The 288,358-nt window shown below is 44.8% G+C and overlaps 1 protein-coding gene across 10 annotated transcripts; it reads right to left on the reverse strand.

The window, feature by feature from the left end:
- Positions 1-130,445: 130,445 nt before the first annotated feature.
- Positions 130,446-215,676, reverse strand: LOC143974338 (transducin-like enhancer protein 1). Of its 10 annotated transcripts, none has more exons than XM_077475597.1 (22): positions 215,514-215,676; positions 208,204-208,276; positions 168,203-168,265; positions 165,320-165,447; positions 164,631-164,694; positions 159,931-159,975; positions 157,765-157,827; positions 157,567-157,641; positions 154,246-154,432; positions 152,290-152,306; positions 151,743-151,847; positions 151,243-151,287; positions 150,980-151,135; positions 150,655-150,790; positions 150,378-150,547; positions 148,441-148,511; positions 137,753-138,002; positions 136,667-136,914; positions 133,683-133,830; positions 133,226-133,376; positions 132,364-132,440; positions 130,446-130,693 (listed from the first exon to the last, which is right to left on the reverse strand). In XM_077475597.1, exons 2-22 carry the CDS (start codon positions 208,225-208,227, stop codon positions 130,586-130,588), a joined length of 2,331 nt encoding a protein of 776 aa, XP_077331723.1. In that variant the 5' UTR covers positions 208,228-208,276; positions 215,514-215,676; the 3' UTR covers positions 130,446-130,585. The 10 variants fall into 10 exon arrangements, with proteins under 10 accessions (XP_077331723.1, XP_077331719.1, XP_077331720.1 ...); XM_077475593.1 differs by having other exon boundaries at positions 150,655-150,793; XM_077475594.1 differs by lacking the exon at positions 215,514-215,676 and adding an exon at positions 215,328-215,463 and having other exon boundaries at positions 150,655-150,793.
- Between the last annotated feature and the right edge of the window lie 72,682 nt (positions 215,677-288,358).

Consider the following 288,358-nt stretch of genomic DNA (forward strand, 5'->3'; position numbering starts at 1 on the left):
GAAAATCTGATTGCCTCTCTGGGGATCAGGAAGGAATTTTTTCTCCCCTGCTGTAGCAAATTGGAGCATGCTTTGCTTTTTCGACTTCCTCTGGATTAACTGTGGGTGAAAGATTGAAAGATGTATATGGGATTGTATGATTTTTTTTTTTTTTAAGTAGATGGACTTTTTTGTCTTTTTTAAACCTGACTAACTATGTAACTATGATCATGCATAAATTTTCCAACAGGCTGTTTGTACATAAGTCGATTGGTAGATCGACTTGTCTACAACCACCCTGCTCATACGTGGATCAAAATTTTGCTGAACTGGCTGAATTTCAATCCACGTATGGCCGTCTTAAGGCACAATGCCGTTCCAAAAATGAAAGCAGTATTAAAAGAGAAGTATGGGTATTTTCTTTTTTTAATTCATACTTACCTAGGTGGATGCAGCATCGGTCTGATTTTGCATCCGTCCCCTGGTGTCTCTAACACTGAGAACTGAGCGATCAAACACCGCCAATCGCTCGGTTCTCACAGCTCCATAAGCAGAGAGCTGGTGACTGTCAGTCACATCTTTCTGCTCTGCCCCCTCCTCACTCACTGGAGTGCTGAGCTGTAGAGGGGGTGACAGTGGCAGGCTCAGTCTCTCAGCGGCTCTCTACGAGGCTGAGCCAGGTGCAGGCCCAGGGATCTGGGCTGCTCCTGACCCTATGGTCACGCCCAAGCTTGGACCAACTCTGTGATGTCAGCAGAGAGCGGACTTCAGCCCTCTCTCTGCTGAAAACAAGTCATAGGAGTGCAGAACGAACTGCACTCCTGTGAACTTATAGCACATAAAAGCCAACAGAATCCCCAAAGGGAGTGCAAGTTTATGAAAAATGCACCGGAAATGCACATAAAAACACGCATCAAATACATATCACTGGGCAAAGCAAAGATGTGCAGTTTCTCCAGGATGGCACACCTGAGATATTACTGGTCACACCTGACAGGAAACACAATGAACAAACAAGGGTAAAACCCCTGCCCTTCCCCCTGTACCTCAGTTCTTGATTATGTTTCCTTGGAGCAGCAAAACGTTTGTTGTTTTTGTCTGACCTGAAGCCTGTCTCTGGAGTTCTCTCCCCTGAAGCCAGGATGTCAAGACCGGGGAGGGCTGCATGTCTTAACAGGGCTTGTCCCACATCTCCTATCAGGGGTCCCTCCCTGATTGAAGTTCTCTAGGCACATGGGAAGTGTTCCCGACACTCCAGAGGACCAGTTTTTCTCCTTCCTTTTCTTCCAGCCAGGCAGTGGGGCCACTGGTGGTGAGGAAGCCGGTGGATGGAGCCGCATGGCCAGGATTATGGAGAGGATGTGGTCGGGAGCCCGGCAAGTCTCGGAGACTTTCACTCTGGCCAGCTGCACCTAGAGTATGCTATCCAGTTCTGGGCACCAGTCTTTAGGAAGGATGTACTGGAAATAGAGCGAGTACAAAGAAGTGCAACAAAGCTAATAAAGGGTCTGGAGGATATTCGTTATGAGGAAAGGTTGCGAACACTGAATGTATTCTCTCTGGAGAAGAGATGCTTGAGAGAGGATATGATTTTAATTTATAAATACCGTACTGGTGACCCCACAATAGGTATAAATCTTTTTCGCCGAAGGGAATTTAACAAGACACGCAGCCACTCATTTAAATTAGAAGAAAAGAGGTTTAACCTTAAACTACGTAGAGGGTTCTTTACTGTAAGAGCGGCAAGGATGTGGAATTCCCTTCCACAGGTGGTGGTCTCAGCGGGGCGCATTGATAGTTTCAAAAAACTATTAGATATGCACCTGAACGACCGCAACATACAGGGATATACAATGTAATACTGACATATAATCACACACATAGGTTGGACTTGTGTCTTTTTTCAGCCTTACCTACTATGTAACTAGGTGTGTAAGTGATGCGCTCCAAGCCTCGGCCTCACTAAGGCAGATGTCTTATCCTGCAGTCCAGCCCTTTCTGGCAACGCGGTGGCACCCGTTGGCCGCAGGGCAGCCCACAAAAGGCTAAAGGATGGAGAGTCCAATGCTTCTCCTCTCGGTGCCCGATGTCAGACAGTGATGGAAAGAGAGGACGAATGGGTGTGGCTGCAGCCCAGGAGGAGACCACAGTTGGTGAGTCTGACTCGGCTGGCAGATGGTGTGAAGGGGAGGGAGCCTGACCCACACCCCTGCAGGTAGGCCAGGGGGGGAAGGGAAAGGTTTGTAAGCTGAGGCACTGTTTTCTTTATTTCCCCAGAACCCAGTGGAGTAGCTCAAAGAAGCACCTATAGGCCGCCCAAGTCAAAACACCCCCCCCCCCCCCCACCGCTAAATGGTGTGGCTACTGTAATGATTGATTACTTCTAGACCATACTAGACCCTTTTGTTACAAATGTATGAAAAACTGTCAGTATAGTCAGAAATGTTGGCCGCTCTCCAGTCCTTTAAAACAGCATTGGCATCTAAACAGGACACAGACACCCTATCTTCTAAAGAGGGATCTTTCTCCCATTAGGGGACATCTGTACAAAGCTTGTGGGGGGCCCAGAGACCTCCCTCTTCTCTAAATTTGCTTCTGAAGACATTCCAGAACCCCCGGCGCAGGTCTCAGCCTGAGATAAAATGTATAGGTGGCTCATTAGACCACAGTCAAAAGTCTTACCAGACCCTCAAGGAAGTTATCCTGAGGGAATAGAAGGAACCAGAGAAGAAGGTCGTGAAGCTTAAGACCTGGAAGCAGAGATATCCAATTGGGGAGGAGGAGGAAGAGAAATTCTACAACAACCTCAAGCTGGATGCTGTCTTCTAGTGCCTAAAAAGTCTGATCTGTCTGACCTGTCCTTTGAAGACTGGTAATATTAGGGAGCAGATGGATCACAGGTCAGAGATGCGGTTAAGTAGGGCCCGCCAATGTGAAAGTGAGGCCTTACAGCTAGCCCAGGCAGAGCACAAGAAGATTCCAGACAGACCAGAAGACCTCATTTACACTTGCAATTAGCAGGGGTATGATGATGAAGAGGAGGACCTTCTCCCCAAAATGCATTTTCAACAATCCCTTGCAATCTGGACACAAGCAGGAGGCAATCTGAATGTTTACTTGAGAGGTACCCATTCCGGCTACTACATTGACAGATCCCTATGCATTCACAGTGTCTGCATTCTACAGCTGCTCCAGCATGAGGATTTGTTACTATAGTCCTGTAGCAATTGCCTCCTAAAGATCAGTGACGAGCAGCCGATGTGGAAAAAGCAGAGAGACCTCATTAAAATATGCTTTTTACTTGCCTATTTGGGGTAAGCATTTATTCCATAGGGATCAGGATGCACTTGTGGTGATTGGTGGTGTCCTCACACATTGAGCATGGCTGAACTCAGATTTATGGGTGGCACCATTTTAATAGGCTGTCTTCTCACATATACGGTGGACTAGCATGTTTTATGTACAACAGAGAGAAAGAAACTTTTTGTTAAAAGGTGTATCAATCATGTATATAATTTGATTTTGTGTCATCTTTTGATCGCTGCTAAAGTGCACACTGATCGAATGCAGGTCGGCTGCTGGTTTTCCAGCATGCCCATTCCACAGAAGCTGGGCGTTAGACCAGCTTCTGTTGGACAGGTTGCTGTACACACTGGCCAAATGTTGGCTGGTTTCTGTTGCACCACCTGATAGTGGCTGATATTCAGCCTATGTGTACCGGCCTTAAAGCGGAGCTCCACCCGATTTAAAGACAATAGCTCCTGACGATTCTATCGCTGTTCTAATTATAAAACTTAACATTTTTTTTTTCATTGTACCTTCACATTTATTCTATTTCCTGGATCTGGTGATTGCGGATATGGGCGGGGTTGGTGCGGCTATTTCATCACTTCCTCTAGTTCCTGTAGTTCCGCACTGTCTCCTGGGATCTTTTGTGTTTGTTCCCAGGAGTCTGTGCGGCGGCCTGGTGCGAGTTATCGCGCGATTTAGAAAACCGAAGCTGTTGGCGGCGCTCCTATTTCCTTAATGCGCATGCGCGAGATCTGAGCTACAACGGCCGTTGCATAATGGGAGATGGACGTCACAGAATCCCGGAAGAGAATGCCTGTGGGCTTCACATGCCCACAGGCAAGATGAAAATGATCGATATCTTTTTTATAAAGCTGTCTTTTACTGAGAAAAAACAATGGGCAAAGTACCAAAAACGGAACATGTGAGTAACAGATTTAAACCCTAAATTGATTTTTATTGTCCCCAAAAAAAAAAAAATCATCAGAGGCAGTGGAACCCCACTTTAAGTCTTCATTGCAAACCATCCTGCAGTGTAATGGATCAAAGGCACAGTTTCCCCTATGAGCCAAGCTAATTTCCTGCATTGGGAACAAGACATTTTTCCCTGCTTGTCATCTTTTTGGGCACTGGTCCTCACCACCCCCGAGAGTTCTCCTGCCTCTGGAGCCTAGGAGAGAGGATTTGGCTACTGGAAGTGTCCACATCATGCAGGCAGTGACCATCCGGGAGGACCCCATGAAGCTACCAAACTTTGGTTAGTGGAGGGTAGAAGGAGGTGTTGCCAATATCCTGGAGTTGGGCTTTAAATCAATAGGTTTAGTTCTGCTTTAAGTCCAATTAGTTTCAGGTCAAGTCATTCCCTGCCCTGCCACACACATACATAAAGGGGTAGGATACTGGTCATGTCAGAGCCAGTGTCATTGACAAAAAAAGTTGTGTCCTCAAAAAGGCACTGACGCCACCAGTATCCGACTCCTTTGTTTTTGTGTACTGAAGAGCATCGAATGCCCCGTGACAAAGCTGACTGGACTTAAAGATAGCACAACTTTGAAATTCAGATAGAGATGAGTTCAAAGGACACCTTGGCTCATCTCTAATTATCCCAAGTCAAGCAATTGGAAGAAAATTCTATGGAAAAGGCTTTCAATTGTATCAGATATGGTGCACATAGAACCGCCAAAAGTCAAATATGTCTGAAAGGATATATACAATAAATATCTTCACCCATTTGTTTACTTCTGCCCCAGACCCGGACACATCATTCATACGGACTGCCCTGAGAGTGACATGTCTCCTCTCTCCCTGACAGCAGCTTGGTTCAGCAGAGCAAAGCACAGTGTCAGTGTATCAAAGCTCCTCCCCTCCTCCTGTACGGACATGAGGAGGAGGGGGAGCAGGGACGCGTTGATATCAGGTCTGTAGATGGAGAAGGGAGGGGAGAGAGCGGCTGGAAAGGAGTACACTGTAGAAAATATGTGGAGTGATAAGGGGGTTAGGAAGATATGTGCTGGGGGGGCTTTGGCAGGGGGAAGACAATGCTAGAAGTGTGGATTGGATTTGAAATCTGGCAACCTCTCCTTCCTTCCCAAAAGACCCCTCCAGCACATATCCTACCCTTGCACTGGCCCTCTTCTCCCACAAAGAGCCTCCCCCCATATCTAACCCCCCCAAGCACACCCAGCGCATATGGGCACAGAGGCTGCATATGAGGGGCACAGAGGCTACATATGATGGGCACAGAGGCTGCATATGATGGGGAATAGTGGCTGCATTTTATGGGGCATAGTGGCTGCATTTTATGGGGCACAGTGGCTGCATTTTATGGGGCACAGTGAGGCTGCAATTGATGGTTTTTGTTTCAGAATTTTTCAGTTTGTTTAGCACTAACCCTCTCCCTAGGACATATCTGACCCCTGCATTCCATGCAGAACACTCACAATTCAGCCACGGACACTGCTGCGGTGAGCTATGCACCACATTACTACCCTCTTTCAGGCCACCAAAAGTGTCCCAGGTCTTTTACAATCTTATACCCCCCAAAAAAATGCCGCCGCTAAAGTGTTCGGGTTTGGCTTGAAGAAAAGGTGGCAACCCTAATTTCGGTGCTGAACAGTGCATTGCAGGCCCTAATTGGCTGAAGCAGTGAAAACTTCAGCCAATCAGGGCACAGAGCACTGTCAGAATCATGACTGGACACTGGCATCATGGCTTTATCCAATCATGGCTCATTCCCACCCCACAGAATAAAAGTATTCTTTCAATGGCAGCCATTTTCAGTGTGATTTTGGCGTGGAGAGAGATAGAACAGGGCTCTGTTCAGTGCTATTAGTTAGTTAAAGCCTTGTACACACGATCAGAAAATAGTACGAAAAATACCGCTTTTGAAACGATCGTACGATAATCGGATTGTTAGTACAGAGGTTTCGAGAGCCGATCATGGCAGCTCATCCGATATTATTCTATTGGACATGAACGAAAAAAAAATTCTGTACAATGCTAGATCGCATGATTTTCATTTAATCAGTACAGCTGTCGTTTGCAAATGCAATAGATATGCATTACAACATATGACATCGCTTCCGAATTTTTATTCTGTCATATGAGAATTTCCGTGACGTTAGTAAACTGATCAGATTAATCTGCGATTATCATGCAAAAAAAAAAAAAACACATAAAAATGGACTGCCCTGTATCGTCCGATAATCTTGTCATGTGCACCGGACATTAGTGTGCTATATTGCTTCAATTGTTAGTGTAGAATATTAGTTTAGTGTCAGCCAAATGATAGTGTGAGTGTAGTGAGGAAGGATCATCATTCAGCTTTGCATAGTGTGCAGCTAGAGTAGGGACAGCTCAGATTCACTGTAGTGTAGTGAGACCGTGTCATTCATGCATACATTAGTGTATAGTAGGGACAGCTCACATAAAAAACGGCATATAGTTTTGTGTGTTACTACCAGTTTAAAGCCCCATACACACGATCGGACTTTCCGACAACAAAACCGTGGAATTTTGTCTGAAGGGTGTTGGCTCAAACTTGTCCTGCATACACACATGGTCACACAAATGTTGGCCAACAATTATGAAGGAAGTGACGTACTACATGGTTTTTCAGCTCTGTAGCACCACCCTTTGGGCTCCTTCTGCTAATTTAGTGTTAGTAGAAGTTTGGTGAGCGTTGATTCATGCTTTTCTTTTTGTGTTATTAATTTAGCGTTTTTCAGTTCGCACTTTTCATTTCATGCTTTTCAGTTAGTTTCTGAGTGGCCATTCGTCAACCAGACATTTTGTAGAATCGGAGGCGATACTTACTTATTATTGGCCTTGGAGTTATTGCTTTGACATTATTTTTTTGGTTGAATAATGATTAGATTTGGTATATTTGGTATATTTTTGGATGCATACAATGCACTTTTTGGTTAAGTTCTATTGGCAGATAGCATGTCTATTTTTTTTTTATGCACAATTAAACAATTGTGTAGAATAATACTTGGCTATGTGTTTTACTTCAAATGACAGTTTGGGAGTAGGCAGTTACATTATAAAAAAAATACAATGTAACATTGACAAGGGACACCAACATAATTGTATCTTTGAGCTTATAAACTAGGGGATAATGGTGTTGTGGTAACATGCACAAATAAGAAAAAACATAATAATATTCTTGCTATCACTAGAAAAAAAAAGCCTTTGAAAATTTGTTTGCAATTACTTCCATCAGTATTACCAGCAAAACAGCTTCATTATTATCCCATTAAAGAAGAGAATTGTGCGGTGCATTTGGAGATTTCATAATTTGCTACATCGCGAATGTTAATTCTCCATTACGAACGCTAGTTTACATGACCGACCGCTTCAGCTTCAGACTATGCCTGTTTGTTACTTTGGACTTTTGTCCGACGGACTTGTAAACACAATCAGAAAGTCCGACAACAAACATTCGGAAAATTTAAGAACATGCTAGCCAACATTTGTTGGCGGAAAGTCCGACAACAAATGTTCAATGGAGCATACACACGGTTGGACTTACTGCCAACAAACTCACATCCAACATTTCCCATCGGAAAATATGATCGTGTGTACGCGGCATATAATTCTGTGTGCATTACTGCCAGGTCAATGCCACAAAGTTCTGTGTGGGTTACTGCCAGTTTAACGCCATATCAGTTTTTGCGTTACTGCAAGTTTAACACCATTTACTTCTGTGTGCGTTACTGCCAGTTTAACACCATATTTTATAAGTCCGACAACAAATGTTCAATGGAGCATACACACGGTTGGACTTACTGCCAACAAGCTCACATCCAACATTTCCCTTCGGAAAATATGATCGTGTGTACGCGGCATAACGGCATATAATTCTGTGTGCGTTACTGGCAGTTTACCGCCATATAGTTTTGTGCATTACTGCAAGTTTACAGGTGCATATTATTGCATTTTTTTACAGCAAGGCCAATTCTTGTTTTCATCAAGAGTACCTCTATGGGGGGGCGTGTCCGGATGTGAGTAGAAGCAGAAGTGTTTGAGTGGAGCTCCTGGAATCCTGGACTCTATCCTGTGCCATCCGTGCATCTAAGTGCCCATACAGTCCAGCCACCTTGCCTACTGCCTCTCTCCTGTCCCCTGCTGAACTCTGCGAGGGTCCCAGATCGGCATCTCGCAGCGGTGATTTGGCGCATTTGACATCTCTGTACTCCCAGCCGCCGCCATCTTGCTACTCCCTGCCACACCGGGCCGTGCTGATCTCCCGCCTGACCGTGCAGTAAGAGCCCCATCCTCTCCTCCAGGACCTGTCTGGGCTCTCCCTCCTGCCCCTCCGCTTACTGGCCATGCCTGAGTGTCCTACCGGACCTCTGGGGGAGCTTGCGGCGGTCTCGGCCTAGTGCGGCCTAGTGGGGCCTGCCGGGCGCCACTGTTTCCTAGGCGGCCGCCCTGTGGAGGATGCCCCATCCGGCCGGAAAACAGTCCCCCGCCTTCCGCCCAGCCTCTCCGCCTTCCCGGTTTGCTCCGGCAGGCTGCAGGGCTGCCAGAGGCGCTCGGGACGGCCTGGTGCGGCCTAGCGGAGCCTGCCGGACACCGGTCTTTCCTGGGACACTGCCCCACGGAGGTGCGCCGTGGACGGGCCTAGGGCCAAGGCCGCACATCCTTCTGCCCCCACCTGCTATATCCCGCAGCTGCTTTCCAGCGGGTGGGTTGTTTGGAGGCTGCCTGAGTCCCCCTCCTCTCTGCCGGGATCCCCCTCCTTTGGAGCTTTCAGGCCACACTCCCTGTCAGGCTGAACACCCTGGCAGCCCTCGAGCCTGCATAGACTGCGTTTACCTGGGCCCATAGCGCACTGAGCATTTAGGCCGCCCTGCAGTCTCCTAGCAGTGGCTAGGGCACGTGCTGCTCCTCGGCTGGGGCCCCCCATTAGACCCCCACCAAATGTCCCCCTCATCCAGAAAAGGGAAGAAGGACACCAAATCCACTGGACGAGGCTTATCGCCCCGGCAGCCACAGCTCTCCCCGACACAGCCAGACCCTGCACTGATTGGTCGACTCCAGGCCCTACTCACAGAGATGGAGATGGGTCCTGGAGAGGCTTCGGCGGCGGGGGGGTCGGCCCCACCATCACAGGACAGCACTGCCATGATCCTCGTGGCAATCGAGCAGAGCAAGACCTCACTGCTCGTGCGCATTGATCACCTTGCCGAGGAGTGTAATCTGATCAGGGATGATCTTGACAAGATAAGAGGGAGAATGACTGAAACTGAGAACAGAATATCCGCTACTGAAGATCTTACTACCTCCCATGCCTCCTCCATTGCTGAGCTGCAACGCACGGTACAGTCCCTTGTCGCAAAGTCAGATGATGCAGAGAACCGCCTTCGGCGCAATAATGTCAGGGTCTTGGGTCTGCCCGAGGAAGAGGAGGGGGATCACCCGGCGGAATTCACGGAGGAGTTCTTTAAAAATCTCCTGGGTCTTACAAATGTCTCTCCTACTTATGTGGTTGAACGAGCTCATCGGGTGCCCACCGGCCGCGCTGTCCCGGGAAGGCCCCCCAGGCCTTTCCTGGTCCGATTCCTCAATTATCGTGACAGGGACAGGATTCTCTCCGAAGCCCGCAAGCACTCCACTCTTCATTATGGCAACACCTCCGTTCTCCTTTTCCCCGACTTTTTGGCCGATTTGCAACGAAAGAGGAAGACCTTCAACGAAGTCCGTAAAAAAACTCCGGGATAAGAATATAAAATATGGTATGCTCTACCCTAGCCGCCTGCGAGTCCAACATGATGGAACAACCCGATTTTTTGACAACCCAACTGATGCCGATGACTGGCTGGCCACCCTGCGATGAAGATCCATTTCAATGCTTTATATTAGATGCACGTATTTCCCTCACCCTTGCCTCTTGTATCCTACTGAACCCTTCCTGTGAGCACCGAAGCTACCTCAATAGTACTTTGTAAAGTGATCCGCTTTGAACCCTCACGGTCCAGCTGGTTCACGTGGAACGCGGAACTTAGTGCTCTCCATCCACAGCGAAGATTAAGCACCTGGCCCTTTTTGCCGGGTGGGGATACAGGCCCCCCCCCTGTTCCTTTTTTTTTTTTTCTTCTTTTCCTCTCCTTACTGTTTAGGACAATGCGAGCTGGGAGCATTTCCGATGAACTAGGCATAGCTTGGCGTGTTACTACCTTGTGCCAGCTTGCCCCTACCGGAGAACTTCTACAAATTCCCACACGCAGCGTTGAACTGTTACACAGACAAGTTTAAAGGGTTAAATTGTTGTTTTCTGGGTATAGGCCCAATCTGTTCGCTCCCCAGTTTTTAGGGATGCCATCAGATCTGGGCAGGGTTGACACTTGGCTGTCACCAAGGGTATGTTTGTTTATTGTTTATAAATGTGTTTGTTTGTATGGTTAATGCTAGGTCATGACTCTTCCTCTCTGAGGTTCTCTGCATCCACGCAGCTCTTGTGGCACGAGTTTACTGTTACTGCACATCTCCTTGTTATCATAATGGAAGCATCTGATGGCTACTCGTGACATGTCCACTTTTAATATCCTATCCTGGAATGTCCGGGGACTTAACTCCAAATTTAAAAGATCAGTACTCTTCAAGTATCTTAACTTACATTCCCCCCATGTGATTTTGCTCCAGGAGACGCACCTTGTGGGCAGCAAGTTACTAGCTCTGAAGAAGCCGTGGATCCAGAAAGCCTTTCATGCCTCATACTCCACCTATGCCAGGGGGGTTTCGGTGCTGATCAGCAAATCTTTTCCATGTGTAGTGGAACAGATTCACACCGACCCTCAGGGCAAATATGTAATTGTGGTTTTTACAGTTTGGGGCACGAGATATATCGTGGTAAATATATACATTCCTCCTCCCTTCTCGACATCCACATTATACACTATTCTAGAGCGGGTTACCCCATATTGCCCTGCCAGGTTATTACTTATGGGTGATTGTAATGCCATACTAGCTCCGGACTTGGACCGACCAGCCCCCCCCCAAGCATTTCTCTGCAGACTTATCAATTTGGGCACAGGCGATGGGGGTGGACGAGGTCTGGAGGTGGAAGCACCCCTCGACCAGGGCCTACTCCTGCTTCTCTGCCACCTACAAAACATCCTCACGTATTGACTTAGCATTTGCCAATCCGGTCATGATGTCGGACGTGCGGGACGCTACATACCTACCTAGTGGGCTGTCAGACCACTGCCCCCTCCTTCTAGTCATCCGCTCCCCCGCCTCCCGCACGTCCGCTCTCTGGCGCTTGGGAACCCACTGGCTCTCCCACGCCGACCTTTCTGAGACTATTCCACCTCGCTTGCTTGAATACTGGGAGCTTAATACGGGATCCTCCTCCCCAGAGATTACCTGGGATGCCTTTAAGGCTTTTACGAGGGGGCAGTATATTTCCTCAATTCCGTAAAGAACAGACAGCTACCACGACGGAGTTACAGAACAAGGTAGATACCCAGACGGAAGCTTATACGGCCGACCCCACAGCCTCTAGCTTTGACGTCCTTAATGCCGCAAAACAGGAACTGCACCTACATCTCGCGGAACTTACCAGACTAGATCTCTATCGTAATAAGCAAAGATATTTTGAACAGCGGGATCGTAACGGTCGCCTCCTCGCAATGTTAGCGCAACATGACCTTCCCCTGAAGGTAATACCCAACATAGTGTCTCCCTCGGGCGAGTTGGTCTCTTCTCTCCAGGACATACTAGAAGCATTTCAGCATTATTATAGCTCCCTCTACACCTCCGTATTGCCCTCGGACTTCATACCACAGGACTTGGCACCTTGGCTGGACCCCCTGGCACTCGGCTGGCTCTCAGATGCTGAGAGGGAGGCCCTGGTGAGACCCGTTACCTCGGAGGATGTTTTGGGGGTCATCAGGTCCTTTCCTGCTGAAAAATCCCCTGGCCCAGACGGTCTCCCTGTGGAGTTCTATAGAACTCACGGAGCTCTCCTTGCCCCCAAGCTGGCCCAACTATATTCCCATTGTCTGACGGAGGGTGCCCTTCCCGACTTCATGAGTCATGCACACAAAATACTAATCCACAAAGCCCCTAAGGACCCTACATCCTGTGCCTCTTATAGGCCTATTGCCCTACTTAACACCGACTTCAAAATTCTTACTAAATTGCTCGCCATGAGACCTCAGCCCCTACTGCCATCTGTTATAGAGACGGACCAAACAGGTTTTATGGCTAACAGAGCCACAGATATCAATCTACGACGCTTGTTTACCAACATACATGCACAACACCTCAATGAGGGTTCCCGGGTGGTGGCCTCCCTAGACATAGAGAAGGCCTTCGACACGGTGGAGTGGCCTTTTCTGTGGGAGTTCGTCTGTAGAATGGGGTTCCCCTTGCGGTTTATTGGGTGGTTGCAGACGCTCTACAGTTGTCCCACATCGGCTATTAAGCTGGGGGGGGCCTGTCGCGGCCCTTCCCTCTGTCCAGAGGCACGCGGCAGGGTTGCCCTCTTTCTCCGGCCCTTTTTGCCAACGCCATGGAACCACTGGCAGAGGCCCTGCGCACCTCCCTACATGTCAGGGTCCTACGCGTTGGCTGGCTGGAGGAGAGGGTCGCCCTGTACGCGGATGACCTCCTTCTTTTCCTTAATGATGCAGACTCCTCACTCACCGGTGCACTGCAGATTATGAACTCATTCTCCACTTTCACGGGTCTTAGAGTTAACTGGGAAAAATCCCTTTTGTTTCCTATAGATCCTGCAGCGCGTACCTCTGCCCCCTCCGATATTCTTTTACAATGGGTTTATAGTTTTAGGTACCTTGGGGTGGTGGTGTCGAGACAGGCGTCAGACTTCTTGCCCCTGAATTGATCCCCAGTGGTGCAGGAGACGAGGCGGAGACTGAAGGCATGGGAGTCACTGCCCTTGTCGATACTAGGCCAGATAAATCTGATAAAAATGAAAATCCTGCCCAAATTTACCTATCTTCTGCGTCACTCTCCGCAGTGGATTCCCAAATCCTTTTTTACCCGGCTACATAGTCTATTTGCTTCCTTTATCTGGGGAACTCAGTCCCCCAGATACGGATGGACGACACTGGTACGTCCGACCTCCCAGGGGGGACTGGCGTGCCCTGACTTGTACAAGTATTTCCTAGCGGCCCAGCTAGTCACGGCGGCCTGGTGGCTATCCCCAGACATCTCAAACCCCGCCACCATGGTTGAGGCAGCAGTGATGAACTCGCTGGAGGCGCTGAAGTTCTTACTCTTTCGGGGCCCCAAGGCTCCATACTCGCTGACCCCCTCTATGCGCACCACACTTCGGGCATGGGGGGCGGGCCTTAAACTTGAAAAATACCCTAACAACGCACTCTCACCAGCTGTCCCCCTATGGTTGAACTCCACCCTTGACCATATTTACAAATTGCCTGAACCCCATGCATGGACTAAATTCAATATTAAAACAGTGGTTCAAGTAGTCTCCAATCAATCTCTGGTTCCGTTCCCCAAACTGGTTTCCGACTTCAATGTCCCGCAAACCTATCTTTTTAGATATCTGCAACTTTCTCATGCCTTCGGCCACCAATTTTCCAGTTCTCCCCTCCAGATCACCCAATCCACGCTGGAGGACCTCCTTAGATCCAAGTGTGCAAAAAAGCCCACCTCGCAACTATACAATCCTTTACTAGTGACCTCCCTTCCCTCTCTAGACAAGCTTAGAAATAAATGGTTGCATGACATCCCCGACTTTGACAATGACGATTGGGACGACTTGTGGGACTTCCCCTTCAGATCTCTGGTCTCCTTGGGAGACCGACTAATACAATTCAAGATGGTCCATCGTGCATATTTTACGCCACACAGACTGCACATGATGAACCCCGCCTCCCCCCCTGGCTGCTGGCGCTGTGGAACAGTACCGGGTGATTTCACTCATATTTTTTGGACCTGCCCGGCCATTGCTGATTACTGGAAAGAGATATTACAGGTCATCGAGCAGGTCACCACCATTTCTATCCAACCCTCCATGGCGATATGTATGCTGGGCCTGATAGAGCAGATAATCCCCACTGTGGCAAGCCACACTCTGGTCGGGCTACTTCTTTTTTACGCCCGAAAAGCCATAGCCCTTAGTTGGCGTAAGTCCACTCCTCCTCCTATCTCTCTCTGGAAACACCCGGTCAACCATAGTCTGCCTCTATATAAGGATTGTTATGCCAATAGGGGTTGCCCTCAAAAATATGATAAGGTTTGGTCCAAATGGCTGGCAGATTCATCCACAGCCTCAAACTCAACTCCTTCTTAACCTGTATTTCTGGTCAACAAATAGAAATGTGCAACTGTGCACGCACTTTCTGCTCCTGGAACACATGCTTTAGCCCCACGGTGTCCTAATACCCAGGAAGGTAAACTGGCTGAGGCCATGGTGAAGTTTTGTGCTCCCTGTTTTAACTCGTATCAGTGTCTGCCCTATAATGCACCTCTGTAGATACCCTGGCAAGCCTACTCTGTCATGACCTGTGTATGTTTGTATGTTGTTTTTTCTGTTGAATGCTATTAAATTTAATAAACAGATAAAAAAAAAAAAAAAAAAAGTACCTCGATAGGGTTATGGTGGGAAGGCCACCCAATAACCAATTTTTCTGCACCCCTTCTATCCAAAGTCAAAGTGACACCAGAATGTATCCAAAAAATCTCTAATCTTGTTCCCAGTGTACTACATTGTGGCCTCATCATACACACCGGCTCCCCAGCTGTTGCAGAGAAAAATAAAGGCAGCTTGCAGGAAAAATTTCATTTTTTTGGGCTTTATAAATGCAATTATTGCTGCAGCCATGGTACATAGACATGGTACAGATCTGCCACTTTACCGGTAGAGATATGCCCTGTACACACGACCGGTTTTCCCGTCGGAATAAACTCGGAAGGTTTTTCCAACGGAGTTCCGAAGGACTTCCGCTGAAACTGTCTTGCATAAACACGATCACACCAAAGTCCGTTCGTCAAGAACGCAGTGACGTACAGCACGTACGACAGGACTAGAAAAAGGAAGTTCAATACCCAGTGCACCACCCTTTGGGCTTTGACCCAAGCCCAGTCCATGAACAGGGCAAAGAGGAGTTCATAGATCAAGAAATAGTTTCTCCAGCGTGACCAATTCTCGCACATGCCTTTGCTTTGTGAGATACAGGAGAATAATCCTGATGTTTTCAGGAATTATGTCAGGATGACGGAACCCCGTTTTTCACCGTCTGTTGGCTTTGCTGACCCCTTATATCAGCAGGCAGGATACCTGCATGCGGCAAGCCATCACTCCAGAGCAAAGGCTAGTCACCACCTTGCGGTACTTGGCGACTGGGAGAAGCCTGCAGGACCTCAAGTTCTCAACAGGCATCTCCCTCCAGGCTCTGGGGATCATTATCCCAGAGACCTGTTCTGCCATCATCCAGGTCCTGCAGAAAGACTACATTAAGGTAAGTTTTCTCCTTTAACATCACATATGTATTTAATGCTTGCTAATGTATTGTTTTTATTTCAGCATTTCCTAATTACCATGATTGGAATATGCTGTGAATGTCCTTTTTGGCCTACGTGCATATTTGCCTTCACTAACTTCCCCAGCAAGCTATCCTGAGCCCATATACACCTATAGCCTAGTCCCTTAACAATGTATATTGTCAGCTCCATTGTACGGCTTTACCCGAAACACCCCATAAAATGTGTACAAATGTTATTTGTGTCCTTAAATTTTTTTTTTGGCTCCCAAAGTCACCTCAAACCCTCCCCCCCCCCTACAATTTTATCAGTGGGCTATCAGAGTGGGTGAGGAATCTGATAAGTGGGCCTTATATTTTTGTCTTTAAATACTCCTTAAAATAAACATTATACTGATGTTGTGAAAGAATGCTTGCAATGTTATGTGCAAAAGTACTTTTTTTTTTTCTTGTTTGACTCCACAGTTTCCTTCAACACCACAGGAATGCCAGACTGTGGCCTCCCATTTTGCTGACCGTTGGGACTTTCCCAACTGTGAAGGGGCTATAGATGGGAAGCATGTCCACATTGTGCCACCACCCCATTCAGGGTCTTACTATTATAACTATAAGGGGTTTAATAGTGTAGTGTTAATGGCAGTGGTGTCGGCACAATATGAGTTCCTCTATGTGGACATGGGGAAGAATTGTCGGATGGAGGAGTCTTCGCCCAGACGGAGTTTTACCAGCGTTTCCAGACTGGTGGCATGGCATTGCCACCTGATGCAGATAACGTGGAAGGACTTCCCTTCATTTTTATTGCAGATGAAGCGTTTGGTCTGGGCAAGCATCTGGGGCCTTTCCCCCAAAGGACCCTCATCCTGGAGAGGAGGGTTTTTAACTACCGGCTGGCCAGAGCGAGAAGACTTGTTGAGAATACCTTTGGGATAATGGCCAGCCGGTTCCACCTGTTTCTGACAGCAATCCATATGGCGGACTACAAAATCAACTATATCATCCTATGTTGCTGCATATTGCACAATTATTTAAGAAAAAAATTACAAAATGATATATCCTCAGTTGGGCCTGAGGTCAGACTTATTACAGAGAATCCCCTGATGGGCCTGGATACAGGGGTCCCCAGGTTACAAACAAGATAGGTAGGGTAGGTTTGTTCTTAAGTTGAATCTGTTTGTATGTCGGAACAGGTAAATTTTTTAAGTGTAAATCCAGTTTTAAGCTTTTTGGATAACATAGGGAAGGGTTATCACCCTTGTAACATTTGTTTAGCTGTCTGTGACCCTGTACACCTCACTTTCTGTCTCAATGATAATTGGATTTTGAAAATTTTGGGCTGTTAGAGAAACAAGGATTGGTGATAAAGCGTCAGTGGAGACACCTTTTTCCCATATTGACTCTTACAGGAGAGAATTTCCCTTCCTAGAGGTACATTTCCTCTTACTTCCTGTTATCTTCCTCCGTTTGTAAGTAGGAGTCATTTGTAAGTTGGATGTTTGTAAGTAGGGGACTCCCTGTACTGGCCATCCTGGCTTGGCCCCCCAAAGCACCCGTGAAGTTCGGGAGAAATATGTTAATTATTTTATGAGTAGGGGGACCATTGCTATTCCAGACAATGTCTAAAAATTATTTTAATAAAAAAAATGTATCTGATAAAATCTTGATTTTTCTTTATTGCTTGTATTTGTTTTTGGCTGTATACTAGGTTCTCCTAGTGCACTCGTAGTGCCAAGTGGATTTTCCTTTAGTAAATGAGGCCCATTGTCACTGTAAACACAAAAATCCTTAAACTGATATTGAGCATTGAAAGAAGAAGCCACACATTGTTGATTTGAATTTTTTTACTGTGTGCACACTCACACATGTGCGTTATAAAATTTTTGTTGACAAATTTGTTTTCTCTTGTAAATAGGCATGTTTAAGGACATAACATACAAAACTCTGGAACTTAAATTCAACGTAGAAAAACAGAAGGCAATATTAGACATTCTAGTGTCCAAAGTGTCTTGATATTGCCTTCATCAGATGGGGTGATGTCACCCCTGTAAAAGTCACATTTTGAAGATGCACACAAATTGGTGATTTCCCTCTTGATCCCATGCCTAATGTCAACATGTACTATCTCTCATGGGGGATAAATAGATGTGTTTTGGGGGGGCCAACCCCTTCCTCTCTCCTACTTCATTTGGGAGGAAGGGGTTGCATCTACCAAACGCGTACATTGAAATTCCCTGATGGCAGAAAGCACATGTTGACACACTGTGTGCATCTTCAAAATTTGGCTTTTACCCATTTAAAAAAAAAAAGTGTTTTTAAGGCTGGGTTCACACTGCTGCGGGGGGAGATCCGGATGTGATTCGCACCGCAAATCACATCCGATCTCCGTAGCGATGCGAGTACAGCCATACAGATAGTATGGCTGAATTCGCATCGCTCCCGCAGCAAACTCGCACGGGACCCTTTTTTTGGTCCGCAACAGAATCGGATCGCATGGGGGTTCACACCATGCGATCCGATTCCTGTGCGAGTCGGCAGATCGCACTGCGATATGCGGACGGATCTGGGGGTGTCATTAACATATCATTGACACTCCCAGCCGTCCGCATAGGGCAGTGTGAACTGCCGGCGGGAGGTGTGCGATGCGGGAAAACGCCGCGGATTCGCGGCGTTCCCGCATCGCAGTGGTGTGAACCCGGTCTAAGACAAATGAGAAAATGGTTGTATTTAGAAAGTCGTTTAAATTCTCCTCAACACATCAATCATGTTCTTCATTTGTTGCTCCGTAAAATTTAGTTTGTTTCTTATGATGTCGATTTCACAATTCCATGTCATGATGTCCTGGATTAGGAGTTGTGCACTTGCATTTGTGAAATGTTGAGCTTGCTCTTCCACAACCAGCAAATTGCCTAAAGATTTTTGGAAAAACATGTCTTAGAAATATGCAGGCAATGTGCAATATTTGAAGCTGGGGTGTCAGACAATCACCTGTTGTGGTGACAAGTTTGCCAAGTTCCTCTACCCCTCCTTCCTCCAGATCCTCGGGGTGTGGTGTTTGGAGTTCCTCTTCTTTGTCAGGAGGGGGGTTCCTAGTGTCCTCTGTTGAGAGGTGTCCTCCGAGTCTTTGGTCCCCTAGGAGAAGGAAACAAAAGGTATACTTAGCACACAGATATTTAGGCATGACCAAATGTATTTAACCTGTATCTGCCCAAAACATCTAATTTAATGAGCGAACAATGTTTCCTATGACCCATTACTGTGCCCACTAAACTGAAACGTGCCAAAATCACATGGCGCAGCATGCACGTAATAATAATAATAACAATTGGAACACACGACAACTACTTACTTTTTCTAAGCACTCTCTTGATCCTCCTATACTGATCCAGCTACCTCAGTTTCAGGTCTGACCAGCGTTTCCTTGATTGCTCCTTTGTTCGTCGTACCCCAAAATTTGTGTGCAGACTCTTCCAAATTTTCGTCATAATTTTGGCCTTTCTCACATTCGGATTGGTGTACGGTCCATTCTTCCCATCATACTCGTTCCTTCTCAAGATGTCCACCATCTCACCCAAGGACATATTTGTATCCTTAAATTGTCGCCTCTGGGATCGGGACGTTTTGGCCTCTGGGCTTTCCTCCTCCTCCCTACTCCAATTATTCCACACCTTCCGTGTCTCCGCAATGTCGCTCCTACTGCGTGCCAAAGAAAAGGGGCGGGGAATACATAGTTACATAGATGGTGAGGTTGAAAAAAGACACAAGTCCAACCTATGTGTGTGATTATATGTCAGTATTACATTGTATATCCCTGTATGTTGTGGTTGTTCAGGTGCTTATATAATACCCTGTTTCCCCTAAAATAAGACCCAGCATGAGTGTCGGTGATGGCTGCAATATAAGCCCTACCCCCCAAATAAACCCCACCCTCTTTCCCCAAAAATAAGCGCTACCCTGAGAATAAGACATAGAAGGACTTTAACTAGGGCTTATTTGGGGGGTAGGACTTATATTGCAGCCATCGTCGACAATCACGCTAGGTCTTATTTTAGGGGAAACAGGGTAGTTTCTTGAAACTATCAATGCCCCTTGCTGAGACCACCGCCTGTGGAAGGGAATTCAACATCCTTGCCGCTCTTACAGTAAAGAACCGTCTACGTAGTTTAAGGTTAAACCTTTTTTCTTCTAATTTTAATGAGTGGCCACAAGTCTTGTTAAACTCCCTTTTGCGAAAAAGTTTTATGCCTATTGTGGGGTCACCAGTATGGTATTTATATATTGAAATCATATCCCCTCTTAAAGAGGAAGTAAACCCTGATGGGTTTACTTCCTCTTTCATTCCCTGCAAAGGCAAAGCATAATGGACTACTATGCATCGCATAGTAGCCCATTATGTGTCACTTACCTGACACAGGAGCCAGCGAAGTCGCCGCTGTCCCCTGTAGTCCGCCGCATCCATCTTGCTGGTGGCGTCTCGCAGCTCCGCCGCTGTCATTCGGCGAAGCCGCGATGACGTCACTCCCGCGCATGCGCACGGGAGTCGACACGCGCGTCAGCTCCATTCTTGGAAATGCCGTGCTCAGTGCGCCTGCGCGCTGCTGTCTACGGCGCATGCGCCGTAGACAGCGGTGCCCATTTTCGGGCAAATATATCTCCTAAACCATATAGGTTTAGGAGATATTGCTTGGACCTACAGGTAAGCCTTAATCTAGGCTTACCTGTAGGTCAAAGTGGTTTGTAAGGGTTTACAACCACTTTAAGCACCTCTTCTCCAGAGAGATTAAGTTCAGTGCTCGCAACCTTTACTCATAACTAATATCCTCCAGACCCTTTATCAGCTTTGTTGCCCTTCTTTGTACTTGCTCCATTTCCAGTACATCCTTCCTGAGGACTGGTGTCCAGAACTGGACAGCATATTTCAGGTGCGGCCGGACCAGAGTCTTGTAGAGCGGGAGAACTATTGTTTTATCTCTGGAGTTGATCCCCTTTTTAATGCATGCCAATATTCTGTTTTCTTTGTTAGCAGCAGCTTGGCATTGAATGGCATTGCTGAGCCCATCATCTACTAGGACCCCCAGGTCCTTTTCCATCTTAGATTCCCCCACAGGTTCCCCCCCCCTAGTGTATAGATTGCATTCCTATTTTTGCCACCCAAATGCATTTTTACATTTTTATACATTGAACCTCATTTGCCGTGTAGTTGCCCATCCCAGTAATTTGTTCAGATCTTTTTGCAAGGTTTCCACATCCTGCGGAGAAGTTATTGCCCTGCTTAGCTTAGTATCGTCCGCAAATACACAGATTGAACTGTTTACCCCATCCTCCAGGTTGTTTATGAACAAATTAAATAGGATTGGTCCCAGCACAGAACCCTGGGGGACCCCACTACCCACCCCTGACCATTTTGAGTACTCCATTTATCACCATCCTCTGAACTCGCCCTTGTAGCCTGTTTTCAATCCATGTACTCACCTTATGGTCCATGCCAAGGGACCTTATTTTGTACAGTAAACGTTTATGGGGAACTGTGTAAAATGCTTTTGCAAAATCCAGATACACCACGTCTATGGGCCTTCCTTTATCTAGCTGGCAACTCACCTCCTCATAGAAGGTTAGCAGATTGGTTTGGCAAGAATGATTCTTCATGAATCCATGCTGATTACTGCTAATGATACAGTTCTCATTACTAAAATCTTGTATATAGCCCCTTATCATCCCCTCCAAGAGTTTACATACTATTGATGTTAGGCAAACTGGTCTGTAATTCCCAGGGATGTATTTTGAGCCCTTTTTCCATTTCCAATCAGTTTCAGCTGGTATCATTCCAGTCATTAGACTGTCAGTAAAAATTAGGAACAATAGTCTGACAATTACTTGACTGAGTTCCCTAAGTACCCTCGGGTGCAAGCCACCTGGTCCTGGTGATTTATTAATGTTAAGTTTCCCAAGTCCAATTTTAATTCTGTCCTCTGTTAGGTGCTTCCTGTGATGTGTCTTGAAGATAAACACTGCAGTTTTGGTTACTGAAGCCCCCCCCCCCCCCCCCGATTCCCTCGTGAAGACTGAGGAGAAGAATAAATTCAATACCTTCGCCATCTCCCCATCCTTTGTAACCAGATGTCCTTCCTCATTCTTTATGGGGCCAATATGGTCTGTCCTCCCTTTTTTACTATTTACATACTTAAAGAATTTCTTGTGATTTTAGTTTTTTGCTCTCCTCCGCTATGTATCTTTCATGTTCTATCTTAGCTGTCCTTAATGCATCCTTACATTTCTTGTTGCATTCTTTATAAAGTCTGAATGCTGATGATGATGATCCCTCAACCTTGTATTTTGTGAAGGCCTTCTCCTTTGCTTTTATATGCATTTTTACATTGGAGTTAAGCCATCCAGGACTTTTGTTCGCTCCTTTAAATTTATTACCCAATGGGATGCATTTGCTAATGTCCTTATTTAATATGCTCTTAAAGCTTCTGGAGCTGCTTGCGGAAACCAGGCATCTCCTGTCAACTCACCGATCTAGAGCTCATCTGTCATCGCGGGGAGCCAGTGCGGCACTGTCTCTCGCTCATCTATTCTTCCTTAACTCAACCAGCAGAGGGGTTTGTCCCCCCATTCCTCTCTAAGTGTGAAGCAGAACTCGGCACCAAATTTACTGATACCCAGAGGAAGAAGATTCTTCACTTTGTACCAGAAATCTTCTATAGCCACCAGAGTCCAAGAGACCTGCTACAAAATAACGACTTGATCTTACAGAGTACCAACTACAACAAACTACTTTTCGCAGGTATCAAACCGCTGCTGGCACTGTGGCACTGCGGAAGATACGATGCTGCATGTCTTTTGGATATGCTCCAGACTTACCCCCTTTTGGTTCAAGGTGACTCGCACAATCAGACACTTGACCAATGTTTCTCTGGAGGGGAACCCTTCGGCCTGTTTGCTCCACCTGTCGTAACGAGCCATCAAGCCATCAAGAAATACAAGAATTCCCTGACCATTCAGCTACTGAATGCTGCGAAAGCATGCGTCCCCCTGTGTTGGAGACCAGGGAACCCGCCGGCAAAGTCCCTGTGGTTCTCTAAAGCAAACAAACTGAGAGACACGGAGGACCTCACTGCCACTCTGCACAACAGAGAGGAGACCTTTAGGGAGACCCTGGCAACATTCTATATACACAGATGCTTATCTCCAAGAGATGGCACAGATTAATTGACCCAATGGGCTGGTCCCCCTCTCCGTCCCCCCTAGACAGAGGGCACTGCTGTACTCTACTTTACCTTCTCTTCCTGGACACTAATCCCTCTCTATCTCCTGTTTCCTGCTCTCACCACACACCTGTCTTCTTTTCCTCGCCATTCCCTCATGCCTTACACCCCCCATTTTTTCCAATCCCTATCTTTTTCACAATATTGGTGTTACCTGTTTAACTACCCCCTCCTCTCCCTGGTACATACTCCTTCTCCATAGCTTTTACCCACTCATGAGTTTCTGGTCAGATACTGCGAACATCCTAGATGCAATATGTTTTCATATGTCTCATGTTTGGGCCCACCAGATCAATGAGCTGCCTTACTCCCCAAATAAACATAAAATGTACATCATGTTGCTATATTGCATACATGCCATCACCGAATCCATGTCAGGCAAGCAATGGTTGGGATGCCTCCACGGCTTCACACAGTGCTATGATGGGGTCTTTTCCTCATGTGCCTTACATATGGTGCAAGGTTAGTGAATTTGAATTGTTGATTCTATGCTGTAATCTTATATGAATCTTTAACTTGACTTATGCTTTGTACCCATGTTGGCTATTAGACATGTGCATTCGTTTTCGTCCGAATGCATTTTCGTCCGAATTTCAGCTATTTTCGTTTTCGTTTTGACAAACGATAACGAAAGCACAAAATCCGAAAAACAAAAGATCCGACATAAATAAATGCTTTATTTTCGTTTTCATTGTTACAACAGTTCGATATAGAATAGGAGATTCGACATGACTCTGACAACAATCTGTCTATAGAACCTGTGGTCGAATGTGCCTAACCTTACCTCTATTAGTCCAAGATTATATAGAGAAAATATTCGACAGAGAAAAAAGATTTGACAGAGAGAAAAGATTCTGCAAGTTACTGTCCTAAAAAGTGTTTGCGAGGGGCCACCAGCCAGGGTTGTGGGGATGAGGCCCTTGTCCTTATCAACATGGGGACAAGGTGCTTTGAGGGGTCACAGACCCCCAAAGCATCCTCCCAATGTTGAGGGCATGTGGCCTGGTACGGTTCAGGAGGGAGGGGGGCCGCTCTCTCGTCCCCCCCTCTTTTCCTGCGGCCTGCCAGGTTGCGTGCTCGGATAAAGGGTCTGGTATTGATTTTTAGGGGGAACCCCACGTCAATTTTTTTTTTTAATTTGACGCGGGGTTCCCCTTAATATCCATACCAGACCTGAAGGGTCTGGTTATGGATATTTAGGGGGAACCCCACGTAAAAATTTTTCTTAAATTTGAGGCAGGGTTCCCCTTAATATCCATACCAGACCTGAAGGGCCTGTTAATTGAATTTGGGGGACCCCCACGCTTTTTTTTTATTATTTATTTATTTTTTTATCAATGACTTTCAATGAGTGTTCTCTGTATTACGGGCATACTATAGACAACCCCCCCCCCCCCCCTACGAAATTTAAAGGAATATTACACTTTTATTGTTTCACTTTAATCATTATTAAAATCACTGCTCCCGAAAAAACTGCCGTTTTTAAAACTTTTTTTGCATTGATACATGTCCCCTGGGGCAGGACCCGGGTCCCCAAACACTTTTTAGGACAGTAACTTGCAAATTAGCCTTTAAAATTAGCACTTTAGATTTTGAACGTTGGAGTCCCATAGACTTTAATAGGGTTCTAAAGTATGCTATATACTAGCTCCGTCGAATCTTCTTTATACATTCGACAGACACCATAAGCCTTCAAAGACAGATTCGACCGTAATTCATGTGGATTTTTGGACGAATGCAATTTTTGAACGAAAAACGAAATAAATAAAAACTAATTTCGGGAGTAACTAAATAAATTAAGTTTTCGGACGAAAACGAAATTCCGAAACGAAATATTTTACTCTGCACATGTCTATTGGCTATGCTGATTGTTATGCACTTTTTTTCTGAAAATAAAGAATTACAAAAAAAAAATATATGCTCTTAAAGCAAACCCATCTCTCCTCTGCATTCTTTGTTCCTAAGATTTTATCCCAATTTATGCTTTCTAGTAAGGTTCGTCGTTTGTGTGATTTATACAGAAGCCATTTGACCTGTGGTCGCTATTTCCTAAATTGCCCTGTATTTCGACATCCGTGATCAGGTCTGTATTGTTGGTAATCAGTAGATCCAGTAACACTTTATCTCTAGTTGGTGCGTCTACCATCCGACCCATAAAATTGTCCTGCAAGACATTTAGGAACTGGCGAGCCTTAGATGAACACGCTGTTTCCTCTGCCCAGTCTATGTCTGGATAATTAAAATCCCCCATTATGATAACACTTTCCATCCTTGCTGCTAATCCAAATTATGATAGCAGATCAGTACTCCCTCAGGTTATGGGGCCTATAGCATACTCCCAGTATTATTTTCCCCTTAGCTTCATCCCTTTGGAGCTTTACCCATAAGGATTCCACCTCCTCCCTAGCACCATTAGTGATGTCATCTCTCACATTCCCCATTCACTTGTACATTATGCTTGATATATAGGCATACCCCTCCCCCTTTTTTTACCCTCTCTATCCTTGCAATAAAGGGTATACCCTTGAATGTTTGCCAGACAATCATTAGAGCTGTTGAACCAGGTCTCTGAAATGCCCACAAAATCCAAATCCTCCTTGTACAATAGTATCTCTAGTTCACCCATCTTGTCCGCCAGGCTCCTGGCATTGGTGAACATGCCATGTAGTGTAGACCGGTCGCATATTATCCTCTTATTGGGTGTTCTGAGATTGCAACTAGGACTTGATACTATACTTACCTTGGGTTTATGTGCTTTGGTCAACCTACCACTAATTCCCCCAATACTACCCTCTGGAATATGTTCCAGGCTTCCTATTTCTACCTCTGCACCCTCCCCCAATCGCCTCGTTTAAAAACCCCTCTAACTTTTCGGCAATCTTCATTCCCAGCTGATCTGCACCCTCCTCATTTAGGTGCAGCCAGTCCCTTCTATAGTACCGGTTATCGACTGAGAAGTCGGCCCAGTCCTCCAGAAACCCAAACCCCTCCTTACTACACCAGCTCTTCAGCCACTTGTTTACTTCCCTAATCTCCCCCTGCCTTTCTGGAGTGCCTTGATGTACCGGTAGTATTCCTGAGAATACTACCTTGGAGGTCCTTTTCCTCACTTTAGCTCCTAAGTCACTAAAATCGTTCTTTAGGACACTCCATCTACCTCTGACTTTGTCATTGGTGCCAACATGCACCATGACAGCTGGGTCTTCCCCAGCCCCTCCCAGTAATCTGTCCACCAGATCCGTGATGTGCCGAACCCGAGCGCCTGGCAGACAACATATTGTTCGCTGCGTCAGGTCTTTGTTACAGATTGGCCTCTCTGTCCCTCTAAGAATTGAGTCTCCTACCACCAGAATCTGTCTTTCCTTTCCCTTCACTTCCCTCCCACTCTCACTGGAGGAGTTCTTCAGCTGCAGCTAGGAGAGTCCCTCAGCTCCAGTAGTGCTGGTCCCTGACTGGGATCACCAATGTTACTCAATAGAGCGTACTTATTGGGATGCTCCAGCCCTGAATCGGCCTCCCTGGCACTTGCCCCTCTACCTTTCCTGACTCACCCATCTACTCTTTGCTAGTGCCTGCACCTCTTTGTCTCCACCCACCTCTGTGCTGGCCCCTGCCGTGTACGTTCCTGGCTCTCCTTTAGTATGGAGGGACTTCTCAGTGCTGACAGTTGCTTCCCCAGATTCAGAACCTGGGCTTCCAGGGAAACAATGCGCTTACATTTTCAACAGCAGTATTCCCCCTCAATCGGATGATCAAGGAATGCATACATGCTGCAAGATGTACAACAAGTTGCCTCTCCACACCCGCCGGGCATCGTACCTATTAAATTTAATGAGGACTGGGGATTATACCCTGTCCAAATTACCTAACTAGCTTCCTGGCACTAATACTCAAGACAATACACAGGTACTGAACAAGACAATACACAGGTACTCGCAGACCTACATGCACTCACAGACCACTCACAGACCTACGTACACTCGCAGACCTACGTGCAATCACAGACTACTCGCAGACCTACATGCACTCACAATACACAAGTACTAACAATCCACACACACTACTCAGACAACGGTCAGGTACTCACACTACACAGATACTATGACCCCTGTTATAACCTCCTGTTTTCAACTCTGGTTTTTAACTCACCACTTAGACCAGTTCCACTTGGACAGAGTTCCAGCAGACTCAAAGATGAGCAGGCTCACATTAAGTTCTACACAAGGTTATATAGGCCTCAAGCACCTGTGACCAATTAACCACTCCTCTTAATTAGTAGGCTGAAGGAAGAAAAGAACGAAAAAAAAGCTGTTTAAAAAATATCAGAAAAAAATGTGTTAAAAAGTTACAAGAAAAAGCCCCAAAAAGAACCTAAAAATGCAGCCCAGCAATCACCAACAGTCAAAAAGCAAGACTTGTTCACTCTCCACTCAAGGTCGCCACTGTTTTGCTTCCAACCAGCAGTTTCTAATACACTAGAAATAACAACTGGGGTGGGCGACACGTGCAGTGTATATAAAGTAACACGCATGTGTTGTACGTATGGGGTGCTGAGGAAGGAGGACGAACGTTCTATAACAAAAAAATAAAAAAATTTGAAAGGAAGTTGGGACTTTAAAGTGAAGCGGCTGAAGTGTGGAGGTCAAGGTAAAAAAAGAGTTTAATTGAATTCATAACAATGTATGATACAGAGGAAATTCATATATATACATACATACATGTACAATTATTTGGCACAAAATATGTTTATGATGACATCAAGGTGTATGTAAAAACGCATCAAGTCAAGAAGCATATGTAAACAATAGATAATATGTAGCGCAGCAACATGGCCTAAAAGTGCCTCAGGGCGACATATCCGGTACCCATGTCTATAATCACATAATATAAACGTAAATGTACTGAATTAATATTGGTGACAACATCAAGACCTAATAAATATCACTGTAGCATCCAATGTAGCTTGACACGTTTCGTGGATGTATCTCCACTCATCAGGAGCAGATGTGACAGATTCCTGTAAAATGTATAGATATAGTAAACCACACTCTGTATAGAGGGGAATAGATACAATACATAAGGTGCTTTAAAAAGAAATTAGCCAAGCATATCTACCAACCCCGGCAGCGAGCGCAGCAAACAGCAACTGGCCCATGGTGAGTCGGAGGCACAAATCACCCCCCCCCCGGGAGCTGAGGCGGCATATTTAGGCAGCAACGGTTGTAGTGAAAAAATGCCTGGGTGTGAAGATGAACGTTCTATAACAAAGGTAAAATGTTTTAACTTTGGAACATCAGTGGCCTATACTGCTTAACCACTACAGCCCCGGACCAATAAACACCTTAAGGACCAGAGGTCTTTTTACAATTTCGCACTGCGCTGCTTTAACTGGTAATTGTGTGGTCATGCAATATTGCACCCAAACAAAATTTGCGTCCTTTTCTTCCCACAAATAGAGCTTTCTTTTGATGGTATTTGATTGCCTCTGCGATTTTTATTTTTTGCGATATAAACGGAAAAAGAGCGAAAATTTGGAAAAAAAATTATATTTTCTTCTTTTTGTTATAAGAAAAATCGAATAAACTAAATTTTAGTCATACATTGAGGGCAAAATTTATTCAGCCACATGTCTTTAGTAAAAAAAATGTCAATAAGCGTATATTTTTTGGTTTGCGCAAAAGTTATAGCGTCTACAAACTAGAGTACATTTTCTGGAATTTACACAGCTTTTAATTTATGACTGCCTATCTCATTTCTTGAGGTGCTAAAATGGCAGGGCAGTACAAACCCCCCCCAAATGACCCCATTTTGGAAAGTAGACACCCCAAGGAAATTGCTGATGGGTATGTTGAGCCCATTGAATATTTATTTTTTTTGTCCTAAGGGATTGAATAATGACAAAAAAAAAAAAATTTACAAAAAGTTGTCACTAAATGATATATTGCTCACACATGCCATGGTTATATGTGGAATTGCACATATATTCCGCTACTTCTCCCGAGTATGGGGATACCACATGTGTGGGACTTTTTGGGAGTCTAGTCGCGCACGGCACCCCGAAAACCAATCACCACCTTCAGGATTTCTAAGGGTGCAAATTTTGGATTTGACTCCTCACTACCTATCACAGTTTCGAAGGCCATAAAATGCCAACATAGCACAAAACCCCCCAAAATGACTCCATTTTGGAAAGTAGACACCCCAAGCTATTTACTGAGAGGCATGTTGAGTCCATGGAATATTTTATATTTTGCCACAAGTTGCGGGAATATTACAAACTTTTTTTTTTTTTGCACAAAGTTGTCACTAAATGATATATTGCTCACACATGCTATGGGCATATGTGAAATGAAACCCCAAAATACATTCTGCTGCTTCTCCTGAGTACAGGGATACCACATGTGTGGGACTTTTTGGGAGCCTAGCCGCGTACGGGACCCCGAAATCCAAGCACCGCCTTCAGGATTTCTAAGGGCATACATTTTTTATTTTACTCCTCACTACCTATCACTACCTATCACAGTTTTGAAGGCCATAAAATGCCAAGATGGCACAAAACCCCCCCAAATGACCCCATTTTGGAAAGTAGACACCCCAAGCTATTTGCTGAGGGCCATGTTGAGACCATTGAATATTTTTTTTTTTTTGTCCCAAGGGATTGAATAATGACAAAAAAAAAAAAAAAAAATTTTTTTACAAAAAGTTGTCACTAAATGATATATTGCTCACACATGCCATGGTTATATGTGGAATTGCACCCCAAAATATATTCCGCTACTTCTCCCGAGTATGGGGATACCACATGTGTGGGACTTTTTGGGAGTCTAGTCGCGCACGGCACCCCGAAAACCAATCACCACCTTCAGGATTTCTAAGGGTGCAAATTTTTGATTTGACTCCTCACTACCCATCACAGTTTCGAAGGCCATAAAATGCCAAAATAGCACAAAGCCCCCCAAAATGACCCCATTTTGGAAAGTAGACACCCCAAGCTATTTGCTGAGAGTCATGTTGTCTGAACGAAAAAAAAAGAGATTGATCGGTGGGTATGCCCACCATTAGAATACCTACCTTCATCCACCCACTTCTTATGATGGACATACATGCACCATTTATATATGCCGAAGCATGGGGGCATCCTCACGCAAAAAAGTTATGCCGCGTACACACGGTCGAACTTTTCCACGGGCAAGCATGCATTGGAATTTCGACCGTATGTACGCGGCATTAGGAGCAAAATCGCTCCTCCACCCCTTATGCCCCCATGCTTTGGCATATATGCTCTTTTTTTTTAACTGTAGTGGTGAAATCACCTCCTACAGCGTTGGAGTGGCGGCTTTATGTATCGTGGGAGCAAACGCTGTTGCTGTCAAGATAAATAAATACACGCTGCAACTGAATGGAGTACCTGCTAAGCAAATTATGGTTAATGTTAAAACAAAGTAACATTACAGTATAACAGTAAAACCTTACCATACCATACCTGCAAAGCAAATGCCAAAAAAAACTGTAAAAAATAAAACATTTTTTAACACAACCTGTGCCTAAAATATATATATGCCGAAGCATGGGGGCATCCTCCCGCAAAAAGTTATGCCGCGTACATACGTTCAAACTTTTCCACGGGCAAGCCCTCCGTCGGAATTTTGACCGTATGTACGCGGCATTAGGAGCAAAATCGCTCCTCCACCCCTTATGCCCCCATGCTTCGGCATATATGCTCTTTTTTAACTGTGGTGGTGAAATCACCTCCTACAGCACTGGAGTCACGGCTTTATGTATCGTGGGAGCAAACGCTGTTGCTGTCAAGATAAATAAATCCACGCTGCAGCTGAATGGCGTACCTGAAAACATGAAAAATGGTTAACAATAAAACACAGTAAACAGTAAAGTATAAAAAATTAGAGAGAAGAGAGAGAGAGAGAGAAGAATAAAACGACAACTATTTTTGGTTTTTATATTTTATATTTTTTGGGGTTTTTTTATTTCACTTTTTTTTTTTTTTTAATACACTTTTTTTTGAACTGTAAACTGTAACAACTGTAACATTTCGGGTCTCTCAAAATGCGATGGCATCTTGGGAGACTCTGTGTTAGTGTGCCTAGCCTGTGAAATGCTGTACCCTACGCTAATACTTCACTAGTGTGTGGTAGCGTTCAAAACACTCACCAAGGCAAAGACCAGGATTGCCAGGACAGCGTGGACAATAACAACGGGTGTCACGCCTAAATCCGCGCTTGGTACAGACACAACATCTTTTTTGGGGGGCTAGTTGGGTAGGGGTACTCGGGATGGCATAAAAATAATGCCTCTCATGCAGCCGGCTTACTGCATTTGGTTGGGAATGGTGAGGTGCAGAACCGTCTGGATACAGAAGCTCTGTGACAACCTCTCTTTGGAAGAAAAGAAAGGTTAAAGTCCCGCCTGAAGTTTTGTATAGCACAAAGCATTCAGCAAAGCCAATTGAAATAAGTAAGCAGACACTTTTTTGTGCCAGCGTCTGGCCTTACGGGAAGCTAGATACGGCGCCAACAACTGGTCATTGAGGTCCACCCCTCCCATATTTTTGTTATATTCGTGGACACAGAGGGGTTTCTCCACAATACCAGTCGCCGTAGAAATTTGGACCGTCGTGTCTGCATGAAGGGAGGTAAGAACAAAAACATTCTTATTATCTCCCCACTTCATAGCGAGCAAATTATTACACCGATAGCAGGCTCTCTCCCCCAGCCTAAGACGGGAATCTACAAGCCGCTGGGGAAAGCCCCGGCGATTAGGTCGCACGGTGCCACAGGCTCCAATCTGATTATCAAACAAGTGACTAAACAGTGGCACGCTGGTGTAATAATTGTCCACGTACAAGTGGTACCCCTTTCCGAATAAGGGTGACACCAATTTCCACACTATCTTGCCAGCGCTTCCTATGTAGCCAGGGCAGTTCTCCGGCTCTACGTAACTATCTTTACCCTCATAAACCATAAAGCTCCATGCATAGCCTGTGGCCCTGTCACAGCAATTATAGAGCTTGACCCCGTATCTGGTACGCTTGTTGGGAATGTACTGTTTGAATGACAAGCGACCAGTAAACTTAATCAGGGACTCATCAACGCAGACAACTTTTTGGGGAGTAAACAAGTCTGCAAAACGTTGGTTGAAGTGGTTTATGAGGGGTTGAATTTCGTAGAGCTGATCGTATTCAGGGTCTCCACGACGACGACAAAGTTCATTGTCACTGAAGTGCATGAACCGCAAGATCTGCTCGTATCGTTTCCTGGACATGGAGTTAGAGAACACGGGCATGTGGTCTGTCGGATGCGTGGACCAATAAGCCCGCAACGTCATGAATTTATGTGTGCCCATGTTGAGGGAAAGGCCCAGAAAGGTCTTAAATTCGGAAACCGTAACTGGTTTCCAATCTCTGGCAAGGGACGGCAACTGGGGATTAGCGGCGATGTGTTGACCAGCATATAAATTGGTTTGGTCCACAATAGATCTATAGAGATCTTCCGTGAAATACAGAGAATAAAAATCAAGTGGCGTAAAACCATCTGCATCCACCTGAATACCGGGTTGAGCAGTGAATGGGGGAAGTACTGGTGCTGCAGAAGTGGTGGGCACCCAATCAGGATTGGCGAATTCTGCAGGAAGGGCACTATGGGAACGACGGGCCTGTCTTCGTCTTCTTCTTGGTGGCAGCGGGACACTACTTGTGCTTGCCACCTCGCCAGCTTGAACTGCACTTATGGGACTCGCCACGTCACCACGTGATACTGCAGTGCTGGATGTACGTCCAGGGTGTACTAGGCCGCTGGTGCTTGCCAGTTCACCAAAAGGATGAGCGGCACTAGTACTGGCTCTATACTCCATACGAGGGACTTGCGGTTCCTGCACCTCAACAACATCAGAAGATCGGGGTCGGGTACGCCTGACGTTAGCAGGGACCTCTTCTTCGTCGTCAGAGCTATCTGACATGGAGGCACTGTCCTCTACAGGTTCGTATTCTGAGCCTGAATCTGACAGATCAGTGTCTTCCTCTTCACTATCTGTCATGCTCAGAAACGTGTAGGCCTCTTCACTAGTGTACCTTCGCTTTGCCATTTTGGGCTCTAAATTTAGGGGTACACTAGTGAGACTCACAGGTAAAAAAGCACCTAGCCTGTCAGCGACTGTATAAAACGCTACAAAAAAAACTGTTAGCGATCGCAGGGATCAAGCCTGACTCTGTGAACGCTGCAGTTATGTGTGTTGTGTTTTGTAAGTGACAGTGATCGATCGATACTGCACTTGGGTGGGCTGAGCTGGGCGGAGGGGCAAAACGCAGGTGCTAGCAGGTATCTGGATTGATCCTGCTAACAATGCGTTTTTTTAGAACCCTAAATTGCTGGGCACGCTAGTATAGATCTGATCAGATCAGATATTGATCTGTTCGGATACTATACCACTAAGGGAGGTGTATGCTTTGCGCGTGGGTGTTAGCGGTACTGGCACTAACTTAGCACTGCCTGGGGCGACGCAGACCCTTTCTGACCCTAAAACCAAATTTATATCACCCGCCGAGTGATCAGGGGATTAAACCTTTATTAGGTAATAAATGGCGGGTGCCCTGATGCTATAAAAAGCGAACTACTTAACCAGCGTCACCCGTAACACTTATACGGTGATCACTGGTGAAAGGGTTAACTAAGGGCAATCAGGGGGTTAAAACCTTTATTGGGTATTTATATGGGGGTACCTGAAGCTTTATAAAAACCTGACGGGGAACCTAAATAACTAAATAACTAACTGGCTAACCAGCGTCACCAGTGACACTTATACAGCGATCGCTGGTGAAAGGGTTAACTCTAGGGGCAATCAAGGGGTTAAAACCTTTATTAGGTTATATATCGGGGTACCTAACGCTATAAAAACCTGGCGTTGAACCTAAAAAAAACTAGCTTCCTAGCGGGACCAGTGACACTAATGCAGCGATCAGAAAAACGATCGCTTAGTGACACTGGTAAAAGGGGGTGAAAGGTTTAACTGGGAGGGCAATCAAGGGGTTAAACCTTTATTGGGGGGGTAGGGGGCTACCCTGGACCTAAAGGGGCCTAACACTAGCTGCCCTGACACTTTTTACAGTCACAACTGACACTAAATGCAGTGATCAGTAAATAAATGAACACTGCAATTAGTGACACTGTGACTGGGGGGGCGGGGGCCGATCGGGGGGGTGATCGGGGGGTGACTGGGGTGAAATGTGTGCCTATGTGTACCTATGTGTCAGTGGACTGTTGGTGCACTTACTTGTATGTCTTCACTCCGTGCTGTCCGGTCAAAAAGACCGCCACGAGGAGTGTGACATCACTTCCTCCTTCCTGTGTTTACATTTTCACAGGGGAGGAAGCTCGTCATTGGCCAGGAGCGATCGAGAGGGGATGGCCAGAAACCAACGGCCATCCCCTCATCGCGGATCACTCTTGCAGTGAACCGGACTGCCGTATCCAGCGGGAGGGGGTCCGATCGGACCCCCCACCCGCTGGAAGGCAGGCACGTACATGTACGTGCTTGTGGCTGCCTGTGCCATTGTGATGACGTACAATGGAAATACGGCGGTCCTTAAGTGGTTAAAGATTGAGGCCTATATTGGGATAAGATTATGAGAGTTTAGGCTGACATTAGTGTTTTTGTCTTGTGTATTGTCTTTACAGAAAATATGAATCACTTTAAGGACCCAGAATTTATGGCCAATTTCATTGACAAATACAGGGAGATGAGGAATTTGTGGGAGGCAAAACACAGCTTATATTATAATAAACAAGTTAGGAAGTCAACGCTGGAGAAACTTCTGTAATTTGTGTAGACTCAGGTCCCCGATGCAACCATCGAGTTCTTGGAAAATAAAATTGTGATCTTGAGGAACATGTATAAGAAAGAGCATAATAAGATCCAGAAATCACACCGGTGCGGTTTCTGGACGACCAAACTGAAGGCAGGGAATCTCTTTCTACCCTTCCCTGCAGCCTTCCCTCCACCCTAGCAGAGGCTGATGAGGAACAATTGGACTTCCATCCTGGAAGAAGTGGATACGCCCAACAGGAGCCAGGTATATTATTTTTAGACATATTTATTGTCCTAAAATTAATGTTAACTAGATGTTATAATTGATTACAAATTAATGATTTTTGCAAAAAAATATATTTATACATATCAATAGACGGTAGTGGCCCAAAATGTTTGTGACTAGCTTGAAAAATGCTGGGGTCAGAATGATAGTATTTTTTACATTTAATGTGCAATTCATGAGCTGAAAATTGTGTGTGATTGATGAAGCAAAAACTAAAACTATGTCCCTTTTTTATACACAGGATGAGCTCAGCCAGGAGGAGGGTCTGGAAAGTGTCAGCCAGGAGGTGGCTGTGCCCAATGGCAGCCAGGAGGAGGGCGGGCCCAGTGGCAGCCCGGAGGAGGGCGGGCCCAGTGGCAGCCTGGAGGTGGCTGGGCCCAGTAGGAGCCTCACCCAATCCCAGGTGCCTCCCCTCTGCTATCTAGCCACCAGGTTGCTAGAATTGGAGACGGAGCAATGCCTCCTCTGTGAGGGAATTTTTTTTGATGCCCTAGAAGGGGTTGAGGGGCCAGCTGACTGAGAACAGCCACATATAAGCCCATCTTCCTCCTGCCACAAGTCCACCACCAGAGCCACAGCCTCCATGGAAGGCTGCAGAGAAGGCTGCAGGGAAGCATGGAGGGAAGGCTTCAGCGAAGAGAAGAAAGTGATGACCTGGCTTCAGTCTGGTCTGACAGAAGATGCAGGCTGGTGTAGTACCACTGCCTGGGGACAGATATATCATCAGATATATGGCATCTACTGTTGGTCTTAATCTCTGGGATTCTTGGACCAGATTGTGCTGGAAATTATATGGACTCCTCAAGCTTCCAATTTTCTTTTCCACAGACTTGATGTGTGCCCTAGGGGCTAAAAGGCTTCGCAAATTCCAAAAGTTTCTCCAGCGTTGCCTTCCTCTTTATTTTGTTACCCAGAATAAATGGAGATTTTTTTTCAGAAAATACTTGCCTATGTGTTTTTCTTCAAATAGGACAGTTTGTTTGTGAGTAGGCAGGTACATTTAAAAAAGACAATGTCAAATTAACAAGGGACAACACCAACCAACCTCGTTGAGGTTAATAAAAAATAAAAAGATAATGTTATTGTGGTAAATTGACACACGCACACAAAAAAAAAAAAAAAAAAAAAAATATATATATATATATATATATATATATATATATATATATATATATATATATATATATATATGGAGATCACTAGAAACTAATTTTTAATGAATCCAAAAAAAATCTTGATGAAATAAAAAATAATAAAAGATGACTATAAAAAATAATTATAAACATTATTATGGAGATCGGTCTTTTAAAAAATACTAATATTATTCATGAGATCAGGAGAAATAATGAATAAATACGTTTTTAAGAACTCTGTGTGAATATGAGGAGCAAAACAACTTCATTCTTCTAGCATTGTAAAGAAGAAAAGAATGCGCTGCATTAAAAGATCACAGAATTAGCAGCATGCGGAATTAGCTAGCTCCAATATGAACGCTAGTTTTACCACACTTCCGTCTCGTACTTGCTTCAGAGCATGCATAGTTTTTGGTCCATTGAAACAGCATACAGACGAGCAATTTTCCCAATAGGAATTGGTTCCATCGGAAATATTTAGAACATGTTCTATTTGTATTAGGAGTTAGGAGATGGGGCTGTATGCAGTTATGCGCCAGGGTTGTGTAAACTATGTGCGTGGACATATGCTTTGAATGAAGATGCATGTCTTCATGTGATAGGGCTAAGTACTGAACACTCTTGTGGGGGATAGAGGGGAGTGTGCCCCTTACCTGGATGACTCCTACAATGCATCAGGAGGGGGGAGCACTGGAAAGCAAGAGGGTCACATGGCTGGGGGTAGAGTAGCAGTGGTCATTTCTTTGCTTTTAGCTGATTACAGGTTTTCTTTAAAGGGAACCTGTCAAGATAGAAATATGGGATCTGCTATTATTGACTTCCTTATCCTTTCTTCAATTCTTGGTGCATCACCAACCTGGAACAAGCATATGCAAATCTAGAATAAATTTTCACTGGTTGAATGATTGTTTTAGGTCAGCAGCTCATGTAGTTGTAAAGCAGGGAAAAATGGCAGAAGTGCATCCTCAAAAGACATTAGCAATGGCTACTTCTCTATTTCTCATTTAACACATTCCCTATAAAAGAAGTTGCCATGACCCTTATTGGCTAAGCTTGATATAGTTACAATGCTGTGAAAAAGTATTTGCCCCCTTCCTGATTCTTTATTTTTTATTTTTTTTTGCATATTTGTCACATTTAAATGATTCAGATGATCAAACAAATTTTAATATTACACAAAGATAGCCCAAGTAAAAACAAAATACAGTTTTTAAATGATGATTTCATTTATTAAGGGAAATGTCCAAACCTGCCTGGCCCTAAGTGAAAAACAGGATTTTTAAAAACAGCTTACCTGTAAAATCATTTTCTTTGAAGAACATCAGGGGACACAGAGCCATAGTAGTTACTATGTGGGTTATAGGCCACCTTCAGGTGATGGACACTGGATGCCCTAAGGCAAGAAGTGCATTCCCTATATAACCCCTCCTACTACTGGGAGTACCTCAGTTTTGTAGTCAAGCAATATACTTGTATAACAAAGAAGGGAGGGACCTCTGTGTCCCCTGATGTACTTCAAAGAAAAGGATTTTACAGGTAAGCTGTTTTTAAAAATCCTGTTTTATTTTCATACATCAGGGGACACAGAGCCATAGTAGTTACTATGTGGGATGTCCCATAGCAATGGCAACTGAAGGGAGGGAGACACAACAAAAAAGGTACGGCATTAAGAGGCTAGAGGACTTATACTGCGGTTTGCAGTATACTATGCCCAAAGGCAATATCCTCATGACCTTTTATATTGATTTAATAGAATCTGGTAAATGTATGGACTGAAGACCAAGTTGCGGCCTTGCAGATCTGAGCCATAGAGGCCTGGTAATGTAACGCCCAAGAGGCACTAACAGACCAGGTAGAGTTCGCTTTAACATGAAGCAAGGTATTTTCTTTTTTAGACCATAAGCTTGAACAATCACTTGACGAATCCATTTGGAAATAGTAGATTTTGATGCTGCCTGTCCTCTTTTAGGACCTTCTGGCAGTACAAACAAAACATCTGTTTTGCGAATCTGAGCGGTTTATTTTAAACAGATCTTGACCACTCTCACTAAATCAAGGGAATGTAGTGACTTCTCTTCCCTAGATCGAGGCTCTGGGAAAAAAGAAGGCAGAATAATATAGTGAAAATCTGTCACTACTGTCGGTAGGAATTCAGGATGAGGCCGCAAATACCATCTTATCCTTATACATAATCAAATATGGCTCTTCACAAGACAGAGCCGCCAAATTCTATACCCTTCTGGCAGAGGATATGGCAACCAAAAAAGAATTAGTTTTCTCGTCAAAAGAACCAAGGGAATCTCCCGTATAGGCTCAAAAGGCTGTTTCTGTAAAGCCGACAAGACTAAATTCAAATCCCAAGGATTCAGGGGTGCCCTGACGGGGGGATTAATCCACGTTACCCCCTGAATAAAACTACGTACCAGAGAGTGAGAAGCAAGAGGCCGTTGAAAGAATACTGATAAGGCCTAGACCTGGCCCTTGATGGTACTCAAGGCCAGTTTAATTTCCAATCCCATTTGCAGGAATTCAAGGATCCTACCTATGACATACTTCCTGGGGTGCCAACCCCTGGATGCACACCAGGAGACATATGCCTTCCAGACTCTATAGTTAATGACTCTGGAGGCCGGCTTTCTAGCATTAACCAAAGTACACACTACTGAAGGAGATAACCCACGGTCCTTTAGAATGTGGGTTTCAATAGCCAAACCATTAAATTTAGCATTTGTAAGGTAGTATGGAATACCAGACCTTGTGCGAGAAGGTCTGGCCACAGTGACATGGTCCAAGGGTCCCCTACTGCCATCTTTATGATCTCGGCAAACCAACATCTTCTAGGCCATGCTGGGGCCACCAGAATCACCTCTTTCCATTCCTGCTTGACCCTGCGGAGAAGGCACAGAAGCAGCAGAACCAGAGGAAATGCATAGATCAGTGAAAACTGATGCCATGGAAAGACCAAGGTGTCTGTTCCGCACGCTAGCGGATCCCTCGTCCTTGACACAAAGTTGTCGACTTTGTTGTTGAATCTGGACGTGAACAGACCCACGTTAGGAACACCCCATTTTTGACATATCGACATAAAAATGTTGGGGTGAAGGGAACATTCTCCCAGAAACAATTGTTGGCGACTCAAGTAGTCCGCCTGACAATTTTCTATCCCTGGAATGAAAATCACCAATAGGCAAGGAATGTTGCTTAACTGCTTAAGGACCGCCTCCTGCACATATACGTCGGCAGAATGGCATGGCTGGGCACAAGCACGTACCGGTATTTTGCTCTTTAAGTGCCCAGCCATGGGTCGGGCGCTCCCGACTCGGTCCTGAGCTCCGTGACCGTGGCCGCGGGACCAGCAGACCCGATCGCCGCTGGTGTCCCGCAGTCAGGCTACGGACCTGAAGAACGAGGAGAGGTCTGTGTAAACAAACCTCTCCCCGTGCTTCCTACTGTGGTTGTCACCGATCTACTGTTCCCTGTTATAGGAAAGGATGATCAGTGATGTCACATGCCAGGCCATGCCCCCCTACAATAAAAAAAAAAACACATAACGTCATACATAACCCCTCCTCACCCCCTAGTGGTTAACTCCTTCACTGCCAGTGTAATTTACACAGGAATCAGTGCATTTAAATAGCACTGATTGCTGTATAAATGACAATGGTCCCAAAAATGTGCCAAAAATGTCCGATGTGTCATATAATGGCGCAATCACAATAAAAATCTCTGATCGCCGCCATTACTAGTAAAAATTTTTTTTAATAAAAATGCTATAAAACCCCCCATTTTGTAAACGCTATAACTTTTGCGCAAACCAATCAATAATCGCTAATTGCGATATTTTTTTAACCAAAAATATGTAGAAGAATACGTATCTGCCTAAACTGAGGAAAAAAACTTTTTTTTATATATTTTTTGGGGATATTTATTATAGCAAAAAGTAAAAAATAATGCATTTTTTTCAAAATTGTCGCTCTATTTTTGTTTATAGCGCAAAAAAATAAAAACCGCAGAGGTGATCAAATACCACCAAAAGAAAGCTCTATTTGTGGGAAAAAAAGGACACCAATTTTGTTTGGGAGCCACGTCGCATGATCGCGCAATTGTCATTTAAAGTGACGCAGTGCCGAATCGCAAAAAGGGGCTTGATCCTTTGGCTGCAAATTGGCTTAAGTGGTTAATGCCCAAGCTAGAACATGATTCCCTTCTTTTTGGGCTGCATGACTTCTTGTGCCCACTTGGTGATTGCCGGATTGAATCCTGACAGGGCAAGGTCCTTTTTGACTTGGACAACTTCCTCTGGACAGATGCTTCTTCCAGGACTGTTCCCCAGCCTAGAAGGCTGGCATCCATTGTTACCACTTTCCAGGATACTGGTAGAAAGCATTTCCCCTTTTGGAGGTTGCTGGATATCCACCACCAATTGAGGCTCTGACGCACCTCGGGGGATAAGTGCATTGGAAAGTCCAAAGCCTGGACCTTCTTGTTCCAGGCCGACAGAATGGTGTTTTGTAGCAGTCTTGAATGAAACTGCGCATTAGGAACAGCCTTGAAAGAGGCCACCATCTTTCCTAACAATTTCATGCACAGCCAAATGGAAGGAATTCTTTGTTTTGACAAGTTGAACCAGTTCCTTTATGGAGCGGACTCTTGCCTGGGGTAAGAATACCCTCTTTTCAACGGTATCTATAATCAGCCCCAAGTACTGTAATCTCCTTGATAGTTTTAAGGAGGATTTTTCTAGGTTGAGAATCCAGCCTAGGAATTCCAGGTAGCTTACAGCTGAGATTAAACTTTGGTTTGGACTGGTGCCTGAATGATCTATTAAAAGCAGATCATCTAGAGGCTAGGATAGTTATACCCTGAGCCCTACCCTGAGCTAAAGGAGGCGCCAGGATCTTTGTGAACACACGTGGTGCGGTGGCTAGACCAAAGGCAGAACCACAAACCGAAAATGACGATTTTCTACCTCAAGGCATAGAAACTTCTGATGAGTGGGAAATAGCAGCACGTGGAGATATGCAACCTTGATATCGATTGATGCCAAAAATTCCCCTCCTTGCAAAATGGAGTAAACCGATCGGATTGACTCTTTGCGAAAGGACTGGATATTTAAGTGCCAGTTCAGATCTTTGAGATCTAGAATGGGTATTACCTCCCCGTTCGGTTTTGGAACCGTGAAAACGTTTTAATAATACCCTGAACACTGCTCCTCCGTGGGAACCTCTAATATCACCTTCTGGGATAAGATGATCCAGAGCTAGAAAGAGAGACTTCCTTTTCCCTGGATCTCTGGGAACGTTTGAGCTTAGAAAACCAGGAGAGGGGAATTCTCTGAACTCTAGTTTGTAACCTAGAGAAATTGAGGAAGCCACCCATCTGTCTTGACATTGTTCCTGCCAGATCTTTGAAAATTGCAGAAGCCTTCCCCCTACCCGAGCAAACAGGGGCGCCCCTTCATAAGGAGGCTTTAGTATTTTGCTTTGCAGGCTTTCTGCCCCAAGTCCTCTTTTGGCCCTGGGTCTTCCTCTTGAGCTCAACGGTGGAGGCCGTCGAGACTGCCTAGAGGCAGATGCTCCTGGCACTGGAGACGATGCACATTTAAAGGAAAAATGCTTAAACTTCTTTAAGATATATTTACCTAAATCTTCTCCAAATAACCGTTCACCATGAAATGGGAAACTGGCCAAGAGCTTCTTACACTGCGCTTCGGCTTACCAATTTTTCAACCATAGGACTCTGTAAGGCTTGAATAATAGAATCCTTCATAGCATCCACCGTAAAACATAGTGCTTCTGATACGCTAGCCCATTGCTGGGCCTGCTGATCAGGAATAATCTTAAGTATCTCTACAAACTGGTCCTTTATGGACTGAGACACTCCAATTTCCGCAAGAACCGTCTGCATTACTGAACTTGCCAGAGAAATGTTGTTCTTAAAAAGAAGTTCCAACTTTTTATCTGTTGGATCCTTTAACATTTGTGCATTGTCTACCGGACAAGTGAGATTTTTATTTACCGAGGAGATTGCAGCATCGATTGCTGGAACCCCCCTTTTGTTACAAAATTCCTCCTCCATAGGATAAAGTGTAGAAAACTTTTTTTGAGGAAAAAAACAGATGGGGGAGGCTTTAGTGATCCCAAACCAGAGGTGGGCTCATCAATAGACTGCGCTACAGGCAGCAAAAAAGTCGAATGAACCAACTTGGTAAGGGAGTGTACCAACAAACTTTCTTGTGACACTACATCCTCTATATTAGGATCCTCGAAACAGGAGATATCAGTGTCTTCCCGATCTTTGATGGGATGAGGGTCCTGAGCACTGGATGGGGATCTGCTACACTTGGATCCACTATGGAAAGTGATTATAGCATCAATCTTCTGTTCCAAACTTAAAATGGTAGAAGAAAAAAACTCCTGGGTGATATAAATAGGAGCTGAAGTCTCCAGCGCTGCTGCAACACCAGTCTCCTCAGACGGCTCACTCTGACCGGCCGCATCACTCCCAGAGGAGGATGACATTTTCTTGGACATGGATTTAGGTTGTTGTAAAACAATCAATCCCTTAGAACCCTTTGAGGAGTTCCTTGTCCCCCTTCCACTCATAGCCTAACGCACAAAGCAGAGGCACTACGAGAAGGAATGCATACACTGCTAGGGCTATAGTCCAGCAAAAAATTGCTACTATTAATGGCCAGCCTGAAGCAGTAACAATGTGTCAAAAGGAAAAACGCCTGTGTCACCAAACCTGAAAAATGCCACCTCTTTGCTCTTGTGTCCTTCCACAGCCAGCAGCAGCACACAGTATGCTTTTAAAAGCTTGCCTCCACGTGCACCTGGCTTTGGAAAACGCAGACGCCATTAGCCCCGCTTTGCCTACGGCTCCACCCCGTTTTCAAAAAGACAGGTTTTCCTGCACAAGTGGCGGACTACAGGTACCCTCGGACCCAGAGCGAGCATGGCGGGGGGATTACAAAAGCCGTATTTTTTTTAATGGATCCGGTTGCTTTTCTCCACAAGGGGGGGGAATCCCAGCATAGGGGGGCAACAGGCGGGGAGACAAATCCCCCTTAGGCTTACCGGAGGCTCTGCTGCTTTGGCCGGAGAAGGAAGTGTTCGGCTCCTGACACAGCGCCCCCCACACACAAAGGCATGACAACATTATTATCTTTAAAGGAGACATTCATAAGAAACTTGAAAAGATTTCTTAGAAAACTCCACTTACCTTTCCCGCCGCAGGACTTTCTATGGTAAACCAACAGACCCAATCTTCACCCTTCATGGTGGGTTCCGTTAAACCTTCAGGAGCAGGGGACCCTAGAGGAAACCCACAATCCTGGACCTGCAACAGCACCCTACCAGTAAAACTTTATGGCCTCAATACCAAAAAGTACTGGATCCCAGGGTCCAGCTCTCTAAAAAGAAAAGCATCCACAGGCAAAACCTTGAGAATAAGGAATGGAGAGAGGGATATCAATAAACACTAAGTGGTCATAGTGGATACCCAAAACAAGTTGAAACGAAAAAAGAGGGAGTGCCAACGTCCAACATCATTAAGTGCAAGAAGAAAATTTGGGGGACTTACTGGACTTTATAGGCACTGAGAGGAAATCAAGTATTTCATTCATATTTTTATTATAAACAAACAAAACAAAAATTATGTTAAAAACACATAGGGGAAAAATGCTTCAAAGCACCAACAACAGCATATCAAGTTCATAAGTATTAACATGAGATACAAATCCTTGACTAGTTGACCATAGTCCTGTTATAATCTACTGAGCTGGCCAGAACCACCTCTGGGGGGAGTCTATTCCACATTTTCACAGCTCTAACTGTGAAGAAACCTTTCCGTACTTGAAGATGAAATCTCTTTTCCTCTAGACGTAAAGAGTGCCCCTGTGTCCTCTGGGTTGACCGTACAGAGAACAACTCAACACCAAGTTCACTATATGGACCCCTAATATATTTGAACATGTTGATCATATCCCCCCTTATTCTCCTCTAATCTCTCCTCATAGCTGAGCTCCTCCATGCCTCTTATCAGTTTGGTTGCCCTTCTCTGCACTTTCTCCAGTTCCCCGATATCCTTTTTGAGAACTGGTGCCCAAAACTGAACTGCATATTCCAGGTGAGGTCTTATAAATTGGAGTATGGTATATATCCAAATCGATGAGATGCTGTTATGGCTCTTGTGGCCTAGTCAAAGGACTTAAATCCAATTGAGAAGCTGTGGCATGACCTTAAACAGGCTGTTCATGCTCGAAAAACCTACCACTGTGGCTGAATTAAAACAATTCTCAAAAGAAGAGTGGACCAAAATTCCTCCACAGTGATGTGAAAGACTCATTGGGGGTTATTTACAATCCACTTTGCACTGCAAGTGCACTTGAAATCTAAGGGGTAGATCTGAAATGAGTGGAGATCTCTGCTGATTTTATCATTCAATCATGTGCAAGCTAAAATGCTGTTTTTTATTTTCCTTGCATGTCCCCCTCAGATCTACAGAGACTTTACTTCCAAGTGCACTTGCAGTGCAAAGTGGATTTTCCTTTAGTAAATAACTCCCATTGCCAGTTATCGCAAATGCTTGATATCGGTTGTTGCTGCCAAGGGTGGCACAATCAGTTATTAGGTTTAGGGAGCAATTACTTTTTCACATAGGGCCAGGCAGGTTTAGATAGCCTTTTTCCCTTAATAAATTAAATAATTTTAAAACTGCATTTTGTATGTACTCGGGTTATCTTTGTTTGATGATCTGAATCATTTAAGTGTGACAAATATGCAAATTAAAAAAATCAGGGAGCAAATACATTTTCACAGCACTGTATAAATATAATGCTCAAGGAAAACTAAAACTCTTAGCCCTTGTACACACGGTCGGACATTCTGACAACCAAATCGTTTGGATTTTGTCCGACGGATTTTGTCCTAAACTGTTGCATACACACGGTTGGACAAAGTTGTCGGAAAATCCGATTGTACATAACGTGATGACATTATTTCATTACGACGGGACTACGTTCAGGCTAGTAGCCAATAGCTTTGGTCTAGGAATTTGATCTGAGCATGCGTGGCACTTTGTCCATCAGAGTAGGCTACACATGATCGGAGTATGTCCGATCGGAGCATTTCGTCAGGAAATTTTACGGACAAGTTGGAAAACTTGGTCCGCCGGATACTCCAACGGAAACAGTCCGATGGAGACCACACATAGTCGGATTATCCGACAAAACGGTCCAATAGGACACATTCCGTCGGAATCTCCAACCGTGTGTACAAGGGCTTAGCCCTTGTACACACGGTTGGACTTTCCGAAAACAAAATCCGTCAGATTTTGTCTGACGGATTTTGTCCGAAACTCTTGCATACACATAGTCGGACAAAGTTGTCAAAAAATCCAATCGTACGTAACGTGATGACGTTATTTCGTTAGGACGGGACTACATTCAGGCTAGTAGCCAACAGCTTTGGTCTAGGAATTTGATCTGAGCATGCGTGGCATTTTGTCAGATCGGAATTCTCTACACATGATGTGATGTGAAGTCCGATCGGATCATGTTGTCGGAAAATTTTATAGCCCAGCTGGAAAACTTGGTCCGTCGGATACTCCGACGGAAACAGTCCGATGGAGCCCACACACTGTCGGATTATCCGACACCACGGTCCTATCGGACATTGTCCATCGGAATGTCCGACCGTGTGTACAAGGGCTAAGAATTTTCTTAGTGGGCAGTCAAACACAACCTTATTAAAAATAAACAAAATGCAAATTTTCTTAGGATGAAAATTTTTCATAAAAAATAACCAACTAGTATGAGCTGACTGAAAATTACCTAAAAATGTATCAAATATTGTAATGAACGGCTGCTTTTAAAATTTGAAAATACTGCAGTCCTATTGAAATGCTGCTCCAGCATCCACATGTGTATATGGAAAAGTAAAAATGCTCATTGCGCAGCCATCCAAGTGTAGGATTTATTGTATAAAAAAAAGGCTGGTTACACTCACATATTTCAAAAGGACCGCCAAGCATGTAGAAACAGAATGGTGTTTCCAACCGAAAAGATGGCCGATGCGTCTCCCATCAGCGTCACATGTCCTTAGCTCCACCCAGACACTTGGATGTGTACACAATAAGCGTTTTTATTTTTCCATATACACACGTGGATGCTGGAGCAATTTGATGGGATTTCATCATTGAGAGAGGAATAGGCTTAATTGCTAGCTGAGTGGATCGATCGGTGCAAGAGGGGACCGCTGGGGCCATTAATCAATGCTTGCTTTGTGTGTACCCTACACACTGACGGTAAGGTGTGTAAGGTGTAAGGTCAGCTGATTTGGGTGTTGGTGGTGACTATTCTTTCCGCTTTATCTGTTTTTGGATGAAGATTTTGGATTTGATTGTCTTTACAGTTTTTTTATCATTGATGGACTTTATTGTTTATTATATTATTTTAGCGGTACACCTTTTATTTTATGTTTTATTATTGTGTCCAGCAATATAGTGTCAGCTGCTTTTTCTTTTTGTTTACTGTATATATTTTAGCGCAACAAATTCTTTTGTTTTATTGTCAGGTTTAGTTTACTGCCAATAAGGGAGGTTTCAACAGTTAATAAATATTTACATACTTTTCTGATCAGTGAAACTTTCTAGAACATCCACATGGCAGCAAACTGAACAAAAAAAAATATTTGAAACCATGATAGACAAGAGTGGAATGCTGGGTTCTAACTTTTAACAAAATATCCAAATTGCTCACCACAGAAAAAATAAGTGCCTAGTAGCAACTGCATACATATTAGTTGTAAATTATTTGCACAGGTACAAAGTGCATCTGCTGCTCTCAGTCTTTAATTAACTAGTGACTAGAGTCAGGAGCATTGGTCTATAGCAGGGGTGCCCAAACTTTTGAAGAGTGAGGGCCACTTAAGCGACTTGGTAACCGGTTGTGGGCCACAATAAGTGGAGCAGGTAGATGGCAGGTCCGTGTCCACTCTGCATATGCAGAATAGACACAGCCCACTCTACTCTACTCTACCTTTACCTTAAGCCTAGGTTCACATTGGAATGATTTGGCATGCCAAATCGGCGGCAATTGCTGGCAATGGCACCACCCGAATCGGTTGCGACGCCGCATTTGTGGCGCAGCACTGATTCCCAAAAGTAGTTTCTGTACTACTTTTGGCAACTTCGGGTGCAATTTCCATAGACATCGGCATATGCGGCTCTGCTCCACAGCCCCTTGCTTCCTCTGCCGCCGGCTTCATTCACAAGACTGATGCACTGGGATGGCGGGTTGGGAAGCTGCGTTCTAGGCTTACCGACCCACCATACCAGAGCAGGAGGTCATGGGTCACATCAGAGGGCTCTGCGGGCCACATGTGGCCCCCGAGCTGCTGATTGGGCATCCCAGGTCTAAAGGCTTGAGCAAGCTGAATCATCCCATTTAGGATTCTGGATGGCAGGTATGCCAATTTATGATTATGAAATTTACAATTTAATTTCTCTTACCTGCCTCACCAGAGTAATGTCTCTGCAAGTGGTATTGAAAGGCTCAAGTTTCTTGATGTAAGATTTTTTATTTTTTTTAACAGAAAAGTTTATTTATCTCAAAAAGAAAAAATAACATACATATAAAAAAACAATAAGGCACAGGGTTCTTGAGGGAAGAAGTCTAACAAGACTAAAGCTGCACTATCAGTACATCTTCAGTCTTCAGATAGTTGATGGTTGACATAATACATTATTTTAGTTTGACTATCTTTCTTTTTTGAAAGACTACCAGAGCAAACAAAGAGAATTCTCATTCTAAAACTAGAAGATCAGTGTTATATCTTGCTGAGGCAATAAGAGATATCGGTAGTAGCTACAGGTAAGCCTCATTATAGGCTTACCTGTAGTAAAAAAGTGGATTGTAAGGGTTTACAACTACTTTAAAGACATTTGTTTTATCTCTTGAGTAAATGCCCTTTTTAATGCATAGTAATAGTCTGCTAGCCTTGCTTGCTGCAGGTTGGCAATGCTATGGCTGAGTCTGTGGTCTACTAGGACCCCCAGATTCTTTTAAATCCTCAATTTCCCAAGCTTCCAAGTGCAGTACTTTATATTTTTCAATATTACCTCATTTGCTATATAGATGTCCAACCCTCTATTTTCACTGGGCCTTTTTTCAGAAGTTCTTGAATTGAAGTGTTTGAACTATTTATTCCAAACTCTATATCATTTATAAACAAGGTAACAAGGCCGATGCTGGGCGGGTGCCTTATAGATTGTGTATGTATGTATATATATATATATATATATATATATATATATATATATATATATATATATACTGTATATATATTGTAGCAAGATGGTAACTACCAGGATCCAGGTCTAAGAAACAGCCAGTTCAGTAATGAGTCAGCTGTGTTCTGGGCTTTAAATAATCACCAGATCAAGGCTCTAGGCTCCCAGACAGTTGGAGATGACTCCACCCTGCAGACATGAGGTCTGGGCATGGGAGTCAGTAGGGCTTCACCTAGGAAAGAGAGGTGGGAGTGTAGCACAAGGCTACTTGCTGTACGCACGGAGGTGCTGAGCGTACCTGTCTGTGGGAGACAAACCAAGGCCCTAAAGTGTAAGGCCTGAGCTGGGGAGCTGCGTTTACAAGCCAGGGGGGCTGAAAATCATTTACTTTGGTAGCAGGACTGAAATACTGAATACTCCTGCGAGGAAATGTTATGTGTTTGTTTTGAACTTTCTTTTAAGTAAAAGTGGGCAAAACCAGCCCTGAAACGGATAAAAAACGCGCAATGGGGTCCTTAAAGCGCTACACTTGGAGTGAACCCCTGACAATTATATATATAGGATACACAGCCTCTGTTCCTTCCTGCGCCTCTGTAGTCCATCACAGTGGCGGTTCGTCCATCAGGAGCTCCTGGGCGCCGCCCCCTCTCTCCAGCCACCCCCTCTGTGTGTCATGAATAGATTCATGCATTGCATGAATCTATACATGGCCGCCGCCACCCCCTATTCAGGCGCCTGGCCCCTTTTTGGACGCCGGGCACCTGAATTCCAGTGGCTGGGGTGTTTTTGAAGCACCTGATTAGAGCCATAGGCTATAATAGGTTAAAAAAAGGTGACCTGCGAGCGCAAAGCTCACCTAGGTGTGTTAGAAAAGCGAATGAACATTTGCTTTCCTAACACTGAACTGCCACTCAGCCAATCAGGTGTGCGGGTCTGTTACCCGTCACCTGGTTGGCTGAAAGGACAGGTGCTGCGATTGGACGCCTATCGGGAGGAGGGGAGGAGATGCACGGAGGACACAGAAGCCGCTGCAAGGTCTTACTGCTCTCCACCATCACCCGCTGCCTGACAGGGTAAGCGCTAGGCAGACGTCGAGAGGTCACACTTGCCACTATTTGATGGTTACAGTGGCTGTGTTTGATGGCACAGTGGCAGCGTTTGATGGGCACAGTGGCTGCGTTTGATGGGCACAGTGAGGCTGCAATTGATGTTTTTAGAAAAAATTTTGAGCACCAGCCGCCACTGATTTACAGATCTGATGCATAATGAGATGTACTAATGAGCCCCTTTCACATGGGCAGACAGACTCCAGATCAAATCCACCTGCTCAGTCAGGAATCTCTCCACTGATCCATATTGAGCACACGAATGACAGGTCCATGTCCACTTCACTATGCAGAGCGGACACAGATAGAACTCACTCTCCTTTATGGGCAGCTGAGTGTAAACGGCCCTCCTGTCCATTTACATCCAACTGTCACCAGATCCAATCCACTAGACAGATGGGGAATCCACCTGTTTTTAGCAGATCAAAATGGATGCAGGCAGGTGTTTATGGACACATGTCCATTTACATCCACTTCTCCATAGAGGAGAATAGATGGTCCAATCATGTCTGCCTGAAAAACAGACAGGTGGACTCCTTTGGGAACATCTGTGTGAAAGGGGCCTTAAAGCAGTAGTAAACCACAGCAGTTTAAAAAAAAAACATCTGTAAAGCAATGGCATAATGTGCTGGTATGCATTGCATACTAGCACATTATGAAAAACGTACCTTAGAACGAAGGCCTCCAGCGTTGCGCTGTCACCGCTGACAGGGCTTCCATCTTCCTCCAGCCTCTCTTCCAGGTTCGCAGCCTTTGGCTGTATGAGAAACTGGAGCTGCAATGACATCACTCCCGCACATGCGCGTAGGAGCCCTTGGCTCCAGAACACAGCTCTGTAGGTCCAGTACTGTATGCCGAACCTTCAGAACACATGCACTGATGACGTCAGCGGCTGCATCCAGGGTGAATATCTCCTAAACAGTGCAGGTTTAGGAAATATTCATTTTATCTACAACTAAGCCTTATTATAGACTTTATTATAGGCTTACCTGTAGGTAAAAATCACAAAGCCAGCTTTAAAGTGGTTGTATACTCAGTTTTTTAACTTTTACCTACAGGAAAGCCTATAATAAGGCTTACCTGTAGGCAAAAAAAATATCCCCTTGATATTCCCCTTGGTATGCGCTGCTGACTGCAGCGGCGCATGCGCACAAGGGGATTCTCGGCCTGAAAATCCGGCAGTGGCCGGCCGGCCGGAATGAAATCTCCCGCGCACATGCACGGGAGTGACGATATCGCGGCTCCGGCCACTCACAGCGCCGGAGCCGCGATACCCGGAAGAAACGCAGAGGGAGCATGTCAGCTCCCTCGGCGTGGATCGGGCCAGATGTCGGGGCCTCGTTCTAAGGTAATACATACTAGCTCATTATGCCTTTTGCTTTGCAGGTTTAAAAAAAAAAAAAATGTCGAGAGCGCATGCGCGGGGTCTCCTAAGATGGCCGCCGGCATCTAGAGCTCCGCTCCACCGCCGCCCTGATCTATCCACCGGAGCCTTCCGAGCGCCCCCACGCCATACCGGACAGCTAATCCTGGTGGGGGAACACTCAGGGAACCCGCGGATGGCGTCCCCGAGCGCCAGAAAGGACTTATCAGGCCGTATGAAGGCCGAAACCGGCCCTGTCAGTTACGCCAAGATGGCGGCGGCTACACGTTGCCTCCCAGTCACAGCTCCTCAGGAGGAATCCATAGCGGACCAGGACCAGGATCGGATGCCTTTTCAAGGTACAGACTGTGCCCCTCTACCTTCAGTTCACTCTCCCTCCTCCACTGAGTCATTGCTAGGGGGATTGAGTGCAGGATATCCCACTACACCTATGAGGGATCCCCATACAGGCATGCTGCTGGCAGTCAGTGAGGCACAGGAAGATTTCCCTCCCCCCACAGACTTTCCTTCCATGATGACAGCTTTTTCACATATGCTTTCCAAAAGCCTTGCTATTCAGGCTACTCAGATCACTACCTCCATACATGCAGATCTGCAGCAAATAGGTCTGAGACTGGACACTGTGGAACGGAAAACTGACCAGGCTGTATTACGGATCAATCAAAATTCTGCTAGATTGGAGGAGGTTCAGGACCAACTAGAGACTGCGTTTGCAAAAATCGATGACCTCGAAAACAGGTCAAGAAGATACAATTTTAGGGTACGGGGGATACCAGAATCTGAAAAAGAGGTTCACAAGGTGGTGAGATCTCTCATTAAGAATTTGATCCCTGACATCCCAGATCGCCATCTGGAACTGGATAGAGCACACAGGGCTCTCCAGGCCCCCCGCTCTGACGGTTTACCCAGGGACATTATAGTCAAGCCGCACTATTACTCGGTGAAGGAGGAGGTCATGCGAAAATCCAGATATGCAGAAAATCTATCGTTCCAGGGTCACAAGATCCAGCTATTCACTGACCTCTCCCCATACACTATACAGAGGAGAAGGTCGTTTAAACCTTTACTACAAGTTTTGATGGACAAGGAAATCGCATACAGATGGTCGTTCCCTTTGAGGCTGAACTTTTCTTACAAGAACAAAAGCTTTGGATTCTCCTCATTCCAGGAAGGCGAAAAACTTTTGACTCGACTAGGTCTGATACAACTGGAACCCGCAATGGAAACTTCCAGCAAGGGCACCCCAGCTTCAACCAAGAGGCCTCCCCCAGCGAGCCCGCTGCAACAGATCTGGCTGACGCAAAGCTCCAAACGATCCAAAGAAAATCTACCACCTTGAGACTATTTTAGTTTTCCCATATGGGGGCTGAACTCACACTTTTTTGGGGTTCCCATGGTTGAGGCCCGGGCCACGGGACTCGGGGGTCTTACGGGACTCTCTTGGCCCCCTCCTCGACCTAGAGGGTTATGGTTGGGAAGTCTTCCCATGTTCTGAAATGTTCTTTTTGGGGGACTTTTTCCCCTCCCTAAGTTGCCTGATGTTCTGCTCTTTTTTCGCCATGTATCTGTATGGAGGAGGGCTTTGGCACTTTTTGCATTTTTTTACATTTTTGGTATTTTTTATAACTTTTGTTATAAAATTTCTTTTTGCATAATAACTTTGGTCCGGGTTAACAATTTTTTTTAGTTTCAGGTTGAGGTCTCAGGCCTTGCTATTACGGACTCGAATGACCGGTACAACGAACTCTTCTCATATCAGACGGGCCTGTACAGTATATGCATTATTGGGAAAGTTACTTAACTGTATAAGGTAGCAGGGAATGTTTTCGGGGATATGCTCATTTTCACAATCCTTGTTTTGAACAGTCCTCTTCGGCCATTAGATACTGGTATGACAAGGGTATGGTCATTTCTCCACCATCTCTATTTGGGGGGAGGGGGGGTGGGGGAAGATGGGTCTGAATAGGAGATTGGGCCATTATTTTTGCCATAGGTACAGGAGTGTTACTCCATGGTCATAATTTTTGAGGGGCGCTCGGTTTAAATTCTAGATAGGAGCTGGTGACAGCTCCACAGTTTATATATTTAAGGTGGCGGGGCGGTGGTGGATTTAGTGCGCTCCCCCTGGCTCAGAGGTAATGTTTACGCTTCTGGGCCATTTTCGGGGTAACCTTTTCTGGGGTTGTCCCGTTCATTTACGAAGGAGAGTTGATTGGAGGGGTTCCGATCGCTCAGGGGGGAGAAAGGGGACGGGGGTCCCCTGTATGTATTTTTCTGTCAACGCAAAGATGTTACAACATGGTTCTCCTCATGCTGATGTTCTCTCTCTCTATGATGGTTTATTCTTTTTCATCTCTTTCTTTCTCCTTTCTCCTCATGTTTATTGCAGACAAGACAACTTTACATACGACATCCGGCCTGCACTCCTGGACATTTATAGGATCTCTTGGTGGTTCTTACTTCGCACACAGCGTGGCTCTCCTCATGTGAGCGGTGAGTTATTTTTCAGTTGCGTGGGTTCCCCCCCTCTGGTCCATGGCTGACACACCTGCTAAAGTGCCCACCCTTAAACTAGTTTCGCATAACACTCAGGGCCTTAACTCTCCACTAAAACGCAGGAAGATTCTAGAACATTACCGATCCATACATGCAGACATTTTATTGCTACAGGAGACGCACTTCCCTTCCTCTTTCAAACCCACATTTTTACATCAGCACTATCCTCAGTTCTTTTTGGCCTCCGCGGAAAACAAGACTAGAGGTGTGGCAGTGTGTTTCTCCAAACATATAAACCTCTCTCAACCTGAGATTGTTCAGGACCCACAGGGGCGATATATTCTGGTTTCGGGATACATAGACGGAGAACACTACACATTTGTTTCCTACTATGCACCCAATAAGGGCCAAAGCTCCTTTTTTGCATCCATGCTGAGGAAGCTTCAGATCCATCTTCAGGGCACGGTATTTATTGGAGGTGACTCAAATGTTGCATTTGACTTTTCTCTGGATAAATCGGGATCTGGGGGGTCAAAACCCAAGCGTCCATCAAAACAGAGCAATAGCATAGCTCGCATGCTCCACGCGGATGGTCTGATTGACTCTTGGCGGGAGATGAACCCTCGGGCGAAGGACTATACGCATTTTTCGGCGCCGCACCGCACCTACGCCAGAATAGATCACATATTTACGAAATCTCAGACGGTTCCTCTGCTAGTTAATGCCAGGATTTTGGACTCGTCCTTATCGGACCACTCCATGGTGGTGGTAGTGTCCAGGAGACCTGTGGGCTCCGGGAACCGCCCATGTTGGCGTCTCCGGGAATCCATTCTGAGTGACCCTGCACATAGCGCTGTGTTGGAGGCTGCTATTCGGGAATACTTTGAGCTGAATGATACCGGGGAGGTATCGCCAGTTACTTTGTGGGCTGCACATAAAACTGTAATGAGAGGCAAATTAATCCAGTTATCCTCTAATCTCAAAGCGCAACATCGGGCTGACACCCTTAAACTCACGGAGGAGTTCCGTTCCCTAGCTAAAACACACAAACAGCGTCCTACGGCAGATTCATTAGCCAAACTAGACGAGGTCAAGGCCCGACTGAATATGTCCTTAACTACAGCGGCTGCTCAACATCTTTCCTGGACGGGGGCTAAATTTTATGCACAGAAAGACAGGGTAGGCTCACGCCTAGCAGTAAAACTGACTCCCAAGCCACGATCTCAGTCCTTCCCTAAGATCAGGATTCACTCAGGGGACCTCTCTCAGAATCCTGTTAAAGTCATGGACGCCTTTTTGCAGTTCTACTCGGACTTATACAAGCAGGGGTCTAGTCCCTCCAAAGGTGTTCGGGAGAGGCTCCTGAGTGATCTCCCACTGCCCAAGCTCTCGGAGGATCACAGGGACCTTATGGAGGATCCGTTCACTCAGGCAGAAGTACTTGACACTATTAAAACGCTTTCAAGGGGTTCTGCCCCGGGTCCGGACGGATTCTCCAACGGTTATTATAAGAAGTTTGGCCCTTCTCTGGCTCCTTATCTGGTGAAAATGTTTAACTCTCTCAGGGATGGTACCGCCATGCCTCTGGACATGAACTCGGCATTTATATCGGTGATTCCAAAACCTGGTAAAGATGCCAGCGTGGTAGGCAATTTTAGGCCTATATCGCTTATCAATAATGATATTAAGATAATGACGAAAATACTGGCGAATAGGCTTTCAAGCTTTATCTCCCGGTATATCCACAAAGATCAGGTGGGGTTCATCCCTGGGAGACAAGGACCAGACCAGATTAGACGCGCAGTAGATGTTATTTCACTCCTACAGACACAATGGGACAGGCACAATGTGACCCCGCAACAGGGGTTCCTGCTGTCCATTGACCTTCATAAAGCCTTTGACTCTATTGATTGGCGGTACCTTACGGATATTTTGGAGAGGTGGGGGTGCGGTAAATACTTTCTTAACCTCATATCGGCTCTGTATTCTAATCCGTCGGCTCAGGTGCGTCTGTTGGGCAGATATTCTAACAAGTTTGGTATCGGTAGGGGGACAAGACAGGGGTGCCCATTATCTCCACTTCTTTTTGCCATAGCCATAGAAACTTTAGCCATTGCCTTACGTTCTAACCCCGACATTAGGGGGGTCAGGTGTGGGTCTGGCGAACATAAATGCGCCCTATATGCGGATGACCTTCTTCTTTTTGTTACATCACCTCTGACCTCTATGCCCATCATTAATCGGATTTTATTAGATTTTAGTAAGATCTCGGGACTCCGGGTCAATATGGAGAAATCTTTAGCCCTGAATGTTACGCTCCCTACTGATGTGCTAGCTCAACTTTCGAATAATTTTACCTTCCCCTGGGCACAATCTCAGCTCCCATACTTGGGAATAAAACTCACTTCAGATATACACACTCTATTCAAAGCTAATTATCCCTACATGGCGCAAAAATGCAGAGAGGATTTAGTACGTTGGTCTGGTTGTGGCATCTCCTGGATGGGTAGGATTAATGCGGTGAAAATGACACTTCTACCACGTCTATTGTACTTGTTCCGTTCGCTCCCAATTCCAGTCCCCAAAACATTCCTTGACAAAATGCAAACGGATATAGTGAGGTTTGTCTGGGGGAAGAAAGGCTATAGGTGCTCCTCAGCCACACTCTACCGATTGAAATCTCAAGGAGGGTTGGGCCTTCCCAATTTATGGGGTTATTATCAAGCGGCACAACTGGCCCAGATATCAATGGCTTTCTCGGTTTCTGTAAAACCGGACTGGTTATTGATGGAAAGGCAATCTATTCCTCACCACACAATAGATTTCCTGATGGGATGTTGTCCTAAACGCAGACCAGCGATTCTAGCTCCCACTCTCTCGCATTCATTGGCGCTTTCTTCCAACCTATTCAAACGGGGCTCTTTGATCTCTCCACTGAAACCTCTGACTCACATTTTTCATAATGGGGATTTTCCTCCGGGGGAAAATATAGAAGCTTTTAAATGGTGGACGGATAAGGGGTTATACAGAATCGGTCACTTCTTTTCTCCTTCCGGCCCCCTTTCTTTATCACATTGCCAAAAGAAACTAAATATGCCTGATTCGGAAATGTTCAGATTTACACAAATTTCACACTTTTTGAATTCCATTTGGACTTCAAAACCTCTTCCTCCTTTTATAACGCAATATGAGCAATGGTGTGCGCAGGTCACGGACCAGAGGGGGGGCATTTCCCTGATTTACGCGGCTCTCATGGGGAAGGACAACAAACCTCCCTACGCTCTCGCGTGGGAAGCTGATTTGAACAGCTCCTGGGATCTGAAACAGTGGTTCAGGGCCTCGATGAGAGCTCACAAAGGTATACTTAATATCTCGCTAATAGAGGCAGGTATCAAAGTACTGTTTCGGTGGTACTATGTTCCTTCCAGGCTGGCAAGAATTTTTCCGGGTTCCTCACCAGGGTGTTTCAGAGGATGTGAGCTGGGAGGAGATATGTTTCATATCTGGTGGTCCTGTCCACGCATCCGTTCCTTCTGGAGGAAAGTGTTTCGTACAGTTAGTACAATTACGGGGACCGCTGTACTTCCGCACCCCAGTTTAGCCTTACTTAATCTTTCCATCCCGGCGTTGTCCAAACATTTACAGCAATTAGCGTTTTTTGTTTTCCTTGGGGCTAAAATTACGTTAGCTAAGGCCTGGAAGAAACATACAGTTTCGTACAAGATGTTCAGATCCAAGGTAACATGGATTATGGTGCAAGAACAAATAGTGGCCAAGTGGCATGACAAAACGGAAAGATTCCGGTTGATCTGGGAACCTTGGGCGACATTGTGTAATATCTCTCTTATTCCAGGAGTGCAGCCGGGTGCTTTGTCTTCTAGGACAGGTAACATTTGATTAAGCTTTTTACATTGCCTTTCTTTCCCCCCCCCGTTTTTGTTTCCCTTTTTCTCACGTTTTCTCTCTTCTCTTCTTCTCCACCTCCCTTGGTGTTTTGGGATGGGCCCCAATTGGGGTTCTAAGGGAAATGGCAGTGAAGTTGTAGGCCGGTCTTGGCCCGATATATTTTTTTTGGGTATCCCAGGTTTCTGAACTTTGTTGAGATGAGTGGGGGGGTATCCTGGTCTTTGTGGGCGGGCCCAGCCCTTGGATTGCAGCTTGATCCCGTTTGGGGCACCAGGGGGTCTGTGGCTCGTGTGCTTTGATTAGACATAACACCCCACGGGGGCATAATTGCTTAGGATGGGTACAAGATAATACTAATGTTTTTACAATGCACTTCCTGTTGGCTTTATTGTTTAATTTGTCAATATTCTGATCTAGTGACATATATGTCTAGCTCTGCTTAGCCTATGTATGAGTGGATTTAGCTTGTATTGTATTGAGGAGTATTTTCTCTATTTTTTTTTTTGTTGTTCTGTTCAGATGCAAATCTTCAATAAACATTATTAAATTAAAAAAAAAAAAAAAAAAAAAAAATGTGCGGGTTTACTACCGCTTTAATACCACTTTAAAGGTAAACCTTGCACAGCGTGTACAACACAGTATCATACTACATACCAATCAGAACATTCTTGGGGCTTTAAAGTGAAAATGAGCATTATAATCCCTGTCAGCTTTTTTGCTGTTTGTGGGGGAAGGGGGAATTTGGGACAATCAGAGGTGGCAAAGTGCACCTTCGCCTGCGTGTAGGCAAAAATCATTGCACCAGCTCTGTGTGTGTCACACACACTGCACCAACTTTGGTCTGAAATGCCTGGTGGTGCTGTAACAAAGTCCTGCCTCCTAGATGGCTCCTGTGAGATAGACAGAACGTTGATCCAATGTAGTGAAATTGAATCAGTCTGACGTGTATCATAGGAGCCGCGAGCCGGTCTAGGAGGCAGGACTTTTTTTTACAGTGGCTGCATGGGAGATTGAATTCCAAGCTCAGTGACAGCAGGAGATTGTCACCAGCACCACTCTGTGTGATCCAGGGACACTGGCAGGCTGCAATTGGTGGGCACTGGTAGGCTGCATTTGGTGGGCACTGGTAGGCTGCATTTGGTGGGCACTGATAAGCTGCATTTGGTGGGCACTGATAAGGATGCATTTGATTGGCACTGGTAGGTTGCATTTGGTGGGCACTGGTAGGCTGCATTTGGTGGGCACTGGTAGGCTGCATTATATGGGCACTGATAAGCTGCATTTGGTGGGCACTGATAAGCTTCATTTGGTGGGCACTGGTAGGCTGCATTTGGTGGGCACTGATGAGGCTGCGTTTGGTAGGCACTGATGAGGCTGCATTTGGTGGGCACTGATGAGGCTGAATTTGATGCATTGATCTCCTGTACCATGTCTGCATTCTCTGACCATCTCTTGTATCACATCTGCAGTCTCTGGCTATAAATCAATGTTTTTTTATTTTATTTTTTTATCAGATTTTTTTATTACATTTATTTTAATAAAATGCTTTTGGAGTAAATATCTATCTAAAGATAGTTTTCTATTAGGATACATTAATAATTCAGTTTATTCAGCATGACATGGAGGTTAGGTATGTAGCATGAGGCTGTATATTCTGCAATATTTACATTTTTGGTAAACTCATTCAATGAATCCAAACTCTGCATGAATGCATTCACACAATTTCACAGTAACCATGAGATAAAACAAAGTTCAGGAATATTCCTTTATCCCTTTATTTTTCAAATCAATGTACATTACAAACTGTATGATTGAATTGGTTCTGATATTGGTTCTGTTTTACTAGCCTGACAATTTATTATTCTAAATAGGAAACCTTAATTTTGTTTGCAAATATTAAAGAGTATAACTACCAGCAAGAATAAGTCCTTACATTTAAAAAGCACCTGTCATTTCAGATCCATCATGGCAGTGCCTGTTAGCGGGCATCCACTCACCTGCTACCGCCATGTCCCTCGCCTTGTTGTGTCACTGCCGCATCACCAGCCACCCCATTAAAGTGAATGGGAAAGTTGGTGAGTCAACAGCGGGTCATAGTTGACAGTTGCTCTTTACAAATTATGATTTAAATCGAGTTGATTTAAATCAAGCCTTTTTACTAGTGATTTAAATCATTATTTAGATTGCGATTTAAATCAACTTGATTTAAATCAAATCCACCCTGGTCTCTGACCATCTCCTGTACTATGTCTGCAGTCTCTGATCATCTCCTTTATTGTGTCTGCAGTCTCTCACTAACTCCTGTATCATGTCTACAGTGTCTGACCATCTCCTGTATCACGTCTGCAGTCTCTGACCATCTCCTGTATCACGTCTGCAGTCTCTGACCATCTCCTGTAGTATGTCTGCTGTCTCTGACAAACTCTTGTATCATGTCTGCAGTCTCTGACCACCTCCTCTATCGTGTCTGCTGTCTCTGACCATCTCCTGTATCGTGTCTGCAGTCTCTCACCATCTCCTGTGTAATGTCTGCAGTGTCTGACCATCTCCTGTATCACGTCTGCAGTCCCTGACCATCTCCTTTATCATATCTGCAGTCTCTGGCCATCTCCTGTATCGTGTATGCAGTCTCTGTCCATCTCCTGTAATATGTCTGCAGTCTCTGACCATTTCCTGCACTATGTCTGCAGTCTCTGACCATCTCCTGTATAATGTCTGAAGTCTCTGACCATCTCCTGTATCGTGCCTGTAGTCTCTGACCATCTCCTGTATCGTATCTTCAGTCTCTGACCATCTCCTGTAATATGTCTGCAGTCTCTGACCATCTCCTGCACTATGTCTGCAGTCTCTGACCATCCCTTGTACTATGTCTGCAGTATGTCTGGGGGCTTGACATGTATGTTTTGTTTCGTTCCAAAATAATATTATGATGAATTTTCCATTATTCGGCAATTGGGATATATCTAAATACCCGAATTACAATATTAACAAATGTTACCGAATGCTCCAAATAACGTAACGAAATTCGTCCAAATTTTAATTCGAACTGAAATTCGAATTGAATTTTACATTGAGCTCCATTCTAATTCTCACTACACATATTGCTGAAATCAAAGACTGTGTGTGTTATTAGAGTACCATTTTGAAATAATGCTGTTTTTGTTAAGCCAAAAGGTGATTTAAAGAGTCACTGTAATCATTTGATGAAGATTTTTCTTTTGTTTGTTCACTTTGCTGCATTCGAATCGAAAACAATATAACATTTTTGTTTCGACCGATTTGAAAATGTATCAATTTGAATAAAAAAAATAAAAATAAAATTGGTACATTCAAAGAAAATTCCAAATACGAATTCCGAAAGTAAATCAAAACGCAACAAATTTGTTCATCATGCACATCTATTGGGAGCTCTTTCTAACAGACTCTGTAACAACAGAAGCCCTCTCTGTGTCCATCAGAGAGGCCCCTCCAGGTCCCAATAGAGTACTCTGCTTCTCTTTCTGTATTTTATTTATTGTTAAGAGATCATGAGAGGATTCCAGGGTAATGAAGACTCCTTAGGGGAGCATCTCTGTGTTTGGGTCGTTGCCATAGAAACACATGTAAAGGGGAGGAGTTACTAAGATGACCACGCCCACGTGGGGGTGCCAGAAATATTTCTGCACCCAGGCGTCTGTGACCCTAGGATCGGTCCTGCAAGGTAAACAGAATTGGTTCAAGGACAGAGCTCTGGGGCACTACACTTACAACTCTAGACCATTCATAAAATATGCTACTAATCACCACCCTCTGGAAGCGCTCCTGCCATCAATTTTCTATCCGGATACTGTACATGTCAAAGAGTATTTGTGGTATACTTTATCAAATGCCTTAGCAAAATCTAGATATCTACATCCACAGGCTATGCTCTATCCAAATTACAGCTCACCCCCTCATAGAATGTTAAAAGGTTGGTCTGACAAGAATGGCCTTTCAAAAAAAAAAAAAAACATGTTGGTTACTACTGTTAACTATTTTCATTGGAAAATTCTTGGATATGGTTCCATTATTTTACATACTATTGATAATAGGCTGACTGATCTGTAGTTTCAAGGTATAATTATATATACATGTATGTGTGTGTATGTATATGTGTGTGTATATATATATGTATGTATGTGTATATATATATATATATATATATATATATATATATATATATATATATATATATATATATATATATATATATATAAAAATATTATATGTATTATAATATTTTAAATATTGGTATCACATTTTCTTTTTGTCAGTGTGCTTATACCATTCCAGTCAATAAATATTGCATATTTTTAATCCTGATAGCATTAGTAAATAGACAGGAAAGTATATCCTGTTTACATTGAATTTTTTTTTAACATTTCTTCAGTTACTTCCTGGTTTCCAGACCTAAGTAAATGATGTCCTATATCCAAGGAGTCTTCAGGAGGGAAGGAGGGGTTTTCTGAGCTAAGGACACCCTCCTGCTTGCATGCCTGATCTAAGGGCAGATGGATTCCAGGAAGAAAATGCTACATAAATTATCTGCCCTTACTCAAGATGGGCAAGATTTCTAGGAAACCAAAGCATGGAGACATGGATGGATGAGTTTGCTTTGAATTTTAAAAGTGAATTAACCACTTAACCAATGTACAGGGACAATTGTAGACACTCACTCAGGTTGAATTGGATGGACTGGTGTCTTTATTCAACCTTACTAACTATGAAACTTGAGCCCTAAACCATTTGGCTGGCCAAGGACCAGAGCACTTTTTGTGATTCGCCACTGCGTTGCTTTAACTGACAATTGCCCGGTCGTACGACGTGGCTCCCAAACAAAACTGACTTTTTTATCCACAAATAGAGCTTTTTTTTTAGTGATATTTGATCACCTCTGCGGTTTTAATTTTTTGCGCTATAAACAAAAAAAGAGCGCCAATTTTGAAAAAAACACATTCTTTTTTGCTTTAATAAATATCTCCCAAAAAGATATAAAAAAAACATTTTTTTTCCTCAGTTTAGGCCGATGCGTATTCTTTTACATATTTTTTGGTAAAAAAATAACAAAAAAACGCAATAAGCGTATATTGATTGGTTTGCACAAAAGTTATAGTGTCTACAAAATAGGGGATAGATTTATGGCATTTTTATTAATATTTTTTGTTTACTAGTAATGGCCAGCGAAAAGCAATTTTTATCACGACTGCGACATTATGGCAGACACGTTGGACAATTGTGACACATTTTTGGGACCGTTGGCATTAATACAGCGATCAGTGCGATTAAAATTGCATTGATTACTGTAAAAATGTCACTGGCAGTGAAGGGGTTAACACTAGGGGGCAGGGGAGGGGTTAAGTGTGTCCTAACTGAAGGAGGGAGGGGACTGTGCAGGGGAACTACCAGATCGCTGTCCATACTCTGTATGGACAGACGATCTGTCAGTTCCCTGCTCAGAGAACCGGAAACTGAGTGTTTACACACACAGCTACTGGTTCTCCGTGTGCCCCGAGCGATCGCGGGAGCTCGGCGGTGATTGAGACCGCCAGACACTCGCATCGGCTCGGGGAGCAAGCGCGCCCCCTAGTGGCCGTTTATGCTACCAACATAGCATTACACTGATTTGCGTAGCCGAGACAGTATAACGGCGGGGGCTAGTCGGCATGCAGTTAAATAGCATTTTGGTTTGTGGTGCTCAGATGCAGTGTAGTTCTGTTATAAAAATTAAGAATAATGGTCTGGCTGTAAAATGGCTAAATTCTTTGAGAACACTTGGGTGTAAGCCATCTCGTCTTTTTTGATGTACCCGACTATGAATCGATCATGGAATCCAGGGGGTGATTCAGGTTTCCACATAGAATAAGTGTTCTATCAGAAAAAAAGAATAAGCTCATCTAGGATAGTTTTGAGAAACTGATCTTGGTAATGATCGGGCCATAGCCTGCTGCTAACATTACTTTGATGATTTCTATAGCTCCAGGTTACATTTGTTGGGGTTAATACTGAGTCACCTTCATATTTTACCAAGTTGTTACAATACCTGATGTGAGATGAGAAAAATGTCAATCTTAGAGGGAGGGTGATTTTTTTTTTATTTTTTTAAATGCGTTTCTAATGCCGCGTACACACAACCGGACTTTTCGACGGACTAGGTCCGACGGTCTTCCCAACAGACTTTCGGCGGTGTTCCAACGAACTTTCCAAACGAACAGACTTGGCCACACACAAGCACACCAAAGTCCGATTCAAAAGTGATGACGTATGACCGGACTAGGCTAAGGAAGTTCATAGCCAGTAGCCAATAGCTGCCCTAGAGTCGGTTTTCGTCCGTCGGACTAGGATACAGATGAATGTATTTTTGGACCGGACTCGAGTCCGTCAGAAAGATTTGAAACATGTTTTATTTCTAGGTCCGTCTGACTTTTGGGGAAAAAAACTCCGCTGGATCCCATACACGATCGTAATATTCGTATATACCTAGTCCTTTGAAAAGTCCGGTCGTGTGTATGCGGCATTAGATGCAAGCATTATATACCTCTCAGTTTTTCTGGTCATCCTATTTTATTCCTACTTATTTCTGGGGAGCTTAGGTCTAAACATTAAGGGGGAGGATGTTTGAAAAAGGTTGTTGGTGAGGTAAGTATGTATTGGGGATAGGGAAGGTAGAGAGTGGAGGGGGTTGGTGGTGTGTAGAAAATGGAAGGGGACTGTGAGAATAAAGTCTTGAGTGTTAAGGATAAAAGACTTTAAATACTGCCCACTCAAAGGTGGGAGTGAGGCCTATGTGGGGAAAACAGGCGTGCAAAGGATGTCAACGGTGTGATCTGCGATGGACATCCTGGCCCATTCCACAACCCAGATCCAGATGATCTGTCAACCAGTTGGTTGTTTGCTGGCTGGCGGCCATATATGTGGTTTTGTATTATGTTTCAGGGTGAGCTACATAGTAGGTATCTGGTCAGGGGTGTCCTGACAAAGTAACTGACACCCTGCATTTAGGTTGTGTAAAATGGTATGTTGAATCTGACGGGCAGATTAGAGCGGAGAGTGCTCTGTTGTTCTGGGCTGGGATTCCCTCTCAGTAGATTACAAAAGCATGCATGAGACACTGGTATGTTATACAAATATAAATTTGCATGATGTCTCTATACCCTTTGTTCCGTTATATAATGTCTTTTTCTATAACTTTGGATTTATTGTCATTATTAGTGATTGTCAATTTCCATTTTTATGTTGTTGCAATCTGTAACTTTGTATTTTATTTACATTGTTGTAATTTGTGGCTCCTAATTTCTAAGGCCACCGCCCACCCCCCACATACTTCCCTGGTAGTAATTTTGTTTCCATCTCAGCCCCTTGGACTATATGTTACATACTCTTGTATGAGTCATTTTTATGTTGAATTCTAGGTTTCTAAATTTTTTCTTTATATTCTTCCTGATGTTTATACAATGTCGTTCTGTATTTAATGGATGTTACTCTTTTCAGTCAGCATTCCACCGCCGACTGACCTCCGTCATGCAACCCCAGTGGACATGCGCTGTCCACTGGGGAGGCTTGCTGTGTCGGCGAGTGGAGTGGGCGGGGCCCCGTTCCGGCATCCATGTCTTTGACGTGCGTGCTGGGGATGGGGCCGCGCGCACACCAATCGCCTTATGTGGCTCTTGCTTTCTACTACAGCTCCAACTTTACAAGTAGTCCCTCTGCATTGCACTCTGAGGCTATGGGATCGTGGATCAGCAAGCCCAAACCGCAATCTACCAGTTGCTGAGCCCGGTCTAAAATGTTAGGAAAATGTGGTAAATGTATGTGTAAGGTTTTGAACTTTTACCAGGGAAATGCAATTCAAATCCCAGAATAAATCAAGAAAGCAACCGAATGAAGGCAATGTGCAGCGACAACTGCCCATATCTATCTTGCTAGTACCCTCACTAGCAATGCAATCAGGTTCTCAGACAAATACATTATGCTTGTTACAAACCAGCAGATTCAGGAAAATAAATAAAGAATGTGGTCTTTGGCCAAAACAGAGGTACATCTGACATGATGTAGAACAACAGTGGCCAGACTATGGACAGTCAGCTATTACCATTTATATTTATCAAACTATAAAATGATTTAACACAAGCCATCAATGACCTGTGTATCTGCCAAAATCATGCAGTCTTTCATCTTTACAATTCAGAGAATAATTGGATTTTTGTACTCACTGTAAAATCCTTTTCTCGAAGTACAGTGAGGAACACTCCAAAGACATGCTGGTAGGTTAACCACTTGCGGACCGGCTCACACCAATATACGTCAGCAGAATGGCATGGACAGGCATATTAACGTACCTGTACGTTGCCCTTTAAGACATGGCATTGTGAGCATGCGCACCCGCCGCAAATTCCGTAAGTGTGATTGTGGGTCCCACGGACTCGATGTCCACGGGGATACCCGCGATCATCTCACGGAGAGGAAGAATGGCGAAAAACTGATGTAAACAAGCATTTCCCCATTCTTCCTAGTGACAGGACACTGATCACAGCTCCCTAGTGATCAGTGTCATGACACACGTAGCCCATCTCCCCAACAGTTAGAACACATCTCTAGGACACACTTAACCCCTGCAGTGCCCCCTCCTGGTTAACCTCTTCACTGGCATCTTAAGTCAATATAAAGGAATAGTAGTGGTAAAAAAAAAGCCCTTGTAGATTTAATCTTTTTTTTTTTTGATTCTCCTAAATTAAATTCTCCTTTAAGGGGGTGTAGCAGGGGGCGTGTTCTATGCCTACATATGTTTATTAGTAGGTGTCCCTCATTCCCAACTCAAAATGTTGGGAGGTATGCCCATGTGATCTGATTCCAGTGCGGACCAAAAAAGTGTCCTTCACCATTTTGGTGCAAATGCGATGCAAATCCAGCCATGCAATCTCTATGTCTGAATTTGCATCACACAGACTTTACATGTGATCTGCACAGCAGTGCATTGCGAATCACATGCAATGTCTAACATCGCACAAGTGTGAACCCAGCTTTAGGCATCTGGACGTGGTGAAGGCGATTTGCTGAACTTCAAACCAAGCAGCAGAATTAGGGTTTCCACCTCACCCCTTTAAACCCAAACACATATTAATTACACAGGTTCTGAAGCTAATTTAATGCAATTAAGGCACTGAGTTTAATTACCTCCTTAATCAGCCACAGAACCTCTGTAATTAATACATGTTCGGGTTTAAAGTGATGAGGTGGCAACCCTAATCAGAATGGGGAAAAAAGGGGATTTAAGTGACTTTGAACATGGCATGGTTGTTGGTGTCTGAGTATTTAAAAAACTGCTAATCTACTGGGTTTTTCACGCACAGACATCTCTAGGGTATACAGAAAATGGTCCTAAAAGAGGAAATATCCAGTGAGGGGCAGTTGTGTGGACAAAAATACCTTGATGTCAGAGAAGAATGGGCAGACTGATTTGAGATCATAGAAAGACACTAATTCAAATAACCATTCATTTCAACCAAAGTATGAAGAATACCCTCTCTGAATGCACAACACATCAAACCTTGAAACAGATGGGCTACTGCAGCAGAAGACCACACCGGGTGCTACTCCTGTCAGTTAAGAACAGGAAACGGAGGCTACAATTTGCACTGGCTCACCAAAACTGGACAATAGAAGATTGGAAAAACATTGCCTGGTCTGATGAGTCTCGATTTCAGCTGTGGCATTCTGATGGTAGGGTCAGAATTTGGAGTAAACATGAAAGCATGGATTGATCCTGCCTTGTATCAACGGTTCCGGCTGGGGGGTTTTATTGGGCTGGAAATATTTTCTTTGCACACTTTGGGCCCCTTAGTATCAACTGACCATTGTTTAAATGTCACGGGCTACCTGAGTATTGTTGCTAACCATGTCCATCCCTTTATGACTACAGAGTACCCATCTTCTAATTTCCAGTAGGATAATGCTCCATGTCGCAAAACACAAATCATCTCAAATTGGTTTCTTGTACATGACAATGAGTTCACTGTACTCCAATGACCTCCAGTCACCAGATCTCAATCCAATAGAGCACCTTTGGGATGTAGTCGAATGGGAGATTCACATCATGGATGTGAAACCAACAAATCTGCAGCAACTGCGTGATGCTATCATGTCAATGTGGACAAAAATCCCTGAGGAAGGTTTCCAACACCTTGTTGAATCTATACTACGAAGAATTAAAGCAGTTCTGAAGGCAAAACGGGGGTGTAACGTGGTACTAGCAAGGTGTACCTAATAAAGTGGCTGGTGAGTGTACATCCTGCATTGATGGGGTGTAACTTTACTGGTTCATTTTGGATGGTTTAGTTCCATCTAACTGACAGAACCTTTATGATAAGACAACCATAAACTATACTAATGACAGACTCCCTTCTAGGGAAAGGAGGAGTGGCTGCCTTATGGGAGACTGCAAATCAGGTATGCGGAATAATTACATTTTTGTTGCCCATTGAACATTCAGTGCAAAATTCTCCTTGATGTTATACAGCCTGTATCAGAGGAATACAGTATATTTAGAAAGTGTGCTCATTTGTAAAACAAACTTATTGAATTCAAAACAGCAGACGTGAATTCAATTAATCTAGATTTAGTTGTGTGGTTCCTGAGATTTCAAAGTCATATAGTCACCTTTGTGTTGGCCATTAACAATTAATCTTAGACTAGAGTATATCTACAACAACATGGACATCTAAGACCCATTTCACACCGAGGGCGTTTTGCAGGCACTATAGCTTTAGAAATAGTGCCTGCAATCCGCCCTTAAACTGCTGCTCCTTTGTCTCCAGTGTGAAAGCCCGAGGGCTGTCACACCGGAGCGGTGCGCTGGCAGGACGTCAGGAAAAGTCCTGCCAGCAGCTTCTTTGGAGCGGTGTGTTTACCGCTCCTCCACCGCTGCTCCCCATTGAAATCAAAGGGGCAGCGCGTCAAAATGCTGCGGCGTATTGTGGGCGGTTTTAAACCTTTCTCGGCCGCTAGAGGGGGTAAAAGCGCCCCGCTAGTGGACGTAATGCGCTGCAAATCTGATGGTAAAACGCCGCAAAAAATATTGGCGTTTTTACCATTGACGCTATGGGCGGCTTGGTGTGAAAGCCGTCTAAAAGGAAAGAATGAAAATGACATTCCCAGGATGATCTTAAAGTGGAACTATACACATTATATATATATATATATATATATATATATATATATATATATATATTATATGTATATGTATATATATATATATATATATATATATATATATATATATATATATATATATATATACATACACACACTCCCATTCAGAGTGAATTGACTTGCAGTAAAATGCTGAAAAAATGGATTGGATTTCTATCCATTTTATGTGTGCTTTAACACACGTTTTGACGTGTGTTGACTACAATGTAAGTGCATGGTAAAATGCTATGCATTTTGCATGTTTCCTGCGACATCACATCCTGTTCCTGTTTGTGGGTTAGGGACAAAATTAATGACAAGGCAATGTTTTTTATTTTCTCTACTTAACAAAAGTTTGTTATCATATCTATACTCATTTAACGTTTAAAGCCGAGTACACACTAACAGTTTTGGTTGCAGTCAGAGACACTGTAATAACACCATGAAAGGTTAGTCCAGCGATCTCCCCCCGCTGAGCTGTTGTGTTCTGACAGGGGGACGGCCCTCCCACCAGAACACTCCGATCAGCACTCTCTGCCATTGGCTGAAAGCATTGATCGTCGGCTGCTGGTTTTCCAAAATGCACGTCTGGCAGAATCTGGCTTCTGTCGGACAGATCTAAATATACATGGGCAGAATGTCTGCTGGTTTTATTTTATTTTTTGAACTGCCAAATGTCTCCTGACATTCTGCCTGGGTGTATTCGGCTTAAGGCTGGGTTCACACGTAATAAGGATGTGGCTCACAGCAGGAGTGCAGTGCGTCCCTGTTCTCCGTTTTCAGGGACGAATCAGGCCTGAATTTTTGCCTAAATCTGGACCTGAAACAGAGCCAAAGACGCACAAGACTCCTATGCAATTTGCTCATGTGTGAACTGACTCAGTTGAGAGCTGGTCACAATCTCCTGTCATGCGAATTGAATGCGGGGAAACCCACATTCAATTTGCACTAATGTGAACCCAGCCTAAAGCTGAACTCCAGGCTGAAAATGTTTCTATGTAATTGTTGGTCATTTCATACCTTTAGCCAATATGTTGTCTAATTGTTTCCCCAGTCTATTTTCTCTGAGAAAATAGATATGCATTATTTAAATCACAGGCTTCAATGCCTATGATATCTGTTTTGTAAGACTGATGGCTGCTACACCGTGTATTCCCCCAGCCACCTTTCTTGCCTCTGCCCAGCTGTAGTTCTTTACAGCAAGCAGTGACACAATTCTGTCCCTGCTTGCTGTAGTGGGTGAACCCGGGAGTCTGAGACTCCCAGCCTGAACTGCTCACTGATTCAGCGTCATTAGAATGACAGCCCAGGGAACACCCGGTCTGTCCCACCTCCTATGCGGTCATGGGAGGTAGGACAGACCAGGAGTCTCCTGCCTTCTCTCAGCTCCCCATGCTTGCGATATGCAGGCTGAGTAAATATACATTCTGCTGAGTGTAAGCGCGCCCCTCCTTGCAGTCACATGCTCGCAATGTATGTGCCCACATTCACTACAGTTTCTCTTTGTATTAGGGAATGTAGTTTCTAAACACTGTAGAGCAAGGGGGCAGGATTTTACGTGATCCCTACATTTCCACCTCCTTCTAGGGCTGGCATTTTTTTAAATTACAGTGATGATGTCAGACTTTTCTCTTAAAATTTCCATAACATACAGTATTTATAAACTTGTTTATTGCTTTATGTACAGTAGGAAGGGCTTATTGATAGTTGATGTATGTTGGCAACCTTGAGTTCTTCTTTAAGCATAAATTTGTAGTGTTTTTTTTTTTCTTCTCATAGTCGCATAAAGACGGTTTTCGGTGATTAACAGAGTTATCCTATGATGCCAGATTTTTTTTGGGTGTAGTAGAACAACCAACCAAAATGAGGAGAGGGGACATTCAAACAATAGGTGACTCAGCCCAACAAGAAAACAAAGGAAATCCAAGGGCATTAAATAGCCCCTTGCAAAACCTTTCAACCGACGTTAGCACTTGTAGAAGCCTGGTGATAAAAATTCACTGCCCTAGCGAAGTGGGCTTGAACAGGAAAAAGGGACACTATCTCATAACTCGTAAGCCTGCACAATAACTTATTGAAGCTAAGGAACCTCCCAAAGTTATGGCCACAAGAAAGGCTACCTTACACAATAGGAACACCAAAGATATAGCCCAAAAGGGTCCGAAGGGTGGGTTTTTGTAACACCGACAAAACCAGATTTAAATAACATGGTTGGAGCAGAGGTATAAAAGTATGTACAGTATATGAACAAAGTATGTACTTATAAAAAGAAGGAACCAGTTCATTGTTACACCCCTTTCATACTGGGGTGCTTTTCAGGCATTTTAGCGCCACTCATTCCTCCCCAGTGTGAAAGTCCGAGTGCTTTCAAACTGGTGCAGTGTGCTTGTAGGATGGGAAAAAGTCATGCAAGCAGCACCTTTGGGGCGGTGTATACACTGCTCTCAAAACGCCCTGCCCATTGAAACAGCGATTCGGCAGTGCCGTAACAGGGGTGCTTTTAACCCTTTCTTCGCTAAAGCTAGCGTCGCTTTACCGGTGACGCCGGCACCGTCCCAGTGTGAAAGTACCCTTAGGAAGAGGACACTGAAAAGCATCAACGCAAAGAGGAATACAAACATATTTAAATACAATACAATTCCCCAGGCTAAACCCAGAACAAGTGAAATTACTAGATGAACCTATTACTACACAGGACATTACCGATGTGATTGCCCAATTAGCCAAGTCCAAAGCTCCCGGACTAGATGGACTGCCCCTGGAGTTCTATGCAACTTACTCAAAGACACTTATACCCAAACTCAAGGCACTTTACCAAACAATATAAGACACAAACTCACTTCCCCAATCCAGGCAGGAGGCCCAAATCATAGTACTTCCCACGCCAAATAAAGGATCCCCACTACCCTGCATCATACCGGCCTATTTCCCTATTGCAGGTAGACATTAGGGTACTAGCTAAGATATTGGCCAACCGACTGAATAAAGCAATACTTATGCTAATACAGCCAGATCAAACAGGCTTTATGCCAGGGAAGAACACTGCCATGAACATCAGAAGGTTATACATGAATATACAGGCCCAATATGACAATTCCGGTACTAGGGTAGTAGTAGTGCTAGCTACAGTCAAAGCCTTTGATTTGGTTTACACAACTATGGATTTGGTCCACAATTTGTAAAATGAGTTAAACTCCTATATCAGACACCTAAAGCAAGGGTATTTGGAACAGTTCCCGCTGGAGAGGGGCACACGCCAGGGACGCCCCCTCTCGCCCCTACTGTATGCTCTGGCCGCTGAGCCACTAGCAATTGCCATCAGAGCAGACCCAAATATTGTGGGCTTGAGCAGAGGACATACAGTAAACAAAATAGGTTAGTATGCTGATGACACCATTCTCTATTTAGCGGATCAAGGACCATCATCACAGGCCGCTCTTGAAATAATTGAAAAAATGGGAGGCTATTCAGGACTACGTATAAACTGGGACAAATCCCAAATCCTTCCCATAGACATCTCCCCCCTCCCCCAAAACGAATCCATCACTACCATTACCCAGACTATCACAAATTAAATACTTAGGGGCGGAAGTTACTAGGACCCTGGCGGACTATACTCCCCTGAATGTTACACCCGGCTTTTCAAAACCCAGACATGGTCTAAGCTGCCGCTACGGGTGATGGGACATATAAATATAATAAAAAATAGCATTTTTGTACTCACCATAAAATACTTTTCTCTGTAATTCACCACCTGACACAGCTCCTCTCTTAGCCATTGGGTTGTTACGCCACCTTTAGGAGAAGACTAGGCATAACATGTTATGAAAAACACAGAACGTTTAGTTACGCCCAAGGACAGAACGCCCAACAACCCCTCAGCCTGCCATGCAACCCTCAGTACGTCAACAAGCAGTATAACATAAAGAAAATTAGGAGGGGTGGGTGCTACGGCGTGGCTCCTTAGCCTTCCTGGCCTGTGGGAGTAGAGTACTCTTACCACCTGTGGCATATTTTATAATGTCATCCAAAGAGGCTCCAAAGAGTCAGTCAACAAGGAAGGGAAGATCTGTCAGGGCTTTTTTGGATGCCTGGTCAGTGGACCAGCATTTTAACCAAATCAGGCGCCTCAGCACCACTTCTGACACTGAAGCCCTGGATAACAGAGGGAGAGTATCCAGGGCCGTGTCACAAACGTACTTAAGACCTTTCACTAGTTGGTCTGCTAGTTCCATGCAGACAGGAGAAGCCTGTTGTTCTCCCAATTCGCAGTGCAAGAGTTTTGCCCACTCAGTGTCTGCGACACAAGTGCGGATGCCAGTACTGGTCACATGGTTGACCCCACAACTGTAAACAAGAAACAAGCCACTGCCTCGGACTTCCTGTCTGTGGGATCCTTAAATGCAGGAGTCCCCTCTACCAGGATCGTGCTTACGTTGTTTAACCTGGATACTGGGGGGTCCATGACCGGAGGAGCCGACCACATTTTGAGAAGGCTCTCCTCAAAGGGGTAGTGCACCGCCATGTATTTGGGGACCGAAAAGGTCCGTTGCGGTCGACCCCTTTTCTTGTAAATTAACTTGTCAAAATAAGTCAGATACCGGAACACCTTAGGTGAATGGGCTGGCTTGCGGGACCCACAAGGGAATGCTACATCAACAGAGGGATCTGCTGGCTCCTGAATCTTCAGGGTATCATGCACAGCTGTGATAACTGCTCCAAAAAGTGCATTGTCACGCATGGACCCGGACGGGGACTCACCCTCACTGTCCGAACGCTCCTGGTCTGCATCAGAGCTCTCCACAGAGGAGGGAGGGCAGGAGCCCCTTTTTAGTACCTTTGCGCCCACGCCCTGCTTCCATCTTGGCAACCAACGAATTGAGGACCACTGACAAAGCGTCCAGGGGCACTGCACATTCTGCAGGCAAACCGGTTGCAATTGCCTGGATTTCCGGGGAAGAAACACCACTTTCTGAAGCCATGCTGACCCTACCCTGTCTGCCACCTGATGGGGACTTAGGACAGTGTTGGTCCCGCCCTCCTAACTGCTGCTGGCTGAGGGGCTCTTTCCCGCAGGACTCACCACCCTGACTGGTTCTGTGCTGTCCAGCAAGTAGTGTCCGTGTTCTCTGTCAGCTCCCAGGTGCAGAGGAAATCGCACTGTGTCATCCAGAGCTGTTGCTTATGGTGCTGAAACCGATCTAAAATGTGCCCAGGCTCAGAGAAAATAGCCGCTGAACTACAGGAAAGCATGCTGCTCCTAGAGATTGCTCAAAAAACATGCTCAGGCTTCAAGAAAATAGCCGCCGGGCGTCCAGTATAAAGGACAAAACCACAGGGAAAATGGCCGCCAAGCATGCTATTCCATGCCCTCACCTAAGATGGCCGCTGAACACTGAATACCATGAGGGATAGTGACAGAAAATGTTGGTGGACAGAGCTGCAGGAATCACAGACACAGCCTCAACAGACACCCCAAGGGAGAAAAAAACCACACATCAGGGCACAGCCAGCCAGAGCAGCCCCCCCCCCCCCCAGATGAGAGCCCACCCCGGATAGCCCCTGCACATGACACACACCGCTCAACAGCCACATGCAGCATCCCCCATGGGGGGGGGGATAGGGAAAGGAAGAGAAGAGAAGGAGGTGAGAGACCCCCGAAACTACCTCCCAGGGAATGCCCAGCTGCTCAGTCCCACCGAGGCAGGGAGAGCTGTACTTACCAGTCCTGCAGAGCTGGGAGACATTCCATCACAGACCCACTCTCCAATCAATACGGGGTGGCTGCTGGCCACTGCACACTGTGACGCAGGCATCAGTAGCCCAGTCATATGTGTGCCCCGGAGCATTAAAGCTCGCCGACCACCTCTGGAGCTGAGGTACGTCGTGGCCGGCCCTGCGCGTAGCTCTGACCTGCACGCGCTTGCTGGCCAGGCTGGGGAGACTACAAGGATAAGGGTATCCAGCCTGTCACCCAGCCCGCTGTTGATAGCAGGTCACAGGATCTTTCATCTTGCGCAAAAAGCAAAGCTTTTGCAGAAAAAAACACGGACCGATGGGCCCGCAGGGTTCCTAGGTCCTTCTCCTTCACTAGGCAAAATAAAACTGAGGGCTGCATGGCAGGCTGGGGGGTTGTTACCTAAGGGACCTCACCTTGGGCAGAACTAAAAGCTCTGTGTTTTTCATAACATGTTATGCATAGTCTTCTCCTAAAGGTGGCATAACAACCCAATGGATAAGAGAGGAGCTGTGTCAGTCAGTGAATATAAGAGAAATTATCTTATTACCTAAAATACTCTACATGGTATGGCATGCTCCACTCTATATCCCCTTAAAAATCTATAAGCAAATGGAGGCCATCCTAAACTCATTTGTGTGGGGGAATGGGGGACACAAGTTGGCATGGAACGTCTTAAAGAACCCTACGGATATGGGGGAAGCATCTCTCCCTGACCTACAAGATTATTACATGGCAGCTCAACTCTCCCATTTATACCACTTCAACACTGTGGAATTGCAATGGTACAGATCCTTAATCTGTAACAAACCCGACCACCCATAATTTACCCTGCTTCAGGCTATTCTCCGAGCGAAACAAATGACTAATAAACCCCCAAGATACAATATATGAATGCTACTTCATCAGCAGAGGGTATGAGAAATCGCGCTCAAAAAACATAACTCTGGGAAAATTCATTCACACACCCCATTATGGCATAATAATCATCTACATGAAATAGAATCCATTCCAGACTTGACAGTTTGGGCCTCACATGGTATAATATACAGTACTTACATCAAGCGGTATCTAATTCCAGGCTTAAGCTCTTTCATATACTTAAGGAGGAATACACAGTTCCTAAACAACTAGCTTTCAAATATCTACAACTCCGCCATGCAATAAGAACACAATTACCATGCCTGGAGATAGTGACAGATTCTCCACCTGTACCAAGTATAATTATGGGAGAGGACCCTTCTAAACTCATATTGAACCTGTATTATGCTCTCAGAAGGCAGAGGTTGATAACCATTGCACAGAGGGCAAAAGTAGAATGGGAGCAGGATGCAGGCCAAATAAAAGAGAAAAATGGGATGAAATACTGGGAGAAACTATAACAGTATCCCTCAAGTTATCAGACAGACTGACACAACTATATATCATACATAAAGCTTACCTGACTCCGGTGAAAAAGGCAAAGTTCCTTAGTACATATGATCCAACATGCCATTTGTGTCATGCAGTCCCGGGCACTTTCTTTCATCTAATATGGAGTTTCCCAATTGTTCAGGCATATTGGATACAGATTGTCCAGTTTTTACATGACAAAATGGGATCCCCTGCAGTCCTAGACCCTAAATTGTGCCTCTTAGGACATTTTTATATGAATCTTTGTTCATAGCATGCAAGGTAATAGCAAAGGTATGGATGTAGGCCCCACCACCTACGATACGCCAATGGAAGAAGGACGTCAATGATGCACTACCATTTAAAAAACGAGTATGTGCCCATAATTATTTGAAGTCTGGGATAGATGGGTAGAGGACAGGGAAACTTGTATGAAACTTCCCAAAACTGAGTCAGGCTGGCCTTAACAATAGTAGGGAGCTACTGTTTTATGAAAGTGCAAAACCTGAAAATCATACCCAGGAATTTTTTGGTACTGAGATACACTCTCTTATGCACATAATTGTCACATATACACAAACCTATGCCTTAAAATGTATGCACAATGAAACTCACATAAAATGGTTTTGTGAAAGGTATTTTTATTTCCAAATGTGCAACAATTAAAAAAGAGGACATTGAAAAAGTAGGAACAGGGCAGACACCTGACCTTTTGAGTGCACTTCGGGACAAGTAAAATTCTACCTCTATTTGAAGAAAAGAAGGAACATGGCCCACTGAAAAATCTTGTAGGAAGTATATTAAGAGCTTTAGATATGGTCGGAATAACTGAATTCAAAATGTCCATCTCCCAGAACCTGGGCTTTAACATTCAGGTCATCAAAGCCAGAGACAGAGAAGCAGAAATGATGACTGATCCTATAGTTCACAGATATGACCAATCTGCTAGAGGCCACAGCATGTTGACCAACAGATGAACGATAATTTAGAACCACAGTCTCAGAGGTCAATGCATAGCTATGAGAAAATGACTGGCATGCTCTAGGCTTCCACCCGTTGCCATAGAAGATGTAAAGGTTTTAGCAGGAAAATGCAAAAAATAGGATTATTTGTACTCACTGTAAAATCCTTTTCTCTGTGATTCACCGACTGACACAGCTTCTCTCTTTAGACCATTGGGCTGTTATGCCACCTTCAGGAGTGGACTAGGCATTACATGTTAACATGTGATAATAAAACTAGAACTTTCTAGTTCCGTCCAAGGGGCGGTCCCTTAGGTAACAACCCCTCAGCCTGCTATGCAGCCTCAGTACGTCAACAAGCAGTATAACGTAAAGAAAAATATGAGGGGCGGGTGCTGTGTCAGCCGCTGAATCACAGAGAAAAGGATTTTACGATGAGTACAAAAAATCCTATTTTCTCTTATATTCACCGACTGACACAGCTTCTCTCTTTAAACCATTGGGATGTCCCCGAGCAGTGCCAAAACGAGGGGTAGGAAAACAGCATAAAACTTCATCCACCTTGGCATGTGGGAGCTAGTACAAAAACTTTACCCACAAGAAAACTACAGTGTGTAGAAAAACCACCACAAAAAAACAGGGTGCTCCTCAACAGAGAAGCACTACCCTCAAACTGCACCAAAACTGCGATAACAAATGCAACCGTGCATTAACTTAAAGGTACTGTGTTTTTACCTAAAAGAAACAGGAAAAATATTGTATGCGCAATTGCAATTATACAGCCGCCTGCAAAACTTTGCAGCCAAAACAGGCATCAGCCAATGCACTGACATCTACCTTGTAGAATTTTGTAAAAGTGTGAACAAACGACCAAGTCGCTGCTTTACACACTTGAGCGACAGACGCTTGATGTCGGAAGGCCCAAGACGTTCCGATTGTCCTTGTAGCATGGGCCATGACCGGAAAGGGGGGCACCTGCCCTTTCAAGGCTTAGGCTTGCACTACAATCTGCCTAATCCACCTGGAAATGGTGGCCGACGAGACCGCCATGCCTTCCTTTGGACCAGCCACCAAAAAAAAAACAGTGAGTGTGACTTCCGGAAGGGAGCCGTGGAAGACAAATACACCCTCAGAGCCCAAACCACGTCCAGGGAATGGAGGGCCACCTCTTTAGGATGTGTCGGCTTAGGACACAGAGATGGTAACACAATGTCCTCATTGATGTGAAACGCAGAGACCACCTTCGGGAGAAAAGAAGGTTGCGGACGCAACATCACCTTATCCTTGTGGATAACCAGATAGGGCGACTTACAGGACAAGGCCGCCAGTTCCGAAACCCTCCTGGCCGATGTAATGGCCACTAGAAAGACCACTTTCTGGAAAAGAGTCAACAGGGGAAACTCTCTGATATTTTCAAATGGCAGTTTCTGAAGCGCTGATAACACCAGATTCAGACCCCACGGGGGTAACGGTGGACGCACCTCAGGAACTACCCGTTTGACCCCTTGAACAAAAGTGCTCACTAGAGAGTGAGATGCCAGGGGTTGCTGAAAAAAGACAGCCAAAGCTGATATTTGTCCCTTAATGGTGCTTAAAACCAATTTCTGGTCTACACCTTGCTGTAGAAACAGCAGGATCCTGGATGCAGAAAAGGAGCACGGACGCCATCCTTTCTCCTCACACATGGAGATGTAGGCCTTAAAGGTACGATGATATATTTTCCGAGAAGAAGACCCCGGTTCCTCAACACCTGGCTCTCAATAGCCATGCCGTTAAAGCCAGCGATGGTAAGGCAGGATGGAGAATCAGACCTTGAGACAGAAGGTCCTCTCGCAACGGCAGCCTCCAGGGAGCGTCTGTCACCAGGCACACTAGGTCTGCGTACCAAGGATGCTGAGGCCAATCTGGGGCAATCAATATAACTGGGATCCCCTCTGCCTCCACTCTGCGAAGCAGGCGTGGTAACAGTTTTAGCTGGTACTGATCCCACGGAGCCACCAGCACGTCTGACGCATCTGCCCACGGATCCCTTGTCCTGGACACGAATCTCGCTACCTTCCGATTGAGACGGGAGGCCAGAAAATCCACTTCTGGTGTGCCCCACCACAGGCACAGTAGCCTGAACACCTCCGGATGCAATGCCCATTCTCCTGGGCCCAGCATCTGGCAACTTAGATAGTCCGCCTGCCAGTTCTCCACTCCGGGATGTAAATGGCCGACAAGGCTGGTACATGTCGCTCTGCCCACTGAAGGATGTGAGTGACCTCCCGTGCGGCAGCCAAGCTTCTTGTTCCTCCTTGGTGATTGACATATGTCACAGCCGTGGCGTTGTCTGACTGGATACTGATCGGATGCCCTCGCAGTCTCATCGACCATGTGGCATAGCCTGATCGCTCTCAGATGGAGCAGATTAATTGGCAACTTGGATTCCTCCATTGACCAGAGGCCCTGAGTCGACTGAACTCCCATTACTCCACCCCAGCCAGGCTGGCGTCCATTGTGATCACTGTCCATTTCAGAGGTAGGAACGACTTCCTGGATTGAAGTATAGGGGACCTCAGCCACCAGATCAGGGAATCCCTGAATCTGCCGATCCAGGGACAACGGAGATTTGTCCCACTTTGTCAAGATCTCCTTCTGCAAGACTCTGGTGTGAAACTGGGCATATGGTACTGCCTTGAAGGAGGCCACCGTGAGTCCCTGGACTCGCATGCAGAACCATAGCGATGACCACCTTCGGTTCATCAGCAGTTTTACCGCGGCTCTGAGAGTCTGCAGCTTGTCTGAAAGGAGAAACCCTCTCGCTTCCATGGAAGTCCAGCAGTAAGCCTAGGTACTCCAAACGCTGAGTCGGTACAATCACCGACTTCTTTAGGTTCAACAGCCACCCAAATTCCTGCAGGGTCTGCATGGTGATCGCACATCCTCCTCTAACTCTGAGGTGGAAGATGCTCTCAGGCGGAGATTGTCTAGGTAACCCACGATTGCAATCCCGCGTTGCGGCAGCAACGCCAAAACAGGAGCCAATACCTTGGTAAAGACTCGGGCGGCTGATACCAACCCAAAGGGAAGAGCCACAAACTGGTAGTGGGCTTCCCCAACTGCGAATCACAGAAACCTCAAATGCCGAAGGCATATGGGTATGTGCAGGTATGCATCCTGGATCTCCAAAGATACCAGGGAGTCCCCTTGATGGAGTGCAGCGACTACTGAGCGAACTAATTCCATTCTGAATCTCTGTTCTTTTACAAAGTAATTGAGGGCTTTTAGGTCCAAGATTGGACGTACCCCTTCCTTCTTGAGGACTACAAACAGTTTGAGTAGAACACCTGGAAACATTCCGATTCCGGAACAGGTACTATCACCCCACAATTCAGCAGGTCCCTTACCGCCCCCAAGAGGGCCTCCCGGCGGTATGCTGGAGGGGAAGAATCTGCGTTGCAGCCAAGAGAGGAACTCCATCTTGTAGCCAGAGGAAATCAGATCACAGACCCATTGATCGGACAGCCGAGAGGTCCACCGGGCTGCAAACTCCCGAAGGCGGCCCCCACCCAAGTTGTGGGTCGGGGCAAACCTTCATGCAGTAGCACTTTTGCTCGCAGGCTTGTTAGGCTTTCGGTTCCAGGGACGCTTTTGTCCTTCAGAAGTCGTCCTGACGGGCTGGGGACTGCACTAGTTGATATGCTAGTCCCACGCAGACAGGAGAAGCCTGTTTTCCCAATTCGCAGTGCAACAGTTTTGCCTACTCCGTTAGTGTCTGCGACACAAGTGCAGATGCCAGTACTGGTCGCATGGTTGACCCCACAACCATAAACAAGGAACGAGCCACTGCCTCGGCCTTCCTGTCCGTGGGGTCCTTAAATGCAGGAGTCCCCTCTACTGGGATCATGGTTACTTTGTTTAACATGGATACTGGGGGGTCCATGACCGAAGCAGTCGACCACTTCTTCAGAAGGCTCTCCTCAAAAGGGGTAACGTAACGCCATATATTTGGGGACCGAAAAGGTCAGTTGCGGTCGACCCCATTCCTTGTAAATGAACTTGTCAAAATAAGTCAGATACGGGAACACCTTAAGTGAATGGGCTGGCTTACGGGACCTGCTGGCTCCTGAATTTTCAGGGTATCACGCACAGCTGTGATAAGTGCTCCAACAAGCGCTTTATCGGCACGAACCCAGATGGGGACTCATCCTCACTGTCCGAACGGTCCTGGTCCGCGTCGTCTGAAACGACAGAGCAGGGGTCACCAGCCTCAGCAGGGTCCGAGTCTGCGTCAGAGCTCTCCCCGGAGGGTGGGGGGCAGGGGTCGCTTTATAGCACCTTGCGCTCTACGCACTGCCGCCATCTTCGCAACAAACGAATTGAGGACCACCGACAAAGCGCCCAGGGGCACTGCACATTCCGCTGGTGAACCGGTTGCAATTGCCTGGATTTCGAGGGAAGAAAAACCAGTTTCTGAAGTCATGCTGGCCCTACTCTGTCTGCCCCCTGTTGGGGACTTAGGACAGTGATGGTCCCACCTTTCTTACTGCTGCTGGCTGAGGGGCTCTTTCCCGCAGGACTCACCACCCTGACAGGTTCTCTGCTGTCCAGCAAGTAGTTCTCTCTGACAGCTCCCAGGTTTCAGAGGAATTTGCTCTGTGCCATTCAAAGCTGCTGCTTATGGCGCTGAAACCACTCTGCAATGTGCTCAGGCTCAAAGAAAATGGCCGCCAAGCGTCCAGCATAAGGACATAAAGCACTGGGAAAATGGCCGCCGGACTACAGGAACACATGCTGTCTCTAGAGAATGCTGAAAAAACGTGCTCAGGCTTCGAGAAAATGGCCGCCGGGCGTCCAGTATAAAGGACAAAACCAGAGGGAAAATAGCCGCTGAGAAACAGGAGAGCATGCTGTCCCTTGCCCATACTTAAGATGGCCGCTGACACTGAAAAACCATGAGGGACAGTGATAGAAAATGGCGGTGATCAGCGCTGCAGAGATCACAGACACAGCCCCACAGGCACCTCCAGGGAAATAAAAAAACACATCACAGGACACAGCCAGCCAGCACAGCACCCCAACAGGTGAGAGCCCACCCCCGGAGAGCCCCTGTACAGACACACACAACGCTCAGCAGCCACATGCAGCATCCCCCACGGGGGGGGGGGGAAGATAGGGACATGGAGAGAAGAGAGGGAGGTGAGGGACCCCTGAATCGACCTCCTAAGGAATGCCCAGCTGCTCAGCCCCACTGATTTAATGGGCTGGGGACTTTTACGGGAGTTCAGACTGTCAGCAGTCTAAGGCCTCATGCACACGGACGTTTTTACAGCCGCTTTTTTGAGCGTTTTTTGCAGCTTAAAAAGGCCTGTCCATGTTAGTCTATGGCTTCATGCCCACCTAGGCGTTTTTGAGCTGCAAATGGCATAGGCGTTTTTAAGCTGTAAAAAAAACCCAGGACCAGTGCGTTCCCTGGCGCGGAGCTAGAGCTGTAAAAACGCGAATCGTAGGAAAACGCGCAAAAACGCGCATAAACGCGCAACATATTTTCTTTGTTTTCTGAGTGCTATAGCCAAGAGATGGGTTTCTTTAAAAACGCTACTTAACGCTAACGCTAAAAAACGCGCAAAAACACGCAAAAACGCCAATGCAAAACGCGGTAAAAATCAAGTTTTTAACGCCGATTTTTCCAGGCGTCGGAACTAGCTTTGCAGCCAGTTTTTTAAAATGTCCGTGTGCATGAGCACTTAAGGTTCCCTGGCCCCAGATCATCCAAAGGCAATAGGTTAGACTCAGCTGTATGTGCATAAGCAGCTGCAATCATATCTGAGCACAGAAGTACACCTGCGGTCCAAATTCTGGGTCAGTAATCATGGCAGTAATTTTTTTTTGCATAGAATCTGACAGTCACACAAAATTCTTTCCTGAATAACACAGGAGGGAGCCACGCTGAACAGAGCTAGAGAAGGCTCAAGGGAACCTGCAGACTAAAGCAGCAGGACAAAAATCCAGGCTGTTGGCATTAGGTTCAAAAAGAGGAACACTGCAAGCTACCCTGGAGTGGTTAGTAGGTCGAGAGCTGAAAAGACCTACAAGACAGGTGCCTTATGATTCTCAATGCCATACTGCTAGTATAAGAAATTTTGATTACTTACAATAACCCAACAAGAGAGGTTAGATGATCTTCTATGACCATGTCTCTATGGGTAGTAATGAGGACAACTGACCCCGTGACCCTTTCAGGGGGGTGGCAGTGCTTCTACCCAGGCCAAAGAGTCAGAGGACAAAGCACACGTGCACACACGTCAATGTGTCACAGGTGCAGTAAACTGGCATGAAACGCATAAAAAATTTTTTTTCAAAGGTATAATAGCCATGTTCCCTAAGTGCTTGCAATGTACATTGCATTGCAGCACTGGGCTCTAAGCTTCAGTCCCAGTTTATGTGCAGGAAGAATCTATCACTCCACCTTGTGGAGCAGGCGAGGTAGAATGCTCAATAGAGGGAATGCATAAGCTAGCCTGAACTGAGACTAATGCCGTGTACACACGACCGGACTTTCCGTCAGAATAAACTCTGAACGGTCTTTCTGACGGTGTTCCGACCGAACAAACTTGCCTACACACGATCACACCAAAGTCCGTTTGTTTAGAATACAATGATGTACGATGGGACTAGAAAAGGAAGTTCAAGAGCCAGTAGCCAATAGCTGCCCTTGCGTCGTATTTGGTCCGTCGGACTAGCATACAGACGAACGGTTTTCCCGATAGGAATTGATTCCGTCAGAAAGATTTAAAACATGTTCTATTTCTAGATCCATCAGACTTTTTGAAAAAAAAAAGTCTGCTGAAGCCCACACACGATCGGAATATCCGATGGCGGCACAGTGGTGTAGTGGTTAGCACTCTCACCTAGCAGTAAGCAGGGTCGCTGGTTCAAATCACATACCACTACACTACCTGCCTGGAGTTTGCCTATTCTCCCTGTGCTTGCGTGGGTTTCCTCCGGGTACTCTGGTTTCCTCCCACACTCCAAAGACATGCAGGTAGGTTAATTGGCTTCTTTCCAAAAATTGGCCCTAGTATATACGTGGGCTCCTTGAGGGTAGGGACCAATGTGAGTGTGCAATGTACAGTGATGGGGACAATTGTAGACACTCAGGTTGAACTGGATGGACTGGTGTCTTTATTCAACCTTACTAACTATGTAACTATGAAATGATTCAGGCCTTTTCTGCTGGAAAGTCGGGTCGTGTAAGGGTTAATTAGGGCTTCCAAGGTTAGAGGATGCCTAGTTCTGGATAGAGAGGTAGCTTGTTGTTATAGCCTCAGGCTAGGATGTCCATATCAGAACTCGCCATCTTTTGCATATCAGATTGAAGACATCTGAATGAACACACCATTTCTCTTTAGTCCAGGTGGTGCGACTGAGATAATCAACCTGCAAGTTGTACACTCCTAGGTTGTGGATTTCAGAAATCTCTGGACAGTGAGTTTCTGTCTACAAGAGATGAAAATCACCCAGCCCATAACAGTGCTGGATCTGCACAGTTAATAACGAATTGTTGCATTAGTCCTTGTTGTAGGTATTGTTGTCCATGACAACTGTGGAATAATTAAATAAAATCTCAGGTGCCAGCCATCCCCAAAATATATCCAAAACCTCTGTAAGAAATTGAGGAGGAAGGATTAGAAGAAGGGAGGCGCACCTAAGACCCCTTTCACACTGAGGCATTTTTCAGGCGTCACCCAGTGGGCAGGCCTTGATGGATGGAAGGAGCAGAAGTGTATTTAGGTTTTGTGCTGCCCTAGGTCTGACTAAACTCATGCATCCCTAATTCAAATATTTCCAAATTGAAAAAAGAAAAAGTGTTGTCCGTAGTTCTAATTTAAGCACAAATTTCTGATAATTTTATGGAGAGGACTAAGAAGATATAACCATGCCAATGGTGCAGCAGAAAACATAGCACAGTGGGGAAGGTTTATGGTCCAGGATGATAGGACAGTCAAAAGTAAGTCACCACAGTTGCGGATTGCCAGCCGTCTGCATATTAGAAGCAGTGCCTAATTTGCCTCTCAGTCCAATCCGCCCCATAAGACTGGTGCTACACTAACAGCGCAAGCCGACGGGGACTCTTTCCGTGCTGCCCCCCTGCAAAGTGCTGCCCTAGGCCTGGGCCTTGTCGGCCTAGGCCAGTATACAGCATTGGGAAAGAGAACTGGAAACTTGGCTACGCGCTCAAACCATACAGTTCCTTCTACTGGCCTGACACATTGCAAGCAATTAGAGCTTAAATAGATGCTCAGGACCTGGCTGTGGCCATGGGACTAAAAGGACCAGCGGACCAAGGACAGATAAAAAACATATCAAAGTATGAAGTAAACAATAAATTAAAACCAATAATTATGAATATAGAGAAATACTGGCATATGTGTAAAGTAATAATGTGTAAAGGCATTAGTAAAAAATGAAAAAAAATAATTCTTTAACCACTTCAGCACTGGATGATTAGGCTGCTCAATGACCAGAGCACTTTTTACAATTTGGCACTGCTCTGCTTTTTTACTGGTAATTGCGTGGCCATGTAATGTGTACCCAAACAAAATTTGCGTCCTTTTTTCCCACAAATAGAGCTTTCTTTTGATGGTATTTGATAGCCTCTGAGATTTTTATTTTTTGCGATATAAACGGAAAAAGACCGAAAATTAAAAAAATAAAAAGATATTTTCTACTTTTTGTTATAAGAAAAATCCAATAAACTCAATTCTAGTCATACATTTAGGCCAAAATGTATTCAGCCACATGTCTTTGGTAAAAAAATGTCAATAAGCGTATATTTATTGGTTTGCGCAAAAGTTATAGCACGAGAAGAGAGAAGATAGGGTGTAGCAGAAAGAGTGAGAGCCCAGAAGCAAGCAAGGAAGCGTGTTTGGCAGACAAACCCCGGTGGAGGACATTTGAATTGCGGTATATAAAAACGGGATTATTCCCTTTAAGGCGCTTATTATTCTTATATCTGGTGAGTTTAACCCCCTGAGGGGATACGAACTTCACGCGGTGAAATATTGGTGCAATCCTGGTGGATGGAGTAGTTACAGCACTTTTTGATGAACATTATTATCACCTCACAGCGTTGATTATACCATCATTGTCACCCTTTCTGCACAATCTCCTTTTGGATTTTTATGCTGTTATTTGGGACTTTAATTTGTTTATTGTTTAGCGCTGTGTTAGTACTGATATTTTCAGGACATGAACTGATTTTTATCCATGTACTATTTGCTTTATGGCAAAAGTTATAGCGTCTACAAACTATGGTACATTTTCTGGAATTTACACCGCTTTTAATTTATGACTGCCTATCTAATTTCTTGAGGTGCTAAAATGGTAGGGCAGTACAAACCCCTCCAAAATGACCCTATTTGGGAAAGTACACTCCCCAATGAAATTGCTGAGAGGCTTGTTGAGTCCATTGAATATTTTTTTTTGTCACAAGTAATTGAAAAATGACAAAAAAATAAAAATTACACAAAGTTGTCACTAAATGATATATTGCTCACACGTGTCATGGTTATATGTGAAATTACATCCCAAAATACATTCTGCTGCTTCTCCTGAGTACAGGGATACCACATGGGTAAGACTTTTTGGGAGCCTAGCCATGTACAGGACCCCGAAAATCAAGCATCGCCTTCAGGCTTAAGGGCGTAAATGTTTGATTTCACTCTTCACTACCTATCAGAGTTTCGTAGGCCATAAAATGCCCAGATAGCACAAAACCCCCAAAATTAGCCCATTGTGGAAAGTAGGCACCCCAGGCTATTTGCTGAGAGGCATCTTGAGTCCATGGAATATTTTATATTTTGCCACAATTTGCGGGAAATTTACAAACTTTTTTTTTTTTTGCACAAAGTTGTCATTTAATGATATATTGCTCAAACATGCCATGGGCATATGTGGAATTACAGCCCAAAATACATTCTGCTGCTTCTCCTGAGAATGGGGATACCACATGTGTGAGACTTTTTGGGAGCCTAGCCATGTACAGGACCCCGAAAACCAATAACCGCCTTCAAGCTTTTTAAGGGCGTAAAATGGTGATTTCTTTAACGTACATCATGGGACACAGAGCACCATAGTCATTACTATGTGGGTTATACGCCACCTTCAGGTGATGGACACTGGCATAATCAAAGACAGAAAGTCCCCCTCTATATAACGCCTCCCATAGAGGGAGTACCTCAGTTTTTCCCCAGTGTCTAAGGTGTTGGTCACGGTTCATTTGCTAAAGAGAGCTCCGTAAGGTGGTCCTGGACAGGATAAAGGGGCTATGCAATTGGATCCATTCAAAGAGCCAGAAACAAAGGCTAAAGTGAATGGTACTCGAGCCTCGGTACAGAAGAATGAGGTTTTGACGGGAACGCTTCTCCCTGAAGAACTGGGCCCTGGGATCCAGCGCCTTTGTCTCATTCTATACCACTGGTTTGCTCTGGCAGGGCGCTATACAGGTCCAAGTGAGTAGACCCTATATACAAAGGGGACCCAATCCTAGATGGTCTGGCATGACACCAACCCGCCGTGATGGGTGAAGATTGGGTCGCTGTGATATTCCATCAGTACCCTGTGTTGGGAATGGTAAGTTAAGAACATCCTGGGATAACTTCTATGGACTTCTTTAATGAGTGGATGATGTCTTGCCTGTTTTTACCACTAGAGGGTGTAAGTATAAACATACCTGGTGTCAACAATTCCATGCTTGCCTGGTTGGATAATGTGTCAGCAGTGGAGCAGTTCTGCCCCTTACTTTCTTGTTGTCAGCCGCTTAGGCGGGACAGGTTTTAGGGGGCTTCGCCATAAAATGAGGGCATGTGTTGGGACCCTTCTGCCTTTCCACCCCGGGATTCCCGAGGGGAATCGCCATGTAGGAGAGAAAAATACCCTCTTTCACATGAGAGGTCGTCACAGGGGGGCAGCTTTGTGCTTAGGGCTATGTATTCCCAAAAGAGAGGGACAAAAACAGGTAGAAGGAGCGCAAGGGCGCAGCGGTCAGGGTCTGAGAATTCTAGTTACGCCTCCACAGTACCACCCTCCCCTGAAAGGCCTGAAGTGGCTGACCAGGCTGAGCCATTGGGCTTGTCAGGCATTGTAGCTACTTCCAACATTTCAGCCTCTGCATACGTCACTAAGGATGATTTGGCTACGGCTTTGACTGGTTTGGAGGGGAAGATAGTTGGTCTGTTTCCATCCTCCTCCCAGGCTGGGAAGAAGCGCGACAGGACCCCTTCTCCTGTCCCGGGCCCATCATCTTCAGATCAGGAGTGGGCAGAGGATGCAGATGTACTCTTAGGGGACCCGCTAGAAGGGCAAGAGGTTCCTCATTTGTGGATTCAGCCTTGGCAAAGCCCTTCTCAGCTTCACAGTCTCAAAAGATTACAAATTCAATAACTCACTGAGACAGTCCATCTTGGATATAAGTTACCCCTAGCAGAGATGGTTAAACTTCCCTTCTCCTCTTTGGGTTCTCTAAAGCCTCCTCAGGGCTCTCATGCTTTCCCTTAACAGCTTATTTATGCTGACTGGGATCATCCAGACAGGCATTTTATTCCTCCTAACAGATTTTTTCAAATTTATCCTATGGAGTGGTGGAGAAATTCACTAAAAAGTGGAGTGTACCAGCAGTGGATGCGGCTGTCTCTTCCCTGAATAAGAGTCTTACTTGCCCGGTGGACAATGTTCAGGTGTTTAAGGATCCAGCTGATAAGAGGCTGAAGTCATTGCTTAAAGCCTCGTTAGCTATGGCCGATGCAGTAGCAAAACCTGCCGTAGCAGCAGTAGGCATCTGTCAATCCCTTACACCCCTTTCACACCAGGGCGTTTTGCAGGCGCTATAGCGTTAGAAATAGCGCCTGCAATCCGCCCTAAAGAAGCTGCACCATTGTGTGTAGTGTGAAAGCCCAGAGGGCTTTCACACTACAGCGGTGCGCTGGCAGGATGTCAGAAAAAAGTCCTGCCAGCAGCTTCTTTGGAGAGGTTATGTCTATCTTTACATGCTACTGATGTTAATGAGACCATTGGGACCAGCAGAGGAGTGGAGAGCCGATACAAGCAGTGAAACAGCCTTAATAAGAGCCTTATTGCATAGACCCCCCCTGGTAACCACCTAAGGGATAGTGCACATGGTGTGAACGGTGAAGGTGTAGAGGATAAGGAAGAGATACTCTCACTATTGGGAATTGGTTTGACACTCTGTGTGGCTACTATGTGGCTCTATCTGTCCCATGGATTCATATGGACACTGTTAAATGATTTTTTATTGCATGAATACTGTTACACACTCAAGACAATTATATAAGCTGGAGCACGCAGGTGCTAAACACTATATGGATTGGTAGTTCATTGTGGTGTATGTAGCAGGAGCAATATTTATTTAATTATTATTTATTTTGGTTTAATTTTTTTATGCATGCGATTTTATGCGTTTGTGATGCAGTTTTATGCATGGTAATGAAAAATTTAAAATTTTCATGTGGTTAATATCCAGCTCTGTTAGTGTTTGATTTTCAATCAGACATTTGTTTTGTGTTTTATACATGTATATACAGTGCCTTGAAAAAGTATTCATATCCTTTGAAATTTTCCACATTTTGTCATGTTACAACCAAAAACGTAAATGTATTTTTATTGGGATTTTATGTGATAGCCCAACACAAAGTGGCACATAATTAAAGTGGAAGGAAAATGATAAATGGTTTTCAAATTTTTTTACAAATAAATATCTGAAAAAGTGTGTCGTGCATTTGTATTCAGTCCCTTTACTCTGATACCCCTAACTAAAATCTAGTGGTAAACAATTGTCTTCAGAAGTCACCTAATTAGTAAATAGAGTCCACATGTGTGTAATTTAATTTCAGTATAAGTACAGCTGTTCTATGAAGTCCTCAGAGGTTTGTTAGAGAACCTTAGTGAACAAACAGCATCATAAAGGCCAAGGAACACACCAGACAGGTCAGGGATAAAGATGTGGAGATTTTTAAAACAGGCATAGGATATAAAGAAATATCCCAAGTGTTGAACATCTCAGGTAGCACTGTTCAATCCATCATCTGAAAATGGATAGAGTATAGCACAACTGCAAACCTATCAAGACATGCCGTCCACCTAAACTGACAGGCCAGGCAAGGAAAGCATTAATCAGAGAAGCAGCCAAGAGGGCCATGGTAACTTTGGAGAAGATGCAGTGATCCACAGCTGAGGTGGGGGAATCTGGCCACAGGACAACTATTTGTTGTGCACTCCACAAATCTGGACTTTATCGAAGAGTGACAAGAAGAAAGCCATCATTGAAAGAAAGCCATACGTCCCATTTGCAGTTTCTGAGAATCCATGTGGGGGACACAGCAAACATGTTGAAGAAGGTGCTCTGGTCAGATGAGATCAAAATTGAATGGTGGTGGCAGCATCATGTTGTGGGGATGCTTTTCTTCAGCAGGGACAGGGAAGCTGGTCAGAGTTGATGGTTGGAGCCAAATACAGGGCAATCTTAGAAGAAAATCTGTTAGAGTCTACAAAAGACTTGAGATTGTGGTGGAGATTCACCTTCCAGCAGGACAACGACCATAAACATAAAGCCAGAGCTATAATGGAATGGTTTAGATCAGGGGTGCCCAACCTTTTGAAGAGCGAGGGCCATTGAAGCAACTTGATAACTGGTCACGGGCCAAAATAAGTGTAATGGGCAGATGACAGATCTGTATCTACACTGCATATGCAGAACGGATATGGACACAGCCCATGCTACTCTATGGGCCCTCCAATTCAATCTGATGGAAATCAGATTGAAGGTAAGCAGGGGTAAATGGACACAGAGGTGAATGGAGGGTCCGATTGGGTCCTAAGGCTGCTTTCACACTGATGCACCACGTGCACCTGTGGCTTTCCTGCAGGTTAGCTGCACTTTGCCATAGACTTCTATTATATCCTGATGGTATAGTTCACTTTCTGAAAGCGCACCAAACCCACAGGTAATAACAGAAGTCTATGGCTCAGTGCAGGTAACCCGCATGTGCAGGATTAGTTTAACAGCAGCCTAGTAACCACTGAAGAACAGATATGCCCATATATACACTGATTTCTGTAACAAACACACCATTAATATCAATCGTCCATTCAGTTTTCCCCCGGCTGTTGCTGTCCCAGGCAGAGTTCATTTGGTATCGATTGTCACAGGAGCTGGCACTATACAGGAAGCATCAGCTTATGCGGCTCTGCTCTGCAGCTTCTTGCTTTCTCTACCACCGGCTTCATTCACAACACTGATACTCTGAGATGGTGGGTTGGCAACCTGCGATCTGGGCTTGTCAAACCACCATCCCAGAGCAGGAGGTCGTGGGCCACATCAGAGGGCTCCACGGGCCACTGGTTGGGCACCCCTGGTTTAGATCAAAGCATATTCATGTGTTAGAATGGCTGGTCAAAGTCCAGACCTAAATCCAATTGAGAATCTGTGGCAAGACTTGAAAATTGCTGTTCACAGATGCTCTCCATTCAATCTGACAGAGCTTGGGCTATTTTGCAAAGAAGAATGGGCAACAATTTCACCCTCTAGATGTGCCAAGCTGGTAGAGACATATCCAAAAAAAGACTTGCAGCTGTAATTGCAGCAAAAGGTGGTTCTACAAAATATTGCCTAGGGGGGGGCTGAATACAAATGCACGCCACACATTTTAAATATTTATTTGTAAAAAACTTTGAAAACCATTTATCATTTTCCTTCCAATTTACAATTGTGTGCCACTTTGTATTGGTCTATCGCATAAAATCCCAATAAAATACATTTGTAACATGGCAAAATGTGGAAAATTTCAAGGGTATATATATATATATATATATATATATATATATATATATATATATATACACATACATATATATATATATATATATATATATATATATATATATATATATATAGTCATATATGAATAGAAGATATCTGAAAAAATTGTTTAAAAAAAGGGGGGGGGGCATGAATATGCATAAACACCTTATACTATACGTGATTATTTACTTACTATCTCAGGACTAGGGATGAGCCGAACACCCCCCGGTTCGGTTCGCACCAGAACTTGCGAACGACCCCCGCGTTCGGCACGAACGTTAGAACCCCATTGAAGTCTATGGGACTCGAACGTTCGAATTGGAAAGTGCTAATTTTAACGGCTAATATGCAAGATAGTGTGCTAAAAAGGGTTTGGCGATCTGCCTCCTGCCTCAGGGGACATGGGTCACTGCAAAAAAAAGTTTTAAAAACTACCGTTTTGGCGGGAGCACTGATTTTAATGACGATTAAAGTGAAAAAAAAAAAGTGAAATATTCCTTTAAATATGGTGCCTGGGGGGTGTCCCGTGTTTAGAACAGTCCCTGCACAAAATGACATTAAACGGAAATAACACCATTTAAAACTGCTTGCGGTTTTAATGTTATATCTGGTTCCTGTAATATGGTTGAAAATCATTCAGAAAAATGGCATGGGTAGCCCTCCCTGCCCATTACCAGCCTATTTGGGTCTTGTACGCATATTAAGGGGAACCCCGTACCCATATTAAAAAAAGGAAATGCGTGTGGCCCCCAGGCCCTATATACTCAGAACAGCAGTATACAGGCGGTGCAAACAAGACAGGGACTGTGTAGGTTTGTTGTGTTAAGTTGAATCTGTTTGTCATTTTCAAGCGGTACATTTTTAAAGTGTAGCTCCAGTCAAAAAAAATATCTTTAAGCTTTTTGGAAAACATAGGGAAGGGTTATCACCCCTGTATAATTTGTTTTGTCGTCCATCTTTTTTCATCTCACTTGCTGTTGTCTCCTTCCGTTTGCAAGTAGGAGATGTTTGTAAATTGGATGTTTGAAAGTAGGGGCCTGCCCTATATGCTCTGCAGAAATGGCGGAACAAGGTGTTGGTTTTGCAACAACATTGTAAGCCCTCAAAGTGACTCTTGGTGGCCGCTGGAGCGCCCTGCTGTGAACGATTATATCAAGAATTGTAATTACATGCCATTGTTGAACAGTGGTAGAAAAATTGACCTTTGGTGGTTGTGGTGCTGGTGCCACAACACTATAAGTCCTCACAGTTACTCTGGGTGGGCACAGGAAGGGGCCCTCCTGTGAAATATTATATCAAGAATTGTAATTACATGTCCCTGTTAAACAGGGGCAGAAAAATTGGGCCTTAGGCACTGGTGCCATCACACTGCAACCTCTGCCATACACTCTAGTTTTATTGCAGGAATTAGCCCTGCTGCAAAGCATTGCATCAAAAATTGTACTTAAACGCCCCTGTTAAACAGGGGCAGAAAAATTGGGCCTTAGGCACTGGTGCCATCACACTGCAACCTCTGCCATACACTCTAGTTTTTTTGCAGGAATTAGCCCTGCTGCAAAGCATTGCATCAAAAATTGTACTTAAACGCCCCTGTTAAACAGGGGCAGAAAAATTGGGCCTTAGGCACTGGTGCCATCACACTGCAACCTCTGCCATACACTCTAGTTTTATTGCAGGAATTAGCCCTGCTGCAAAGCATTGCATCAAAAATTGTACTTAAATGCCCCTGTTAAACAGGGGCAGAAAAATTGGGCCTTAGGCACTGGTGCCATCACACTGCAACCTCTGCCATACACTCTAGTTTTTTTGCAGGAATTAGCCCTGCTGCAAAGCATTGCATCAAAAATTGTACTTAAACACCCCTGTTAAACAGGGGCAGAAAAATTGGGCTGCTGGCATCACCCAGAACCAAAAATGTTCTTCCAACATATCAGCGGAGGAGGAAGAGGATAGACAATCAACATAACAGGACAGTCACTCAGCATCAGCATAGGCAGTCTTGAAGGGATGTGGTATTTCAAAAAAAATTATTCGGTTACATCAGCTTCAGGTGCTTGGTAGCTGTGGGTGATCCAAGACTGATTCATCTTGATGAAGGTCAGTCGATCAACTGATTCGGTGGACAGGCGCACCCTGTGATCGGTAACGAAGCCACCAGCAGCACTGAAGGTGCGTTCCGAAAGAACGCTGGATGCAGGACAGGCCAGGAGCTCAATTGCATACTGTGCAAGCTCTGGCCAGTGATCCATCCTCAAGACCCAGTAAGCCAGAGGATTTTCAGTGGGAAAGGTGTCCAAGTCTGACCTTGCCCCTAGGTATTCCTGCACCATGTAAATTAGACGCTGGCGATGGGTGCTGGAACCAATCATACCTTGGGGCTGCGGACTAAAAAATTGTCTGAACGCATCAGTCAGACGGCCACCTTCTCCACCGCTCCTTCTGACTGATGCCTCAGCAACACGTTGTCCAGGACCAGGAGTTTGTGACCTCCCAGTCTCTGGGAACGCGTTGCACAGAGCTTTCTGCAAGGCCTCCCGGAGATGTCTCATCCTCTGCTCCCTCTGCGATGGCAAGATAAGGTCGGCAACCTTACCCTTGTACCGTGGATCAAGGAGAGTGGCCAGCCAGTAATGGTCCCTCTCCTTGATCCGAAGAATACGAGGATCCTTCCGCAGGCTTTGCAGGATCAGGGAGGCCATGCAGCGTAGGTTAGCTGAGGCATTCGGTCCGGAGTCCTCTGGGTCACTAAGGACAACATGATCCGCAGCTACCTCCTCCCAGCCACGTACAAGTCCACGTGTTTCTTGGGACTGTAAATCATCCCTATAAGACTGCTGCTGCTGATGCTGAGTGCCAGCCTCCACCTCCATGCTGACACAATCATCCTCCTCCTCCTCTTCCTCCTCCTCACCCTCTTCCTGTGTGATGGGTGGCACAGCAGGAACACTGTCTGGATAAAGGGGGCCTTGAGAGGCAAGGAAGTCCTCCTCTTCCTGCCTCTGTTCTGCCTCAAGTGCCCTGTCCATTATTCCACGCAGCGTATGCTCCAAGAGGTGGACAAGAGGTATAGTGTCACTGATGCATGCACTGTCACTGCTCACCATCCTTGTGGCCTCCTCAAACGGTGACAGGACAGTGCATGCATCCCTGATCATGCCCCACTGGCGTGGTGAGAAAAAACCAAGCTCTCCTGACCCTGTCCTGGTGCCGTAGTCGCACAGGTACTCATTGATGGCCCTCTGCTGCGTGTGCAGCCGCTGCAGCATGGCCAATGTTGAGTTCCATCTGGTGGGCATGTCACATATAAGGCGGTTCTTGGGCAGGTTCAACTCCTTTTGGAGCTCAGCCAGCCGAGCACAGGCATTAAATGATCGGCGGAAATGCACACAGACTCTCCTGGCCTGTTTCAGGACATCCTGTAAGCCGGGGTACCTGCCCAAGAACCGCTGCACCACCAGGTTAAGGACGTGAGCTACACAGGGCACATGGGTCAGTTGTCCCTGTCGGAGGGCGGAGAGGAGGTTGGTGCCATTGTCGCAAACCACCATTCCTGGCTTAAGCTGGCGTGGCGTCAACCACCTCTCGGCCTGCCCCTGCAGAGCTGACAAAACATCCGCCCCAGTGTGGCTCCTGTCCCCCAAACAAACCAGCGCAAGCACGGCATGGCATCGTTTTGCCTGCGTACTTGCGTAGCCCCTGCAACGCCTACGGAGCACCGCTGGTTCTGAGGACAGAGCACTGGAAGAGGCCGTGGAGGAAGAAGAAGAGGAGGGGGTGGAGGAGAGAGGTGTGTCACAACCAATAGTAGCATTTTGGAGGCATGGTGGCGGAACAACCTCCAATACTACTGCACCTTGTCCTGCATCCTTCCCAGCAGCCAGAAGAGTGACCCAATGGGCCGTGAAAGACAGGTAACGTCCCTGTCCATGCCTGCTGGACCATGAGTCAGCGGTAATATGCACCTTACCGCTGACCGCCCTGTCCAGCGAGGCAAGGACATTGCCTTCCACATGCCGTTAGAGAGCCGGAATTGCCTTCCGTGAGAAAAAGTGGCGTTTGGGGACCTGCCACTGAGGAACCGCACATTGTACAAACTCACGGAAGGGGGCCGAATCTACCAACTGAAAAGGCAGCAGTTGAAGTGCTAGCAATTTAGCCAAGCTAGCATTCAACCGCTGGGCATGTGGATGGCTGGGAGTAAATTTCTTCCGCCGGTCCAGCAGCTGGGGCAGGGACATTTGTCTGCTATAATCGGACGTGGATGTACCACTAGCAGAGTTCCCGGAAGCACTTGGCTGTGACACACCTAATTCTACACCTTCATTCCTCTCAGAGCAGGTTTCAGAGAGGACTGAAGGTCTAGTGGGGTTGGAGATGCCAGCTGATGAGGAGCAAGGAGAGGTCCGCTTTGTTCTTTGGTGTGGGTCTTTGAGGTATGCTTGCCAACAAGCTGCATGGCAGGTCAACATATGTCTGGTCAAGCATGTGGTGCCCAAGCGGCTGATGTTTTGGCCACGTGAGATACGCTTGAGACATATGTTGCAAATAGCAGCGGTGCGATCTGATGCACTCGTCTCAAAAAAGGCCCACACCAAAGAACTTTTAGAATAACGCGCAGAGGAAGCGCTCTGCGCAGAGGAAGCGCTCTGCGCAGGCGGAGCTCTGCGGTGTGATTCAGTCGGTGTGCTGCCCCTAAGCTGGCCCCCGGAGGGCATCCTGCCTCGTTGGACATGTGCCTCCTCCTCCTCCTCCCTCCTTCCAGGCACCCACGTGGAGTCAGTGCCCTCATCATCCCCTCCCTCTTCATCGCTGTAGCAAACCTGGCAGTATGCTGCAGCTTGTGGAACATTACTGCCAGATTGCTGTCCTTCTTGAGCATCCCCTCTCTCTGTGCTCACGCTACTGCCTTCCTCTAGCTGAGTGTCATCATCAGAGCCCACCAAACACTGGGCATCCTCCTGGAGCATGTACCCAACACTGTGCTCAAAGAGTTCAGGAGACTCCTCAGGAGGACGTGGTGGGTCTAGGGAAGGAGTCACTGATGATGACATTGAGAGGAGGGACGACGATGTGTTGGCAGCTGCTTTTCTACTACCCTGAGACTGGGTGAGAGAGGATGAAGAGGGCTTGGTCATCCACTCTACCAAGTCGTTGGCATGTTGCGGTTCAACATGTCCAGCTGCAGAAAAGAAGGACAAGCATGTCCCATGGCCACGTGCTGATGACAATGCACCGCGTCCCCGACCAGCACTGTTGTCTCTAGACACAGAGCCTGCTTGCCCTCTTTTATCGGCTCGCGCCTGTCTGCCTCTCCTTGCTGGCCTTCCAGACATGGTAATGGCCTGAAGGGAGTTGGGTAAAACAGTAGTTGGGTAGTTTATATTGTGCTGGAGGCACACAACACCCACTAACTCCTGCAGATGCCTTTTTTATAGAACAGCAGAGTTAAAGGGGTATATACAGATGTATACTGTGCTGTGCTGGAAGCACACACAACTTCCAATAACTCCAGCAGATGCCAATCGGGCCCAAATACAGAACAGCTATGTAGGTGGATAATAGCGGTATGTACTGGGTACAGAGCAGGCACACAGCACACACTATCTCCTGAGTGACACTGCTGACTGCAAGCTCTATTGTTAAAGATGGACCACTAGCTATATAGGTGAGGTGAATATCACGGTGTATACTGCGGTCAGGGCACGCAGACAATAACAAGAAAACAGCAGAGTTAAAGGGGTATATACAGCTGTATACTGTGCTGTGCTGGAGGCACACACAACTTCCAATAACTCCAGCAAATGACAATCGGGCTCAAATAGAGAACAGCTATGTAGGTGTATATAGTGGTATGTACTGGGTACAGAGCACGCAGACAGCACGCACTAACACTACTGACTGCAAGCTCTATTATTAAAGCTAGATCACTAGCTATATAGGTGAGGTGAATATAGTGGTGTATACTGCGGTCAGGGCACAGACAGTAACCACTACACAAGAGCAAAATAGTAAATCAGCCAAAAACGATTGGTGTGTAACTGTGTTGAAGGTACACAGAACACCCACTGCTTCAGATGCTAACAAACACTACACGAGGCCGCCTGAAAGGCAGCTTTATATAGTGTGGGGCGTGCACTACACTGTCTGAGCTATGATTGGCCACAGGCAGGATGCCTGTGACCAACCATTGCTCTTCCCGCTACTGGCGCTGCGATTGGCCAAGCATGCGGGGTCACAGTGCATGCTTGGCCAATCGTGAGACAGCAATGCATTGCGCCATCGCAGTGCATTGTGGGCCACACGAATTTTGCCGCGAACGGCCCAAACGTTCGGAATTCGGCGAACGCACGAACGACCGATGTTCGAGTCGAACATGTGTTCGACTCGAACACGAAGCTCATCCCTACTCAGGACCACCACCCCCAAGTTAGATTTATAGAACTATACGATGTCCAGGATATGTGTGACCATAAGGGTCCGCTGTAAGGGATGATGAAAGAAATGGTGAGAGACAAGACACTAGAAAACATTAAAATTACAAATGCGGCTAACCGTGGAAGTACCCGAATGTCACTAGGGGGCATGACCAGTTGCGGAAGCAAGTGAGGATGAGAGGAGCTTGGGAGTGAGCGTGTGGTGCTGTTCCCCCACCCTGCTCCGTCCACCATGAGGTTGTGCGGGATATGCTATTTCTCCCCCTAGGCCCCTAGACTCTACTGCCTGAGCGTCTGTGGAGTGGAAAGTTCTTAAAGAAACCTTCGGCACCTTTTATCTACTCAGGAGCAGCCCTTTTCCACCTTCTCCTCTCCCGCTCCTCCCTCCCCCTCCCGCCGGTGTGGTGGACCGTGCTGCCCGGCAAAGATATCAGGGACAGGGTTCAGTGAGTGAGCCGTTGAGCTGCCGACGAGAGGAGGTGAGGATCTCGCGAGATCTCGGGCGGTGCCTTGGTCTGGAGTGGCGAGTTTGGGCGGTGTGCTGTCGCTCTGCTACCGCTGGCGAGGGATGAGCTGTCGCTGCTGGTCCCTGTTACTGCCTGGAGTGGAGGAGCTGGTCCCTGGATCTACTGGCACACAGTGGATGAAGTAAAGCGCCCCCCGGAGAAATGGTGAGAGATGACTTTGATACCACTGTGACATTATCTTATCTGGCTGCTTTTTGGACTGTTTGCATGTCTTCATGCATATACATATTTATATGTTTATATGCCCATATGTTTACTTTTTCCTGTTGCTGAGATAGCTGGGCTGTGCTAATAGTAAACAGAGGTGGACTGCTGGTACTTTTTTTCTTGCATCAACATAGCAAGATAATCAATAAGCGTACTCAAGTACGACTTTCTCTGCAGGGGGGGGGGGGGGGGGGTTTCTTGGCTTCCCCTGTGAAGGAATATATTCAATCTGTTAAGGAAGATAGCAATGTCTAGGAAAAGACTGCCTGAGAAACACTTACCTCATGAGGGGTCTCAAGTCACTTGCTCTGCAAAGGATAAAACCAATCAAATGTACTCTGCTGCAGCTACTAAATTGGAGCAATATGCTCACTCAGCGTCTGTTTCACCTACCAATCTGAGTTCTCAGCAATTAAATCTACAGAATAAAGAGCATAGAAATTCTTCTGCAGACAGAAAGAGCCAAGGGTGCACCTCTTCTTACCCTTCTACCCCCTCAGTTGCTAAATCTGTAGGTAATAAGTGTTCGGGGGAAGGCAAAACCTCAACTGCTATTGTAAACACGGAAGCAACCGTTACATCACCCAGTATCTATACACCTGTGTCTACTATGTTGGAGGGGGAGCCCACATTACGAGAGATACTGAATGCGATTAAGGAATGTAAAGACTCAATTTCTAGTTTTGACAGCCAGTTGAGATGCATTAAGGAGGAGCTATTCTCTATGAGACAAGACCTGATTAAAACTGTATTAACCGGTGCCCGACCAGCGCACGCCGATGTACGTCAGCAGAATGGCACGGGCAGGCATACTGGCGTACAGGTACGTCCAATCTTCAATGCCGCCCTGTGTCGGTCGGAACCCCCGTGAGTCCAGTCGCGGGTCCCGCGGACTCGATCGCCGCGGGCATATCCGCGATTGTCTCAGGGGACGGCTGAATGGAGAAGTGCCGTTGTAAACAGCATTTCTCTATTCTGCCTAGCAACTAGTGACGCTGATCTCTGCTCCATGTGATTGGAGCAGAGATCAGTGTTCACTAAATGAAAGCTCAACCCCCCACAGTTAGTAACACACCCCTAGGAACACTTAACCCCTTCACTGCCACCCACTGGTTAACCCCTTCACTGCCAGTGTCATTTACACAGGAATCACTGCATTTATATAGCAGTGATTGCTGTATAACTGACAATGGTCCCAAAAATATGTCAAAAATGTCTGATGTGTCCGCCATAATGTTGCAGTCACAATAAAAATCGCTGATCGCCGCCATTACTAGTAAAAAAAAAAAATGATAAAAAATTATTAATAAAAATGCCATAAAACTATCCCTATTTTGTAAACGCTATAACTTTTGCGCAAACCAATCAATCGCTTATTGCGATTTTTTTACCAAAAATATGTAGAATACGTATCGGCCTAAATTGAGGGAAGAATTTTTTTTTTAATATATTTTTGGGGGATATTTATTATAACAAAAAGTAAAAAATAATGCATTTTTTTAAAAATTGTCGCTCTATTTTTGTTTATAGCGCAAAAAATAAAAACCGCAGGGGTGATCAAATACCACCAAAAGAAAACTCTATTTGTGGGAAAAAAAGGACGTAAATTTTGTTTGGGAGCCACGTCGCATGACTGTGCAATTGTCAGTTAAAGCGACGCAGTGCCGAATCGCAAAAAGTGGTCTGGTCTTTGACCAGCAAAATGGTCCGGCCTGCAAGTGGTTAAGGACTTCCCATCTTGAAAAACGTGTAAGCCTGGTTGAGGATGAGTTGAGCCCTGTGATGCATGGAATTGAGTCGCTTAAAAATATAATAAACATTCAAGTCGCTAAGTTGGATGAGATGGAAAGCAGGAACCGTAGAAATAACATTAGGATGATAGGCCTCCCTGAGCGTAGCGAGGGTCCCAATTGAACAACTTTTTTAGAGGGGTGATTTCGGGAGATTTTTGGGGATACCCTCTTCAGTCCCTTATTCGCGATAGAACGAGCACACCGAACCCCTTCAAAAGCCCACCATACGGGAGATCACCCTAGGCCGATAATAATGAAAATTCTCAACTATAATGATAAAGTGACTTTATTGCGAGGGGCCAGGGAGATGGGGGACATTAGGTTTAAGGGGGCTCGCGTTTCCCTCTATCCTGACATTTCGCCTGATCTCCAAAAGCACAGGGCTGAATTAATTTCAGTTAAGCTTAATATGATAAAGCATAAGATAGATTATGCTCTCCTGTATCCGACTCGTTTAGGGTGTCAGCAGGCAGTAGGACTTTTTTCTTTAACTCACCGACGGAGGCAGCCCAATGGCTAGAAGAAAACAAACAGAATCTATAAATCTATATAATTGGAACTTTTGTTGAGATAAATATGTGATTATTTATATTTTGCAGGGTGTGTATGCAGGGTAGGGGTATTGCACACACTATATTTGCACTATTATTTCACTTATGTTAGGAGCAGGGGAGGTTGAATAGCAATGGGGGGTGTTATGGCTATAACAGGAGGTAAAAATAATGTATGTTGGTATGTGTGTAAGGGGGCAGTTAAGCTCCCTATTTGGGGTTCAATCTATGTTTAGGGCACTAAGAACGATACTCGTAAGTAAGTGGTGGGAGGGATGTAAGAAGGTCACGGGTGTTCCCCTAGGGGGAAGCCCTGATGGGCATGGAGGGAGGGGGATGGGATGCTGTAGGATTAGGGGATAAGAAGGTGAAGGTGGGAAGGGTTGAAGATATTGGACTGACACTAGTATACACGAGATTAAATATCCACTTATTGGGAGGACATATGAGGGGGAAACATACATATGGTGGTAAGCATCTAAGACAAGGAGAAGGGAGTGGTATGGTTGCGTATTTGAGGAAAAAGGAAATTTCTCATTTTTTCCTTTTTTATTTTGATTTGCCCGATTATATTTTTTTAAACCTGGATGCAGGCTAAAACACTTAGTATAATATCAAGGAATGTTCCAGGTTTGGGAGATACGGTTAAGAGAGCTGTGGTGTTATTATCGCTGGAGGGGAAAGGACCCGGACTGTTATGTCTACAGGAGACACACCTGACCGACGAGAGTCCCACTGCTTTCTGGCCGGAAATTCTCAACCGAATTCCACTCCGTATTTTCATCATACTCAAGAGGGGTGAGCACCCTGATTGATAGGGAAGTCTTGTTTTCTTGTTACAAAAGCTGTATAGACACTATGGGTCGTTATATTTTTTTACATTGTTTAATTGAAAATAAGTCATATTTGATAGCAAACATTTATGTTCCACCCCCATTTAAACTGGAGATCTTACATGAATTAACATCATTTATAATAGATAAACCTGCAATTCCAGTGATAGCAATAGGGAATTTTAAGGAAGTTTTGGATATGTCCCTTGATAGATTTCCACCAGTAAATTGCCCAGTGGTCAGGGAAGAGAGAAGATTAGCTTATTTTCTCTATGAAGTGGGGCTATGCGACCTGTGGCGTAAACGGCATCCGCTGGAAAGACAATATTCTTGTTTTTCAACTTCTTTTTCCACTCTATCCAGACTTGATATGGCCTTAGTAAATAGCGAGGTCCTGGCTTTAATAGGCAACATAGAATATGGTCCAAGGGGAATATCTGACCACTCCCCTCTAACACTGACGGTTACTATTGGGAAAAAGTTTTACTTTAGGGAATGGAAGCTTGATCCCTCATGGTTGGAGATGATAGATGACCCCGAGGGATTAATGATTGTATTAAAAGAGTTTATGGGTGGCACAGTGGTGTAGTGGTTAGCACTCTCACCTAGCAGTAAAAAAGGGTCACTGGTTTGAATCCCAACCACAACACTACCTGCCTGGAGTTTGCATGTTCTCCCTGTGCCTGCGTGGGTTTCCTCCAGGTACTCCGGTTTCCTCCCACACTCCAAAGACATGCAGGTAGGTAAATTGGCCCTAGTATAAGAATGGGGACCCTTTCAAATTCTAAAATATATAAGGCCATTTATTGTCATTCCCACGAGAATATGTTGAAATTCTTCTTTGCTTTCTTCTTTTTGTATCATCCGTACTTCAATATGTCTACTTTTTATTTCTGGTATCACATAATTTGTCTTATATTCTGTACATGTAATTTATTTTAACATAAAATAAAAATTTTGAACGAGAAAGAATGGGGACCTTGGATTGTGGGCTCCTTGAGGGTAGGGACCGATGTGAGTGTGTAATGTACAGGGATAGGGACAATTGTAGACACTCACTCAGTTTGATCAACCTTACAAACTATGAAACTATAAGCATTAATACTGGTACGGCGTTGGCGGGAGTGGTCTGGGATTCTTTAAAAGCCTTTCTCAGAGGGCTTCGTATCCAGCAAATCACAAGAACTAAAGCTAGGATGAAGGAATGGGAGGAGGACGTTAAAAAGGTAGTGACGTTGGCGGAACAACAGTATATTATTAATCCAACCCTGGCCACTCAGAGTGGCTAGAAAAGCAGCAAGTGTATAAAATGACCAAGATGAGAAAGATGGACAACAAGCGTATATTCCAGCGACAATCTAATTTTGGTGAAGGTGAAAAAGTGGGTCGCATGCTGTCACTACTGGTCAGAGCAAATTCTCCCCCTTCAATGGTCCTAGCGGTTAAGACCCCACAGGGGGAGACTACCTCTGACCCTACTGTTATTATGAATACATTTAGGCAATATTATAGCTCTTTATATAAATCTCAGAAGGGGGTGGAGAGGGGAAGAATTGTAGCATTTATTGAAAACATAAGTATACCAACTTTACCAGTAGATGAACAATTGCTTATGGAGGCCCCAATTACCCTTGATGAGCTGTGTGGTGCTGTGGCTGGGAAGTCCAATTTAAAGTCACCAGGCCCTGATGGGCTACCAATTGAAATATATAAACAGTATGGCCAGATTCTATTGTCAGAATTGTTGAAGACATTGAGTCAGGCTTTGGCTGCTGGGACTCTGCCTCACTCAATGTCAGAAGCCACTATAGTGGTTATCCCTAAGGAAGGAAAGATCCTATGGATCCCTCCTCATATCGTCCAATTTCGCTATTATGTACCATTGTAAAAATCCTGGCGAAAATACCGGCTGCACATCTAAACAGATGTATCCACAAGCTTATTCATCCTGACCAGTCGGGATTCATTCTGACTAGGTCTACTAGTATTAACATACAAAGAACTTATCTGAATATTCCGATTCCGGTAGACAATAGCGGCTCCAGGGCCATCTTGGCCTTGGATGCAGCTAAGGTGTTTGACAGCCTTGAGTGGGAGTATCTGTTTGGAGTCCTTGTAAGATTTGGGTTTGGACCAAAAGTTTATCAATTGGATAAAATTACTTTATACTAACCCAAGAGCGAAAATTAAAATTAATAATGAGTACTCTGACGTGTTTCAGTTAGAACGAGGTATGAGACAGGGGTGTCCTCTGTCTCCGCTAAACTTTGCTCTTGCAGTAGAGCCATTGGCTATTGTTGCTAGAGCTAACTCAGATTTACAAGGATTTAGGAGGGGACTAGAGGAGGATAAGATAGCACTGTTTGCCAACAATGTCTTGTTTTTCCTAGATGTCCAAACCTTGTTAAAAGCTGTGATAAGAATGATTGGAGAGTTCGGTCAAATGTCTGGACTGGTCATCAACTGGGATAAATTGGCATTACTTCCGATAGATACCCGAGCTTGTCATATACCACAAGACATTCCCAAACTAAAAATGGTAGAAAAATTTAAGTACTTGGGGGTTTGGATTGCTAGGGATGTAAACCGGTGCCTTGAGGATAACTTAGCCTCTCTTTTACTAAAGTTGAAACAAAAGGCAGATATTTGGAGCAGCCTCCCCCTATCGGTGGCAGGACACTGTAATCTTGTCAAGAGGATATGGCTGCCCCAAATGTTAAATCTCCTTCATAATGGCCCACTATGGATAGGCCTGAAGTGGTTTAAGAGAATAGAATCTCTATTTAGAGATCTAATTTGGAGAAGAGGGCAGTCCATGATTTGTTTGCGGATGTTGCAGCTCCCGCTTGAGGAGGGGGGATGGCGGTTCCACATCCAGACTTTATTATTTGGCGTCAGCACCTAGCAGGGGGAGGAGCATTAAATAGGGGTAACCCTAGTGGTAGGTTGATGATGATAGGATTCCCCCACAATACACTCATTGATGCTTTAGAGGCAAACTCGTTTGCCATACGCTGTCCAACGATAAACCAAATTGTTAAACTTTGGCAAACAACGAAGGCCATTCTAGGATATCAGGGGGTATCAGAACTGGCTCCCCTATGGGACAATAGGAATTTGGTTGAGTTAGCCAAAATTGAAAGATCTAGGGAATGGGTGGATCAAGGGATTAATCGACTAAGTCAACTATTTGAAGGGAATGTCATTAAATCATTCGCTAATTTGAAGCTGGAATTCACTTTGTCCGATAGTTCGTTCTATAAATATCTCCAGGTCAGGCACAAGGTCCAGACACAATTTGGATCTCAAATAATACAATGGATCCAAATCCCTGTTTTGACACAAATAATGTCCTTGGTGTCGCTTAACCACTTAAGGACCAGGCCTCTTTTTCAGACTTGGTGTTTTCATGTTTAAAACTGTTGTTTTTTTTTTGCTAGAAAATTACTTAGAACTCCCAAACATTTTATATTGTTTTTTTTCTAACACCCTAGAGAATAAAATGGCGGTCATTGAAATACTTTTATTTACACCGTATTTGCGCAGCGGTCTTACAAGCGCACTTTTTTTTAAAAAAATGCACTTTTTTGAATAAAAAAATAAGACAACAGTAAAATTGCGCCCGCTCGTGGAATGGCGTCAAACTTTTAGCCTAAAAAATCTCCATAAGCGACATTTAAAAAATTCTACAGGTTGCATTTTTTGCGTTACAGAGGAGGTCTATCGATCGCGGCGATACCTCACATGTGTGGTTTGACCACCGTTTTCATATGCGGGCGCTACTCACGTATGCGCCCGCTTCTGTGCGCAAGCTCGTCGTGACGGGGTGTTTTTAAAAAAACATTTTTTTTTTCTTATTTATTTAAATTGATTTTATTTATTTTTACACTGTTTTAAAAAAAAAAAAAAAATGGATCACTTTTATTCCTATTACAAGGAATGTAAACATCCCTTGTAATAGAAAAAAGCTTGACAGGTCCTCTTAAATATGAGATCTGGGGTCAAAAAGTCCTCAGATCTCATTGGGCTAAAATGCAAAAAAAAAAAAAAAAGAAAATCTGACATTTAAAAAAAAATATACCTTTAAGAGGTATGGGCGGAAATGATGTTTTGATGTCGCTTCCGCCCTCCTATGGTATAGAGACGAGTGGGGGCCATCTTAGCCTCACTTGTCTCTATGCCCAGCTAGGAAGAGGACCCGATCGCCTCCGCCGCTACCGACGGCTCCGGTAAGCGGCGGAAGGGCGGCGGGAGGGGGGTGGCACCTCTCCCGCCGCCGATAGCGGTGATCTCGCGGCGAATCCGCCGCGGAGACCACCGTCATCGTACAGCCGACCGCCGCCTGAAGAGATGGATATCTCGGTTGTGGCAGCAGCTGCTGCCGTTACCGAGATATCCCTCTTCAAAAAAAGGACGTACATCCCCGTTAGGCGGTCCACAAGTGGTTAAGAGAGTAATCTCTCGACTGTATGCCAGACTTGGGGATAGAATGATAGATCGTGGAGGTCCGTCTAAGAATAGGAAAAAATGGGAGTGTGACGTGGGGTCATTGTCTAATGTCGAATGGGATCAGACTCTCAAACAGGGAACACTTGTCTCAATCTCCCCTCGCAGAAAGTATCTCATCTTTACTTTTTTTTACCGAGTATAGTATACCCCTAGGAAAATGTTTAATCTGGGATGGCGAGATAATGACCAGTGCCCCAGATGTGGGTCACCTGGAGATTTTATCCATATGCTTTGGAAGTGTCCAAAGCTATTTAGGTATTGGATGAATGTTATAGATGAGATCAATAAAATCTTCACGTTAACATTAGAAACGACAGTCAAGACCTGCCTCCTGGGCTTATTTCAGGGGAGTAACGTTCTGAAAGATATTGTTGAACCAGATGTAAGATGCCTTTTCCAAGCAAGAAAGCTGATTGCTCAACATTGGCAGTCGCAGCTGCCCCCGCTAGTTGAAACTTGGTTAGCGAGTATAAAATCAACAATTGGTAATGAGAGGGTTTTTTTTTTATTAAACAGGACAACATTAAGTTTATGAGAATGTGGGGACCTTGGTTGGGGAGACTGGGGTTCCCCCATAAGCTGAGAGGAGGTTTTAGTACTGGTTATACATAATAGATTTGGCCCCTCCACTTGTAATTCCTTTTTTTTTCTTTTTCTAAAAAATATTATTTTTTTCTCTTTTCTTTTGCTTCTTTTCCTCTTTTTGGTTTCTTTTTCTCTCTTCCGCCACTTCTCACTTTCCCCCACGAGCCTTTTAAAAATATGTGAAATAAATCTAACTGAGCGGTGGGGAAAGGCGAGAAGAAAACGAGGTGTAAATTTAGGTGTATAATAATAAGATGTTGAGATAGCGAGGGGGGGGGGGGGCGGGGTGGGTTGAAAATAACGGGAAGGAGAGGATAACATCAATATGGGCAATGTATTGAATAGTACTATATAAATCTATTTTGCTAATCTTGAGGAATTTGCTTGTGTTGATGGTTATATTCTCTCTCTTCTATTTGTAAAATGCTTGAACGCTTTGATTGTAATATGTTTGTATAAATAAAAAAAATTACAAATGTACTATAATAATATGGTGTGGATTTCAATCTCCTTATTTAACACCCCAGAAGTGAGAGTATTTAGGGAATATATCCTGAAAGTTTCTTGTTGGCATAATCGTTTAAAGCAACAGGTAAACTGTTGGGAATTGCCTCAATCACCCATACTTTGAGGCCAACTGTGGATTGTTGGTGTTTGACCAAGAAATGTTTGGGGACACTGTGTATATCACAACCTTCTTCAATAAAGCGTCTGTGCTCACCAAAGCGTTTTCAGATAGTCTTCCCTATGTATAGTAGACCACATGGACAAGTTAAACAATAAACCACATACTCACTACAGCAATTGTGGAATTCTTTTATCACGTGACTTGCCTTAGGATGAAAAAAAAATTTGGCCATGCTCCACAAGCTGACAGGTCAAATTCTATTTACAACTAAATGGCACAGCAATGGGTGCAAATTTGCCCCCAGCTATGCCAATTTAGCTATGGGCCTCTGGGAATTACAGCATGTCATTGACAATAATCCCTTTGCCTCCCAAATCATATATTTTGGTCGCTACAGCAACAATATAATAATCATTTGGGATGGCTCTATAGATAGTGTGGAACAGTTTTTATTACATTGTAATACCAACGCGTTAGAAATCTCATTCACCTATGTCACTGATCCACAAAAACTAGCCTTCCTGGACTTAGAGCTTTGTCATGATGGTCCAATCATACATGCTCCTAATTATTTTAAACCCATGGCTGGCAACTCCTTTCTTCACTATAAAAGCTGTCACCACCCAAAATAGACCAATAACATACCAAAAAGCCAATTCCATAGAATCCAAAATAACTGTACTAGGGATATTGACTTTCATAGACAGGGTGAGCTCCTGAGCAACAAATTTATTCAGAAATTATGTCCGTCCTCTTTAGTGTCCAATGCCTTCGAACAATACAAAAATGTACCCCCTCTCTGCACGAAGCCAATAATAATCAATCACAACCGATGTGTTTCACCACCCAGTTCCTCGTCAAATATAAAATTATGGAGAGCATTTTGTCCAAACATTGGCCCATATTACTAGAGGATGTTCTAATAATGGATATATTATTACTTTACACATATGCCAGTATTTCTCTATATTTATAATTATTGGTTTAAATTTATTGTTTACTTCATACTTTGATATGTTTTTTATATATATCTATTCTAAATGTACATGTACTATAACTGGATACTAGGATTTAGATGTAAAGTTGATCCAGGGAATCAGAAAGGAATATTTTCCCCTGCTGGAACAAATTGGATTATGCTTTGCTGGGTTTTTTTTTTTTTTGCCTTCCTCTGGATCAAGTGTGGGTATAGAATTGTACATTTTATTTTTACCCTTTTATTGGTTAAACTAAATATAGTCAGTTTGGTTGAAAAAAGTCTAACTAGAACAGTGTCAAGGGAGAGAAATCTCCTGAAATTTCCTCCAACACTGCCTCTACATTGAATTTATTACCCTCTGATTGAGCATCCTCTAGGACTGGCCTATCAGGGTCTGGCTCTAAAGTCTGTGTTAAAACCAATTCCTGCTTTAGTGCAAGGGACGTGTCATTACTCTTGGGCTGACTGTTGTGTGGGCCTTCAACAGAGTGAATGTTCACCTGCTGTTTTGAGTTAGTTCTCTTTTGCCTGGTCTTTGTCATATCTGCAAGTAAATGTCTTCCCCTGTTGGGTACACATGGAGTACAGTGTGGGAGGTAGAGATGTAGGTTAAGCATGTCCAGTAGAATTATGCAGTAACCCAGGTGTAGACCATCCTCCAAATAATCCTTGTGGCGAAAGGGAGGGAGGAATCATCCGAGTACCTTATTAGGACTTTAGGCAGCAGCGGTGTTAAAGTGTGCAACTAAGGGGGTGATGTATTGCCTGGTCATCCATGCAAAACTGAGCTCTGAAGGGATGCGTTTTAGGGTGAAGTTTGAAAATGTTATGCTGTAAAGTGAATGCATTCTAAACATCGCCCCGCTTTACACAGTTATGGTCCATTATATAGGGTGATCCTGTCTTATCTGTTCCAGTGCCCAAAGCAAAATTATGGGCCATCCGCAGAGTGAGGAGTCCAGGCAAGGCTCCAAAGGTTTCACCAACCTGGATGCACTTATTCTGTGGAGAGGGATGGTTGAATGAAGAATTCTTTAGGCAAATAAAGAAGTAAAGCTGATTTCTCCAAAAAGATGTCCATCACCTACAGCCACTGTAGAAAAATGTTCTGAGTGAGGTAGGGTTATGGGGGAGGAACCACAAGGGATATGTGTTCAAAAGCATGCTAGCATCCCATAACCTTAAAATAGGAAGCTATAACCCGTGATGTATGAATAGGTTGCCTGTGTTCTGCCCGGTACTATTAATGTATTCCCCTCTAGTTAAAGAAGCATTGGAAGTACCCAAGGAAATAATTGTCTGCCATCTGTCATAATGGTGAGCGTATCCCCTGTGGGGTACTCTCAACCGTAATCAGTGCAGAGACTGTTGTGGCAGAGAGAGTGCAGCTGTTCCATCAAAGGTGATGCCGAGACCTGGTCAACAATCTGGATCAGGGAAGCGATTCGATCTGTAGAAGAGCCGTGTCCTCAAGATAGTGGCTGGAGTTAGGCAGAATGCTGAGAGCCTCCTAGAGAATGCAAGACTATGCACATAAAACTTACTATGGTGACAACAAACTATCTAATAGTGTTAAAGCCTCTATCCAACTCACCGTTTCCAGCCCAATGTACTGTCTCCATCCAATCCTGTGCCCAAGGCAGGAACCTGGCGTACAGTGACTGCCTCCCAAGCTTTGTTGCGAGAGGGGTGAGGAAACACCACAGAAGGGGGGGGGGGGGGCCAAAACCCCAAACTTACCAAACCAGGTCACTGGCTGCTTCTCAAGGAAAAACCCAGTTTCCTGCTTCACCCATTTCAGGAGGAATTACCATCTCCTCTATGCAGAGATTGTCCAGGGAATGGAACCACTGGAATTTGTTCATCGCCAGGGCCCTAAACCTGTAGAGCACTCCACTGCTAACTGCACCACATTTAAAAAATGTGCAAAGCGTGAGCACCAAATGCAGAGTCCAGTGTCAAAGGGACCATCACAGGCCAGCTTTGGGTCTTCAATTTGGTAGGGTATGCATATGGCTACCTGAGGGATGACCAATCTGGGAGGCTGCATACTTATTGCCACCGTGGCATTTATGAAACCAGGGGGAGAAGAGACTACTCTTTGTGAAGATCCAAGGATACTCTTTATTCTTCCAGAAATATTGGAATTACAAGCCAGAATCTGCTCTCAGTAGAGGGAGGTCCTCCATCACCTAAAAACACTAGCAAGAAAAACTGAAGGTCACTGGCAGTAGGAGGGGTTATATCGACCGTCCTAACAACTTTGTCAGTGTCTTCACCAGAAGGTGGCAGTATATAAGCCATGATCAAAACTTAAAAAGTATCCTGTGCCCTGTAATGTAAAACTAAGAAAAGACTAGTATTTCTTATTGCTAGCCCTCTAGTCTGTGATGCAAATACAGAGCATGTAGAAGAGGGGAGAAAACAGTTCTAACTTTATTGGCTGAGAATTTATTGCGCAACAGTGTCTACAACTACAAAGGTCAGTGAGGGCTTGTTTTAAAAGCACATTTACAGCTTAAGGGTAGATATATATTTCATTGTGCATAGCCTGGCCAAAGTTCTACTTACTTAAGATAACTTGTCAGCTGTTGCTGACTCCAGTGACACCTGTAAAATCTTGCATTTCATATCACTGGACAATGGCTACTAGGACAAAGATGGTTGAAATCAGATAAAGAAAGCAATAAAAATTTGACAGGGTTTTAACCCTTCTCCTGGCAATTCAAAGCTTTTTGGCTCTGAATATATCAACTTGTCTTATCTGCTTAAAGTATATTGTGCTGGTGGTAGCCCCACTGTGCATAGCCCTGCACTGGATGTAAAGATGCTGAGACAGTCTACTGCCAAAAGAGCACTGTCAGAGGAGTGGAGTATTGGGTAAGTAAAAGTGCTTTTCCAATCCCCCTAGACATAAAACAAGCATTTACCTTGCACTGTAGGTGCAGCCTCACAGCAAGGGAAGGCTTTATATTAAAACCTAAAATGTAATATAAATAAGCTTAACAATTATTAAATGGTGTGGCTGCATTTGTTTTTTTTTTAAGCCCCCCCCACCACCACCAGGGCATCTGCCCAGTAACACACCCTCTGTATTATAGGCAGTAAGTTCTTTTTTTTTTTTTTTTGGAAGGAGGCTGCTTTCACACTGAGGCGCTTTACAGGCACTATAGCGCTAAAAAAAAAAATAGGATTTTTTTTTTGCGCGCCGTAAAATCCTTTTCTCTGTAGTTCACCGACTGACATAGCTCCTCTCTTAGACCATTGGTTGTTACGATAACCTTCAGGAGAGGGATAGGCATAACATGTTAACATGTAATAATAAAACTAGAACTTTCTAGTTCCGCTCAAGGGGCGGTCCCTTAGGTGACAACCCCACAGCCTGCATTGCAGCTTCAGTACATCAACAAGCAGTATAACGTAGAGAAAAATAGGCGGGGCGGGTTCTGTGTTAGTCAGTGAACTACAGAAAAAAGGATTTAACGCGAGTACAAAAAAATCCTATTTTCTCTTGCGTTCACCAACTGACACAGCTCCTCTCTTAGACCATTGGGACGTCCCAAAGCAGTGCCAAAACAAGGGGTGGGGAAACAGCATAAAAAAAACTTTACCCACAATGGCATGTGGGAACTAGTACAAAAACTTTACCCACAAAAACCAAAGTGAGTGGGAATAACCAAAACTTTTTTACCCACAAAAAAACAGGGTGCTCCTCAACTGGGAGTCACTACCTCCAAACTGCACCAGAACTGCAGTAACAAATGCAACAGTGCATTATTAAAAGGTACTGCGTTTTTACAAAAAAAAAAAAAAACAGGATAAAATGTAAGTGCAATTACAGGCATCAGCCGATGCACTGACATCTACCTTGTAGAACTTTATAAAAGTGTGAACAGACTACCAAGTCGCCGCTTTACACACCCAAGACGTTCTGATTGCCCTTGTGGAGTGGGCCGTGACCGGAAAGGGGGGCACCTGCCCCTTCAAGGAGTAGTCCTGTACTACAATCTGTCTGATCCACCTGGAAACGGTGGCCAACGAGACCGCATGCCTTTTTTCGGACCAGCCACCGAAACAAACAAGGAGTCTGACTTCCGAAAGGGAGCCGTAGCAGACAAATACACCTTCAGTGCCCGAACCACGTCCAGTGAATGAAGGGCCACCCTCCTTAGGATGTGTCGGCTTAGGACACAGAGATGATAACACAATGTCTTCATTGATGTGGAACGCCGAAACCATCTTCAGCAGAAAAGAAGGTTGCGGACGCAACACCATCTTATCCTTGTGGATAACCAGATAGGGTGACTTGCAAGACGAGGCCGCCAGTTCTGAAAACCCTCCTGGCCAAAGTAATGGCCACTAGAAAGTCCACTTTCTGGGAAAGAGTCAACAGAGGGATCTCTCTGATATTTTCAAATGGTGGTTTTTGAAGCGCCGATAACACCAGGTTCAGATCCCAGGGGGGTAACGGTGGACGAACACGGGGGAACTACATGTCGGACCCCTTGAACAAAAGTGCTCACTAGAGCAGTGATGGCGAACCTTGGCACCCCAGATGTTTTGGAACTACATTTCCCATGGTGCTCAACTACACTGCAGAGTGCAATGAGCATCATGGGAAATGTAGTTCCAAAACATCTGGGGTGCCAAGGTTCGCCATCACTGCACTAGAGAGTGAGACGCCAGGGGTTGCTAAAAAAAAAAAAAAAAAAAAAACAGCCAAAGCTATTTCTCCTTTAATGGTGCTTAACGCCAATTTCTGGTCTACTCCTTGCTGAAGAAACAGCAGGATCCTGGAAATAGAAAAGGAACGTGGATGCCATCCTTTCGCCTCACACATGGAGATATAGACCTTCCAGGTACGATGATATATCTTCTGAGAGGAAGATTTCCACGCTCTCAGCATAGTTGGAATCACTGAGTCCAAAAGACCCCGTTTCCTCAACACCTGGCTCTCAATAGCCATGCCGTTAAAACCAGCAATGGTAAAGAAGGATGGAGAATCGGACCTTGAGACAGAAGGTCTTCTCGTAACGGCGGTCGCCAGGGGGCATCTGCCACCAGGCACACTAGGTCTGCGTACCAGGGACGCTGGGGGCAATCTGGGGCAATCAGTATTACTGGAATCCCCTTGGCCTCCAGTCTGGGGAGCAGATGTGGCAACAGTTTGAGCGTAGGAAAGGCATAGTTCAGCTGGTATTGATCCCACGGAGCCACCAGCGCATCTGACACGTCTGCCCAAGGAACTCTTGTCCTGGACACAAATCACGTACCTTCCAATTGAGACAGGAGGCCAGAAGAAGATCCACATCTGGTGTGCCCCATCGCAGGCACAGTAGCCTGAACACCTCTGGATGCAACGCCCATTTCTTCTGGGTCCAGCATCTGGTGACTTAGATAGTCCGCCTGCCAGTTCTCCACTTCCGGGATGTAAATGGCTGACAGGGCCGGTACATGTCGCTCTGCCCACTGAAGCATGTGAGCCACCTCCCGTGCGGTGGCCGAGCCTCTTGTTCCTCCTTGGTGATTGACGTATGCCACCGCTGTGGAGTTGTCTGACTGGATCCTGATCGGACGCCCTCGAAGTCTTATCGACCATGTTGCGAGGCATAGCCTGATCGCTCTCAGCTCAAGCAGATTAATCGGCAACTTGGATTCCTCCACCAACCAGAGGCCCTGGGTTGACTAAACTCCCATTACTCCACCCCAGCCGGTTAGTCTGGCGTCCGTTGTGATCACTGTCCATTTCAGAGGTAGGAACGACTTCCCAGACCGAAGTGCTGGGGACCTCAGCCACCAGAGCAGGGAATCCCTGACCAACTGGCTCACCTGAATCTGCCAATCCAGGGACAACGGAGATTTGTCCCATTTTGTCAAAATCTCCTTCTGCAGGACTCGGGTGTGAAACTGGGCGTACGGTACTGCCTCGAAGGAGGCCACCATGAGTCCCAGGACTCACATGCATAAGCGTAGCGACGACCACCTGCGGTTCATCAACAGTTTTACCACGGCTCTGAAAGTCTGCAGCTTGTCTGAAGGGAGAAACACTCTCGCTTCCATGGAGTCCAACAGTAAGCCTAGGTATTCCAAATGCTGAGTTGGCACAATCACTGACTTTTTTAGGTTCAGCCACCCAAATTCCTGCAGGGTCTGCATGGTGATTTGCCACATCCTCCTCTAACTCTAAAGTGGAAGATGCTCTCAGGAGGAGATTGTCTAGTAACCCACGATCGCGATCCCGCGTTGCTGCAGCAACGCCAAAACAGGAGCCAGTATCTTGGTAAAGACTCGGGGGGGCGATGCCAAACCAAAGGGGAGCGACACAAACTGGTAGCGGGCTTCCCCAACTGCAAATCGCAGAAACCTCCGATGCCGAGGGCATATGGGTATGTACAGATACGGGTCCTGGATGTCCAAAGACACCAGGGAGTCCCCTTGATGGAGTGCAGCGATTACTGAGCGAACTGATTCCATTCTGAACCTCTGTACTTTTACATAGTAATTGAGGGCTTTCAGGTCCAAGATTCGATGTACCCCTTCCTTGTTGGGGACTACAAACAGGTTTGAGTAGAACCCCTGGAAACTTTCCGATTCCGGAACAGGTACTATCACCCCGCGACTCAGTAGGTCCCTTACCACCCCCAATAGGGCCTCCCGGCGAGCCGGGAGTATGGTATGCTGGAAGGGAAGAATCTGTTTTGCAGCCAAGAGAGGAACTCTATGCCCCTGTACACACGGTCGGAGATTTCGACAACCAAATCCGTCGGATTTTGTCCGTCGGATCTTGTCCGAAACTGTTGCATACACACGGTGGGACAAAGTTGTCGAAAAATCCGATCTTTCAGAACATGAGGACGTAATTTAGTTACGATGGGACTACATTCAGGCTAGTAGCTTTGATGTAGGAATTTGATCTGAGCATGCGTGGCACTTGGTCCGATCAAAATTCTCTACACATGATCGGAGTATGTCCGATCGGCCCAGTTGGTCGGGAAATATTTCCAACAAGTTGGAAAATTGGGTCCAACGGAATCAGTCCGATGCATACCACACACAGTCGGATTATCCGACAACACGGTCCGATAGGACACATTGATGGATTCTCAGACCGTGTGTACAAGGGCTTTCTTGTAGTCTGAGGAAATCAGATTGCAGACCCATTGGTCGGACAGCCGAAAGGCCCACCGGGCTGCAAACTCCCGAAGGCGACCCCCCAGCCGAGTTGTGGGCGGGGGCAAAACTTCATGTGATAGCACTTTTGCTCACAGGCTTGCGGTTTGAGGGGCGCTTTGGTCCTTCAGAGGTCGTCCTGTCGGGCTGGGGACGCTTGTCCAAAGCCCCGGGCTGATGAAAAAGACATTTGTGAGCGGAAAATGAGGGCCCTTGCCTACGGCTTGGCTCCTTAGCCTTCCTGGCCTATGGGAGTAGTGTACTCTTATCACCTGTGGCATTTTTTATAATGTCATCCAATGAGGCTCCAAAGAGCTGGTCGCCAAGGAAGGGAAGATCCATCAGGGCTTTCTTAGATGCTTGGTAGGCAGACAAGCATTTTGGCCAAACCAGGTGCCTCAGCACCACTGCTGACACTGAAGCCCTGGAGAACAGAGGGAGAGTGTCCAGGGCTGCGTCACAAATGTACTTAAGGCCTTGCACTAATTGGTCTGCTAGTTCCACACAAACAGGAGAAGCCTGTTGCTCTCCCAATTGTCTCTGCGACACAAGTGCAGATGCCAGTACTGGTCGCATAGTTGACCCCACAACCGTAAACAAGGAACAAGCCACTGCCTCTGTCTTCCAGTCCGTGGTGTCCTTAACCGCTTGAGATCCGCGCTATAGCCGAATGACGGCTACAGCCCGGACCTGCTTTGCCGGGACTACGTCTATTGACGTTGTCCCATGTACGAGGGGCCTGCGCGCCCTGTGATCAGCGAGTCTGAGACTCGCCTGATCAGAGACCGGAGAAAGCGGTCGATCCCGACCCCTTACCACATGATCAGCTGATCATGTGATCACAACAGAGCCGGCGGCCGTGAGAGGGACTTCAGTGCCAATCACGGTGAGCTGGGGCCAGCGCATCAGTGCCCACCTGCCAGTGCCACCTAAAGTATGGGAAAAGTGCCACCCAGTGCCAATCCGTGCCCCCCATCAGTGCCCACAATCTGCCTCAACAACAGTGCTGCACCTCAGTGCCACATATTCGTGCCCATCAGTGTCATCTATCAGTGCCGCCTTATCTGTGCCCATCAGTGCCGCCTTATCTGTGCCCATCAGTGCCGCCTTATCTGTGCCCATCAGTGCCGCCTTATCTGTGCCCATCAGTGCCGCCTTATCTGTGCCCATCAGTGCCGCCTTATCTGTGCCCATCAGTGCCGCCTTATCTGTGCCTATTAGTGCCGACTTAACTGTGCTCATCAGTGCCCACCAGTGCAGCCCATCATTGCCCACCAGTGCAGCCCATCATTGCCCACCAGTGCAGCCCATCATTGCCCACCAGCGCCGCCTCATCAGCGCATTTCAATGAAGGAGAAAAAAAAACTACCTGTTTGCAGAATTTTATAACAAAATATTAAACATGTTTAAACATGTTTAAGTGCCCAGTAAGCAAGTGGTTAAAAGCAGGAGTCCCTTTTACTGGGATCGTGGTTACTTTGTTTAACCTGGATACTGGGGGCTCTCCTCAAAGGGGTAATGCACCGCCATGTATTTGGGGACAGAAAAGGACCGTTGCGGTCGACCCCATTCCTTGTAAATGAACTTATCGAAATAAGTCAGATACGGGAACACCTTAGGTGAATAGGCTGGCTTACGGACCCAAAAGGGAACCGCTACATCTGCTGGCTCCTGAATTTTCAGGGTATTACACACAGCTGTGATAAATGCTCCAACAACCGATTTGTCGTGCACGGACCCGGACAGGGACTCATCCTCACTCTCCGATCGGTCCTGGTCAGCATCATCTGAAAACGACAGAACAGGGGTCACCAGCCTCAGCAGCGCCCGAATCTGGTCAGAACTCTCCCTGGAGGACGGGGGGGCAGGGGTCGTTTTTAACCACCCTTGCACCCACGCACCGCCTCCATCTTGGCAACAAACTAATTGAGGACCGCCATCAAAGCGTCCAAAGGCACTGCACTGTCTGCAAGCGAATCAATTGCAATTGCCTGGATTTTGGGGGAAGAGACACCAGTTTCTGAAGCCATGCTGATCCTACCCTGTCTGCCACCTGTTGGGGACTTAGGACAGTGATGGTCCCACCCTCCTTACTGCTGCTGGCTGAGGGGCTCTTTCCTGCAGGACTCGCCACCCTGACTGGTTCTGCACCGTCCAGCTAATAGCGCCTGTGTCAGCTCCCAGATGCATAGGAGACCACACCACGCTGTGCAGAGCTGCTCTAAATGGCACCGAAACTGAAAAAAAAAAAAAAAACACACATGTTCTGGCTTCAAGAAAATGGCCGCTGAGCGTTCAGTATTAAGGACATAATCACAGGGAAAATGGCCACAAAGCATGCTGCTCCTTGGTCACACCAAAAATGTCCGGAGAGCACTGTATACCACGAGGGACAGTGAAAAACAGGCAGAGAATGACAGTGAAACAGCGCTACATCTATCAACAAACACAGCCTCCAGGGAGAGACCTACACACATCCAAGGCACAGCCAGCCAGCGACAGTTTGTAGGAGTTAAAAGCGCCCCGCTAGTGGCCGAAAAAACAACAGTAAAGGGCAGCTAAAAATAGCTGCACTTTACTGCCAATGCCCCAGTGGGAAAATAGCCTAAAGGTTTTGATGGTCCTCATGGACTGAATATACATAAGGCATTTGACTCCCTCTCCTGGGAGTATATGTATTATGTCTTGAAGAAATGTGGGTTCCTGGCCACTTTCACATCTTGGCTGAAGGCTTTGTACCACAAACCTACGGCCGCGGTCCATTATCTTTCTTGCCAATCTACTTCTTTCCCAGTCCACAGGAGCACAAGCAAGGGGTGTACCCTATACTCTTTCATCCTGGCCCTGGAGCCCATATTACACCTGATCCGATTTAATCTGGACACCAAAGTGGTTGGACAAGAATAGTTCGTGGACAACCTGCTCTAACTCTTACTCAACTGCACACCACGCTGCCTTGCCCATTCTCCACTCTTACATGATTTTCCACTGCATCCAGCTTGGTAGCGAATGAAGACAAATCTTCTGCCCTTAACATCTCCCTTCCCGAAGCTTAGATCACTCTACTAAAACAAAATACTACAATTTTGCCTGGCCTAGAGTGCATCTTAACTATTTAGGAATCTGCCTCACCAAATCTCATTACACATTCTACAAGGCCAATTGCTCCTTAAAAGCTATACTCACGCACTGGTCTCACCCTCCATCTCTCATGGATAGGCAGAATCAATGCCATAAAAATGAGTGTCTTCCCAAAGCTCTTATATTTATTCTGCACCCTTCCCGTTTCTATGCCCTTTTATGCTCTCAAATAATTTCAGAACAATGTCATGAGATTTGTTTAGGCTAATAAGCACCCTTGGGTCTCAAAACACACTATGCTCATACACAGGAAATAAGGTGTTCTGGGGGTTCCAAGCAGCAGCAGCTCAAATCGCTTCTTTAAACTCTTTATGCTGTACAGCATGCCCCCTTATGGGCCTCTTCGGAAACACCATCCTGTTGTCCAGTCTCTCCCCACTCGCTTCTGTGGCTCCCCACCTCCAAATTTAGACCCGCATCTATTAGCACCTTAATGTCTCATTCGCTCAGAGTATGGGAATCTACCAAAATTTCCAGTGGCTTAATTTCCTCCCATCTGCCACTCCTTCCCCTTCTAGGCAACCCATTGTTTTCTCCAGGCTTGGAGTCCTCAATAGTCTTCCATTGGTGGATTTCCCATTAGCTTCACTGCATTCATTCATTCCTCACTGGTCGATCTGTCTATACCTGGGCAAAAATTGGACACATATCAAGCTCCACATCCTGAACTTTCTAGATTTCTACAAATCAAGCATTGGCCAACTTCAGTGCTCGCTAATAGAGACCTGTCGTCATTTTTCAAACACATTCGACACCTCTCTCTCCCAAACTTATATCTACTCTTTACTCACAGCTGAATAACCTCAAAAACCCTAACAATTACACTTAAGGCTGGGTTCACACCTATGTGAATTGGATGCAGTTTCTCCACATCCAATTCGCATGACAGGAGATTGTGACCGGGTCTCTATGGAGCCGGTTCACTTATCTCCATCGAGTCTTGCAGAGGAGTGCCGTGCCTCTTTGGCTCTGCTTCAGGGACAAATTAAGGCAAAAATGCAGCCCTGATTCCTCCCTGAAAATGGACAGACCGGACTCCTGCTACAAGTCGCCCAGCCTAAGCCTCCAGACGATAAAAGGGACCTCGAAAGCACTAAAGACAGGGGAAGCTGGTCACAAATTTGGACTACATGGACTTCATGTTCCATTAACATTATTACAACTGAATCTGTTTGTAAACCAGTTACAAGGTCCTGTCTCGTTTGACACATCTTTACCCATCTGCCCCTGGCACCCGTTTTAGGGGTTGCTCTGCTCCGGAAGACATCCTCCACATATAGTGTACATGCCCTATGCTTTCCCGGTTTTGGAGAAAAGTCCTTAAACTTTTACAATCGTTCACTAGCCGCTTCCCAAGAGATCCGTGATATGTCCTGCTAAACCTGAATCCTCCAGGCCTCGCCAAACCTCAAATTAAAACTGGCTACCCATGTACTGCTGGCAGCAAAACAATAGCAAGAGCTTGGAAACAATTTACTCTTTACTAAAGTTCACAGTTGCTTAGACTTATTTTCTCACTACTAAAAAGCTCTCCAGCATTCTTTTAGATAAGCACGAGAAATAGGGATCCTGTGGATCCAATATGCTCACCCCTTGAATACAGACAGTTATATAATGCTTTAAGCACTGGGACCCTGGGTTTTTGGTTTGTGTGCTTCCGATGTTCTTCCGTCTCTCCCCCCCCCCCTGCTACTTATCTATGCTCTTCCGCGCACTTCTGTTTCTCCTTTATTTTGGCATAAGTGAAATATACACACACACACACACACCATCTATATCCACACACACACCATCTCACAAAAGTGAATACACCCCGCACATTTTTGTAAATATTTTATTCGATCTTTTCATGTGACAACACTGAAGAAATTACACTTTACTACAATGTAAAGAAGTGAGGCCCCTTTCACACTTGTCCAATTTGAGACTGCAAAGTCGCATGACAAGTCGTTCCATGATTTCCAATAACCATATATGTGCGACTTTAAAGTAGTTCCTGTACTACTTTGGTCCAACTTTCACACGAGTTGAGGTCCATAAACCTCAAGTTTACAGAGGCATTCCTTGAATTCGTGTCAAAATTGTGGCCGTAACATTGCATGACTTAAGTCGTAGCAGCGTGTAAGGGGTTTGGGTGTACAGCTTGTATAATAGTGTCAATATGACCCCCCCCCCCCCACGCAAATTAACGCAACACAGCCATTAAAGTCTAAACCGCTGGCAACAAAAGTGAGTACACCCAAGAGGGGAAAAGAAAAAAAAAAGCGGCCAAATTGGGCCCAATTAGCCATTTTCCCTCCCAGTGTCATGTGAATTGTTAGTGTTACAGGGTCTTAGGTGTGAATGGGGAGCAGGTGTGTTAAATTTGGTGTCATGACTCACGTTCATACAATAGAAGTTCAACATGGCACCTCATGGCAAAGAACTGAGGATCTGAAAAAAAAATAAAAAAATAAAATAAAGAATTGTTGGCCTAGGCTATAAAAGATTGCCAAGACCCTGAAACTGAGCTGTAGCATGGTGGCCAAGACCATACAGTGGCTAACAGAACAGGTTCCACTGAGAACAGGCCTCGCCATTGTCGACCAAAGAAGTTGAGTGCACATGCTCAGCGTCATAGCCAGAGGTTGTCTTTGGGGAAATAGATGTACGAATGCTGCCAGCATTGCTGCAGAGGTTGAAGTCATCTTGTCAAGGGTCAGGCCCTGACACACACTGCATCAAATTGATCTGCATTGCTGTCACCTCAGATGAAAGCCTCTTCTAAAGATTCTGCACAAGTAAGCCCGCAAACAGTTTGCTGAAGACAAGCAGACCAAGGTAAACTTATTTGGATTAGACAATGTCAAGCGTGTTCGGCGGCAACCAGTTGGAGTACAAAAGACAAGTTTGCGTCTTGCCTACAGTCAAGCATGGTGGTGGGAGTGTCATGGTCTGGGGCTCCACGAGTTCTGGTGGCACTGTGGAGCTACAGTTCATTGAGAGAACCTTGAATGCCAACATGTACTGACATACTGAAGCAGAGCATGATCCCCCCCTCCCTTCAAAGCCTGGGCCGCAGGGCAGTATTCCAACAACCCCAAACACACCTCCAAGATGACCACTGCCTTGCTAAAGAAGCCAAGGGTAAAGGTGATGGACTGACCAAGCATGTCTCCAGACCTAAACCCTATTGAGCATCGGTGGGGCATCCTTAAAAAATGGAAGGTGGAGGAGCGCAAGGTCTCCAACATCCACCAGCTCCATGATGTCGTTATGGAAGGGGACTCCAGTGGCAACCTTTGAAGCTCTGGTGAACCCCATGCTCAAGAGGATTAAGGCTTAAGGCAGTGCTGTAAAATAGTGGCCACACAAAATATTGGCACTTTGGACATTTTCACTTAGTGGTGTACTCACATTTGTTTCCAGCAGTTTAGACATTAATGGCTGTGTGTGGAGTTATTTTATGGGGCCAGCAAATTCACACCTTTATACAAGCTACCACCTCACTGCTTTATATCGAAGAAATGACACTTTGCTACAGTGTTTTCACAGGAAATGATCTAATAAAATTTTACAAAAATGTGAGGGATGTACTCACTTTTGTGAGCTGGAGATAGATATCTCTATCTCATCCACTAGCACCAACCTCCCTGGTATAGGTGCACTACTTTCATTTTTCCATCTAAAGTGTTTTTCTGTTACAGCATGGCTAATGTACTATTTGACATGCTAAATGTTTGTTATCTGCTACAATTTCTCTACTTGTATGACCGTAGAGACATTATGTTCCTTTCTGTATATCTGATTGCAGTCACATGCTGTACTCAGTAAAATTTTATTGAAAAGTTTTATAGAGGATAAAGGTTTTGCTTGAATAAATGGAAAGGGGATCATTGCAAGCACCACTGTCAAATGGTAAATGGTTTGTCTCATTCATACATGATTAATTTTCTTTCAGTCAATCAGTGGGTGTGCGGATGGGGGAAATCGCTCCCATGGAATAAATTGTATTCTGGAAACAGGGAGACTTTCCCACCATCAGAACATACTCATCAGCGCCGGCCGCATTGTTTTAGGTTTAATACTGCTAAGGTTTTTACATATTTTCACCATCAAAAACTTTGACTATCAACTACTAAGTACTTTCTTCCTTAATATGGAGTAGAGCTGCACGATTAAATCATTATTGCGGATTTTTATTCCCCGTTGAGATCCTGAAAACCAGGATTAAAAAAAAAAAAAAAAAAAAAAAAAAAAAAAAAAAAAAACAACTTGCCTGTAAAATCCTTCTCTTCGAAATACATCAGGGCACACAGCCATAGTAGTTACTATGTGGGTAAGACCACCCTTAGGTGATGGACACTGGCACACCCCAAGACAAACCGTGTACTCCCTATATAACCCCTCCCATTACTGGGAGTAGCTCAGTTTTGTAGCCAAGCAATAGACATGTATACCAAAGAAGGGAGGGACCTCTGTGTCCCATGATGTACTTCAAAGAAAAGGATTTTACAGGTAAGCTGTTTTTACAAATCCTGTTTTATTTTCATACATCAAGGGAGACAGAGCCATAGTGGTTAATATGTGGGATGTCCCACAGCAATGGCAACTGAAGGGAGACACAACAAAAAAGAAGTAGGGTATTAAGAGACTACTAGAGGACTCATACTGGAGCCTGCAGTACACTGCGCCCAAAGGCAATCTCCTCATGACCTTTTGCATCGATTTGATAGAATCTGGTAAGTGTATAAACTGAAGACCAAGTTGCGGCCTTGCAGATCTGAGCCAGGGAGGCTTGGTGATGCGCCGCCCAAAGAGGCACCAACAGCCATGGTGGAGTGCGCTTTAACATGAAGAGGAGGAACTTTCTTCTTTAGACCACAAGCTTGAACAATCACTTGACAAATCCATTTGGAAATAGTAGATTTTGATGCCTCCTGTCCTCTTTTAGGATCTTCTGGCAGTACAAACAAAACCTCAGTTTTGCGAATCTGAGCGGTTTCTTTTAACTAGACCTTGACTGCTCTCACTACATCAAGGGAATGTAGTGACTTCTCTATCCTAGATCAAGGCTCTGGGAAAAGGGAAGGCAGAATATCCTGGCTTAAACTAAAACATGTTAATACCTTTTGATAGGAATTCAGGATGAAGTCGCAATACCACCTTATCCCTATGAATAATCAAATATGGCTCTTTTTAGAAGATAGAGCCACCAATGACGATACCCTTCTAGCAGAGGATATGGCAACCAAAAAGATTATCTCTCTCGTCAAAAGAACCAAGGGAATAAACCATATAGGCTTAAAAGGCTGTTTCTGTAACGCCGAGAAGACTAAATCCAAATCCCAAGGATTCAGAGGTGCCCTGACAGGAGGATTAATCTAAGTTACCCTCTGAATAAAGCTACGAACCAGAGTGAGATGCAAGAGGCCATTGAAAGAATACTAATAAAGCTGAGACTTGGCCATTGATAGTACTCCAGGCCAGCTTCATTTCCAATCCCATCTGCAGGAATTCAAGGATACTACCTAGGACATACTTACTGGGGTGCCAACCCCTGGATCCACACTAGGAGACATATGCCTTCCAGACTCTATAGTATACGACTCTGGTTAATGCTAGGAAGCCAGCCTGATAAGTAGACACTACTGAAGGAGACAACCCATGGTCCTTTAGAATGTGGGTTTCAATAGCCAAACCATTAAAGTGGCTGTAAACCCTTACAAACCACTTTGACCTACAGGTAAGCCTAGATTAAGGCTTACCTGTAGGTCCAAGAAATATATCTGCTAAACCTACACGGTTTAGAAGATATTTACTAAAAGACAGTGACAGCTGTCTACAGCGCATGCGCCGTAGACAGCAGCACGCAGGCGCACTGCCGTTAGCATGCCACTGCTAACGGCTAGGTGGCGGCTCCCGTGCGCAGGAGTGTCGTCATCGCTGCTCCGAGTCAGGGTTTACTTCCTCTTTAAAGTTAGCGTTTTCCATCCTACCTTACAAACCGGACCTTGTGCAAGAAGGTCTGGCCACAGCTGCAAGGGGTCCAAGGGACCCCTAGCGCCATATTTATGATCTTGGAAAACCAAGCTCTTCTGGGCCACCAGAAACACCTCTTTCCCTTCCTATTTGATCCTGCGAAGAAGGCGCGGAAGCAGCAGAACCGGAGGAAACTCATAGATCAGTGAAAACTGATCCCATCAAAAGATGAAGGCATCTGTTTCCGCATGCCAGCGGATCCTTGTCCTTGACAAAATTGTCGACCTTGTTGTCGAATATGGACGCGAACAGATCAACGTCCGGAACTCCTAATCTTGGACACATCAACAGAAAGATGTAGGGGTGAACGGACCATTCTCCCGGAAACAATTGTTGGCGACTTAAGTAGTCCGCCTGCCAATTTTCTGGAAGGAAAATCGCCGATAGGCAAGGAATGTTGCTTTCTGCCCAAGATAGAACATGATTAACCTCTTTTTGGGCTGCACGATTTCTCATGCCCCCTTGGTGATTGATGTAGGCCACAGCCGTGGCATCGTCGGATTGAATCCCGACAGGACAATTTCATAATCCGAGCGTCCAGGCCTCTAGGGCCAGACAAACCACTCGAATTTCTAGAATATTGATGGGCAAGGTCCTTTCTGACTTGGACCACTTCCCCTGATCAGATGCCTCTTCCAGGACTGCTCCCCAGCCTAGAAGGCTGGCATCCGTTGTTTCCACTTTCCAGGATACTGGTAGAAAGGATTTCCCCTGTTGAAGGTTGCTGGATATCAACCACCAATTGAGGCTCTGCACACCTCGGGTGATAAGCGCATTAGAAAGTCCAAAGCCTGGATAGCCTTGTTCCAATTTGACAGAATACTGTTTTGCAGCAGTCTTGAATGAAACTGAGCATAGGGAATCAGTTCCTTTATGGCGCTGATCTTTCCCTGGGGTAAGAATATCCCCTTTTTTCTTTTTCTTTTTTAAATGGTATCTATGATCAGCCCCAAGTAGTGTAATCTCCTTGATCTGTTTGAGGATTTTTCTAGGTTGAGAATCCAGCCTAGGAATTCTAGGTCGCTTACGGCTGAGATTAAACTTTGGTTTAGACAAGTGACCGATTGAGCTACTAAAAGCAGATTGTCTAGAATGGTTATACCCTGAGCCCTTAACCTGGCTAACGGAGGCACCAGGATCTTTGTGAACACTCACAGTGCGGTAGCTAGACCGAACGGCAGAGCCACAAGAGACTTCCTTTTCCCTGGATCTCTGGGAACGTTTGATTTTAAAAATGGGGAGATGGGAATTCTCTGAACTCTAGTTTGTAACGTAGAGAACTTGAGGAAGCCACTCATCTATCTTGACAATGTTACGGCCAGATCTTTGAAAATTGTAGAAGCCTTCTCCCCACGCGAGCGAGGGTGCCCATTCATAAGGAGGCTTTAGTATTTTACTTTGCAAGTTTCTTGCCCAAAGTCCTCTTTTGCCCTGAGACTGCCCCTGAGGTCTTCCTCTTGAGCTTGACGGGGAAGGCTGTCAAGACTGTCTGGAGGCAGATGCTGCTGGCACTGGAGAAGATGCACGTTTTAAAAGGAAAAACCATTTAAACAACTTCTTTACATGTAAGAATTTTTCCCATTAGAAATCCTTTGGATATACTTGTCTAAATTGTCTTCAAACAACCATTCACCATGAAACGGGTAGGGTTGTCCCGATACTGATACTATTATCGGTACCGAGCATTTGCCCGAGTACTTGGGCAAATGCTCCGATGCATCACCCGATACCTGGACAGTCAGGGTGATTGGTGCAGAGAGGGAGTTACAAGCACTGATAAGTCGCCAAGTGCGCTTTAAAAAAAAAAAAAAAAAAAAATGAATCCAAGCGCATAGGGGGGCTGATAGGCAGGGAGACAATTACCCCCCCCCCCCCCCCCCCTTAAGCTTACCAGAGAATCTGCTGCTCGGCTGGAGGAGGAAGTATTCTGGCTCCTGACACAGCGCTGTTTCCAGCATGAGGCACAACTGAAAATGATGATTGTCTACCCCGAAGTGTAGAAACGTTTGAGGAGCGGTGAAATATTGGCACGTGGCATCTTTAATATCGATTGATGCCAAAAATTCCCCTCCTTGTAGATTGGAGACAACCGATCGGATTGACTCCATGCAAAAGGAACGGATATTCAAGTGTCGGTTCAGATCCTTGAGATCTAGAATGGGTCTTAACTCCCCCGTTTTGGTACCGTGAAGAGGTTTGAATAAAACCCGGCTCTTCTGCAGGAACCTCTGATATCACCTGAAACAAGAGACTTCCTTTTCCCTGGATCTCTGGGAACGTTTGATTTTAAAAATGGGGAGATGGGAATTCTCTGAACTCTAGTTTGTAACGTAGAGAACTTGAGGAAGCCACTCATCTATCTTGACAATGTTACGGCCAGATCTTTGAAAATTGTAGAAGCCTTCTCCCCACGCGAGCGAGGGTGCCCATTCATAAGGAGGCTTTAGTATTTTACTTTGCAAGTTTCTTGCCCAAAGTCCTCTTTTGCCCTGAGACTGCCCCTGAGGTCTTCCTCTTGAGCTTGACGGGGAAGGCTGTCAAGACTGTCTGGAGGCAGATGCTGCTGGCACTGGAGAAGATGCACGTTTTAAAAGGAAAAACCATTTAAACAACTTCTTTACATCTAAGAATTTTTCCCATTAGAAATCCTTTGGATATACTTGTCTAAATTGTCTTCAAACAACCATTCACCATGAAACGGGTAGGGTTGTCCCGATACTGATACTATTATCGGTACCGAGCATTTGCCCGAGTACTTGGGCAAATGCTCCGATGCATCACCCGATACCTGGACAGTCAGGGTGATTGGTGCAGAGAGGGAGTTACAAGCACTGATAAGTCGCCAAGTGCGCTTTAAAAAAAAAAAAAAAAAAAAAAATGAATCCAAGCGCATAGGGGGGCTGATAGGCAGGGAGACAATTACCCCCCCCCCCCCCTTAAGCTTACCAGAGAATCTGCTGCTCGGCTGGAGGAGGAAGTATTCTGGCTCCTGACACAGCGCTGTTTCCAGCATGAGGCACAACTGAAAATGATGATTGTCTACCCCGAAGTGTAGAAACGTTTGAGGAGCGGTGAAATATTGGCACGTGGCATCTTTAATATCGATTGATGCCAAAAATTCCCCTCCTTGTAGATTGGAGACAACCGATCGGATTGACTCCATGCAAAAGGAACGGATATTCAAGTGTCGGTTCAGATCCTTGAGATCTAGAATGGGTCTTAACTCCCCCGTTTTGGTACCGTGAAGAGGTTTGAATAAAACCCGGCTCTTCTGCAGGAACCTCTGATATCACCTGAAACAAGAGACTTCCTTTTCCCTGGATCTCTGGGAACGTTTGATTTTAAAAATGGGGAGATGGGAATTCTCTGAACTCTAGTTTGTAACGTAGAGAACTTGAGGAAGCCACTCATCTATCTTGACAATGTTACGGCCAGATCTTTGAAAATTGTAGAAGCCTTCTCCCCACGCGAGCGAGGGTGCCCATTCATAAGGAGGCTTTAGTATTTTACTTTGCAAGTTTCTTGCCCAAAGTCCTCTTTTGCCCTGAGACTGCCCCTGAGGTCTTCCTCTTGAGCTTGACGGGGAAGGCTGTCAAGACTGTCTGGAGGCAGATGCTGCTGGCACTGGAGAAGATGCACGTTTTAAAAGGAAAAACCATTTAAACAACTTCTTTACATGTAAGAATTTTTCCCATTAGAAATCCTTTGGATATACTTGTCTAAATTGTCTTCAAACAACCATTCACCATGAAACGGGTAGGGTTGTCCCGATACTGATACTATTATCGGTACCGAGCATTTGCCCGAGTACTTGGGCAAATGCTCCGATGCATCACCCGATACCTGGACAGTCAGGGTGATTGGTGCAGAGAGGGAGTTACAAGCACTGATAAGTCGCCAAGTGCGCTTTAAAAAAAAAAAAAAAAAAAAATGAATCCAAGCGCATAGGGGGGCTGATAGGCAGGGAGACAATTACCCCCCCCCCCCCCCTTAAGCTTACCAGAGAATCTGCTGCTCGGCTGGAGGAGGAAGTATTCTGGCTCCTGACACAGCGCTGTTTCCAGCATGAGGCAGTGAGTGCTCAATACAGCCCCCAGTGGTGACACATAGGCATGACAACATTATGTTTAAAGGAGACATAAGAAAATTCTAAAATATTTCTTAGAAAACTCAACTTACCTTTCCCACCGCAGGGTTTTCTGTGGTAAACCAACAATCTTTACCCTTCACGGTGGGTTCCATTAAACCTTCAGGAGCAGGGGATCCTAAAGGAAACCCAGTATCCTGGACCTGCAAAGGCACCCTGCCAGTAAAAACTTTCGCCTTACTACCAAAAAGTACTGGATCCTAGGGTCCAGCTCTCTAAAAAGAGAAGCATTCACAGGCAAAAACCTAATTTCTTCAGATATGAGGCCCGGGTACCATTCAATCTGGTCAAAAAAGTATTTGAATGGATCTGGTCAGCATGGCTAGCTCCAGTGGAGCTCAACAGCACATGTTTACTCGTGACCAACCCCTTAGACAATGGCGAAAAAACTGAGGTACTCCCAGTAATGGGAGGGGTTATATAGGGATGGCACTTTTTTTTCTCAGGCTTGCCAGTGTCCATCACCTGAAGTTGGCCTATAACCCACATAGTAACTACAATGGCTGTGTCCCTTGATGTATGGAAAAAAAAAAAAAAAAAAAAAAAAAAAAAGTGTTTCATCATTCTTGCTATGCAAAGAATGCTCTTTGCTCTTCTGAAGCCACACCCATCAAGAGAAAGGAAGAAAAAAATCTTTAGCAGTGAAACTTAACTATAAACATTGTAACAATTTGTCAAATGGAATAAGTAGACTGTATTGAAGAAAGTTTAACTAAACACTAAACCTTTTTGACATTTTGTTGGTTTCAGGTTAAAATAATTTTAAATTTGCTAGAAAATTACTTAAACCCCCCCCAACTTTTTTTTTTTTTTATTTTTTTTTTTAGCAGAGACGCTAGAAAATAAAATGGTGGTTGTTGCAATATTTTACATCACACTGTATTTGTGCAGCGGTCTTTCAAATGCATTTTTGTAAAAAAATTACTTGAATTAAAAAAACAAAACAAAACCTAACCAGTAGAGTTAGCCCAATTTTTTGGTATAATGTGAAAGATCTTACTTCCAAGCAAAAAAAATTGTGATTCTCATTTTGGCCAGAACTGTGCAGCTCTAATATGGAGGTATAAAGAGTGTGCGTGTTTAACAAATCTGTATGTATTATGAATTAAACAGAGTTCAGATCACCTTTTAGAAGTCATTCAAGTGGAAAACCATAACATTCCCAAGAGGGCTTTAATTAGACAAGTTTATTTCTGAGAAAAGGGATATTTACTTTCACAAAAAAAGTACTTACATCTTGTTAACTAAAGTTTCAAACACCCGCCCAGTCATGACTTAAATTTTTACCTGCCAACATGGCATTTTTTTTTCTCTTGCAACAAGAAAGAGACAACCAACAGTTTTCTCCAGTTTTATTATTAAATACACGCTGGCCGATACTGTTAAAATGTACACCTAAAAACAGAACTAACCCAAAACAGATGATCACCCCTCATGGGTCCGTGCAGTAGGAGGGGGACTGATACTGAAGAGGTCTTCAGTAGATGACCTCATATACTGTGGCTTTCTTGTCACCAGAACCTGTGACAATGAACTGGTCATCAGTGGATACGTCACAGCTCAGAACAGATGAAGACTCTTTTGACTGTAAGAAAGGTTGCCAAAAAAAGAAGTGAAGTGACTGACTTCATTATACAATTTATAAAATGTATTGCATACAGCCATTTGTCTCCTCAGAAGACCAAGTGTGAATATAACTAAATTATCACTATCCCAGAGTTTAATTAGGCTAGGTTCACATCGATGCGGCTTTATGAGCCGCAACTTGCACGGCAGCCCATTCATTCCCCACGCAGAAGATAGATGATTTCCAGTGCATGCAACACGGATGAATGGCAGTGGCAACTCCTCTCCTTTATTGTTCTATGTGCATGGTTGCGGCTACAGGAACAGGTGCGGACCTGCAGCGGGAACAACCTGCAAGGATGTGAACCTAGCCTTAAAGTGGAACTAAAGCCACTGATGTAAAAGTTTGCAAATACAGTTACATTCAAGGAATGCCACAAATGATAACTGATCACATATGCAGCACCATTGAAACTTCATTGCAAACAGACTAAGAAGGCGGCTTCCCTGGCTGTTAAAGAGAGGGTTTAGTTCCACTTTAAGTGCACAGAAAAGTGGCCTTTGCTGGATTATCGCTGAAATGTAGGCATCCTCAAGATCTCTGCAAGCAGTAGATAAGTTCAAACAGCTATGTGGTAACTTTAGAATGGTTTCCAATCTATGCAAACTTCCATAAAAAGGTCCTTCGTTATACCAGCACATGGATCTAATGGGACATATCAGTATATATATTAAAGTGGTTGTAAACCCTTACATATAGTGAAGTGAATACCCCCAGGTGATACACAGGCATGAACCAAATCCTCCTAAGTTTTACTTGTTTATCTGCAGTCATCTCTTCTCTACATGCACAATTTTGATAAAAGTCTTTATCTGTCAGGACCAGAGGAGGAGGTGGAGAGCTGCAGTTATGGTGTTCTGGCAGATAGTGTCCTGCCATCATATTGTCTGCCACGTACTGCGCATGCGCAGTACGGAGCAGATGAAGCTTCGGAAAATCTCAGAAGATGAACGGCGCCTGCGCTGTGAGTGGGAGGTGGTAGCCCCACCATCCAAGCGGACATAGGGTTGGGAAAACTAGAGGGCCCCTCGCGGGCTCGCTTCACTCGCCACGATTCGGGCTCGGCCATTTCATATTGCAACTCTATGTTCTCTTGGATGGTGGGGATAGAACCTGGACTCACGGCGCAGGCGCCATTCATCTTCGGGTATTTTCGGAATCTGTGCGTGCTGTGTACTGCGCATGCGCAGTACACAGCGGACACTATCCGATGGGGGACAGTATATGATAGGACACCGGCTCTGACACACTGTGCGAAAGCTGATTAGAGGAAAGGGACACGGCCCACTCCACACACGGAACAGAAACAAAGGAACATGCAGAGCTGTGTTTTGAATAGACAAGCTGTGTGCTCAGCTCCCTCCAGGTCACACATTTATCGCACGTGTCAGGAAAACTTCTCAGAAGTGACTCGTGCTGATAACAGAGGAACCAAGCATCAGAGACATTTAGAGCTCTGGAGATAGACAAGTAAACACTACAGATATATGTGCTTTTTTTCATATTTCATGACTAAGGTTTCCAACCAACCACTTTAAATCAAATAGAAAATAATTACTTCAATGGAGCAAAACAGAATAAAGATCAATGTAAATAAAGGCAAAATTGGTCTTATGCAATTCTCTCACCTGGAAAATGCTGGCACCGTATGGAGTCCGCCATGCATTTAACAGATTGTCCTTTCCCGTGCTTACAAACCATTTACCTGAAAAAATATTACCAATACATTGTTACTGAACTTCCTTGATTTTCAGAGCAGTGTCACACTACAGTATTTAACTAGCAACTCCACATGTAAATTTGAAATACCAGCTTTGCATCTACAATTCTAAACTGTGTTGGTCACTTTGACCATGCAGCCCATTTTCCTTGCCAACTGCTATTCTAAATGGAAAGTCCTGTATACACTGGAACTTAAAAACGGAGAAGCATGTTGTTCGCCAAGATAGGATATATTATTTGCTGCTGCATCCTATATCAGAAGCTGACAGCATTTCCTTCCATATTAGCTAGAGGGCATGGAGCAAGTCACAGTGCGACAGTGTCACATGTCAAGTAGAACATTCTCAAGCTACACACGTCATACACAAGAGCTGGTCATTCTGAGTTTAGGCCTCAAAAAAGGACAGAGGTCTGGGTGCCGGCAGGTCAACATAAAGGGGCAAAGTAGGACACTAATGAAGAAAGGAAAAATGGACTAGTGGCAATAAACCTTAACCAGTCATTGTAACAAAACTAGAAACAGAGAATATGCATACTGCTTTACCGCTTATGTCAATACATTGGGCAATCAGGGCCTCTTTTTTCAGCTTTAAGCAGCCAATCGCCTTCTTTGGAGTAAAGCTTAGATATTTATTTTTTCCAGGAAAAAAAAAAAAAAACTTAAGTATTTCCCCTTCATTTTTTGCTTCACCTTCTGTTTACTAGAGGCTAGTTTTTAATAACAGCTTAAAATAAGCACTTCACAGCTGGCTTCCCCAGAGAACTTACCACAGGAAGCAAACTGCAGGGACAGGACACAACTCTCATGCAGATGCAGCTGGTACTTGTCAGGTTTGGAAACGTGAAGGACCTCAACATTACTGCTCTCCATACCAACTGCCAACCATTCCCCTGTGGGACAGTAGCCCAAAGAGAAGATCTGCAGGTGTATAAGGGGAAAAAAAAAAAAAAAGTTAATTTTTCAAATTATATATCACATATGAAAATGTTTTATAGCAAGTCTGTCACCAAGCAAAATATAAGTCCCTGGAGTCACCTATGGAAGCAATCATTAACACCCACTTTAATGACTTCTAGCAGTGAGCTGTTTGAGCCCCGGCAGCTCAACCTGTTCAGCTTTAGTGGTGACAACTACCCTAAATCCAGTCTATCGTCTGGAATTTAGAAACCCCTGCTTTCTGTATGAGGTTTAAGAGAAAAGTGGCAGGATTTTACTGATCAGTACCTGGGAGTTAAAGTCATGCTGCTGTAGTTGCCTTCCTTCTCGCAAGTCCCAGCAACGAACCGTATTATCCAAACCACCAGTCCATAGTTTGGTGCCATCATGAGAAATGTCTATACAGCTGGCACCATCTGTGTGTCCTTGAAATTGTCTTTACAAATAAAAAGAATAAAGAGGAGGAAATCATTGACTTAAGTAGCTTTAAAAGACATGACAGTAAATGCAATAATGGTTAGTGATTAAACATAGACCATCTACTGTTCCTGCTTACAAAATTTTGCCTCCATATTACTATTTTGTGGATGTGAAAAATGTTTTTTCCCCTTTAAGTGACTGCAGTTTTATTCTCCGCCATATATGTGCAGATCCACTAATAACTTTTCATCTATAACTTGGAACAAACCTGCACTACCCAGGTTAAGGACTTCTGTTGATGGGGCTTTGGTCTGTCTCGAAAGGCAAAAAGCAGTTTGCGGTTGACAGAAGCCAGACATGCTTCAGAAACTGAGATCTTTCAGAATCAGACAATTGTATTTGATCTTGTTCGCACCTGCCTTTGACCGTCAAGCTGCTTTTTCGTGGCATTGACTTATAAAAAGGGGAGAGAAGAGCAGTTCTGATGCAAAGACCTGTCAACACAGGCTTTTAATCTGTATAAACATTGGAATAAGAATGAAAATAAACACAAACTGATGCTCCAATCTCCTGAGCCTCCACATTGGTTAAGATGACCCACCACGAAAGCTCAGTAGTATGGGAGGTTGAAGTGACATTAAAGGCAGGTTGAAAAAACAAAAAAAAAAAAAAAACAAAAAAAAAAAAAAAAAAACATGTCATGTTTATCTGCTCTGTACAATGGCTTTGCACAAAGCAGTCCTGACCCACCTCTTACGGGTCCCTGGAGAGCACTCGTGGCTCCTCCTGTCAAGCCAGTGCCCAATACCAAGCTGCTTGCTGGGGGGCCGAACCACGATCTATGCCTCAGTAAGAAACAGTGCTGCAGCTTGGCTCCCCCCCTCCCACTCTCTCCTTATTGGCTCAGTGGCTGCAACTGGTAGTAGCAGGAGTCAATGGCACCCGATGCCGTCTCACCCAATAAGGAATGAGAGACCCGCTAGAAGCTCAGCTCCCGTGCACATCACTGGGTCGAGAGGTAGCTCAAGTATTAGGGCGGTTGGGGGGCCACTGCACACAGAAAGCTTTTTACCTTCATGCATAGAATGCATGAAATGTAAAAAAGGTATGAGCCTTGAAATCCACTTTAAGGTCAGCTTTTAAGATCTCCAGAGAACTTTGAAGGTACACCTCTAAATCTACTAATTGCTTTCACAAAAGGTAACATCTACTTATGCACTTTTTTTTTTTCAAACATGCTTAGTCTGAACTGTCCAGATCAATGACAAATTTGAAACCACTAAACATTACACAATTAATCTTGTAATGGCAGTACAATACCAGGTCTTTGTCCTAATATGGAGTATACTACAACATTCACCCATAAAGTTATGGATCTAAAACAATTTAATGCAAATTTTTCAGATATGAATACCATTTGTACTGCTACTTTCACAGTCAGACAAGAATGATCTACTTTTACACACACAAATAATTCAGAGTCAAGGTTTTGACCAAAATACATTTCTTGATCACATAATAGAGCACAGGTTTAGCCCGGTCCCACTGAAGAGAACACGGTGCAGTGAGCCGCTCATTTAATAGCAAATAAGTCTAATGGAAGGGGAATATTTAATGATTACTGCTATGCCTGACCACTATGGATTATATAGTAATAATCACTTAATGGTATATACTAGAGCAAGAAATCATGGGGGTGGAAGGCAGTGCGTCTAATGTGACTACTATGGGACAGGTACTTGCATAAAATTATATATATCGTAACATCTGTACTTTTTCTCAATCAGCTCATACTGCACATTGATACCCAAGGTAATAACTTGACCCCCCCTTAGATTGTAAGCTCTAAAGAGCAGGGCCTTCAGATTCCTCTTGTATTGAATTTTTTTGTAACGGTATTGTCTGCCCATATGTGGTAAAGCGCTGCACAAACTTTTGGCGCTATACAAGTCCTGTATATCAATGATAATTTTATATATGGCTGCTATATAGGGTGGAGGCATTTAGGAGATTTTTACATAGGGATGCAATCAGGATTTTGGTAAGGGGAAGAGGGGGCAAGTCAATTTTATGCGAGTATGCAAAAGGTCATAACTGTATACATGTCCACTGTAGAAAAAGGGGAGGGATACAAAGGCTGAAATAACTGGCATTTGACTTTTTGGATAACACTTGCCAAGCCTGTGTGTACATGTGAAGGTTATCAAAGGTTTGAGCGCATCTAGTACTACTATACTTTACAATTTAAAACTGTGCCAGTCAACTTATGAGCTAAAAGGGGGCCTCAAATGTGGCTGCTGACATGACAAAAGGGCTGCACATAATGTTCAATATATGTAATGCTTGAGAGAACAGTCAGAAACTACAGACCTAATGGAGGAAATAAGGGTCAAGAGTGTGTTGACATGCTACATTTTTGGCTGGGGATATGGTAGAGACAGTACGGAACTGGGAACAGGTTACATGAGGCTAGTAGAGATCATTTATTTAAGGTATCAGTCCCCACCCTCAAGGAGCTTACAACCCAAGGTCCCCAACACATTCATACATATACTAGGGCCAATTTAGACAGGATCCAATTAACCTACCAGCATGTCTTTAGAGTGTGGGAGAAAACTGGAGTACCCAGAGGAGACTCACGCAGGCACAGGGAGAACATGCAAACTCCAGGCAGATGGTGTCATGGTCGAGATTCAAACCAGTGACCCTTTTTTCTGCTAGGTTAAAGTGCTAACCACAACACTACTGTGCTGCCCCGATCTATGCCATTATCATAAATCAATTCTCCCAAAGGAAAAAAGTAAAGAAAAATGAATACCTCATGCAAAATAAAAGGTTTTGTCAAAGCTTACCTGACAAGGGTCTGATTCTGTAGGTCCCAAACAACAATGTTCCCATCAGAGCAGCAAGAGAAGCAGACCTTGGCATCTGGACTGATAGCAAGGGCGTAACAAGCAGGAGCAGATGATGTTAATTCTGCTTTTATCCTTGGAGTAGGTGATGCCAGATCCCATATAGACAAGGTGCTGGCTTCTCCCCCAACAATCAAACTGCGGCCATCCGGAAGGAGTTTACAAGAGCGAATGTAATTGTCACGGTTCTGGAATGATATGCAAAAAAATATTAACCTCCAGCACAACCTACTGAATGCTGTGCATCCAATGGTGTCCATAAATGTTTACAAACACACTATCCCAAGCAGCTGAGACTTTTGGTTCCCTGGGCCTGATAGAAGTAGGGAAAGGGGATACAGATTCCCGACCCAAGATTCCTAAAAAGGGGTCAGTTTGGTACAGCAGGCACTATTTAAGGAGAGAAATATACTGCACCCGATCAGGCAGGATGCAAACCTTTACAAGACGTCTGGAATTCACAATCTTCAGAGACATTTCCCCATTTAAAAAAGTTAAGCCTTGTAAAAGGTGGATTGTCGGCTATTTTGCAAGTGTGCGCATACAACTTGACTGGAAAAATTCACAAAACAAAATTAGGTAAAAGCAGTCATTTTGGGATGCACATACACTTTAAAAAACAAAAAACACTTTTCTGCCATTTAACACCTAGAGACAAGGAAAGCATCTTTTTGGTATAACAGTCACGGTACTGGGTAATTATTAATGTCTTGGATCAATGTAGGGAGGGAAAGACTGCCCAAAAAAAATTAAAGTTGTTTTCCCCAGGGTCTGAGAAGGCTCTTAGCACCTCTGTGGCTACCGCCTTCATTTAGCTAAACAACTTCTACGGCTCTATTTTACATCAATACATTACCAGAAAATACTAGCTTTAAATGGTTTTACTGATGAAGCATTTTGGTCATGGACACCTCATTAAGAGTCTGCAGAACAAGTTCTGAAGAAGAATGTATTTGTGTGTATATAATTTTTTTTAAACTACAATACATTTACATATTCATATTTATTTTGAAGTGCAAGCCTTACCAAGCAATCAAGCTGTGCCACAGGAGTTTTAGTTCCAGGCTGCCCTACATCCCAAACTTTTACACATCCTTTTCCTCCTGTGTAGACATGACGTGTAGAGTTGCTTATGGTCACAGCACAGACCACTTCTCCGTGGTTTAATGTGTGAAGCTGCCGGGCATGGCGGGGGATGCCAGACCCTATGAGAGCATCTGGTGGAAAGGGAACAGGTTGCATCTGTCCATCTGCACTGACGTGGAATGAATAGGCCCTGTGCACAAGAAGAATATTACAAATCATTTATCTAGTTTGCTGACCAGTAAAATATAATTTATTGAAAATGTCTTTCCATTATTCAAACACAGCCAGCTACTACTGCTTAGAAAAAAAGGTCACAGTAACGATAGGGTGGACTTTAATTGACCTTACAGCCTACAGTTCTATTGACTCCATAGTTTCCATCCACTTTTCTGATCAGGAAACAAAAGCTGTTCATGTGCTCATCATGCATAATATGGCTGTTAGAGATAATGCAGCAACTGTGCATTTCTCTACTGTGAATAGATCATTTTCTTATTCTTTAGTAACTAAATGGTTATTAGGAGAAAAATGTCTGCCTTGCCATTTAATTGGTTCACATACAGATAAACTCCAACATGAAAGCTTTCTCTACCTCCAAATCTCACCACAGAATGTGACATGGCAAAGCACAGGGTAGTGGTCTAACTACACAACAACCTTTAGAAATGTGGTCTGTCATTTTTTTATTAAAAATCCTGAGATTGAAAGGGGTCCGCTAGTGTTTGTGGTATATTTAAAAAGATATGTTCACCTTCCACCCCCAAATTCCAGCTCCTTTATGTACCAATATAGCATTCATGCACTTTTGCAAGACACTTACTTTACTGTCCTCCATAAATGTTTCCAAACATATCTATTGCTTCTGTCGTACTTCCTTACAGACTGTAGGTTATGACACAGGAAGTAGTTGACCTCATTAGCACACACCATGCATCATCCACCCTCCCACTCGCAGCTGCATGTTTTTTTAAATGAAATGCAATCAGTGATCACCATTCTCACTAAATACACACTATACAGTCAGATTGCATAGTGGGTGGTACATAGAAGGGAGTGGACAGAAACACTCAGCTGTCAAGCCCCGTTCACAACTTTGAATAGCAGGAACTCGCATTCCCACGTGCGTTTTTGTTTTCTAGTGAGTGGGGGAGGAGTTTTGGAGCATTTTCACTTATCACACATACACCTGAATGGGCCACCCTACACATAGCAAATGCCCCGAAAAAGCTTCAGAGCTTTTTTTGGTTTTTTTTAGCACCAAGCTTGGCGAGTTTTTTTGGTGCCGCACCTTTCTGCAATGCAAGGAAAAACAGATGTAAATAGAGCCTCCTTGTGTTTACGCACCAATTTCACTTTCAGACGTCATTCACATCCAGCATAGTGGGAGCGCACATTTTGTGACTCGTTTTTCCCTCTGACACGCATACAGCAGCTGGAATTTAATTGGCTACACTGCATGTGGCTTATGGGATATTTTGGCATTTTGCGAGTTGCGCGTTTACCGTTTTGAAGCATTTGCCACTCGTTTTTTCACATGGAAAAATGTGTTCGCTTCTGTGTGCCGTTAATTAATGGCACTAAAAGGGCAACTACTAATTTTAGGTGTATAAAGATGGCCACACACTATACAATCTGATTGTACAATCTCCTTTAGATCTGCCATCACTTATATAGTGCAAGAGCCTTCCTAAATGGATATAGCGTGATTGGCTAGATAGGAGTTTCCTCCTATTATACAAGTTTGGTAAATACATACATGTGTTATACAGGTGTCAATCTTGACATCTTGCTCACATTTAAATGCAAGAACCAAGGAATGAGCGTAGAAATCTGTCCACCACAAAATCGTAACCACTGGCTCATATACTGTACCTGGGGGAAAGCACAAGTCACCAAGATCTCAAGTGCATTGCAAGTACCCAAGTGTATGATCCCTTCATGTAATGGTATAATAGGTAAATTACTGAAGCCCTAACCCATTTATTCTAATTTGACCTTTATGCCAAAGGCAAATCAAATATGGCTCAAGGGGAATAATGTGTGCCTTGTTTAAAGAGTATCAGCAAGGGAAAAAAAAAAAAAAAAAAAAAAAAAAAAAAAAATGAATGAAGGATGCTGAAAAAAAAAAAAAAAAAAAAAAAAAAAACACACGAACTGGATGCTGCTATAAGCCAACCTCTTTGATAAAATTCTCTTTAAGTGTCTGTGGCTTGTGGGTCATTTAGTTCAATGGCAGGGCAAACGTAAGAGCCAGTCTGTGGTTGCTTAAAAGCATTATTGATCTGAAATATCAGAGCATGGACAGCTCATGTTGCTCTTCCTATTCACCAGGAGGATTGCGTGCATGGCACAGAACTGATTTTCCACAATCTCATATGACAATATATCTCAAGATAATACACCTACCTAAAATACAAAGTTACAAAATGTAGGTTTCCAAGAACACACAGCAAAGAAACCCATCCACAGGGGTATAGCACCAAAGTGAGGCACACTTTCCCCTATGTATGCGGCAATAAACTTGAGCCCCAATAAAAGGTCCCCCCCTATGTGATAAGCGCAGTTCTTACACATTTAGATATTCCATTCGCCTCTATACTTACCCATTTAATAACTTAAATGTGAAAAACATTTAATAACTTGGTTCGGTATCCATGGGCCATCGCTTGGTACTATTGATATTGAACGCGCTTATAGTGGGAATTTGTGACCACTTACTGCTGTCTGTGATCAAATACCTATACATAACTACTATATACCAGTGGTATCTACTATAGACCACATGATGTATGAGTATCCCACTATAGACACACACATGCAATTTCATTTTTTTGGTTGTCAGTTTGGATAAAGTTTTCCCACACCTTGAGCCAACAAGTTTACAAGCACCTACCCAGTATCTGTCCTGAGGAAGCTAATATTTTAGTGAAACGCGTAGACAAGCACGTTTTTGGAGGCATTACTGGATCAGAAATTTTTATTTTACCTAGATACAGTATTAAATTAAATCTTTGTAGCATAGGTCCAGTCCTCTAACTACATTATTGGGTAACTGTCCATGCAGGGTGTTTGTATGTTTATATGTTTAACTATGTTGTAATAAAATGTATACTTTTTCACCAATTCTCCCTCTCATTATGTGTCCACAAAGGCCGCTAATTTTTTGACTTGGTCAATCCTTGAATATTACCAATAACTATCTAATTTTTCTTTCTTCCAAAGACCTGATCCACAATACAGAAAGCAAAAATACATAGATTACTCAAACCATGGTTAGATTATGTACCATCATGCGGAATACATCAGCAAGGGTCATTTCAGTTTGTCACAATATTATATTATGACAGCACGCCTTAAAAAAGGCACTTCATCTTTTTACATGTTCCACTCATTTAGGGTGGAACATGCAACAATATGCCAGCTCCTGCTACCAGTTTCTTTGTCCCCCCTTGGTGTGACAGCAAGCAGGGGATCTTCTCCCCACACTTGCTGTCACAATTTGAAAACAGCATCATTAATTCAGTTTCCTGTGAATGAACTACAATTACCATCAGCACCACGGCTGATGGCTTTTAGTTCTGAATGGACTGCAAGGGTGCCGATGAGTGCTCTCATAGGTAATTCACAAAAGCCCTGCAGATTTCAACATACAAACCGTATGAAAGTACAGGTAGAAAGCTGCATGGTATGTGTGCGCAGAAGTCTGACATTGTACAATGCTTTCCAGGCTCTTTTAGGAAAAAGTGATAAATGCATATTTTTTTCCTGCAAAAATATGTGCATTATTTTTTCAGGAAAGGTGAACTTGTACTTTAAACTGAATCTATAGAGAGCAACTTCTAAATGTAAATTAAGCAATGAAACAGCATATGTTATGTTCTCTTTGCACTTAAAAGATGCTTCATAGTGCTCTACAGTGCATCCCCAATACCAAGACTGTGGACTATATATTATACAAGGTTTCCATTGCCAAGGGGAAATATTCTGTCTTTTTTATTAATGTTAACTCAATTTGAGGTCTCTACATCATTGTATCTCTTTCAAATCAATAAAAATAGATTACAATAGAACTACTTCTTAACTGCTATCTACGGAAAAGAACACTGTTCCAGCTAACCAAAGAGATGCATAATTGCATGTTAACCAAATGCTTTTTACATATTAACACAGCAACTAAAAAGGCTCATAACATTGTTTCCATGTAAAATAAGCTCACCGAATGTTGTACGTGACTATGCAGGCTTTTTTTTTTGGTCTACCAACTACGCAGTGCAAAGGGCTGCCTGATTGTACACAAAATAATTAGTTTAGGTTGATCCTCATAGGAAAGGAAATTGTACAGTCAGATTTTAAAGAGTGTGTATGAGCTTTTTGTGTTGGAGTTGAAATATCAACTGCCAGTCTACATGTGTAGGCTCTCCAGGAAAACTCCAATACAAGGCACAATATAAAAAGGTGTGTAACAAGAAAATGGCTACTTTGGACTTAGGCCTCTTTCATATGGCAAACCCGCTCGGATCCGCCTGTCCATTTTTCAGGCGGATCCGAGTGGGCCACCCATTGACTGTTACGGCGTGACAGATGTCAGCGGAGATGTGCCCACTGACATCTGTCTGCCATTGGATCTGCTAAAATTTGATGAATGGCAATACGGTCGCCATCTGTCTTGGCGAATTGGATGAGATCTGATGGAAACGGACATGTTGTCCATTTTTGTCAGATCTCCCCATAGGAAACAGTGGGCTCTGACAGCCCCCACCCCGCTCAGTGAGCAGTGACGGACCCGTCATCCGCCTGGTAGACGCCGCTAAAAACGGATCCGTCTCAACTAGCTGCACCGCAATCACCATATTTTTTATTTTTTGCAAGTTGGAACTCAGAACCTATGCCTCCTATTACTAAAGATTTGCCCTAAAATCTCTCAAATAAAGACACGTTTAACCACTTCGGATCGCCTCACACCAATGTACATCGGCAGAATGGCAAAGCTGGACACAAGCACGTACCTGTACATTGCTTTAAGTGCCCAGCCATGGGTCGGAGCGCGCTGCCAGCGGCGGCGCACTCCTAACCTGGTCCTGTGCTCCATGACCATGGCCGTGGGACCAGTGGACCCGATCGCCGCTGGTGTCCCAGGATCAGGTCACAGAGTTGAAGAACGAGGAGAGGTCTATGTAAACAAACCTCTCCCCGTGCTTCTCTCTGTGGCTGTCACCGATAGTCTCTTCCCTTTTATAGGGAAGGACGATCAGTGACATCACATGCCAGGCCACGCCCCCCCAAAAAAAACACACACACACACACACACACAACACCATAACACCTACACTGCCCCCTAGTGGTTAACTCCTTCACTGCCATTTACACAGGAATCAGTGCATTTAAATAGCACTGATTGCTGTATAAATGACAATGGTTACAAAAATGTCCGATGTGTCCATGTCGCAGTCACAATAAAAACTCGTTGATCGCCGCCATTACTAGTAAAAAATGTTTTTTTTAAATAAAAATGCTATAAAACTATTCCCCATTTTGTAAACGCTATAACTTTTGCGCAAACCAATCGCCAATTGCGATTTTTTTTACCAAAAATATGTAGAACACGTATCGGCCTAAACGGAGGAAAAAATTTGTTTTTTTATATATTTTTTGGGGATATTATAGCAAAAAGTAAAAACAAATGAATTTTTTTCAAAATTGTCACTCTATTTTTGTTTATAGCGCAAAAAATAAAAACCGCAGAGGGGATCAAATACCACCAAAGGAAAGCCATTTGTGAGAAAAAAAAAAAAGACGCCAATTTTGTTTGGGAGCCATGTCACACGGCCACGCAATTGTCAGTTATAGCGACGCAGTGCCGAATTGCAAAAAGGGGCCTGGTCCTTTGGCTGCAAATTGGTCTGGGGATTAAGTGGTTAAAATGAAAAAAAAAAAAAAAAAAAAGACAGTTTTATTCAATAGAAGAAAAAGCTTGAAACAAACAATATTCTTATCTACAGATGAGGCCATTATATAGATTTTTTTATGCAATACAGGTTAAAGCACTGCAAGAAAGAACATGTAAAATAAAAGAAAAGCTGGTGTATCTGGCATTATAGCCATATATTTAAAGTTTCCCAACATTTGGTATACATCATTCTACTTACAAGCCAATTATGCACACTTATCTAGTACCGATTCAGATCCCCCTTTGTATTCTGAATAGCCTAGATTCTCTGCATCCAGGACTGGTGCCATTCCATAAAGTACACACACAGAATTATGCAGGCTTTCCTTTAGATTTTACTTTTTATTAGAGGCGTGATAAACAAGGAAAAAAATTAAAAATCTATTCTGTAGGAAGGGAAGGTCGCCTGCTTTAAAATGTGTTTCCTGCACAAATGCTACATCCGTGCTGGAACATTTCAAATCATTAAGGAGCATCAGGCCTTCATTTCTGAAACTCTTTAGGGCCCTGTTCAAACTTGCGAGTTGCATCTTATGTACATATAATATGGGCTTTACCTGTTTTAGAAGTCAAATAGGAGAAAATAGGACTACTTAAGCTGTGTGCATCAAAGGCGCACAATAGAACAACAACGTGCAAAACATGAGCAGGTCTTCAAAACGTCACTGGCCTTACAAGTACAGAGAGAATTCTGACAATTCTATACAGCATGCTTGTTCCAAGTTAATGACACAAAAATATTGGACACAGTCAGGCAACTAGCATTCCCATAAAAAAAAAAACACAAAAATGGCAGTCACCATACTTCACTGACGACAGGTGTACCTGAAGAATTCTGGTCCATGCCACACCCTTAAGCCCCGTACACATGATCCGAAAATCGTACGAAAAAAGCCAGATTCTAATCGATTGTACGATAATCTGATCGTCAGTACAGAGCTTTTGAGAGCCGATCAGGACAGTTCATCTGATATAATTCTATAGAACTTTAGAATTTTTTTCGTACAATACCAGATCATACGATTTTCGTTTAATCAGTATAGCAGTCGTTTAAAAATGCAATATAAATGCATTAAGACACATGACATCACTTCTGAATTTTTTTGACAGTCGTACGAGAGTTTTCATGACTTTAGTTAATTCATCAGATTCGACGCGAGATTAGCATTGAGGAAAAAAAAAAAAAAACGCACGACAATTCGTCTGATAATCCCATGTGTACGGAGCAGTAGATTTGCTTGGTTAACATCCAACTCCCACTCAACCTACACGTTACATCACACATCAAGATGTCAGAGGCAGCACAGTTTTCCAATCTTTGAATAACATTTTGATGATGCCATTCTACTTCAACGTTTAGGCTCCAAGCTCAAAAAAGCTGTTTCTGGACACCAGATTGCTGGCAGAAAACGCTGATTGAAAACGTGATTTTAAATCAGCATTTTGCATTGCCGTTAACGCACGTTCAGCAGCGCTAGCTTTTAGCTGCGTTTCTCTGCCTCCATTCAAAATCAATGGTTCCCTAAGGGAGCACATTGATCTGAATAGAAGTCAAACCATCATGATCCGACTTGCGGTGCAAGTTGTGTGCCGAGGATAAAGGGGAACTCTGCCAAAATGAAAAATATTTAAAAAATGGTGTGGGGCCTCGGACTATACCAGACCCTTCGGTCTGGTATGGATTTTAAGGGGAATCGCAGTAAAAACCCTGTGGGGTTCCCCCCAAAAACCCATACCAGACCCTTATGCGAGCACGCAGCCCGGCCAGGAATAGGGGTGGGGATGAGCGAGCCCCCCGAACTGTACCAGGCCGCATGCTGTCAACATGGGGGGGGGGGGTAGGTGCTTCAGGGCAGGGGAGGCTCTGCGCCCCCCCCACCCCAAAGCACCTTGTCCATGAGGACAAGGGTCTCTTCCCGATAACCCTGGCCGTTGGTTGTCGGGGTGTGCAGGCGGGCGGCTCAACGGAATCTGGGAGCCTCTTTAATAAGAAGGCCCCCCACCCTATGTGAATGAGTATGGGGTACATTGTACACCTACCCATTCACCTTGAAACACTGCACAGGTTTTTAAAGCAATTTATTGGGCAGGTCTGGGGGCCTCTTCCTTCCACACTCTCTGGTATCTTCTGCCAGGCTCCTCTGCCATTGTCTGCTCTTTTGCTAGCGGTGGCCTGGTCTTCTCCATTTCCTTCTTCGCTTTTCCCAATGTTGACACGACACTCTCCCGCTCGCTCATCCCCACCCCCTTTTCTGACCGGCCTGGCTGCGTGCTCAGATAATGGTCTGGCGTGGATTTTTGGGGGGACCTCTACGCCGTTTTTTTCAGCAAAGCGGGTCCCCCTTAAAATCCATAACAGACCAAAGGGTCTGATATTGTCCGAGGCCCCACACCAATAATTCTTTTTTCCATTTTGGCGGGTTTCCCCTTCATCCTCAGCACACAAGTTGCACTGCAAGTTGAATCAGGATGATCTGACTTCTGGTTCGATTTCTATTCAAATCAATGGGCTCCCATAAGGAACCATTGATTTTGAATAGAGGCAGAGAAACACTGCTAAAAGCTAGCGCTGCTGAACGTGCATCAATGGCTTCATCCTCAGCACACAAGTCGCACCATGATGATCCGACTTAGAATGGGGAACCACTAATTTTGAACAGATGCAGAGAAACGTCGAACGAGGCTTAACGCTTTTTACAGCGTTAGCCCTCATTTAACACCTTTTACCGGTGTCTGGCATTTCCAGTACTGCTCTTGAACGCAATTTTATGGCAGTCAGAAAACAGCCCATAAAATCAACTATATATATATATATATATATATATATCTCTGATTATTCTATACTAACCTCACTCATTTACAATATGCTTTCATCTACAAATACGACCAATGGATATATGTTTTACATGGTTTTCTTTAACCACCTCGCGCCCGCCCTATAGCCGAATGACGGCCGTAGAGCAGGCGCGTTTGTCCGGGTGGTCGTCCCTGGACGGCCTGTTTACTTCCGCAATGCGCGCCGCCGCGGGCGCGCATCGCGGAAGTTCTGTGTTCGCCGTCTCCCCCCAGGGACAGGCAAACATAGATCGCTGTAAACGGCCGCTGTGATTGGCGTGTCCAATGGGAGATGATCTCATATGTAAACATATGAGATCATCTCTCAGCGCCGCTCTCCCTCCTCGCACAGACAGTGTGAGAGGGGAGAGATGAACGGCTGCAGCGGCAGCCGTTCTGCCTGTAGTAAGGAAAAAAAAAAAAAGTAAAAAAATAAAATAAAAAGTGCCACCTGTCATCAGTGCCACCTGTCATCAGTGCCACGTATAAGTGTCATCATTGCCACGTATCAGTGCCATCTGTCATCAGTGTCACGTGTCTTTGTCCTGGTGCTTCAAAAGTGTAGTAAATAGTCAACAAGTTAGATGTGTAATTTATGTTCCTAGAACACATGATGGCGCTCCCTGCATGTTGGGCCTCTCTATGTGGCCAGGCTGTGAAAAAGTCCCACACATGTGGTATTGTAATACTCAGGAGGAGTAGCAGAATTTTTTGAGGGGTGTCATTTGTGGTATACACATGCCACGTGAGAGAAATAACCTATTACAATGACAATTTTGTGGAGAAAAAAAAAAAATGAAAAAATCTTAATTTTGCAAAGAATTGTGGGAAAAAATGACATCAAAAAGCTCACTATGCCTCTTACTAAATACCTTGGAATGTCTACTTTCCAAAAAGGGGTCATTTGGGGGTATTTGTACTTTCCTGACTTGTTCGGGTCACAAGAAGCGAGATAGTCCACCAGTACATCAGATGTGATTTTGTGCGATTCGCACCACACCTTGTAGACTCTCTAACTTTCACAAAGACCAAATATCCACTAATTTGGGTTATTTTTACCAAAGATATGTAGCAGTATAAATTGTGGCCAAAATTTATGAAGAAAAATTAATTTGCATAATTCTGTCACAGAAACAAAGAAATATGCGTTTTTTTTCAAAATTTTCGGTCTTTTTTCATTTATAGCGCAAAAAATAAAAACCCCAGAGGTGATCAAATACCACCAAAAGAAAGCACTATTTGTGGGAAAAAAAGGACACAAAATTCATTTGGGTACAGTGTTGCATGACTGAGTAATTATCATTCAAAGTGTGAGAGCACCGAAAGCTGAAAATTGGTCTGGGCAGAATGGTGTTTAAGTGCCCAGTAAGCAAGTGGTTAAAATTGCAGATGCTATAGTGTGTGAAAATCCCAGATCAGCAAATTCCAAAGTCATTTAGATCAGTCACTTTTCCTATTCTAACTTTTGAAGAGAACCACTTGACTAAATCTGCATGCTAAATGTATTGAGTTGCCGTATAGCTGCTTATTAACATGCTGACCATAAAAAAAAAAAAAAAAAAAAAAAAAAAAAAAACCCACACTCCACGGTGTATACAAAAACAAACAGTCTTAACAGTAGTTCTAAATGAAACATAAAACAACCTGGCTTAATCTTTCAGAATTTTTTGCCTTCTGTCCAACAGCCTTACAGATCACTCTTTACTTGAGAGGGGTTAAATAGTAAAATGCACAGGCAATACAGTGTCATGGAATTCGAGACCAATCACTATTTTTTTACCACTAAGATCCTGTTAGACTAGATATCACACAAATATACTGGAGAACAAAAAGGATAAAAACTCACGGTTTTCCAGATGCAGCCCCTGGAATAGCAGCTCCCAAACTTCGCATGTGTGCATGTGGATCATAGCCGACCTAAAGGAAAACGGCAATTGACAAACAGTAAAATTCTCCCGTTTCTCATAATTTTATTCAATCTCAATTTCAGCTTAAACGTGTGTCAAGGGACAGCATTAACTTTCTAATGACAAGTCTTTTGTGTTTATAATAAAGCAAGCCCATCATTTGTGGAAACAAATCTTAGTGGTTGTAAAAGCAAAAAAGGTTTTTTATCTTAATGCACTCTATGCATTAAACGCTTGCCGACCAGCCGTTGCAGTTTTACTGTGGCAGAATGGCACGGCTGGGCGAAACGACGTTACCTTACGTCACTTTGGCTTTTGGCCACTAGGGGCGCGCACACCCGCAGCGTGTGCCAGGAGCCGGTATGAGTGCCCGGCGGACGCGATGACCGCCGGTCTCCCGCAAACGTTTGTGATAGAGTGAGAACCGGGATCGGTGTGTGTACACAGAACCCAGTTCTCTCGGGAATAGAGACAGATCGTGTGTTCATACTATGTGAACACTGATCACTCTCGTCTCCTAAACAGTCCCACCCTCTGCGGTGAGGGAGCACCTTGATTGCCCCCTAGTGTTAACCCCTTCCCTGCCAGTGACCTTTATACAGTAATCGGGGCATTTTTATAGCACTGATCGCTGTATGATTGTCAATGGCCCCAAAAATGTGTCAAAAATGTCCGATCTGTTCCGCCGCAGTATTGCAGCCCCATAAAAAAAAAAAAATCGTAGATCGCTGCCATTACTAGTTAAAAAAAAAGAATATAATAAAAAGCCATAAATCTATCTATTTTGTAGACGCTATAACTTTTTAGCAAGCCAATCAATATACACTTATTGTGATTTTTTTCCCCCAAAAATATGTAGAATACATATCAGCCTAAACTGAGGGAAAGGTTTTTTTTCGATTAAAAAAAAAAAAAAAATGTGGGATATTATAGCAAAGTTAGAGCTGGCGTTTTGTTTTGTTTTTTCAAAATTGTCGCTCTTGTTTATAGCGCAAAAATAAAATAAAAAAAATGTGTGTGTGTGTGCGTGTCACATCAATTTTGTTTGGGTACAGCATCGCACGACCACGCAATTGTCAGTTAAAGCAACGCAGTACCGTATTGCAAAAAAATAAATGGCCTGGTCATTGAGCAGCCAAATCTTCTGGGGCTGAAGTGGTTAAGAAAACATTTTCTGTGTGCAGCTCCCCCACCTTAGTGTTCCTAATGCTTACCCTTTGCCCCATCTCGATCCAGTGATACTGTACAAGAAGCTCGACTCGACTCTCCTTCATTTGTCGAGACAGCAGCAGGCACCGCTGGTTCCCACTGCTGTCAAAGTGAGTGAATCAGGAGAGAGGGGGAGCGGGGCTGCTCTTTGCAAAACCACTACACAGAGCAGGCAAGTATAAAATGTTGGTTATTTATAAGCAAAAAAAAATAAAAATAACGCAAGCAAGCCTTTGGCATCACTTTAATGCAAACCTATATTTCGCCCAGGTGGGACAAAACAGCACTTACTCTACATTCCTTCACTCCCCTGCCATCCCTTTCAATTACCAGGAGCAAAATAGAAACCTTGTGTAAGCTCCCAGTTGCTGTAGCTAGAGCTTACACAGGGCTTGAAGATGGCTTTCCCATCCCAAGTGACGAACATGAGGCCTACCAGCACTGACAAGAGAAAAAGGGAGCGAGTCGGATGCTCCTCTATAGCCTGAAGTACTGAATATTTTCTTCACTTCAGGCAGTTGAACAGAATGGCAAGTGATTATATGCTGCTGGGGAAGGACAGAGACCGAGGACAATGAACGTGCTGCTGACTGTCAATTTCTTCTTTTCTTTGTGTCAGATTCTCCTTTCAGTAAATCTGCAAGACTGGCTGAAAATTGGTACTCACTAAAGAGGTTCTTCCATAGGTTCCAGCAGCTGCTGCTCCATTAATCTGTGGTGACATGAGATGAAGGCCTGCATAGGCTCCAGCTCCCTCAGCACTGGCGGAAGGGTGAGCAATGCTAAATGCTGCAGGATAGCCTCCCTGTGCTCCCAGAGGTGCACGCAGTCCCAGAGCTGTAGACACAGAAATGGAAAGCCAGTGTAACAGCTTGCAGAAACCAATTTAAGCAAAGACCACAAATACTTCATGCTTCCCTCCACCCCTGAAAAGTTTAACATACCAAGAGGATCAATAGCAGATTTGCTGGAAAGAGGCCGGAACTGAGATGCGCTAGCACCACTGGGACCTGGAGTGCTCATATCACTTTGGGAGTTTGGAGTACTGGATTTTAAACCTGGGGTTCCTGCCTTTTCCACCTGCTGAAATAGGAACAACGTTATACTGAATCTAAAAAAGCTTGAACTTCAGCATTACTGTTCTGTATGTTGGAATCTTTTTTTTTTTTTTTTGAGGCAGGGTATTGAAATAAAACATGCTTATGCTATTCAAACACTTGCCTCCATGCCTTGGGGTTGGGTTAATGTGTTATATTACAATGCTATTACCGTTGGAAGGTCCTTGCTCCTGGAAGGAGACACACTGCTAGATGAGGTCATGGAGTTTGGGCTAGCGGGAGGAGGATCCTTCCTTTGTAGGTTTGTTTTATCCACACCATTCTCCCGTGAGGAGTAGGAATGGACACTATGCGGTGAAGCAGGATCCTGGAGAAACATATCACACTCACTGTACCTCTCAGCCATTTGCCTTTTTAATCCTCAACCACCAAATAAAACGTTGCCAGAAAGATGAGAACTCCAAAGTTACTTACTTCATCCACCACAAGATTGTCCTCACTTCGGTCAGCATCACTGCCCTGGAAATTACAATAGTATTGTCAGAAGTGAGCACAATCAGAGATCCTGGACAGAGTTAACTCCTTACTGAGCTTATTTGCTTAAAGTGGAAGTAAACTCCCCTATCATTTTCAGCCAAGGAAGCTGCCATCTTTGCCTCTGTTTAATCTTCAACTGCTATGGTGCTGCACATGTGATTCGTTATGACACCAGCCATCGGATGGTTTGATAGTTTGGCTGAGAGCACAGCCAATGTGCAGTTAGCATTCCCGGCATGCTTTTTTTTTTTAACTGTTTAAATCGATGGGTTTACTTCCACTTTAAGTGTGTTTCTGCCATGGTACTGCTTTACTATTAGACTGTCAAAACATTCCAGTAGGTTACCTGGCTAATGCCCAAATTGACCATAGAGCATGCATACCTACGATTACTATAAATGAGCCAACCATTACAAAAACGAGCGAGAGCCACTCACATAGTCTGTTCCAAAGTCTTTCTCTTCGGTTTTACGCTTCTTGTTGCTGTTTAGATAATCTGACAAGGTCCGTACACGTTCCCCATTTGGCAGAGTAACACAGCTCTGAAGTAGAACGTAAAAAATATTTAAACACATTGGCACATATATAGCATCTAAGGGGTAGACAAAAACAAGGGCAGTCCATTAACAATACAGGACCCAACACCCTATGGCAACCAGAAAAAATTCCATCACAGAACCCAAATTTTACAGACTGCCAAGAATACAACGGTTACCTAAATATGTGCCAACAGACAGCATTAAAGATAAAACATTTAAAGAGCTGCTAATTATATTATTCTTTTATTCACAAAACAGACTTTCTAACTGTGAATAGAAAGCATCTGGCATGTTGAAAAACGAATACGTATATTAAAATTGCACCTTTTCAAATCGATATTTTCAGTTCAGACTGTAAGCACAAACTGATAGTACCAGGCCAAAATTAAAACCAAAACCAGAGATTCAATCCCACCCATCCAACAATATAACATGTTATACTCACTGGTCCTGGGTCTCTGTCTGTCTCCATGGAAACAAGTGAGCAATGAAAAGGAAAAATAGCTGGTTAATTTTAGTCAAGATTATTAATTTATCATCCCGCTTTCCCCACTGCAAAAATCATCCTAGTTCTCACATATCTAAATCTTCACAAGTCTTCAGCAGACATCTGACCCACTCTACCCACACCAGTTCAGTTTGCGTTTCCTGGTCATTGAGCCCTTCATCCTTCCTCACCAAATATAAGCTATCACAAACAATAGGGTTAATTTACCAACAATACTCAAAAGCTGCAAACCGGCACTAAATGTCTAACATACCCGTCTCGCTTGTAACCTAAATTTAGCACAGCAGTCTGTTTGCATAATTATGTCACAGGCCCTTCTTGCAGTTTTTCTCAACTGGAATGTACATTAAGGCCTCCTGCCCAGAGTGTCTAGTTCTTTTAGGCCTCCTCCACACAGTTGCTTAGCTGCATATACCCGATTCCAGAAGCAAAATCTAGCGAGTTCTTGAAGCTTGAATGAGAGGTGCATGCAAATAGCCGTGGCTGCTTAGCCTATAAAAACGAATGACAGGTTGACAGCAGCTGCCACTGTTTGCATGAAGCCTCATACCACATAGTTACCTGTGGTTAGGGATGGATGTCCGAGCCTGGATGCAGTCAGCTGTGATTAGGCTTGGACATCTGTACATAAACCGCAGGTAAGCGTTTGGTGTGCAGCTACATGCAAACCGCAGCGGCTGCTGTCAGCCGGTCATTACTTTATATAGGTTGATTGTCACTGCTATTCACCTGCACCTGTCATTCAAGCCACAAGAATCCACCGATTCTTGCTGCCGGAATATGGTAAATGCAGCCTTGTATTTATCCTCACAATAAAAAAAATTTGTTACAATTACATGTATGAGGCCATCCATTTGGCTAAATATCTTAATTTTGCCAAATGAGTTTATAGCCTACACAGGTCTCACACCACTTTGGAAAAAGGTCAATAGCCTTTATGTACTCAGGCAAAGGCACTTGGAATTAAAAAATGTACGATGGTTTTCCACATATATTCCCCTTATTATGGTCAGAGGAATATATATATATATATATATATATATATATATATATATATATATATATATATATATATATATATATATATATATATATATATATATATATATATATATATATTTTAAAAGCAGAACTTTACCCAAAAAAGGGAAGTTCTACTCTTCCTCCTCTGCCCCCCTCCCCACTTTCTAACCAGGCACACGGATCTGTGTTCTCCCAATCAGAGCAATCCCCACACAGTAAGCACCCTCTAGGGACACACTTGGGCCCTTTGATCGCCCCTGGTATTAAACCCTTCTCTGCCAGTGTCATTAGTACAATAACAATACATCATTTTAGCAATGATCACTGTATTAGTGCCACTGGTCCCCCCAAAAAAAAGCGCCAGGCGGCTGATTTGTCCGCGCAATGTCACAGTTCCACTAAAAACAAAACATCGCTGATCGCCATTACTAGCGAGAATAAAAAAAAAATAAAATAAAAAATTCATAATAAGTGTATATTGGTTTGTGCAAAAAAGTTAGTCTACAAATTATGGGATATTTTTATTGAACTTTAACGAAAATATGTAGCAGAATACTTATTGGCTTACATTGAAGAAATGCGAGTTAAATATTTTTCTAAATTGTCGTTCCTTTTTTGTTTATAGTGCAAAAAATAAAAACCGCCTCAGTGATCAAATACCACCAAAAGAAAGCTCCATTTCTGGGGGGAAAAGAGAATTTTATTTGGGTACAGCGTCGCCCGGCCGCGCAATTTGAGGTTAAATAAATGCTGTATCGCAAAAAATGGCCTCGTCATTAAGGGGGGTTGAACCTTTCCAGGGCTGAAATGCTTAAAGGAGGGATCAGTCTAATTTCTCGACAAAATAGCTAAACTAAATCCTGAACATACCTCTGTGGTCCGAGTCGGCGAGACTCTCTTTCACTGCCAGCTGAGTCTGCAGACCAAGGACACCCGAAAGCGCCAACAAACTGGAGGCACTAGATGCAGCAGCTAGGCCAGGTTGCAAACTAGATGGGTGAGGTGTAAGAGGAATGGGAGGAGCATGATGAGAAAGGTGCTGAGCCTGTAGCTGATGCTGGTTTCAGGTTCAGAAGGAATAGGAAGAGTAATAGAAGTTTATGAGCAATATATGAAAGAAGGCGAACAAAAAGGATGAAAGAGGAAAAAAATAAAAATTGAATTTTACTGGACAAGAAATCAATGGTCACAAAAATTAAACCTGTTTACATATAATGAATGGTAAATCTCAAAAGCCAGTTATACAACCTGGTGTGTGAATGATTTACATGTGCTCAAATACAAACCCATTTCTAAACAAGTTAGGACGCTTTGTAAAATCTACATAAAACATAATGATCTGCCAATATTAAACACATTTTATTGACAATAGAAAACATATCAAATGTTTAAACTGAGAAAACGTACCATTTGAAGAAATAAAAGTAATTTTGAAATGGATGGCAGCAACACGTCTCAAAAAAGTTGGGACAGGGCAACAAAAAGCTGGCAAAGTAAGTGATACTAACAAGGAAGATAAAAAATAACATTTTGCAATGGATTGTGTTAATTGGCAACAGGTCAGTCAGAGCATCTTAAAGATTGTTTCACACTGGCTTCAACTTGTATAAGAGCAGTGTGAACAGCACACTTGTATAAAGCATTTGCAGAGCTTTCAGCAAAGCTTTGTTGAAGCTTTTACACCATCATTCAGCTCCAGTTTGAACACAGATTGTAATGAAGAGCTGACTGCCACGTTACACAAGCTATAGCAGGCTTGTTAAAAGCTTGCTAAAGCCTGCTAGCAGCTTAAAGTGACAATTAGCACTCCCATAAATATCTGTGTATACTATTTGCAAACAGGAGATGAAGGGCACTTTCAAGGCTAAGGGGAAGCTGCTTAAAAGAAAATGGGTCCCCCCCCCGCTCATCCTTTTATACTTACCTAGGTGGATGCAGTATGGTACTGATGCTGCATCTGACCCCCGGCGTGTCTACACTGATAACTGAGCCATTGAACATCGCAGACGGCTTGGTTCTCACAGATCCGAGATGAGAGCTGCTGACTGTCAATCAGCAGCTCTCCTCTCTGCTGGAGCACTAAGCTGTGGAGGGGCCATCTAAGTCTCAGCAGCTCACCGAGAAGCTGAGACAGGCATCAGCCCAGGCACCTGGCGGATCCAGACATGTATCATGACACGGAGCCTGGACCAATTCCAGTGACATCAGACTATCAGCATATTCAAAGTAGTTCTAAAGGCAGGTTTTTTTTTAAATATCTTTAAGCACAAATTCTGTGTGCAGTAGCCCCCTGAATACATATTTGAGCCCAATTTCGATCCAGCAATGTTGCACAAAAGCCTCGGCTGTCCGGGGGGGGGACTCTCCCTCATTGGCTGAGATGGCAGCGGACACCATTGGCTCCCGCTGTCAATCAAGATCAGTGAGCCAATGAGTAGAGTGAGTGAGCCAGGCCAAGCCATGGCTCCATGTCTGAATGGACACTTGCTGTGGGGGCAGGAGAGAGGAGCCAGAAGCACAGGTGAGGGACCAGAGAAGAAGAGAATCAGGGCTGCTCTGTGCAAAACAACTGCACACAGTAGGCAAGTAGAACGTATTATTAACACAAAAAAACTTTAATATCACTTTAAGCAGAACAATACTAAACCACATATATGACAACAGCATGGCTTCATACTAGAAATGTCCGGGTGCTTAACTGGCCTGCCTGCAGCCCAATTCTTTCCCCAACTGACAAAATTTGGTGCATCTTTAAAATGAAAATAAGACAAAGACGACTCAGCGCTGTTGAGCAGTTAGAATCCTATATCGGGTAATAATGGGACAACATTCCTCCCCCAAAACCCCAGAAACGCCTCAGTTCCCAGACATTTACAGAGTGTCGTTATTTACCACAACACCGTGGGAAATATGGCCCTGTCCCAACATTTTTGAGCCGTGTTGCTGCCAATTTCAAAATGACCTTATTTTTTTTTCTTAAAGTTGTACATTTTCTTAGTTTAATCACTGGCCTACTGGGCACTTTTACCCCCCTCCTGCCCAGGCCAATTTTCAGCTTTTAGCATGGTCAAGCAGCACTGTACCCATATGACATTTCTATAATTTTTCACACAAATAGAGATTTCTTTTGGGGTTATTAAATCACCCTTTTTTTATTTTTTGCTAAACTAAAAAAAGACCAAAAGGTTTGACAAGAAAAAAAAAAAAAAAATGTAAGGTTTTCCTATAAATTTTTTTAAACAGGTAATATTTATCCTTCATGGATGTGCTCTGCTGAGGCAGCACTGATGGGGGCATTACTGATAATCAGGACACAGATAAGTGCCCTGACCATCAGTGTAGAGGTCCCCTTCCACACTTGCCAGTTACCCGCTCTCCTCAGGCTGTGACAGCGTGAGGAATGGAAAGGCAATAACCAGCAAGAGTGTTTCCATAGTGATCAGCTGTGGTTGGACACAGCTGATCACGTGGTAAAGGGACGCTGCGATTGGTCCTTTACCCCAATCTGCGATCAGCTGTGTCCGAAAGAGCGCCACAGTTTTGGGAGGATGTCAATATTCTCTCAGAACTGGACGACTGCGCCGTAACCATCATTTGGCTATAGCGCAGTTGGCAAGTGGTTAAACATTTGACAGATTTTCGATTGGGAATAAAATAAGGGTTTATGAAATGTGCAAATTCAATGCATTTTGTCTTTATGTAGATTTCACACAGCATTCCAACTTTTTTTGGAATTGGGGTTGTAGATCCCCATTTCTACCTTTGCCCTCTGAAGAGCAGTCCGCAGCAAACCTTTTTTTGGGGCCTTTTTACAGGCAGTGAGGAGGAATTATATGGCCTCCTTACCAGCTGTTTCAACAAAAAAATAAAAAAATAAAATAAAATAAAAAACACCCTGCAACTGCCTGCATAGAAACGGGAGAATTTTTGCCACAAAGCATCACAAGGGAAGCGGCTGAGAAACTGTAAAACGCAGCTCATCCACATGTTTTCTGTACCCCACCCCCCAAACTAAGAGTGAGTTATTAACCCCCCCCACCTTTTTTTTATTGAAACAAGTCCTCAAGCTATAAGAGGAGTCATTTGTTCTGCTCTAGTAACATAACATCTACAAAAAGGTGCTAAAGCTTTGTCATCAACTGCTCTGCTTATATATCAAGACAGAAAGCACTACATCACCATAAAACATACCCCAATGGCTGCATTCAGCTCTGCCATTGTGACTTGCTTTGCTCTCTCCACAGCCTGGACCACTTGCTGCTGGTGCTATATTAATAAAATGGATAGAAAGGTGCAGACGTGTAATGGGAGGAGGAAAAAAGATGAGGATTATGGCTACATAGACAAAAGAAAATAATATGCTGTACAGGTAACAATCTCAAGACCTACCTCTTGAGATAAAAAAGGCACCAACTGGGCACAGATGACGTTCAAGCGTTTGGCAATTTCAGTCTAAAAAGGAAAAACATCCACAAAAAGAGGTTTAGTTTGGGCTGAAACATGAAAGACCATCTAAAATTGCTTGGCAGACATTTCAGTATTTTAGTTCAGGCTGCACAGTGCTATATACAAAATTGCAACAACAACAAACCTCATTCCTTTAAAAGAGCATACAAACCCTGCAGAAAGAGCTCAGCACAAACTAACCACTTCCAGACTACCCAATGCGAACTGACGTACCTGTACATTGGTCCGTGTGAGCTCGCCCACAGGTCCAAGGTCTGCCAGCTACCCGCAATCGTGGTAAAGAGGAAGAACAGGGATCTGTCTATGTAGACAAGGCGGATCCCCGTTCGGGAGAGAAATCGCACGAGAGCAAGAAAGAAGATGTTGCCACTGATCAGGAACAGCGATATCTCTACTCAGTCAGTCTGTGCCTCTGACAGTTAGAAAGCACCTCCCTAGGGATCACCCCTAGTGTTAGCCCCTTCCCTACGAGTTATACAGTGATCAGTGCATTTTTATAGCACTGATCACTGTACTGGTGTCACTGGTTGCCAAAAAGGGTCACTTGGGGTCAGATTTGCCCGCCACAATCCTGCTAAAAAAATATATTATGTAAAAAAATATATAATACAATATATATTATAGCAGGAAAATTGTCAACTCTGTGGGGGGGGGTGAAGAGGACATCAATTTTGTGTGGGTACAGCACGGCATGCTTGTGCAATTGTCAGTTAAAGTAACGCAGTGCGGAATAAGCAAAAAAAGGGCCCATAATTAAGGGGGTAAAACCTTCCGGGGCTGAAGTGGTTAAAAACTAAATGAAAGCGCAATATATTGCACATTATATGGTACAGGGAATTACTTAACCATTTTCATACAAAGTCTTGCTCTTAAAACCCAACTTCAGGAAATCTAAAAACTCTTCCTTGCATTGGGGCAAGACACTTACTCAAGATATCCTCTTTGCGCCAGTGGTAAATTGACCCTTGGAGTAGGGACCCTGCATTGTTCTTAGGGAAGATAGGGAAGATAGGGAAGATGGGGAAGATGATGCCGCAGGCTCCAGTCTAGCAGCCTGATGCCCTTGAAACAAGCCGTTAACACTTGCAGTGCCAGCACAGTCCCACTGCAAGGGATAATTTTCAGTTTTGCAGGGTGGGGCTTTAAAACCAACCTTTTTCCTCCAAGTCATGCTTCACATTATGAACAGTATCCATTTAAAATTGCAGAACAGAACTAGGATGCAGCCCAGTGATATGCCCAACGTTTCAATATGGTTGTCAATGAGCAATTCATTTTTATCTTTGGATCCAATCAAGTCATGACCTCACCCCTGGTGGATGCAGAGTGGGGGTTTAGGAAAAAAAATCCTTCTTATAAAAATACCCTATCAGTTACAGTTACACATTCCTGATATACCTTAAAATGCATATACACAAAAGATTGTGTAAACCAGATCAATTACTTAATGGCTAAATTAGGAAATGCAGTCCTATGAAAGCAATATCCACCGCCCTCATGACTCCGGCACAGAACAGCTGAATCTGTTAAATTTAATGATATGCACGTATGGTTGAATCTCAACAATCAGACTTGTCAACCAGCCAGAATTGCAGCTGTATAGTCAGCTTTACTAAAAGTTAAGCAAATATAAACCATCTGCCTTATCACACAATACATTTTCTCTACGGCAAATGAATGGTATCTCTTAGGATGGAGCATCCCATGTCAAAGCAGGGTAGCCCTGTTACATAACAAACAGAAATAGGAAAGGATACCAGGGTTTAGCACAAAAGTGACATCAAATGACAGAATGTTGGCGCTTTCATCCTCGCCTAATGGCACGAACACTGTCCATGCCCTTCAGATAGCAGCAATAAGGAATCGTGGCAGAGTAAAGCCACCTTTAAAGGGCTGTGATGGATTTTACCTCCTAACAGAGGGAGGACAGGCCCACTCATTACTGTGCAATTTACTGCTACTTTTATATGCACAGCATGAGGATGGAGTAAGCTGCTGGCACAGTGAGAGGAGGAGGAAGAGCTTGGAGGAAAAAACTAGTGGGTAAAATGTGGGTAATAAGCACACACGGGAGAATGGAAAGGTTACCTGTTTGTGCATTTCAATATTCAGACCATAGGACATTTCATAATACTGCAAGAAAAAAAAAAAATACACATTAAAATGTATCAATACATGTGTGCCAATGACAAATACAAGACCTTGATGTGAATCACTGCTTTGCCAATTCAGAGCAAACACGCTTTGTTTTATTGGCAATTCTAAAAGCTGCTTATGCTTACCAGCTTTTTGACCAACATAAACTACCTTTAAAATTGGAAGAATTCTATGTATGGATATGTTGAACACTGTATCAGCTTGGACCAATGTAACCATGCACATACCAAACATGACAGATGCCCCTGGAAACTGGAAAACACCGTAGTAGACATCACGACTTCAGTATTCTCCACTTGCTTCCGAGTCCTATGCTGAGTGACTGGCTTGCAAAGCACTCTGAACGGCATCATTCTTCCCAAGCAGTAAACCACCTGTGTACAGAATGCAGCAGGCCAGCCGCTCAGCACAAAACCCAGAACAAAGACACCCCAACTCATTTAGGCAAGTGCTCCTATATATAGGAGCCCATTTGTTTTGTTGCAGTGCTCAGGAAGAAGCGGACTGATGAGAGATGAGCTTAGTCTGCTGCTTCTCCTCAACTGTCCAATCACAGGCCAAGAGAAGTAACAAAACCTAGTTGTATTACATAATTGCAATAGAAAAAGTACAGTACTAAAAGCTGGCTGTACATCGTTGATCTCAGAGAAGGATGACAAATATTTTGGCAAATAGAACTTCCTATGTACAGTGGGGAAAATGATTTGATCCCCTGCAGATTTTGTATATTTGCCCACTTGCAAACAAATGAAGGATCATTTTTATATCGTAAGTTTATTTTAAATGATAGAGACAGAATAGCAACCAAAAAGCCAGGAAACATGATACAAATGTGCAAATTGAGTTGTAGTTCAGTGAGTAAAATAGGTATTTGATCCCCTACCAACCAACAATAATTTTGGCTCTCACAGACTGGTTACAGTATGTGCTCATATGGTACACAGATTAGTCTTGTCAATTTAAGGTGGTGCTCCTAATGACAACTCGTTATGTGTATAAAAAAAAAAAAAAATAAAAAAAAAAATAAAAAAAATAATCTCTTTCTTCCATTCAAACCCACCATCATGGGAAAGACCAAAGAGCTGACAAAGGACATCAGGGACAAGATTGTAGACCTGCACAAGGCTGGAATGGGCTACAAGAACATCAGCAAGAAACTTAGTGAGAAGGAGACATCTGGTGGAGAGATTTTATTCGCAAATGAAAGAAATAACCCATCACCCTCGGTCTTGAGCTCCATGCAAGATTTCAAGATGTCACCTCCTGGGGAAAGGATGATCATGAGAAAAGGGAGGGATCAGCCCAGAATTACACGGGAGGAGCTTCTGAATGATCTCAAGACAGTTGGGACCACAGTGAAACAAACCATTGTTAACAATACACTGCCATGGACTGAAATCCTGAGGTGCCCACAAGGTCCCCCTTTCCTCAAAAGGGCACATGTATAAGCCTGTGTGAAGTTTGCCATTGAGCACCTAAATTACTCAGAAGGATTGGGAGAATGTGCTGTAGTCAGATGAGACTAAAATTGAGCTATTTGGCATTAACTTGACTCGCTGTGTTTGAAGAAAAATGCTGACTATGACCCCAAGAAAACCATCCCTACAGTTAAACACAGAGGTGGAAACATCATGCGTTGGGGCCCGTTTCTCTGATAAAAGGTACAGGCCAACTATGCCGCTTTGAGGTGCCAATGGATGGGCCCATGCATTGTAAAATCTTGGATGAAAGTCTTCTTCCCTCAGCCAGAACACTGAAGATGGGTAATGGATGGGTCTTCCAGCATGACAATGACCCAAAACATACCACCAAGGCAACAAAGGAGTGGCTCAAGAAGAATCACATTAAAGGTCATGGACTAGCCTAGCCAGTCTCCAGATCTTAAAGTGTTACCAAACCCACAATAGTAAAATCAGTCTGTATATGCAGTAAACCATGCTCGTTCTACTTGCTGTGAAACCTAAGGGGTTAATCCTGTGCATTGTGTATGAAGGCCAGTGGACAGGCTGCACATGCTCAGTTTGGTGTGTATTTTGTTTTTGTTTTTCTTGGGAGGGTGCATGTGATCAGCACAGGGCCAATCAGCACTGTCCAGACAGAGGACCAGTGCATTATGAAAACCCCCCCCCCACAAGGTTTACTAGGAACTGATAGAAATCACAATGCTGCTATATACTGCTGATGAGAAAGGGTATTTATCAGTTTACAGTTACTAAAATAATTGCATTTCCATGTTCTGTGTACTGTGGGAGACCAGATGTAGTGAATGTGGGTTCTGGGTTTAGTAACACTTTAATCCTATAGAAAAATTTAGAGAAGAAGCTGAAAATTCAAGTTGCCAAACGACAGCCAAGAAACCTTAAGGATTTAGAGAAGATCTGTAAAGAGGGGACCAAAATCCTGTGCGCAAACCTGGTAACCAACTACAAGAAATGTCTTACCTCTGTGTTTGCCATCAAGGGTTAATCCACCAACTAACAAGTCACGTTTTGCTTGGGGAATCAAATACTTATTTTACTCACTAAACTAACTTAAATTTATAACAATTTATTAGTACGCGTATATGGATTTTTGGTTGATATTCTGTTTATATCATTCAAAATACACCTATGATAAAAATTATAAACCATTTCTTTGTAAGTGGGCACATTTTACAAAATCTGCAGTTTATTAAATAATTATTTTACCCACTGTTTATTCAGTGTATTTAGAAAAAGAATTTCAGGAAACATTTAGGCTCGGTTCACACAGTAGGCGGCACGACTTGCAGCGCCGCGACCTCAGCGGCGACTTGCAAAACGACTTCTGTATAGAAGTCAATGCAAGTCGCCGCAAAAGTAGTACAGGAACCTTTTTTCTAAGTCTGAGTCGCTCCTATTAGAACGGTTCCGTAGTACAGAACAGGGCGCGACTTGTCAGGCGGCGAAGTCGCCTGGACAAGTCGCCCCTGTGTGAACCGAGCCTTAAAAATTTTACAATATAGATGGTGAGAAGATGGGGTGAAATCCACCAGGAGTCCACTTAGACCAGTCATCCGCCTGTTCACTGAGGATGTGTCTGCTCTGCTTATGCAGAGCAGACATAGCCCGTCAGATGTAAAATGACTGCCTGTTTTTACACCCCAACTGCCATCTGATTCCGCAACAGATACCCATCCTTCTGTTTTTAGCAGATCAGGCTGCCTGATCAGACTGATAGTGTGAAAGGAGCCTAAAAAGGTATTTTCAGTCTAACAAGTTAAAAGATACAGTCACTTTGAAACAGGTTACATGTCCCACCGGTTTTAGGGTGGAACTTGAAACTCGTTCCAGCTCCTGCCACCAATTCTGCCGATCTCCCCTGCTCTGAAACAGCGGAAGAGGGATCTTCTCCTCCCACTCGCTATCACTTTTTGACAAGCATGTTTCCTGTGAATGAACTACAACTACTGTCAGCCATTGCAGCTGATGGCTTGTAGTTCTCAATGAACTACGACGACATTGGCGAGTACCTTTTCATTCATTCTTCCTGTTCTCAAGTAATTGCCTGCCTGTACAATAATAATAATAATAAATAAATTTTTATAATGCACTTTCCATCAAAAGACCTCAAAGTGCTACATAATTACAATAAAAACAAACAAACCGCTTAATTTACAAAACATTTGCTAAAAAGAAAAGGCACAGGTAGGCAGCTATCTTGGGAGTTTGCAGGAGCCCTGCATCGCAACCATGATCTGCTGATCACGCATGCAATGCTTGGCAGGCTCCCTAGAAAAAATACATTTTTTTTTGGGTAGGGAGAAAGAAAAAAAAAAAAAAAACACACCACACACGTGCCTTTATTAATTTCTATGAAAAGATGAGCGTTTTAAAAAAAATAAACCACCAAACTGCATCATCTCCAATTTAGGGTAGCACAGTGGTGTAGTGATCAGCACTCTTGCCTAGCAGTAAAAAGGGTCGCTGGTTGGAATCCCAACCACAACACTACCTGCCTGGAGTTTGCATGTTCTCCCTGTGCCTGCGTGGGTTTCCTTCGGGTACTCCGGTTTCCTCCCACACTCCAAAGACATGCAGGTAGGTTAATTGGCTTCTGTCCAAAATTGGCCCTAGTATATGAATGGGGACCTTAGATTGTGGGCTCCTTGAGGGTACGGACTGATGCGAGTGTGTAATGTACAGGTATAGGGACAATTGTAGACACTCAGGTTGAACTGGATGGACTGGTGCCTTTATTCAACCCAACTATGTAACTATATAACTATATAATAGATTAATCTCCTGGACATCAATTCCAACCCATTTATCATAACAGGTATGAACTGGCCCAATGCTTACCCAAAGTGCTTGCTTCAAGTTCTACACTACCATATGGCTTACAATTCAAATGAATACTCTCGCATGTCATCAACATTGCAGTGAATGAATCGTAAATATCAAAATAAGAAAAACAAAAAAGTTGAAGTGTTGCAAACAGCAGCCAATTACATGTTTCTTTTGCCAAGATGCTCTAAAATAACGACAAGTGGAAAGTGGTTGGTTTCGCACACTTCCTCTGCTCGTGTCACCCAGGTTCAAAATAGGATGCATGCATGAACTCAAACAACCATTAGTGTCTCTGCACTTTATTTGCATTTTAGGTCAACTCACCATGACATAATGCCGCTGAATCTCCGTTTTCTCTGTTGCAAGTTTTTCACACTCCAATTTTAAACTGCATATAAAAACATACATTCATCAAGGCTATGTGGCAAAATATACTTGGCTTACGTTAAAACATTTGAAAGCAAAGCAGTAACAACTTAATTTGCATTTGCTTTGACCTCACTCAAGTGTATGGGGTGGGCAGATGAGGGAAGCCCTACAAAAGATTTCTACTCGCCAGGCTGTAGAAAAAACTGGAGGCTGCCCTTCAAAAAAAAAAAAAAAAAAAAAAAAAAAAAACTTGAAAACTTGTGTAGATATATATTCTGAGCTGCGCCTTTATTTGGGATATCTCCACCCCCATTATTCCTGAGGCAGGGTGTCAGAAGGGCAGGATGTTGTTAGGGGAAATTGCTCCAATTGCAACACACCCCACGTTTTAGTATAAACTGTGTAGCTTTATTTGGTTGTCAGCAGCTTCCTGTCCAAGTGACAACCATTTCCTATTCTAGTGTCACAGGCTGCAGAAAATACCACAAAATCTAACCTTCCCTGCTCTGTCCCCAAAAAAATAAAAATAAAAAACTTTACAAATTGTGCTGAGTTTGCAGAATAAGAGAATTCAGACAGAATCCAAGTCACTTTAAAATGCCTCTTCAAAACATACATATTAAAAAGTAAAATGAAAGTCTTACCTGTGATACTGACTCTGCAGAAACTGAAATTCTTCCTTAATACGATCCAAAGTCTCTGGGTACGTTAGTTTAAGGCTCTGCGGAGGGCCAGATGCTGTTCCAGCTGCCACGGCTGCCTGCAAGTGTGTCTGTGAAAAGCCATGCATCAGAATTCATCATCAATGCAAGAGCATTTTCTATCATAAAAAGAACCATGTAACCAGTGCAGACACCAAATTAAGCTTGCACTGTCAAGATAAAAGGGGTCTGGTTACAGAAAATCTACTATTTAGTTAGAGTATAAGGCCGGATTCACACCTATGCATTTTTAGTGCTTTTTGCAGATTTGCTCTACAGTCCATTTAACATTGGTTAACATGGAACATGTTCTGTAGTGCAAATCTGCAAAATGCACAAAAAATGCATAGATGTGAATTTAGCCTTAGGCCCCTTTCACACTAGTGGACCAATCAGGTCCACCTGCAAGTTTTTCAGTTGAACCCTCCAGTCCCCTCTATGGAGAGACGCATGTCCCTTGACACCTGCCGACATACTATCTGCTAAAACTTATGGATGGGGATCCAGTCCCCATCCAGCTGGTGGACAGGCAGTCCAATTACATCCAACCACCCATAGAGGAGAGGGGGCTGTGTCCATGTCCACTCTGCATAAACGGAGCAGACATGGACCAGTCATCCGCCTGCTCAGCGGACGCATTCCCCACTGGGCAGACAGACTCAGAGCCCATCCTGTGTGAAAGGGGCCTAAGGGCTCTTGCACAGCAGACTCTACCAGAAGATGTGTGTCTGCTCAGTGGGGTCAGATCTGTCTGCTGATCCCCACTGAGCGAGTGGATGATAGGTCCATGACCGCTCCTCTTTTGCAGAGCAGACACGGAAACGGCCCACTCGCCTCTATGAGCAGTCGGATGTAAACTGTCCGCCAGATGGATGGAGAATGGATCCCCTATCCATTTATTTTTAGTAGATAGGATTGGATGCTGTCAGGTGTAAACAGACCATGTGAAAGGGGGCTAACTCAGAATATAAAAATCAATTTTTGCTGTATGGTAAACTACAGAATGGTGCAACAAGAGGCCCTTATGCTTTCTGGAACATTCAGGGGTATGAACCACACTGCAGATTTATAGTTTTGGGAGTGGGAATATCTGGCCTGGCAGAATTACAGAGGAAAAATGCAAATACAGACTTTACAGGTATTTCCTGAGAAGCCACCAGAGTCATTTGCACCAAAGTTACACCCTGAATACCATGGTTCAAAAGGTGATCTTACCAGTGTGTGTTCAGGTACAAGCACCCACACGAATGCCAGACTGGGAGCACACCTGCTGAGACCATGCAGCTGCTGCATCCCAAATGACATGAATGGGACTGCTTGCATGCAGACACAGGGAACACCTGTGTATCCCATGCAGGCAAAACGTGGTCCTCACAAGAGTGTACAGAAAGAAAGTTTTAAAATCAAAAATAGGATTTTAATCAAGCTGATCGCTTTTACAATTATACCAAAAAATAAAAAATAAAAATAAACCCACACCACATTAATGAGACTATAGTTTTCCTTTAAAGCATTTGTAGAGCTGAAATATCCAAATGAATGACAAAAAAAAAATGGACACGCTGGAACAGATGATGATTTCTACAGCCATATAAATTATGCATATGTACTTAATTTCCAAAACTCCTATGCAGAGACTACAACCCCACCAGTATGGCCACATACGTAAAAGGCCTAAGTGATTCTCCAGTACAAACATAGGGCAGTTTGAAACTGCTCCACAAGTACAGTCTATAAACCTGAAGATATGTAAACAGGCGAGTGTCAGTGCAACAGAGGATTTTAAAAAGGAACTAAAAAGTAGACCTTTCATACTGCTACACATTTGAGTCAGAATTTCACTTTTCATTTTTACTTTAACCACTTGCAGACCTCCTACAGTATATAAACATCATGGAGGATTTCACTTAAAGCAGAATTCCAGGTTCCCTGTCACTTTAAAAGAGACTGTCTGCCCATCTTATCTTCATTACTAAGCAATTCAGCAACTGTAAGCATGGTAGAACGTAGAAGCATTAACTACGGAGTATTTAGTACTGTGTCCCGCAACAGTATGACTTCCCATCTGCTGCCAGAACAAAAAGGAGTCCAGCCATTCTGAAGAAGTCTTGTATTGCTAACAACGAATAAAAAGGTTTCCTCTGATTGGCTGAGGTGAATAGGTGAGCAGATGTCACAAGCTCCCAAATTCACAGCAGCGTGGGTGAAAAGATGTTGCAGGTGTATGCTGTTGCTGAACCCCCCCACTCAGCTGCAGTGTCTGAGGGCAAGCATGTGAAACACAAAGGCTTCATTTAGACATGCATTTTTTGCCACCCGACAACCCCCCGCCCCCCCCCCATGCAATAGGCAGTGTATGGCAGCGTTTACATCCTGCGATCGCGATGCTTCACTTCAAACCCATGGCAAAAAGTTTACCTGACATGCAAGATTACACTCTAGAAAATGGTGAAGTGCTGCAAATGCTCCGCAATGCATGCGATTGTGGTGCATTTGTCAGCAAACATGGCGTTAAAGCAAGATCCAAACCTGGATTGTGCTCCAGACTAAAAGGGAGAATTAGACGCACATCTAAATCTACCTAAACAAAGAAGATTTGTCTCAGAAGGTAAAGGACATTTATTTTTATTTTATTTTTTTTAACTTCACAAGGCTTGTGCATCACATAGTTACTGGATTTGGGATTTATGTAGAATGTCATACAAGAGCCTTTAGTTGTACAAATCGGCTAACTTACCACATACATGTTATATTAAATGTTTGGGGCATTCTGTAGACAAAAGTCAATTTACAGATTATTTCACAGACTTACAATCCTAAAATTACCTTCTGGCTGTCGTTAACAATGTGTCTCCTTGAGTTGTCTAATGTGGAGACCAGATAAAGGAGCTGTTCCAGGTAAAGATAAAAAAATGGAGTCATTATTTAAAAACCCTGGTTAAATCAAAAAATGCTTTCACTATATAAATATTCATTTCATGTGTATAACAGGGGTATCTAAACTATAGCCTGCAGGCCACATCCAGTCTGCAATTGGGTGGTGTCCTCGCAACAGCATGCTTGCCCAAAAGTTTAGACATCCCAAAAAAAAAAAAAAAAAAAAAACAATCCTCAACTATTGCGATCTTTTGTGTTGTAAGCATTTTAAAAAACACAAAAAAAAAAAAATACATGTGATTAAAAAAAGCGCACGTGTAACCTGAGCCATTGTAGTAACCATTGACAACCTGTTAAACCGCCTCTGTTGAAGTCTGCCCAGTACAAGATGTATTGACTGGTTGCAATCAGTTATGAATCACAGCCTGCATGAAATCCTGCAGTAAATGATCAGAAATGATTAAAACCAGGTGGCAGCTAGGTTACCAATGTGCACAGAAATAGGCCAATAATGGAGGCTTGAAATTTACCAGTATAGATTTCCATTAGAATTACTAGAAGATTTCACTAAAAGTTAAAAGCAGAAGGAGCAATCAAGATGCATTTTAAACAGGCTGATAAGCAACCAATATGTAGCATGGGAAAGGCTGGTCGGCCGTCACCTTACCCTTTAGAGAATAGTGCTAGAATCTACAATCAAGACCTTTCCTAGGCATAAATAGCTCACATCCAAGAGGATTTTCAGCAGCACAAAATCTGCTCGTCCCTTTTCTATTACAGTGCTTCCTAGGTTTCCTGGCAACCCATCTATTCTGAGGAATACATCTTTGTATTGAATGCTGTATCCCAGTGAATATATGCCCTGGTTGTTAATCAGCCAATTCCAGACTTATTACTGCAACCAACAATCTAGGGCAGTGACAGTGTTTTCCATGTAGCAGTGCAGACAACAGCAATGCTTTGGTAAGTGGGGAGCTATGAAGTGGCTTAAAAAGGGTGTCTATTCCAGAACAGGCAAGGGTGGGTATATGAAGGACAATGCTGAACAGGTGTCTCTGCAAGCAGTATGTGCAGGAGATCAGTGCCGCAGGTAAGACAGGGCATATGATAAGGGGCCATACAAGTTGGAGATAGGCATTTGTGTGGGTGGTGATCACTGAGGGTTAATGTACATACACTGCAGACTGCCCACTAATAGCTTAATGCATACACTGAAAAGTGGCTAGGGAGCCCTACCTGCTGGAGAACTCAGTGCTAGCATGGCTACTGAAAACGGCAAGTATGTTGGGGCAGGATATACATTCCTGCAGTCACGCATACAAACCAACACTTCCTCCTTTTTCACAGTTACTGATAGTATTCTTCTATAAAACACTTCCTACTAATGTTCTGAGGAGGAGGACACATTCTCCCTTTGGGACTACAGAACTGGGCAGGGCTTACAAACCACTTAGGATTTCAGTGCAAAGGCCCTGCTGACTCCAATCAAAATGGAAACATATCACATATGTCGCACCTGTGCCATTTAGGGAAAAAAAAAAAAAAAAAAAATTACCCAGGTAATCTATGTGGATGGCTGGATGCAAACACCTATACATCTGCTCCTATCCAGTCAGTTCCACAAGATTGGACCTGGATGCATATTTATTGCATTCAGCTCAAGCTTGAATGGACCCGAATGTAAATGGATGCACTTCCGCTTCCATCTGGTCATCCATGTGAAAGAGGCCTTACAGCTAAACAGCTAGTTCTATAGAGAATAACTAGGTCTGAATGTGTGTCAACAATTTAGGAAATGCATTTTAGTTTCAATGTAGACAATGCCATGCTACAATCTATAACCCAAGATGTTGTCTTCACCTACATCAGAAGCTGTATCTAGGCTTCTCTGGTGACTGCTGTGTGACCAACTATATTAGCCCCTAAATCAGTCTTTTGGAAAGCAAAGATGCAGCAATTTCTACTGCATGGCAACCTCCATGCACCAGCAGCCAAAAGGGTCAATTCAAACAAAAGTTGAGAGAATGAATTTTTTTTATTTTTTGCTGTTTTATACTTACCCAAGTGGACACAGCATCAGTTTGATGCTGTATCTGTCCCCCAGCATCTCTGTACTGAGAACCGAGCAATCACTCGGTTTTCAGAGCTCCGAGTAGAAATGTGTAGACTGTTGTCAGTAATAGCTCCGTTCTTCTCCCTCCTTGTTCATTGGAGCATTGAGATGTGGTTGGGGGGGGGCTGTCTTAGGCTCTCAGCAGCTCGCTGAAAGGCTGAGATGGGGGTCAGTCCAGGCACCTGGTGGATCCAGACTCAGTGGTTGGGGGCATCGTGTTATATGCCTGGACTGACATCCAGTGACGTCAGCAGAGAGCGGACTTCAGACCACTCGCTGCTGAAAACGGGTCACAGGAGTGCAAAACGAATTGCACTAATGACACATAAGGAGAAGTGCAGCCAAAAAAAGCTTTGGCTATACCGCTCCTTTAAGTCTTGGAGATTCCACCAAATACAGCTTTCATTCCAAGTTCCTGGCAATGAATGATTCACTGCTGCTACAGTATTTATAATGCTTCTCATACATAAATACAACATATACAACCCACCAGGGGAGCCCAATGCTTATGGGAGGTGGGAAGAGCTGGCAGGGAACAGTCATTTCCAGACACCTCAACAGATAAGGTATCAAGTGAGAGTTAAAACCAGATTAGCACTCATCCCAGACAAATTTTTTTTCCAAGGAAACTAACCATTTAAAAAACACTATAGGATTAAAGTTCAGGCTTGTGAAAGCTCACGCTAAAAATAGGCCTTTCATTAGTTATTGACAACCATTAAAAGATCTGTTTCTAAGAAGCGCAAAAAAAAAAAAAAAAAAAAAAAAAAAAAAAACACCCACACAACACACACCCCCAAAACACACCATGACATATTATAATGCCAAAGAAGAATTGGGAATGTGCTCATGAAGCTTTCTTCTGATCATGATACCCCAGGGTTATCTGCTGTGTTCAACACTTACTCAGACATCGTACGCATCTGGGACTTGTACACATGGGCAATTTCACAGCACACTGCAGTTAATGCCAAGCAGTCAGTACACCATAGTCACAGTTTGAACACTTGTAAAAGAAGTAATCACAATAACATTTTATTGTATTTTCTCATTAGTTTCTTGGCAAACATCACACAGTCTGAATTACAAATATCACTCATATTCAAGGGATACTAAAATCATTGCCCCTGTTTTACAACATTATCCAGGTGATATATTCACTAAAGTTTCCAAACACCACACAAACAAAATTTCCATGGGCACATAATGAAGAATTTCAGGCTGTAAAACCGAGAACTGTGTAACAGAAGGCACCATAAGGCCCCAGGAAATATCCATCTTGCCACATGTGCAGTATAGCACATCCAATATGCCAAAAGCTACTAAGTCTGAAAGCTGGAGCATAGGAAATACCTCAATGTAATGCAAATCACATACATCTCAGTGAGTCATGCGTGCCCTCATGCCACACTGAGGAGTAGAAAAAAAAAAAAATATGGGTGGGGGCAGATTTTGTTATTGAGCCATGAACATTTCACATTAAGCAAGTTTTCTATTTTCATATTGCAAGTTCCCTATGATCTGACATTATGCCAAAGTTCTACTAAAATGTTCACTAGAAACACTTTTGTAAGCATTTTTTTGACTCCATATAACACTATAAACTGGATGTATACTGTATTCATTTGCACTTGTTTAGGTTCTCACTAGATCCAAATTGTAAAAAAACAAAACAAAAAAAAGACAAAAAAAAAAGTTTGTTACAAAACTCTGTAAAAAAGTAGGTTCTCTCTTTCACTGATGGTCACTGACAGGCGGCATTGTAGTGTAAAGTATTGTACGGATGGATGCCAATCAATGATGCCCATTGTGGGCACTGATTGGCATCCCTGGTGGTCTAGGGTGGCATACCTGGTGCTGGGCATCCCTGGTGGTCCAGTGTGGGCATCCTCGAGGGGGCTGCACTGATAATTGATCAGCACCGACCCCCCGAGTAGCAGCTGATCGGCTCTCCTCTACTCATGTCTGACAGACACGAGTGAGGAAAAGCCGATCAAAGGCTCTTCCTATTTACACTGATCAGCCGGCACGGCTGATCACGTGGTAAAGAGTCTGCGTCAGAGACTCTTTACCGAGATAGTAGTTGCAATGTGTCATTCTGACACATTGCAACAACGATCGCCGCGATGCGCGCCCCCGGGGTCGAGCAGCGGCTTAATATCCTGATCACGTCATATATGACGTCCGGTCAGGATATTGAAACCACTTTGCCACCATCATTCTGCTATATGGCGGGCGGCAAGTGGTTAAAAGGGTGCTGTATACATAAAAATATCCAGCTCCGTTTAGCCCATTCTGACAAAGTTCCCCTGACAGACATTTATGCCTTGCATAAGAGCAGTGTGAACAGCAAGCTTTGACAAAGCATTTGCAGAGCTTTTTAGTAAGGTTTGTTGAAGCTTTTAACACCATCATTTCACTAAAGGCCGAGTGGGGATTCCAATTTGAGTGGGTGTCTTGACATCCTTCACAACATGCTGTTCGTGCATGCAGTGTGGTGATCAGTGGTGCGGTGTAGTGCTCGGACACACCACATCTCAGATCACAATAAGGCTGGATTCACACCTATGCAGTTTTAGTGCTTTTTGCAGATTTGCAAATCTGTAAAATGCTAAAAAGCACAAAAAATGCATAGGTGTGGATCCAGTCTAAAGAGCCTACGACGTAGGCGCTTTACCATGTGATCAGCTGTGTCCAATCACAGCTGATCAGTGTAAATAGAAAGTGCCGGTTATCGTCATTCCTCTATTCATGCTGACAACACGAGAGAAGAGCCGATAGGCGGCTCTCCTGACGGGGGATTTGCGCCAATAATCAGTGCAGTATCATCAGTGATCTATATCTATATATTAGAGATATAGATTAATATATATTAGAGATATAGATATATATTAGAGATATACACACACACACACCTGTCAGTACAGCCTCAGGACACATCAGTGAAGAAAAATGTACAAAAATTAACAGAACCAAGAAGAAAAAAATAAAATTATAAAACACTGTCTTTTTCCATTATTTTTTTAGCAAAATATAAAAACACAGTGGTTATTAAATACCACCAAAAGAAAGCTCTGTCTCAAAAAACCCGATAAAAATGTCATATGGGTACAGTGTTGCATGACCGCGCAATTTTCATTCAAAGTGTGACATCGCTGAAAATTGGGCTGGGCAATAAGGGGATGAAAGTGCCCCGTATTGAAGTGGTTAAAGTGCCATTCAACTCCAGTTTGTAATTGAACACAAAACATAATGGGTGTGCCAAATGCCACTTTAACCACTTAAGGACCGGAAGGATTTACCCCCTTAATAACCAGGCCACCTCTTGCGATACGTCACTGCGTCACTTTAATGGACAATTGCGCGGTGGTACGAGGCTGTACCCAAACAAAACTGATACCCTTTTTTCCCCCCACAAATAGAGCTTTCTTTTGGTGGCTTTTGATCACCTCTGCTGTTTTTATTTTTTGCGCGCCACACACACACACCTATTTTGAAAAAAAATATAATATAATATAATATAATATAATATAATATATAAATAAAATAAAAAACACAATTTTTTTACTTTTGCTATAATATCCCCCCATAAAAAATATTAAAACAAACACGATTCAAAACTTTTTCCTCAGTTTAGGCCAATATGTATATACATGTTATTGGTAAAAATAAGAGTATATTGATTGGTTTGTACAAAAGTTAGTGTCTACAAAATAGGGGATATATATTTTATGGCATTTTTATTTTTTTACTTAATAATGTTGGCGAACTGCGATTTTTAGTGGGACTGCGACATTGTGAAGGACAGATCGAACACAACACTTTTTTGGGACCAGCGACATTTACACAGCGATCAGTGCTATAAAAATGCACTTATTACTGTATAAATGTTACTAGCAGGGAAGGAGTTAACACCAGGGATGATCAAAGGGTTAAATGTGTTCCCTGGGAGGTGTTTCTAACTGTATGAGGGCTGGGCTGACTGGAGGAGGAGAAACCGCTGTTCCTAATCACTAGGAACAGACACTCACTCATCTCCCATATGACCAAACAACATGACTGACTAAGCAACAACGATGTTGTTAAACGTGTCAGCTGTTCGTCCTGCTTCTGTTATCACATGTACGTTGACTATTCATTACAATAAAAGGCTTTTATTGGAGTGCGGCTGTCCAGAATCCATTTCTTCAATATTGCTCGTGCTGAGCCTGCACCTGGCTTCAACTTTGAGGGCATTTTCTTCAGTACACCACCTGAAGCTGTTCAACCCTTTTGTACTCATCTCCCGTCAGAACAGGGATCTGCCGTGTTTGCACTGGCAGTACAACTGTGGCGGCTGGACTTTAAGTGGTTAAGCAAGCTGCTAGAAGGCTTTCAACAAGCTTCAAGAAGTGCTGAAGTGTGCTAGTTTGTTTAAAGTGGCAATCAACTCTCCCATTAGGCTCCGTTTTCAACATTAACAAACTAGAGTTGTATGGCACTTTAAAAGCTTCAACAGTTTGCTGAAAGCTCTGCAAATGCTTCATCAAAGCTTGCCGTTTACACAGCTCTTAAACAAGCTGAAGCCAGTGTAAACAGGCCTACCATTGAGGTTATTGCATAGTGCATGCAAATATTTCATGCAGCGTTGGGATCAATGCAATGTTACAAACACACACACTGTAGATGGAAGCTTGAACTATTGAGGTCTATGAACTAGAGCTGGGGGGGGGGGGGGGGGGAGGAAACCACACACACACCTAACATTCTCTCCTCCCTCCCCCCCCATTAAAAATAGATTTACATGTGAAAAGAGACCGAGGACTCTTGCCTGTGGCTGCATATATTTTCAGCAAGATTTTAATTTAACACTTTTTTGTTTTACTTCTGAACAGAACACAGAAAACGTATACAAAACACTAGCAATTCCCTTGAAGGGATGATATAACTGGCAGTGGGAACTTTGACATTTATTAATATTCATAGTGCTGACATTACTTTGTACCTTACTGCAGACAGACCCATTTACAATATTTTCTACTCCCAAAAGTAGACTGCAATGGATTTTGGGATGAAACCAAAAACAAATCTCGAGATAACATACAAACAATGCAGATCATTAGGAACCAAAAGAAGAACCCCAGCAGCACAAGGCTAACCACTCTGCCAGATGTCACAGAACTCTTTCCAACTCCAAAAAACAAACTCTTCCCGCTTAAAGTATAAAGGCAATTTTTATTTTTAGTTCTTTAGGGAGGTTCACCCTATATGTCCTGTCTATGGTCATCACTGAGTGAAATTAAAAGAAAACCCCACATTTTCGTACGACTATGGACCCGACTTGAAGCCCGACTTCAGTTAAACAGGGATCCATACACAGTCGTGTATGAATCTTTAGGGGGAACTTCACACACAAAAAAAAAAAAAAAAAAAAAAAAAAAAAAAAAAACACAGGTTTTTAAAGTAAATAGGTAGCTCCAGACTTCTCCCTCTTTTAGCAACGTCTACCTCTGCCGGTTCTTCTCCGCTGATGTCTCCTAGCCCTCCCCTGTTCTTTTCCCTCTGTCTTCTGCCTTTGCTCTTCCGATGTCGACTCCTCGCTCTCTCCCGTTCTACTGCTGGGTGCACAGTATGCCACTACTTATATTGGCATTGAGCGGGGTCACCAGAGGCCCACCCCTTGTGACATCACCGCCAATACTGCCTGGGGTATTACAGGTGGTGACATCACAAGGGGCGTGCCTCTGGTGGCCTCGCTCCATGCCAATATAAAAATAATGGCACACCCAGAATTAGAGTGGGAGAAAGCATTGAGTCAACATCGGGAGGGAGGTCGAAAAGACATCAACGGAGGAGGCAGAAGACCCGGAGGGGGGAGAAGTCGGAAGAGACCTCAGAGCGGTCTAATAAATTACTTTAAAAATGGCCAGGGTTGTCGGGAAGAGACCCTTGTCATCAACATAGGGACAAGGTGCTTTGGGGTGGGGAGGGGGCGCGCAGGGCTCCCTGCCTCAAAGCATCCACCCGCCGCCTCATGTTGAGGGCATGCGGCCTGGTATGGTTAAGGAAGGGGGCGCTCGCTTGTCACCACCCTCTTTCCTGCCCTGTGTGTTAGAATAAGGGTCTAGTATGGATTTTTTTGGGGGGGGCCCAATGCAGTTTTTTCAGTATAGGGATTTAAAAATAGACACCACAAGTCATACAAGTGTGAAATGGGCCCAAGATAAAAAAAAAAATAAAAAAATAAAAAAATTAAGTCAGATTTCAGGCATCCCCTGCAGCAAAAAATTTAAATTTTCGAAGAGATGCCTTCTAAAGGGATGCAGTTTCAGCAGATTCCCTCATTAAGGCTCTGCAGGTGCACAGCCGATTGAGGATTATGAAAGCAGACGCACCTACAGACAGAGGCACAGAAAAATTTCTCCAGAACAACAAAAGGTAGGAATCTGCAACAAATTTTGTTAGAATCCTTGTAATGTAAATAGATTACCCAGGAGGGGAATATTTGTCAACAAAAGTGAAGTATGCTTTAATGAAAAAATACAATATTTACTCAGAAGTTAAAACATGAACACAAGTGCAACACCCTCTATTTACAATATGTCTGATACCAACAAATACCCAATCCAGAGACGGAGATTCAAACAGGCATTAAATCTAGGACAATGTTCTTTCATACACGTGGATCACATGTAGGTAGCCAATTAGTCTGATTCCACCATAAATCCAAGATGTTCAAAATTACTCCATTCTGAAGAAGAAACCCCCCCCCCCCCCCCCCCACACACGCTTTGCTGAGATGTCTCCCTTCCTCGGGACTGGGTGGGTGTTGCCATATGATTTGTGTTATTTTATATCCTAAGTATACAACATTTACAATATCATGACAGCGTTTACATATTAGTGTGTCTATAGCATGCTTGCCTAATCAGAATATGTATGTGTAGGAGATGGATGGTAAAAGTTCTTGGGGTTGGAGCCCCACAAGAAGGGGAAAATAATCACCGTAGGCCTGGAGCCAGACTAGTGGGGCGAATTGTGAAATGTATACGTTTAAAATATCATGGAGTCTACTATATAGGAACACATGATATAACAATGTGATAGTGAAATTACTATCGTGGAAAACGAGTATTCCTAACTCACAGTTCTAAACTTACCCCATGGAGTAACATTAAAGTGGTTGTAAACCCCTACAGTCCACTTTTTGCTACAGGTAAGCCTATAATAAGGCTTACCTGTAGCTACCCTGGATCTCCTAAACCTGCACGGTGTAGGAGAGAACCCCTGTATCTGCATACGTCATTGGCACATGCGCACTGAAACAATGGCACGTACGTGCCGTTAACGGTAGCTCCTGCGTGCATGCGCAGGAGTGACTTCATGGCGGCTCCGGCCAAATCACAGCGCCGAAGCCGCAATACCTGTTAGCAACTGCAGGGAGAAATGTCACCAGCCGGTGCTGTGTACAGGCACCATAGCGGGGCTTCGATCTCAGGTGAGCATTACATAATGCGCTTACTAACTCATTATGCCTTTGTCTTACAGGTCAGGTTTAAATGAACATATCATGTGTTCCTATATAGTAGTCTCCATGAGATTTGAAAAGTATACATTTTACAGTTCGCCCCACTAGTCCTGGGCTGGGGTGATCAATTTGCCCTTCTTGTGGGGATCCTGTGTCTGACCAAGACCTTTTACCATCCAGCTCCATCCATCAGGCAAGCATGCTATACAACAGTGATGGCAAACCTTGGCACCCCAGATGTTTTGGAACTACATTTCCCATGATGCTCAACTATACTTTAGAGTGCATGAGCATCATGGAAAATGTAGTTCCAAAACATCTGGGGTGCCAAGGTTCGCCATCACTGAAATATATATATATATATATATACCCAATATGTAAAGTTTATTATGATATTGTAAATGTGGATACTTATGATTGCTCCATTTTGTATCCTATACAACACCCACCCAACCAGTCCCGAGGAAAATCTTTGCGAAATGCGTTACTTTTCAGAATGGGAGTCATTTTGGACAATCTAGAGGATTTATGCTGAGATCACACCAACTACCTACATGTGATCCAATTGTCCTAGCTTGAAATGCTTATTTTGAATCTCCATCTCCGGATTATCAGATATAATGTGAATAGAGGGTGTTGCACTTGTTTTTTATTGAAGTTTCGACTTATGGAGAAATAAAATAGATTTTTTTTTTTTTTTAATTAAGCTGCCTTGTGTTCTGTCGACTGTAGAGCTTAAAATTGCACAGCCTCACACAGGACTTTTTTTTTTTTTTCAGTTAAAAAACACACACACTGCATGTGAACAGCCATCATAGGAAGCAATGGTTTTTCAGTCGATCTGCAAATCTATGCATTCTAGAAGGCATCAGCTTCACATCAGTGTGAACCAGGACTTAAAGGTTGCTTCACCCCAGGCTAAAGATGCTGTTTTGGAAAGATGGGAAAGAGGATTGTGCACGTCACCGATGTGAAAGGGTCATATTCCTCGACTTCAAACACCTTGTTTGTGATATCTATCCCACAGGATACACCTTAGGAGAGGTGCTCCTGCGAAGTTGGAAAGAAAGCAGCCATCTGAGGCTCCTGGTCACTTCATATACACCAGGAAATAAGGATTAGAGTAGAGTATAAAACCATTTAGCATAACAGCTGGTCTATTCCACTGACAGACAGAAATAGTGTGTGTGGATTCTTGCTGCTATAATGACCCTGGATTCTACTCATTTGTAGTCTCATGCAACTAACCAAACTTTCCAGGATTCCAATCTAAAAATTAGCATTTCAAACACGACATCTGTTAACTAAAAAGTTCCATGTACCCACACAGGTTAATATGCCAAAAACATCTTCACATAAATTCAATTCATTCTGCAGTTTACAAACTCGTACATTAGCTAAAAATTAAACAAGATTTGCTCTTGCTTTCTAGGAATGCCGTACCACTGACAAACATTGCTGTCCATGCCTGACCTCTGAGCAGAAAGGTCCAGTGAACAGCATACTGGCAAACATATCAAAGAACAAAGAAGCTGCTATCCTAAAGAGAACCACAAGGACTTGATGTTTGTCACAAATAACACCAGATCTACTGTTTGACATACGCTATCCTGGAGGTGACTGCACATTACAGCCCTATGTCGTTTTAAGGTTAAACCTCTTTTCTTATTTTAGTGAGTGGCCACGTGTCTTGTTAACCACTTCAATACAGGGCATTTTCACCCCCTTCCTGCCTAGGCCCATTTTCCTGTGGCCATCGCAATAAGCGTACATTGGTTGGTTTGCGCAAAAGTTATAGGGTCTACAAAATAGGGGATAGAGTTGTGGAATTTTTATTTATTTTTACTAGCAATGGCGGCGATCTGCGATTTTTATCATGACTGACATTGCTGTGGACATATTGGACACTTGACACCATTTTGGGACCACTCACATTTATACAGTGATCAGTGAAATAAAAATGCACGGATTACTATATAAATGTTACTGGCATGGAAGGCATTAACACTAGGTGCGATCAAGGGGTTAAATGTGTTAGGGAGTGATTCTAACTGTAGGGGGAGGGGACTCAAGGGTAGACGACCGATCAGTGTTCCTCTGTACTCGCAACACACGATCGATCGGTCTCCTCTCCCCTGACAGGACGTAGATCTGTGTGTTTACACACAGATCCATGTCCCTGCTCTGTATTACCGGCAATCACGGGTGCCTGGTGGACATCGCGGCTGCTGGGCACGAGCATCGGCTCCCAAGCGAGGCGACGCACGCGCTCCCCCTAGATGACCAGGAAGTTGAGGACGTCATGACTCTCGCCCCCCGGAGGGGAGATCCCTACTGCGGACATCGTTTGACTATGGGCGGGGAAGCAAGTGGTTAAACTCCCTTTTGTGAAAAAGTTTTATCCCTATTGTGGGGTCACCAGTACGGTATTTGTAAATTGAAATCATATCCCCTCTCAAGTGTCTCTTCCCCAGAGAGAATAAGTTCAGTGCTCACAACCTTTCCTCATAACTAATATCCTCCAGACTCTTTATTAGCTTGGTTGCCCTTCTTTGCACTCGCTCCATTTCCAGTACATCCTTCCTGAGGACTGGTGCCCAGAACTGGACAGCATATTCTAGGCGAGGCCAGACCAGAGTCTTGTGGAGCAGGAGAATTAGCGTTTTTTCTCTTGAGTTAAAGAGGAGGGCCAGCTTTTAAAAAAAAAAAAAAAAAAAAAAAAATTAAAAAGTCAGCAGCTGCAAACACTGTAGCTGCTGACTTAATAAGCAGACTTACCTGTCCAGGGCGCCCGCGATGTCTGCCGCCCTCGGATCCCGGCGCCGCCATTTCAACTAAGGGAAACAGGCAGTGGAGCCTTGCGGCTTCACTGCCCGTTTCCTACTGCGCATGCGCGAGTCACGCAGCGCTTTGTGAATGGGGCGTGCTGTGTTCTGGGACACACAGTTCCCAGAACACAGCGCGACCCATTACCCAGAAGACGCCGCACAGAGGAGAGAAGACAGAACATCACCGCGGAGGAGGAAGAGGCAGATCAGGACGATATGCCTAGCAACAGACATTTCTGGTAATTTTAAAAAAATATATATATTTTTTTGCAAATTTTTAATGTACTTTTGTTTTTCAGGGTGGCCCTCCACTTTAATCCCCTTTTTAATGCATGCCAATATTACATTTGCTTTATTAACAGCAGCTTGGCCCTTTTCCATCCTAGATCCCCCCAGAGGTTCTCCCCCCAGTGTATAGATTGCATTCATATTTTTGCCACTCAAATGCATTATTTTACATTTTCCTACATTAAACCTCATTTGCCATGTATCTGCCCACCCCATTAACCACTTCCCGACCGCCGCACGACGATGTACGTCGACAGCATGGCACGGGCAGGCATATGGGCGTACATGTACGTCCTTGCCTTCCCGCGGGTCGGGGGCCCGATCGGGCCCCCGCCCGGTGCCTGCGGCGGTCGGTTTTCGTGCGGGAGCGATCCCGGACGAGGGGGCGGCCATTCGTTCATGGCCACCCCCTCGCGATCGCTCCCGACGAATGGGAATCGTTCGTGACATCACTTCCTCTCCTGTAATGTAAACACAGGAGAGGAAGTGATGTATTCTCTCCTCCGTGTCGGTATTTTTCGTTCCGACACCGAGGAGAGAGGATCGGTGAGTTGCACCAACACGTCACTACACAGTAGAACATGCCAGGCACACTCACACCCCCCCGATCACCCCCCCCAATTACCCCTGCCCCCCAGTCACAGTGACACCAATGTCATTTTTTATTTTTTTTTTGCATTGGTGTCATTTGTGACTGTAATAACTGTTAGGGCAGTTAGGGTTAGCCCCTTTAGTTCTAATGTACCCCCCTAACCCCCCCAATAAAGGTTTAACCCCGTGATCACCCCACGTCGCCAGTGTCACTAAGGCTGGGTTCACATTGCAGCGGTTTATGAGAACGAATGTGAATCGCACCGCACTGCAGTGCAAATCACATCCGATCTCTGTGTGATTCGAGTTCAGCCATTCGCCGCACCCGCCGCAAATTCGCACGGGACCCTTTTTTTGGCCCGCAGCAGAATCGGATCGCATGGGTGTTCACACCATGCGATCCGAGTTTGCAGATCGCACTGCGATATGCGAACTGATCTGGGGGTGTCATTAACATTTCACTGACACTCCCAGCAGTTCGCATAGGGCAGTGTGAACTGCCGCCGGGAGGCATGCGATGCGGGAACCCGCCGCGGATTCGTGGCGTTCCCGCATCGCTCCAGTGTGAACCCAGCCTAATAAGCGATCATTTTTCTGATCGCCGTATTAGTGTCACAGGTGACGCTAGTTAGGCAGGTAGGTATTTAGGTTCGCCGCAGCTTTTTATAGCGCCAGGGACCCCCATATACTACCGCATAAAGCCCCCTGACTGCCCCCTAGTTAACCCTTTCACCAGTGATCACCATATAACTGTTACAGGTGACGCTGGTTGGTTAGTTATTTTTTTTTTATAGTTTCAGGGCACCCGCCATTTATTACCTAGTCTCACTAGTGTACCCCTAAAATTAGGGGTGTCTACTTTCCAAAATGGGGTCATTGGGGGGGGGGGGGGGGGGTTTGTGCCATCTTGGCATTTTATGGCCTTCAAAACTGTAACGCCCTTAGAAAGCCTGAAGGCGGTGCTTGGTTTTCGGGGCCCCGTACGCGGCTAGGCTCCCAAAAAGTCCCACATATGTGGTATCCCCGTACTCAGGAGAAGCAGCAGAATTTATTTTGGGGTGTCATTTCACATATGCCCATGGCATGCATGAGCAATATATCATTTAGTGACAACTTTGTGAAAAAAAAAAAAAAAAAAAAGTTTGTAATTTTCCTGCAACTTGTGGCAAAATATAAAATATTCCATGAACTCAACATGCCTCTCAGCAAATAGCTTGGGGTGTCTACTTTCTAAAATGGGGTCATTTGTGGGGGTTTTGTGCCATCTTGGCATTTTATGGCCTTCAAAACTGTAATAGGTAGTGAGAAGTGAACTCAAAAATTTACGCCCTTAGAAAGCCTGAAGGCGGTGCTTGGATTTCGGGGCCCGTACGCAGCTAGGCTCCCAAAAAGTCCCACATATGTGGTATCCCCGTACTCAGGAGAAGCAGCAGAATTTATTTTGAGGTGTCATTTCACATATGCCCATAGCATGTGTGAGCAATATATCATTTAGTGACAACTTTGTGTAAAAAAAAAAAAATATATATATATTTTTTTGTCATTATTCAATCGCTTGAGGCAAAAAAATAAAATATTCAATGGGCTCAACATGCCTCTTATCAATTTCCTTAGGGGGTCTACTTTCCAAAATGGGGTCATTTGGGGGGGTTTTGTACTGCCCTGCCATTTTAGCACCTCAAGAAATGAGATAGGCAGTCGTAAACTAAAAGCTGCGTAAATTCCAGAAAACGTACCTTAGTTTGTAGATGTGACAACTTTTGCGCAAACCAATAAATATACAATTATTGACTTTTTTTTTTACCAAAGACATGTGGCTGAATACATTTTGGCCTAAATGTATGACTAAAATTGAGTTTATTGGATTTTTCTAATAACAAAAAGTAGAAAATATTTTTTTTCAAAATTTGCGGTCTTTTTACGTTTATATCGCAAAAAATAAAAATCGCAGAGGCAATCAAATACCATCAAAAGAAAGCTCTATTTGTGGGAAGAAAAGGATGCAAATTTTGTTTGGGTACAACATTGCATGACCGCGCAATTACCAGTTAAAGCAGCGCAGTGCCAAAGTGTAAAAAGACCTCTGGTCATTTACCAGCAAAATGGTCCGGTCTGAAAGTGGTTAATTTGTTCAGATCTTTTTGCAAGGTTTCCACATCCTGCGGAGAAGTTATTGTCCTGCTTAGCTTAGTATCATCTGCAAATACAAAGATTGAACTGTTTACCCATCCTCCAGATCGTTTATGGACAAAATAAAATAGGATTGGTCCCAGCACAGAACCCTGTGGAACCCCACTACCCACCCCTGACCATTCTGAGTACTCCCCATTTATCACCACCAGTTTTCAATCCATGTACTCACCCTATAGTCCATGTCAACGTACCTTATTTTGTACAGTAAACGTTTATGGGAAACTGTCAAATGCTTTTGTAAAATCCTTATACACCATGTCTACAGGCCTTCCTTTATCTAGATGGCAACTCACCTCCTCATAGAAGGTTAATCGATTAGTTTGGCAAGAACTATTCTTCATAAATCCATGCTGATTACTGCTAAGGATACCATTCTCATTACTAAAATCTTGTATATAGTCCCTCATCCCACGAGCTTGCATACTATGGATGTTAGGCTAACTGGTCTAATTCCTGGGGATGTATTTTGGGCCCTTTTTAAAATATTGGTGCTACATGGGCTTTTCTCCCATCAACTGGTACCATTCCAATCAGTAAAAATTAGGAACCATGGTCTGGCATTTACTTGACAGAGTTCCCCAAGGACCCTCAGGTGCAAGCCATCTGGTTCTGGTGACTTGTTAAGTTTTGTACTGTTTACATACTTAAAGAATTTCTTGGGATTTTTTTGCTCTCCTCTGCTACGTGTCTTTTGTGTTCTATCCTAATTGCGCCCTTACATCTATTGTTGCATCCTTTACAAGTCTGAATGCTGATGATGATCCCTCAACCTTGTATTTTTGAAGGCCTTCTACTTTGCTTTTACATGCATTTTTAAATTGGAGTTAAGCCATCCAGGACTTTTGTTCGCCCTTTTAAAATGTATTTCCCATTGGGATGCATTGGCTAATGCCCTTATTTAATATGCTTTCAAAATCAAACCCATATCTCCTCCATGTTCTTTTTTCCTAAGATTTTATCCCAATTTATGCTGTCTAGCAATACCATAGTAGGGGAGGTAAAAAAATAAAATAAAATATATATATATATAATCATCAAGTCCAACCTATAGTTGGCCCTTTTGAAATTCAGTGTCTTTGTATTCCCCTTATGCTTCCCATTTGTGCGATTTATACTGAAGCCAAATGGCCTATGATCGCCGTTTCCTAAACTGCCCCACATTTCCACATACGTGATCAGGTCTGTATTGTTGGCAACTCTAGATCCAGTAACGCTTTATTTCTAGTTGGCACATCTACTATCTGACCCATTAAAATTCTCCAAGATATTTAGGAACAGACGAGCCTTAGATGCATGCATGGTTCCCTCTGCCCAGTAAACGTCTGGATGAATTAAATCCCCCATCCTTGCTGCTTAGGCCTCATGTACACTGCTGCTGCTAAACAGACGTTTAGGAGCAGTTGGGCATTTTCTTCAACTGCTGCTGAACTCTCCATGTTATCTTATCAGTACATGTACACAGGGTAGCTTACAGTCGTTTCTAGGCAGTCGAGTTTAGAGGCTTTTTTTGGAATGCAAAAAAATGGGTTCAAAAGCTAAGTTTAGAGGTATTTCAAGCTCCAAACACTTCTAAATGCAGTAACTCACGTTTCATTTACAGGCGTTTAATTTTTGCCTATTTTTTGTACATGAAGCCCAAGCCAAAAAATTGTGATAGGAGATCTGTCTCTCCCTGCTCCAGTTTAGGGGGCCTATAGCACACTCCAGTATTTTCCCTTTAGCTTCATCCCTTTGAAGCTCTACCCATATTTTCTGCTATGCACTAAACTTTTTTTTCCCCACAAATAGAGCTCTCTTTTAGTGGCATTTGTTCACCCCTTCGGTTTTAATTTTTTGCGCTATAAACAAAAATAGAGTGACAATTTTGAAGATAAAAGCATTATTTTTTACTTTGTTATAATAAATATCCCCCAAATATATAATAAAAAAAAAAAATTTTGTTCCCTCAGTCTAGGCCGAAAACGTATTCTACATTTTTTTTTTACCAAAAATAATGCAATAAGCAAAAGTTATAGCGTTTACAAAATAGGGGATAGTTTTATGGCATTTTTAATAATTTTTCTTACTAGTAATGGCGGCGATCAGTGATTTTTATTGTAACTGCGACATTATGGCAGATACAGACATTTTTGATACTATTTTGGGACCATTGTCATTTATACAGCAATCACTGCTATACAAATGCAGGGATTCCTGTGTAAATGACACTGGCAGTGAAGGGGTTAACCAGTGGGTGGCAGTGTAGGGGTTAAGTGTTCCTAGGGGTGTGTTACTAACTGTTGGGGGCTGGGCTCTCTTTTAGTGAACACTGATCTCTGCTCCAATCACATGGAGCAGAGATCAGCGTCACTTGTTGCTAGGCAGAACGGGGAAATGCTGTTTACAACGGCATCTCCCAGTTCAGCCGCCCCGTGAGACGATCGCGGGTATCCCAGCGGCGATCGAGTCCACGGGACCCGCGACCAGATTTACAGGGGTCCCGACCAGCACGCCTGCGTTTAAGATTGGACGTACCTGTACGCCAATATGCCTGCCCGTGCCATCCTGCCGACGTAAATCGGCGTGCGCTGGTCGGGAAGTAGTTAAGGTAGGCCAAGGGTCGAATTTAGAAAGAATTTTCTTTCGAAAGTCTTATTTAAGAATTTTCCTTTGAACTTCGCACCATTAGTGGGCCGCAGCAAGTCGATTTTCATGCAGTAATCGAATTTAAAGTAGTCGGGCATGTTGGAAATTTTTTGAAAAACTAACAATTTTCTAATCAATGATGGGAGAATTGTGTGAGAAATGTACAATAGAAAAACAAATGCGCATGAGTGCAAGAAAATAAAAATTCCTGGAAAGAGGAGAAGATTCCCAGCCACAAAAAATTTCTGCAGCAACATAAGGTGAAATGAAAGGCTTGGTTGGTCGAATTTCGAAATCAATGGTGGCACCAACAGATCACAAAATTTCTGATTTTCAAGAGAATTTTTTTGAAATTTGACCACGTACAGCCAGACTTTTGGAAAGGCAGGCATGCTGATTACACATGTTTTGGCTGGGTTCATAATAGACCCAAGGATAGAGCTCAGGGCTCCACCCAACAGATAGGAGGTCGGTGCATGGGAGTCGGGAGTCGGGAGTCGGGAGTCGGGAGTCCCCCCCCCCCCCCCCCATCCGCTCTAGAAGTCAAAGGGGCTGCATAGGGCAGCCAGAGTGTGCATGTCTGCAGGAAGCAGATGTAGTCCACAACAGAGCAGCAACAAGCTTATTGCGAGTAAGCTTGACTGGAAGGAAACCTTTGTGTTGGTCTGATGAGCAAATCTAAGACCCAGGCTTGAGGCCTGAAGCAGCCATGTGGCAAGCGAGTAAGCCAGGAGGCTGAAGTGTTACAGCAATGGTGAAAGCCCTGCATCGGAAATTGCTGTCTTGTGAGGTTTTTCCATTCCTTTAAATAAAAGGGGGCTGCCATGCCCTTAAAAAATGCAGTTCTGGACTGGCACAACTTCTTGAAAATGCATGCACCACTTGAGTTTAATCACCCCGATCTTCACAGTATGAATTTTATTATGCACCAAGCACTTTATGTGAATTATGGATTTTTGGTAAGTTGAACAAAACATTGTATCGTGTAGGAGGTGGTGGTGTATTACAGCACCAGAGCGGGTTGCATCTTTGCACTGTTTACATTAACATTGCATGGTGGCATATTGGCGTTTGCATTATAATAGTGATCACTAAGGGGGAGATGAATTTTAGCACTACACAGATACATGCGTTTTCCCACAGACATACCAAAGTACCTTTTTTACCAATCGATAAAAAGCTGTCATGTGACCCAGATCCTTCCCAGCCATCTGCAGGGAAACATAAGCAGGAGCAGCTTCTAACCCTCTGTTACTGGTCACATGTTCAAAAAATGGAATTACGTACCGGTAATGTCTTTTTCCAGGAGTCTTTCAGGACAGCCACCTTAGAGAGACACCGGCTCCTCCCCTCTGAAGAAACACCGCCTTCATTTTCATAATTTAAGCCTCCTCCTCCCTTCGTTCCTCAGTTCTTCCAGAGTACCTCCAGCCAACTGGGGAGACACAAGAACACGTCAAACAAATAAACTTTTTAAGTCTTACCTGACGGCCTCATTTAATGAGTTCCCGATGATCTGCAACAATTTGGGTGGGAACCGGTGCTGTCCTGAAAGACTCCTGGAAAAAGACATTACCGGTACGTAATTCCATTTTTCCCCAATCGTCTTTCAGGACAGCCACCTTAGAGAGGATAAGCGAGTATATCACCTTAGGGTGGGACTACTGCCTGCAGCACCTTACGACCAAAGGCTTGGTCTTTGGCTGACAGAAGATCCAGTCTATAGTGTCTCACAAACGTAGAAAAACTGGACCACGTTGCAGCTCTACAGATCTGTTCCGGAGATGCACCAGCCCACTCTGCCTGAGAAGTTGCCACCGCCCTGGTTGAGTGTGCTCTAATCCCAGCTGGAGGATCTAATCCCCCTGCCACGTATGCCTGCCCAATGGCTAACCTTAACCATCTAGCTATCGTACGCCTAGAGGCTTTGGAACCCTTCCTGGCCCCTGAAAATAAAACAAAAAGCGAATCAGTCTTTCTGAACTGACTTGTGCAGTTTAAATAATAAAGAACACATCTTCTAACATCCAGCTTGTGAAAAATGTGTTCCTGTTCTCTAACTGGATTTGAACAAAACGTAGGTAGCACAATCTCCTGCATCCTGTGGAAACTAGAGGCTACCTTAGGTAAAAAGGCCGGATCCATCTTCAAAACCAGACGATCCAGAAAAACCTGAAAAAAAGGGAGCCCTGACAGAAAGGGCTTCGAGTTCACTTACTCTCCTTGCTGTAGTGATCGCCACCAAAAACACCGTTTTGAGAGTGATCAGCTTTAACGAGCAAGATTCTAATGGCTCAAAAGGTTCCCCTGTGAGAACCTGTAAAACTAAAGAAAGATCCCAGACTGGGAAGTGGGAGCTTGCAACCGGCCTCTGCCTACCTAGGGCCCTGAAAAACCTTACGACCCAAGGATCTGACGCTAGATGTTTCTCCAAAAACACACTCAAAGCGGAAACCTGACCCTTTAGTGTTCCAAACGCTAACCCCTTATCCGCCCCTGCCTGTAGGAACTCTAGGACGGCTACAGGGCTGTGCACGTTGAAGGAACCCTCTGAACACCAGCTGTTAAACCGCCTCCATACCTTTAAGTAAATGGACTGGGTTTCCTTTTTCCTACAGTTTAGAAGAGTGGCTACCAACCGGTCTGAGAAGCCCTTGGCTTTCAGTAATTCTTCCTCAGAAGCCACACTGCCAGGTTCCATCGTCCTACCTGAGGACATAACACCGGACCCTGAGACAGGAGATCCTCCTGCAATGGGAGAATCCAGGGGGGTTCTACAGACAGGCCCTTCAGGATCGAGAACCACGGCCTCCTGGGCCAGTGAGGTGCAACTAGAATAAGGGTAGTGTTCTCCACTTGAAACTTCCTTAATACTGCCGGAATGAGCACGGGAGGGGGGAAGGCATAGCACTTGGAGAAACCCCAACTCTGTGCTAGTGCGTCCACCGCCAATGCCCCGTCCCCCCTGTTTATGGAGAAGAAAGTGGCTACTTTCGCGTTTTTCCTTGCGGCAAAGCGATCTATTGAGGGAATCCCCCATCTCTGGGTGATCATTTCGAATATTTCCTGTTTGAGAACCCAATTGCCTTCTCTCAGAGTTCTCCTGCTGAGAAAATCTGCCACCTGATTTTGTTCTCCCTTCAAGTGGATTGCTGAAAGGGACAGGATATTTGCTTCGGCCCATCTGAGGATGGCTTCCGCTAGGGCCCATAAGGATTTGCTCCTGGTGCCCCCCTGTCTGTTGATGTAAGCTACCACCGAGGAATTGTCTGACCTTACCCTTACGTGATTCCCCCGGAGCTCTTTCTGAAAGGTCCTGAGAGCTAGATCTACTGCCCTCAGCCCCCTCCAATTCGAGGATCTCCTCGAGTCCCTCTTTTCCCAAATACCCTGTATTAACCGGGAATCTAGGTGTGCTCCCCAACCTGAGCTGCTTGCATCGGTCGTGACCACCCTGGAGGTTGGCATGACCCACTCTAGACCTTGGGACAAATTTGCTCCCTTCCTCCACCACCAGAGGGACCTCTTTACCTGATCTGGAATCGAAACCAGAGAATCCAAAGATCCCTGGCTGTGATCCCAAATTTTCAGAACAAACAACTGTAGAGGGCGGTAATGTAACCCTGCCCACTGAACCGCTGGAAGAGCGGATGTCAGCAACCCTAGTGCCGACATGATCTTCCTTACGGAGATCTGGTGGTTGCCCTGAAGAAACAACAGAGCCTTGTCTACCTTTTGAATTTTCTCCAAGGGAAGAAAGACCCTTTGAACTGTTGAGTCCAACACGTACCCCAGGAAGGTGACCCTCTGGGAAGGAATTAAGTTGGATTTCTCCAGGTTCAGGAGCCAACCCAGGCTTACTAACAAGTTTCTTGTGACCTGTAAATCCTGAATTAACTGCGTTGGGGAAGGTGCAAACAGAAGAAGATCGTCGAGATATGCGATCACCGAGATTCCCCTGAGACGCAGAAATGCCAGAACTTCTGCCATCACCTTGGTGAAGATCCGGGGGGAAGAGGTTAGCCCGAAAGGAAGTGCTCTGAACTGAAGGTGTAGTACTTCCAACGGAGTTCTCACTGCTAGCCTGAGAAAACGCTGGTGGGACTTCGCGATGGGAATATGCAAGTATGCATCTTTCAGATCTATTGATGCCATAAAACAGTTCGGTGGAAGGAGTGCTTTTACTGAGTAAACCGAATCCATCCGAAACCTTCTGTAGGTAACAGACATTCAGGGGCTTCAGGTTCAGGATGAGCCTGAATTTTCCCGAAGGCTTGCGAACCACGAAAACGTGAGGAGTAGAAGCCTCTGTTTGTCTCTCCTACTGGAACCCGTACTACCACCTCCTGGTCTTCCAACTCCTGCAGGGAGGAAAGAAGGGCAGCTGACCTTTCTGCGCATTTTGGCAGCTCGGTGACAAGGAACCTCAGAGGAGGGAGCTCTGAAAACTCCAAATGGTAGCCTTCTCTGACGATCCCCAAGACAAACTGATTGGAGGAAATCATTTCCCACTGTGGGAGGAAGGCCCCCAACCTTCCTCCCACCGTGACCCTGTCAGAGATTTCTTGGGCTGTTCAGGAGGGCGAAAAATTGCTCCCCTGGGGCTCTTGCTCTTGAGTCCCCAACCTTTCTTCTGCTGAACAGTACGGCAGGCAACAACCCTTTTCTGGGGACGAGTCCTTCTTTTGGCTTGTTCCCCAAATTTCCTTTTAACAGGAAAGGCCTTTCTCTTGTCTGCTGTGCGATCTAGCACCGCTTCAAGACCTGATCCAAACAGTAGATCTCCTGTAAAGGGGATTCCACAAAGTTTAAGTTTGGACGCATTGTCTCCAGGCCAGGTCTTCAGCCATAAGGCTCTCCTGGCAGAGTTGGTCAGAGCCAAGGACCTTGCCGATATTCTCACGGATTCAGCCGAAGCGTCCGCTATGTAGGCTATCCCTTTAAGAAGCATGGGAAAAGAGGAGAGAATAGTCTCCTTTGTTGTCCCTGCTTCAATGTGTGCGCTAATCTGGGTGAGCCAATACTCCATGTTGCAGGCCACCACTGTGGTTGCCATGGCTGGCTTAAGATTTCCCTGTGATGAATCCCAGGCCCTTTTAAGAAGGCAGTCCATCCTTCGATCCATAGGGTTATTAAGTACCCCCATATCTTCAAAGGATAGATCCGTGTGTCTGGACACCTGGGAAAAAGCAGCGTCTAATCTGGGAGATTTATTCCAGACGAGAGTCTCTTCCTCCGAAAAAGGAAACCTTCGTCTTAATGCCCCGGAAAAGAAAGGTTTCCTTTCGGGATCCCGCCATTCCTTCTTGATGGTATCGATCAAGACGTTATGCACTGGGAACACCCCCTTTTTTTGTTCCCCCATGCCCTTGTATATCTGATCATGGAGTGACAATGTCTTAGTTTCTTCTTGGATGCCTAAAGTGGTATGAATAGCCCCCAAGAGCTCATCCACATCCTCCAGGGAAAGCTTATACCTCGAGACTCTGTTGGATTCCCCATCCAACACCTCGGCGTCAGACTCCCCCTGGGAGTCTGACACGACACTGTCAATTTCTTCCTCAGCTTCCTCCCTGGGACCCCCTGGATTCTCTCCCCCTGCAGGAGGAACGTCCGCGGGGCTGGATGGTACACTCTGCTGCGCTGGTGTAGGAGTGCTTAAGGGCTGGGGCCACTGGAGAAAAAGTTTTTGAAGGACTGAAAGGTACCAGAGAGTTCCTTCATAGAAGCTACCAGATCTGCACCCTGCTCTGCTGCCTGTTCCCTAAGTAAATCCTCAATACATTGTTTACAAACTGCTTTGGACCAGGAGTCTCCCATAGGAGTTCTACATGAAGGGCACTTCTTCTTAGAACCATGGGGGGACTTGCTCGTGGCTTTCTGAAAGACACAAAACACAGGAAGGAGCAGCATAAGCCTAAAATAAAAGAAACACTAGCGCTACATAGAGGACCACCGGGAGTGCCCCACCCTAGGATCAACCATCACCAGGATCCCAGACGCACTACCCTTCCCCCCGACCACCAAGGAGGAACACCAGTGGAGCTACTGGATACAAGTAAGGGAACACCTCCCCAGGGTTCCTCTTACCTTTGAGTGGCTGGTGCTGTTATCTCCGGGAGTTCTTGAAGCCTCTGCTTCGGACATTCTCCCGTTGAGGAAGCGTGGTACGAACGTGCCTCTAACAGCTACCTGTGCAACTGTAGAAAGAGAGGCTGCACCAGCCGAACGCTAGGTTCCCCTTCACGTGCCGCGTCCGGAACCGGAAGACGCGGATCGAACGAAGGGGTCCGCCCCCACCGGAACTGACGTCGCCCGCCTACCGGTCCGGCTTCCAGCTCCCAGCCGGCTGCATACACAGGGGAGCCCTGGACGCCTTCGTTCAGCGCCCCACTGGACGAAACGCAGGGATGAACCTCTCCAAAGACTTCCTGCTTTCCCCAAGCGAAGATTGGAGTGCGTGTAAAGGTCAGTCGAGTTTCAGCTTCCCCAGCCGACCGGACTGTTTGTTCCGTTGAAACACCCGCGGGTGAACGAACGGACGACCCCACAAACTTCCTGCTTTCCCCAAGCGGAGTTTAGGGTATATGGACAGTACGAACACTTCAGCTCCCCGCTGATAGGACTGTCCCGGACCGACCGATAAACGGTCGAATAGCCGAACGGGGCCGGGGCTCCGCTCGGATAGCTTCAGTTTCACCAACCGAATTCAGCCTTAAGGTTCCTTGGCGGTGTCTCCCCGCTGGAGGAAACACCATAACTGAGGAACGAAGGGAGGAGGAGGCTTAAATTATGAAAATGAAGGCGGTGTTTCCTCAGAGGGGAGGAGCCGGTGTCTCTCTAAGGTGGCTGTCCTGAAAGACGATTGGGGAAAAAATAAATAAAAAGCCTTTGGAATACAGGGCAAAAAGTTATTAATATCAATAAACAGTTTAAAATTGGAATACAAGTATATATATTTGGATGAACTCTTTATTCTTTTGTGGCAATAACATGATGGGGGTGACAAATTTCTGCCAGTCACAGGCTGTGTCACACCCCACTAACCTGTCTATTAGAATGAGAGGTGAAGCCTCAATCTATGTGCAATATCCCAACCCCATTGTGTTTAGCTGGTTAATGGGCATTGAGGTGGGGGAGGGAGGGAGTGGGCTGTCATTTACCACTGTGTATATGCGCGCACATGTGGGACTCTATAGTCACATGGGATGACAGGGAGGAAATACTCAGCATGGAAATTTACTGAAAACTGAGCATGTGCAGAGTTGCCACCACAGCTGCAAAATCCCTAGCTGAATGGGGGGCATGAACAGAAGGTGGAGATAGAGAACAGCAGGATCAACCAGAATTTTTGCAGAAAAAAAAAAAAAGTGTGTGAACTTGGGTTTTAAGTGCACCAATCCTAAAATAGCTTTTTCTCTGGTTCCTCCCACTCTTTTTTGATTGAATCTATCAGTGTGCTATGAACCGGAAAGACCCTAACTGAATCTGTCTTTAGGGTCTGATACATCCGGTCATGCAAGGACAGGGAGACTGGCTCCTCTCTCATTTCGAGCGTCTCATAAATCACCCCTAGTAAGGCATCAACCTCCTCGAGTGAGAGCCTGTATCTGGGAGAGCTTGATCCTTGAACAGGAACATCTCTGGATGATGCCGCCTCACTTAGGCCATCCAGAGAATCAAGTTCCTCCTCCTCTGATTCGTCACCTTCCACTGGGGTGGAAGCAGAGGGAACTGCGGCTGGTTTTGGGGTTTCAAGGTTCGCCAACATTGCTTTGATGGACTCCATTTCTTTCTGTACTCCAGAAATCAAATCCTTACAAGCTCCCGTAGCTTCCTTATAGACCAATTTGTCTATGCATGGTTTGCAAAGGGGCTTAGACCATCCTTCTTTTAATTTACTCATACATGAAGGACATCTCTTCTTCCCCCCCTGACCTCTCTGGTTCTTTGGGCAGAGCCTAAGGCAAGAGAAGGAGAGAAGAAGGAAGGGAAAAAACAGACAAGCTAACGTCAGCGAAACCTTAGCAAAATAGGACGCCTTCACCAAACACCTATGTGCACCCCACCAACCGCTAACAGGATTCGCAAGACTCTTTAGTCCGGATCCTGTTTGAGGGAGGGAGGAAAAAAACACCTGGACCATTTCAGAATGCCTTTGCATTGATTAGTCCATTACTCCCCCCCCCCCCCCCCCCCCCATCTGCCAGCCCTGTAGGTACAAGGAACCTCTGTGTTTGCCTACCTGAGCTGGTTCGGCTCCACTGCCACTCTCCACTGCATCCATATTCGATCGGAATCATGCCCAACCGCCTGGAGGCTTTTCCCTTCGTAAGCGATGCAGCGCGAACGCTTTGTGGCCACGGCTTTTTAAAATAGCCGCCAAGGTCCCAAACGTCCACGCTCGCCGCGCGACCCGGAACCGGTAGTGGATTGCCGGAAATCCTCTATCCTCCTCCTGCGTTCCACAGGCCGGAACTCGATGCCTGTGCCCGCTCCCCACCTGACTTCGCGCCCAATTTTGAACCTATTGTCAGGTGGGGAAACGACAGCCCTCCCCGGGCTTCAGAAGGAGAACGCTGGTTCGTAGCTGCTGTCAACCCGACCGGAGGACTTCAGATGTCTGTTACCAACAGGTACCCAGAACTCCTTCCCCGTCTCTTATGGGCTATCCCACCGTCAGGGGAAGGAGAGCTCCTGATCCAGCCTCCTCCTCCGGTGGAGGAAACACAGACTAAAGGGGAAGGGACGGAGACCGCCCTTTAATGATCTTGTTTTTTGTTTCCTGCCTCTGGAGGTGGAGCCTATCTCCTTAGTGCTGTCCTGGACAGACGACTAGAGAAAAAAAACATTTATTGGCTGCTGACATCCTGTTTGTAAGACCACTGGCTTCTAGCGCTCTCCTAAGCTCAACCAGCGACCCCTTGTAGTTCTCTGAAAATGAGCAGGGAGGAAGCAGACATATTGTGGGTGGCAGGGCGGGGTCTCTCAAACCCCAGTCTGTGCTGCCCATGGAGGCGGTGTCGTCCTCTGCTCCTGCCAGCAATCCGCCCCTCCACTATGTTTTTGTCCCAATGACTGTCACCTTTCCAGAACACTATGGAAAACCCAAAAATGTGTTGTCACCAAAACAAGAGGCAAGAGAAAATTTTCCAATAGGAAAACATGTTCTGTTGACAATAGGGGATATGGAGAGATCTCTCACTTCCTCTCCCAGAGTCAAAGCAGGAAGTGAAAGAAATAGGACACAGGAGGGGAAAAAAATGAAATTACGTACGGTAATGTCCTTTTCCAGGAGTCTTTCAGGACAGCCACCTTTGAGAGACACTGGCTCCTCCCCTCTTAGGAAACACCGCCTTAATTTTCATGATTTAAGCCTCCTCCTCCCTTCGTTCCTCAGTTCTTCCAGAGTACCTCCGGCCAACTGGGGAGACACAAGAACACGTCAAATAAACAAACTTTTAAGTCTAACCTGACGGCCTCATGTAATGAGTTCCCGATGATCTGCAAAAAACTTGGGTGGGAACCGGTGCTGTCCTGAAAGACTCCTGGAAAAGGACATTACCGTACGTAATTCCATTTTTCCCCAATCGTCTTTCAGGACAGCCACCTTTGAGAGGATAAGCGAGTACCCTGTCTTAGGGTGGGACCTACTGCTTGCAGCACCTTTTGACCAAAGGGCTTGGTCTTTGGCTGAGAGAAGATCCAATCTATAGCGCTTCACGAACGTAGAAAACTTGAACCACGTTGCGGCTCTACAGATCTGTTCAGGAGACACACCAGCCCACATTGTCTGCGGAGTTGCCGCTGTCCTGGCTGAGTGTGCTTTAATTCTAACTGGAGGCTTTAATACCCCAACCGCGCAAGTCTGCCCAATGGCTGACCTTAATCATCTGGTTAGCGTACGTCTAAAGGCTTTGGAACCCTTCCTAGCCCCTGGAAGTAACACCAAGGGTAAATCAGACTTCCTGAACTGGCTTTGTGTAACCAAAATAATGAAGGACACGTCCAATAAGATGTGTTCCTGTTCGCTCACTGGTTTTGAACGAATAATTGGCCGCATAATCTCTCGGACTCTGAGGATTAGAGACTACCATTAGGTAAAAAGGCCAGAATGGTCTTAAAAACTGAATGGTCTGGAAAGGGAGTGCCTTAACAGAAAGGGTTTCGAGTTTACTCACTTTCCTTGCTGCAATGATCGCCACAAAAAACAGTTTTGAGAGTGATCAACCATAACCAGCCAGATTCCAATTGCTGAAAAAGGTTCCTTTGTGGGAACCTGTAAAACTAATGAGTGACCCCAACTGGGAAGGGGGGCGACCAAAGGCTTGGTCTTTGCCTACTTAAGGCTCTAAGAACCTTACTATACCAAGGTCTGATGTTAGATGCCCTTCCAGGAATACGCTAAAAGCGAAAACCTGACTCTTCAATGTTTATGGGGCTAAACCTTTATCTGCCCCTGACTGCAGGAACTCTAGAACGGCTACGAGGTTGTGCACATTGAAGGAGTTCTCTGAGCATCAGCTGTTGAACCGTCTCCATACCTTCAAGAAAATGGTCTGAGTTTCTATTTACCTGCAATTCAGAAGAGTGGCTATTAAACAGTCCGAGACCTTTTTGCCCTTTAGCAATTCCTTCTCAGTAGCCAAGCTGCAAGAATCCACCTGGGGACCGCAGACTGGACCCTGGGAAAAGGGACACTCCTAGACCGGGAAAACCCGGGGGGGGGGGGGGGGGGGTTCCACTGACAGGCCCTTCAGAATGGAGAACCACGGCCTCCTGGGCCCAAGAGGTGATTAGAAAATAGGTAGTAATCTCCACCTGAAAACTTCCCTGACCCTGCAGGAATCAGAACGGGAGGGGAGAAAGCATAGCACTTAGAGAAACCCCAACTCTGTGCTTTAGTGTGTCTGCTCCCGACCTCCCATCTCCCCTGTTCATGGAACAGGAGATGGCTTCCTTTGCGTTTTCCCTTGAGAAAAAGAGAGGTCTACCCAAGGAATCCCCCAACTCTGGGTGATCCATTCGAAGAACCTCCTGCTTGAGAACCTGGTTGCTCTGAGGAAATCTAATATCAGGATTTGCTCTCCTTCAAAACAGATCACTGAAAAGACAGGATTTTAATATTCGGCCCATCTGAGGATGGCCTTCGCTAGGACCCATAAGGATCCGCTCCAGGAGTCCCCGTCCTGTCGACGCAATCCACTGCCAAGGGATTGTTTCCATGACTCTTACATGAAGTCTCCAGAGAACTCTGAGAGGTCCTGAGAACCAGATCTACTGTTCTCAACTCCCTCCAATTTGAGGATCTCTTAGATTCCTACCTCTCCCAGGTACCCTGTACCAAACAGGAGTCTAGGTGTGTACCCCAACCTAAGCCGTTCGTATCGGTTGTAACCACCCTGGATACTGGGAAACTCCATTCTAGGTCTTGTAACAAATGTGCTCCCTTTCCCAAAGGGACCTCTTTACCTGAGTTGGAACCAAAGAGTCCCAAGACCCCTGACTGTGGTCCCAAAGCTTCAAGATGAATAGTTTACAGAGGACGGTAACATGACCCCGTCCACTGAACTGCTAGGAGCGTGGCTGTCAGTAAACTCAACCTGCCTAACTGAGTTTTTGACGGTTGCCCTGGAGAAACAACAGTGCTCTGTCTATCTTCTGGATCTTCTCCAAGGAGGTAAGACCTTTTGTTCTGTTGAGCCCAGCACCTATCCCAGGAAGGTGACCCCCTGGTAAGGAATTTAAGTTGGGTTTCTCTAGGTTCAGAGGCCAACCCAGGCTCACTAACAGGTCTTTTGTTACCTGTTGATCCCAAATCGACTGCGTCAGAGAAGGTACAAACCGGAGAAGATCTTCAAGACACACGATCACCGAGACTCCCCTGAGACGCAGGAATGCCAGAACTTCTACCATCACTTTGGTGAAGATAGGAGGAGGAAAGGGATAGCCCAAAAGGGAAGTGCTTTGAACTGAATGTGTAGCACCCCTACAGAAGTTATCACTGCCAGCCTAAGGAAACGCTGGTGGTTCTCTGCAATGGGAATATGCAGGTATGCATCCATACTATCCATGCCCTGAAACAGTTTTGGTGGAAGAGGTGCCCTCACCCAGTGACCAAAACCAACGAAAGCAATCTGTAGGTGACTAAGACACACAGATGTTTCAGGTTCAGGATGAGCCTGAACTTTTTTCCCCAAAGGCTTGTGAACCACAAAAATGTGAGAATAGGAGCCCTTCCTATATATCCTGCTGGGACCTGTATTACCACTTCCTGTTCCTCTAACTCCTGAAGAGAAGGGCACATTTTGGCGGCTCAGTGACAAGGAGTCTCAAAAGAGGAGAGCTCTGAAAACTCCAAACGGTAACCTCTTACGATGATCCCCAACACAAACTGATTGGAGGTGATCATCTTCCACTGGGGGAGGAAGGCCCATTTTTTACTGCTCCCCATATTTCTTCTTAAGGGGAAAGGCCTTTTCCTTATCAGCCGTGCGATCTAGCACTGCTTCAAGACCTGGCCCAAACAGCAGTAAACAGTAGCAGTAACAGCAGTCTCCTGTAAAAAGGATTCCAGAGCTTTGCTTTGGACGCCTTGTCCCCCTGCCATGTCTTCAGCCTTAAGGCCCTCCAGGCTGAGTTGGTCAGAGCCGAGGACCTTGCATACATTCGCATGGATTGAGCCGAAGCACCCGCAGTGTATGCTGACTCCTTAAGCACCATAGGAAAGGAGGATAGAAAAGTCTCCTCTGCCGTCATTGCTTCATGCATTAATCTGGATAAGCCAACACTTCATATTACGAGCCACCACTGTGGCTGCTATGTCAGGCTTAAAGATTTTCTTATGATAAATCCCAGGCATCCTTCAGAAGTGAATCCATCATTTCAAACATAGGGTCTGAAAGTATTCCCATGTCCCTGAGGACAGGTCAGTATGCCTGGACGTCTGAAGAAAGGTAGTCTCTAACCTGGGAGATTCTATTCCAGACAAGAGCTTCCTCTTCCGCCCAAGAAAAAACCTTTGCTTTAATGCACCAGAAAAGAAAGGTTTTCCTTCGGGACCCTGCCATTCCTGATGGCATCGATCAAGACATCATGAACCGGGAACACCCGCTTCCCCCAGGTCCTAGTACATCTGATCGTGGGGTGACAATGCCTTCTTCCTAAAGTGGTATGAATAGCTCTCAAGAGCTTATCCACTTCATCCAGGGGGAAGTTTATATCGAGGGGTTCTTTTGGGTTCCCCACCCAAGCCCTCACCTTTATCAGATTCCCTTGGGAGTCTGAGACGGCACTGTCAACTTCTTCCTCAACTTCCTCTCTGGAACCCTCTAGACTCTCCCTTAACCTGCAGGAGGAACATCCATCGGGTTAGGTGGAACACTCTGCTGTGCTGGTGAAAGAGTGCTCTGGAGCTGAGGCCACTGGACCTTCACAGAAGCCGCCAGATATGCACCGTGTTCTGCTGCCTGTTTCCTGATGGCGCTCAAACAGGGACCTGAACCCTCTGAGGCCACTGGAACCTTAGGTTAAAGGTCTGACTGAGCTATCCGGTGCTTCAATACACTCTTTACCAAGTGCCTTTGAACCAGGGATTCCCCCAAAGAGGCTCTATATGAAGGACGCTCCCTCCTAGAACCAAGGGGAGACTTGCTCATGTCCTTCAGAGACCTAGAGATAAAAGAGCAGCATAAAATCCTAAAAAAAGAAACACCAGCACTGCTTAAGAGGACCACCGGGAGTGCCCTCCCCTAGGATCAATCTCCATCTGGATCTCAGATGCACTGCCCTTCCCCCCGACCACCTAGGGGGAAAAAACACCAGTGGAGCTACTGGTTGTAAGGTAAGGGAACCCCTCGCCAGCGCTTTTACCTTTGAGTGGCTGGTGCCGTTACTCCTGGAGCTCCCGAAGCCACTGCTTTGGACATTCTCCTGTTGAGGAAGAGTGGTACGAACGTGCCTCCAACAGCTACCTGTGCAACTGTAGAAAGAGAGGCTGCACCAGCCGAACGCTAGGTTCCCCTCCACGTGCCACGTCCGGAACCGGAAGACGCGGATCCAACGAAGAGGTCCGCCCCCACCGGAATTGACGTCGCCCGCCAACCGGTCCGGCCTCTGGCTCCCAGCCGACTGGATACACAGGGGGGCCTTGGACGTCCTCGTTGCAGCGCCCCACTGGGCGAAACGCAGGGATGAACCTCCCCAAAAACGTCCTGCTTTCACCAAGCGAAGATTGGAGTGCGTATTGAGAAAAAGGTCAGTCAAAAGTTCAGCTTCCCCAGCCGACCGGACTGCCTGTTCCGTTAAAACACCCGCGGGTGAACGGACGGACGACCCTGTAAAACGTCCTGCTTTCCCCAAGCGAAGTTTAGGGTGTATAGACAGTACGAACGCTTCAGCTCCCCGCTGATCCGACTGTCAAGGGCCGACCGATAGACGGTCGGGTAACCGAGTGGGGCCGGGGCTCCGCTCGGATAGCTTCAGTCTCACCAACCGAATTCAGCTAAGGTTCCTTAGCGATGTCTCCCCACCGGAGGAAACACCATAACTGAGGAACGAAGGGAGGAGGAGGCTTAAATCATGAAAATGAAGGCGGTGTTTCCTAAGAGGGGAGGAGCCAGTGTCTCTCAAAGGTGGCTGTCCTGAAAGACGATTGGGGAAAAATAAAATAAAAAAATCTGATAGACTGCCAACAATGATTACTGTACCCAAAATTAAAAAGGTTTAGGCTTTGCCTATGCAGGGTAAACAAATGTGTATTAAGGGCCAACTCCACCTTTTTACAACACAGTTGGGGTGTAACATGATTGCGAGCAGACTGCACGTGCTGCTGCCCCCCCCCCCCCCCCCCCCAACAGCATGCATACGTTCTTCTCTCCCTTGGAAGCCATCACTTATATTTTGCTCAGCTGTATGGACAGAGCCCCATACAGCTGCATCGTTCACTCACTGCACATGTAGTACATGGACACCTCCTCCAGCTCAGTAGCTGAAAGTCCATACCTTGAAAAAGGACAGAGCTGGGAGGAACAGTCTGCAGGAGCCTGTGCACTGTACTCCCTATCCACTGATCAGGGTTGCAATGCTTTGAAGGATAATTTGCAAAAAAAAAAATAAAAAAAGTTTTTTTTTTTTTTTTTTTTTTTTTTTTAGCAGATATAGGGCACTTGGTATTTGTTTTGTTTAGTAAACAAAAGGTGGGGCCGATCTTTAATGCTTTTCTCCCCAATAGAATGTCATCAGCTTTTCTTTCAGGAGTATGAGAGAAGGCCTATCAGACTCAAAACCTCTACATTTTCTAAGCATTGTGCACACAGGTTTCAGCTTGTAACAGAACAGTGTGTACAGCAAGCTTTTACAAAACATTTACAGAGCTGTCAGGCAGCTTCCAGCAAATATCTTGGAGCCTTTTTAAAAGTAGCCTTCAGCTGCAGTCTGTGGCTGTCAAACACAGATCATAATGAGAGTGCTAGCTAGCACTTCATACAAGTTGCTAGCAGGCTTTCAGAAAACTTCAGTGCTACTTGAAACTTGATAAAAACCTACTTGAAAACCTACTACCAACTTGCTTGAAGTGAAAGCCAACTCTTTCATTTCGATCTGTGTTTAACATAACTTCAACTAGAGCTGAAGGCTGCTTTTTAGGCTACATGCACATAGGACATTTGACTGTGCACCGTAAAGACACTGCATATTTCCGGTGTTCCAAATGTCCCTGAGCGGCGTACAGCTACACATTAGGTGAAAGCCACTGTACACAGCTATGTGTTACTATTTACATATTATAATGCACAGATGCACTTGTAAGCAGGTTGCCTACTTTTGTTTAGTCAGGCTACCCAGCTGCCCATGTTGGAAGGGAAGGGGTTAATGCTTGTGTCACCTTTCCTTGTAAATCATTTTACTCTGCTAAAAGCCTGGTCTGAAGTTACTCAAGGGGTGCATGCGGGGTCCTGGCGCCCCTCTAAGGAACCTTGGGTCTGAACTAGCACATCGGGGTCTGTGAAACATCACAAGCTTAATTTGCAAAGAAGTTGCTATGAGTAACCAGAAGGAACAGCAACCAGTCATTGATGTGGTACCCGATTAAGTGACATGTTCTCCAGGGGTGAGGGGCATCGGTATTCGGCTCTCTCCCTAGCTGTGTCGGTCGGTCAACAGAAGCAGATTAGCATTACGGAAATCTATTACCTGGCCACTTTGTATGGAAAGAGAAGGGCTTGAGTGGAGCATGCATGAGGTCTGCGATATGTGCTCGGCGGGACCCCATTCTGTTACGGGAGTGTTGCAACAGAGGTATACTGACTGGCGGAGTTGGCATAGACTCTGCATGCCCCTCCTAATGAAACACAAACCTGTTCCATGTGCGTAGGACAAGGGACAACATCTCCTGGAGGAACTCCACATACACTACACACAAGTGGCTCATCTCTTGTTGGGCGACTGCCTTAATGTTTGACTTTCACATGACCGTTGCCCTCACCTGGTCCCAGGCATTGGCGAGCATGTACTCGGGCAAGGGGTTACCCCTGTGCTGAGAAGTGGGACCCCGTTCATCACCTGACAGCCCTAAAGAACTCACTCCGGGGTAGGACTTCCATGTGACCAACACTTGGCCCCCAATAAGTTAATGGAGAACATATGGAGGAGGTGTTATCCACCTACTGTAACACGAACCCTACCCATACACACTACCTAATGCAAAAAGCTACGTACAGACTCCTTCACCCATTCAGGTCAATAGGCAGCTGTACACAGCTCAAGAACATTGGGACATTGGAAATTTGCAGTGTCTTTATGCTGCATGGAGAAATGTGACCATGTGCATTTAGCCTAAAGATTCAACAAAGCTTCCTGAAGCCGGCAAAAAACTAGATGCTGAAGTGTGTAGACCCAAACAAACAATGAGTTGATCTTATGAACTCCCTTTTGCCTTATACATCTGTGGCAAGAAATTACCTGTAGCTATGTACTGGGTCAGAGGCACACTTCCTGTGGCATCTCCAGGGAGCAGACTTAGCCCCTCCCACTTCTCATGTTGTGCAGTCATTAAGGGATAAAACATGGAGAAATGCACATATTAGAGATACAAGCTTAATCGCCCTTCTGAAAATTCTAGAGTCCTGTCTTTTACTGAGCTGGTATCAAAACCCTCAGATTCACCGACTTGGATAACCTAAGTTAGGGGAAAGGCACCAGTACTTAGCTGCTTACTCCGTTTGGGTCAGCAACTAGCTGCATTGAAGCCAGAGAATCAGCATGACAAGTCAACTAGCATTTTCAGAAGGAGCAATAGAAATATTATATATATATATATATATATATATATGTATATGTGTATATATATATGTATATGTATTTTTTTGTTTCTACCCCCCCTTTTTTTTTTCTATATATATATATATATATATATATATATATATATATATATATATATATATATATATATATATATATATATATATATATATATATATATATATATATATATATATATATATATATATATAGAAAAAAAAAAGGGGGGGTAGAAACAAAAAAATAAAGCAATTAAAGCAGTTTCATGTGCCTTTACTTTATACTCGTTTTATTTCTTTTAAGCGACAGTTGCTTACAGAAGCATAAAACAGCAGTACAGATTTACATAAAACCCAGGCCAACTGTGCACTGAAAGTTGTAATCAAAAGACCTGGGTGTAAAACATTCAGCCTGTCTGCACCCATCCACAGTACAGAGTCAATGTGGTTACCTGCTTGATTCAATATCTTCAAAATTTCAAGAGCCACAAACTGACTTATTTAACTCCAGACTCACCATCCTCAAGAGGCAGGCAGCCCTATATTTCTTGGCTCTTGGTCTTGGGTAGCCAACACAAATATTTATTTTTTTTGTTCAACCAGCATGCTGGATGAAAATAAAGTAGCAGATTCCCGCATCCACATCAAGCCTCTCATTAAGCCTTCCCCACAGGCAGAATACAACGGTCAGTGGTGTTGCCGGATATAGTTGGCAGCACTGATCAATCAGGAAAAAAAAATCGCTGATAGTAAACAAGTTGATTAATAGATTGATTTGTGGACAACCAGCTAGCCCATACACGGATCGAAATTTGGCCAGTCCCCGATGCACCAGCCAAATGTTGTTCCATGTATGGTGGCAGTGTTAACACAGATGCTGCACTATGGAGGGGAGTATTTATTTTTTTTCATATACCCCATTTAAGAAAATTGTTATTCTTTAACAAATAGGACTAAAACCCAATACAAAAAAAATAAATAAAAATCAAGCCTCTGTTGGTCACTAAAAAGCCTGGCACATCTTTGCTCTTACTTTCTCATGAGAGACAGAGGTTGGGGCCTTAGTAAGCTGCATCAACTTTACCAATACTTTTGGTGGGGGGGTGGATCCTGCTCCTTTAAAGCATGTTACATTACACAGTGCCTGGTTGATCCTGCCAGTTTCTACCCTCCCCCATGTAAACCATGGTGCATCACAGCTGCCGAGCCCTGACACCGTGGTCAGTTTACGTGCCTCCGTCATCCACAGCCCTGCTCGTGTCCCTTCCTGCCTGTCAGCTTGCGACAGTGCCAGACCCCTCCTGCTCCTCGAATAACTAACATGTATGCACCATCAGCATGGTCTATTGCAGCGGGGGGAATCTTGGCCCCTTCCGCTGCATCGGTCAGATCTCGGCTCTGAAATAAGACATTTACAACTTTTTTTTTTTTTAATAAAAATAAATCACACACACACACACACACACACACACACACACAGCAATAGGAGACATCGCTGATGGGTACATACATGTTAGCGTGGTTTTACAACCACTAAGAAAAGACTCCGGCAACTTCCTACAATAGGATGAATTGTGACTATAGCATGATCAATTATTTGCTATCTGAATGAGAAGAAGCAAAGTGAAAAATTTACTCAAACAATATCCAAACTTGTGAAAAAATAAAAAAATAAAAGATTATTGCGCGGTACATTATTGGATGACTGAAGCCAGTACAGCTTTGACTCATTCACTAAGCCCAGTAAAAATTCACTTTTAAAAGATTAGTAAACAGCCTGTACTAATTTAGTAAAGCAACCCTATTGTAACACCCACACACATTTCATCCCCTTCACCACTCTATACAGCAAATGTTTTAGGAAGGGGGAAAGGGGAAAAAAAAAAAAAAAAAAAAAAAAAAAAAACACACATCCCCCTTCCTTGCAATAATGATCTTGAAGATTGTAAGCCAACTTTATGAAGAATCTTGCACCTATAAGTCACTGAATTCTGCAAAACATTCACTATGACTGGGCTCAAATTATGGTACCACATCCAAACAGACTGATCATAAGAAGTATAGAAATAAGTGGACTTTTTGGGTACCCACAGGCACATTATGAATTTAGAATGTGTAGCTAGTGTATGGTGCAGGCAAATCAACTGTTTAACATGTTTCTTTGAAGGAGGTGCACGATAGTCACTGTCTTGTGAATATGCACAGCCGTGTCACACATTTCACAGAGCCTGTGGATAGGGAGGAGGATATTACTGCTCTAACTCAATTAGTGAAGAAAAACAAAGAGCTGCTACACAAGAATGTGACAAAAATTCAATGCAAAAGATCAGTGAAAAATGTAGCGCTAAAAATATAAACAAACATTGAACAATATATCAAGTATTAATAAAATAAAAAAAGCATCTAAAATATAATGAATATAAACCTGCGTATACAATAAGTAGAAACATAGGTGAGAAAGTCCCAAAAGATAGAGAATAATTATATATACACATACATATCTCTATCTCCACACACCACGAAAAATTGTTGCTCAGGAGTGGGGTACACAAAGACCTCAGCAGGCATGTAGAGCATCAGGGATAGTGTGTCCTCCACCTGAGATAAGGGGTATACACTCTTACTGGAAATAGTGGTCTCAAATGTCAGCGACAACCAGTCAGTCAATCAAGTGAGGATACCCCGATCAACAGATTTCCAAAACCATCCAGATTGACTCGTTGTTGCTGGCATTTGAGACCACTATTTCCAGTAAGAGTGTATACCCCTTATCTCGGGTGGAGGACACACTATCCCTGATGCTCTACATGTCTGCTGAGGTCTTTGTACCCCACTTCTGAGCAACAACTAGAGAGATAGAGACACACACATCTTAGGATTGTTTCACCTTTGGGACTCTCACCTGTGTTTCTACTCATAATATATACACACGTTCTGTTTTATATTCATTATATTTGAGTTTTTTTTTTAAATCACAAAGTTTCTTTACACACAACACTTAGGCCTCGGTTCACACAGGGGCGACTTGTCCAGGCGACTTTGCCGCCTGACAAGTCGCGCTTCGTTCTGTACTATGGAACCGTTCTAATAAGTCGCTCCGACTTAGAAAAAAGGTTCCTGTACTACTTTGGGGCGACTTCCATTGACTTCTATACAGAAGTCGTTTTGTAAGTCGCTGCTGATCGTGTGCAGGTCGCGGCGCTGCAAGTCGTCCGCCCCTGTGTGAACCAAGCCTTAAATTGTTCAATGTTTATCGTTTTATATTTTTAGCGCTAAATTTTTCACTGATATTTCACAGAGCACGCCTTCTAACCTACAGGAGGTGCTGAGGGGAGGAGTCAGTACCGCAATCAGCAAGGTACCATGGGATATGTAGTCCTTAGAAAATTAAAATAAACAGCAAAAGGAGACGCTGCAAAGCATGCAGGGAATCCAGGATGTCATGGAAAGACAACCACCAGATAGACAGCACTGACAAAATGAAGGGGAATTTTTTTTATGTAAACATATTGGATTGTCAAATAACTACAGTTTGTATTGCTGACTTTATAAAAAATAAAAAAATAAAAGTGTATGCTGTGACCACAGAACTCTTAATTTACACTCTGCTGCATGTCCATTTTATATGGTTATGTCAACTCAAATATTCAAGACAATCTCTGATAACTTATCTCTAAAGTAACAATAAAAGCTAATCTCTAAAAAGAGACCCACAAACAGCCACTTTTTTAGAGGGCAACTAAGCAGCAGCTTCCAGCCATTCAGGAGGCAACCCTGCCACTTACTAGATGCCCTTTTTTTGCCTAGTTTCCCCTTGCTGAATGGGAATTGAAAATGGAACTAATGGGCTGCAACCACAAGTCAAGCATTTGCAGCATGGCCTCATTTATTAGAATGAGCAAGTTTAACAAGCAGTGCCACCTGACAATTTAAGCTGCATTCAATTTTCTTTGGCCGCAAGCATTATACCATGTGAACAGCCCACTTCTGCTGTATGTAAGATTTTATTTGGGTGGCTGTGAGGGAGCAGTAAAACCCCCTCCCCACATGTGTGAAAGATCCTAGTAAATTAGATACTCTGACATCAGCTTTCAAACCACAGATTTCCTACCCTGTCTGGAGACTTATTTCTGACACATACTCCTCAGCTGCAAGTGTCCCTATGTGTAACTGATTAGGCCATCCATATCAATGGTCAGATCTGATCAATATAGAAGGCTCTGGCAAATTGCCAAATGGTCACCTAAAAGGAACATACATGAACCACGGCAGATTGTGCACTGTTGCAGCTCCCATTGAGGGGATTTAACATCCTTAAAGTAGAATAGGTCTTCAAAATTACCCAGGCAAAATACTTCTTCACAAAGCCTAAAACGCCATTGTCAAATAATTTAGGGGGATTATGAATACTCCAAGGCAAACATTCGCTCTTTGTTAGCCATCAACCACAGCCAATGTCATTCTAGCATACAGAGGCTAAATCATCATCATAAGACACATGTACTTACTGGGGGTCTGTTTTGTGGAAACATCTTCAACAGAGGTAGGGCGACTTGTCTCAAGTTCTATTATGGACCTGTCCTGGAAAAGAACAGATGAACACAGTCTTCAAAACAGCTGATCATTTACTCTGGTATAAAACGTTTAGCTAATGCCATAGAATAATCGAAATAGTCAGCTATTAAAACTTCTTATAACCACTGGTATTTAAAAAGCACCTGCTACTTTATTTTTAAACTGCATGTACAGTTTTGACTTTTTTGTATTTTTAGTTCCCCCCCCCCCCCCCCCTTTCAAATTATTTTTCTTGCGTTGTGGGATTTCTTCAGGTGCATCATCAGATCTGGTTCTCCATTGCTTCAATTTGACTATGGCTCTCGAGCAACAATTTCATCATCTAATCTACTTTGCTGCTGCGTACTTCTTTATAGCCCATTAATTCTCCCTTATACCTTCTCATTGCTTTACAGGGCCACACAGCTTTTACAACACTTAGGCTAGATGAACAACCTGAGAAGTGAAGTATAAAGAACTAGAAGGGAAATAAATGGTTTGTAACAGTTAGCATCCTACAGCTTCTTCCCTTACTAGCAGAACCAATGACTAAAACTGAGGAACTAGTGCTTCTAGCCTGTATTGTGTATGGGAAGCTACTATTTAGGGAGAGAAGCAAGTCAGAGTGAAGAAGTTTCAAACACATAGTTCCGCCTGACAGGGCGCACTGCCTTTCTGTGGAATCCAGAGAGCAGCAATTAATCTCCCACTAGAAGCTGTAGAGTCTGGAAGGGAAAAAAAATAAAAAATATCCTCCCTCTTCTCTATTCTGAAGAAAAGCAATGCAACCTGGCAGCAGCATTGAATGTATGAGCTTCTAGTCTGGCGTGTTGCTAGACAGCCAAAGCCAAGTCTCGCGGTTTCTCTTTTTTTTTTTTTTTTTTTTTTTTTTTTTTTTTGTAGAGGCAACTGTCAAGTTGTTTTGAGAAGGACAAGCAGAATATTTGTTTGGTATAGGTCAATATCAAAATACCACAGAAAAAAAAAGGAAGAAGTAGGGGCGTATATAATGTAAGGGAACATCTGCATGCTACAATACAACAAAAAACAAAAGCTATGGAAGAGAGTTTTCAAATAGAAAGGTGTAATTATACACATCATGAAGCTTAGGTATGAATTTTATTTCATTAGTCTAGCTTGGACCATTGTAAGTATAATTATATATCATACCTGAGCAGTCCCTGTGGAAATTGTACAGCAATGTAAGAGTCATCTCTATTACAGTGATAGCAGAGCCTTCTGGGTCTTGTGCAGAGCGGCTGCCCTTCTGCATTGTAACTACAAAGGATCACTCACTCGGCAATGTCGCCATTCACAGATCACCATGCATTATAATAATTAGCAGAATACAAGGAGTTTCCCAATTGGATGTGGTGGGGCTGTGTGCGGGGAAGACATCACTCTCCACCTCATCCAATAAGAGAATGTCTTGTATTCTTTAAAGCTAAAAAAAAGTATTATAATACAGCTTACCAATCATTAGATGTGGTGGCTGTATTCGTTCTCTTTTAGTTTTCTCCCTAGTTATCTGGCCAGCAACACACCTCCAGCATTAGACAACTGGAGGAATGAGCACAGTAGACAGCAGCATTGTCACTCTTGGGGGGGGGTAAACGTATTAGATTAAAATATAACAAATTGAAGCCAAAATCCAACTCTGGGATAAAGATTTTGCATGATTAAATAAAAGCTGGTCATTTTAATCACCCCTTCTAGTGTTAAGTGGTTTGTCTCATCCATGTAGACTGATACATTCTGCTGGGGAGTTTGTGGCTTTGAAAGAACATACTTACTAGCTAGATCACCAGATGAAAAAACAGAAGAATGCCTATAAAAACAAAACTCCTAGACCAGTCGTCACTAAATGGCGGCCCGCAGTCCGAACAAGGACCGAGCGACGCTCCTGTCTGGACTGTCAGGCTGCCAGTGTACAGCACCAGATTCCCACTGCACTGTTCCATTCAGCAGTCACTGGTTGCTGGGACCATGGGCATCCTGCAACCAATGGCATTGTGTGTGTGTGTGTGTGTGTGTGTGTGTGCCCCACACAGCTCCGTCTGTCCATTCAGACACAAAACCCAACCTGCCCCCCGAATGGCTAAATGACTTTTGCTGAAGCCAATGGTGCCGTGCTGCTGCGTCTCAGCCAATCAGGAGTGTTGCGGACAGCGTAGACATTCATGGACATCACTGGAGAGAGATGGGGTTGCTACACACAAGTCCCCCCCCCCCCCCCCATCTTAAAAAGGGGTTGTAAACCCTCGTTTTGTTCCCCTTAGTGCATCCTATGCATTAAGGTGAAAACTTCGGTGACTTACCGCATGCCCCCCCCCCCCCTACCGTTTTACTCACCAGAGTCCTGTGATTCTTCCCCTCTGCCTGTTGTCTCAGCTCTCGATTGGATAGATTGATAGTAGCGCAGCCATTCACTCCTACTGTCAATCAAATCCAATGACTCTGGCGCCAGGGGGGCGGGGTTGAGTCTGGCATTCTACGTCTAATGTTGGACTCAGGAGCACGCCCGCAAGGAAACCCCCCGGGAGAGCGCTTCTCCTAGAGGGTTATACGATACAGGGGAGGAGCTACCAGCGCTGCCAGGGGACCCCAGAAGTAAAATATCTGGACCACTCTGTGCAAAACGAACTGCACAGTGGAGGGAAGTATGACATATTTGTTATAAAAAAAAAACCCTGCAAGGCAAAGGGATAATGAGCACGCATACTAGCTCATTATGAAATACTTACCTTAGATTGAAGACCCCGTATTGCAGCCCGATCTACGCCAATGGAGCCGCCATCTTGCCCTCAGCATTTCTTTTGGGTTCGCGGCTCCAGCGCTGAGAGTGGCCAGAGCCGCAATGTCACTCCTATGCATGCACGCAGGAGTCTTCTTCCCGGCAAGGTCTGGCAGCATCTGCCCGACCTTCAGCCGGGCATTCAGAGCGCATACGCTGTCGTCATCAGCGGCTGTATGCAAAGGGAATATCTTCTAAACCATACAGATTTAGGAGATATTCATTTTACCTACAGGCAAGTCTTATTATATGCTTACCTGTAGGTAAAAATGGCAAATTGGGGTATACAACCACTTTAAGAAAAAATACTTCCGCCTTTACTTTGTGCTTTTTTTTTGGCCAATTTGGCTGTTGGGCAAATTAAAGATGCAAAACCTGTTAAAAAAAATAAATAAAGAAGATAAAAAAAAAAAAAAAAAAATACCTGCCTTTCTTTCTGCAGCATCTCCATCGAATTCTATTAAACCAAAAAGCACCATTTTACATTTCGAAAAAAAAAAAAAAGTCCCTGTTGCTTTCCAAAAATGCAGTTGCAAAAAATAAAAAGCATAGATGTGACCGTGTCCCATAGGAAACCATGTTAAATGGATGGACTATAGTGCGCTTTTGCAAAAACGCATAGGTGTGAACCAGGCCTAAACACGATCGGAAAGACTCAGTTGAGGGGCGATTATTAATTTGATCTTAATAGGGCGCACACAGATCACATGACCAAAACAACATGCTTGCCAATTCGGAAATCTACCCAACATCTATGATAACTAAAAAATACATCCCTTTTAGACAAACTTCCTCTGAACAGACCGTGAATAAATACTTCCACATGTTGCAAACAGAAAATAGCACATTATTGTCTACAGTATTACAAAGGAAGTGAATAATGAGGAACTACGGTCACTAAACTGGCTTGTTTACATAGGAGCAAGCATTATTGGGCTCTGAAGAAAGCCAACCTACATCACCAAAAGTACTTCAAAACAGTCCTTTATCAGCTATATTCTACAAGTCATAAACGCACAAAGCAGACACCTTGTTAAATTACAGGCACAGAAAGCCAGCAAGAGAGGGATGCAAGGAGGAACAGGGTGTGTAGGTATACCGAGAGGTGTGGAGGAAGGCTGAGGGGTGCCTATGCCTTGAAGGCAGCCACAGAAACATGACGGCCTATCCCGAGTTTGAAGCCTTGCCAGAGGAGATCAGGGAGGAGAGGTGCTGACAGATCCGGAGGAAACCCATGGCACAGAGAACACAGACTTGTGGTAAGAGTGAAGTGTTACAAAAGTAAATATATAAAATATTGAAAGCGTATGTTTGGTCAAAACTTTTTCCTTTATTTTTGGAGAGAGCGGTAAAGGATTAGACTGCCTGTTGTGTTCCTACTATCCTCCATTAGAAATTCCCCATGCTTAGGGCTCATTTACATTTGCATAAGGTGGCCAAACAAAAAGGAAAAAAAAAACTTCCATTTGAGCTGTATTTTTACCGCCACCCAACCACTCCCCCTTAAGCTCCAAAGGCAGTGGATGGGTTGAACATATGTTACAGCTGCAAGAGTTAAAAACTCCCTGTTGTGTGCAGTACCACCAGCTAAAGGTGATCCATTAAACACAATGAAATGACCCCCTGAGAGAGGAAGCTCCAGCAGCAACGCACAAATAGGAGTCTGATTTGATTGCCGTTTGTGTCCCTGATGTGGCTTCTGCCTCACTTCCTGTCTGAAAACCACCGTAAAGCCTTGTTCACACAGGGTACACTCAATACCGTATGCAGTTTACCTGTACAGGCAGTCCCACTGACATCTATTGGCTGCATGGACAGATCCCTGAGCACAGACGGTGTGGGTTCAGGGGCCTGCAACCATACCAATGTCAAATTGAGATACAGCCACTGTAGCCCAATAGACATCAATGCATCTCATGCAAAGAACACCTGTGTGGGTAAACACTGCAATCCATGCGTTTACGGTATTGTACATCCTGTGTGAACGAGGCCTAAATGGGACAGTATGCCCTGGTCCACACCGAAGCAGCTTTGAATTCACACTACTTCAGCACGATCAATCCAAGTTGAACCTCGAATTTCATTTTTTTTTTTTACAGAAGTCAATGCAATTCACAAGGTAAACCACAAAAAGATTGTGCAGGAACCATTTTGAGTCGCAAAGATATGAACGGTTCCATGGCCAGCAATGGGGTGCAACTTGTCATGTGATTTTGAACTGTCAAATCTCAATGGTGTGAACTAGGGTTCAGAGCCTTTTCACACAGGTGATCCAATCAAGTCTGCCTGTTGGTTTGAGGCAGCCCTGAGCGGAAGCTCCATGTTTTTCTATGGACTGACGGGTGTAAATGGATTTGTGTACCCGCATACCTCCAGGTCCAATCAGGCCAGCAAAATATAATAAATTTGGGGAGGACAACTGCAGCCTCTTTCGCTTAGGAGGATCGGAGGCAGCCAGGTGTAAAACTGACAATTAGTCCCAAGTGGGCCCTGTCCATGTCCGCTCTATGTAAACTGAGTGGGCAAGGCCTGTCATCCATCCTGCTCTGCTCCATTCAGAATGGAAGGGTGCCCATGTGTAAAGTCATGTTCACACTAGGTGCAGCGATTGGTGTTTTCCTATCCCATATGCCCTAACACTGCCTTAAGGTGGGCTATAGATAAATGTAGACATACTGCACTTTTACACACCACAGCTCAACTGAAATCGATGAAATGTCCCCTACATTTAAAAAAAAAAAAAAAAAAAAAAAAAAAAAAGGGGGGGGGGGAAATCAAAACAAAAAGTAAACAGGCCCCTTTCAGATAGGATGGACTCCATCAAGTGGACCTATCATCTGCCTGCTTAGTGGAGAGACCCCCCACACAGCCCACTGTTCTCTATGGGGCGGTCGGTTTGGAAATGGACCTGTTCATTTCCATCCAACAGTCAACCAATCCAGTCGATGGATGGGGATCCACATCGATCTGTTTTTGCGGTCAGATTCAACTCACATCCGCTGCTCCACAGAGAGATATGGATGGTCCAATAGGGCATGGCTGATAAAAACTGACAGGTGGACACAATTGGTCTGTCAGTGTGAAAGGGGCCCAACAGTGCAAGGCACCGTCCCCACACACACAAACACACAACAGGGACCAACCTGCATGCTGGCAGTGTTCTTTGTAGCATACATGACGATCCCAGATTTGTGTGCTGGCGATTGGGGTGGTGCTGTGCATTATAACATAAAGGCACCACCAGCGCACAACAGGGACCATCCCGTAGATGAAAATTTTTTTTTTTTTTTTAAATGTCCTTTAGCATATAGACCAGTCACCCTGATGGGGTGGCACTGAACCTTGTAACAACACAAGGCCCTGCTGGTGCACAACAAGGACCATCCCGCAAGCTGACAGTGTTCTTTGTTGCATACAAGAAATTCTCTGTTGTGCGACGGGGGTGGTGCTGTGCATTATAGCAACATAAGGCACCACCAGCGCACAACAAGGACCATCCACTAGGTTAAAAAAAAAAAAAAAAAAGTGAAAACTGTTCTTTAGCATATAGACTGGTCACCCTGATGGTGGTGGTGCTGTGTAACACCACAAGGCCCCACTGGCACAAAACAGCGACCATCTTGCATGCTGACCATGTTCCTTGTCGCATACAGGACACCCTCTGTTGTGTGCTGGCGATTGGGGTGGCGCTGTGCCTTATAGCAACACAAGGCACCACCAGCGCACAACAGGTACCATCCCATACGTAAAAAGAACGTCCTTTAGCACAGCGTTTCTCAACTCCATTCCTCAAGGCGCACCAGCAGGTCATGTTTTCAGGCTCTCCATTATTGATTTGATCAGTTTCACTGCCTTAGTAATGACCGCAGCCGTTTCCTCTGAGGGAAATCCTGAAAACATGACCTGTTGGGGGCGCCTTGAGAAACACTCTAGAGTAGACCGGTCACTATGCTGGGGGCGGCGCTTTGTAACAACGCAAAGCCCCGCCGGCGCACAACAGCGACCAGCCCACATGGTCAAAGCGCCATTTCGTATAAGGCCACCCCTACACAGAAAATGTCCCAGCATGCAGCAAGTGTGAATGGGGCAAACCCCCCTCAGACCCCAGGGTATACATTTCCCCCCATCCAGCTAAACATTTCCACAATAAAAGTTGTATGTCCCTGGGGGAAGTGACCCACCTCCTACAATGGCCCCCACCATCTCTCCTTGTATATCAATGGAAGTGGGCAATACACAACAACACAGGATGGAGATGGCTCAGGATCTATTCCCCCATATCACCTCCAGACAATGGTCGGCCTCATGTCCCTCCAGCATACACACATCTTCCTCCTGTGGTCACCCCGGTGCTGTGTCCCTCTCCCCTGTCTGTATACAGCACACATACGAGGGATTCTCCCTTCCCCCCTCCTCTCCTCATAGGCCTCTCTGTCTCCCCCACCTCCCCCCCGGATCGCCCCTTCTCACCGGGCCCCGAGGTAGGAGGAGCCGGTGTCCAGTCGGGCCCAGTCTCCCGGTGCTCGGTGCAGCCCCTCCCTCCGGCTCAATCAGCGGCCGCCAGCTCCACGTGGGTCCGGGCTCCTGCAGGCTGCCCCAGCTAACTCCAGCCAATCCCGCTCCGCTCTGCCCCACGTGGGCTCCGGTTGCTTCTCCCTCATTGGCTGCGAGCCGCTGAGCTGCCAATCAAAGTGATAGTGGACTCCTTTAACCCCTGAAAGCCTGGAACTTTAGAGTGTGGCTTCAAGCCTTAACCCCCTCAGTCTCCTCTCCTAGCTCTGTGAGGGCTTTGGGAGGAAACAGTACCGCAAAACAAAAGAATACAACCTTCCTGAGGGCCAGTCTTGTCACCTCTGTGAGGAACATGGACTTATTATGCCATATTCCACCAGGTGCGGTAGGACACGAATTCAACGCGCTCTCAACGCACACCAAAATGCCTTCTTTTATAAAAGGCGCGTTGCCGGTGCGGCAGAGTGCACCAAAATAAGTACGGTGTGCCCTACTTCAGCACAATGAAATCCACCACCTTGTACCAGGCTTTGGTCAATAGAACTTAATATAACATCACTTTATATTTAATATTGTAAAGCGCTGCGCAAACTGTTGGCGCTACATATTTTTAGATTGTAAGCTCTGACGAGCAAGCCCCTCTGATTCCTACTGTATTAAAGTGTATTGTAATTGTAACGCGCTGCGCAAACTATTGGCGCTATATATATCCTATATAGTAATATATTAACCGCTTGCCGACTGTATACTGTACATATTTTTAGATTGTAAGCTCTAACAAGTAAGGGCCTCTGATTCCTACTGTATTAAAGTGTATTGTAATTGCAAAGCGCTGTGCAAATATAAATCCTGTATAATTATTATTATTATTATTATTATTATTATTATAATACAGGGTTTATATAGCGCCAACAGTTTGCGCAGCTCTTTACAACATGAGGGCAGACAGTACAGTTACAATACAAATCAATACAGGAGGGATCATTAGAGCTTACAATCTAGAATAATAAAATACTGGTGGCAAGGCGGCTCTCCTGTGGAAAATCATGTACCTGTACATGATTTTGCACTTCCGGGTCTGAGGCGCGTACACAAACGTGTCACTAAGTGCCGGTTCACACTAGTGCGATGTGAGAACCCTGCGAATCAACTGCGGGTTCCCGCATCGCACCGGACACGCACGGCAGTTCACACTGCCATATGCAAACTGCTGGGGAGTGTCATTATATGTTAACGACACCCCCATTTCAGCTCGCATATGGCACTGCGAACTGACAGTTCGGACATGAATCGGATCGCATATGTGTGAACACACATGCAATCCGATTCTGGTCCAAACAGAAAAAAGGGTCCTGTGCGTGTTTGCACCGAATGCGGTGCGATATCAGCCATACTATCTGTATGGCTGACATTGCACCGCACAGACATCGCATGTAATGCGAACAGCAGTGGTGCTACGAATTACATGCAATATCTGCAATCGCAATAGTGTGAACCGGCACTTAGTGTCCCATTTGTCCACCTCAATGTCGCAGTCCTGCTATAAGTCGCTGATCGCCGCCATTACTAGTAAAAATAAATAAGAGCCCTTTCACACTAAGGTGGTTTTCAGGCGTTTTAGCACTAGAAATAGCCTCTAAATAACGTCCTGAAAACCGCCTCCCATTCATTTCAGTGTGTCTTTTCACACTGGGGCCGTTAGGAAAAATCCCGCAAGCAGCATCTTTGAGGCAGTTTGGGAAAACACCCCTGCCCATTAAAATGAACGGGCAGCGCTTCCAAATCACCTCAAAAGCACAGCAACACAGGCACTTTTAACCCCTTCTTTGGCCGCTAGGTGGATATGTTTCATAGCAGAAAGTAAAAAAATCTTGTTTTTAAAAAAAAAAAAAAAAAAATTTTTTATTTATAGTGCAAAAAATAAAAACCGCAGAGGTGATCAAATACCACCAAAAGAAAACTCAGTTTGGGTACAGCGTCGCACGACCATACAAATGTCAGTTAAAGTAAATGCAGTGCCGTATCGCAAAAGATGACCTGCTCATGACCGGGGGTAAACCTTTTGAAGCCGAAGGGGTTAATAATAAAGTTTTATTAGTAATAATAAAAAAAACAAGGTAAACCTTGTGGTGAGCCACAAACAGCGCGGCTGTCATCCTACAAGCACATCGGCAGCTGCGTTCTTGTGCAGCCGCTGCTATGAATGAGCCCTAATGGTTCGTTCGCTCATTCACACGGGCGGTTAGGTAGTGAAAACAGACGTCTGAGCTTTGCTTTTACCACCCCCCAATTGTGCAACTTGAAAAAAGGGCATGCAACCACTCAGGGCTGTACACATGCCGGCACAAAAATGAAACCCCTCTTCATGCTCGGTAGCCAGTACCTGCACTGAACACAACTCATTCAAGTGAATGGGGCTACCAGCAACCATGTGCCATGCATAAAATTGCGATGCAGTGGACTGGCATTTTTTAGGATTAAACCAGCAAATGAGGAGGCAGCATATTGCTTCCCACAGAGTGGTGGCAAAGGCTGCTGCCCAACTCAACAAGGCCTACAACTTTTTTTTTTCTTCAATAAGCTTTATTGTAAAGGAAACTTTAACAGACTGTTATTACTTATGTGTTTACGCACCTTGCAGTCCGCTTACATGCATTTACACACATTGCGCTGAAAAAAGTAGGGCGCATCCAATTTTTTTTTTTTTTACATTTTAGCAAAAGGATTTTGCAACCTAAAGTAGACATAAACCCCATTATTAACATGTGAATGACATTTCAAAAATGCTTTTAAATCTGTAACGCTCATGAAAATAATATCCGGTGATCCTGTCATAAGGTCCCATTCACATATCACTCAGCGGGAACATGGGTTTCTACGAGCAATTTAAAAAGAGCAATATACACGCGGAAAAGCGTGTTGCACATAGGGCAGTGCATTCACTTGAATGGGCTGCGCTATGCATGTTTGTCACATCACAAAATGTTCAGGGACCGCATTTTGGCTCTGAGCCAGGCACAATTTTACATGCGTGTTTTCCCACAATTCTCACATTTTGCAGCGTGTTTGTGGTGCCGTTCAAGATGCCATTCAGGATGAATGGCACTCAAAAGCACCTTGTGCGTTTTGCCACAATTTAGAAAGAGCGATTGATACGTAGGAAAGCGTGATGCACATAGGGCAGCCCATTCACTTGAATGGGCTGCTCAATGCGTGTTTGTCACGTCAAAAAAAGTTTAGGGGCCAGATTTTGGCCCTGAGCCAGGCACAATTTTACACTCTGTAATTCTCATGTTTGCGCCATGTTTGGGGTGCCATTCAGGAGAAATGGCACTTAAAAGCTCCTTGTGCTGCAATTTGTAATCCTACGCAGTTTTGCGTCAATTCTGCCTGCGATCTCAAATTGCTTGTATGTGAATGGGGCCTAATGGCCCGTACACACGATCCGAAATTCAGACAACAGATTTTCCGTTCTTTTTTTGCATGCTAGTCACATATCAAAAATGTTGAGTTTACTAAAGTTACGAAAATTCTCTTACGACAGAATAAAAAATCTGAAGTGATGTGTATTTCTATTGTATTTTCGGACAACAACTGTACTGAATAAATGAAAACCGTATGATCTTCTATCATACGAGAAACATTTTTGGGCTTGTCCCATGGGATAATATCGGATGAACTGTCGTCTCTCGAAAATCTCTGTACTAACGATCATTTTATCATACGATCGCTGTATTTTTTGTCCGATTTGCGGATCGTGTGTACGGGCCATAGAGTGTGCTTGTTCAGGCACTCCCTGTTAGAGGGTGTCCATGTCTCCCAATTGTTCCTGAGGTTGTCACCTTGTCATATATTCTTCTGAAGGAGACAAGAGGCCTTTTAAAGCACATTACATGTGCATTGTCCACTGTTCTCACCATCAGGAGACCATTTCTGAGAAATATCATCCAGCCATCACCGCATAAACAGGATGCAGTAGTAAATGGGATGCAGGAGATCAGCAGCTCTGAGATGCCACCAAGGATGAAAAAAGACGAAAGCAGTTAGCTAAAAAAAAATCATAAAAAATGATTTTATGATTTACAGCATATTAGCAAACTAAATGTCATTAAGTCATCCCCCGTTCACACCTGAATGTCTTGTCAAGCAATTACCAAAGCATGACAACACTCAAGATGAATAATCCCATTATTCTCAATGGGCCTGTTCACACCTGAGCGTTGTGTTATTTGTCGCCTTTCACGTGAAGCTTGAAAAAGTGCATGAGTTTCTTTGAAGCAGAAATGTGGGTTTTGGCTCCAAAGGTTTTCATGGGAGTGCCTGAAAAATGTTAAAAGTCTATGGGACCAAAGGTACGTATATATGCTCCTGTATTACAAGTCATGTGCACAGATGTGCAAATTAAAATACTGTATAATGCTGAAAACTTTATTAATGGCATGGTAATATTTGATGTGCTCATACACTGAAGGGATGTGACTAGGGGGACATAAACAAAGGCAACCTGACCTGGACCAAGAAAGGCAAGACCTTAGAGCGGTCAGGACTCCTTCTATCGCTTCATCAATTTCCTAGAAGAAATATTAGAAAATACTGTATACATCTCATCACAAGAAGAAACTATTGATATATCTGTAACTTAAAGTGGTTGTAAACCCTTCTATATACCCATTGAAGTGACTAGCCTCAGATAATACACAGAGATGAAACAAATTCTCTGTTATAAGTTCTACCTGTTTATCTGCGGTCTTCTCTTTTTTACATCCACTCAAAGTGCAGAATTCTTAAAGCTTGTCTGAGTTGTTAGAAAACAGAGGGCAGAGAGCTGAAATTGCACTCTGCACAGCTCAGTGTGGAGAGCTCTGAGAGCTGATTGGAAGGTACACACTCCCCTCCACGCAGCACATAGAAACAGAGCTGAGGGTGTCAATTAGCCTCCCCGTCACCTTTTTTTCTCTTGGTGTCAGAAGTGATTTTTGCTGATAGCAGAGGAATAAAGCAGCAGACAGAGATGATGCATAGTGCTCTAAATTGAAACAAATTCACATTATAGAGGTATATACTTTGTTTATGTAGCGGCGGCTCCTGAAGAGCACGCGCTATGCAGTTTTCAAAGTTAAAGTTATGCCTGAACTGCAGTTTGGTTTGGGTACAATTGTCTAAATTTAGACTTCAGCATCAGTCTGACTGGACTGTGAGATGTTCAGCCTGGCCACAGGGAGCACTGTCTCTTCTAGCAGGCATGGAACTATGGTCTGGTTAGGTGCTTAAGTTACTCTCTCTTGGAGCCCACCCAGTGGGAGTGGCACTCTCGCTGTGCTTTCTGGGAGAGGGTATTTAAGATATAGACATCACGTGGTTCGGGGTTTCTGGTCCAGAATGATGTATTGACTTCATGGTCATGGTCCTCCTGACCAGCCTCCATGAAGGCTATGGCCTGGGGTGTGGATCCACCCAATCTTGGTGTCTCGGGCTGGCTAGCCTGAGGCAAGGAAACTAAAGGAGGATTCTGAGGTGGTTGGGTGCCGTCTCCGGTTTGGGAGAGACCCAGTGACTTCAAGCTTTCCAGGGGAGGACTCTTCAAAAGAAGACCACGTACGGGTTGGTTTCTTAGTAAGAGCCTGGAAAGGCTGAAGTGCCCAAGAGAATCCGGTCTCATGGATATCACCAAGCTGGCTGAAAGATCCAGGTATCCTAAGCCCCTGTACACACGGTAGGAGATTCTGCCAACCAAATCCATCGGATTTTGTCCGTCAGATTTAGTCTGACGGATTGTGTCCGAAACTGTTGCATACACACGGTCGGACTAAGTTGTCGAAAAATCCGATCTTTCAGAACATGATGACGTAATTTCGTTACGATGGGACTACATTCAGGCTAGTAACCAATAGCTTTGATGTAGGAATTTGATCTGAGCATGCGTGGCACTTGGTCCGATCAAAATTCGCTACACATGATCGGAGTATGTCCGATCGAACCAGTTGGTCGGGAAATATTTCCAACATGTTGGAAAATTGGGTCCGACGGATATTCGGATGGAATCAGTCCCATGCATACCACACACAGTCGGATTATCCGACGGCATGGTCCGATAGGACACATTCCGACAGATTCTCCGACCGTGTGTACAAGGCTTAAGAGTGTTCTCAAGTTTAGTTTCCCTACGTGTTCCAATGACGCGGGAGGCGGGGCCGGATGATACAGTGAGCAGCTATAGCTGCCGGCTGTATCACGGGAGCGCGCCCGCAAGCACTTCTAACCATGCGAGGGAGCTCGCATGAACGTGAGAAGTCCTTGCGAGGGGAAAGCCGAGACAGCCGCTGAGGGACCCCAGAAGACCAGGTTCAGGGCCACTCTGTGCAAAAGACCAGGTTCAGGGCCACTCTGTGCAAAACGAGCTGCACAGTGGAGGTAAGTATGACGTGTTTGTTATTTAAAACAAAAAATACCTTTACAATCCCTTTAAGGTATCCAGGAGTGGCACAATAAATATGGCCTAATTTTGTCCATACACTTTATAATCTGATATTACAATCTGTTTAGATTATCAAAACTAGTAATATGAGGACACGTCTAAACGATATATTTAATTTGTTTCAAAACAGGCAGGCCCTTGTACTGCATACTTGATGGTAGCTTTAATAGTGGCCATAGACACTGTGATAAATATTTGATTGAAATTGGTTAAAAAAAAATGATATGTTCGATAGTGGATTTCAACTGATAGGTGGAAGATCCGATCTTAATTTATCAATCATATCTCTGTTTCCACGATGTGATCTCATAAACCATTTAATCAAAATGCAGTCTGATTCATAAACAAAGCATCTCGGTGCTGCTGATTGATCGTTATTACAAACCTTTGGCGATCGACTCAGTTTGATCAAATCCAATCTAAATCGAGTGTAAATCATTGGTTTAAATTCAAAAGCAGGACACCACAAGTTCTATGTGCTTGTGTGGGTTTCACGCTGGTAAGGTAATTGGTTCCTGTATGTGTGTGTATGATGTATGATGTATGATAGGGGCCATGGATTGTAAGCTCCTTGAGGACTGATATGAATGTACAATATGTAATACACTTTGCAAATTGTCAGTGCTATATAACTAAATGTAATAAATATATAAAATTAATTCATTGATCAGATGTGAATTTATGCCTATTTAATTGATTACTGATTTGATCGTTTTGCCCGAATTGCACATGGATCAGATATTACAATCAAAGTATGTATGGTCACTATATAGGGGATTTTACATTCAGATTATATAGTGTATAGTCCTTAAGGTTCTCTCTTCTGCCTCCTCCCTTATTATTATTATATTATTATACAGGATTTATATAGCGCCAACAGTTTGCGCAGCACTTTACTCCCTCTTACACAATTAAAAAAAAAAGTAAATACGGTTTTTAAATTAAATTTGTGTCTTTATCCTCACCTAGGTGAGGGTGATATATCTATACCCCTCATATTGCATACATGCTGCAGATGTGTTTGGGAGCCCCACAGTGTTTCTGCACATCTTCTAGATTGTAAGCTCTAACGAGCAGGGCCCTCTGATCCCACCTGTATTGATTTGTATTGTAAGTGTACTGTCTGTCCCCATATTGTAAAGCGCTGCGCAAACTGTTGGCACTATATAAATCCTGTATAATAATAGTAATAATAGTGTGCAAGATCCAGTGAACTGGCTCCAGGGAAGTGTGACGTTTATGGGATCTTGCACATGCACTAATGATGCACATGCAAACATGCGACAGGGCTATGCCAGGTCCCATAGACCTGGCAAAGGCCCACCATGGCATGTCTGTGCATGCATCAGGTCTCAATTTCAGGAAGACTGCACCAGAAAAGTGCAGTGTAGGGGGAACTTTGTCTGCAAGCATGACAATGCTGGACTCAGTGGATTAGTAAATACGGACTAGGGACAAGTATTTGAAATATGCAGTTTTATTTTTGATAGTAAGGGTGGCATTCCTTTTTATGGTGGCTATACACGCTTCTATTTTATTATCTGATCCACGTGTGATGCGATGAAAACGATCAAATGGGCAAACAATCGAAATGGGCATAGTTTACCTTGCAATTGATTTAGACTCGATTGACATCAGATTTAATCAAACCGAATCGATCGCCTGGGACAGAAATCATTGATCACGTTGCACTGACCGGCAGCACCGAGATGCTATGTTTGTGAATTTATTTGTATTTTGATCAAATCGTTTAGGAGATTGCATGGTGGAAAAAACAAAGATACAGTTGATAATTTACAAATATACCTTCTATTGTTCAAAATCCACTTCAATGCGTGGGTCATATTCATCTATTAGGTTGTAGACTATAGATTCATTACTCCAATTGGGGGGGGGGGGGGGGGGGTGATCGATTGGAAAAGAAGTTGACCATTTATTAAATGCATGTATGGACATCATAAGGCAGACAGAGTGATTGGATAGAAATGAATAAGGTCATCAGTGGTTCTCAGAAGATCACCAATATATAATACACTCCAGTAATATTGTTTCCAGTATTCAGACGATATGAACTGGTTGTTTTCCTGGGAAGAAGTACTACTATGGGGGATCTCCTAATATTTCCAAGATGTACGGTGGATGAGAAAGATGTGGTGGCACAATGGTACCATCATGAGGAGGACAATGATGATGATGATGCTACATCTCCTGTATCCAAACCTGACAAGTCGGACTCCCCATGTCTCCTCTGGAGACTGCTAACAGGAGAGAGAAGGGGAGGCTTTTTTTTCCTGCACTCCCCCTAATCCTTTATATCTCTCCCCCCTCCTCCTCTTCATCCATCTTCTCCTGAATCTGCTCAGCCCCCCTCCTCTCACATACCTTCTTGTTTGCATGGAATGCTCATGGGGATGGGGGGTTAACCCTGAAGAAGGATAAACAAGATTAATACAATAGAGGACCTCCCTCCAATCCCTCTCCTTATTCAAGCCACCATCTCCCTCCTCCCTTCCCTTTTTGCCCCCCTTTTCCTTCCTTTTTCTCTTCCCTTTTGTTTCCTTTTTCTTGGCCTCTGCCCCCCTCCTCCTCCTCTTTATAACAAGGTCCCTCTAATTACATCCTAAGGGTGCCTGCACTGTTAACCCTTTCTTCTAGTCGCTGCCTGCCTGCCATTAGATCAATCTGCATTTTATTATGTTGCCAGGCTTTTTTTTTTTTTTTTTAATGCCATTTTAGAATGCTTCCTTTATGAAAATCTGCCATACCATAATGTTTAGGTTGAGCTACATTAAAGTTGGTCCTTTGATAATGATATGTGGAAAATTATAAGTAACCATAATTTGGAAAAATACACTAACACGCTGAGGACAAAAAAATAAAATGAAAAAAAATAAATAAAGAGTTGCTTACCACATGTACCCATAAATCATCCATTTTCTTTTATAATTGTTCTCTTCCAATAAGAATAATAAATCTATAGTGATAAGCCACACACACGGGTTAGTAGATTTCGGGATGTGATCGTAACTTAAATTATCAATAAGTTATCAATAATAATAAGTTATCAATACGTTATCAATAATAATAAGTTATCAATACGTTAATAATAATAATAATAATAAGTTATCAATACGTTATCAATAATAATAATAATAATAATAATAACAAGTTATCAATACAGCTCTGTTTCCATCATGTAAACTCATAATCTGGAAAAAGTGTAATTAAAAAAATGTAATTTAATGTTAAATGGTACCTACATCCTAACTTGTATAAAGAGTAAATATTGGACTGAGGCTATCATGGACTTTCATGGTACCGTACAAAGGCTTGACATACACAAGATAAGTATAAGATTTTTTGTTTATTTTAGGAAGAATTATTGATTCAACCACTTCAGCCCCGGAAGGATTTACCCCCTTAGACCCCTTTCCCACTGAGGCACTTTTCAGGCGCTTTTACGCAAAAAAAAAAAAAAAAAAAGCGCCTGAAAAGCTCACAGAAAACAATTTCAATTAAAATCAATGAATGCTTTCACACTGGGGCAGTGCGCTGGCAGGGTGGTAAAAAAACGCCCCTCTCCCTTGAAATGAATGAAAAGCTCTTCAAAAGCGCTGTGTTCATGCCTCATACACAAGACCGTTTTTCTGTCAGAATAAACTCTGGCGGTTTTTCCGATGGAGTTCCGCTGAAACTGACTTGCCTACACACAATCACACCAAAATTTGATCGTTTAAAACGTGGTGACGTACAACACGTACGACAGGACTAGAAAAAGGAAGTTGAATAGCCAGTAGCCAATAGCTGCCCTTGCGTCGTTTTAAAATAGGAATCGGTTCTGTCGGAAAGATTTAAAACGTGTTCTATTTCTAGGCCTGTCAGAATTTTCGAAAAAAAAAAGTCAGCTGAAGCCCACACACGATCAAAATATCTGATGAAATTATTACATCTGACTTTCTCTGCTGGAAAGTCCGACCGTGTGTACACGGCTTCAGTGTCAGTTTAGAAGCGCCTAAGTGTGAAAGGGGCCTTAATGACAGGCCTTTTTTTGCGATATGGCACTGCGTCACTTTAACTGACAATTGCATGGTCGTGTGATGTTGTACCCAAACAAAATTGATTTCCCTTTTCCCCACAAATAGAGCTTTCTTTTGGTAGTATTTAATCACCTCTGCAGTTTTTATTTTGTACATTATAAACAAAAAAATAGCAACAATTTTGAAAAAAAACAAAACAAAATGTTTTACTTTCTGCTATAAAACATGTAAAAACAAATTTATTTATCAATTTAGGCCAATTTGTTTTCTGCTACATATTTTTGGTAAAAAAGAATCCCAATAAGCGTATATGGATTGGTTTGTGCAAAAGTTACTGTGTCTACAAAATCAGGGATAGAATTATGGCATTCTTATTGTTTATTTATTTTTTACTAGTAATGGTGGCGACCAGTGATTTATAGTGGGACTGCGACATTGTGGCAGACAGATCGGACACCTAACCGTAATTTTTGATACTTTTTTGGGAATCAGTGAGATTACTATAGTAATCAGTGCTGAAAATATGCACTCTTATTGTACTAATGAAACTAGCAAGGAAGGGGTTAACATCAGGGGCGATCAAGGGGTTAACTGTGTTCCCTCACTGTGTGTTCTAACTGATCCCCGTTCTGTCCCTGCAGGGAAACGATTGCAGGTGGCCGGCGGACCCATTCATTGGCCCCCCCTCTGGTCAATGGGAGTGCGCGCGCTATCCACAGATCGCCGTGTACAAGCCCGATGTACACCTACGGCAATTTGCGCAGCCGAGCCAACCTGCCTCAGTATAACTGCAGCAGCTGGATCGGAAAGTGGTAAAAACAGTCATACATATAAAAAAAAAAGGCAAGATGTGTCATTATAAGACACTCACTAACTCTATAAAATCGCAGATGCAGTGACAATGAAGGGCAACCACTTTCATGTTATCTAATACTATCTGTGTATCTAGCGCTCAATGTTTTGCCAACGAGCTTCTGCTTCTTCAGGAGCTACATTATAAATTATAGAGCAAGCATCAACTTAAATTCTATAAACAGAAAAAAAGGAGGAGATAGTTATAACATTTATAGATGTAACAAAAATGTATACAATACACATGTGATAACAGAGAATGCACATATTTTACCCCGGATGTGTGTGTAAACTCATAATCTGAATGGTGGTCATACACCTATTAGCTTGTAAGCTCTTATGAGCGGGGCCCTCTTAAAGTGGTTGTAAAGGCTAAAGATAACCCCCCTCCCCTATACTCACTGGAGCCCCCTTGATCCAGTGATGCCTATGAGAGACTTGGCTGTCCTTCTCTCTCCTCATTGGCTGAGGCACAGCATTGGCTCCCGCTGCTGTCAATCACAGCCAGTAAGCCAAAGTGGAGAGAGTAGGGGAAGGGGCAGCTCTATGTTTTATGGACACATAGAGCGAGGCTCGTGAGCGAGCACACACCATTGTCCCCATAGCAAGCTTCTTGCTATTGGGGGTACTGGTCAAAGGGAGAAGCCAGGAGCGCCAGAGGGGGGCTCAAGAAGAAGAGGATTGGGGCTACTCTGTGCAAAACCATTTCACAGCGCAGGTAGGTATAATATGTTTTACCTTTGGAATCCCTTTAAGCCACTTGTATTTTATTGTATTGTACTTTTTGTCTTTATATTGTAAAATATATTAAAGCGGGGTTCCACCCTAAAGCGGAACTTCCGCTCATCGGATCCCTCCCCCCCTCTGGTGTCACAATTGGCCCCTTTCAGGGGGGAGGGGGGTGCAGATACCTGTCTAAGACAGGTATTTGTACCCACTTCCGGACATAGACTCCCACGGGAGTCTATGCCATTTCCTGTCCCGCCGCGCTGTCTGCTGGGACACACACGGGTCCCAAAGACAGCGCGGACCATTCCCATTGCGCTGCTCGACTCACGCATGCGCAGTAGGGAACTGGGAAGTGAAGCCGCAACGCTTCATTTCCTGATTCTCTCACCTAGAATGGTGGCGGCAGCAGCCGAGAGCCGATCTATCGATCAATCTTGCCTGCCGACATCGCTGAACCCCGGGACAGGTGAGTGTCTATTTATTAAAAGTCAGCAGCTGTAGTATTTATAGCTGCTGGCTTTTAATATTTTTTTTGCAGGTGGAATCCCTCTTTAATAATAATAATAATTATTATATTATTATATATATATATATATATATATAGTAAAATATATTAATAATAATACATACTTCTATTTTTTTTAAATTAGATAGATATGCAATCCAATCAAAACAATCAAATCAGCAGACAATCTTATGGTGGCCATACAAGCTTTGGCAAATGATCAATTCATTCTCCAATCGATCTCTTCTGATTTCTCTCTGAAATAATCAATTTATAGTCGACAATCTATTTGATCAAAATCCGCACATGGGGAAGTGGATTTCAATGATTAGTTAAGATAAATTATTGATCATATATCTTCCCCTCAGAATATAAATCAATCGGAAGGGAAGGTTTGCTTTTTAAATTGTTTGCAGATTTGATCGTTTTGATGCACAGCAATTGAATAAAAGAATTGAAGCATTAAAGGCCAACATAAAAGTTAAAACTTTCCTTCCTAAGTCGACTGGGCATGGCAGAAAATGATGTAAAGTTTTGCATTAGTAGGCAACACTGAGATACTTTGTTCATGAAAATGATAGGATCAGATCATGAGATTACATGGTGGAAACAAAAAAGCAATCCATGATCATAAATTATAAACATATATTAAGGATTTATCAAAATCGACTTCCCTGTGTGTGGCATTTTCATGGAATAGTTGTCAATTACAGATCGATTATTCCTATTGGAAGAGATCGATCAGAAAATAAATAAATAATTTATCGAAGCTTATATGGCCACCATAAGCAAAATACGATCTTATTAAAGAACAACGTTTCTGAGTGTTGCCAACTAATGCAAAACTATTCATAAAATTCCACCTTGGCCAATCAACTTAGTTTGATTGAATCTGAGTGAAATTGAGCCCTTGTACACACGGTCGGAGAATCAGTCGGAATGTGTCCTATTGGACCGTGTCGTCGGATAATCCGACTGTGTGTGGTATGCATCGGACTGATTCCGTCGGAATATCCGTCGGACCCAATTTTCTCATGTATAGAGAATTTTGATCGGACCAAGTGCCACGCATGCTCAGATCAAATTCCTACATCAAAGCTATTGGCTACTAGCCTGAATGTAGTCCCATCATAACGAAATTACGCCATCACATTCTGAAAGATCGGATTTTTCGCCAACTTTGTCCGACCGTGTGTATGCAACAGTTTCGGACAAGATCCGACGGACAAGATCCGACGGGCAAAATACGACGGATTTGGTTGTGGAAATCTCCGACCGTGTGTACAGGGGCTGAGTCCAATTGGAAGAGAAGTAACAGATATCTGATTGCATATTCTAGCATTTGGATTAAATTGGTCAGATAAAAAAATCAAAGCATGTGTGGCCACCATAAAATATAGAGGCGATTTTAGTTCAAAGTGTTTTTGCCTACCCTGGCTCAAATCTATGTTTCTGCCAATAGATATATTTATGATACTACAAAGGTTTCCTACCATAAATGTGATGTCATTTCTTTATCCTTTTTTTTTTTATTATTCGAAAATTGTACTGATTAATTTGTAATTATGTAATTAAAAAGATAACAAAAAGGTAAAAGTACAGTAGCTAAGCTGGCCATACACTGAGTGAATTTCAGTTGTTTGCTCAGTGGGTCATCCTGTCATACCCTCCCACCCAACATCCTTCAATTGAAAACTGTCCAGTCAGATGTAGTTGCTATTCAGGTATACTGACAGCTGCCAGAGCGTTGTATGGTCATTTTTTTTTTTTTTTACTCCAATCAGCAGCGGACCATGTCATTCCCCACCTTGCAGCACACTTAAGCTGGCCATACACCATACAAATTTCTTATTCAATTTTCTTTAGATTTACCTTCAACTATGTAGTGCAAGAGCTCACCTGATTGCATACAGATTGAAAGTGTTTAGGTTTGACCTCCTATTATATGGTTTTGGTAAATCTAAAGGAAAGTTGTACAAGAAAATTGTATAATGTCTTAAACAATGAGGTGGGATGACATAGGCTAAATACGGGCATCTGTTTCCATGATGTTTCCAGCATCCCACCACTTTGCTTATGCCTGCTGCAGGCAGGGCCGGCGTTACCTATAGGCAAGGTAGGCACCAGCCTAGAGCGTACATTAGTCAGGGGCACCATGCCGGCATGCCACTGCCATGTTAAACAAGTGTGTCGCCCCTATGAGCACATGTGGAGGAGGAGGGGAGAGTTGATTTGGACATTTTTGGAGTGCATGAAGAGGCACATGGTCCTCCCAGACCTCGGCAGGTTGAGAGACTTTCTGGCCGACACTGATCCTCCTCTACGGTCCATCCCTGACTTGGGAGACCATAGCTTTGTTCTGGGGGGGGGGGGGGGCTGTGACTATGAAATCGTTTATTGCAGTGATTTATGATTTTTACATTAGGCTTCCTTTTTTATACCCCGGAGCTTCTAAAACAAAATGCATTTTAACTGCATTGCATTACAGTGCATCTTGGTGAATAGCTGGTTGTTAAGGACAAAAAACAGCTATTCATTAGTTGTTCAGGAGACCAAACATGACATGAGTCCTTAACAACCAGCGATAATGCCTCCCCTAGTACCTCCTTGGTGGTAAGCATGCTCCAGCTCCTCTTGTGCAGGAAAAATGCTACCACCAGAGGAAGGGGACAGGACATGAGAGGGGAGGAGAGGGGGTGACTGGACCGAATGGAGCACAGAATGGTAATGGTGACAACCATAGGGGGAAGGGAGAGGGCAGGGGGCATTGTTTCCATATCCACTGATTGTTAAGGAAGCCGACATGTGCCAGCACCTTAACAATCAGCTATTCACTGGATGTTAAGGATGCCAGTAGGTGCCCACTTCTTAACAACCATCATATTTTGTCACATTACCCCCAGGGTGTGTTTTTGCTGCATTTCCCATTGGTTTCAATGGCAGGTGCATCTTTGGTGCACTTTTTAAAAGCACACCAAAGATGCAGCAGCAGGGCAACGATTTAAAGTGGAGTTCCACACAAAAATGGAACTTCTGCTTTTTGGAACCCTCCCCCCTCTGGTGTCATATTTGGCACCTTTCAGGGGGGTGCAGATACCTGTATAATCGTCGCTGGTTGCTGTTGTTCTAATATCTTTCTTACCATTTGGAATCAGACCATCCTATGCTAGGCCCTCTATGCACACATAGGCTAGGTCCACATTGTGTGTCTGCACGTTTATGTTATATTTGTAAATTTTTTAATGATTTTGATGCGTTCCCATTGAAATCTATAGGACCAAAAATGCACATGTTGCACCAAAAAAAAAAAAAATCATCTGGAATTTCCTCAAGTTGCATAGAGGAGAATCATACAGTGTGAAAGGTCCCCATATAAACAAACAGTAATCCTGTTGATGTGTATCAGCCAACAACTGTAAAATTACACAGGTGTGAACAGGGACTTATAGATCGCCTTTGCGCAGAGACATAGATGTGGCCAGCTCCCTAGTCCTCTCCTTGTCCTTTTGATCAATTTTAGTGTGTACAGGGCTGGCGTTAGTATAATGCCACGTACACATGATCAAATTGTCTGGCAGACTTAGTCCGAACGAACTTGGCCACACACAGACACTCCTGAAGTCCGGCGATTTCTAACGTGATGACGTACAGCGCGTTAGACGGGACTAGAAAAAGGAAGTTCAATAGCCAGTAGCCAATAGCTTCCTTCTCGTACTTGCTTCTGAGCATGTGTCATTCTTAGTCCGCCAAATTCTTAGTCTGGACAAATTTTGAGTCAAAACTACTTTCTAAGTCCGCCGGACTTTACGATGAAAAAGTCCGCTGGAGCTCACACGCGATCAAATTGTCCGGCGTAATGTGGTCTGGCAATCGATTGTGTGTACGTGTCATTAGGAAGCTTAGGAAGCCACATTAGGGTGCCCGGATGCACCTTTGCCTATGTAGACAAAAATCCTTGCTGCCGAGCAGGGAATAACATGTCCACAGCTGACATATCTGGGGTCACTAGGGTCCCCATTTCAAATCCTATCCAAATCCTAGCTAGGATATTACCTGCCTTGAGTTTACATGTTTTCCATGTGTCTGTGTGGGTTTCTTCCCAAGACTAAGGCATCCATAGGCAGTAGAGAGTGGTCAGATGTAGAAGCATGACATGACCCTCCTTGGGTATCTCCATTCTCCAGCTAGCCTCTTAAAGCAGAACCCCCCTCCCCCCCCATTTTTTTAAGCCTCTACGTACCTGGTGCCTATCAGTGCTCTTCAGTGCCACTTATCAGTGCCCCCTCAATAGTGCCCACCAGTGCAGCTTTTCAGTGCCCATCGGTGCAGCCTCATCAGTGCCCATCAGTACAGCTTATCAGTGCTCATCAGTACCCATCAGTGCCGCTTATCAGTGCCCATCAGTACTACCTCATCAGTGCCCATCAGTGCTGCCTCATCAGTGCCCATTAGCTAGGCCTCATCAGTGCCCACCGTTGCAGCTCATCAGTGCAGCTTTATCAGTGCCCATTAGTGTCATCTCATCGGTGCCCATTAGTGCGCATCAGTGCAGCCTCATCAGCGCACATCAGTGAAGACGAAAAATTACTTATTTGCAAAATTGTATAACAATTTTTTTGTTTATCAAAAAAAGAAAAACTTAGTTGTGATTAAAAACCACCAAAAGAAATCTCTATCTGTCTCAAAAAATTATAAAAATGTAATTTGGGTACAGTGTTGTATGACTACATGATTGTCATTCAAATTGTGACAGCACTGAGAGCTGACAATTGTGGTTAAAAGTGTATGTTCATTCAAACCTTTTTTTTGTGTGCATAGAATAGGGGTGAATTAGAAACCTTGTCAAGTATTTACTGCTTTTTGGGCTACTTTGAAGAGATATGATGGTGATAACTATTTCACTGCAAAGGAAGCAAGAGAAAATCTGCAGCAGAGACATCCACAAGAAAGTGCTGAAGAAATTCTAGCCTTCCCCTACTCTACTAAAAAAAATTGTTCATTGAGAAAATGCAGAAAGTGCTTTCTGGAAGGTGCCAGTCCTGAGCAGGTACCCACCTGTATTCACAATGCAGCAGAGCAGCTGCTCGGCACAGGATGTAGAGGCTTGTGGAGATCACTGTAGAATCGGTGCCTACTACCTCTAGATTGTAAGCGCTAACGAGCAAGGCTCTCTGATTCCTCCTGTATTGAATTGCATTGTAATTGTACTGTCTGTCCCCATGTTGTAAAGCGCTGCGCAAACTGTTGGTGCTATATAAATTCTGTATAATAATAGTAATAATAATAAAGTGATTTCAATCAGCCAGGGGCATCTCACAAGTATGGTATAGGCATACTTACATATAAATCTGTAAAAATATCTATACCTTGAATTCAGCTTTAAGCTACTGACATCTACACTGGGCGAGACACTTAGTAGTGGGTAGTGATGGACGAACGTTTCGCCCGGCGGTCGTTTCGCGGCGAATTTCCGACATTCGCGGTCCGCACGTTCGAACGCCTTTTTCCGTCGTTCGCCGCGGCGGACTTACGTGTTTAATGTATACAAGAACTTTAACCTTTGGTGACACGTTTATCATGTGATACAGGACAGCCAATTGAGACATGACAGCACATGGACACTTGTACATTCCCCCTAACCTATAAATACACCCGATCCGGTGCCCATTTTACATTCTTTCTTCTGTTACGATAGGGACAGGTTCCTGTGTGGAGTAGGGAGAGATAAACCACTAGCTATTTGGTACACAAAAGTTCTTTTCAGGACTGGTATAGGTGTTAGGTGTTGATAGGTTTGCTGTGCTGCTGATTCTTGCAGCAGCCTGAGTGTCTTTTGTTAGTTTAGAGAAAGGGAAAGGACGGTGTATGCTACAGGGACAGCCAGATTAGTCTTTCATCATCATCATCATCATCATCATCATTAGCTGTTACTATCAAGGTCCACAAAAGAGCTGTTCCAGTAACCACTAATCGTTCTCTTTTTTTGCCAATTTGTATAGGGACAGGAAGGAAGCAGTGTTGTCAGGCAGTGAGGGTAATTTTAAAGACTTGCTGTTATTATTAGTTCCACAAAGGTTCTTTTCAGGACTGGTATCAGTGGTACAGTAATAGGCTTGTACATGTATAATATTCTTTCTTCCAAATATAGAAAGGATATTATACTTGACTGCTGCCCTTCTGCTGCAGTCTGCTAAACATTCACAACTCACTTGTTCCACAAAAGTTCTTATAAGGACTGGTAACTTGGTATAGGGTGCTACGGTACATAGGCTTGAGTGCGGTACAGTCTGCTGTTCTGTAAGGACCGCTATCGGTCCACAATAGATAGGGTTGACGTGCACCACTGCTGACCGCTGCCCTATACTGCAGCAGTCCTTCAGCGGTATAGGGACTGACGTACAGTCTGCTAATCACTAACACACAACCTGCTTGTTCCACAAAAGTTCTTATAAGGACTGGTAACTTGGTATAGGGTGCTACGGTACATAGGCTTGAGTGCGGTACAGTCTGCTGTTCTGTAAGGACCGCTATCGGTCCACAATAGATAGGGTTGACGTGCACCACTGCTGACCGCTGCCCTATACTGCAGCAGTCCTTCAGCGGTATAGGGACTGACGTACAGTCTGCTAATCACTAACACACAACCTGCTTGTTCCACAAAAGTTCTTATAAGGACTGGTAACTTGGTATAGGGTGCTACGGTACATAGGCTTGAGTGCGGTACAGTCTGCTGTTCTGTAAGGACCGCTATCGGTCCACAATAGATAGGGTTGACGTGCACCACTGCTGACCGCTGCCCTATACTGCAGCAGTCCTTCAGCGGTATAGGGACTGACGTACAGTCTGCTAAACACTAATACACAACCTGCTTGGTCCACAAAAGTTCTTATAAGGACTGGTAACTTGGTATAGGGTGCTACGGTACATAGGCTTGAGTGCGGTACAGTCTGCTGTTCTGTAAGGACCGCTATCGGTCCACAATAGATAGGGTTGACGTGCACCACTGCTGACCGCTCACCTATACTGCAGCAGTCCTTCAGCGGTATAGGGACTGACGTACAGTCTGCTAATCACTAACACACAACCTGCTTGTTCCACAAAAGTTCTTATAAGGACTGGTAACTTGGTATAGGGTGCTACGGTACATAGGCTTGAGTGCGGTACAGTCTGCTGTTCTGTAAGGACCGCTATCGGTCCACAATAGATAGGGTTGACGTGCACCACTGCTGACCGCTGCCCTATACTGCAGCAGTCCTTCAGCGGTATAGGGACTGACGTACAGTCTGCTAAACACTAATACACAACCTGCTTGGTCCACAAAAGTTCTTATAAGGACTGGTAACTTGGTATAGGGTGCTACGGTACATAGGCTTGAGTGCGGTACAGTCTGCTGTTCTGTAAGGACCGCTATAGGTCCACAATAGATAGGGTTGACGTGCACCACTGCTGACCGCTCACCTATACTGCAGCAGTCCTTCAGCGGTATAGGGACTGACGTACAGTCTGCTAATCACTAACACACAACCTGCTTGTTCCACAAAAGTTCTTATAAGGACTGGTAACTTGGTATAGGGTGCTACGGTACATAGGCTTGAGTGCGGTACAGTCTGCTGTTCTGTAAGGACCGCTATCGGTCCACAATAGATAGGGTTGACGTGCACCACTGCTGACCGCTGCCCTATACTGCAGCAGTCCTTCAGCGGTATAGGGACTGACGTACAGTCTGCTAAACACTAATACACAACCTGCTTGGTCCACAAAAGTTCTTATAAGGACTGGTAACTTGGTATAGGGTGCTACGGTACATAGGCTTGAGTGCGGTACAGTCTGCTGTTCTGTAAGGACCGCTATCGGTCCACAATAGATAGGGTTGACGTGCACCACTGCTGACCGCTCACCTATACTGCAGCAGTCCTTCAGCGGTATAGGGACTGACGTACAGTCTGCTAATCACTAACACACAACCTGCTTGTTCCACAAAAGTTCTTATAAGGACTGGTAACTTGGTATAGGGTGCTACGGTACATAGGCTTGAGTGCGGTACAGTCTGCTGTTCTGTAAGGACCGCTATCGGTCCACAATAGATAGGGTTGACGTGCACCACTGCTGACCGCTGCCCTATACTGCAGCAGTCCTTCAGCGGTATAGGGACTGACGTACAGTCTGCTAAACACTAATACACAACCTGCTTGGTCCACAAAAGTTCTTATAAGGACTGGTAACTTGGTATAGGGTGCTACGGTACATAGGCTTGAGTGCGGTACAGTCTGCTGTTCTGTAAGGACCGCTATCGGTCCACAATAGATAGGGTTGACGTGCACCACTGCTGACCGCTGCCCTATACTGCAGCAGTCCTTCAGCGGTATAGGGACTGACGTACAGTCTGCTAATCACTAACACACAACCTGCTTGTTCCACAAAAGTTCTTATAAGGACTGGTAACTTGGTATAGGGTGCTACGGTACATAGGCTTGAGTGCGGTACAGTCTGCTGTTCTGTAAGGACCGCTATCGGTCCACAATAGATAGGGTTGACGTGCACCACTGCTGACCGCTGCCCTATACTGCAGCAGTCCTTCAGCGGTATAGGGACTGACGTACAGTCTGCTAAACACTAATACACAACCTGCTTGGTCCACAAAAGTTCTTATAAGGACTGGTAACTTGGTATAGGGTGCTACGGTACATAGGCTTGAGTGCGGTACAGTCTGCTGTTCTGTAAGGACCGCTATCGGTCCACAATAGATAGGGTTGACGTGCACCACTGCTGACCGCTCACCTATACTGCAGCAGTCCTTCAGCGGTATAGGGACTGACGTACAGTCTGCTAATCACTAACACACAACCTGCTTGTTCCACAAAAGTTCTTATAAGGACTGGTAACTTGGTATAGGGTGCTACGGTACATAGGCTTGAGTGCGGTACAGTCTGCTGTTCTGTAAGGACCGCTATCGGTCCACAATAGATAGGGTTGAAGTGCACCACTGCTGACCGCTGCCCTATACTGCAGCAGTCCTTCAGCGGTATAGGGACTGACGTACAGTCTGCTAAACACTAATACACAACCTGCTTGGTCCACAAAAGTTCTTATAAGGACTGGTAACTTGGTATAGGGTGCTACGGTACATAGGCTTGAGTGCGGTACAGTCTGCTGTTCTGTAAGGACCGCTATCGGTCCACAATAGATAGGGTTGACGTGCACCACTGCTGACCGCTCACCTATACTGCAGCAGTCCTTCAGCGGTATAGGGACTAAGAGTTTTGTCACAGGGTCATTTAAAAAATGACAGGCAGAGGAAGAGGCAGGCCCTTCCGCAGGGGTGGTAGGGGTAGGGCAGGAGCAACAGGCTTGAGCCAAAGTGGGAAGTTGCAGAAGGTGCGTTCAATTACTTTAAAGGATGCACCAGACTTGGTTGAGTGGCTCGCTCAGCCTTACTCTTCTGCACCCTCCTCATCCTCTCGATCTGCACCCTCTTCTTCACTCTCTGCTATGTGCACCCCCAAAGACACTACCACCAACAACACCACCACCACCACCACCACCACATACCTTCCGCTTGAGTCACTGGAATTATTTTCCGATCCATATCAAGAGGACATTTCTGATGCGCAGCCACTCTTGGTATTGGATCAGGAAGAGGAGGTAGCAACAAGCGCTACTCAGCAGTCTGACGCCAGTACCCAGATCAGCCCAAGGAGGAGGTTGGTCCCCGGTGTTGCTGCCTACTCCGAGATCTCTACTTATAGCGGTGGGGAAGGTGACGTTGATGATGACGTGTCTAGTGATGTCACGTGGGTGCCCACAAGAGAGGAAGAGGAGGGGAGTTCAGAGGGAGATATGGACCAGCAGATAGGGAGGAGAAGCAGCAATGACTTACATTGCACAGCAGGGACAAAGCAGACTGCAAATGTATCAGGAGCGAGTCATCGACCATGTACGGTCACATCTGGCGCTCCCAGGACACCGGCACATGGCTCCGCAGTGTGGGCTTTTTTTAACGTGTCCGCTGCTGACAATAGCGTTGCCATCTGCAATCTTTGCAGTCAACGCGTTAGTCGCGGTAAGCCCAATACTCACCTAGGGACGACCGCCTTAAGAAGGCACATGAGCAGCCATCACCGAGCCCAGTGGGAGCAACGGAACACACAAAGCCACACTGCAGGCTCTCACCGTCCAGCCTCGTCTTCTACTTCTCCTTCTCCTCTCTCCTCACAATTGTCCTCCACTCCACCTTCCATCACGCCAAGCTCACATTTTTCTGCAAAAAGGCAGGCTTCCGTGGGCCTAATGTTTGAGCGTAAAAAAATGATGACGCCGGATAACCCTCTTGCCCAACGGTTGGCGGCTGGCTTGTCAGAACTCATAGCCCGCCAACTACTGCCATATAAACTGGTGGACTCGGAGGCCTTTCGCAAATTTGTGGCCATTGGAACACCACAATGGAAGGTCCCAGGAAGGAAGTATTTCTCAGAGAAGGGCATCCCAGAGCTATATGGCCATGTTCAGCGGCAAGTGAATGTATCTCTGGCACACAGTGTCGGTGCCAAGATACATCTGACCACAGACACGTGGTCTAGCAAACACGGGCAGGGAAGGTATATCAGTTTTACTGCCCACTGGGTGAACCTTCTGACGGCCGTCAAGCATGTAACCCGTGGCACCCGTGTAGATTTGGTTTTACCGCCACGGATTGCATGCAGGCCTGACTCTTCTTCTCCTCCTCCTACTCCATCCTCCTCCCTCTCCTCCTCAGCTGCCTCCTCCTTTTCCGCTGCTAGCGTCTCTTCCACTGCACCGCCCAAGCTCCCCAGAACCTATTCCACATGCCAGGTGAGACGTTGCCATGCCGTGCTGCGTCTGTTGTGCCTGGAAGCAAAGAGCCACACTGGCCCGGCACTCCTTTCAGCTTTGCGTTCACAGGCAGATGAGTGGCTAACACCGCTCAATTTGACAGTTGGTAAAGTGGTGTGTGACAACGGTGCCAATCTGCTTAGCGCATTGAAACAGGGCAAAATCACGCACGTGCCGTGCATGGCACACGTCTTAAACTTGGTCGTGCAGCGATTCCTTGTCAAATACCCTGGGGTCCAGGACATCTTGCGGCAGGCAAGGAAAATCTCGGCCCATTTCAGAAGATCTTACACGGCCATGGCTCGCCTTGCTGACATTCAGCGGCGACACCATCTGCCGGTCAGACGTCTTATTTGCGATTGCCCGACGCGATGGAACTCAACCTTCTATATGCTTGATAGGCTGCTCCAGCAGAAACGTGCAGTTAACGTCTACCTGTATGAACTCTGCGAAAGAAACGGTTCTGGGGAGCTGGGTTTTTTTTCACCGCGCCAGTGGCTGCTCATGCGCGACACATGCAGACTTCTTCGGCCATTTGAGGAGATCACCAAACTGGTCAGTCGCAGCCATGGCGCCATCAGTGACATGGTACCTTATGCCTTCTTTCTGGAGCGTGCATTGCGTCGTGTCATTGATCAGGCTGTGGAGGAGCAGGAGCGGGAAGATGAGGAAGTCGCAATGCTGGATGAATTCCCAGGGGGGGCTACTCTATCTGAGACAAGTCAACAACAGGAGTCTGATGAGGAGTCAGAGGAGGATGGTGCCGGGGCGGATGAGCAGGAGCAAGAAGAGCATGCTTTAAACCTTTCTGGGATCCCTGTTGTGCGAGGATGGGGAGAGGAGAATGAAGAGGACGACATTATCCTGGATGATGAGCAGGAGCCAGGCCACCACACCGCTTCCACTTTAGTGCAAATGGGGGCCTTCATGCTCCAGTGTTTTAATAGGGACCCCCGTATAAAAAGCATGAGGGTCAAGGACCAGTACTGGGTGGCAACGTACTTAGACCCCCGGTACAAACACAAAATGGCGGAAATGTTACCGCCGTCGCAGAGGGCTGTCAGAATGCAGCACTTCCAGGCCTTGCTTCGAGAAATGCTGCATTCTGCTTTTGCGTGCGCTGGCAGAGGAGCAATTCCCACTCCCAGAGAAGGATTTGCGGGTACCAATCCAACAGCGCCTGCAAGAAGAGGCCGGTTTGAAGATGTGTTGGTGACTTCGGATATGAGGTCATTCTTTCAGCCGACCCATCGACAGGTGTCATCCGGATCCAGCATCAGGGAACGCCTAGACCGTCAGGTGTCCGACTACATTGGGTTAACGGCCGATGTGGACGCTCTGAGGAGTGATGAACCCCTAGACTACTGGGTGGGCAGGCTTGACCTCTGGCCAGAGCTTGCCCAATTTGCAATCGAACTGTTGGCTTGCCCCTCATCCAGTGTCCTGTCCGAAAGGACGTTCAGCGCAGCAGGGGGGATTGTGACCGATAAGCGTACTCGCCTAGCTCACCACAGTGTTAACTACCTCACATTTCTAAAAATGAATGAGGCATGGATCTCGGAGGAATTCAACACATGTGACCAGTAGACCATGTATATGTCTATAAACTATTTTTTTAATCAAGCACACAGACCTTCTTAATTCATTTGGCTCACTTCCTTGACCCAAAAAAGCACACCGTACTATATGCCCCTACCCTCCTCTTTGAAGAGGTTGAGCGGTGTCATATTTCTACTGGGGCTGCTTATGATATCCCTGTGCTGTGCTGACTTCCTCCTGGGGGTTCTTATTATGAAGGGATCACACTATCCCTGTGCTGTGCTGACTTCCTCCTGGGGGTTCTTATTATGAGGGGATCACACCATCCCTGTGCTGTGCTGACTTCCTCCTGGGGCTGCTTACGGTGCTGCTGTCAGTGCTGTATGTCACGGTGCTGCTGTCAGCGCTGTATGTCACGGTGCTGCTGTCAGCGCTGTATGTCACGGTGCTGCTGTCAGCGCTGTATGTCACGGTGCTGCTGTCAGCGCTGTATGTCACGGTGCTGCTGTCAGCGCTGTATGTCACGGTGCTGCTGTCAGCGCTGTATGTCACGGTGCTGCTGTCAGCGCTGTATGTCACGGTGCTGCTGTCAGCGCTGTATGTCACGGTGCTGCTGTCAGCGCTGTATGTCACGGTGCTGCTGTCAGCGCTGTATGTCACGGTGCTGCTGTCAGCGCTGTATGTCACGGTGCTGCTGTCAGCGCTGTATGTCACGGTGCTGCTGTCAGAGCGCTGTATGTCACGGTGCTGCTGTCAGAGCGCTGTATGTCACGGTGCATGTGTCATTCCGGTATGTCACGCTGCTGGTGATCATCTCCTGCACCCTCTTCTTTGCCTACCCTGGTCCCTGACCTTCCCTCTCCTCCATTGCCTTCATTAGCTCCATAGTCCTGAATTGTTAGAACAATTTCCCAAATAAAATAAAAATGCTTGTAGTTATCGATCCCAAATTCACCTCATACATGTATTATGTCATTGTCCAGATGGTGGGACTACGTTTTACCCCCTAATAATTACCACGTGGCCGCAAATTCGACATGAAGGTTTGCAAAGTTCGCCTCCCATTGAAGTCAATGGGGCCCGCGGCGAACGTTCGGTTTCGCGAACGTTTGGGTCCGTTCGCATTTCGCGTTCGCGAAACGTCCCGTCGGAAGTTCGTCCATCACTAGTAGTGGGCATTAACAGGGGGCATAAGAGACATTACAGAGAGGACCAATGAGTTATATAACAGGGATATCTTAGCATTAGCATTAGCATTAGAGTATTGCTGTTAAAAAAGCTATTACATACAATTTTTAAATATGATTGATGAATGCAATTAAAAACTCTCCTTAAAGCAACACTAAAAGTTGCTTTTCATTTCAATCTAAATTGTATCTCTTTTCATTCAATAAACTGGTAGATAGTTCCTTCACTCCCTAGATGTGACTTTTTTTTTTTTACTCAACTAAATGTGTAATATCCTTGTAATAACCTTCTTGTGGAAATGGCTATTTAGCCTAGTGGAAATAAAAACATTTCAGATGATTTAATAGAACTAATTAGTTTATATGAGAGAGCCATTAATGTGTGCCATGAAAATTCCATGCCATCACTCCTAAACTACAATGCTGATATAGGGCATGAGAAATGCATAGCTTTCCCATTAACCTAGGCGTTCCATCAAAGCAAAACAGATTGATCAGCACAAGCATTCGATGCACATCTTCTCTCTTTCTTATAGTGTACAGTAGTTTACAATATTTGTGTATTGCTAGTGTGCTCATTTCTATGTATACTGTAGGGTGTAGTAGTAGCAGCAGTCACATTTTCACCTGATCTCTACAATCTGTGTGGGGAAACTTTGCACCCATGTATTGAACGACCAAGCGGTATCATCCTTTTGGTCATTGAATAAGTGGATGTTACATGATGGTATACATATACTGTCACTATTTATGTTAATGTCTGCATGACTTGGATGCCAAACAGCCAGATGTTTCAGATTTGGATATTAGGTATGTAGGCTTGGGGGAGCCTCCTCAGTGAAGGCATTCAAGAAAGACGGGTGTGCAGTCTTACCACAGACAGATGGTGCAACCCAAATTCATTTCAACTCACCACACATCAAAGCAAATATTCAACACACTTTTTATGCCACAGGTGTCAAAGAACTCTGGGTGGGTGTTAAGGATCAAGACTAAATTTCTTAGTCTACATCAAAGAAAACCCTTACTGCTTACATTTGGTGAACAAATTATCATTCTACCTGCCACAAATTCTCAACCCTATCATGGCTTCCAAAAAATCAATACAAATTAATACATGGTTCTTAGACATGTAGAGCTAAATGATGTTTTATTTGAAGGGTGTGCTTTTCAGTAGGCACTTAGAGCTAGCCAGGGATGGAATAATTCTTCATCAGATATGAATAAAATTTGAAAAAACTCTTCAAACAGCTGCTGTATTGCACTAATGGTTGCAGTGACTAAGCTAGACATTCTTTCACTTGGGGCAAAGACTCTGTCCAGTTCCCCTGCCCTAGAGAGAAGTTCTCTATCCACACACTCTCAGTCCCTTGCCCAGAGAGGGAAGTGTAATAAATACGTAGATAAGCCATAGGATGGTAATAATAATAAAAGTTTTGGTAATTGTGATTTCAAGCCTCCTGGATTAGGATGGGCGTCGCCGTGGAAGAAGTGAGCAAAAAAAAACTGGTCTTAAGTCTCGTAAAGACGGTACAACTGTTGGCAAGGGATTGTCTGTTGTCCTAAAATCTTACCTTTAATACACTCCTTTTGATAATTTTTGTCCAACTTTCGGCCAACAAATTATCGATGGCAGGCTAATAAATTTTCGGCGGACAACAGTTAGATTTTTATATGGTCAGTACACAAATCCGTCACACAAACGTCGAAACACTCATGCTCGGAATCAGTGCTCACTAAACACAAAATTAGCAGAAGCCCCAAAGGGGGGCGCCCAAGAGCTGAACTTCCTCATAGTACGTTACTAAGTTTGTGTTGCACGACAATTGTGTACTGCTAGTATGCAAGACAAGATCCTGGCACACGCCCTTAATACAAAAGTCAGACGCTCAGTTGGCCAACAATCGTATCATGTGTATGAGGCTTTAGACTTGATTCACATCTATGCATGCTGCTTCTGACAGTCTACTGACTGGAATGGTACCAGCTGATTGGAGAAAAGCCAATGTAGCATTAATATTTAAAGGACTCAAAATACATCCCTGGGAATTACAGACCAGTTAGACTAACATTAATAGTATGTACACTCTTGGAGGGGATGATAAGGGACTATATACAAGATTTTGTGGTATACACTATACGATTTTAAAGACCTGGAGGAAAGCAATAATGGATGGTAACTACTGGTACCATGGCACCATCCCCTGCCCTACTGACACCGTCCACTGCCCTACTGACACCGCCCACTGCCCTACTGACACCATCCACTGCCCTACTGACACCGTCCACTGCCCTACTGACATCATCCACCTCCCTCCCCACAGACTCCCCTTCCCTTATATCGGTCCCCCACTCAATTAGATCAGGGAACCCACTCATCAGTGTCCCCTGCCCTGAAAGACCCCTTATTGGACTGCCTTACCAAGAGCTGCTTTGAGCCAGAAAGTGTGGGACCTGGAGTTTGATGGTGGAGCTCCTCTACTGTAGTGCTGTTTCAGGATTCAGGACACATCTGAACTGGTGCACTCACTCACAAGGCTGCTGTTCGCAATTATTGGGGCCCCATACAGCTATACTCATGGGACCCCCATCCCCTGAGGAGGTAAAGATTTGGGCGGAAGGGGGGAGGGTAAAAGGAAGAGGTGAGAGAGAGGCGGTGGTGAGGGGGGGTGAGAGAAAGGCGGTGGTGAGGGGGGAGAGGGAGAGGCAGTGGCGAGGGGGGGTGAGAGAAAGGGGGAGGAGGCAGGAGAGAGAGGGTGAGAATGGGGGTGGGGTGAGATGGTGGAGGTGAGAGAAAGGGGGAATAGAGAAAGAGTGGTGGGTGTGAGAGAGGGGGTGAGCAAGAGGCAGAGAGAGAGAGAGAGAAAGATGACACAGAGGAGGGGGAGCTGACACAGAGGGGGGGCAACACAGAGGAATGGGAGCTGACACAGAGGAAGGGGAGCTGACACAGAGGAAGGGGGGTGACACAGAGGATGGGGTGTGACACAGGGAAGGGGGGGTGATACAGAGGAGGGGAGTGACACAGAGGAGGGGGTGACACAGAGGAGGGGGAGCTGACACAGAGGAGGGGGAGCTGACACAGAGGAGGGGGAGCTGACACAGAGGAGGAGGGTGACACAGAGGAGGGGGTGACACTGAGGAGAGGGAGCTGACACTGAGGAGGGGGGGTGACATAGAGGGGGGGTGACGCAGAGGAGGGGGGTGACACAGAGCATGGGGGGTGACACAGAGGATGAGGGTGACACAGAGAAGGGGGTGACACTGAGGAGGGGGTGACACTAAGGGGGATGACACTGAGGAGGGGGGTGACACAGAGGAAAGGGAATGACACAGAGGAATCGGGTGACACGGGGGGGTGACACAGAAGAGGGGGGTGGCGCAGAAAAGGGGGTGACACTGAGGAGGGGGGATGACACAGAGGATGGGGGGTGACACAGAGGATGGGGGTGACACTGAGGAGGGAGGTGACACAGAGGAGGGGGGATGACACAGAGGAGGGGGGATGACACAGAGGGGGGGGGGTGACACTGAGGAGGGGGGTGACACAGAGGATGGGGGTGACAAAGAGGAGGGGGTGACACGGGGGGGTGACACAGAGGAGGAGGGTGACAGAGAAAGGGGGGTGACACAGAGGAGGGGGGGGGGTGACACAGAGGAGGGGGGTGACACTGAGGAGGGGGGTGATGGGGGGTGACACTGAGGAGGAGGGTGACACTGAGGAGGGGGTGACACAGAGGAGGGGGTGACACAGAGGAGGGGGGTGACACAGAGCATGGGGGGTGACACAGAGGATGAGGGTGACACAGAGGATGAGGGTGACACAGAGGAGGGGGTGACACTGAGGAGGGGGTGACACTAAGGGGGATGACACTGAGGAGGGGGGTGACACTGAGGAGGGGGGTGACACAGAGGAAAGGGAATGACACAGAGGAATAGGGTGACATGGGGGGTGACACAGAGGAGGGGGTGACGCAGAGGAGGGGGTGACACTGAGGAGAGGAGATGACACAGAAGATGGGGGGTGACACAGAGGATGGGGGTGACACTGAGGAGGGAGGTGACACAGAGGAGGGGGGGATGACACAGAGGAGGGGGGATGACACAGAGGAGGGGGGTGACACTGAGGAGGGGGGTGACACAGAGGATGGGGGTGACACAGAGGAGGGGGTGACACTGGGGGGGTGACACAGAGGAGGAGGGTGGCAGAGAAAGGGGGGTGACACAGAGGAGGGGGGGTGACACAGAGGAGGGGGGTGACACTGAGGAGGGGGGTGACACAGAGGAGGGGGATGACACAGAGGAGGCGGGATGACACAGAGGAGGGGGTGACACTGAGGAGGGGGGGTGACACAGAGAATGGGGGGGTGACACAGAGGAGGGGGGTGACATAGAGGATGGGGGGTGACACAGAAGATGGGGGTGACGCCGAGGAGCAGACAGAGCAGATGAGACCTCAGGAAACACACATCGAGAGGCAGGACTCCGGGAGCAAGCAGGCACGATTATCATATCCACAGTGTCGCCCGCCTCCACACATGACCAGCACCATCGCCATTCACAGACCCCCATGTCTGCCGCCCTGAACATGGCCCATTCGGCCAATCACAGGGCACCCGCCGGCTCAGAGCGCAGCTCTGTGTCTGTGTGATAGTGATAGCGCGCAAGGGATAATGAGCGCAGCCCCGCTAGATGTTGCGGCCGGGGACAGAGATCCGGCTGCCACTGGCCACAGGACGGTGTAATGTGTGCCCGGGTTTCCAGCAGGCGGAAACCCGGGCACATGTGTCAAAACCCGGACTGTCCGGGTCAAAACTGGACAGGTGGCAACCCTAGCGATCAGTACAGATCACTCACACTGTTCATTCAGAAAAGAAAGAGGATGGTAAATGACATATTTACCGGCCCCTTCCCCGACTCTCCATCCTGGCACATACCACAGCAGTCCAAGAGAGGCAGCAGTGTTGCAGGGGGTAAGGACAGGGGAGACCCAGGCAGCAGAAAGGAGAGGAGGGGTGGAGGGGGCGGTATTTACAAGAACCGATACATTTGGCTGTATTTTTTCCTCCTGCAGCCACTGAATTTGGCTTTCAGCGGCTGCAGGAGGAAAATACAGCCGATTGGTTCTAGCACACGCTGTCGCCCTTCCTGTTCAGGTCTGACTTCAAACCAGCAAGGCAGCAGGCTGAATCCCCGGGGTCCAGATCCTGGTGGCAATGCGGGCTCGCAGAGCAGCTGGTGGTAAAAATGCAGCTCAGCTGGTTCAGTCCAGCCTGATCAAACCTCTTAAATCCCAGCTAATGTCAGCACTGCAGAAAATTTGGCACCCCTCCCCCCCAAGCTGTCGCTGGGGCATGAGTCCCCCTGCCCCCCCAGCTTCAGCCCTGAATGGTCGTTACCCCTCGAGAAAGCTAGAAAAAATATCTTAAGACTGAGGTTTAGCTAAAAAGACAAAAAAAAAAAAAAACAACTCCTACAGCTCAATACCTATTAAGAAGTATGTTCCACATTGTGCAGGCAGCTGGATCTTGGGGAAATCCTCACTGCAGGGGTGCCTGTCCTCTTCCTGTTTCTGAACTTTCAGTGCTGCAGTTATTAAACAGCTTCAGGTCTTCAGGCAGAACAGCAGTACAGATCATCTGAAGGAACACAGCCCTCCTCCCTTCTCCTCCATTGAGAAAAGCTCTTTCATAGATTACACTACTTGTAACATGATCTGTGAATGGTAAAGAGAATCCTGTGATTCACAGATCATGTTACAAGCAGTATAATCAATAAAAGAATGTCTCTCAAGGGAGGAGGAGGGAGGAGGCGTGTCTCCCTGTGAGAATATGTGTAGTGCTGTTCTGCCTGAATACACAACGCTGAAGTTTCCAGAAGTTCAGGGACAGGAAGAGGAATACCTGTAGTTAAAATGTTTCCAGGATCCAAGTGTCTTCTACTTCATTACAGGTAGGTGATGTCACTTAAGTATTAGGGATTTATTTTTGTAAAATTTTAGCTTTAAACAAGATAATTTTCAAATATCCAAAATCATTCTCTGCATGCTGACAGATGTGATCAATGTACACAATTGCACAGTAACTTTTGGTGGGTCAAAAAGCTCACAGAGTGTGTGCCCTGTCATTTAAAGTATCATACCTGTGCGTAGCACAGTGTCTAAGTGGTTAGCAATTCTGTCTAGCAGCACTTACCGTATATACTCGAGTATAGGCCGACCCGAATATAAGCCGAGGCCCCCAATTTACCCCCAAAAAAACTGGCAAACTTATTGACTCGTGTATAAGCCGAGGGTGAGACATGCCTGTCCATCCCTGTGTGTGTGTCCGTCCATCCCTGTGTGTCCGTCCATCCCTGTGTGTCCGTCCATCCCTGTGTGTCCGTCCATCCATCCCTGTGTGTGTGTGTGTGTGTCCATCCATCCATCCATCCCTGTGTGTGTGTGTCTCCATCCATCCATCCATCCATCCCTGTGTGTGTGTGTCTCTATCCATCCATCCATCCATCCCTGTGTGTGTGTGTCTCCATCCATCCATCCATCCATCCCTGTGTGTGTGTGTGTCTCCATCCATCCATCCATCCGTGTGTGTGTGTCTCCATCCGTGTGTGTGTGTGTGTGTGTGTGTGTGTGTGTGTGTGTGTGTGTGTGTGTGTGTGTGTGTGTGTGTGTGTGTGTGTGTGTGTGTCCAGCCTACCTGTGTCCCGAGCCTTTGTCCCGAGCCTCCGTCCCGTGTCTTGCCTTGCCTTCGTCCCGTCCCGTCCCGTCCCGTGCCGTGCCTTGCCTTGCCTCCGTCCCGTGCCCTCTTCGTCGGCGGCCATTGTAAAATTCAAAAGCCGCGCCTCCTCCTTCGCCTGTGATAGGCGGAACACTGAATTTCCCAGCAGCCTGTGTTCCGCCTATCACGGACGTCGTATCATCCTCGTCCGTAGTACGAGGATGAGCGGATGCCCGTGATAGGCGGAACACAGGCTGCTGGGAAATTCAGTGTTCCGCCTATCACAGGCGAAGGCGGAGCCGGAGGCGCGGCTTTTGAATCATAGAATGGCCGCTGTCTGTCTGCTCGACACGCTGATCGAGCGGGCAGACAGCGATGACTCGAGTATAAGCCGAGGGGGGCACTTTCAGCCTCAAAAAAGAGGCTGAAAATCTCGGCTTATACTCGAGTATATACGGTAGTTTGTTGGCTCAAATCGCTACCATGGCACTACATGCCTTGAGTTTGCTTCTTCTCTTGAGTTTCTCTCTGTGCCTGCATGTGTTTTCTCCAGGTACTCTGGTTTCCCTCCACACTCCAAATACATGCTAGTAGGTTCATTGGCCCTAGTACATGTATGTATAAATGTGAGTTAGGGACCTCAGACTGTAAGCTCCTTTAAGTGTTACTAAACCCAGGAGCCTGCATTTACTATATCTGGTCTCCCACATAACATGGAAATGCAGGACCCATGACCCTCTGTCCAGGACAGTGCTGATTGGCCCAGTGCTGATTACATGCACTTTCCCAAGAAAAATGAATCCAGAAACTCTGTCTTATGCCACGTATACACGTAGTCGTCTATCCGACGGACTTAGAGCCGTCTATCCGACGTACTTAGTCTGGCGGACTTCCCGCCAGACTGTCCATCGGACTTTCCCAACGGGCTACTTGCCCACACACGGCACTTTTTCAGCGGACTAATACGGCGTACTAAGTCCGCCGTACTATCCGCCCTACTGAACGGACTCGCCCACGCACGCGGAGGAAAGTCTGCTCATTTCGAGCGCGTCTACAGGTAGGCGGGGCCCGCGAGGGAGACGCCGCTGGCCCCGCTACCTGGTATGGACTTAAAGGGGAACCCCAACGCCGAAAAAAATCGGCGTGGGGGTCCCCCCCAAGTCCACAACAGACCCTTGTCCGAGCACGCTACCCGGCCGGCCAGGAAAGGAGGGGCGAGCGAGCGCCCCCACCCCAAAGCTCCTTGTCCCCATGTTTATGAGGACAAGGGCCTCTTCCCGACAACCCTGGCCGTTGGTTGTCGGGGTCTGCGGGCGGGGGGCTTATCGGAATCCGGGAGCCCCCTTTAATAAGGGGGCCCCCCGGATACCGGCCCCCCACCCTATGTGAATGAGTATGGGGTACAATGTACCCCTACCCATTCACCTGTAAAATAAAGTACAAAAAAAAACAACACACAAGATAAAATAATTTATTGCACAGCTCCGGGGGTCTTCCGTATTCGGGGGTCTTCTCGCCGGACTCCTCCGCTATCTTCTTGTAGATCTTTTACTAGCGGAGGAGCCCGGCTTTCTTCTTCGTTGCCGCGGCCTCTTCTTCCGACTTCAGGGGTCTTGTCCCCCTCTTCGATTCTTCTGTTGCCGCCGCCGCCGCCGCCGCCACCGCCTTCCGTTCTTCTTCTTCTTCTCCTTCTTCTCCTGGAGATGTTGACTCGACGTTCTCTCCGGCCGCAATGCCAGGGACGCGCTGTGCAGCGACTTATATAGGGACAAGGGGCGGTGTCACATGGGTTGATGTCACATGGGTTGATGTCACATGGCGACAGTCCCAGCATCCTCCGGGACTGTGACATCGTAAGGGGGCGGGGGTCACCATGTGACATCAACCCATGTGACATCAACCCATGTGACACCGCCCCTTGTCCCTATATAAGTCGCCGCGCAGCGCGTCCCTGGCATTGCGGCCGGAGAGAACGTCGAGTCAACATCTCCAGGAGAAGAAGGAGAAGAAGAAGAAGAATGGAAGGAGGTGGCGGCGGCGGCGGCGACAGAAGAATGGAAGAGGGGGACAAGACCCCCGAAGTCGGAAGAAGAGGCCGCGGCGACGAAGAAGAAAGCCGGGCTCCTCCGCTAGTAAAAAAGCTACAAGAAGATAGCGGAGGAGTCTGGCGAGAAGACCCCCGAAGACGGAAGAACCCCGGAGCTGTGCAATAAATTATTTTATCTTGTGTGTTATGTTTTTTTTTTGTACTTTATTTTACAGGTGAATGGGTAGGGGTACATTGTACCCCATACTCATTCACATAGGGTGGGGGGCCGGTATCCGGGGGCCCCCTTATTAAAGGGGGCTCCCGCATTCCGATAAGCCCCCCGCCCGCAGACCCCGACAACCAACGGCCAGGGTTGTCGGGAAGAGGCCCTTGTCCTCATCAACATGGGGACAAGGTGCTTTGGGGTGGGGGGGCCGCACGGCCCCCCCTTCCCCAAGGCACCCCCCATATTGAGGGCACGCGGCCTGGTACGACTCAGGAGGGGGGGGGGGCGCTCGCTCGCCCCTCCTTTCCTGGCCGGCCGGGTAGCGTGCTCGGACAAGGGTCTGTTGTGGACTTGGGGGGGACCCCCACGCCGATTTTTTCCGGCGTTGGGGTTCCCCTTTAAGTCCATACCAGGTGGCGGGGCCGGCGGCGTCTCCTTCGCGGGCCCCGCCTACCTGGAGACCCGCTCGAAATGAGCGGACTTTTCTCCGGGCGGGAAAAGTCCGCTCATTTCAAAAGTACTGGCACACACACGGCCAGATTGTCCGCCGAAATGCGAGTCCGGCGGGAAGATTGGAGTGCAAAACTACTTTCTAAGTCCGCCGTACTTTCGGGTCAAAAAAGTATGCCGGAGGCTACACACGGTGGGATTGTCTGGCGGACTTCAGTTTGCCGGACTTTTCCACCCGATTGTTTGATCGTGTGTACGCGGCATTATTCAGACATGTTATGGGGACAATGCAGGAAGAAGAGGATATGTGCATACAGGATCAAACAGGCTTTTTACACAATGCAGAGGATTAACCCCTTAGGTTCCACAGTGAGTATAACAAGCCTGCTTTTGCTGCATGAACACACTGATTTTACTGTTGTGGGTTTAGTAACACTTTAAGGGCAGGGACTGATGTATATGTTCTATATATATGTAAAGTGATGCGTAAATTGACAGCGCTATAAAGGTTCATGTAATAAATAATTTCCCTTCTCTAGAAGTTATTAGTGTAAAGCACAGATCCAATTTTTTTCTACTCCCCCAAATCTCTCTTTTTTTTTTTTTTTTTACCAGCATGCGTATGTAAAGTCTTCTGCACAGTCACAGGACAAGCTGGGGTCATTTTTCATCCTCTACAGCACGTGTCAAATGTGCTGTGCATGGATTCCAATAGGGGGGGGGGGGTGTTTTGAAGCACGTGATTAGAGCCAGAAGCTCTAATGCCCCATACACACGGTCGGACATTCCGACCACAAAATCTGTTGTATTTTTTACGAAGGGATTTTGGCAGAAACTTGTCTTGCATAAACAAGGTCGCACAAAGTTGACGGAAAATCCGATCGTTCGGCACAAGGTGACATACAAAATGTACGACGGGACTACGTAGAGGCCAGTAGCCAATAGCTTTCGTCTCAAATTTTTTTCTGAGCATGCGTGGCACTTTGTGTGTCGGAATTCTCTACACACGATCAGAAAAAGTCCAATCGGATTTTATTGTCGGAAAATTTTAGATCCAGCTCTCAAAATTTTTCCATCGGAAATTCCGACAGAAAAACTCCGATAGAGCCCACGCATGATCGGATTTTCCGACAACATAATCCAATCTGACTTTTTTAGTCTGAATTTCCAACCATGTGTATGGGGCATAATAGGCTTCACAAAAAGGTGGGCTCAGGGTGCAGAGTACTGCGCTCCAAGCCCCCTCAATGTCAGGGCTGGCTTAGCCCTTCCTTCTCTGGGCTGACTGCTCAGCTGTCGCTTAATTGCCAGCTCTCTTCTCTCTCCACAGTTACCAGCTGTTCCTGATGATGCTCGTCTGACCTGCCTACTTAAAGCAGTCCAGCTCACTTCACCTCTGCCTTCCCCTTGGTCACACCACTAGAAACCATCTCCTGTGGTTTGTTTAAAGACTGGCTTGCTGACATCCCTTCTGGCTCCTTATCCTGCTTGCTGTTGCTCTACTTGGATCCCTGCCTTCTGGTCTGGCTGACTACCCAATCTATTTACTGGACTCTGGCTATGCTTGACTACGCTTTTTCTATTTACCTTTTTATTTTTATTAATAAACAAGTGTGATTTAATTGTACTTCTGCCTCAGCCCGATTCATGGCTTCTGACACTCAGTTGTGTGACGATAGCAAATGAATATTCGCTATTTTCACACTAAATCAGGAAGCGGGTCTGAGACCTGTTTCCCGATTGGCCAAAATGTCGGGCGATCCTATTGGATGCCTAGGAGAAGGAGGAGGAGAGAGGAAATGCACGGTGGAAGCCATGGAGGAAAGGACACGGGAGCCACTGCTACCAGCCCGCCATGGTGAGGAGCCGCTGCCCGCAATCCACCGCTGGCCACCTAAATGGGGTAAGTGCTGGACAGGGAGGACGGGGTACTTTGTCATCCCCCTTAATGAAAAACCCACCAGCCTTTGAGGGCAACCATAATGCTGATGCGGCCCGCAATAAAATTGAGATGGACACCCCTGCTCTACAGCATCAGTAGTCCTTTCTCCTGCACAGACCCGTGCTTCTGTCATTAAGCGCGAGAGTCAGTCTATGCAGCATTCTATTGCAAGCGTTATTATACATAAGCCTGAGCTTACAGCAAGTGGGGTGCATGAAACTGGACGTCAGAAGAAGGGCAGTGTTAGAGGACAACACTGGAGCACAAAAAGATTGAACATTAAATACAATCATGGAGATATGTTTTTAAAGATAACCCTCCCATTTCTCTCATTTCTTTTATGATACCCCATAATCTGCATGAATAACAGGTTCCACTCATCTCTATGGCTGTATGAAGCTGTCATTCAAATACAGCATGGGTGAGCAAAGAAAGGGACATTGGCATGCACAGGCATGCCTTACCATGCATTTTTTGACCACCAATGTTGTTGCTTACCCTCACAGAATGGAGTCTGTCATTCAGAAAAAACCCTCTAGCTGCTGAGGAAGTGCAGAGCAATGAGCTGCATCATCGTTTATTCTAACCGAGCCCTGTGGCTCGTGATTCTGGTGTCACTAGACAGCTGTGGTCCCACAGTTATGGCTAGGTCACTTACAGACGGTCACCGTGGTCAGAGAGAAGAAGCCCTTTATAAGTATAACCTGTCTCTATGTTTAGCCTCCATCTATTTCTGTCAGATCTATTTGAAAAAATATGTTTTCTTTATTTGTGCATAGTATTAGCTATAAAATCTATTGATGGGGACAAATGTATTTATTTTTTTCCATATTTTCAGCCTTTTTTCCCATATAATTTAAAAAGTGAAAAGCCTATATATAAATGTATGGTGCCAGAAAAAAAGTAATTTCTATACTGAAAAAAAGTTCAGCTGCAAAGACTAAAAAAACAAAAGAATACTTGTCAAGTTGTCACATCTGAAAAACGAAAAACTGCTTTGTTCATGAAAGTGAACGAATGGAAAGCCCATGAAAGTAGTGAAAGGTGATTTAAAATGAAACTGCAGGCAAACCACTAAATACACATATATTTACTTTTTATCTGCCAAAGATCTGTAATTCTGTAAGTAAATTTTGTTTTTTAAATACATTTTACACAATGCACAGCCAGACAGGTGACACATGCAATTTACAATTAAAGCAACTCTATTGGTAAAATAAAAAATAAAAAAAGTTTTTTTTAAAAGGGCCGGTCTGTAAAAAGACTTTCCTGGAGCCAATATGGCACTAAACAAAGTATCCACAGGACTAGTGATGACTGTAACGCTGTGTGTACACGACCGGACTTTTTGACAGCAAAGGTCCGATGGAACGAATCCGTCGGACAATTCGATCGTGTGTGGGCTCCATCGGACCTTTGCTTGGCAAAAATCCGACAGACTTTAGAAATAGAACATGTTTTAAATTTTCCCGCCAGAACTCCACCGGACTCCTAGCGGGAAACCCGTTCGTCTATAAGCTGGTCCAATGGACCAAATACGACGCGCGAGCAGCTACACCAGCTGTCAGAGAGAATGTTTCCAGCGCAATAGGATCGTGCTGGTTCTCGGCGACAGGGTACTGTACATCTCGCACTTGCTGCAATAGGAAAAACACATTTTCCTATCGCAGCGAGCGTGAGGGGGAATGCCCCTCCATGGAGCATACCAGTCCCTTAGGTCTGGTATGGATTTTAAGGGGAAGTCCCTATGCAGAAAAAAGGCCTGGGGGTCCGCGGGAGAGAGCGTCGTGCCAACATCGGAAGAAGAGAAGAAGGAAGAAGAAGACGACGACGATGACGAAGGAGAAAGCTGGGCCACCGCTAGCAAAAGAGTCGCAATAGAGCAGAAGATAGCGGAAAGCACGGAGAAGTCGGAAGAAGACCTCCGAAGTCGGAAGAAGACCCCCAGAGCTGCCTAATAAACTACTTTAAAAACCTGTGTAGTGTGTTTTTTTATTGCCACTTTTTCCCCCAGGTGAATATGTAGGGGTACGATGTACCCCATACTTATTCACATAGGGTGGGGGGCTGGGATCTGGGGGCCCCCTTATTAAAGGGGGCTCCCGGATTCTGATAAGCCCCCCACCCGCAGACCCTGACAACCAACAGCCAGGGTTGTCGGGAAGATGCCCTTGTCCTCATCAACATGGGGACAATGTGCTTTGGGGGGCCCCCCTTCCCCAAAGCACCCATCCCCCATGTTGAGGGCATGAGGCCTGGTACGGCTCAGGAGGGGGGGGGCTCGCTCGTCCCCACCCCCTTTTCTGATCAGATAAGGGTCTGGTATGGATTTCAGGGGGGACGCCTATGCCGTTTTTTCAGCAAAGGGGCTTCCCTTTAAAATCCATTCCAGGCGACGGGGCTCGCAAGGTGTCAATCTCACCGATAAAAGCGGCGACATTAGTCCATGTATGGGCAAGTCCGTTCATTTGGAAGTCCGCCAGACTTCCCGACGGAGTTCTGACGGAGTTCCTAGTCTGCCGGAAAGTCCGGTCATGTGTGGGCAAGTCCGCCGGAATTCTGGTGGAAGTCCATCGGACCCTAGTCTGCTGGAAAGTCCGGTCATGTGTACAGGGCATAAGTCCTCGTGTATACATGGCGTTTTAGAAAACGAGCTGCAAAGCTAGTACCAACACCAGGAAAAGTGGCTGTAAAAACACTCTTTTAGAAGCCTTTTGCTTTGGCGCTAATCACATTTTCATTAAGCAGCGTTTATCTGCCCTCTTCTATTTTTCACTCCCAAATCCAATCACTACAGCTTAAAAAAATATTTGATGTATACAGCGTTAACACACGTTTTGCCACGTCAAGCATTTTTACAGCTGTAATGCTCCAGAATGCACTGGCCCTGGGCTTTTTTGAAGCATGAAAAGGCCTACAGCTCCTAAAATCTTATGTGTGCATGAACACTTAAAATAGCAGTGCCCCAGATGATGCCAGGTATGACGAAACACATAGGGAGAGCCCGTTGTGACATCACTATGTCGTTATTGGTAGCAACTGGGAAGCTTACTGGTGTACACCCGCGGTTTTTACATGTGAAGACCGCTTTTATTTCTGGAGGATATGTGAGTGCTATTACTTTTTAACGACATATTACAGAGTTACGCTTTAGAGATAGTTTATCTCTATACAACATGTGGAGCTTAAGGCTATCGAGGTTACAGTGTTAGCGAGGTTACACCATCAAGGATTCAAAGATTGTTACAACATATGCGCCAATTGACCTATCTGTTGTAGGTGGTCAATTCTGTCTGGTAAGCCTTGAGTTTGATCACTCGATGGAGGCTTTGGGCACAGCACTTGTTCCTTCCTTTTTTTTCATTGGAAATGGTCACTGCAATTTTTTTATCAGGGACTAATATTGGGATATAACTTTATTTAATGTGATTTTTATTACATACAATTCATGACACTGTTTAGGTGATAAGCACATTATATTCTAATTTTTAGTGCAACATTTTTTATCTTAGATAGAATAACATGGAGAGACATTTTTAAGCTGTAAAAAAAAAACACCTGACGCCCCTAAGAACAGCTGTAAAAACATCCTGTGTGCATGAGGCTTAAATCTTTCCCTAAGACAGAGTACACTCATTCCCTCTTTTGTCCTAAAAGAACTTGGCCAAATGTTTCTCCTGCCTACTGCTGGTTAGTGGCATCTATCTGGGGTTAGCCCCTCCCGAGTAAAGCTTTAAGCCTTGTATACATGATAAGAATATTGGACGAATGAGTGTCCGTTTTTTTTTTGTTGTATGCTTGTCTCATATCAAAAACAAATTGGTTACTAAAGTTATGAAAATTCTCGTACGACAGAATACAACTTCAGAAGTGATGTAATGTGTTGTATTGCATTCTTTCATTTCTGAGCATGCATGGTCTTGGTGAAATTATTTTCTTTGCACAAGTACAACACTAATTACATGAAAATCGCTCATTCTGTTATCGTGCAAGAAACCTTTTTATGCTTGTCACATCAGATATTTTTGAATGAACTGTCTTTATCAGTTCTCGAAAGCTGTGTACTAGATTATTGGACGATCACTCCACTCCAAAAGCAGTATTTTTCGTCTGATTTTCTCAGCATGTGTACTGTAGTCTTTAGGTTACTTAGTGTGCCATTAAGGCTGGGAGACCTTTCTGTGGATCTTTTGGGTCTTGTTGCTATCTGACTATTAGGCTCCATTCACACGAATGCGTTTTTTCATGCTTTATTGCAGAAACGCAGGACATTATTTTTTAAATGGGTTCCTATGGAACACATTTACATCAATACATTTTTGTGCCTCTGCATTTTTGGAATGGGTCAGGGATTTTTTTCCTGCAGTATGCAGCGTTTTGCATGTAATAGACTTCAATGGACCCCCATCCAAAACGCAACTACCACGTTTTTACCACGATATTGCAGCGATTTGCACCTTGTGGGTTTTTTTGCTTTACAATCATTGTATATAGCCGGTTGCTGAGGAGCGGGCCAGGAAGCTGACCAAAAAATCGTGAAAAAAAAACGCTTTAGGTCCCCTACCAAGGTCCATAGCAGGCCCTTTGGGTCTGGTATGGATTTGGAGGGGACACTCCCATGCCAAAATTTCAAATAGAAATGGTGGGGGTCCCCCCAAAATACATACCAGACCCTTAGTCGAGCATGCAGCTGAGCAGGTTAGAAAAAGGAGGGGAATAGCGAGCGCACTCCCCTCCTAAACCACACATGGCCGCATGCCCTCAACATGGGGGATGTGCAAAAGCAAAAGCACCTTGCCCCTATGTGGATGGGGACAAGGGCCTCTTTCCGACAACCCTGGGTGGTGGTTGTGGGGGTCTGTGGGCAGAAGGCTTATAGGAATCTGGAAGCCCCCTTTAACAAGGGGACCCGGCCCTCCCTATGAGTATGGGGTACATTGTACCCCTACCCATTCACCAAAAAAAAAGAAGTATAGTGTTACAAAACACAAGAGATGGTTTTTGATAAGTCCTTTATTTAAAATCTTGTCTTCTCCCTCCAGTCTTACTACTCCCTCTTCTCTCCCTGGTGTTTTTTTCTCTCTCTACTTTCTTCTTCCTCCAGTGTTTCTTCTCCCCCTTCTCTCTCCGGTGGTTTCTTCTCTCTCTTAGATCTCCTGTGATGTCTTCTTGTCCATCGCCACTGCCAGTTAAAAATAAAATAATAATAATAAAAGAAGAAGACATCACTGGAGAGCTAAGAGGGAGAAGAAATCACCAGAGAGAAAAGAGGAAGAAGTCAGCGGAGGGAGAACAAACCCCCCAGAGAGAGAAGAGGGAGAAGGAAGACCGGAGGGAGAAAACACGATTTTTAATAAAGGACTTGTCAAAGACCAGCTCTTGTGTTTTGTAACACTACACTTCTTTTTTTTTTGGTGAATGGGTAGAAGTACAATGTACCCCATACACATTCACATGGGGAGGAGGGCGGAATCTGGGGGTCCCCTTGTTCAAAGGGGCTTCCAGATTTCGATAACCCCTCTGCCCACAGACCCCCACAACCATCACCCAGGGTTGTCGGGAAAAGGCCCTTGTCCCCAAGGCTCGCTCGACCCCTCCTTTTCTCGACCTGCTGGGTTGCATGCTTGGATAAGGGTCTGGTAAGGATTATGGGGGGACTCCCATGTCATTTTTAAAAATAATTTTGGTGTAGGGGTGTCCTCTTCAAATCCACACCAGACTCAAAAGACCTGGGGTGGACCCCACAAAGTTTTTTTTCACAAATTTTTTTCGCCGGCAATTTTTTTTGTTACATTAACCTGTCAGCGGGGAGCTTAGCTGACAGCTGATAAGTCATCAGTTGTTAAGGATGCAGCAACCGGCTTCCTGCTTCTTAGCAACTGGCTATATGCAGTGAATGTAAAAAAACAAAAAAAAACTCACAAATCATGGCAAAATAGCTGTAAAAACACGGTTAAAAAAACATGGAAAGCAAAGCAAACAGCACAGCAGAAATGCTCAAAAGCAACATGCATAGACGTGAATCGAGGCTTAATTATACAGTTTTTGCAGTTGCTGCTTTTTCTGTGCCTTTTTATCTTGCTTTTTTCCCCCCATGTCTCCACTTTGTAAGCCCCTTCCTTCGCCATTTTCTTCCCTGTACCTTTGCTCCATCTGCCTTTCTGTCCATTTTCTAGTACGTATGCATTTTGTGTCATGTAATTTTTCTGTGTCCATTTACATGCCTCTAATCTCTGCATTCTCTCTGCTTGCAGCCATGCTCACCAGAGCTAAAGAAAAGGTCCAGGCATGATTGCCAACATTCTAGAAGCCATGATTTCCAGATGCAGTAAGAGACAAAAATGGAAAAGTAACTAAATTGCATCTCTCATGCAACAAGTATTACAAGAATTCATGGCTGGCCTGGCAGCACAATTCCCTCAGTCGGCAGCACCTCCTACACGACTTGTCACAAGCCAAAAAACATTCTTTTAGCCTTCAGCATCTCAAGGAATCCCACCAACCCAGCCCTTAGGCCACCTTGAAGGAGGAGGAACTGGAGAAGTGAGACCTAACTCCTACAATATTTGACTAATAGAACCATATATGTCAGCTATCAAAGAGGCCATCCAATGGAAAGGAATTTCGATGTTTGCCTAGTAAACCAGCTATTATTATCCAGTATTATTCACAGCTAAATAAACATTAAGAACATTTTGCATTTATGCCTTTTTTTTTACTTTTAAGAGACTCTCAGGAAGAATGGAAGAAGGTGGAAAGAAAGCCACCCTACTTCAATAGACTTTCTAAGCTTTATCCATTGCCAGAGTCAGTCACTATAAATTGACTGATTGTGAATGCCTCTGTAATGCATCTGGCCTGAAATGTATCCTTCAGGTATGTTCTTGACAGAAATCTTATAGCTGATAAGAAACACCTCTAGACCTTCTGTCGCTCTTTGCTGGCCTTGGCTCTTTTTGCAGACTCCACTTCAAAGCACAGCTGGTGAAAGATTCCTTTCCATGGTCGTTCTCTTTACGTTGAGACAAGCACAAGGTCACTGGCAGTAATTCAAGGCTCATTACCCAGGATCATCATTTTAGAATATTAAGATATCCTCCCAAATAACCACAAAAAAACATCTCCTGTGGTAGGGCTCCCAGATGTCCTTTCAAAAAACTTGAAGCAGACTTCACCCTTCCAGGAAAAATTTATTCCGTTTTGTCTTTTTGCCCACTCAGGCCTGTGCAGTTAGAACAAAGATAAAGCGCAGGTGTGGGTGGAACATTGTGCACACTCCTGAATTCTGATCACAGTTACTCAAGGGCATTACTGGCCATTTAAGAAATCCCCCCATTTGTTGTTTGTTCATCCCAACTTCACATTCCATTTCCCAGAAAAAAAGAAAACATCTTCCAACAATACTTCAATACACTTCTTCATCGCTCGGGACTGAGAAAGGACCCAAGAGTCGCAGAGATATGCAGGACTCTGTATCTCGGCGGCGCCATTTTTAAACTTCAAGACTGCAATGACAAGGCTGCAAATGACACTGGACAAGGTTGCAGATGGATGGGCAAGGCTGCAGATGGACACTGATAAGGCTGCATTGATGGGCATTTAAAATGTAAGATTTTTCCTTAAACTTCCCTCCTAAAACGTTTTTTTCCTTAAAATTCCCTCCTAAACTTGGGGTGCGTGTTATACACTGGCGCGTGTTATAAGCCGATAAATACAGTAATGTATAGAAGGTAGGGCCCGAAAGTGACTCAAGCCCAGGGGCCCCCACCACCCTAAGTCCTGCTCTGCTCATGGGACTTGTAGTCCCGCAACAACTGAAGGGCCAAAGGTTGAGCACCAATGCTCTAGACCTGCAGGATGCATATTTTCACATTCCCACCCTTCCAAATTTCCATTATTTTCCTCTGTCGACCTGCAGTTTACTTGCCTTTGCTTTGACCTATTGATATCCCCAAGAACGTTGGATCGCAATTCTAGTTCCCCTGCAGGAAGCGCAACTATGCATGTTTCAGTACTTGGATGATATTCTTCTACTAGCAAGGGACGGACACTCTTTTACTTCACAGACAGACCTTGATCTCAACTCTCCAGAAGTGTGGCTGCCTCCTAAACTGACAGAGGAGCACACTGGATTCAGAAAAACAGCTCATCTATCTCAGGGCACTATTTGACACCTCCAAGAGCATGGTCTCATTGCTAGGCGGCAAGATCATGGTACTTCAGTTGGGTTTAGATAGCCTTCTCCAACAATCTCTTCTCAAATAGACATGCGCAATTTGTTTTGTTGCAAATTCGTTTTTCAATTTGTTAGTTTGAAAACCTGTTTAACAAATTTTTCCAAAAACAAAAATTCGTAAAATTAGAAAATTCAAAAATTCGTAAATTTGAAATTCATAAATTAGAAAATCCGAAAATAAGAATGAAAACCCAAAAATACAAAAAAGCTAAAATCCAAAACTTCAAAAGAACGAAAATCTGAAAAATAGAAAGAAAACCCCAAAATTTGAAAATCTGAAATAATAAGAAAAAATAACTAATACTAATTAATAAATTATAGGTATTGGAATTTCCTTTCAAATTTGGCTGTTAGTGAACGTAACGAATACGAATTTATCTGCAATTACGAATTATCCAAAATAATGAATGCCGCTTCTAAATAAATGGAAAGTAACTAATTAATTATAATAAATAATAATAAAAAACTATTCGTTAGTTATTATTAGTTGGTTATTATTTCAGATTTTCACTTTTTCATATTTTCGTATTTTCGAATTTCCAAATTTCGCATTTTCAAATTTGTAATTTTCGGATTTTGAATTTCGATCATAACGAATGACCAGAAAAATGAAAAACAAAACAAAAACAAATGAAACTAAAACAAAAAAACAAACAAATTTTTCACAGTGCACATGTCTATTCTCAACATCTCTTCCTTGAAGTCTCCCATCCTGCATCCCTATGATGAAGTGGGCCCACTGAGTTTCTGGTAATGGTAGAGTCTCTAGAACCTCTATTATGTCTTATTTCAGGACAGAATTTGTCTGCATTTTTCAGCTTTGCTTACATTTTGTGGTGTGAATGGGACACCTACAGTAGATGTGCAAAAAAACATCAGTAAGGCCAGCCATACACTGTTCGCATTTGAACCGTTAGTGGGCAGGCTGAATGTACCAAGTTGATCAATCAATCAACTTGGGTACAACCAGCCTGCCAGATTCTCTTGCGATCTTGCGATTATCACTAGCAGCTGTTATAGCTACTAGCAATAATCATTGCCTTCACCCGCACGCCCCCCCCCACCGGGAGCAGACAATTGCTTGGCAGGGGGGATGCCTCTGTCAGCACTGTCTGTGCTAATTTTTACTGTCTGTCAGTAATAATACTGATGGTTGGCAACACTGGACTGGGGGGGAATCGTGAAAATTTTGCACCGTGTACCAATGATTCCTGGAATTTTTTCTCCCACTGACCAATGATGAGGGTAATTTTTCGCCCACTGACCAATGATGAGGGCCATTTTGTCTCCCACTGGCCAATGATGAGGGCCATTTTTTTCTCCCACTGACCACCAGCCACCCACTAATTAGTGTAACATGCTCTCTGTACAGTTACATAGTCCTGACTGATGCATTCTGAAAGCTGGGGTGTACTTTGCATACTACAAACCAAAGTATTTATTGCCCCAATAGTTGCTGGTTTATATGTAGCTTTAATGAAGTTCTTCTATAACCCTATGTTCACATCTATGTGTTTTTTGGTGCGTTTTGCAGTTTGCAGAAATGCACTACAGTCCATTTAACGTGGTTTCCTATGGTACTAGTTCACATCTATGTGTGGCTGGTGCTTTTTTTGGAAAGGGTCAGAGAATTTTTTCCCACGATTTGCAGCTAATAGACTTCAATGGAGCTGCACCAGAAATGCAAGTGGTACATTTTGGAAGTGTTTTACGTTTCTTATGCCCCCATACACAAAATCTGTTAGAAAAAATCAGATGGATTTTGTGGTCGGAATGTCCGACCGTGTGTATGGGGCATTATTTTACCACTGTATATAGCTGGTTGCTAAGCAGGGGGCTGGGAAGCCGGCCGCTGTGTCCTTAGCAACTGATGAGTCATCAGCAGTCAGCAGGGTTCCCCGCTGAAAGCTGCATGTAAAAAAAAATTTGGCAGAAAAAAACACCATGGGGTTCCCCCCCCCCCCGAGTTCCATACCAGGCCCTTTGGGTCTGGTATGGATTTGGAGGGGACCTTCATCCCAAATTTTTTTTAAAACTGCATGGGGTCCACCCTAAAATCCATACCAGACCCTTATCCGAGTATACTGCCCAACAGATCAGGATAGGGAGGGGACGAGCGAGTGCCCCCCCCCCCCCGAACCATACCAGGCAACATGCCATCAACATAGGAGGGATGGGTGCTTTGGGGCAGGGGGGGCTCGGCGCCCTCCACCCCAAACCACCTTGCCCCCATGTTGATGAGGACATGGGCCTCTTCCCAACAACCCTTGCCTGGTGGTTGTCGGGGCCTGCGGACAGGGGGCTTATCGGAATCTGGAAGCCCCCTTTTACAAGGGGACCCACAGATCCCGCCCCCAACCTATGTGAATAGGTATTGGGTACATCATACCCCTACCCATTAACCAAAAAAGCTGTGAAAAGTTTAAAAAAACAAGAGACAGTTTTTGACAATTCCTTTATTAGTAAAATAGCTCAGAGCTGCCGTAACTCCCCATATCGTCTCTCTCGATGTTGTCTCTCCGCTATTTTCTCCCTGTGCTGTCATCTCACTGGCACCGCCCCCGTATTCTTCTTCTTCTTCCTCGCTGTTGCCGGTTACCTACAAAAAAAAGCTGGTCTAAGAGGCGTATGCCTATATAAGAGGCGTCCGAGAGCGGGGAACATAACAACGCAATAATACAGCTTCGCAACAAGACCAGCTTTTTTTTTATTTTTTAGAGGGTAACTGGCGATGACGAGGAAGAAGAAGATGGAGATGACGACATGAGGAGGAGGAGAAGGAGGAGGAAGAAGACGACTACACTGGGAGATGACAGCAGGGAGAAGATGACCACACTGGTAGAAAACGGCAGCGGAGGAAGGCAAGGGCTTCGGGAGAGACGACACCAGGGGAGACGATTCCGATAAGCCCCTCGCCTGCAGACCCCAACAACCACCAGGCAAGGGTTGTCGGGAAGAGGCCCTTGTCTTCATCAACAATGGGGTAAGGTGCTGTGGGGGGGCGCAGAGCCACCCCTGCCCCAAAGCACCAATCCCCCCCATGTTGAGGACATGTGGCCTGGTATGGTTCAGGGTGGGGGTGCTCGATCGTCCCCTCCTTTTCCTCACCTGCTGGGCGGCATGCTCTGATATGGCTTTGGGGTTGCCTCCTGTCATTTTATTTCTACATTTTGGTGTGGGGGTTCCCTCTGAATCCATACCCATACTAATCCCGAAGGGCCTGGTATGGACCTGGGGGGGACCTCCACGCCGTTTTTTTGCAAATTTTTTTGCCGGCAAATTTTTTTTTGTTACATTCTTTTGACTCATTTCTGGCCCCCTCCTTAGCAACCAGCTTTATACAGTGTGTTTTACAGTGCGTTTAAAGAGAGAAAATAAAATCAAAGCTGCATGCAAAAATACATAAAAAACGCTGGTTTAAAAACGCAAAATGCACTGAAAAATTTGCATAAAAAATTCATGAAATGCAGCCACATAGGTGTAAACCTAGACTAAAGGCAGGCTCAGAAAAAATAGCATATATAATGGAAGTGTTTTTATGTGTGTCATTAAAACTACCTCTTGTGGTATGGTAAGTAGGCTCAGATTCTATTTAGCCATGCCTCCTAAACCGCAACAAATATGCAGTGCTTTGCAGCCACATACAATTTTCACCACATCATGCATCACGCACCACATAACCCTTCACCTTCATGTCTCTGTGTTGAAATTCAGTTGTTCTGTGTGAGCAGTTTCTGACAGTATTTTTGGTCCATCAAAGCACCCCATACTAGTCTTTTTAAATATTAAAGCAGTCTGTTACATATGAATAGTAATTAGATTGCAAGTAGCCAAAAACATCCTTACAATAAGCTGCAGGTGTTAATGCCTATTTGTGCTTGCCCTACCCCATCTCACAATTCTATACTTGGCCAAACAGTGGACCCGCCTCACTTTTTTTCTGGTGAGCCCCAGGTACCCCAGTCCAGCCCTGGCCTAAGCAAACAAAAAAAGTGTCCTTGTGAATGACTATTGATTATTTTAAATAGTTATGCAGAATTCATTGTCACTTTAAGCAGTTAAGCATAGATCAGTCAACTATGAGGCCGCGTACACACGCGCGGACTGTTCGCCCAACTTTGTCCGTCCAACAGTTTCGGCAAACAGTCCGCTCAAACTTAGCATGGACGGACATGGCCACACACGACGGACGAACAGTTTGCTGAAACCGTGCGCGATGACGTGAACGGCACGTACGACGGGACGAAAAATACGACGTCCTATACACTGCATTATAGCTTTCGGCGTGAAAATCCTTTCTGAGCATGCGCGCAACTTTGTTTGACGAACAAGCCTACACACGGGCGGACTGTTCGCTCAAACAAGGTTTCAGCGGACAGTTTTTCGGAATTTCCGAAAAACCTTGTCCGTCCAACTGTCCGCTGAAACTGTCCGCGGAAAGCCCACACACGAGCGGACTGTCCGCCCAAACACTGTTCAGCGGACAAAGTTGGGCGAACAGTCCGTCCGTGTGTACGCGGCCTGATTTGTTTTGTTACTGCACTTTGTTCATTGCTTTATGTGTGCTAATTCCTTTTATATGGAATTATAAAAAGATTTTCTGCAGAGATAAACATTTGTGTAGTGATAAGCAGGGCACAAGGCAGATTCTTACTTATATATCATGAAAAGTGAATTTGCTCAGCATACAGCTCTACTGTATCTTAAAACGCTTCATGAAAAGAAGATACTAAGGGTTATAATAGAAATATTACAAAGAATGGAGTCAAAAGCAATGCTGCTGGTGAAGAGTCTTTGTTTTATAAGCTGTATGCCTGTATTTTCCACTTTTATATATTTTGTGGTCTATTCAGAAAAGCAGCTAAAAGGGAAAATGAGAAAGGACATTTTCCCCATTGTGAGCAATCAAAATTTTTGTTTAATGTTTTCCATAAAATGAATGGTAAAACATGATTGGTTGCTCTTGGCTTTCCATTGCCATGAGAGGGCAAACAGTTATTGGGGTGCTATCCATAAATATACAAAGTGTATGTGACCACAATAACCAGGACAGAGGGGGACTGATGACAAGCCGTAGCTCAATGCGAGAAGCTGCCCTCATCCGGCCAATAGCGATGACATCACTTGCTATGCCGGAATTGCTGGGGATGGAAGCCACTGGTGGAACATTCACCTCACAGCTCTTAGGGTGCAAGCTGACATCAATGGTCCTGTCATCATGATGACATGTTTTGCATGCCTGCACCTTGTCAAGTCATGGTGCAAGCTGGTGTCAATGGTCCTGCCACAATGACAACATGTTTCACATGCCTACACCTTGTCAAGTCTTGACTTGACAAGGTGCAGACACGCGAAACATGTCATCATTGTGACAGGACCATTGACCCCAGCTTGCACCCCAAGCGTTATGAGGTGTGCATTCCACCAGAGGCTTCTATCCCCGGCAGTTCCGACATAACGAGTGACGTCATCGCTATTGGCAGAGTCTCGCATTGAGCTACAGTTTGTCACCAGCCCCCTCGGTTCTGGTTATTGTGGTCACATACAGTGGCAGATCAGCTTCTCCTTTTCGCTTGGCAGTCACCATCCAGTCCAGCTGCCCTCACCATCGCTGTGATCCGCCATCCATCCAGACACATCCCTGACCGCTCTCAGTGTAGTGCTCATGATGGACAACTGTTATTATTATTATTATATACAATTTATATAGCTGTTGTTAGTACACACCCATGGCACTTCTTTGACCAAGCTTATCCCTTCTTATTTTTAATAAACAGCAAGGTTTCATATGACTATGGTGTGGTTCACATAATCTTTGGCCCATCCATCAATTATAAGCTTTCTTTAGACAAATATTGTGGATTCAAGCACTTTTAAGAACACTTGCTGCTTGTTTTCCAGTTCTTATCTCTACATGTCACTGAACCCAAATTTTATTGCTACAGTAAGCCAATACATGTAAGCCAATACATTCCACAAAGAATAATAATACAAATAAAGACAATCTTTAAGAAAATTGCATCCTGTGTGTTCAGAATATAAATTCCAAATCAGTTGTGTTCAGAATATAAAGACACGTCCCTTGTGCTAGAAATCCAATCCATGGGTGTCACAGTGGTGTAGTGGGTAGCACTCTCGCCTAGCAGTAAAAAGGGTTGCTGGTTGGAATCCCAACCATGACACTACCTGCCTGGAGTTTGCATGTTCTCCCTGTGCCTGCGTGGGTTTCCTCCCACACTCCAAAGACAGGCCGGTAGGTTAATTGGCTTCTGTCTAAATTGGCTCTAGTATATAAATGTCAGTTAGGGACCTTAGATTGTAAGCTCTTTGAGGGTAGGTACTGATGTGAATGTACAATGTATATGTAAACGTGCTGTGTAAATTGACAGCACTATATAAGTACCTTAAATAATAATTTAAAATCCACCAATATCTTCATGAGCCATAAGAACACAGTAATATTGTCCACAAAAACTTTGATCAACGAATCCTCATCCTCTTCTTTAAGGTGATTGTAAAGGAAAAAAAAATAACAAAAATGTCTATACTTACTTGCTCTGTGAAGAATTGCACAGAGCAGCGCCAGTCTTCTTCACCGACACTCCTTGCTCCTCGTCTCTTGATGGTGCCTCCAATAGGAGCCAATTCCCATGGGGGCACTCGGTGAGGCTGCATCGCACATTGCACATTGCATTGATGGGCACTGGTCAGGCTGCATTGATGGGCACTGGTCAGGCTGCATTGAAGGGCACAGGTGAGGCAGAATTGATAGACACTGGTGAGGCTGCGTTGATGGGCACTAGTGAGGCTGCACTGATAAAGTTGTTGTTTATATTTATTTTTGTAACTTAATTCTGCATAAAACATTTAAGTGTAATTTCATGGGATAATTTACGAGGGCGTGTTTAGGGGTGGAATTAGGGGAGGGGTAGGGTAGGGCGAGTAACCCTTAAGGTCTGGCTAGTAGCTCAGGACTTGAAATTCTGTGCCCTGTTATAGGTATTTATATAGTGCTGACAATTTTCGTAGCAATCTACATAATGTGCATTCACATAAGTCCCTGCACTCAAGGAGTTTACAATCTAAAGCAGGGGTGATCACCATTTTGAACAGCAAGGACCACCAAAGTGATTTGGTAACCGATCGCAGGCCACAATGAAACTAAATTGCTCAGTGTTTTGAATAGCATAATGAACATTCTCCTCTTGGAGCCACTGAACGCTGGAGGCTGAGAAGCTGGATTTGAGCAGTTGCAGGAGGAAAATGGAGGGGATTCATTCCTATATATGCCGCCCCGGCCTCCCCTCATGTCCAAGTGTAAAACAGTATGTGGCAGGGAGGTCACACGGACCCCCTTAAAGCATATGGTGGGGTTGCCAGAGCGTAAAAATACGTCTCAACTTAAATAATCACATTTTGTTACTTTGCAGCCTGAAATGAAAACAGACAGTTTTTCTTTTATCCAGCTGTATTTACTCAGCGCAACTTAGAACATCCAAGTGAAAGATATAACACCAACATGTAAAAAAAAAAAGATCGAAAACAGAATCATTGGGTTGGGAAAAGGATCCCCCCCATTGTGTCAGTATTTTGTTGAACCACCTTTTGCTTTAATTACAGTCTTTAGTCTGTTGGGATAGGTCTCTATCAACTTTACATAACTAGACTTTGCAATATTTACCCACTCTTCTTTGCAGAACTGCTCAAGTTCAGTTAAATTTGATGGTGACCATATGTGGACTGCAGTAAGTAATTTCACAGATTTTCAATGGGATTCAAGTGTGAGCTCTGACTAGGCCATGCAAGGACATGCACCTTTTTTTCCTTCCACCACTGCGTTGATAATTTTTGCTGTGTGCTTTGGGTCATTGTCATGTTGGACAACGTTCTGGCAGAGGGCAGCAGATTTTTCTGACATATTGTTTGGTGTTGAGGCCAAATAATTCAATTTTAGCCTCATCTGACCATAACACCTTTTTCTATGTGGCCTCAGAATCTTCAAGGTGCATTTTGGCAAAGCTCAGTCAGGACTGACTAGATCCGTAGGCGCAGAGTAAATCTGGGCCTGCAATAAACGCGCATAGTCATGTTGTATTCCATGCACCATAAAGTTACTGTAAATTATTTCAAAGCACTGATGATATCACCTCACAAAACATGACTTGGGATGTTACAAATAATAGCACAAAAACATATGTTTATCACAACAGGTGCACATGGTCGTCAACAATATCCAGGTTTTCTGTGACATTTGGTACACCACCATGAGTATGAACTGTTAACCACTTGACCTCCAGAAGGTTTTACCCCCTTCATGACCAAGGTATTTTTTGCTATTTAGTACTAGCTATTTTAACTGGCAATCGCTCAGTCATGCAACACTGTACACAAATGAAATTTATATCATTTTTGCACACAAATAGAGATTTCTTTTGTGGTATTTGATCACCACTGGGCTTTTTATTTTTTATAATATTAATGATAAAATAACAAAAACAAAAAAACTATATTTTCTACTTTCTTTTATAAAACATATCCAATTAGAAAAAAAATAAAATCAAATTACTTCATAAATTTAGGTCCACATGTATTCTGCTACATGTCTTTGATAAAAAAAATAAAAAAAACCCCAATAAGTGTATGTTAATTGGCTTGTGTAAAAAGTATAGCGTCTACAAACTATGGTAGATATATATATTGAAATTTACGCAGCTACGACACTATACTGTAATGGTAGTGATCATTGACTTATAGTGAGACTGATAGGGTGGCAGAAATCTGGCGCTAACAGACACTGTCTGGGAGGGTCACTAACTGACACTGTGGTCGCTAGTGACAATAATACAGTGATCTATGATAATACTGTACACTGACACTGTACTAATGACACTGGCTGGGAAGAGGTTAACAACTAGGGGCAATCAAGGTGTTAACTGCATGCTTAAAAATGTGTAATGTGCGCTGATTTTACTTTACTATTTGGCTGTTTTTTTGTCCCTGGTTTTTTTTTTTTTTAGGAAGAAAGAAACAGACAGATGGCTGTTCCTATGTACACAGAGTTCTGTGTTTTTGTAAACACAGAACACTAATCAGCCGATTTAAGCCTAGATCATTGGCTGAAATGAAGTGGCGGTGCATCCAAAAGGGCGCACAGGCACTGCCCCCTCTCTAAAGCCACTCCGTCTATGACCTCTCCACCAATCAGGTGCTCGGGTCCATTACCCATCACCTGACTGGCTGAAACAACAGGCTCTGTGATTAGACGCCTATCAGGAGGAGAGGACAATAGTGGATGCATGGAGGACACCGCTCGCCACCATCACCCGCTGCCCCACCGAGACAGGGTAAGTGCTGGCCAGATGGCGTTGGGGGGGGGGGTCACAGTGGTGGCATTCAATGGCACAGTGGCTGCATTTGATGGCACAGTGGTAGCATTCGATGGGCACAGTGGCAGCATTCGATTGGGCACAGTGACAAGATTTGATGGCACAGTGGCAGCATTTGATGGGCATAGTGGCTGCATTTGATGCCACTGTAGTTGCATTTGGTGGCACAGTGGCAGCATTTGATGGGCACAGTGGTTGAATTTGGTGTTAAAGTGGCAGCATTGATGGGCACAGTGGCTGCATTTGATGGGGCACAGTGGCTCCATTTGATGGGGCACAGTGGCTCCATTTGATGGGGCACAATGGCAGTATTTGATAGGCACAGTGGTATCATTTGATGTCACAGTGGCAGCATTAGATGGGCACAGTGGCAGCGTTTGATGGCACAGTGGCAGCGTTTGATGGGTACAGTGGCTGTGTTTGATGGCACAGTGGCTGCAATTGATGGGCACAGTGGCAGCGTTTGATGGGCACAGCATAGGAAAATAAAACGACACTTTACAATCACTTTAGGCTGGCCTTACACCCCTAGATTTCTTTCAATCAGCCTGTTGCCTGAGCAAAAGAAATTGAACAGATTTCTCTATCCATGCTAAAAAACAAGGATGAACTAATCTCCTACAGTGTCCATTGCATTCTGACAGAATACTTGAACAGTGGCTGCGATCTGATTGGCTGTAGCTGTTGTTCAGCTGAAAATTTCCTACCCAGCTCCTTCAATTTTTCAATTGAAAGGTGTCGGGCAGAGTGGTACTGACAAAGTCATCCACAGGGCAAATTTTGGGTGGTTCTTTCATCAGTAACAGGCCAAAATTTGTTGTTTATGGTATGTGTTAGAGATTGGCCAAACACCCCCGGGCCAAACATTGTGAAGATTGGACCCAAACACCGAACCTCATTGAAAAATTAAAAGTTTCCATTTTGAAGGCTTGTATGCAAGTTATTGGTCCATAAAAAGGGTATGGGGTCCTGGGTACTGCCCTGGGGGGACAAGAAGCAATGTAAACTTTTTTTTTTTTAACAATTGTTTTTAAAGGAGCAGTGATTTTAATAATGCTTAAAGTGAAACAATAAAAATTCCTTTAAATATGGTGCCTGGGGGTCCCCTTAACCTGCCTGTAAAGTGACGGACCTGTAGCATGTATAGAGCTTTCTGCAGCAAAAATATAATTTCTATAGAAATAATGTATTTAAATGTACTTCGCAGCTGCAAGGTATTGCTGCCACCTGGCAATACCATTTTTTTTTTTTAACTGTGCGGGGTCACCCTCTCAGTACATACCAGGCCAAATTCTTTTTTTAAAAATGACGTGGGGTCTCCCCCCAAAATCCACACCAGACCCTTATCCAAGCACACATCCTGGCAAGCCAGGAAAGGGGGATCGAGCGAGCGCCCCCCTTGTGAACCATACCAGGCCACATACCCTCAACCTCCACGCCAAAGCACCGTTTCCATGTTGATGGGGACAAGAGCCTCTTCCCAACAACTCTGGACTGTGATTGTGGGGGTCTGCAGGCAGTAGACTTATCGGAATCTGGAAGCGCCCTTTAACATGGGGGGCCCAGATCCCGCCAACCCCCCCACTCTGGACTGTGATTGTGGGGGTCTGCAGGCAGTAGACTTATCGGAATCTGGAAGCGCCCTTTAACATGGGGGGCCCAGATCCCGCCAACCCCCCCCACCCCCCATGTGAATGAGTACCCCTACACATTCACCAAAAAAGTGTAAAATAAAAATAAAAACAGTAGACGAGTTTTTGACAATTTCTTTAAAAATAAATAAATATGTAGATCTGGCGCCACTACCACCACTGGATCTGGAAAAAGAAGAAACAAAAATGCTCCGCCGTCAATGAAGGCTGATTGCCTACTGCAGACTGTACAAATGCTAAGAGACCCAGTATTAAAAGGAGGAACAGCACTGTCTGCAGATATAATTACATATCCAGGCAACAGCACATTCCATTTCAACTTTCAGAAAGAAATGCAATGCATACAGTTGCAGGGGAGTTGTGCTGGCTTTCAGAAGCTAAAACAAGTGGTGTGGAGGTAATATAACACCTCCTTATCCCCTGGTAAACACCCTCTGAGAAGCGATTCACGGCGGATTGCTCTTCAGAGTGAGAACGATAGTGTAAACTAACACTTACAGCAGTGATGAGCTTGCACGTGTTCAAAGATCTGAACCCACGTATGTGTGCTAGGTTTGCCACCTCATTCCTTTAAAATCAAACATATATTAATTACACAGGCTCTGTGGCTTATTAAGATGGTAATTAAACTCACTTGATGCCTTATTTGCAATAAATTAGACTCAGCACCTGTGTAATTCATATGTTTGGATTTAAAAGGATGAGGTGGCAACCCTAATGTGAGCCCACCAGGGAGTTGCCATATGTGAAGGACAATCATCTGCGGCCGAGTCATTTCCTGCCCCCGCAGCCACGTGTATACGTGCTTCTTGTATACATGTGGCTGGGGGGCAGGGAATGCCCTGGCCGCAGATGATGATTGCCCTGTACAGGTGAGATGCTTCCTGGCGGGCTTGCACACATGAGTTTGGGTGTTCAAACACGCCTGAGCTTATCTCTTTTTAAGAGGGGGGGGGGGGGGGCAGAGCCAGGGCAATATGTATGTTGTCATGCTGGTGCCAGGAAGTGCAGTTCTGGCAACTGTTAGTGATTATTCTGCATTATTATTTGTTTTACATTGGCTCAATCATGAGAATACTGGAGCTCAGGCAACCTATAATTATTTGCTATGTACAATAAACTGATGTCGGGGCTAATAACATTAGTGAGTAGATTGCTTTCTTTTAATGTAGGTCCTCTTCCTCCATGGGAGGATATTGTTGTGTGCAAATACTTGAGGTGGGTGTGGTTGGCTTGTGTTAACCAGTGCCAGGATGCGTTTGATCACCTGTCTGGAGCATGTGTTGAGGGAGAGGAGAAACAGTCAAAACAGGAATGTGACCCCCACTTCACCGGAAGTGATGCGTGTCTTGTTTGCTTTTATGTTCGTGCCTTTCTAACATGCTGCGCAAAGCTCTAGTTTGCTGCCATCTGCTGGCTTTTCTGAAATGGCTTCTCATCATTTTTGTGATATTAACTTAGACCCCATACACACTATACAACTTTTGTTGTCTGATTTCCTTTAGATTTACCAAAGTCATATAGTGCAAGGGCCTACCTGATTGCATTCAAATTGAAACTTGAGGTTTGACCTCATAATATATTACAGAAAATTGTATAGTGTGTATCAAGCTTTAGGTCTGATTTACACCTATGCATTTTAGTGCATTTTGCAGATTTGCACTACAGATTGTGTTCCATGGGAAACCATGTTAAGTGGAATGCAGTGCAAATCTGCAAAATGCAAAAAGCAGTAAAAATGCATAAGTGTGAATCAAGACTAAGGCCGCATACACACGGGCGGACTGTCTGACGGACTTGGTCCGCTGAAACGTGTTTCAGCGGACAATCCGCTCGTGTGTGGGCTTCAGCGGACTTTTTCAGCGGACAGTCTGGCGGACTAAGTCTTTCGGAATTTCCATAATATTGTCCGTCCAAACTTGGTTTCAGCGGACAGTCCGCTCGTGAGTAGGCTAGTTCGACGGACTAAGTATGGCGCATGCTCAGAAAGGATTTACACGGCGAAAGGTTGCATTGCAGTGTATTGGACGTCGTATTTCTAATCCCGTCGTACGTGCTGTACACGTCATCGCGCAAGCTTTCGGCGGACTGTCTGTTCATCGTGTGTGGTCAAGTCCGTTCATTCGAAAGTAGGACGGACTGTCTGTCGGATTGTCTGACGGACTTAGTTGGATGGATAGTCCGCCCGTGTGTACGCGACCTTAGGATTTATTCTAGCACTTCACACCTACGCATTTTTAGTGCTTTTTGCATTTTGCAGATTTGCACTACAGTCAATTTAACATGGTTTCCTATGGAACACGTTCTGTAGTGCAAATCTGCAAAATGCAAAAAGCACTAAAAATGCATAGGTGTGAATCCAGCCTTAGGCCTGATTCACTGCTATGCGGCTTGCAGATTGCATATTCCAGGTGCATTTTGTGTTTTTCAATACACGTTTTTGATCCTTTAACCACTTCCCGACCAGCGCACGACGATGTACGTCGACAGAATGGCACGGGCAGGCATATTGGCGTACATGTACGTCCAATATTCGTTGCCGCCGTGCCATCGGGAGCGCGCCGCCGGCGGAGCGCTCTCGCGCTGGTCGGGACCCCCGTGAGTCCGGTCGCGGGACCCGCGGACTCGATCGCCGCGGGCATCCCCGCGATCGTCTCACGGAGCGGCCGAATGGAGGAAATGCTGTATAAACAACATTTTTCCATTCTGCCTAGCAACTAGTGACGCTGATCTCTGCTCCATGTGATTGGAGCAGAGATCAGTGTACACTAAATGAAAGCCCAACCCCCCCACAGTTAGTAACACACCCCTAGGAACCCTTAACCCCTACACTGCCACCCATTGGTTAACCCTTTCACTGCCAGTGTCAATTACACAGGAATCACTGCATTTATATAGCAGTGATTACTGTATAAATGACAATGGTCCCAAAAATGTGTCAAAAATGTCCGATGGGTCCCCCACAATGTCGCAGTCACAATAAAAATCGCAGATCGCCGCCATTACTAGTAAAAAAAAAAAATAATAAAAAATTATTAATAAAAATGCTATAAAACTATCCCTATTTTGTAAACGCTATAACTTTTGCGCAAACCAATCAATAATCGCTTATTGCGATTTTTTACCAAAAATATGTAGAAGAATACGTATCGGCCTAAACTGAGGGAAAAAAATGTTTTTTTATATATTTTTGGGGGATATTTATTATTACAAAAAGTAAAAAATAATGCATTTTTTTCAAAATTATCGCTCTATTTTTGTTTATAGCGCAAAAAATAAAAACCGCAGGGGTGATCAAATACCACCAAAAGAAAGCTCTATTTGTGGGAAAAAAAGGACGTTAATTTTGTTTGGGAGCCACGTCGCACGACCGCGCAATTGTCAGTTAAAGCGACGCAGTGCCGAATCGCAAAAAGTGGTCTGGTCTTTGACCAGCAAATTGGTCCGGTCTGAAAGTGGTTAAAGTCTATGGAACCAAAAACCAGAAAAAAAGTCCCTGGCCCTTTCCATAAAATGCACAGATGTGAACATAGGAAACCATGTAAGGCTCGATTCACACTAATGCATTGTTTGATGCATTTGCATTTTGAAGAAATGCAGGGACATTTTTTTAACATGGGCTCCTATGGAACATGTTCACATCAATGCATTCTAGTTCCTCTGCGTTTTTGGAAAGGGTCGGGGACTTTTTTTCCCACAAAATGCAGCGTTTTGCATGTAATAGAATTCAATGGACCCACATCCAAAATGCAAGTACAGCATTTTTACTGTGATTTTGCCGCGATTTGCGTTGTGCGTTTTTTTTCTTTTTTTTCCCACTATATATAGCTGGTTGCTAAGGAGGGTCCGGGAAGCCGCCACAACGCCCAAACATCAGAAAATGGGGTGTATAACCAGTGGCTCGATGCACAGTCTGATTGTAAGCCCAAACAACATCTCCTACATACTGCGGCCAATGTTCTCGATGTTCTTGCTCTAATGTGCAAATCAATCCCAACAATGTGCGATTAAAGTGTTCACAGGCCCTATTTCCCTGGGGGTGGTAAGGAGTAGTATGAGACTTCTGAATACCACTAAGCCCTTGTACACACAGTCTGAGATTCCGACGGAATGTGTCCTATCGGACCGTTTTGTCAGATATTCCGACTGTGTGTGGTCTTCATCGGACTGTTTCCGTCGGAATATCCGACGGACCAACTTTTCCAACTTGCCCGTAAAATTTTCTGACATAATGCTCCAATCGGACATACTCCGATCATGTGTAGCCTACTCCGACGGACAAAGTGCCACGCATGCTCAGATCAAATTCCTAGACCAAAGCTATTGGCTACTAGCCTGAACGTAGTCCCGTCGTAACGAAATAACGTCATCACGTTATGTATAATTGGATTTTCCGACAACTTTGTCCGCCCGTGTGTATGCAACAGTTTCGGACAAAATCCGTCGGACAAAATCCAATGGATTTGATTGTCAGAATGTCCGACCGTGTGTACAAGGGCTAAGATGGCACAGCTCAGAAAACACCTTGGACTCACTTGGGCGGACAGAATACATTTGGGGCACCCGTAGGGCTGGACTACATGGGTCCAGAACAGTTTAGCTGTGGTGGCGGCAGTCTGATCTTTAGTTGGCACCATGATAGTGAACTTAGAGAAGTGGTCCACAAACACCAAGGCATAGCGATACCCTGAAGAGGTGTCAGTCGCTGTTAGTAAGTCCATGGCCAGTATTTCAAAGGGTTCTCCTGTGCTCACTACCAAAGGGGTAGTTTTCTCTGTTCTCCCTTTGTGAATGGCACAGCTCTTACACCCCTGACATGCCTTCTGCATCTACTTGGATAACTCCAGACAAAATATGTACTTACGAATAAAGGCCTCCGTCCATTCTGCACAGAAGTGTCCTCCAATATGGTGAAAGACTTGACAAACCTCTAAGGCAGGAGTCTCAAACTGGTGGCCCTCCAGCTGTTGCAAAACTACAAGTCCCATGAGGCAGTGCAAGGCTGACAGTTACAAGCATGACTCCCACAGACAAAGGCATGATGGGCCTTGTAGTTTCACAACAGCTGGAGGGCCACCAGTTTGAGACCCCTGCTCTAAGGCCTCCGACTGAGGGATAATCAGTTGATAAATAACTTGCAGGTCCCCTGGACTTGGGTTGACGCCTCCTGCAGAAGGCAAGTTAAGTCCAGTTCTTTTAGGGCGCTCATGTCCAACACCACTGGAATTTCTGGGAAGGAGGACTTATGGGTCACCACGGCCCCGACCCTAGGGAGGGTTTGCTCATAAACTGTCATGGACATCCAAGTGACCCTTACTACTGGAATTGGTAGGTTGTTAGCAGCTTTGAGCCTCAACCAGGAGGGGTCCAGAGTTGGGGTTGGCCCAAAAAGTTTCTGGTAGAATGAATAGGCCATAGTGGTGACTTCTGATCCAGTGTCCACCAGACATCTGGCCGGCTGTCCGTTGAACATCACTGTCGCCACTGGGCACCCAGAAATCATTGTAGGATCACGTTGAGGCAGTGAATGAACATTTCCCATGGGTCAACCCTCCACCACAGGAATCTCTAGTTTAAAGGATGGTTTTGTAGGTTCTGGGCTCCCCGTCTCACACAATTCCTTGTGACGTGGCCTAACCGTTCACACTGCCAGCATTTTCCGTAAATATCGGGGTATCTCCAGAGGGGGTAGATTGCCACCCAGGGTTGTTCGGACCCGCTCTGCAGAGCTGCCACCTCTTGCCTGAGGGAGGCAACCATATCAACTAGGTCTCATATGACCTTTTCCATTGAGGGTAACCCCGCATTTGAGGCGGTGGAAGGGCATGGGGCATAGGGCAGTCGCTTTCTCCCACTCCACTGGCCACCTAGCTCCATGAGTGAGGGTAACCTGGCTTCTGGCACCAACCCATTTATGGTCCGGCTCTTCCTGTTCCCTCTCAATGGCCTCTTGTAGGATAGCAGCGAACTATCAGCCCTCACTTGATCCCTTAAGGCTCTCTTTAATGAAGAGGACCATACACCAGTGAGGAACTGGTCCCGGATAAGCTGATCAGGGTTAGGGACCCCAGTTCTGGTGGGGGGCCATTTTCTCCTCCAACCGACACCAGATTTCCCGTAAGGCTACTGCAAATTGAGGGATAGTCTCTTGGTCGTGTTGCCCATGACAATAAAAATTCTCACCATACAGGCTTTCTAGGCGGCCCACAATAGCTGTTCTGCTATCCCTTTCCTTCTCTGGCAGAACCATTACAGCCCAGCTGGCTTCTCCTTCTAGCGCATTAACCGTCAAATCTGCAAAGTGTGCTGTGGTATTTCGAACAAGAGGACTGAACTGTCTAATGTGTGTGAGGGGGGCTGACATATATAGAGGTGTGTGGGTGTGAGGGGGGCTGACATATATACAGATGTGTGTGAGGGGGGCTGACATATATACAGGTGTGTGTGTGTGGGGGGGCTGACATATATACAGGTGAGTGTGTGTGGGGGGGGCTGACATATATACAGATGTGTGTGAGATGGGGTTGACATATATACAGGTGCATGTGAGGGGGGGCTGACATATATACAGGTGTGTGTGGGGGCGCTGACATATATACAGGTGTGTGTGGGTGGGCTGACATATATACAGGTGTGTGTGTGTGGGGGTGGCTGACATATATACAGGTGTGTGTGTGGGGGTGGCTGACATATATAAAGATGCGTGTGTGGGGGGGTGGCTGACATATATACAGGTGTGAGGGGGGCTGACAAATATAAAGGTTTGGGGGGGCTGAGTGCGTGCAGTTGAGGTGGCCGGTGTTTGGATTCAGTAGGATGGCCGATAGGCAAGCTCTGGGGAATGTTGGTAGTCAGGCTGGGGGGGGGGGGGGAGCATGGTGCTCAGGCCTACAGCTGTGTAAGGGGCTAAAAAATTTCTGATGTCTGCCCTGTCTGTCACCTCCCCTCCTGTTTGATGCTAGTTAGTTCAGTTCTAGCTAGACCCTCAATGTTGGGCTGCCATATATACAGGTGTGTGGGGGGTGGTTGACATATATACAGGTGTGTGTGTGGGGGGTGTTGACATGTATACAGGTGTGTGTGTGTGTGGGGGGGCACTGACATGCATATAGGTGTGTGTGTGGGGGGCGCTGACATATATACAGGTGTGTGTGTGTGTGTGGGGGGGATGCTGACATATATACAGGTGTGTGTGGGGGCGCTGACATACAGTGGTGTGAAAAAGTGTTTGCCCCTCCTCATTTCCTGTTCCTTTGCATGTTTGTCACACTTAAAGAGGGATTCCGCCCAAAAAAAAAAATATTAAAAGCCAGCAGCTATAAATACTACAGCTGCTGACTTTTAATAAATGGACACTCACCTGTCCCGGGTTCCAGCGATGCCGGCAGCCGAGGCCGATCGACCGCTTGGGCCTCGGCTGCTGCCGCCGCCATTCGAGGTGAGGGAATCAGGAAGTAAAGCGAATCGGCTTCACTTCCCGGTTCCCTACTGCGCATGCGCGAGCTGCGCCGTGCAATAGGAAATCTCTGCGCTGTCACTGGGACCCGTGTGTGTCCCAGCAGACAGCGCGGCAGGGCAGGAAATGGCGTAGACTCCCGACAGGTATACCCGACAGGTATCTCCACCCCCCTCCCCCCTGAAAGGTGTCAATTGTGACACCGGAGGGGGGGGGGTTCCGATCAGCGGAGGTTCCACTTTAGGGTGGAATCCCGCTTTAAGTGTTTCGGAACATCAAACCAATTTAAACAATAGTCAAGGACAACACAAGTAAACACAAAATGCAATTTGTAAATGAAGGTGTTTATTATTAAAGGTGAAAAAAAATCCAAACCATCATGGCCCTGTGTGAAAAAGTGATTGCCCCCTAAACCTAATAACTGGTTGGGCCACCCTTAGCAGCAACAACTGCAACCAAGCGTTTGCGATAACGTGCAATGAGGCTTTTACAGCGTCCTGGAGGAATTTTGACCCACTCATCTTTGCAGAATTGTCCTAATTCAGTTACATTAGAGGGTTTTCGAGCATGAACGGCCTTTTTAAGGTCATACCACAACATCTCAATAGGATTCAGGTCAGGACTTTGGCTAGGCCACTCCAAAGTCTTCATTTTGTTTTTCTTCAGCCATTCGGTGGTGGACTTGCTGGTGTGTTTAGGATCATTGTCCTGCTGCAGAACCCAAGTTCGTTTCAGCTTGAGTACACGAACAGATGGTCGGACATTCTCCTTCAGGATCTCTTGGTAGACAGCAGAATTCATAGTTCCTTTTATCACGGCAAGTCTTCCAGGTCCTGAAGCAGCAAAACAGCCCCAGACCATCACACTACCACCACCATATTTTACTGTTGGTATAATGTTCTTTTTATGAAATGCAGTGTTCCTTCTACGCCAGATATACTTGGACACACACCTTCCAAAGAGTTCCACTTTTGTCTCATCGGTCCACAGAATGTTGTCCCAAAAGTCTTGGGGATCATCAAGATGTGTTGTGGAGAAATTGAGACGAGCTTTGATGTTCTTTTTGCTCAGCAGTGGTTTTCTCCTTGGAACTCTGCCATGCAGGCCATTTTTGCCCAGTCTTTTCCTGATGGTGGAGGCATGAACGCTGACCTTAACTGAGGCAAGTGAGGCCTGCAGTTCCTTGGACGTTGTTGTGAGGTCTTTTGTGACCTCTTGGATGAGTCGTCGCTGCGCTCTTGGGGTAATTTTGGGCAGCCGGCCACTCCTGGGAAGGTTCACCACTGTTCCATGTCTTCGCCATTTGTGGATAATGGCTCTCACTGTGGTTCGCTGGATTCCCAAAGCTTTGGAAATGGCTTTATAACCCTTTCCAGACTGATAGATCTCAATTACTTTCTTTCTCAATTGTTCCTGAATTTCTTTGGGTCTCGGCATGATGTGTAGCTTTTAAGGATCTTCTGGTGGACCTTACTGTGTCAAGCAGCTCCTATTTAAGTGATGCCTTGATTGTGAACAGGTGTGGCAATAATCAGGCCTGGGTGTGGCTAGAGAAATTGAACTCAGGTGTGGACAACCACAGTTATAGTATGTTTTAACAAGGGGGGCAATCACTTTTTCACACAGGGCCATGGTGGTTTGGATTTTTTTTCACCTTTAATAATAAACACCTTCATTTACAAATTGCATTTTGTGTTTACTTGTGTTGTCCTTGACTATTGTTTAAATTGGTTTGATGTTCCGAAACACTTAAGTGTGACAAACATGCAAAGGAACAGGAAATGAGGAAGGGGACAAACACTTTTTCACACCACTGTATATACAGGTGTGTGTGTGTGTGTGTGGGGGGGGGGGGGGCACTGACTTATATACAGGTGTGTGGGTGTGAGGGGGGCTGACATATATACAGGTGTGTGTGAGGGGGGCTGATATATATACAGGTGTGTATGTGTGTGTGTGGGGGGGGCTGACATATATACAGGTGTGTGTGTGGGGGGGGGGGGCTGACATATATACAGGTGTGTGGGTGTGAGGGGGGGACATATATACAGGTGTGCATGTGTGTGGGGGGGCTGACATATATACAGGTGTGTGTGGGGGGGGGGCTGACATATATACAGGTGTGTGTGTGGGGGGGCTGACATGTGTACAGGTGTGTGTGTGGGGGGACTGACATGCATACAGGTGTGTGTTGTGGGGGGGCTGACATATATACAGGTGTGTGTATGGGGGGCTGACATGTATACAGGTGTGTGTGTGTGGGGGGGGGGGCTGACATATATACAGGTGTGTGTGTGGTGGACGCTGACATATATAAAGGTGTGTGTGTGTGTGTGGGTGGGCTGACATATATACAGGTGTGTGTGTGGGGGTGGCTGACATATATACAGGTGCGTGTGTGGGGGTGGCTGACATATATACAGGTGCGTGTGTGGGGGGGGTGGCTGACATATATACAGGTGTGAGGGGGGCTGACAAATATAAAGGTTTGGGGGGGCTGAGTGCGTGCAGTTGAGGTGGCCGGTGTTTGAATTCAGTAGGATGGCCGATAGGCAAGCTCTGGGGAATGTTGGTAGTCAGGCTGGTGGGGGGGGGGGGGGCATGGTGCCCAGGCCTACAGCTGTGTAAGGGGCTAAAAAAATTCTGATGTCTGCCCTGTCTGTCACCTCCCCTCCTGTTTGATGCTAGTTAGTTCAGTTCTAGCTAGACCCTCAATGTTGGGCTGCCATATATACAGGTGTGTGGGGGGTGGTTGACATATATACAGGTGTGTGTGTGGGGGGTGTTGACATGTATACAGGTGTGTGTGGGGGGGGGGGGGCGCTGACATGCATACAGGGGTGTGTGTGGGGGGCGCTGACATATATACAGGTGTGTGTGTGGGGGGCGCTGACATATATACAGGTGTGTGTGGGGGGGGCGCTGACTTATATACAGGTGTGAGGGGGGCTGACATATATACAGGTGTGTGAGGGGGGCTGATATATATACAGGTGTGTGTGTGTGTGGGGGGGCTGACATATATACAGGTGTGTGTGTGTGTGGGGGGGGGGACTAACATATATACAGGTGTGTGGGTGTGAGGGGGGACATATATACAGGTGTGCATGTGTGTGGGGGGGCTGACATATATACAGGTGTGTGTGTGGGGGGGCTGACATGTATACAGGTGTGTGGGGGGGGCTGACATGCATACAGGTGTGTGTTGTGGGGGGGCTGACATATATACAGGTGTGTGTGTGGGGGGCTGACATGCATACAGGTGTGCATGTGTGGGGGGCGCTGACATGCATACAGGTGTGTGTGTGGGGGGCGCTGACATGTATACAGGTGTGTGTGTGGTGGACGCTGACATATATAAAGGTGTGTGTGTGTGGGTGGGTGGGCTGACATATATACAGGTGTGTATTGGGGGGGGGCTGACATATATACAGGTGTGTGTGTGTGGGGGGGGTGACATATATACAGGTGCGTGTGGGGGGGGGGGGTGGCTGACATATATACAGGTGTGAGGGGGCTGACAAATATAAAGGTTTGGGGGGGGGGCTGAGTGCGTACAGTTGAGGTTGCCGGTGTTCGGATTCAGTAGGATGGCCGATAGGCAAGCCCTGTGGAATGTTGGTGTCTGTCACCTACCCTCCTGTTTGATGTTAGTTAGTTCAATCCTAGCTAGACCCTCAATGCTTTTTTTTTTCATGTTCCTACAGTTATTGTTAGTACTTCAGAGAGACAGGGCTTAGAAGAGATACTGTCTCACACTTCTAAAGACTGGAAGAACATCCTCTTTACTGCAATAATCTTTATTATTATTATTTTACAGGATTTATATAGTGCCAACAGTTTGTGCAGCACTTTACAATATAAAGGGAGACAATGCATAAACAATACAATTCAATACAAGACGGTTAGGAGGGCCCTGTTCCTGCAGGCTTACAATCTAATAGAGAGGAGCTGGTGAAACAAAGGGTAGTAACTGTGAGGGAAGTAGAAGATTTGGTTGTTAGTTGAAGGCAGGATAGGCTTCTTTTAAGAGATTAGTTTTCAGGGATCGCCTAAAATTGGAGATAACAGATTAGGGTAGTGAGTTCCAGAGGACGGGAGAAGCTCTGGAGAAGTCCTGGAGATGAAAAATATATTAAAACATTTCTTAATCCAAATAGTGATGCAATCAATATGACAGTGCCTTGTAAAAGTATTCATACCCCTTGAAATTTTCCACATGTTGTCAAGTTACAACCAAAAAGGTAAATGTATTTTATTGGAATTTTATGTGATAGACCAACACAAAGTAGCATATCATTGTGAAGTGGAAGGAAAATTATATATATAATTTTTTTCTCACAAATAAATATCTGAAAAGTGTGGCGTGCATTTGTATTCAGCCCCCTTTGCTCTGATACCCCTAACTAAAATCTAGTGGAACCAATTGCCTTCAGAAGTCACCTAATTAGTAAATAGAGTCCACCTGTGTATAATTTAATCTCAGTATAAATGCAGCTGTTCTGTGAAGCCCTCATAGGTTTGTTAGAGAACCTTAGTGAACAAACAGCATCATGAAGGCCAAGGAACACACCAGACAGGTCAGGAAAAAAGTTGTGGAGAAGTTTAAAGCTTTGAACATCTCACAGAGCACTGTCAGAGCACATAATCCGAAAATGGAAATAATATGGCACAACTGTAAATCTACCAAGACATGGCCCTCCACCTAAACTGACAGCCAATGCAAGGAAAGCATTAATCACAGAAGCAGCCAAGAGGCCCATGGTAACTTTGGAGAAGTTTCAGTGATCCACAACTCAGGTGGGGAAATCTGTCCACAGGACAACTATTAGTGGTGCACTCCACAAATCTGGCCTTTATGGAAAAGTGTCAAGAAGAAAGCATTGTTGAAAGAAAGCCATAAGAAGTCCCAATTGCAGTTTGCGTTGAGCCATGTGGAAGAAGGTGCTCTGGTCTGATCAAAGCAAAATTTAACTTTTTGGCCTAAAAGCAAAATACTGTGTATGGCAGAAAACTACCACTGTACATTACCCTGAACACACCATCCCCACCTTGAAACATGGTGGTAGCAGCATCGAGTTGTGGGGATACATTTCTTCAGCAGGGACAGGGAAGCTGGTCAGAGTCGCTGGGAAGATGGATGGAGCCAAATACAGGGCAACCTTAAAAGAAAACCTGTAAGAGTCTGCAAACAAACTGAGACTGGGGCGGAGGTTCACCTTCCAGCAGGACAATGACCCCAAACATATAGCCAGAGCCACAATAGAATGGTTTAGATCAAAGCCTATCCATGTGTTAGAATGGCCAAGTCCAGACCTAAATCCAATTGAGAATCTGTGGCAAGACATGAAAATTGCTGTTCACAGACGCTCTTCATCCAATCTGACAGATCTTGAGCTGTCTTGCAAAGAAGAATGGGTAAAAATGTCACTCTCTAGATGTGCAAAACTGGTAGAGACATCCCCAAAAAGACTTGCAGCTGTAATTGCAGCGAAAGATAATTCCACAAAGTATTGACTCAGGGAGGCTGAATACAAATGCCTGCCACACTTTTCAGATATTTATTTGTAAAAAACTGTAAAAGACATTTATCATTTTCCTTCCACTTCACAACTATGTGCCACTTTGTGTTGGCCTATCACATAAAATCCCAATAAAATACATACACGTTTTTGGTTGTAATATGACAAAATGTGGAAAATTTTAATGGGTATGAATACTTTTTCAAGGCACTATATATTCCTATAAAGTGCTTAGCTTCAAATTTTATAGAAAAAAGTGCTGAAGTGCTTCAGGTAAACATGGAGTGTAGTGTGCCACACTTCCCTCTTGTATCCCTACTCACCAGAAAAAATGGGCCCTCGGCTTTTCAGTCTGGGGGTCAGAAAAGCTTATATCTGGCGGTGGGGTGCCACAGGACTTTTTTGGTATCCTTAATTTGGATCTCCAAGTTGCTGCTTCTTAGAGCAGCTAAAATACCACCAGGCTCAAAGAAGAAAGAAGGTACTCATAGTGAAGTACTGTATAAAATAGGTTTATTAGCGCAATTAAAATTCACTTCCAAAACGTCTAGAACAACAGGCGTTTCAATAATAGGAAGGGCTCTTCCGGGTTACCGCAGCTGGGTGTGCGTTCCACGGATGGCGGAAGTGACATCATTGGTTAGGGAACCTGGAAAATGCATCAACGCGTTTCTTCTCTTGCACAGGGCTCGAAAGGAGCAGCAACTTGGAGGCCCAAATAAGAATACCAAAAAGTCCAGTGGCACCCCCCACTATATATAAGCTTGTCCGACCTCTAGACTGATACAAGAGGGGAGTGTGACACACTACATGGCATGTTTACCTGAAGCACCCTCAGCACTTTTTTCTATGAAATTTGAAGTACCAAGCACTTTATAGGAGGATAATATATTGTACTTATTGATTGCATCACTATTTGAATTAAGAAATTGTTCACAATATTTGGACTTTCAACATATTTTTTATCACTTAATTATTAATTAATTTATATTATATTATATTTTTATTTGTATTATATTATTTGGCAACACTGTAAGCACTGTAATATTGAAAAATTGATTTGTTAAGTGATTTAGCACGTGGTATACAGTAGCTGCAGGGGATTGAATCTATTATTTACCACATAGCGTGAGTATTTATATGTTTATCTAAAGTCCTTGAGACAAGCATGGGAGGAGGAGACAAGGGAGCTAGATAGCAAGAAGTCTTGGGAGGAGTGGAGAGGACGGTTTTGGTGATATTTGGAAACAAGATTGGTGATGTAGGTCAGGGGCCGAGTTGTAAATGGCTTTATATGTTATTGTTTTGAATTTTATTAATTGGGCAATTCAAAGCCAGTGGAGGGATTGGCAGAGAGGAGTGGCAGACACTGAACGGTTGGTAAGGTGGATGAGTCTGATAGCGGCATTTATGATAGACTGAAGAGGGGATAGCTTACCGAGAGGTAGGCCTGTAAGGAGGGAATTACAAAAGTCAAGGAAAGAGAGATAACAAGCGAGTGAACAAGTTGCTTAGTGGTTTCAATGGTTAAGGGAAGTATTTTGGAGATGTTATGGAGGTGAAGTCTGCATGATTTGGAAAGCGATTGCATTGGGGACTGAAAGGACAGGTCAGAGTCTAGGATTACACCTAGCACCCTGGTATGAGGGGAGGGACTGATGGTTGTATTATTGATCTCGATTTAGAAGTCGGGGGGGCATGGGTTGGAGGAAAAATTATAAGCTCAGTTTTAGACAGATTGAGTTTGAGGAAGCGGTGTGACATCCATGTTGATATGTCAGTTAATAAGTTAGTAATGCGAGAGGAGACTGAAGGAGTGAGGTGAGAGATAGACTTGTGTGTCGTCAGCATAGAGAAGGTACTGGAAACCATGGGAGTTTATCAATTGACCAATGGAGGTGTAAATGGAGAAGAGGAGGGGTCCAAGGACATAACCTTGTGGTACCCCTACAGAAAGAGGAGGTGAATAGGAGGAAACATAGTTATAGATGTAGCACTGAGCCCCGAAGGAGTGGCTGGTTTAATTGGGCTTACCGTTACCTTCTTGACCGTGTGTACGTCTAGGGGTTTCCCGAAGTAGATGGCCCAAAGAATTGCAGAAACTGACACTGGATCCACTTTTGGAATATTTATTCGACAACAAGTAGACAAACCAGTCTCTGAATGAAGGGTAGAGGGTTGGGTAGGAAGTTCAGGTACTCTTGGAACTGCAAAAAATGGGAAATCTCTCACTATAGAAATCCAGAGAATTATCGCTTACAACTGGATTCTCCCAGCTACCGGATAGACCTCCTCTCACTAGCAGCCGATAGAGTGTTTAAGTAAAGCAAAGTCTGCCCCAGACTTGGATGTAGAACACTTGTGAATAAAGTTTCTGCCACAGACTTGAATGTAGAACACTTGTGAATAAAGTCTCTGCCACAGACTTGAATGTAACTGAAGGATGTAGATAAATTTAGAGAGCTATCATATGGTACCAGAATCTTGCACCTGGTCCGTTGATACCGTATAAGTGTAGATTCACTTGGTGTCTTTCAACAGATGAGATGGCACAAGACCACCTTTGAATCCTCCTCCCAGTTACTTTCCCTCGGGCTAGCTAGCCCAGAGACTTGGAATTAGATGGATCCGCACCCCAGGCCAAGAGGGCCATGGGGGCTGGTCAGGAGGACCAGGACCAAACAGACAGAAAGATCTTCTGGACCAGTAACCCCGTAGCAAACGATGTCAGTACCTTAAATACCCTCTCTCAAAATGCACAGCAAGATGACACTCCCACTGGGCTGGTTCCAAGAAATAATGGCACTCAATACGCCCAGCCAGACTGCGTTCTCACACTTGCCAGTGGTGACAGCAACACCTGTGGCCAAGCAGAACCCAGTGCAATCCAGCTAGACTGGTACTGAAACCATAATTTGGTATAATTAACCCTAAAACCCAACTGTGGCTTTAGGAATTTTAAATAGGAAAAACACATAGCGCATGCTCCTCAGGAGCTGGCGCTACATAGGTA

The sequence above is a fragment of the Lithobates pipiens genome, unplaced genomic scaffold, assembly GCF_037356315.1.
Source record: "Lithobates pipiens isolate NorthernLeopardFrog02 unplaced genomic scaffold, aLitPip1_a1.2 Scaffold_13, whole genome shotgun sequence".
Lineage (NCBI taxonomy): Eukaryota > Metazoa > Chordata > Amphibia > Anura > Ranidae > Lithobates > Lithobates pipiens.

Excerpts from the sequence above, each read along its gene's own strand:
- LOC143974338 (XM_077475593.1), bottom strand. The coding sequence starts at position 208,227 with ATGTTTCCACAAAACAGACCCCCA. Across the intron at positions 148,512-150,377 it reads CCTATGGAAGAACCTCTTTA|GTCGGCTATGATCCACATGC; the intron begins GTGAGTACCAAT and ends GTTTTCCTTTAG. Across the intron at positions 136,915-137,752 it reads TGGCACAGCTTGATTGCTTG|AACCGTGACAATTACATTCG; the intron begins GTAAGGCTTGCA and ends ATATCATTCCAG.